The sequence below is a fragment of the Aedes aegypti genome, chromosome 1 (assembly GCF_002204515.2).
Source record: "Aedes aegypti strain LVP_AGWG chromosome 1, AaegL5.0 Primary Assembly, whole genome shotgun sequence".
Lineage (NCBI taxonomy): Eukaryota > Metazoa > Arthropoda > Insecta > Diptera > Culicidae > Aedes > Aedes aegypti.
Genome location: NC_035107.1, coordinates 160310916 through 160599273, shown reverse-complemented (window position 1 = coordinate 160599273; position 288358 = coordinate 160310916). Strand labels below are relative to the sequence as shown.

The 288358-nt window shown below is 37.1% G+C and overlaps 1 protein-coding gene across 1 annotated transcript; it reads left to right on the top strand.

The window, feature by feature from the left end:
* Window positions 1-64026: 64026 nt before the first annotated feature.
* LOC110678898 lies at window positions 64027-280741 on the top strand. The gene is made up of 4 exons (XM_021852499.1): window positions 64027-64655; window positions 248716-249117; window positions 268823-269012; window positions 279798-280741. Exons 1-4 carry the CDS (start codon window positions 64633-64635, stop codon window positions 280194-280196), a joined length of 1014 nt encoding a protein of 337 aa, XP_021708191.1. The 5' UTR covers window positions 64027-64632; the 3' UTR covers window positions 280197-280741.
* The last annotated feature ends 7617 nt before the right edge of the window (window positions 280742-288358 follow it).

Below are 288358 nucleotides of genomic sequence, written 5' to 3'. Positions count from 1 at the left end.
GCTAGAATGTATTTATTTATTTATTATTAGTCCTGTGTAACTAGAGTTACTGTAGAAGTGCTGTAGCTTTATGTGCAGGAGCCACATTGCTTGCTTGCGCACGGGCGCACTGTATACAAATACTGTATACATTTTGACACTTCTTTGATGCCCCTCACTTTTCTTGGGATGTGTCTCAATGCGTCTCATGCGCTCCGTCACATGTGCTGTTTAAAACTCAGCGCAATAATTGAAGTGATGACAAAATGTTTCAACTTGAATAGAAACTGTAACTCTAGGATTGCGAGTCTTCGACCGTATCATGTAAATGTAGACCATCTGGACACCTGCATAATAATGTGTAAATAGTTTTAGAGGCTCTTTGTTACTTAGCGATTGTTTTACAACTTGGATATCGATTGCGAGCTATAGCACCAAGCAGCGCATGAGACGAGTATCCTCGGAAACATAGCACTTAGCGCGCGCTTTCAGAATTTTCGCGAGCCTCCGGCTAGCGCAGCACACTAGGATTCCGATGAGCTGAGAGACTGTACGGTTGGAGACCCGTCAGTGCATTTATGTGCTCCTGAGAAATATGTAACTTATGTTAATTATATGTTTCAACTTGGATCGAAATTGTAAATCTCGGTTTGCGAGTCTTCGACCATATTATGTAGAACATTTAGACACCTGCATATTAAGGTGAAAATTGTGTTTTGCAATTTCTCATCGTAATAGGCTGTTTTCCATCACGCCAATCTGTCATGAAACGGCCTACTTTCCTGCACTGAAGTATGCAGTGCGGGAATAGTCATTACGCAACTGAAACCAGTGCTGTTATGATTCATTCAATTGTTAAATAATGGTGAATGCATTCCGACATAATTTCTGATACCCTCAATTGGTTTTCTGCGAAATTGCAAAAAATGTTGTAAACTACTAGTAATGGCTCTTCGTTATTAAGCAGTTGTTTTACAACTTCTATACCTAGCGCCGAGCAGCACATGAGACAAGTCTCCCGGGTGCACATCACATAGCGTGTGCTTCCATAATTTTTGCGAACTTCCGGCTAGCGCAGCACACTTGGATTCCGATGAGCTGAGACACGGTTTGGCTGGAGACTCACACCTTATTCTGTCTTCGGACAGGATGATGCAGATCGCCCAAGTAACAATTTTAGTTTTATGAATTACTTCCAGGGTGATATACATAAATAAACGCACATAAAACCACGGTCAAGGCACTGTTGCCTTCATCGCATCCCCCAAAACCTCTTGTAGATTAGAACGTGACTAGTTGGCCCACTCTGAAAGAGGCTATGAAGTGTATAGTTATGTCACACGAATAAAGCAAAATAGCATTTATGATAGCTATTTTGAGGGCACCTGTTCTAGATGAATGTCGCATCATCTTGACAATGATTTTATCATAACGTCGATCTTACCGGATTTATTACAACATGAACAAAACAAAATAAGATTAAAAACACATCTGTGATAATTTATTTTGTAGTGCTTTTTATTTGAAGTGATTTATTTGCATATAGTGCTCAAATCTTTAGTGCCGACGCCGAGTGAGATTTATTGTGAAATGTGATGAGAAAGAAGTAAATTTGCTTGTGCTCCCTCAGAAAGTGGCATATTTCTAGTTATTTGGCAATTGCTAAAATTAATCGCCACGTGAAGAATTCAACATTTCTTGGTTTGATTGGGCAATAATTGTGCTTTAAACTATATTCAGTCAGTTGATTCATCACACCATAGCATCTTATAAGCGAATTCATGGAGATAATATGATTTGGAAAAGTGAAATTGTGGCAACCGGAGTGAAATTAATATGGCGGAACCATAATTAATAGATAGTCATCGACAAATGCTGTTTTATCATCATAAATACACAAATAAGGGCACACTGTTATGCTTCAGCATTTGTGGATATAAAATTGCCTTGACAAATGCTGATTGAAGATGATTCAGCTTATTTTCGCTTTTTATGGTAACTAAGCAGCATTCAACAAAAAATGCAATTTGGGTATGTCATTATGGAGAATATTCGTAAAAAACAATGAAATCGAACATTAGTTTGTCTTTTTTCCATCAGGAATACGTGTTTGCAATGCATCGCAATGCATCTGAAAAGCCCAAATACTGATTTCAGAGGTATAAATAAGGTGAGTTATCAAGATCCAAGTGCAAGTCGATCAGTTTAAAAAAAGTTTTTATGACAACAAGGTGTATTATTTCAATCTTTTATCATAGCCGTCATAAATAAGTGTCATTCAGCCACCACTAGCAGTTTAAAAGAGGTATTATATGCTACAATAAAGCTGGTTTTGTAGCCACAAAATTTTAACTTTATAGTTTGTCTTTAAAAAGTTTTGAAAACAACTAAGAGCTGACTTACAAAGTATCATCTTCTAGCAGCGTTATATGTCGCCTCTAGCTATCATAGCATTCACGTAACTGTCATAAAACATTATAAATCCACACGAATGCCAAATTGCTGTGGAATTGTTACTTGGGCGGGATCATCACAGTGATTACGCATGCCGCCTTCGACGATATAGTCCTGTACGCGCTCACCACTCGCATGGTGATGAGCCGGAACGTGCTGTTTAACTTATCCCGATTCCGCTTGGTCTGTAGCGCCGCGCCCCAGGCTGGCGCATCGTATCTTAGTAGCGATGTTGATACGACAGCCAGAAGACGCCTCTTACTGCTTCTAGGACCACCTATGTTGGGCATAAGTCTTGTGAGCGCATTTTTCGCCTTCGCCGCCTTCTCACATACATAATCGACGAGACTGTTGAAGTTCAGCCGATATTCTAGCATTACACCCAGGTGTTTCAACTTTCGCTGTGATGCTATGGCATGCCCCAGCAGTGATCTCACCGTGCATGACTGCTTTGCAGTTGCTAACTAGTAGCACCTTTGTTTGTGATGGGCTATTTTCAGCTTGACTCCATCCATCCAATCTTCGACTAGACCAATTGCCTCCGTTGCCAGCATTTCTACTTCCTCCTGCGTCTCGCCTATTACCATCAGGACGACGTCATCGGCGAAGCCGACAATCTCGACCCCCTTGGGTAGCTCCAGCGATAGGACCCCGTCGTACATCGCATTCCACTGCGTTGGTCCCAGTATGGAACCTTATGGGACTCCAGCCGTTATTCTTAACTTCTTCGGGCCGGCGTCGGGGTCATACCTCAGTACACGGTTTTGGAAGTAGCTCTTCAAAATCTGGCACAAGTAGTCGGGAACCCGCATTCTGTGCAGCGCAGTGGCGATGGTCTCCCAGCTGGCGCTGTTGAACGCGTTCTTCACATCTATCGTGACCACGGCGCAGTAACGATCTCCTCTACGCTTTTGTTTCAATGCTTTCTCGGCCCTCTCGAGCACTGTCCGAATTGCGTCCACCGTCGACCTTCCTTTCCGGAATCCAAACTGCCTTTCTGATAACCCGTTCTCGCTTTCTGTACATTTCATCACCCTGCTGAGGATAACCCGTTCCAAAAGTTTACCGAGTGTATCCAGTAAACATATAGGCCTATATGATCATGGATCCCCGGGCGGTTTTCCTGGCTTCGGCAACAGTACCAGTTTCTGAATATTCCATATTTCTGGAAATTAACCTTCGTCCAGGCATTTCTGCATAACCTTCCTTAATATCTGGATACGCAAGGACCGCTGCTTTGAGTGCCATGTTGGGGCTTCCGTCCGGACCCGGGGTTTTGTTCAGCTTCAGCGCAGCTGCTATAAGCTCCTCGTTGGGGATCTGACGAGCTTCGGCATTTACTACCTCTTCATTGCAATATGGTGTGGCCGGCCACATTGTAGGATCATGCTTTGGGAATAGACCCTCGACGATGACTCTCAGTTTGTCCGCACATGTTTCGGCCGACGTCAACGGGCCCTTCATTTTCGCCATTATTATTCGGTAGGCATCCCCCCAAGGATTAGCATCAGCTGCTCGGCACAGCTCTTTGAAGCAGTTGGACTTGCTCAGCTTAATCTCTCGTTTGAAAGCCGTTCTGGCTTGCTGGAACACAATTCTTCGCTCTTCTCGGACTTCCTCGTGCCTCGCTCTCTGATATCGTCTCCTCGCTTCGTACATCGTGTGGCAGGTACGATTATACTCTATGCCCAGGGAAGTCAAGGAAATTTCCATTACGAAAAGATCCTGGACCGACACCTATCTATTCCTATCTGACATTTCGGCAGGGACACGGAAAACAAACATGTGTTTTGACCTAAACTTAAGCGTTTGGAACTAAAATTGAGACACCAAAGAGCTATATGTCAATGATAATTTATCCTTTTTTAAGGTGAAGATTAATCGAAGACAAACCTCAAATTTCCAAGAGCACAAATCTGGAGAACCAAACATCCGTTAAGGCTTAAAATTTAATTGATTTGTCACTAGCTGGTGGTGACCAATCGATTAAATTTTCAGCTCAATCGGGTGTTCTGTTCTCCAGATTTGTGCTCTTGAAAAATTGAGGTTTGGCTTCGATTTATCTTCACCTTAAGAATAAACTGTTCTTTGAAATTCTTTACAAATGCTCGCTAACTGTAGTTCACTATTGTTTTAAATTTCGGCCAAACAGCATTCGGCCAAATGACGTTCGGTCAAATGACCCGAGAACACAAGACAACGTACAAGCATGCTGCAGTGGCACAGCCGAAAAACATGCCTGATGAAAAGTTTCAATGGCGGAAGCGGGAATGGAACCCACACTTCATGACACGATGCGCTTACTGCCAGACGACATTAACCGCACGGTCACGCAGCCCACAAAATGCATTTGATAGGCGAGAATCAACTGACATTTATTCATATTTAACTTAGCTTAGCTCAGACTGACTACTACAGTTTACGGAAATTGTCATTTCTTGGAAGATTTTCAACGAATCTTTCGTCGGGTGGCATTCAATTTTTAACTGGATGGGCTGTGTAGGGAACAGTTAAACTCAGAGCTAACAGAAACACAACTTTTTTCTTGCAATTTCTTATATCAGTAAATTTGATTGCATAAGATAACATCCATGTGATGCGAATTGCTTATAATTGATTTTCTATCACATGTTTTTTTTATTTATCTGTCACTATCCAACTGATTTGAATCATAGAAACTTTGTAGCAAGATTGCCCAATTATATGTGTTACTCATGATACATTTATGAATGAGAAAAAGTGCTTTACTTTCAAGTACTCTCTCCTATTATAAGAGCAACAATGCCCGGTATGTTAAATATGCTGATTTTTTCTCTAGACAAGTGTTTCTCAAACGATTGTTGGCGACTCATTCATCACTTTTAACCTACTTGGCCACACTCTTGTTTCCTAATTAAATATACATGAAGTAAAACTCTAATATTCATGAGAATTCGCCTTAAATTCGTTTTCCTAAAATTAGACAATTAACATTTATTTACCAAGAATACAAATATAGTTTTATTAGATCTTTGTTTGTTTTTCAAAGAATTTGATTTGTTATCTCCTACTTGAAAGGTACTGTTAGATATATTTTCGCAATATCGAACCCTGCACGACGTGCGACTTCTTCACATCTGTAGGAGGATTTCTGTGAAATTGCGAACCTCTTTTGCAAGTTGATTGGAATCTACGTACACAGGTGCTTCAATTAGTCAGGTACAGCCAATTGTTGGTTTGACTGGCTGCTGGCGCTAAGATTTTATTGCAATTTGAATCAGCGCGTTTTGTTATTTAGATTTGGTTGCCGGACCACTTACTCGCTCTTCCAATATGACGATATATGGCTCTAGCGTTATTACCCCGGGAACCTAGTTTACTACGAAGAATAGTCCATTTTCCATTTATGGATTCGGTTCCTTTTGAAAATAAAAAAAATGCGCAAACCAGCAATGATGAATCACATCGAAATCAACTGCAAATTGAAGTACAGACAATTATTCAGATTTTCTACCGGAGAGAGTAAAATTTTATTTGTAAATAAAGTCAATAAATTAAGTCAGCAAATATGCTTTCACTGGCCACGTGAAATGAAAAGTTTATGGGAAACGAAAGAGATAACGCATGCTGTGCTGTTGTGATTGTGGATGCTCAAGCTTGGGACTGCTATCCGGTTGTCGTTGGTGAGCTGATCTACTGTAAATATGACTGGACACGATCGATCGACAATGATAGCGACGGTGCGTTTGATAAACATGATCAGATAGGAAACGTAAAGGTGTATCATCGCGATGAGCGTATCACGGGAGCATTCCTTAATCATCCGGTGTGTATAAGCCGCTGAGATATCATAAATTTCGTCGAACATTTTCTATTTATTAACCCGACAGTAAAACAATCTATCAATTTGTCTTTGCCGGATAATAGAGAAAAAACAAAATGATTCGAGCCACCATCTGTGTATATACATAATAAGGAAAAAGCAGGGGAAAGAAAGTCCGATTGACTGATCATAAATATCAATTTCTCAATGGCAGCAGTTCTTCTATATCCGACTGATTTCTGATGAATTTGATCAATGGAGGCAGATAATCACTATTTATAATTTCATGTTGTTTTGGCTCCGACTTGATTGCAATAGATAATATATCTCGCCAAATGAATTTTCCATGTGTAAAACAAATTATGTTCATATCTATCATTCATGGGGTATCTTTTAGGAGGCAATGTGGCGTAGTTGGCTACACGTTCGCTTCCCGACCAGACGGAAGAAACAAGATTATAACAGAATGTGTTCCCCTGATATGATTTTTTTATATCACCAGCTGTTATAAAACATGTAGAGTAAAGTGGGGCAAAAGTTCGAGTGGGGTAAGAGTTTCTTTTTGAGATTTTTAGCTCGATTCAAAACAAATCTTATAAATGTCATTGTGGTTCAAATGCTATTCAAGTAAGAGACTTTTACTCCAAATATCATAAAAATCGATTGAGATTTGGAAAAGTTATGGCTATTTGTTGTTTTTCGACGTGAATATTGTAATTTTTGGTCAAACTTTTGTTGCATGGAACCAATTGAAGATAAAATCTTTTTCAATATTTTATGTAAGAGCGTTTCTAGGCCTATCATAAGGTTGTTTTGACGTGTATTAGATTTTGCATAAATGCTTGAAAACAATTTTTGGCCCATAGTGGGGCAAAAGTTCGAATCAGCGGGGCAAAAGTTCGACCCATGTATAAAATCACGGAAAAATTTTCAAATTGGCTAAAATCCACATATTATCTTTAAATTTAGTTAAATTTGACTGATCGTGTGAAAACTGTCACCAAAATTTTACATTTCCACTTAGTTTTGCGAAAAACTGCTATTTTTGAGTATATTACAATTAACTCGGTTTTGAGCAATTTTTTGATGAAAATTTAGTGTGTATTTTTCGGCAAACTTAAGTTTACGGCTGGTGTAAAGTATGCCTGTCATAAAAGGATCGATGTTTAGTGTTTTAGCCAGCGAACTTTTGCCCCACACTAGATTCAAACTCTTGCCCCACCGGTGTGTGTGTGTGTGTGTGTGTGATACAATCCACCTCCCACTGGCCGGCAGTGCTTTTATGGAAGAAAATTGTATGCATGTATTTACCCTTCGATATCTTTATATCTGCAGACAATTTTAGCCCAGGAGATGAAAGGTGATAGCTCTACTGAAATTCCAACGACCCATTTCAAGAATGGCAGTAAATACACACACATTCTGAGGTCATTTTCATTTACAGTAAGCCCCGCATAAAAACATCCAGATATCAAATGGATATATGCAATGTTTTTACACTTCCCGAATCGAAAATTATATTTTCGACCCAGGCACGTATTTAAACTCTTGCCCCACCGGTGGGGCAAAAGTTCGAATAAGACAATAAATTTTGAAACTGTTATAACTAAAAATGGGTAAATATTTGGACACAAGTTTGTTCAGCAAAATTATAGCAAAATATGTTAAAGGTTCACTATATGGTATTTGTTTTGTTTTAAGTGCTATTGTTTTCCTGGAAACTTGGATTATACCACTAAGGTCGAACTTTTTCTCCACCTTACTCTACCGTTAGTAGTTAAAACAACAAAAATTCTAACAAAATTTGCACCAAATTAAACTTAAATATAACAAACACTGTTACAATTATATCAAAATTATTACAGACTGTGTTGCAAGAATGTTACAAAATAACAAAATTATTGCAAAACTATGTTTCTGTTTATGACATCGGATGTTATTTGCAACAAACTTATAAATGCGATGTCAAAAATATAACAAATGTTGTTATAAATGTGTTACTAAAAATATAAAAAGCTGAGTACAAAGCCATCTTGATAGCAAAATTTTATCAACTTCTGTTATTTGTAACTGCTGCTGATAGGAATGTGTTATAATCTTGTTATGTGGTTCTGGTCGGATTCATAAGCGGATGGTCATGGGTTTGATTCCCAGCCCCCTCATCAAAAAATTTCGTCAGTCCGCTCAAGAACAACACGAGCCCATCCGCCCAACACCACGGCCGTCTGAAAGCGGACTGACATCTTGACCCTCCTCTGAGCAAACGCTCAACTGTACCCGGATTAACACGGCAATCGACATAAAACGGCTATGAACAAATGGACCTCTCTAGGCCTATTCACATGACGTCTCAAATCAGCTGATCGGGAAGCACTTTGACAGTTCTTCTATGTTAGCACCGGTCCTCCATGCAAAGACGGATCTGTCACATGAAAAGGCCTCTTGGACTGAGAAAAGCATCCCTGCGTGCTCTCCGATCTACCTGCGAAAAGTAGAGAGCGCAAAGAGACAACGTAGCATCAGATCCAAAAATAGATTGAGTAATAGAATAGTTTTAATTTAGGCGTTGTGCTCTAGTACAACAGTCGAATTGATCCTCGCTAGTGATGCCCAATGGCGAAATGAGCTACAAATTAGAATATAAGTAAATAGAAAATAAGAAAAAATAAAGCAAAATATAAAAAAAAAATCATTCATGGGGTGAAACATATGACCGCAGTGTAGATATTCAACGTCACAATATGTTCTTATCCAATAAAAAAATCCAATTATTGAATATTGAGACTTTTAAAGAATTCGGAATTTGGCATGCCAGATGATTATTTCAATAAAATCTCACTTCTTCCAAATCAGGCTCCCAGGCATTTTCGAAAACGTTCTCTTGATTGAGAATATTTTTGAAGTTCTGAGTAACTTGATTTTCAATTGGATTGTGCGCGCTTTCAAACTGCATAGCAAGTTTTTGAGCTTTGTCGCAATTAGTTAATAATAATTTGTTTTCCTTTTTCAATGTCGGTATTGGCTACTGAGTTTTTTTTTTTCAAATTTTCAGATAATTTCCAAAAAGGCTTAGAGCCAGGTCCAATTGAGAAATTTTATTTTCAAAATTTTTGTTTCTTAATTGTGCAATACGTTTTTTGATTTCTTTTTGAAGATCTTGCCATATAATTTTCATAGCAGGATCGCGAGTGCGTTGAAATTGCCTTCTCCTCACGTTTTAAAGGCGGATCAAGAATTTAAGATCGGAATTGCAATGCTCCTGGCTTCAACAATGGAATTTGTTAAAGTTTCATAAGCATTGTCAATATCAAGTTTTGTTTGTAAAGAAATGTTAACATCAAGATTAGAGTCAATATTTGTTTCATATATATTCCAGTCGGTTAAAAAATAATTGAAAGTGGAGCTGATAGGATTGAGAATCGCTTCATGGGATATTTGAAATGTAACAGGGACATGATCAGAATCAAAATCAGCATGAGTAATCAGTTGTCTACAAAGATGACTAGAGTCGGTTAAGACAAAATCAATCGTAGATGGATTTCTTGAAGAGGAAAAACATGTAGAACTATCAGAGTATTGAATTAAGAAATATCCTGAAGAGCACTCATCAAATAAAATTCTGTCGTTGGAATTACTTTGAGAATTATTCCACGACCGATGTTTGGCATTAAAGTCACCAATGACAAAAAATTTTGACTTATTGCGAGTCAATTTGCTATCCAGAGCATTGGAAAGGCAAATGGGCAGCTATGAAAGTATATTTACCAAGCTGTATTTCAACAGAAACACTTAAAGTTTCAAAAACTTTAGTTTCAAATGACGAAAACAGTTGATGTTTTATACGCCTTTGAAAGATGATTGCAACTCCCCCACATGCCCCATCAAGTCGATCATTACGATAAACAAAAAAGTTGGGATCTCTTTTGAGTTTGGATCCAGGTTTCAAATACGTTTCAGTAATAACTATATGCACGTTATTTGCTGTAAGAAAATTAAACAGCTGGTCCTCGTTACCATTCAGAGAACGAGCATTCAAATTTAAAATATTTAAATTATTATTTGGATCCATTAGAAAAACGTAATCCAATAACAATTTGATTAGTAAATTTTACACCTACTTGGACTGCTTCAGTCATAGTATCATAGTCATAGTCAGAACATTGTATCAATCATTAGCCAATTAGCAGCCTAATCAAGCGATCGTTAACTGAAAAATGAGCATTGTTCGATACCCCAGACAAATTCTGGAAACGACCGATTATCGTAACGGATATTATCTTTCATCTGCCTGGCACGAACCTCGACGACTCTCCTTCGTGAAGGGCAGGCCCAAAAATTTGACTTATGATTGCCCCCGCAATTCGAGCATGTAAACTTGGTGGTATCTTCCTTCACTGGACAGACGTCCTTAGCGTAAGAAGAACCTCCGCAAATCATGCATTTAGCATCCATGTGGTAATTTTTTGTACCATGACCCCACTTTTGGCACCGACGGCACTGATTGGGGTTCTGGCAATTTCCTCCAGGTTTCTGAAAATGTTCCCATGTCACAAGGACATCGAACATAAGTTTAGCTTTTTCTAAAGCTTTAATATTATTTAGTTCTTTTTTGTTAAAGTAAACAAAATAATATTCTTGAGAAAGCCTTTCCGAACAATGCCAGATAAGGTTCTCTTTTTCATAATGATTACTTGGACTGGGGAAAATCCAAGTAAATCATTTATTCCATTTTTGATCCCATAGGTGACTTACCCAACTAACACAGCTAGCTGTATAAAAGTTTAAAATTCACGATTCATACATCTTCGGTTGTATTTTTCTAGCATTATTGGCTCAATAACATACACTTGTACAGCTGAAAAAGCGCAAAAAATGGCGGCTTATATAACATCTTATAGATGTCTCGCAATGAATTTAAAGATGTAGTGAATGTGTTCATAAGTAGATTTATAGACGTATTTTAAACATCATAGAAGTAACGTTTGCATTTACAACCCAGGTAGTTATAATTGGGTGTTTTATCCACAATTACTTCTTACAAAAGACATGCATATAACAATCACTTACATATGTTGAAATCAAGCTACATGCTAGTGATATAACTTGGTAAAAACATTTATATTACAGCAATATGCAAAAGTTGAAATCAGGCTATTTGCAAGTTATCGAACTTTCAGAAAACATTTGTATTACAAACTACTCATGGGTATATCCAGCTGCATGTGAAGTATATTTAATAAAAAACAATTAAAAGAAAAAATATCTTCGAAATATATATGGCTTCTACAACCCGAAAAAAATCCAAATGATGAAATCAATGATCGTCAATTATAAGTCAAATAATAAAAATCAGTTGGATTTGTTTTTATATTCAACAATGAGAGTCATGTTTTCAATGCGATTCAAGATACATGGCGCAATTTTTCATTTCACTCTCCAATAATTCGTGCGCCATCAATGTAATTGGAAAATGAAATACGAAATCATTTAAATTGCAGTTTTCTTGAAACATTTGTTTTGATAGACAGAACAAACCAATATGGCACAGAGCTTACTGTGCCGTCGAAAAATATTTAGACAGTTTATATTTCCAACACATAAATCCAAAGTGATGTGGATACTGATTAAATTTATGATAATAAATTAAAATTCTACTGGTCGCATTGATTTCACCTAATACTTTTTTCAATTTGGAAATGTCCATGTTTAAATCAACTAACCATTCATATCTTCGATCTCAAAGTTTAGGGTATTGCTTTCTTGCTTTCGCAGATTCATATTTATGATCGGTACTTTAAAATGCATTCTTTCTTTCTTCTGCATGCAAATCCTGCTATGATGAGGAAATGTGTTATTATTACGTTTAATTTATGTTTTGACGACAGCCTAATAACATGTTTGCAAATATACTTACAATTTACTTCGGTAATACATTATAATAGCATATTTACAACATACTCTCAAATGAGTTATTATTGTGTATTTCCATAGTCATTATAACACTAAAATAACTTAATTATAGCTTCTTTTCTAGAAAATCAAAATCAATCAAAACGTCAAAATATTGTTTGTTTGTAAACATTCCGGTGATAATGAAGAACTTTATCATCGCGGTTGTTAATAATTTATTGATTGAACTTAAAATAAGAGCTTGAAGCTTATAATAAGAGCTTCTAACATATAATAAGAGCTCAAATCACAAATCACAAATCGGATCCGAAAACATTGTATACACCGAAATTTTCGCGGCATTCAGAAAAAAGGCGTTGAATTAAGTTTAACGGGAGTGTGACGCACCGCTGCAAAGGAAATAGGACGTCTTGATACGGCAACAGAACGAAGTTATATAAGTTCTATTGCGGAACTCGAACGAAACAGCCTGAAGTAACGTCAAAAGCAACACGCCTATTGATTGAATTCCGAGGCCTCTGAAGGCTGGTCGTTGAGCAACAGCCACCAATGCAATGTAGAACTCCATTAGAGTGTCCATCCCGGGACATCCCGGGATAAAAAATCCCGGGATTTGACGAATTTCGGGATTTCCCGTTTCCCGGGATTTTATTTCTGACATCCCGGGAATCCCGGGATTCCCGAAATGTATGTAGAGTTTGATAAAAAACACTAAAATTCAATGAAAAACAATGACATTTTCCTCACTATCAACCTTATTTGATAAAGTAGAAAAGCATAATGAAAAAGAGAATAAACGAGTAATTATTTTCATGAGAAGATCAATTTACCAAGTAAGAAATACATTTTTATTTGTCTAGTTTCAAAGACTTAATGCTTTGCTTTTTAACATTAGCCGTTTATTAAGCCTATGCTAAGATATCAAATTGATATCAAATTTGATAATACACCTAAACTTCTTCAAATCGTATCTGTAAAAAGTAGGCTTTGAGAAAATTGACTGAGAAATTTCAGGAGATTGGAACATGTTTTGATCTCGATGAAACTTGCATAATTTGATTTTCACTCCGTTACCTTTCCAAGAAAAATATCAAGATGATCCATTTTTGTGCTACACGATGCGAAAACTGCAGTGAGACTAAAAGTAATCATTCATTATGAGACAATTCGACTTGGTGTTTTTTCCTAATGTTACTGAACAAAAAGTGATTTCTCGTTAGTGCAGCTGAAAGATCATTAAAAAATATAATGAAAACTTATATTAACTCAATTTTGAACAAAATACAGATGGGACTGACTTGCGATTCACGGCAGTAAACTTCAGTCAATAATTTTCAGTAATTAATTTTTAGCATGATCTACAATACCTCCAATGATCTTTAATCGTTTCTTTTGTTCTAAAGTTTTTATGACTTTGCAAATTGCTTTAAAATTATGACTTAATGTTTCATCATTCTTTCATTCATAAGTGTTATAGAGAATTTGAAAAAAACCCATAGCAAATCTGTAATTAATCAAGCTAAGTTTTGATTTTTGTTAGGTTACTTCATCAGAATAAGAAAGTCTTATCTGAAATGTGATTTGCAATAATTAACATATTATTTTGAAAAGTTACATTATCTGTTTATTCCATTTAAAAATATGTATTGTTAAATTTGAACTTAACTAAATGCTAGTTCTATTGAAATTTTGATAAATCCCGGGATCCCGGGATTTCCCGGGACAAGCGTAGATTTTTGTCCCGAATCCCGGGAAGAGCAAAATGGTCGGGAAATGGACACTCTAAACTCCATATAGTTTTCAGCTCCCGCAGAACATACCGATGAAACACCAGCAGACTTGAGAATGCTTTAAAATGGAGCACAATCTTTGCTATTGTGTGACAGAACTTCACAATTATGGAAGTAAACACTGGTCAATAGGAGCGGTTAGAAATTGTTTGAGTTGACGTTGACATTTGTGTGAAACCCATTTTAAAATACATTTTGGAGCTTGCTTTTGATCAATTAAGTCCTTTTGAAGTTATTTAGATGTACATGGAGCTTTAATATTACCAAGACAATTCGTCACTCTTCTAATAAATGTTTGGGCAAATTATGTTTTCTGTAAACTGTTCAATAGCTTTAATATTACTCAAGTAGTTATAAATTCCACCAATAAAGTTGTTATATAACATAATTTTCTATCTGCTTTTAGAAAGATGTTTTCGGTGTTACTTGGGATGTTTTCGGTGTTACTTGGGTATAGTCACATGAGAGACCTTTCAAGACGACTTTGAACAAACGTTCAGTTTTGTAGTCATAAGTAAAAAATGTGTGCTTCTTCTCTTCAAGATGTTTGAGAAGAAGTTCGCGATCTTTAAGAGTTTCCGGCAAAACGCGACAGTCTCCTTTCTTTGCGATTTGGAAGGAAACCTTGATTCCCTTAATGGAGTTCAAGATCTCCTGCCTAAATCCCCCAAATTTGGAATAACTGATCACGATATGCGGCACTCTTTGCTTCCTCACTTGAATCAAAGAGCCTGGGCTAGAGGCTGCTTCGATTTGGTGTTCGGACAATTTGTCTAGAGCATCGAACTGATTGCTCATTCCGATACAATTATCAACATTATTCATTTCACCCTTGGAAGAAAGTTCGCAGAACGGGTCTAACGAAAAATCGATGGCACGGGACCAAACAATGATCGTAAAGGGATCAATAGTAGAAAAAAATAGTATTGAAAAGTACTGTTTTAGTAGCACTGAAAAGTACCGTTTTTAATTTTAGCACTGAAAAGCACTGTTTTTGTAGCACTGAAAAATACTGTTTTATTGCTTTAGGTAGTTTTTAAGAAGACTTTCAAGATCAGAGAGAATTCGTGTACGCACAGCACGAAGGTACGATGCGCACTGTTTAGATTTTAATGATTTACATCTACTCTTTACTCATCTCACTTATATGATCCATATCGAAACGCAGAGTTCAGCAGAAATAATTATCGAACCTTTTTCTAGAAGTATTTAACATGATTTAACATTGAATGAATATCACGATATCGTTGAAGTCGATTTTTTGGATTTATGACCTTTGGGGGAATCCCTGTGAACCTTGTTCGATCAGTGACAATCGAGTTCCAAAATTAGCTCTTTCAAACATGCGCCAGCAAATAACCGATGTTTATTCATTGCTTTGAGAAATCCGGCTCACAGATTGATTAGTGTATTCTCAAGACAAAGCTCTCTCTTTGCAAACGCTTGTTGCATATATTTAATAACATATTTCTACCAACTTGAATAGATGTTTATTGTCTGATCAAGGGATAAATTGCAGAAAGTGACATGTTTTCTCCACCAAACCCAGTATTTCGCACATTTATTAAAACAATATAAGCCAGCAAGTGCCAAATTCGTATTCATCAGTGCGCGCATGGCTTTAAAATGCTAATTTTGTACTCGAATTCATAACGATGTAACTGCAACCGTAGTGTGCGATTGGATGCACTTTCGGTGCACCTTGGCGCAATCGTTTGTAGCGTACAAATGTGCATTTACTTTTCGAGGAATCTGTGCTGCACTTGTGCGTGGATTCATATGCTATGCATTCATATTAACGTTTTCTGCTGTAAATGGTTTCTCCGTTTTGCTGTGAAAAGATCAAAAAATCTACGATAGATTACTCTGATAGAAAAGTATAAAGCACATGAAAGCATAGTTGAGGTAATTATTGGCGTGCAACAATTATAACAGTGTCATTTCATGTCTAATGTTCTGTTCCTTAGCGATACGTTCCCATTGGATATCTTATTCTACCTTTTCAACTTATGTTGAGATGTTACATAGTTTGAACTGAAACATCTTTTATCTAAGGTCTGTGACGAACTAAGTATGGAACATTTCATGATTTGTATCTATTTAAAATGAGTTGTAGGGAATTTTGTTTTTAGACGTGAAATTGTAATTTTCAATCAAACTGACGGGGTTGGTAGTCTAATGGCTACTGCTTCTACTTCATAAGCAGAAGGTCATGGGTTCAATCCCAGACCCGTCCCTTTCCTCGTAGTTTGTAGTTGTATCTTTCACTTGCTTCTATATATCACTCTTAATATATCACAGTTGATGTATCTATCACAGTTCATAGCATTTGTTAGAACCCGAGACGTACAGAAATAAACCGTTTCCCTACGCTTCCATTCGTTCTTCATTATAGCATGCCTTCCTTTACGCCTGATACATAGGCAGTCTGCTAACCAAACCAGCAAGCCTATCTGCCATAAAAATTACCCCACCCTTTCACCCTTCCCGCATGAACTGGCGTTGACGCAGTGTATATACGGTCAACCGTGGGAGCCAGTTGAATGCATCATCAATTCCTTCCCCTTCCCCTCATTGATCTGCATTCTGACGTGGCAGGCACCATTGTTGCCTAAAAATAGAAGATCACCAGCACTTATACACTGAGGGTGCCTGTTAATCTCAAGCAGTCATCTGGTTGGTTCCTTGTGTAAGTGCAGCTGATCTGGCGATACTGGAGTAGTAACCACGGGCGGCCAATCAAGCTCAAGCTCAAGTGAAATTGTAATTTTCTATCAAGTTTTCATTGCATGGAACAAAAAAATCTATTTCATTTTGTTTTGTACGAGCCTTTCTAGGCCTATTATAAGGGGGGGGAGTATAAGTTTTTGCGTAACTGCTAGGTGACCATTTCTGGCCCATAGTGAGGCAAAAGGATTGTACCCCGTTTGGCATAAAGTCGTTTGGCATAAGGTCGTTTGGCATAAAGCCGTTTGGCATAAAGTCATTTGGCATAATGGTCGTTTGGCATAATGGCCGTTTGGCATAATGGTCATTTGGCATAATGGCCGTTTGGCATAAATATTGACTTAGAATGAATATCGGAATTTTTGAAGCTTTTAGCGAGGTAGGTTCTCAATAAGCGTGGTGTTTGTTCAAAGATTTTACAAGCTACGGGTCTGGTGGTAGATCTTTTCGGAATAATAATTTTCTCTATATCCCAGAACATATAGTATCTTTGAGCTTGTTGCGATATACATATTTGAAAATTGTGAACAACAGAACAATTGGCAAAGAAAGTTCGTTGTTCTTAATAAAGGGAACGCTCATAGAATATTTCGCTGCAGATCAAGCTCTGTACAAGTTTGGACGTAACACTTGATGAAAATAACTTGATTAAAGAAGGAAAAACTTATTTGCAAAATAGCTCTAATCCAAAGATCTTTTATTGCAGCATAATATAAAAAGCCTATATACGAGAGCAGATAATTTTTCATTTAAAATGGTTAATGCCTTTACGCAAAAAAATCTTCCCACAACGTAACAAAAATGAACAACACATTTTTAAAAGAAATTATTTGTGGCAACATTTTTGGACGATTCAACATAAATTTTAATTTTAGCAGTGTATGTCAAAAACGCCGTCTATTATCGAAAGAGGGGAAAATTTGTTATTGAAATATTTTTTTTTCGGAATATCTCGATAGAAGATCATGTGTTTGCAAAAAAAAAACAAACAATGTGTTGAATACTGGCACGTTTTAAAGTAATTATCATTCTAACTTGCAAGGATTAATAAAACAGCTAAATATAAAAAGGTTAACATTTAGTTTTACTAAATAATAAAATTTAGAACAGTATAAATATAAAGAAAAGGGGACGGACCTGGTGTAGTGGTTAGAACACACGCCTCTCACGCCGAGGACCTGGGATCGAATCCCATCCCCGAGATAGTCACTAAAAATTTCAGTGACGACTTCCTTCGGAAGGGAAGTAAAGCCGTTGGTCCCGAGATGAACTAGCCCCGGGCTAAAAATCTCGTTAATAAAGATAGAAAAAAAATATAAAGAACAGCCTATTTTTAAAAGAAGGCAAAATTGATGATAGAACCAATAGAAGATTGGACGCCAAACATTATTGCGGCATAATAAAACGAAAAGACATCAAAAATTGCATTCAGAATCATCGAATTGAGTGTGCTATTTTAATATATCTTCGAACTGTTCAGTGGAATACCTATAAGTAAATGAAAAACCGAATTTGGCACTATACCATTTAATTCCACTAGAGTTTGTATCCGACAGATACGCGTCGAAATACGCGTATCAGTCAAAGATTACAAACTCTAGAGGAATTAAATGGTATAGTACTAAATTCGGTTTTCCATTTACTGATTGTGCTACTTTTCCCCGAATGTTGATTCTCCGAATGTTGGTTCCCTTAATGCCAGAACGATAAGCAATCAACAGAAGGATGTATTCTGTTCTTCTCTGCTATACACATAATGGCAAAAATACTAAGGACGGTAAAACTCGAAAGAACCGCCAATTAAGGACATATAGGAAGGAATCCCTGTCATGGCAGTGAAAATGGCTTCCTCTCATATACAAACACATTTCTGGAAGTCCACATTATTTCTCAAAATATTTCACTTACCTACACTAAGTTCACTCTCAAATTGCTAACGGGACATCAGAACACTATTACCTTACGATTTCCGTAGTTTTAACACTAGTAGCTGGTGGAAATTTCATGAACCGTGCTAATTTTCAACACGGACGTTTAACTTTGCCACAATTGTTTACACTTATCCGCCTGCGAATGGAGAACACTTTTCGCCGTATTTTTCCACTTTCGCTAAACGTAGAACCTCCAACACAGTTTACTTTCACTACTTGTTAATTAAAGAACAATTACTGGTTGATTTCTGATGAAAACAACTTAAGATTTCACCAAACCGTGCTTAAAACAATCACTTGATCACAGCATTTCGTTTTTTTTTATTTTTCTAATTTTACGCCGGCTGCTCGCTGCAGGGCTGTCAGATACATTGATGGTTGCGTACGACATCAAGCAATCTTATTTAGTCGAAGGGGAAAAGATTCAAATTGAAATAGCGATTGCTGGCAACAACGTCTTATCAATTATAATTTCACAATTACCAACAAATAGGAGAATATTTTTTGTGTACCACTACTTTTATACAGTTGTTAGTGGATTCAAAGGAGTTTCACCTTAAATAAAGAAGGGTGCATATTAGATGGCCAGTTCGTTCGCCACCCTGAAATGTATAAAGCTACGACAGTTATGAGAGCCAAAAACTTTTCGGGGAAGTGGGCTCATCGGGGAAACAGGATATTCAGGGAACTGGAATTCGGGGAGCTGGCTTTCAGGCAAACGACATTCGGGGAAAAGTAGCACAGTAATTGATTTCTCTTTTCGCCAATAACTTGAGCAGATCAATGTTATCGATTGCCGCTTTTTTGTCAGATGAAAACAAAAAAATATCTAAAATATATAGCTGCAAAGAACAGCCTATGTATAAAATAAAATGAATTTCGCTGCGCATCAAGCACTGTCCCAGTTTGGACGTAACACTTGATGACAATTACTTGATTAAAGAAGAGAAAACTAATTTGCAAAATATTAAAATCTCCAATCCAAAATAACATAGCATGTTTGAAAAAAGGGTAAGTTTGTGCTAAAAATGTCAAAATCTTCAGTGCAAAAAAATATTCGAATAGCGAAACTCAAAAGAAGAGTTAATATTTTAAAGAAGGGTAATTTCCGGATAAATTATATAATATTATGCAAGAACATATGATTGTTGAATAAAGTGCCATTTTGTATCAATTGACTCCAAAACCAGCCAAAAATCAGAAAGATTCAATAAAAACGCAAAAACGAATATGATCCTAAGAAAATCTTGGTTTCAGACTAATTATCCCTTTCGGGACGGACCATATTTGAGTGATTATTTCAAAATTTACCTTATAAACTCATCATCTCGTAGAACAAAACTTTCTTTATTTTGGCTATTCTATCAATCTATGAACTTTTTAGGGTCAAATTCAGACCAGCACAATTGTGCTGGTCCGTCCCCAAGGCGGTCGATGTTCAAAAAAAAAATTTTTTTTTTTGATTTTTTTTAAATTGTTCTAGTCACACCTTTTTAAAAAAATTTGGACCCGTATTTTTTTATTTCGTCATTAGGGTGCTCTTTCGTGAAATAGGGTGACCCAAAATTCAAAAATAATTTTGTTTATTTTTATGTACAATAAAATAAAAAAAATACTTTTATTACATATAATAAATACACACTTAGTTTTTATTTCGTTGTTTGGTAGGCATTCTTACCGAAAACGCTCTGTAAATGAAAAACGAAATCAAATTTCGGTATCGATAACGAGCTTTACCTAAAAAACTTGAAAAAATAGGAAAATCATAAACATATTTATCTTTTTTTACCGAAATCGTCATTACATCTACCGAAAAACTGTAAATCGTTCAGATTTACTGTAGACTGTAAACTTTTACCGTACTTCAGTACAAGCGCAACAATGGTTTACCAAACAAATGTAATTTGTTCCAAACACCAAACATGCCGCCATATTTGTTTCAAAGTTCAAAACGACGCGTTTTGATTGTGTCCAATGATTTTTAAATGATGTGTTCGAGATCATTTCTTAAAATCTAAGTAAGATGAACAAGACGAGCGTTTGGTTCTTATACCTAAGTATGATAAGAATATTTTCTTGCAAATTTAATTACAGAGCTGTATTTTATGCTGGAATTTGCTATTTCGTTGTGGAATTCGGAAACATGAAGTCAATCCTGCTCTACGAAGTTTTATTGTACTTGTGAACTTCAGAATAAAGAATAATGTATTAAATGTCTATTATTGTATACATGAAGTGAAGACGAATATGAATACCCAAAATAAATTAATTTGTTTCATTTATCATCAATATGAATTTTCTTTTTGATGTTTTCTGTTTTATTCATCTGGAACGAAATACTGACTACCTGCTGATATTAACATTACGTTCGGTTATAAATTTTACAATTTGCTCGGTAATCGTTAACGAACAGTTTGTAATATTTTGACAGCTGTGTTTTGATTTAAATTACTGATCGTTCGTTTAATCGTTTAAATTACTGATACTTTACCGAAAGCTCAGCGGTTTATAATTCGGTAAAAAATTACCGGAGTCGGTGATATTTTCTAAGTGTGTACATATGATTTTTTTTATAAAAAGATCAAAAACAATGTACGAGATATAAAAATATATATTCTCTCTAAGATTCAAAGCTTTAGGTGACGATGACGTTTATCGCTATAATTCAAGAACGAGTCTACGTCATAGAAATATAGGTAAACATACATGTGTGAAAACTAATTTTCTCAACCAAACCATCTTAGTTTTGCTATGTTTGTTTATATCCTCAAAAATTATATAAGATTTTTTTTTCAAAAATAATTTATGGAATAAAAATCAAAATTGAAAACAATAATTAACCTTTGAATTGTTTAGTGAAAAACTTATAAATAAATGAAAACCGAATTTAGTACTGTACCATTTAGTTCCACTAGAGTTTGTATCTTTTGACGCGCAATTTGACCTCCACTATAAGGCCGTTATCAGAGTCATGTACTAGACTCGAAAAGTAAGTTTATTTTTTTAGAGACCCTTGGACAGACCCGACAGCTTGGACGTTGATTACCAGGAATGATGCATTTTTAAGTGCAAATAATTACCATCAAATTTCTTCTTCTTCTTTCTGACGTTACAGAAGCCTGCTTCTCAACTTCTTATGAGCACTTCCAAAGTTATTAACTAACAGCTCTCTTTATCAATCGACCAATTTTGCATGTGTATATCGTGTGACAGGTACGATCATACTCTACGCTCAGGGAAGTCGAGAAAATTTCCTTTACGAAAAGATCCTCGACCGGCTGGACTCTAACCTACGACCCTCAGCATGGTCTTGCTGAGTTTACTGTTATGGCTATCTTGCCCCCTATATCAAATTTACTTTATTTTATTTTTTACATCGAGTATTTTTCTTAAAATTGAATTTACGTCATTATAATATTAGTTTTATGTACTTGAAAGAACTAAGATGGATAGCTAACATATAACAGAGAATTCAAAAACCCTTCTAAATACGCATTGTCAAAATCAGGTCATTAACCAAATTACAAGAAACAATCAAATTTTTTTTTTTTTTTTGAATATATTTAATTATTTGGAAATTATCATATTGGAAAATAAAGGAACTGACAATGCTTCTAAAAAAACAATCCATTAGACAGCTGCGATCAGCAGGCTTTCTGGTTTGCCATGAGTTTTTAAAGTTTCGCAATCGGTGTGACCGTTAGATTACAAGGGAAAATGTAAACCTCTGAGGGACGATTCAAATATGACGTCTATTGTTTTTCGGGATTTCTAGAACCCCTTTCCCCATCTGTCACGCTTTTTCCAATACCTATCACATTTTCATTGACTTCCCTTCTAAATGATGAACGTAATTTTTTAATGACCCCTGACCATACTCGTAAGTTTTGTTTTCCCTTTTGTATCGTTGCATACGCACTTTTAGCTGTCAACCCTACCATGGAAAGTTTCCTGGAAAGCATTATGTACGATTAAGACATCACACGAATCAACGGACTAGCATGCAACGCCAAATGGCGTAATACGTTCCTGATAAAAAAAAACGAGCTGAAACAGGAATTGAGCCCACACTTCTTTGATCGATGCAGCTAGTTACTTTGCAACACTATACGCATGGCAATGAAGTCCAGATATAAATTTTTAATATATCAGTCTCAAAACTCAAGATGTGGACAATATATTTTTTTAAATAAAAGAAACGAAACGTTTTTTTATATGAGCGGATAATCTAAACTCCAGAACTAACTCCATACATTGCTTAATAGTTTAACTTTAAACTTTTGCAGTACTATGAAATACTATAGTACTGCAAAAGTTTAAAGTTTCCCATTTTAAAGCGCATTTCGTAGATCAACATAATAAACAACATTTTTGCAAGTAATACCAGCATGGGCTGCTTACATCGATATCACGCAATTTAAAAGACTGTGCAGTTCAGAAGCAAATAGTAAGCTCCAGTTGTCCAACTTCATAAATAATATAGCAGATATTGAACCAACATGCATTGTAGAACACCAAAATGAATTATCGATTCAACATGGTATTGACAGATTATCAAAGCAAGGGGACATTCATATATTACGTCCATTGTTTTTAAGTCTATCTAAATCCTTCCTATGCTCACTGTCACGCTTTTTCCCAAGCCCCTAGTTCATGCACTGTCACACTTTCATACACCCCCACTCCCCTAAATGATTGGCGTAATTTTTGAACGTTCCCCAAAAATTTAACTGCCTCTTAAACTTTGCTATAGGTGATTTAAGACAATACATGTGGTTCCCAATCTATTCCAAATATGGACTTATAAAAAAAGGTTTTAAACCAGAGTTTTGTTTTTCTGTTACATAGTTTTTGTACGGTACATATTTTTTATGATTTGTATGTAATCACTCGTTCATGTTCCAATACAATATTATGCACTATTGTGGACATTTGAACCAGATTCAACCACTTAGCTTGATAAAAATACTGAAAATGATAATTGATAGTCCACAACGAACATCGACCGGGTAAGTGCCGGCACCAGCACAATTGTGCTGGTCCCACTTTGTCCCTCCAGAAATTTTTGCTATTTCAATCAATTCTCATTTGGTCTTCACCATTTCAAAGAATGACTCTTTCACTCTCGATTCGTATTCGTGCATACCTAGAAAAAACGAATAGTTGAAAAGTTGCGACAGATAAAACTTTTTCAATTCTTACGGTGTTTGTTTACATTTTGTTTACCCTGAGCTGGTGTTTTCTAAACACGATGTAAACAAAAGTATTTGCGCTTAATTACAAGTATCAATGATAATTCAATAATCTAAAGCAAAAAAGTTTGGTAAAACTATGATTTATTGGCTTAAAGAATCATTCAATGTCATGGGTGCTGAACAGCACAATTGTGCTGGTTCGTCCCGAAAGGGTTATGCCAAACGACTATTATGCCAAACGACCATTATGCCAAACGACCATTATGCCTAACGACTTTATGCCAAATGACCATTATGCCAAACGACTTTATGCCAAACGGCTTTATGCCAAACGACTTTATGCCAAATGACCTACCACCAGGCAAAAGTTCGAATCAGCGGGGCAACTTAATGTTGGTTCACGGGGTGGTATTTATTCCATTTCAATTGACTGTTTAACGATAAACTTGCGACGATCGACGCCCCACCATATTTCATATAACGGAGGTTATTAGAACTAACTTGGAGGTGATGATTTGGAGGTTATTTAGCAATTTGGAGGTTAAAATCACCTCCAAACACTAGCGATTTTGCGGTGGGATGTTGACGTTTGATCACGAATAGGGTAACGACTGTTTATTTCGTTCATAACCACTAACAGTTGGCGCCAGCGGCAAAAAGTACAGGCAACAACCTTTCGAACATTCAGTTTCTTTCACTGGCCGTCGAGCGACGACACTGTTGTTTGTATTCCTCCCACTGATCGCGCTACGCTGGATTCTCAAATTTCTCAAGCTTTCAACACAAGCGCATGGAAGAATGGTAGTCGGAGAACTGTCAAAACGTATGGAAAATAATGAAAAACGTAAATTACTTGCAATTTGGAAACTGGATCAAAAAAGTAGTGATTAGAAGTCAAGTGTAAAGTGAATACATAACTTTTTGTGTTTAGTTCATCTTCCGTAGAGCTTTCTTTGCTTCAGGATTTCGTTTTTACTACCACTGAAAAAGAGCCATCTATTGCCTTTTCAGTTTTGAATATCGCCCTATTGTTATAGTTTTTGCTGGAAATATTGATTATTCCACTAAGGTCGAACTTTTGCCCCACCGTATATCTGATAGCAATGTTTGCGCAGAATGATATATCTTTGAAATATGGATATATTTTTGAAAAAGTAGAAATGTTTGAAAACCCATGAAGAAATGACGTTTTGCCTTGATTCTGAACTTAATTAAAATTAATTTAAATACGAAACATATATTTGAATTACGCAACACTCGTTTTTGAATAGCGATTTGGTTGAAATGTTTGGCTGAAATATGTCATCAAATTATCAGGAAATGGCAGTTAATTGCATTTCAATTCAAACATCTCTCATTCTATTTCAAACCTCGAGAGAAGTGATGATTCTCCACTTTGAGGTCAGTTGAACTAGCTCAAATGAATATATTTGCGAAATTATTCATTTGAATACCTACGATTTATTAGTGCTGTTCGGAATTTGAATCAAAGTGTACGGAATATGAGACAGAATGAACACAGTGTTCGGCATTTTGAATAAAAATGGTGTTCCATACTTTTACATAAAAACAATACTAAACAAGTTTGAATAAACATTTTTATCTGCACACCCAACAGCTAACAGTCAGACAATGCGAAGGAATTGAAAATTGCACAGATATACATCTGATTTATGCCTATCAGATGCATTTGAAGTCACTGTTGGCCTTAAGTGTTCGGAATATGAGTCACAACGGTATAAGCAATATTTGAAAGTTATGCATCAAAATAAATGCAGGCACACTACAAGTTTGGTCTATCTCCTCCCTTTCCCAAATGCCGGACTGTTTGATTTATGATATCTCTGTATTTTTTTGGTAAAAGTGTCTCAGAACACGTTTATTTTAATGCATTTTGTCGATCATGGTATCAAACATGCAAGAAAAATAAGAAGAATGAACTTTCAGATCAATAACATAACGAAAAAAGAGTTATTTTTCATCATATATTTTTTGTATTGACATCTTGCAGACTCAGACGAACTCAAATTGCAATGTTGCAAATGCCTCGAAATGGCCATCAAATACTATTCATGGAGTAAAACATTCTATGATGTAGAAGTTAAGAGAATTCTAGACATTTCTAGGTTGTGTCTGGAATTAGAGTCCACCTTCTGAGATTAGTCAATTTGGCACCTAAATGATGCATCATCAAAATGCAAATATAATATATACTATAAATGGATAACAAGATCGCATGGAACCAATAACTTTGGAATTATGAATACATCGGCTTAGGTGTCTCACACTGAGGGAACTTCCCCCTACCAAACGTTATGTCATTATAGTTAATGAACCATTAAAAAAATCGCTTATATTTAAAACTTTTAAATTTTTTGAATCAAATTGTCATCAAAACAGACAAAAAACAAACAACAAAGCAAGCTCGCTCACAACCGTTTGTCCCAAATTTTGCGGATAGGGAAAAAATCAAAAGCAAAATTGTCATGACAATCACAGAGCGCATCATAGTTGCGACCTTTCCAACTCGCAATTAATCAGTTATTTTAAACATAAAACCAAATTTGTTTTATGAATTCTGTTCAATAGTGTGTCGATGTCTACCAACACGAAGAAAGTTCTTAAAAACTACAATGCGAAGCTCAGAAAATTGCTGCGCACGTGGTGATCGATCATTGTCATATTTTGTTCAAGTGGTGATAAACTGATGTTGCGGAATAAAATTGTTGCAACAAGAATAGGAGATCACAATGTCTTTGTTGCTGCGTGTTGGGTGACAATTGATTCACTGTTTTAAAACTTGTTTATCAAAACATTTCAACTCATGTAAGTAAACGAAGTATTGTGTTGTACGGATACTTTAGGAATATATGCCTTAGAATATAGCTTTTATATATAACACAATCAATTAATTGTTGATCTCAGTAGACGTAGTATTACAATGATTGTTACCGATGTGGGCTCCATCGAATATAGGACCTAGAGTATCTACAAGCATAAGCAACAGGATATTGATGGTTTACTCCATATAACTATAAGGAGTGTTTTATTGATTTGTATTGATGTTCTTGATCCTCCAAGGACTTCATGGGATAAAAGTTTCAAGATCTACATGTATAGTTTCTTATCTTTTTATCCATTTTATCGGATTATTGTTACAAATTGTATAAATGTTAGAAAATATCAAAAACACCATGAAATACAAGATTTAGGATCTACATAAATAACGACAGTAGAGAAAGTGACTACGCTAACACGGCGGATGAAGGAAACCACCCAAGCGACCAAAAGTTCGGATTTTACTTAAACAGTGAACTCAAGTTGATTTTGAGTTCCAACTAAACTTTATAGCTGAATAAAAGAACATAACAGATGCTAACAGAATCAGTGCGCATCGTACCTTCGTGCTGTGCGTACACGAATTCTCTCTGCTCTTGGAAGTTTTCTTAAAAACTACCTAAAGCAATAAAACAGTACTTTTTAGTGCTACAAAAACAGTACTTTTCAGTGCTAAAATTAAAAACGGTACTTTTCAGTGCTACTAAAACAGTACTTTTCAGTACTATTTTTTCTACTATTGATCCCTTTACGATCCTTGTTTGGACCCGTGCCTTCGATTTTTCGTTGGACCCGTTGGCGAAAGCTAGCGGTGGTAATCCTTCTTGGACACCGTCTTGGGAAAAAACGTCTTTCTCGTTTATTAATTAAACATGGTATCAACAACTAACAAAAGGAAGGGTGAATCTCTGAATTCACAACTTCCTTCCAAAAAAGTGGGTTTTAAAACTGTCACTACACGTGGCAAGAATGGAAGAAAGGACGTTTCCCCGGAATGCGAACTTTCTTCCAAGGGTGAAATGAATAATTGTATCGAAATGAGCAATCAGTTCGATGCTCTAGACAAATTTTCCGAACACCAAATCGAAGCAGCCTCTAGCCCAGGCTCTTTGATTCAAGTGAGGAAGCAAAGAGTGCCGCCTATCGTGGTCAGTTGTTCCGAATTTGGGGGATTTAGGCAGGAGATCTTGAACTCCATTAGGGGAATCAAGGTTTCCTTCCAAATCGCAAAGAAAGGAGACTGTCGCGTTTTGCCGGAAACTCTTAAAGATCGTGAGCTTCTTCTCAAACATCTTGAAGAGAAGAAGCACAAATTTTTTACTTATGATGACAAAACTGAACGTTTGTTCAAAGTTGTCTTGAAAGGTCTCTCAAGTGACTATAAATCACCTGAAGAGATCAAAAATGGAATAAATGATTTACTTGGATTTTCCCCAGTCCAAGTAATCGTTATGAAAAAGAGAACCCAATCTGGCATTGTTCGGAAAGGGCTTTCTCAAGAATTTTATTTAGTTCACTTTAACAAAAAAGAACTAAATAATATTAAAGCTTTAGAAAAAGCAAAACTTTTGTTTGATGTCCGTGTGACATGGGAACATTTCCAGAAACCTGGAGGAAATTACCAGAACCCAACTCAGTGCCGTTGGTGCCAAAAGTGGGGTCATGGTACAAAAAATTGTCGCATGGATGCTAAATGCATGATTTGCGGAGGTTCTTCTCACGCCAAAGACGTCTGTCCAGTGAAGGAAGATACCACCAAATTCATATGTTGTAATTGCGGGGCTAACCATAAGTCCAATTTTTGGAATTGTCCTTCACGCAAAAAGGTCATTGAGGCTCGTGCCAGGCAGATGAAAGATAATATCCGTTACGATAACGGTCGTTTCCGGAATTTGCCTGGTAGAGTATCGAACAATGCTCATTTTTCAGTCAACGATCGCTTGATCATGAATCATACCCATCAGGAAGATCATAATCATGCTCATTCACAAACTAATTTTAATCCGTCGGGTAGCCGTTCGAATCTTTCTATTTCGAATGTATCTACCCACGGTAAATCCTTTGCCGATATCGTAGCAGGAAATTCGAACTCCTCCCCTGTTCGATCCATGGGTACCCATTCTACTTGTTTCAAATCAAATGGAAAAAACCCTACCGCCACAGGTAACTCCGCTTCTTCGTCTACCGGAAATTCCAATGGGAAATCACATGACATGTCTGCCTCTGATTTTAATTTTCTAACTGAACAATTGAATCTAATGATTGATGCAATGTTCAAAGCCACCACTATGACTGAAGCAGTCCAAGTAGGTGTAAAATTTACAAATCAAATTGTTATTGGATTACGTTTTTCTAATGGATCCAAATAATAATTTAAATATTTTAAATTGGAATGCTCGTTCTCTGAATGGTAAAGAGGACGAGCTGTTTAATTTTCTTACGGTTAATAACGTGCATATAGCAGTTATTAACGAAACGTATTTAAAACCTGGATCTAAACTCAAAAGAGATCCTAACTTTTTTGTTTATCGTAATGATCGACTTGATGGGGCATGTGGGGGAGTTGCAATCATCATTCATAGGCGTATAAAACATCAACTGTTTTCATTATTTGAAACTAAAATTTTTGAAACTTTGGGTGTTTCTGTTGAAACACAGTTTGGTAAATATACTTTCATAGCTGCCTATTTGCCTTTTCAATGTTCTGGGCAGCAAGTTAATTTGCTCAAAACTGACTTGCGTAAATTGACTCGCAATAAGTCAAAATTTTTTGTCATTGGTGACTTTAATGCCAAACATCGGTCATGGAATAATTCTCAAAGTAATTCCAACGGCAGAATTTTATTTGATGAGTGCTCTTCAGGATATTTCTCAATTCAATACCCTGATAGCCCCACATGTTTTTCCTCTTCTAGAAATCCATCTACGATTGATTTGGTCTTAACCGACTCTAGTCATCTTTGTAGCCAAATGATTACTCATGCTGATTTTGATTCTGATCATGTCCCTGTTACATTTCAAATATCCCAAGAAGCGATTCTCAATCCTATCAGCTCCACTTTCAATTATTTACGAGCCGACTGGAATATATATAAAACGTATGTTGACTCCAATCTTGATGTTAACATTACTTTAGAAACTAAACTTGATATTGACAATGCTCTTGAAACTTTAACAAATTCCATTGTTGAAGCCCGGAGCATTGCAATTCCAAAGTGTGAAGTAAAATTTGAATCCGTGATTATAGACGATGATCTTAAACTCTTGATCCGTCTTAAAAACGTGAGGAGAAGGCAATTTCAACGCACTCGTGATCCTGTTATGAAAATTATATGGCAGGATTTGCAGAAAGAAATCAAGAAACGTTTTGCTCAATTAAGAAACAAAAATTTTGAAAATAAAATTTCTCAATTGGACCCTGGCTCTAAGCCCTTTTGGAAATTATCGAAAATCTTGAAAAAACCTCAGAAGCCAATACCGGCATTGAAAGAGGGAAACAAATTATTACTAACTAATTGCGAAAAAGCTCAAAAACTTGCTATGCAGTTTGAAAGTGCGCACAATTTTAATTTAGGACTTACTAGTCCAATTGAAAATGAAGTTACTCAGGAGTTCGAAAATATTCTCAATCAAGAGAACGTTTTCGAAAATGCCTGGGAGACTGATTTGGAAGAAGTGAGAACTATTATTAAAAAATTCAAAAACATGAAAGCTCCTGGCGATGATGGAATTTTCTACATCCTCATCAAGAAACTTCCAGAAAGTAGCTTATCATTTTTAGTTGATATATTTAACAAATGTTTTCAATTAGCATATTTTCCTGACAAATGGAAAAATGCTAAGGTTGTTCCAATTTTAAAACCAGACAAAAATCCTGCAGAAGCTTCTAGCTATCGTCCAATCAGTTTGCTTTCCTCCATCAGTAAACTTTTTGAAAAGGTTATTTTGAACAGAATGATGGCCCACATCAACGAAAATTCAATTTTTGCCAATGAACAGTTCGGATTCCGCCATGGACATTCGACCACTCATCAACTTTTACGTGTAACAAATTTGATCCGTTCCAACAAATCTGAAGGCTATTCTACTGGTCTTGCTCTTCTAGACATAGAAAAAGCATTCGACAGTGTTTGGCATGAAGGTTTGATTGTAAAATTAAAAAACTTTAATTTTCCAACATACATTGTTAGAATAATTCAAAGTTATCTGTCAAATCGTACACTTCAGGTTAATTATCAGAACTCCAAATCTGAAAGACTTCCTGTAAGAGCTGGTGTTCCTCAAGGCAGCATTTTGGGACCAATATTATACAATATTTTCACATCTGACTTACCTGAGCTACCTCAGGGATGTCAAAAATCTTTGTTTGCGGATGACACAGGCCTCTCCGCCAAAGGACGAAGCCTGCGTGTTATCTGTAGTCGATTGCAAAAAAGTTTGGATATTTTTTCTTCATACTTGCAAAAATGGAAGATTTCTCCTAATGCTTCCAAAACTCAACTAATAATATTCCCACATAAACCAAAAGCTCTTTATTTGAAACCTTCAAGTAGACATGTTGTCACGATGAGAGGGGTTCCAATAAATTGGTAAGATGAAGTTAAATATCTAGGGCTCATGCTAGATAAGAATTTAACTTTCAAAAATCACATTGAGGGCATTCAAGCCAAATGTAATAAATATCAAAAATGTCTCTATCCCCTTATTAATAGAAAATCAAAACTTTGTCTTAAGAACAAGCTGTTGATATTCAAACAAATTTTCAGGCCAGCCATGTTGTATGCTGTACCAATATGGACTAGCTGTTGTAATACCAGGAAGAAAGCTCTGCAGAGAATTCAAAATAAAATTTTGAAAATGATTCTGAGGCTTCCTCCCTGGTATAGTACTAATGAGTTACATAGAATATCCAATGTTGAAACATTGGAACAAATGTCAAGTACAATCATTAATAATTTCAGGCAAAAATCGTTACAATCTTCTATTGCCACGATTAATGCGTTATATGTTTAGGTTAAGTTAGGTTAAGTATATTAAAAACTTTTTTTTTTCTCTTATAAGCAGGTGAAATCAACTCACCTGTAAAAAAAACTGAACTGCTACGGCAAATGAAATGTAATATGTTGTTAACAAAATGTTATTTAAATCTTAAATTTGTTTTACCAAATTAGGATGATAGTGTTATCAAATAACACAGAACACCTAGATATAAGAAATGAATGTAATGTTTGGAATGATACTAATAAAGAAATTAAAAAAAAAAAAAAAAAAAAAAAAAAAAAGATGCTAACAGAATTTGATTCTCGAAAAAGTAACTTATGCACTGTTAATAAGAAAGTTCAGAACAAGTTCGAGTCAAACTTTTTCCCTACTTTATGTGAACTGAAGTTTGGTTAATTACTTAAAAAGTGGACTGCTTAAGCCAAAACATGCCCTTTTATCTGATCTTTTGGTTGCTTGGGCAACCTGTTTCCACCTTGAGGGAAGTTAAGGATGCCATCAATCAGTTCAAACATAACATAACATAAGGCAGCTGTAAGGATGGTTTTGGAGCTAAACTCATCAAAATGGGCCCGGAGAGGTTGGCCGCCTGTCTGCACCGGATGATTGTTAGAATCTGGGGAACGGAACAGCTGCCGGAGGAGTGGAAGCAAGGGTTTAACCATCTATAAGAAGGGCAACAAACTGGAATGTGAAAACTATCGTCTCGTGCAATCACTATCCTGAATGCCACCTACAAAGTGCTATCCCAGATTAAGTTTCGTTGTCTATCACCAATAGTAAATAAGTTTGTGGGAAGTTATCAAGCTGCTTTCATCAACGGCCGCTCGACGACGGACCAAATCTTCACTGTACGACAAATCCGTCAGAAATGCCTTGAATATCAAGTCCCAACGCATCACCTGTTTAGATTTTAAAGCGGCTAATGAAAGCTAATGAAAAGTTTTTTTGAAAGGTCTTTCAAGTGACTATAAGTCACCTGAAGAGATCAAAAATGGAATAAATGATTTACTTGGATTTTCCCCAGTCCAAGTAATCATTATGAAAAAGAGAACCCAATCTGGCATTGTTCGGAAAGGGCTTTCTCAAGAATATTATTTAGTTCACTTTAACAAAAAAGAACTAAATAATATTAAAGCTTTAGAAAAAGCTAAACTTATGTTCGATGTCCGTGTGACGTGGGAACATTTCCAGAAACCTGGAGGAAATTACCAGAACCCCACTCAGTGCCGTCGGTGCCAAAAGTGGGGTCATGGTACAAAAAATTGTCGCATGGATGCTAAATGCATGATTTGCGAAGGTTCTTCTTTTCCTGTGAAAGAAGACACCAGAAAGTTTGAATGCGCCAATTGCAAGGGCCCTCATAAAGCTAACTTTTGGGAATGCCCTTCACGCAAAAGAGTCGTTGAGGCTCGTGCCAGGCAGATGAAGGATGATATCCGTTACGATAACGGTCGTTTCCGGAATTTGCCTGGTAGAGTATCGAACAATGCTCATTTTTCAGTTAACGACAAATGGAAAAATGCTAAGGTTGTTCCAATTTTAAAACCAGACAAAAATCCTGCAGAAGCTTCTAGCTATCGTCCAATCAGTTTGCTTTCCTCCATCAGTAAACTTTTTGAAAAGGTTATTTTGAACAGAATGATGGCCCACATCAACGAAAATTCAATTTTTGCCAATGAACAGTTCGGATTCCGCCATGGACATTCGACCACTCATCAACTTTTACGTGTAACAAATTTGATCCGTTCCAACAAATCTGAAGGCTATTCTACTGGTCTTGCTCTTCTAGACATAGAAAAAGCATTCGACAGTGTTTGGCATGAAGGTTTGATTGTAAAATTAAAAAACTTTAATTTTCCAACATACATTGTTAGAATAATTCAAAGTTATCTGTCAAATCGTACACTTCAGGTTAATTATCAGAACTCCAAATCTGAAAGACTTCCTGTAAGAGCTGGTGTTCCTCAAGGCAGCATTTTGGGACCAATATTATACAATATTTTCACATCTGACTTACCTGAGCTACCTCAGGGATGTCAAAAATCTTTGTTTGCGGATGACACAGGCCTCTCCGCCAAAGGACGAAGCCTGCGTGTTATCTGTAGTCGATTGCAAAAAAGTTTGGATATTTTTTCTTCATACTTGCAAAAATGGAAGATTTCTCCTAATGCTTCCAAAACTCAACTAATAATATTCCCACATAAACCAAAAGCTCTTTATTTGAAACCTTCAAGTAGACATGTTGTCACGATGAGAGGGGTTCCAATAAATTGGTCAGATGAAGTTAAATATCTAGGGCTCATGCTAGATAAGAATTTAACTTTCAAAAATCACATTGAGGGCATTCAAGCCAAATGTAATAAATATCAAAAATGTCTCTATCCCCTTATTAATAGAAAATCAAAACTTTGTCTTAAGAACAAGCTGTTGATATTCAAACAAATTTTCAGGCCAGCCATGTTGTATGCTGTACCAATATGGACTAGCTGTTGTAATACCAGGAAGAAAGCTCTGCAGAGAATTCAAAATAAAATTTTGAAAATGATTCTGAGGCTTCCTCCCTGGTATAGTACTAATGAGTTACATAGAATATCCAATGTTGAAACATTGGAACAAATGTCAAGTACAATCATTAATAATTTCAGGCAAAAATCGTTACAATCTTCTATTGCCACGATTAATGCGTTATATGTTTAGGTTAACTTAGGTTAAGTATATTAAAAACTTTTTTTTTTCTCTTATAAGCAGGTGAAATCAACTCACCTGTAAAAAAAACTGAACTGCTACGGCAAATGAAATGTAATATGTTGTTAACAAAATGTTATTTAAATCTTAAATTTGTTTTACCAAATTAGGATGATAGTGTTATCAAATAACACAGAACACCTAGATATAAGAAATGAATGTAATGTTTGGAATGATACTAATAAAGAAATTAAAAAAAAAAAAAAAAAAAAAAAAAAAAAAAGATGCTAACAGAATTTGATTCTCGAAAAAGTAACTTATGCACTGTTAATAAGAAAGTTCAGAACAAGTTCGAGTCAAACTTTTTCCCTACTTTATGTGAACTGAAGTTTGGTTAATTACTTAAAAAGTGGACTGCTTAAGCCAAAACATGCCCTTTTATCTGATCTTTTGGTTGCTTGGGCAACCTGTTTCCACCTTGAGGGAAGTTAAGGATGCCATCAATCAGTTCAAACATAACATAACATAAGGCAGCTGTAAGGATGGTTTTGGAGCTAAACTCATCAAAATGGGCCCGGAGAGGTTGGCCGCCTGTCTGCACCGGATGATTGTTAGAATCTGGGGAACGGAACAGCTGCCGGAGGAGTGGAAGCAAGGGTTTAACCATCTATAAGAAGGGCAACAAACTGGAATGTGAAAACTATCGTCTCGTGCAATCACTATCCTGAATGCCACCTACAAAGTGCTATCCCAGATTAAGTTTCGTTGTCTATCACCAATAGTAAATAAGTTTGTGGGAAGTTATCAAGCTGCTTTCATCAACGGCCGCTCGACGACGGACCAAATCTTCACTGTACGACAAATCCGTCAGAAATGCCTTGAATATCAAGTCCCAACGCATCACCTGTTTAGATTTTAAAGCGGCTAATGAAAGCTAATGAAAAGTTTTTTTGAAAGGTCTTTCAAGTGACTATAAGTCACCTGAAGAGATCAAAAATGGAATAAATGATTTACTTGGATTTTCCCCAGTCCAAGTAATCATTATGAAAAAGAGAACCCAATCTGGCATTGTTCGGAAAGGGCTTTCTCAAGAATATTATTTAGTTCACTTTAACAAAAAAGAACTAAATAATATTAAAGCTTTAGAAAAAGCTAAACTTATGTTCGATGTCCGTGTGACGTGGGAACATTTCCAGAAACCTGGAGGAAATTACCAGAACCCCACTCAGTGCCGTCGGTGCCAAAAGTGGGGTCATGGTACAAAAAATTGTCGCATGGATGCTAAATGCATGATTTGCGAAGGTTCTTCTTTTCCTGTGAAAGAAGACACCAGAAAGTTTGAATGCGCCAATTGCAAGGGCCCTCATAAAGCTAACTTTTGGGAATGCCCTTCACGCAAAAGAGTCGTTGAGGCTCGTGCCAGGCAGATGAAGGATGATATCCGTTACGATAACGGTCGTTTCCGGAATTTGCCTGGTAGAGTATCGAACAATGCTCATTTTTCAGTTAACGATCGCTTGATTAGGAATCATACCCACCAGGAAGATCATAATCATGCTCATTCACCAACAAATTTTAATCCGTCGGGTAGCCGTTCGAATCTTTCAATTTCGAATGTATCTACCCACGGAAAATCCTTTGCTGATATCGTAGCAGGTAATTTGAACTCCTCCCCTGTTCGTACTATGAGTACCCATTCTACTTGTTTCAAATCAAATGGAAAAAACCCTACCGCCACAGGTAATTCCTACTCCGCTTCTTCGTCTACCGAAAATTCCAATGGGAAATCATCAGATGTACCCACTTCACTTACTTTTCTAACTGAACAATTGAATCTAATGATTGATGCAATGGTCAAAGCCACCACTATGACTGAAGCAGTCCAAGTAGGTGTAAAATTTACAAATCAAATTGTTATTGGATTACGTTTTTTTAATGGATCCAAATAATAATTTAAATATTTTAAATTGGAATGCTCGTTCTCTGAATGGTAAAGAGGACGAGCTGTTTAATTTTCTTACAGCTAATAACGTGCATATAGCAGTTATTACCGAAACTTATTTAAAACCTGGATCCAAACTTAAAAAAGATCCTAACTTTTTTGTTTATCGTAATGGGGCATGTGGGGGAGTTGCAATCATCATTCATAGGCGTATAAAACATCAACTGTTTTCGTCATTTGAAACTAAAGTTTTTGAAACTTTAGGTGTTTCTGTTGAAACACACACAGAAAAAAATATTTAATTTTCAATGTGATGTAAACTGAAGTCTACTGTAATAATAAATTAAATCCATGTGTTGTTACAGCATCATGTAAACTTAAATGAATAAACATTCAATTATCAACTAGAAATGGTTGATTATTACATGATCGAGTAAATTTAAAGTGAATTCGATTGAAAACTAATGGATTGGTCGTTGAAATTTAGGTTTATTTTGATGCTCCAAATATGTGCATGAAAATAAACTTAAATTTACAACATTTTTTTAGCTGTGCAGCTTGGTAAATATACTTTCATAGCTGCCTATTTGCCTTTTCAATGCTCTGGGCAGCAAGTTAATTTGCTCCAAACTGACTTGCGAAAATTGACTCGCAATAAGTCAAATTTTTTTGTTATTGGTGACTTTAATGCCAAACATCGGTCATGGAATAATTCTCAAAGTAATTCCAACGGCAGAATTTTATTTTATTTTTTTTTATGGGGGGGTCCGTAGCCTTGAGGTTACGCTTTCGCTTCATAAGCGGAAGGTCATGGATTCAATTCCCAGCCCCTCCAAAAAATAACCCGTCCAGCCACCAGAAGACGCCGCACGGAGGAACGTGCTTAGGAGGGGAGCACATCCATCCTCCGTCAGTTTCAGATGGTGACTGAGACAAACTGACCCACTTCGCAGGCAGCTAGCCTCAAACGACTGGAACACGGCAAAACGAACCACAGCGAGAGCAATGGACTATGGCTTATGGAAATCGATTGGACCAACAGCAGAGCACTCTCCTACCTGCTCGGTGTGAGAGCAAAAGAGCAGAAGAGAGTGAAAGCAGATGTAAATATAGATTAGTTAAAATAGAACTGTATCGGTAAGGAAGATACAGATAAACTGATTCCGGCACAGTAGTGGCCACGAGCACGGAGTGCCTTAAAAAAAAAAAGGGTAGACGCGTCACGCGAAGCGACGCGAAAATCCTTTTTTTTCTCAAAAAAAAAAAAGAATTTTATTTGATGAGTGCTTTTTAGGATATTTCTCAATTCAATACCCTGATAGCCCTACATGTTTTTCCTCTTCTAGAAATCCATCTACGATTGACTTGGTCTTAATCGACTCTAGTCATCTTTGTAGCCAATTAGTTACTCATGCTGATTTTGATTCTGATCATGTGCCTGTTACATTTCAAATATCCCATGAAGCGATTCTCAATCCTATCAGCTCCACTTTTAATTATTTACGAGCCGACTGGAATACATATGAAACGTATGTTGACTCTAATCTTGATGTTAACATTACTTTAGAAACTAAATTGATATTGACAATGCTCTTGAAACTTTAACAAATTCCATTGTTGAAGCCAGAAGCATTGCAATTCCAAAATGTGAAGTAAAATTTGAATCCGTGATTATAGACGATGATCTTAAACTCTTGATCCGTCTTAAAAACGTGAGGAGAAGGCAATTTCAACGCACTCGTGATCCTGCTATGAAAATTATATGGCAGGATTTGCAGAAAGAAATCAAGAAACGTTTTGCAGATTTAAGAAACAAAAATTTTGAAAATAAAATTTCTCAATTGGACCCTGGCTCTAAGCCCTTTTGGAAATTATCTAAAATCTTGAAAAAACCTCAGAAGCCAATACCGGCATTGAAAGAGGAAAACAAATTATTACTAACTAATTGCGAAAAAGCTAAAAAATTTGCTATGCAGTTTGAAAGTGCGCACAATTTTAATTTAGGACTTACTAGTCCAATTGAAAATCAAGTTACTCAGGACTTCGAAAATATTCTCAATCAAGAGAACGTTTTCGAAAATGCCTGGGAGAGTGATCTGGAAGAAGTGAGAACTATTATTAAAAAATTCAAAAATATGAAAGCTCCTGGCGATGATGGAATTTTCTACATCCTCATCAAGAAACTTCCAGAAAGTAGCTTATCATTTTTAGTTGATATATTCAACAAATGTTTTCAATTAGCATATTTTCCTGACTAATGGAAAAATGCTAAGGTTGTCCCAATTTTAAAACCAGACAAAAATCCAGCAGAAGCTTCTAGCTATCGTCCAATCAGTTTGCTTTCCTCCATCAGTAATTTTTTTGAAAAGGTTATTTTGAACAGAATGATGGCCCACATCAACGAAAATTCAATTTTTGCCAATGAACAGTTCGGATTCCGCCATGGACATTCGACCACTCATCAACTCTTACGTGTAACAAATTTGATCCGTTCCAACAAATCTGAAGGCTATTCTACTGGTCTTGCTCTTCTAGACATAGAAAAAGCATTCGACAGTGTTTGGCATGAAGATTTGATCGTAAAATTGAAAAACTTTAATTTTCCAACATACATTGTTAGAATAATTCAAAGTTATCTGTCAAATCGTACACTTCAGGTTAATTATCAGAACTCTCGATCTGAAAGACTTCCTGTAAGAGCTGGTGTTCCCCAAGGCAGCATTTTGGGACCAATATTATACAATATTTTCACATCTGACTTACCTGAGTTACCTCAGGGATGTCAAAAATCTTTGTTTGCGGATGACACAGGCCTCTCCGCCAAAGGACGAAGCCTGCGTGTCATCTGTAGTCGATTGCAAAAAAGTTTGGATATTTTTTCTTCATACTTGCAAAAATGGAAGATTTCTCCTAATGCTTCCAAAACTCAACTAATAATATTCCCACATAAACCAAAAGCTCTTTATTTGAAACCTTCAAGTAGACATGTTGTCACGATGAGAGGGGTTCCAATAAATTGGTCAGATGAAGTTAAGTATCTAGGGCTCATGCTAGATAAGAATTTAACTTTCAAAAATCACATTGAGGGCATTCAAGCCAAATGTAATAAATATCAAAAATGTCTCTATCCCCTTATTAATAGAAAACCAAAACTTTGTCTTAAGAACAAGCTTTTGATATTCAAACTAATTTTCAGGCCAGCCATGTTGTATGCTGTACCAATATGGACTAGCTGTTGTAATACCAGGAAGAAAGCTCTGCAGAGAATCCAAAATAAAATTTTGAAAATGATTCTGAGGCTTCCTCCCTGGTATAGTACCAATGAGTTACATAGTATATCCAATGTTGAAACATTGGAACAAATGTCAAATAAAATAATTAATAATTTCAGGCAAAAATCGTTACAATCTTCTATTGCCACGATTAATGCGTTATATGTTTAGGTTAAGTTAGGTTAAGTATATTCAAAGCGTTTTTTTTTTCTCTTATAAACAGGTGAAATCAACTTACCTGTAAAAAAATCTGAGCTGCTACGGCAAATGAAATGTAATATGTTGTTAGCAAAATGTTAATAAAATCTTAGATTTGTTTTACCAAATTAGGATGATAGTGTTGTCTAATAACACAGAACACCTAGATATAAGAAATAATGAATGTAATGTTTGGAATGATACTAATAAAGAAATTTAAAAAAAAAGCTAGTATCTACGAGCCTTGTATCCAGAAGGTGGCAAAAGCTGGAAGGGTGCGTTGGGCTGAACATGTTGCAAGACTACCGGACAACAATCCTGCAAAAATGGTGTTTGCGTTGAATCCAGTTAGTACAAGAAGCCGTGGGGTATAGCGAGCGAGGTGGCTTGATTAGGTGCAACAAGATTTGGAGAACATGGGCCAAAATAGAAGTTGCAGGGACACATCCATGGAATTAGTAAATTGGCGTAACATCGTTAACGAGGTTTCATCAAACTAATTGATGTAACATCAAGTTAATAAAATAGTAAAGTTTATGCAATCGAATTCTATGAAATAATATTTAACATTTCGTAAAATATATTTGAACATCAAAATTTGACAATAACACCACACTGGGACGAAATTGATCATCATATAACAAAGCGGGCTTTAAATTGAAAATTTTCCTCATTTATCAAATTTGGGTTTCCGGAATCTAAAAGAGATGTCAAAACTATTATTAAAAATCTTCAATAATAATTTTGAATATAATTTTCTTAAACCGTGAAAATCATCTTACCGTTAATATCATTATTTTAATGCAAAATATAACTAAGTAAATCTGTATAATACACCTAAATGTAGGCAATTGCCCTTGAAATAAACACGTTATTCGAGAATAAACGGTTTTATTTGCATACAATTATGCGTGGTGTAAGATTTCTTAAATGAGTTCAGCTGTTCACATTTCATAAAATTAGTTTTAATACCAAAAATTCAAAATTACACATTGGGGTGAAATTAATCACCATATAGTACAGCATATTTTAAAATGTAAAATTTCACTATCTACTAAATTTGGGTCTTCTGAATCTGAAAATGATATCAAAATACTTACAACTCGTGTATATCAACATTTTCTTGCAAAATTAAACTTTGTATTTTCTTTGAAATAAGCAAAAAACTAATGCTGTACGATTTCAAAAATGAGTTCTGTAGTTCACACTCAAGCTTACTCAACATTTTTAACACTCAACATTTGCATGCAGGCTTAGCACCAGTACATTGTTTAGTACCGACATTTACAACAGTAATACTAACACCTTTAAAAACTGTCAATATTTCTATTCAAAACTGATCTTTATAAAAATGAAATAGTTTAAAATCATTATTAGACATCTATAAACAAGAAAACATGGAATGTTTGTGAAGCCAACGAAGTATTAAGCATCCTTGAAAAGAAATGCTATTGGGTACCGACTTGATCAAATTCACCCCAGTGATAAATTTGCCCCCGGATTACGGTACTGACATTTCCAACAGTATTGGTTACACCTTCGAAAACTGTGAATATTTTTATGGGGTCATGCACAAATTACGTCACGCTCCGAGGGGTTGGGAGGGAGTCAAGTCATGCGTGACAAGCCTTACAAAAATTTCGGTGAACTCATACAAAAAAACGTGGGGAGGGGGGATGGGGGTGAAATTTAGCGTGACATAATTTGTGTACCATCCCTTTGCAAAACTGGCATTAATTAAAATAAAAAAGTTGAACATCATCATTTGACATATAAACCAGAAAATATCAGTAATTTCAACAAAACATTAAGGCGAAGTAGGCCGTCATTGAAATTTGTACGCGTCGTTGATGATTATTGCTAAATAATGTCACCATTTCGAATTATTGAAAAACAGTTGATGTTGCATTGACGCATCTGAAAAAGTGTCAGCATACTTTCTGCATGTCAGTGCATATAGTGATACTTTTCCGGATCGATATGAACTATGAGGGCTGAGTTTTATTACTTTGAAATTGCGAGCTGCAACGCCAACATGACTGTCAAGTGAATGATGGGCTACTTAGCCTTAAGCATCCTTGGAGAGGAATGCTAGTTGCTACCGACCTGATTAAATTTACCACAGTGAAATGAATTTCCGGAAATAAAATGAATTTACGCAAAAAAGACTTCGTAAAACGAGTTTGTAGAGTACTGCGATGCACTGCTGGGCTTTCAGTTCAAAAACGGGTCCGCTTTTACCTAAAATTTGACGAGTCGAATTTCGGTTTCTAATGGTTATGTGTTGCTTCCTGAAGTTTGTATAGATTTGATTAAGTAAATTTCTATTTCTTTTTATTTTGAAAGCCTTAAGGTGTTATGATCTTATCGAATAAATACAATAACTAATATAATTGAGTGGAAACACAAATTTTATATAAGGTACCGTAAAACGGGGTAACTTTGATAGTTTTTTTCGAAGAAAACTTGAATATTTATGCATGCTGTTTCAAAGATTAATAATTTATATTTTTAAAACAAGTACTGGCATCCTAACTATCGATTACAGTTGAAAGATTGCCAAAAGGTTCATTCTGAATGGATATATAATTTTGAATATAATCGAAAGTCGGTTTTCTGCTTTGGGGTAACTTTGATAATGGAGTACAAATCGAACAAAATTGAATGAATTATGGAACATTTATAGGGCATTGCATACCTTTAGGCGTTTAACGCTATATGGAAATTTCTGACTTAGATTACAAAAATGGTCCCAGTTTATACAAATTGTAGTCACTAAGAGATTTGAGACCGAATTTATGTTCCACTATAACTAGGCTGTCAAGGATAAGTGACGAACTTATCAAGGCTTTATCAAATAGTGATCGGAGAACTGATTGTTTGTGAGCGTTTCAGAAATGCTAAAATCTTACAAATATTTTATATTTGCATATAAATCCTCAAATGTGCTTGATTCCAACAAAATAGCTTTGACATGAAGTGTCATACTAATAGTCTTTACTTTTGCATTAGTTTTGCTTAACTGATTAACAGAAACTTTGTTATTTCGTTTAGTATGTTCTGGGTCTCGCATTATCAAAGTTACCCGCATTATCAAAGTTACCCCGTTTTACGGTACCGCGGGGCAAGTGAGAATCCGGGGTAAGTGGGGCGTTTCGTCAGAGCTCAACTAGGAAAAGTTTTCCATGGGGGTATTCTTCTAGAAAGTTGAAGATACAATTACAAGGAATGTATTTAGTACTAAACATATTGTTATTTTTATTACCATGTGGTTCATGTAACAGTTGTCAGTTCAGCGCCATTTTGAACTTGAATGACAAATTGTGACACGTTTCACGTCTTGCATTGACTCGCAAAAAATAAATGTGTTTTAAATCGAATTTCCATCAGTATTTTAGTATTATTACAAGCTGCTAACGATAAACCAGTATTTTGTTTTTATTTCATATGAAATATTCGATGGTCTATCTTACCCCAAAATATATTTGTACCTGGGGTAAGTGGGACCTATCAAAACAAAAACCAGAATCAAAACTTTTCGTACACGTTTCATACATTTTGCTAGAGTGTAGCACTAAAACATTCAAACAAATGATTTTTATCAAAAAAGATCAACCTCAAATTACGTAATTGCATAAAAGGGAGAAGAAAAGTGTTATTATTCTTTATTTTTTAATTAATGTTTTATTTTTGAAATAAGACTTCAAAACTGAACAAACACACAGCTGAAATTTGAAATGCATCTTGAGAACGATTACTTTTCTATGTTATTTGAACTTTATTTGTTATTTCTACCAAATTAAGTAGTGATGGAAAACAATTCCATCCCATTAGGTGCTTTTCTGCCATGCATATAAATAATAACAAAACATATTTATAATTTCGTCAATTATTGATTGTTTATGTGCTACATTTTAATTAACAACTTATAAATGATATATTTTGAGCATGATTAATTCCTCTTTACGCTTTTATTGAGGAATTTTCAGTTAATATTAAATGTGAGGTGACATACTATTAAAGAAAGGGTTTCTTCCTAAAACGTAATGTATTTTATGGTTGATCCCTTATGTACATCAAATATGTACTCAAAATTAAAAATCTATGACTTATCAATCCTATTATTGTAATGGTTGACTTACTGATGTTGATTGACGCATGGAACTGGATGTGTCCCACTTGCCCCGCTTAGCGAGGTAACTGCGTCCATTGGCTCATTCTAAAACATTCTTCCAAGGTTTTCACAATTTCAAAATTATTCGATTAGTTTCATGCACATACCAGCAAAAATGTTGCCAAAACGTGATTGTGTTGTTGGATTTGAAAAATATTGACATTTGAAAATTTTACTGAAAAATTTGTTTGAACTATCGTTTTTTTCGTTCCCACTTGCCCCGCGGTACCTTACCTTTCGCGTACACTGCACAAATATTTGCAAAAACACATCCGTACTTTGGATCCCACTCTCTCAACGTGTTTTGTCAAGCATGCTAAACAATGTCACAGTTTTCCTACCGTCATCACAAATCTGCGATTGCTGATTTTCTCAATTCATTCATAATTGGCGAATGTGTTTAAAACTAGGCAGGATTTGATCTGCAGCAACACGACACTTCCAAATCTCTCTAGCCTCGGGCTGAGTTCATTTCTGTTTTCTCCCACAGAGTTCACATTGTTAGGAATCAGCAACATCAGCAGCAATGCCTCGAATCTTCGCGCCAGGTTTAGGTCGTGGGTTGGTATAAGCCGATGATGAGAAAACTTCTCGAGTAAAAGAGCGCTGCATAAAGTAGGTGTTTCGCGGGCGCTTGAATTGGCTTCCTACGGTGATCTTTCGAGGGAGGAAGCGACGCATTCCATGTGAAAGTAACACATGTCTAACATGACTGTCATTGATGTTTTGATCAAACCCTCAAAATTTTTATTTTAGCAATTTTTTTGACAAAAGTATTATTTTATTATTAAGGTTTTTATTGCCTGGAAATTTCATTTTATTTTTCTGAAACTTTTTTATAGATATATTATTGTAATGACATCACTTAGATCGGGTTTGCTTTAAAGTTATGTTTCAATCATATTTTCTTAAAAACAACTACACCCAAAAGTTGAAACCGTCATTATAGGCGTTTTCTGCGTCTATTGGTGGCGGAAAAGTGTTCTTCTGAGCGACATGACGTTTTTGAGCGTCTATTGATAGGCAGATAATCCGGTCATTGAGTCGAGCAGTTTTTACGGTACAAATGGGGAAGTACAACTTCATATGCTTTTTGCACCACGCATACCAACAAGCGGGTTTAGTGCTGTGGTATAGTATTTGGTTCTCACGCTCATGACCATGGATCGATCCTGGTTGATGTCGCATGTATATTTTTTTTCATGTGCGTGCATCACCAACACATGTATTAAAAAATAAAACTTCCACACATGCCTCTTTTAAGTGCATGTATTGGAAGTATGGAAATACGCAAAAAACCGAGAGGGTGCAACCAAATTCGAACCATAATCATCGGATTGACTAGCACACTATGTATCTACTGCTCCAAACTTACTCTTGAAATGTAGTGTAACCAAAGTCGATGTGGTTTTACGTTTCATATGCATGATTGCTCATGCTGTTGATAAACATGTGAACATGTGTTATCCCCAGCAAAATAAAGATATACAGTCAAGTCTCCTTTAAAGCGTTGATCATCGTATGTTGAACAAGTTTAATGTATATTCATAATAATTTATCACCTACCAGAGTAGCCACATTCTCTATTGTAGAACTTACTTAAGGACTGTTCATTTTATAAAGTGGACACCTTGTGCATGCTATATCTTTATAATATATCAATAGAATCGTAATCGATTTTCTGTATACAGTATCGTTAGACTATTATATTATTGCACGATGGTGTTATAACAAAAAAGCCATCAAAATAATTATAATTCACACGAATAAGGAACAATGTTTAGAATGGTCAAAGATTGGTAGGTCTGGAGCCAAGTATAATAGTTGAGTATACCAAAACACAATTCATTCATAAAAATTCGGATTTTTGGTATGTGAAAAATATTGTTTAAGTTTGAAGAACATCTTTTCTAGGAAGTTTTTGTCGAAACTTCTTTGTACTTCTTTGTAAGATCTTATATTTCCATAAAAGAGGAAAATAATAGTATTACGATGCACAGAAAACCGATTATGATTTCATTGATAAACTAGCTAACCCAGCGTGGCTAGTCACGTTCAATAAGAATTTTCAAGCAAAAACCTCTTTCAAAGATTAATAATGTTTATGTTCAATTGCAAAATGATAACATGGACAGAGAAATTTCTCTGTTGATTAATATGCCATTGGTGTATGAATAATAAGCTGAGACACGCATGATATTTATGAACGCAAAATCGCCCAAATTTATGCTCTAACCATACTCCATTGTTATAGTGCCGTTATTCTGATCTGAAATAATTACAGCCTTAAATGCTGTTGTGAAATATTTCAAAAGTTCCAGAAGCTTCTATAAATTAGAGAGAAGAATCTGACTGAAAATTCTAGAATATTCTATTGAATCCCGATTAACCAGTGCTACAATTTCTGTATAGATCTTTGTGCTGCGATGGCGATCGTCAACGATATACAACGAATCGAATTGTAATTAGGGGACTATCGACTAATGAATATATCGAGTCATCGAACAGGAATGCTTTGGAAAGCTCTTTTAGGGGACCATTATAGTTACCATAAAAAATATTTTTATTTTGCCTTCATAAGTCGATATCGAACCATGGAACATCGACTCAAGAAGGTTGTGTAAATAAAAAAAAACTAGAATATTCGGCCCACAATCATGTTTATCTTTCCTTTGCAAATATCTTATTTGTTTTTGAACCTTATATTGAAATGACGAAACCTGTAATGAATCACATTTTCAACTTGCATCGGAATTTAAGTGCGGTCGAACAGCATAAAGTTGGTTTGTTTACATTTTGATTACCGTCCAAGTTCATAAAACCGGAAAACTACAATGATAAAAAGATCGTGACTTTTATACGAATTAGGAAGGACAAAGCTCCGGAAAACTCTAGAACACCCTGTGCAATAGCTGTTATAGTGCTCCACAATTTGCAATAGGGTCCTAAAATGGTTAATTAAATCTTGTTTTCATTTAATAACACGAAAGATCATATTACTGCAACTACTTTAGCAATTTTTCTCGCTCAAATAACGGATATATCATATTTAAATTTTAATTTCAAAATTGGATCCATAAATGAACCTTGAAACTTGAGATCATGTTTGACGTTCGCTTAGTCGACAAAAATATCACAGGGGTTTTAGTTTTAACACTGGGGTTGTTGCTATCTGACATTTCGGAAGGGACACGGAAAACAAAATACACCCGAAATTTGAGTTCAAATCAAGGAGTGTGACAAAATCTATAAAAATATAAAAAAATGTTTTTTGTACTTAAACAAATGAAAAACATTAAAATATTGAGTAAACATGTGTTTTTGGCCTGAACGTAAGCATTTGGCACTAAAATTGGGACAGGGCTTTAGGACCCTATTGTAATGTTGTTACATTCAAATGGACTTTTGCAGTGCTCTTAATTTGACTGTTGTTGTGCTCTTAAATTGCTGTTGTATGCTGCTCAATGAAACCTTTCAAAGCGTTACTGACAGACAGAAAACTCTGGGATTTCATATACATGATAAAAAAGATATAGCATAAACAAGGTGTCCTCTTTATAAAATGAATAGTCTTTAAAACATGAAAACTCTGTGGAATCTTTTGCTGGTGCTATTCAAAGAAAACAAGATCACGGTTCTACTTTCACATTGATAAAAAATATCGATCCAATGCTGATGAATGATACCCAGAATGAGCCGATTATAAGAAACCGTGCCCCATATATGGGATTAAATTTTAACCATGGTTTTAGTATAAAAGTAAAAGAGTTTTCTATAGAGGAATCGATCATTTTGACTCAAGAACAACTTCTGCAAATTGGCTATTAGTTTTTGCAAGCAATTTATTTTAAGAATTATGGCACCGATATGTTGATTTTAGAACAGAACGTTCAGTGGGGAGATTGTAGTAAACCGTTTGGAGAAGTCAAGAGAATATATATACTGTTTTTTTTTATCATGAAAAATATGAAAACAAAATTTCATAACATAATTTCATATAACGCAATAATCTTTTTTTTATCATTTTTAATTTTGACTGTCTATGAATTGTAATAAGAATTAGTTGTTCAGGACAAAATTTCAGAGACATTTTCGATAAGAAAGTTTTTCTAAGAACAACTTATGCTGTCCATAAAGGCCCATATTGAAAAAATTAGGCACTGAGAAAATAGCGCTCAAACTTTGAAGTTTTTCTTTCATACAAATGTTTATAATTTTCTATTAGAGGCCGTCCATAAATAACGTAGCATTTTTCACTGATTTTTTACACCCCCCTTCCCTCTCGTACCGTTTCGTCACAAATGCTGATACTTCCCCTTGGAAAATACGTAGCATATCAAGCACCCCCCCCCCCTTCTTCTTCTTCTTCTTGGCATTGACGTCCTCACTGGGACAGAGCCTGCTTCTCAGCTTAGTGTTCTTATGAGCACTTCCACAGTTATTAACTGAGAGCTTTCTATGCCAAAGTTGCCATTTTCGCATTCGTATATCGTGCGACAGGTACGATGATACTCTATGCCCAGGGAAGTCGAGAAAATTTCCTTTATGAAAAGATCTTGGACCGACCGGGAATCGAACCCAGACACCTTCAGCATGGCTTTGCTTTGTAGCCGCGGACTCTAACCACTCGGCTAAGGAAGGCCCCCCCTTTGCATTTTTATTAATTTTCCTCAGTGATTGGGTTGAAACAAAAAATTAGAATTCAGAAGTTCAATACAAAATTCGATATTAATTACTGACTAAAATGTAAGGATAATCTAATCTAACAATGTGATATACAGTAGCGCTCGAAAGTAATTTGGAAAACAGTTTCAAATAAACACAGTTCCTGTTACATAATTTTGGTATCTAGTTTCATATAGGCTAAATTGTATTACTTTTGCTGTTGTCACCAAGCCAAACAAGTTTACTATAGAAAATGTGAAAAAAAAAATGATTGGATTGATGAAGCTCGTTATTGTTGAGTAAGGGTACAATATATTTTTAGTTTATTTTTAGTTAGAACAAAAATTTCGTTATTAAAGGATTGTTTTTTTTTTAATTATTCTTTGTTAGGAAATAGATTTCAATGAAAATGAACAATACAATATATTAATTCGAAATGAATTATTATCCAAATTCAAATCCATTTGGCAATCAGTGGCCAGATATAGAAAAGATTACACTTGATATATTTGGAATGTTTAGAAAATTTTAGCGATTATTATACAAATTATTTATCTCTATTAATATTTCAGCTGAACTTCATTATCTTTCTTCATAATAAAATAAATCTACACAACCTATAATGAAACAGTTAAATAATAAAAAAATATTAAATTACCAAGTTATCAATAAAATTGAATGATAGGGCAATTTCGATATCACTCGAATCTGTTGTCCTCATTAATATTCAGGCTATTCCATCAAGAGCATTGATACATCAAAACAAATCGATGAGTTGATTGAGTGAGATCTCCTGCAACATTGAATGCATAATACACGGTATAAATATCTTGTTTCATGTAATATTTGCCGAAAAGAGTATAATTTATTGTCCTGAAAACGGCTGACTTTATGACTTGTTAACAAATGAGAAAACAATGTACTCCAAGTAGTTAAAGCATTGATTTTTAATTTATTTATTAAACTTTGATTTTGTTTATTTATAAATTTATCAATTAAGACACGAATATAATATAATATTTACATAACCATTTAAAGGTTTGAAAAATCTGTTTGATTGCATTTATCAAGAAAATCTAAAATTTCTCAGATTTCTTTTCAATCTTGATGAATGTTTTGAAGCTGAATCATCATTTTATAAACCAAGTTTATAAGTCAAACAAAACAGAGGACAGAGCCTGCATCTCAGTGTTCTTATGAGCACTTCCACAGTTATTAACTGAAAGCTTACTGTGCCAATGACCATTTTTGCTTGCGTATATCGTGTGGCAGGAACGAAGATACTCTATGCTCTGGGAAGTCGAGAAAATTTCCAACCCGAAAAGATCCTCGACCGGTGGGATTCGAACCCACGACCCTCAGCTTGATCATGCTGAATAGCTCCGCGTTTACCACTACGGCTCTATGGGCCCCGTAAAGATCCCCCTCCCCCCCTAAATAGCTACGTCATTTATGGATGACCCCTCACATTTCTTCCTGACATATTTAACACAACCGCATAGCTTACTAATTTTGCTTCTAATGATCAGCAAAAAATAATAAACTTGAACACAATTCACGTTTGCAGCTGAAATTTAAATTAAAAGTTCATATGGAGACTGGTATGCCTTTATTTTTCAATATGGGACTGCACCAACTTCATATTTTCCAATACATTTTCAAACAATGTGTGTTTATTTTTATATGCATAATAAAATGCAGATTAAAATAAGTTTTATTGCACTCATTCGATAACTGTCAAGCAATGATACATAGTTTTGACATCATGAATGCTCTAAAGCATGACTTTAAATCGACAATATGTTGAGCATTATTATTATAAGTAAATTTTCTGGGATGTAGAAAAAATATTGTTCGGAAAAGATCTTCACGAGTTTTATATAGTTATGCGGCTTGGCAAACCTCTGAACGAACACCAACACCAAAAAATCCACTTAAGGGTTGAAGAAATCATTTCGTGACGCGTTCACCATTATTTTGCGATAATGTTGTGCACATAAGTTTTTTGAGAATTATTATTTATGTATATCAATTCCAAAAATATGGAAAATCTGGCTTTGGTGTAAAATGTTGAGTGCGATAATTAAACCTTATTGTAATTTCTGTAAATTCCAGTTAGGTACTATTGCATCTTCTTTACAAAAAAAAAATAACGGTAAATGTAAATGACTGCTAATAAAAGCGGTTTTAAATTTAAAAAAAAAAGTTTGAAATTCCAATCCCCATATCTTTCTTAGGGGTCGTCCATAAACCACGTAAACATTTTTCCTGACTTTTCAGTCACCTCCTCCCCCCTCGTGCTTTTGTGTGGTTTTGACGAATAACCCCCCGCTCGCCCAATGATCATGTGTTTCATTTGTTCATGAATGAAACAGAAATTTGAAAAATGAGAGAAGAGATATTTATGAATTGGTTTGCTATTATTAAGCGAAATGTGAGATTATAGTGTGACAAACTTCTGCAAAAATCCCTAACAAAATTAGCTCAAAAAAGATTTGTTTCTACTGCAGTGTTCCTTATTATTGTTTGAGGAATTAGTTTTCACTTAGAGATAATTTTGTATTAACATTACAGTACTAACATGTGGGGAACATTTTTTTTTTTCAAATTTTGTCATAGTAATTTCCATAGAAATCTTAATCGTCTTCTAATCGTTGTTGGTAAAGAAGATATGAAATATTGAATTTTAAAACTTTTTTTTTAATTTGAACCATCCGACTGCTAATGAAACCTTTCAGGTTTAGTTGATGGTGGAATTTTCTTTGAAACACAAATGGGTGGACCGTGGTCTTTGGCTAGATACCCCCTCCCCGCTAAATGATAACATAGTTTATCAACGGCCTCTATTTTGATAAGTAATTGTTAAAAGAATTACGGTAATCCAGTTTGCTGTATGCACACTTAGATGTTTGATTACAATATTACATCGTCAAATGAATCGAATCCCACAAACCCTGGGTCTCCTACTTCGAGGAGTCTCATACCGTCCCCAACCATGCGACTAATAGGAGACCAAAATGTAAATAAATGAAAAGTAAATCAATCAGCAAACGTCAACGATAAAATTCTGCTTATAAAGCGCCCGACTGTTATAGTCAAGTGTGTTTATTTGTTTCTCCCTAATATATTACCCAATCCAACACGCACGGCATGAAATTCTATTTCCACTGCAAATGTATAAGTCATTGCCGATAATAAAGATATACAAACATATAGATTTTGACTCTGGTATAAGTAAGAAATTCCCGCAGCACCGCGTTGGTACTTTAAATATATTTATAGAACATATCATCTCACCCCTTCTCGCACTTGGCTGTCCAACGGGTGTTGTATTTTGCTCCTCTTGCAGGTTGTCCTCCGTGACAAGAATGTTCCATGTTGTGTGATGTAGAGAACTCCACACATGAGAATTTGTGATAGGCGAGTGGTGTGGGTTTATGTTTAAGGATCCGAAGGTTGCGGTTTCGAATCCAGTTACTGTTATAATTTTTTTGTTTTTCATATTTTGGTGTCTAAGGCAAATTTCTTGTGGCGGAGCCTTGGAGCAATCGGGTATATGGGGTAGCTAACAAGGGAAGGTCACGATGTGTTACACGGGGTTTTCAACCGGACTATTTTTGTTGGATTCAACATGTCGAAATATGTGAAACCCCAAAGCCTTTCGGGTGAAGAGCCAGGGAGATGTAGTATGTTGTTAACAAAATGTTAATAAAATCTTAAATTTGTTTTACCAAATTAGGATGATAGTGTTGTCTAACACAGATCACCTAGATATAAGAAATGAATGTAATGTTTGGAATGAAATTAAAAAAAACATGTACATCGTAATGTTCTGAATGGCTTCAACGGATGACGCATGAATTTGGATACTAGGTTCAAATAATGACTTATTCAGTAGGTACAAGAATGTTAACACTTTTGACCGGGTTAAATCCGCTCGATAAAGGCAATAAATACATTACTTAGAAAAGAGATAACTTAACTTTATATAAAATGAGTAGTAGAAAATCGGTAAAATAGAATGGTGTTTGATTTTCGATGATGTTATTACTTTCAATAAAAGTAACATTGTTGCTAAATAAATAACTTTACTCAAGAAAATTGTTTTAAAAAGAACAAAATGTTTATTATTTATGTGTGAATTATTTTGGGTGTAGAAAATGATTTCTTGATGGACTTTGTTCATTGATGTCATTGAAAACATTTAACAAACACACAACTTTGTACTGAAAAATGAATTTTATTCATTACGTTTCAGTATTATCCAAATATTTCGACTCAGAGAGCAGATAGCGACATTTTTTCATAACAAATAATCTACATAAAATTTGCTATAAGGAAGCAATATTTAAATTTATCAGACAAAATTATGCAAAAAATAAATAAAAAATCAGTTATTTTCGGTTTTAAAAGTGGTGCCAAAATATGGAATTATTTTATAGACACCAAACATAGCGTTAATTTATCACGTGACGCTGAAATGGGAGATTTTCGACCACCTTCCTCCTTTATAACGCTTTTGTATGAAAAACTTCAAATTTTGTGGTGGCCGTAACGCTTTTGTCTACTCCCTTTTCCTTCTGGCGTTACGTAATTTGTGGACGGTACCTTACATGATCTAGAACAATGATTGTACTGTATTTGTTTCTTTTATTTCGGGAACTTTTCCACTCATCTGTACGCATCATTGATAAATATGTATGTCAAAAATCGCCCATTTTCCATAAAATAGATGCGTGCAACCTCAAGACATTTTCTGATTGAGTTTTCATGTATGAAACTATTGCTTCTGACGGTTTTATCTATCGTTTGAAGGGAGAGCAAGTTTACTTTTTGACTTTATTTTGGGATGCGATGTACATTAATGCAATAAAACAATGATGACATTTTGAAGGGCAGAACTAAAATCTATACGCAAATAGCGTTGTAATCCCTATTATGGCTTTGAAAAAAACTTAAAAACTTGATGTTCGTAGCCCTAAGAGTCAATTTGGACAAATTGAGATGCAAAATTATGGAAAATAATCGTTCTGATGAGCTTCGATCCCACGACTCTCAGTACGCTAGACAGGGTTCGTTAACCAACTAAGCCACTAAACGGATAAGGATTCTGCAGCGCCGTCGGCTAACCTGAAACCTAAATCCGTCACGGCCCTACGTTTTCATTCTTTATTGAAATCTTTGATTTAGGAACAACAAAACTGTTTGTACTGTACTCCTGTGCATTAAAATAACATGTTTATAATTTTATTGTGAAGTTTAGAATTGACTTTCCAACATAAGCAGACAGATAAAATCTACAGAACAAAATAGCAGAATCCCCATAAAAATACGAAATTTTGTGACAATATAACAATCTAAAAACCTACATTTTAAATTACAAATTATATTATAATCCCATTTAATTTAATTAATTATTCTACAAACTTGACTCCTTTGGATCCAATGATTTAGAAACTAGACATTCGACGATAATTTGTATAATTTTTATTTCTTGTTTAGTTAATTCTTATCGACAAGCAGAATACAGTAGGTTAGTTTAACAATTCCCAAGAGTGCTTTTACCGCCGCAGTTTTCAGTTACACGACTTTGAATGTCGTGAAGAACACCTTTATCGAGAGTTGAATGAGCGATGTGGAGCAAAACCCCAAAACATGTCGAATCATTATTCTGGTTTGCTGTACCAATTCCATTCGGAATGTACAAAATGTAAAGTGAATGATGATAAGCGAAAGCAAAACAATTTGCGAAAAGTTTTGTTGCATGAAAATGAACACGGCGTCGTCGGTGAAGGCAAAACCAACATGAAAAGAACTACAAAACTGGGAAGAGACGCTTTGTAATCCCGCTATGAGCCACAAAGCCAAACGCGCGGCTGAATTCGCTGGATCGGGAGAAAGAGCGCGCCAGGCGTAAATGACTGGCATGGATTGGTGTTGGTTTACCGGTTAATAGTGTATTCCTCCATGCTCTTTGGCATATGTTATGTTTCTTAAATTGCTAATGTAGTGATAATCTTTGTACTTTGTTGCTGTGGAAATGATGAATGGATAGAATTCGCATGCGGAGATTTTTGTTTTGCGATATTGTCGACCCAGTAACAACAGTCACGAACTTGCGGTTCCGTCTAATCTTGTATTCTGCATGATGATATAAATTAAAACATTATTCAGAAAAGTTCCAATTTGCTCAAGTATTGTATGCGACAGAGAAGAATGTGATGTGAAAGATGTTCAATGATTATTATCGGGCTAGATTGATGCTTATAACAAGTGGAAGTGGTATTTTTCTTGGAGATGATGAGGAGTCATGCACAAATTACGTCACGCCCCAAGGGGAGGGGGAAGGGGTCAAGTCAAGCGTGACTAGCCTTACAAAAAAATTGGAAGACTCATACAAAAAACGTGACAAAGGGGGGGGGGGGGGGGGGGGGGGGTAGGTGGTCAAAAAAGTTGAAATTTAGCGTGACATAATTTGTGTACCATCCCTGATAGTCGTGGTCACATTTATTGCCCATGGAATACTTCAATTCGTATATCATTTGTACAGTTTTTTTTTAACATTCTTCAATAAACTTTTGTACTTTCTTTTTTCAAGGTATGTAATACCTACCTAAGGTCATATAGAGATACTATCTTTTGATCCTATGAATTTATAAAACGAAGGCATCCAGTTGATAATTATTATTTTTTCAATTCAAATATGTTTCTTTCGTTAAATAATAGACAAAGTTATGGAACTCAGAGTTATTTTGAAAACCAGTAAAAAAAGAAGATGGTTCATAATCGTGTGCCTTGGCATGAGCTAAACAATATTGTCCATTATGGATTTTGACTAACTAAATTCAACTGGTAAACGGCGGTTCATACTAACAAATACGTCCTTAATACTCTTAAAATTTATAAAGTGCTTTTAAATAAAAAATAGAACACCATTTATCTCGGATATAATTTAAAAATCTATATTGACATGGCTTTTACTGCATTATTGGCATTGTTATACAATGATTGCAAAATTAAATTTGACTCCAATATTACAGAAAACGATCTGAATTGTAGGAGAAGGCAACTACAATCGCACAACAGCATCTGTGAAAAGAAATTCTGAAACGATTTTTTGAGTAGAGAAAAAAAAAAAACCATCCAACATAATATTTCACAATTTAATTCTTGCCTTTAAAGTACCGTAAAACGGGGTAACTTTGATAGTTTTTTCGAAGAAAACTTGAATATTTATGCATGCTGTTTCAAAGAATTATAATTTATATTTTTAAAACAAGTACTGGTATCCTAACTATCGATTGCAGTTGATAGATTGCCAAAATATTTATTCTGAATGGATATATAATTATTCATATAATCGTAAGTCGGTTTTCTGTTTTGGGGTAACTTCGATAGTCGAACAAAATTAAATGAATTACGGAACATTTATAGGGCGTTGCATACCTCTAGGCGTTTAACGCTATACAGAAATTTCTGACTTCGATTACAAAAATGGTCCCAGTTTGTAAAAATGGTATTCGCTAAGAGATTTGAGACCTAATTCATGCTCTACTACAACTAGGCTGTCAAGGATAAGTGACGAACTCATTATGGGTTCATTAAATAGTGATCGTAGAACAGATTGTTTGTAAGCTTTTAAAAAATGCTGAAATCTTATTAATTTTTAATATTTGAATATAAATCCTCAAATGTACTTGATTTCAACGAAAATTGATTTGACGTGAAGTGTCATACTAATACTTTTTATTTTTGCATTCGTTTTACTTAACTGATTAACAGAAACTTTGTTATTTCGTTTAGCATATCGTGGGTCTCGCACTATCAAAGCTACCCGCATTATCAAAGTTTTTTGTGTGTTTTCAACCATCTAATACGCATTTCATCATTTTATTACAACTTCACATGACATTTTTCGTTTCTGTGCGTTTATGCTGGGCAGTTTTACGTTATGGGTACGGACTTGGTATAGTCGTTAGAACACACGCCTTTCAGTGCTTTTCGATGATTACGATGATAAATTCTTGAACGTTAAGTTCCAACACCAAACTGGCAGTACAGCTAAATGCTGAGATTGACGAAAAAACGCGATATACACATGCAAAAATGGTCATTCAGCAAACAAAGCTCTCAGTTAATAACTGTGGAATGGCTCATAGGAACACTAAGCTGAGAACCAGGCTCTGTCCCAGTGAGACGTCACGTCAGAAAGAATGAAAAAAGAAAAACTTGTATAAAAAAGCAAAACAACAGTGTGGCGCTATTTGAAATTTGAGTTCGCGAGAGAATTACGGTTGAGCTAGGCATAATGTCGTTCGACATAATGAACGTTTCGTATCAAGTAAGAAGAACAGGTAGAATGACGGAATATCTTCTTTTAGCTAGAATGGAATTGTATGGCTGTCTAATTTTTCGAAGACCATTGGATTTTTTTTGGTTATGTCTACCGGCTCGGAGTTATTCCGGTGGATCACATTTACCCAAATAAATGATATAATCTTAGGTCTTAGCTGGATTTTCGAAGTGATGAAGATTGAAACACAATTTCTTCATTGTAGAAGGAAAATAAAATTTACCTATCTGGATCCAGTTCAACAGAGATCCCATAGATAACCGAAAAATAGTAACGGCCAAATGGCTAATTTAGTTGTCACATGATATCCATAGTCTAAACCTAACCTTGATATCCAGGTTGTTGGCTTTACCATAACATAGACTGACTGTACCAGTAGCGCAACCAAGATTTGGATCTAGGGGGGGTTTTGTAAACTTACAGGTTAAGTGCTTTGGGAAGATATAACGGAGGTAACAAATTTTGAGCGAAATTATTTAAATATATTTTTGCAATTCCGTTGCAAATCAATCAACTTTTCATTGAGAAGTTGATCAACATAACGGCCTACTTTTCCTACCAAAAGAAACAATGCTGAAAAGTGCTACTTTTCAGCACTCTTTTCGGTGCTGAAAAGTAGCACTTTTCAGTACTTTTTTGGTAGGCGTCAACTGAATAACTCAGTGTCCCAGTTTCTTCATGCCATGCTTCTTCTGCGCGGCGTGTAAGTCGAGACGAGTCGTTCTCACCGCGGGTGACGTGAGGCGACTAATGTTAATCAAATGGAAGCGAGTCGACACCTCACCGACTCGTCTTGCCCTACATGCCGCACAGAATAAGCGCAATTGCATCAGATTCTTGAGTTCTTTCTACGTCTGGCGCGCAGCATCTTGAGGCAGCGTTGCCGGATGAGAGCGAGCTCGATAGGGCCCCTCTTGAGGAATGCTGGAGGACAGTCAAAGCAGCCATTAACAACGCTGCCGAAAGCGTTGTCGGATATGTAGAACGGAGCTCAAGAAACGATTGGTTCGACGAGGAGTGCCAGGAGGTTTTAGAGGAGAAGAATGCAGCGCGGGCTGCAATGTTGCAGCATGGTACGCGGCAAAACGTGGAACGATACAGACAGAAGCGGAAACAGCAAACCCGCCTATTCCGGGACAAAAAGCGCCGCCTGGAAGAGATGGAATGCCAAGAGATGGAGTTGCTGTACCGTTCTCAAGAAACGCGGAAGTTCTATCAGAAGCTCAACACATCCCGCAAAGGCTTCGTGCCGCGAGCTGAGATGTGCCGGGATAAGGATGGGAGCATCTTGACGGACGGACGCGAGGTGATCGAAAGGTGTAAGCAGCACTACGATGAACATCTGAATGGCGCAGAGAACACAGGCACAGAAGGTCAGGACAGCGAAGGCGATGGCTACGTCAGCACAGCGGACAGCGGAGCCGAACTCATCAAGATGGGCCCGGACAGGTTAGCCGCTTGTCTGCATCGGTTGATAGTCAGAATCTGGGAAACGGAACAGCTACCGGAGGAGTGGAAGCAAGGCGTTATATGCCCTATCTACAAAAAGGGCGACAAACTGGAGTGTGAAAATTATCGTGCAATCACCATCCTAAACGCCGCCTATAAAGTGCTATCCCAGATTCTCTTCCGTCGTCTATCACCTATAGCAAACGAGTTCGTGGGAAGTTATCAAGCAGGTTTCATCGACGGCCGCTCGACAACGGACCAGATCTTTTCCGTGCGGCAAATCCTCCAGAAATGCCGTGAGTACCAGGTCCCTACGCACCATTTGTTCATCGATTTCAAGGCGGCATACGATAGTATCGACCGCATAGAGCTATGGAAAATCATGGACGAGAACAGCTTTCCCGGGAAGCTCACAAGATTGATCAGAGCAACGATGGACGGTGTGCAAAACTGCGTGAAGATCTCGGGCGAACACTCCAGTTCGTTCGAGTCTCGGCGGGGACTACGACAGGGCGACGGACTTTCGTGTCTGTTGTTCAATATTGCGCTTGAAGGTGTCATGCGGAGAGCCGGACTTAACAGTCGAGGCACGATTTTCACGAGATCCGGACAATTTGTTTGCTTCGCGGACGACATGGATATTATTGGGAGAAAATTTGAAACGGTGGCAGATTTGTTCACCCGCCTGAAACGCGAAGCAACAAGAGTCGGGCTAATGGTGAATGCGTCGAAAACAAAGTACATGCTGGTTGGCGGAACTGAGCGCGACAGGGCCCGCCTAGGAAGCAGTGTTACGATTGACAGGGATACCTTTGAGGTGGTGGACGAGTTCGTCTACCTCGGATCCTTGTTGACGGCTGACAACAATGTTAGTCGGGAAATACGAAGGTGCATCATCAGCGGAAGTCGTGTCTACTATGGGCTCCAGAAGAAACTGCGGTCAAGAAAGATTCGCCCCCGCACCAAATGCACGATGTTCAAAACGCTCATAAGACCAGTAGTCCTCTATGGGCATGAGGCGTGGACTATGCTCGAGGAGGACTTGCAAGCTCTTGGGGTTTTCGAACGCCGAGTGCTAAGGACGATCTTCGGCGGCGTGCAGGAGAACGGCGTGTGGCGGCGAAGGATGAACCACAAGCTCGCTCAACTCTACGGTGAACCCAGTATCGTGAAGGTAGCTAAAGCTGGAAGGATACGCTGGGCAGGGCATGTTGTAAGAATGCCGGACAACAACCCTGTAAAGATGGTGTTCGCCACGAATCCGGTCGGAACAAGAAGGCGTGGGGCGCAGCGAGCTAGGTGGATTGACCAGGTGCACCAGGACCTGGAGAGCGTGGGTCACAGTCGAGGATGGAGAGAAGCGGCCATGAACCGAGGAAATTGGCGAAATATTGTTGGCGAGGCTTTATCAAGATAATTGATGTAAAGCCAAATAAGTAAGTATCTAAGACTTTTTTTTTGAGAATTCGTATTACAGTATGTGTATTTTCATAATCATGGGGAATTTCATCAGAAGTTATCAGGTACGTTCAGATATTACTTCAGAAATTTCTAAAGGTGTACATTTGGCAATTATTCCCCAAGGAATATTCCTTGAAAATTTCTTTTAGAATTTTGCATAGGATGCCTCAAAATTCTTGGTCAAAAAAAATCTAAAATTCAACCAATAACTTCTCCAGAATGCCTCGAGGAGTTCTAATTGTCTTTCAGGATTCATATAAGCTTTCAACTAGATATTTATCAGAAGATACATTCAGTAATTGCTCCAGAGAATACTTCAAAGATTACTACAGAAATTCTTCTACTAATTGTATGAGGTTTTCTAAAGTAAGTCTTGAAACTTTTTATTTGCAAGAATTTTTCCAGGAATGTCTCCAGGGAAACGCAGGATGTCCTAAATGTTTTGAGAAACATTTAAGAAATATTTGGATTGAATGTTGGAGAATACTTGGATGAAATGCTGAAGGAATTCCTAGAAAAAAAAAAAATAGATTTGTTCTAAGAACCCCTGGATGAGTTCTTGAAAAAATCCACATGGAGAGGCGGAGTAATTTTTGCAGGCTTCCTTAAAAAAACTTTGAGCTATTTTTCCAAAAACTCTGGAATACACCTTTTTGTATTTCTTCGGGAGAAATTCTGGAAGACATTCTACAGCAACAACTGGAGAATTCAGTTGGAGGATTAGTGAAAAAACATCTTGAGGAAATTCAAGGATAGTTTTGAAAAAATAAATCAAAATAATACCTGAGAAAATTACTGGAGGCAGTAGCTTTGGATTTCTCATGGATTTCCTGGAGAAATTCTTCTAATCATGGTTTGACAAATTGCTGGAAGAGTTTGTGGGAAAATTGGCAGAGAAATCCTTACAAGAATTTTAAGAGAGATCCTTAAGGAGACTCTGAAAGTATTTTGTATGAAATCGGATTTTGAATTTTGAGTTTTGGATTTTGGATTTTGGATTTCGGATTTTGGATTTTGGATTTGGATTTGGATTTTGCATTTTGGATTTTGGATTTTGGATTTTGGATTTTGGATTTTGGATTTTGGATTTTGGATTTTGGATTTTGGATTTTGGATTTTGGATTTTGGATTTTGGATTTTGGATTTTGGATTTTGGATTTTGGATTTTGGATTTTGGATTTTGGATTTTGGATTTTGGATTTTGGATTTTGGATTTTGGATTTTGGATTTTGGATTTTGGATTTTGGATTTTGGATTTTGGATTTTGGATTTGGATTTTGGATTTTGGATTTTGGATTTTGGATTTTGGATTTTGGATTTTGGATTTTGGATTTTGGATTTTGGATTTTGGATTTGGATTTTGGATTTTGGATTTGGATTTTGGATTTTGGATTTTGGATTTTGGATTTTGGATTTTGGATTTTGGATTTTGGATTTTGGATTTTGGATTTGGATTTTGGATTTTGGATTTTGGATTTTTGATTCATACTTCTGAAGCTTTTCCTCGGGGAATCTGAGACGAAATTCTTGAAATATAGTCTTCAAAGGTTTTTCTGGAGCCTCTTCATTTTTACATCAGAATTCAATGCAAGAAGAGTAAGGAAAGAAAGAACCTTTAGAGGCCATTTTGGTGAAAAGAGACCTTAGAGTTTTCCAATAAAGTAGAGACTTGCATTAAATTAGAGACCAGAAAATGTCAGTGGGAATTTTATGAAATATTTTCTCAAGAATTAACTAAGAACTACTTCCATAAATTTCTACGGTAATTCTGAATCAGTCAAGAACTTCTTGACACTCTTTACATAGGAATTGTTCTGAAAATTTTCAAGAGGTTCAGCATTGCTTTGATAGATTATGTCAAGAGTTATCTCATGTTCAGAAATCGCTAGCACCACTACTTTCGTGCTTTGTATAACACGATGCGACTAGTCTTAGGTCTATTCATGACCTCTTCTAAAGATTCTTCTTTTATTTTGTTTTTGTTAAATCGTGGGTAGGACAATCCTTTGACTGTCCTACTCAGGTTTGTTTGTGCGTAGTACATGTCCTACCTGTCCTACCCACTTCCCGCGTCCCTGTAACATTCATATGTACATTTTCAAATTTATTTTTGAGAGCTACTAAAATAATACTATTTATCATAAATGGGTAACAAGATCACATAAAACCAATATTTTTTCAATTATGGTTTTACAAATATTTGAAATCAAGTCAAATTCACTGCTTAAGAACATAATAGGTCAAGATTATTATTCTCAATTATTAAAAGGACATTTGGGATGGATAAAATATTTCTAGAATGGTGAACGGCCCTCGAAAATAACGTCCCTAAAAAAATATGTGCTTATTTCAGTACAAAGAAATCGTTTTGAAATCTTTTGATATTCTAATTTGTGAACATATAGACATTCGCCCTGTGCAGAACTGCTTGACTGATTCAGAATTACCGTAGAAATTTATGGAAGTAGTTTTTAGTTAATTCTTGAGAAATTATTTCATAAAATTCCCACTGACATTTTCGGGTCTCTATTTTAATACAAGTCTCTACTTTATTGGTCTCTTTTAACCACAATAGCCTCTAAAGGTTCTTTTTTTCCTTACTCTTCTTGCATTGAATCCTGATGTAAAAATGAAGAGGCCCCAGAGAAACCTTTAAAGACTATATTTCAAGAATTTCGTCTCAGATTCCCCGAGGAAATGCTTCAGAAGTATGAATCCAAAATCCAAAATCCAAAATCCAAAATCCAAACCCAAAATCCAAAATCCAAAATCCAAAATCCAAATCCAAAATCCAAAATCCAAAATCCAAAATCCAAAATCCAAAATCCAAAATCCAAAATCCAAAATCCAAAATCCAAAATCCAAAATCCAAAATCCAAAATCCAAAATCCAAAATCCAAAATCCAAAATCCAAAATCCAAAATCCAAAATCCAAAATCCAAAATCCAAAATCCAAAATCCAAAATCCAAAATCCAAAATCCAAAATCCAAAATCCAAAATCCAAAATCCAAAATCCAAAATCCAAAATCCAAAATCCAAAATCCAAAATCTACGGTATTTCTACGGTAATTCTGAATCAGTCAAGAACTTCTTGACACTCTTTACTTAGTTCTATAGAAATTGTTCTGAAAATTTTCAAGAGGTTCAGCATTGCTTTGATAGATTATGTCAAGAGTTATCTCATGTTCAGAAATCGCTAGCATCACTACTTTCGTGCTTTGTATAACACGATGCGACTAGTCTTAGGTCTACTCATGACCTCTTCCAAAGATTCTTCTTTTTTGTTTTTGTTGAATCGTGGGTAGGACAATCCTTTGACAGTTCTACTCAGGTTTGTTTGTGCGTAGTACATGTCCTACCTGTCCTACCCACTTCCCGCGTCACTGTAACATTCATATGTACATTTTCAAATTTATTTTTGAGAGCTACTAAAATGATACTATTTATCATAAATGGGTAACAAGATCACATAAAACCAATATTTTTTCAATTATGGTTTTACAAATATTTGAAATCAAGTCAAATTCACTGCTTAAGAACATAATAGGTCAAGATTATTATTCTCAATTATTAAAAGGACATTTGGGATGGATAAAATATTTCCAGAGTGGTGAACGGCCCTCGAAAATAACGTCCCTAAAAAAAATATGTGCTTATTTCAGTACAAAGAAATCGTTTTGAAATCTTTTGATATTCTAATTTGTGAACATATAGACATTCGCCCTGTGCATGCCCTGAAATCTCATAATGTAGCCACATTTAGCAAATCCAACTGATTGGATTAGTTAGAACTTTTAATATGTAATTAATTACATGTGTGCTACGACTGCTGGGTGGATTGAGCATGCAACATGTTTCTCTTTCAATAACTCTATGCTCCAAACATCAATCCCCACGCCGCCGACAGCGTCATCATCATCATCATGATTGGATCATCGTGAGCGGACGCAAACCTCGCAAATACCGTATAGTGGGGTAACTTCCAACGACTGCATCCAGAGACATAGATATCTACGGTCGAATACGTTTTCGAGGAAAGCAAATGAAGCAAATACAGTGAGAAGAGATTGACTAAAACTCCAACTCCTTCTCGGTGGTCATTTGTTGGAATGGAGATAGGCATGCTCGGTACCAATATGCCTAGTGAGCGGATTGAATGGTCCACTGGGTTCAGAGTTGGGTTCGTTCTCTCTGGCAGTTAACCAGCCACCGTAGATGTGCACTTCTCGTCTTGTTGGGGCTGTGTTGTTATACTTGGATGTTGTGGTCTGAGGATCAGCTCGTAAATGAAAATTCACTCGGAAGACAAAAAAGCACATCAATGTTCAGTCTTGGCCTGTCCGTCGACCATTTATGACGTGTTTTTTCACTTGATGTGCGCATTTCGCGTTTCCACTGCTTTTTAGAGCCGGCATTTTTCCGACCATACCATTCTGCATACAACAAGAAGTGTGTGAAGTCTCGACTCGAGGATTTCTGTAAGAGATGTTTGTGCGTGCGTACATATGAAGAAAGGTGAAATCCAAGGGTGGACGATAATTGTCTAACCTGTTCTAATCGCGTAGTGAGGCATTTTTGTGGGAAACTATTCAAGTGGATTGATTCTTCCTAATTTTGGGAGTGTTTACCGATTCTACGTTCGCCTGCACTAGAATCAAAAATTGTGACGAAGAATACGAAAGTGTTTATCCCCAATCAGGTGCTCACAGTTTCACATACTGTTCATCGTGCGTAGTTGCATCGGAAACCTGTTCCATTGAAGTTTACCTAACGGATCGGTCATTTTAAAGGATTTGAACAAAATGTTACTGCGAAATGGCATAAGGTAAGTGAACACTGTTTGTTGAAGTCGTTTACCTAGATACTCTTTTTAGCAGCCGATTTGCATCTTCTGACGCATTCCTTTCTGCCATGAAACGATGCAGCATGATAACCAATATCTGCATAATTTATAATCACGTTGTTGTTTGCTAAATGGTATCCAGCAGCAGGCAGAAGAAGGTGATTAGGCGTGTTGCTCGCATCTCTGGCGACGTTGCCTGACGGCTGGTACGCGCCGTTTTTCTCTTGTCGGTACCATACTAAGGGGTCTGTTTAGTGACATGTTGCAACCTATAAAAAATACATACTGTTAGAATACAGGTTCGGCCCAAGGATATTTGCAGATTTTGTACAAATATGTAACTTTACACAATGACTGTTTTTCAATTCAATTTGATCTGTAAGCTTGAACGTGTTCAATAGCTATTAGCAATGATGAATTATTTTTCATATATTCTTAGTTTGATAATCATTTTAGATATATGGCTTATATCTTGTAATTTGTAGATATGAATTTTTAAAACATGTTATTTTGTGTATTCTTAAAGTTATCATTTTTTCATATGACTTCAATTTATTAAAACTTATAAAATTATTCACTAAGAATCTATTACCTTTGGAAAATCTTATCAAGGATATAAAACTATTCAATAGTGGAAAACATTTAATGGTAATACCTTAAAAATACGACCAGCCTCTAGTTCAAGAATCTTTTAGAATAGGCTACACTGCTTTCGAGATTTTTTAATAATCGAAATTATATTTGGTCGATTGTATAATATTTGCCAGAAAACTAACTGTTCCCCAGGATGAAATTTGCAACAAAACTATTCTCCAAAAAGCAGCACGGAATATTTTTTTTTGTTTTCGACAATTGCTTCAATGCTTCAACATTGGATATTCTATGAAATAATTACTATTTTGCTACGGAAGCAGCCTCATTGGGTATTTTGTTTTAGAAGTTCTTTTTTCATTACAACAAAAAGTTTATATTGGTACAGTGTACAACATGGCTGGCCAGAAAGTTTGCGTGAATTGTTCTTAAGACAAAGTTTTGATTTTATGTTAATAAGTGGATACAGACATTTTATATATTTGTTACATATGACTTAAATGCCCTCAATGAAATTTTTGAAAGTTTTATTTTGTAGTATAAGTGCTAGATATCGTCCTGGCGATTCTATGACATTTCCCGGAAAACCATTTCCCGGAATGCCATTTCCCGGAAATCATTTCCCGGAATGACCCGTTTCCTGGAAACCCATTTCCCGGAATGCCAATTCCCGGAATGCATTAAAAATAAACTTTCGCGGAACCCCAATATTCGTAGCGATTAACGAGCACCTGTTCAGCAAGATCCCAGCTAAGCATCGCAGGTTCCAATCCCGCCGGTCTTCTACTTTTGATGGCATAGAGTTTATTTGTCAATTGGCGAAGAATATTCTCAGTTAATAACTTTGGGAGTGCTAATATGAACATAGAGGATTCTATGACATTTCCCGGAAAACCATTTCCCAGAATGCCGTTTCCCGGAAATCATTTCCCGGAATGACCCATTTCCCGGAAACCCATTTCCCGGAAAGTCACTTCCCGGAATGCTTAAAAAACTAACTTTCGCGGATTTTGCTTTTTTTGCGGTTAAAATGTTAGATGCGAATGGTTTCCAAGAGCCCTAATATTCGTGGCGATAAACGCGCAACTGTTCAGCAAGACCACAGCTAAGTGTCGCGGATTCCAATCCCGTCGGTCGAGGATCTTTTTGAGTTCGAAATTTTTTCTACTCTCGAGTTCATAGAGTTTCTTTGGCATTTGGCGAAGAACGTTCTCAGTTAATCACTATGAAAGTGCTAATTTGAACATTTAGCCGAGAAGCAGGCTTTGACCAAGTGGGCACGTCATACCAGAAAAAAAACGGATATGATTCCCACGGTAGACACAACAAGGTAGGCTATTCCCACGTGTAAACAACGATTTTCCATCGTCAAACATGAGGCCTCGAGGATAGTAAAGGAGAGCAGGCCTTGCTTTCTTTTGCACTCATTCGAGTTTGCGATAGGAATGACGTCACTGCCAAATGTCATTTTTCGGAATATAATACCTTGCCTCTTTTTACCTTGATTCCTAAGATAAGACCTGCCAGGGCAAAATTCAAAAATGAAATCAATTGCCTGTCAAAAGATATCACTTCTCATAAGTCGTTTTGGCAAAGGCCTACTTCCACATTGTTTAGTTCAATTGCAACTGGGCACTTTGTTGGTATCCTAGCCGTGTTGCTAGTTGATACACGCTCAAAAAAGCGTTCTGGAAAACGTGAACTGTCAAAAATACACCGTAAACTACCATCATTGGTCACAGATACATGATATAGTTCACGGTGTATTTTTGCTTGTTGACGAGTTCACGTCTGCTGTTCACGGATACGAGAACGGATTTTTTTCTGTGTAGATTAGAGTTTCTATAAACAGTTATGAACTTTTGCATGGAACAATTTCATTTCAAATCTACTTGAATATAATGTTACCTGGTCTAACGAGTCCTTAAAATTATTATATGAATAATGATACTTGACATGCTTCAATTATAAAAATTGTGCTTATTTTCTCAAAAATATATTGCTATTTTTAATCGTAAATCAAATTCCTTAAATAGCTTGCACCATATAGTGCCCTAATTAAATGATACATGCTCAAAGAACCCCAAATTATGAGCCTCGGAATTTAAATTCGTTCATAAGAAAAGAAATTGTTAGCGCTGAATTCTATGTCGTAAAGGTAATCGGGTGGAAAACATCAGAGCAGCCGCAGCTGAGCTGTTACGTCCTATCCTAGGAATGATACCAATTAAAACACTATTACAGCTTAAAATTCATGCTAATGTGTCATTCTAAAGGTGGAAAAAGAGTTGAGGGGAGTGTCACAAGCCTTGCAAAATTGACAAGGGGGTAGTTGGCCAAATATGTCAAAATTTTGCGTGAAATAATTTGTGTATAATCCAATGACTCAACAGAATAACCTAAGTTCGAAAGAAGGGAAAATTTCTAATGTTTCATATTGCAGCCTTTTCGCCGAAAAACTTTCTGTCGGTTTAATTCGGAAGAATGGCAAATGTTCAAAAGAAGGGTGATTCTCTATGAGAATGACTGTAATTATGATTGGAATTCATGTTGATGGATTTGTTCATAACTATTATTATTTGTTCTAATGGCATATCACATTATTATTTGTTCTAATGTCATAACTAGAAAGAACAGCCTATGCATGAAAGAAGGGCAAATATTCTATGAAAATATAGACAGCATGCACAATAATAACTCTATCAGAATTACACGAAAATGAACCGGCCGAAAAGTTCCTCCCAAACACCACATAGATGGTACGGAGGTTTGAAATGTCTTAAGATTATTTGTTTACGTTAGTCTACAGTTGCAAACCTTTCGAAGGAATATGAGATCCAGAAAATTGGTCTACATGAGATATAAATAGACTAAACTTAACTTGCACTCGAATTGTTCGAAAAAAAAACTTACTCGTAAACGTTCTCGTTCTAATAAAAATCTAACCCAACCCTTAACGTCGCTCACTAACGGAAAATATGATGGATAAAATATTTTTTTCCGAGGTTTCACTTGAATATGTCTTATCAATGTGCTACTTAATTAGCCGGGAATACTGCTTTTGAAATCAGAATATCACATATGAGGACAACTGATAATCACATTGCCGGTTGGTAAGTTGTATAATTTTTAAATATTTTATTTCACCATAAGAAAGTGAGGATGCAATTAAGTATGATTTTCCAAACGATACATTAATGAAATATTACCACCAACCATTGGAGCTATGGGTGACTTTGGCCACCTTTTTTGATGCGTCTTTTCATGGCTAGCATGAACGTCAATAAACTAATTTATGACAATTTAGTGTCTATTTACAAAGTCTTTTTAAAACTTTCTACATTGTTTGCAAGATTTTGAAATTACTTTGCTGTAAAAATAAGGGTCCATATTCACCCTTATGGCTAACATTGGGCCCCCAGCCGACGGTACATCATTTGTGTAAACAAATTTTCTTCTTTGATTATTTTAATTACTCATGAATATCTTTCCGGGAAATGTGGTATTCCGGGAATCGATTTTCCGGGAAATGGGTCATTCCGGAAAATGTCTTTCCGGGAAATGGGGTATCCGGGAAATGATTTCCAGTTGAAACGTCATGCCAGAAAGAAATAATAGAAGACGATGATATCAATTGAAACACTATCACAGCATAAAGTTCAAGCTAGTGTTTTATTCCAAAGGTGCGGAAGGAGTTGAAGGAAGCGTCACAAGCCTTATAAAATTGACAAGAAAGGAGTTGGTCGAATATGTAAAAAATGTGCGTGACATAATTTGTGTGTAATCCAGGGTTGCAAAAAGTCATGAAATTCAAGCTACCAAGCAGAGTTAATCGCAGTCAGCGAAGCCAGTGAAACCGAAAGCTTAAGGTGCTGTAGGCAAAATGCCTAGAATGTAGTAAAACACCCGTTGCTAAAGGCAACCCAAAACTTCTGTAGGAAAATGTTCTATTTTCCGGAGCATATTTCCCCCATTTACAGCCTTCGATGACACTAATGATTTAGAAAATTCATGCACCGAAAATAGGTTACTTTATAAGATACACGTTTTAAAACTACTGTAGAAAGAAGTGCCACGTGAGTTTCGCGTCATTCAAGCTTGCTACTATTACCATTCGCAGCCCTGATATAATCCAATTAATCAATAGAATAACCTTAGTTTGAAAGAAGGGAAATTTTCTGATGTTCAATATAAGCAGTCTCCTCGCCAAAAATGTTTCTGTCGGTATAATTCGGAAGAACGGCAAACTTCTAAAAGAAGGGTGATTATTTATGAAAATGCAATAGCTTCAACAGGAATGTATGTTGATGGGTTTATTCATCAGTTTGAACATTATTAATTGTTCAAACAGCAAAACTCGAAAGAACAGCGTATGTATGGAAGAAGGGCAATTATCTAATGAAAATGTAAACAGTGGGACAAAAATAATAATAATAATACCAGAATAACTTGTACCGGGCAAAAATTTTCTCACATGCTGCTCAAAAATGGTGTAGAGGTCTTAAATGTCTTGAGATTATTTAGTCTTGAAGTAAGTCTACAGTTGGAGACCTTTCAAAGGGATGAAAGATCTAGAAAATTGGTCTACATCATAAATAGACTTAACTAAGCTTGGAATCAGATTGTTTGAAAAAAAATCCTAGCTGTTAAAAATTTCGATCCATTATAAAACCTCGAAATATTAAAAAAAAAAACTAAGAATATGTTGGATAAAATCATTAATATATATTTTTTCAAAATATTTAATAATAAAGCTAAAAGCATGTTTTCTGTTGCTAAATTATTAAATTTTTCAATAGTTTTATTCAACATGAAAAACAAGGATGCAATTAAGCATTGGAGCATCAATGAAATGTTACCGCCGTGCGGGGTGACTTTGATCATTCTTTTCGATACATTACGTGGCTGGAATGAAAGTCGAAAAACTAATCTTTGACAATCTAGTGACTATTTATAAAGTATTCTTAGAAATTAGCCCATTCTTTTCGTGGTTCTCATATTACTTTGCTATAAAAAATGGTATAGAACCGGAAATTACTTATTTTATTTACCATTGAGTAGCTTTCCGGGAAACGGGTTATTCCGGGAAATGGGTCGTTCCGGGAAATGTCTTTCCGGGAAATGGGGTATCCGGGAAATGATTTCCGGGAAACGTCTTTCCGGGAAATGGTATAGAACCCGTCCTGGCTGATATTCCGAACACTTGCAGTGATAATAAATCTTCGAGCTGTTTAGTGTAACACCTATAAGTAGGTGAAAACCCGAATTTAATTCTATACCATTTAATTCCACTAGAGTTTGTATCCTTTGACAGATACGCGTAAACTTGCAGTGAATTCAAATGCATCTGATGCATTTGTGGATATTTTTGAAATATCCAATTTATATGCAAAGTTTAACTATGAACCATTGAGTGTGGTGATAAAAATAAATATACTCAATTTTAACGTACAAAAAGTGTGGAGCAACATTTTACTTTAAATGCCGATCACTGTGTTCATTCTGTCTCATATTCCGAACATCTTGATTCAAATTCCGAACAGCACGAAGAAATTGTATTAAAATTTAAAATTTCACAAATAAATTTATCTGAGCTGTTTGAAGCCAACTGTTGCATTATGGAGACCATTACTTGAATTTTGTAGTGATGCTTTGCTATACTCAACGGATATCTAAAATTTTATTGAACCGGTTTCATGTATATTGTAATGTTGTTCTGATAATCGGACTTTTTATTGGACTGACAATAATTTTATCGCTATTGGAAAATATCGGACCAATTTTATCGATAATATTGGTATCTTCACAGTCCTAATTAGCACATTAAAATTGAGTTGCAATTGACTGTAATTTCCTGGCAACTTTCCAGCTCGCCATACAAAATCCGAGTGTTCGGAATATGAGTCTACTTGGAGTTTTTGGCAAAATAGTACTCAACATGATCTGACCAATTTATTGAAACGTCTCTCACGTTAAAAATATGTCTTCTTGAAGGTTTCAAATTAAGCTTTTTTGTATTATGTGGCAATTTTATAAAATTAGTTCTGAAACCATTTCAAGAAATTTTCTAGTTTTGCAAGCATCAAGAAAATATATTTCAGCGTTTTGCAATCTACTACAGATGACACGCAGGACTCCTTCTTTGGTGAAGATATCTGTTTCAATCGCAAACAAAGATTTTTGATATCCCTAAGATAACTCGGATTAGACACCTGCTCTTGCAGGACCTCTATCAGACTTAAAGTTGTGAAATTTCACCTAAAATGAACATTTTGACAAATAGCCTTCAGATTTGTTGATACAAATCAATTTCGTTATATGTACGTGGAAATTGCTGTATGAATACGAACTGTTCATTGACATTTTCGTTTCGTTGATGCAAACCATCATTTCGTTCAAATTAACTTTCTAACAAATTTTACTGATAAAGGAAAGCAAGCTGATCGGACGATACCTCTAGCTATCGGAAGGATTTTTATTTGATATTGGAGTAGGTAGAACCGTAGCTTTTGCATGAAAATACATACAAATTGAAAATATTTGTAAAATATTGTACTTCATCATCACAAAGATGATCCGTATTTTTTCTACCTCTTTTCATTTTTACTGCCAGTATGTCTATTTTTGAGAGTGATCAATTTCTATTCGTTTTACGGAATAACCACCACGGCTGTCATATTAATGATTTGCATTGGTTATCAATCACATGAATCATATCGAAGGCATTCGATATCCAGGTTTTACTGTTATTTGCTGCTGGTTCACGAAGTATTTTGTATTGGATTGATGAATGCTGTCGAATTTTGCTGTTATCACAGAGCATGATTTTTTACACATCTGATATAATATTTTGAAAAGCAATATATTATATTGTTAGGCAACCTAAAATTTTCCGAATTTCGTCTCATTTTTACATTTATTGATCGCTCCAACGCTACGGCCAGCCCTGGAGGGAAATTTACGCTTGTTTCTCTATGCAAGCCTAGCGAAAAAGTCCACCCAGGCTTCCGAAGGCACCTGCTCTTATTGGACGTACTTGGTCTGACCTGTGATCATATACGGATGCTGTACATATACGTGAACCATGAGCCGATAGTTACCGCAGCAAAAATGAAATTCGATTGCATTAAGAATTGATTGGTGGCGAACGTTTTTCCAAGAAAGATTTCTTCTTTCAGGTTCCGTTTGGAAGATTTGCAATGGTCTTCGGACGGAACATTCCGACCAACGTCCCTACATGCACGAAAGGGGCAGTCGGTCAGTTCAGTGCCTTTTATACATATAGTTTTTACTCTTTCTCTGACCATCCATCCGTTTTCGTTCTTATGGGTAAAGTTGTTCAATTCGTATGATTTATTCTTCTCTTTTCAGTGTCTTCTTATCGTTTGAAATTTTTCGCTTTTTTCGATACGTCTGCTGTTTTTCTCGTTTCCCGGAGATCTCGCATCCGTGTTGGGTTCGGCAATTTTATCGATACGCAAAAGTTTCATTTTTTCGACTTTTTGAAATTTTGGATTTGTTGTAATTATACCAATTGAATCGCTTTATCAGGCTTTGAAAGCAGTTTCTGATCATTAAAACTAAAATATTATTCGAACTGTTACGGATTTTTCCTGAGTTTTCAGATAATAGGATGCATGTAGCAATCTATGAAATAAATTTTTCACAAAGCAAAAATTTGGTGTAATTTTGCTTTGTATCTACTCAAAATATTGTTTGAAATGTGTTGTCCAAATATTGTTTGTTACACTTACAACACTTTGTTTGAAATAGTTGTCAAGTTATTTCTGATCAATGAATTTGAGATATTTCAGTTTAGAAATAAAAATACATTGAAGCAGTTTTAACAATTTTTAATGCATGTTGTAAGTATCTTAACTTAATCTTATCTGATCAATGGTAATACGAGTGAAAACTTTCTCAAATATATTTAACGGATTAGATTTGGACCCCTCGGCCACCAAATATCAGTATTATCATGCTACACAGTCGTGCTCGTTATCACAGAGGTAGAACAAGCCCCAACAAGGGAGTGACTATTAGGATGTACCAGAGAAATATCAATGCCCACAAAGTGAAGTGAACCTAGAATAAAAGACATAAGAATGATTGTAAAAGTAAGAGTTTAGACATTTTAATATTGCTGGAAAGTTACTGCAGGCAAGCGGCTACTGAGTGAACTATACTCCTTATGCTGTTGAACACATTTGCTATTATTTCTCCGTGGCAATTTCACGTTTGAAATATTATATAGAATTTATACACACCTTATAATTTACGTTAATTTGAATCATTTAAAGTTTCCATCAAAAAAGGATGAAATAATGTTTCAGAAACTTTAGGACAAATCGCAATTGATATTAAGGGGACAAAATCTGTCATCAATTTGAAAATTTTCAAAAGCAATTTTTTCGTTCAAATTCATGTAAATTTACATGACAATGTGTTCACTGTTCTCCAACCGAAACACAATTAACACATTTTCGTCGAATAAATTTCAGTTTTGAACAGAAAATCTGCTGTTCGATGATGACGATGACGGATCCTTGACGGCAAGGATCCTACTGTTTGAGATTTAAGCTAAGTATGCTGTTCCGCTCAAGGAAAGTAAAATTTTCTGCCCAAGAAATCGTCAAGATATTTCCTACAGTGAGCTCCATTTGAATTGACATTTCTTTTCAACTGCGTACTGCGATCAAAAAGAAATGCTTTTCTTGAGCATTTCTTGCAAGAAATTTCCCACGCATCGAGATAGGCGATTACTTTTCTGTTGAAGTGCATACTTCGCTTTAATGTAAAATCATAGCCTACCGCCGTACGGGGTGACATTAAGCCTAGAGGGGGGACTTTGGCCGCCTCCTTCGATGACTTTTGCATGGCTTTTAGAAATGTCGTTAAACTAATCCTATCTTATGACCATCTATTGACTATTTAGAATGCATTCTTGAAGCTTAACGTTCAACGCTTCGTCATCGTAATCGTCGTCATCATCGAAACTTCAAAAGCAGTTTTTCTGTTCAAAACTAAAAATTGTTCGATGAAAATGTGTTCACTGTGTTTCGGTTGGAGATTAGAATACAGTAAACACATTTTCCTGTATTTTTTTTTGATTTTGAAGGAAAAAACTGCTTTTGAAAATTTTGAAATCAATGACGGATCCTGCCCCCTTAACACATTGTTTTCATTATTCTGACATTAGCTTGCTGTGAAAATATTGGCCACCACGCACGATGGCACTGTTTAAACGTATTAAGAGTTGATAAATCGATAATGGCATATTCTTCAAGTAGATGAAAAAACCGAATTTAGTACTTTACCATTTAATTCCACTAGAGTTTGTATCCTTTGACAGATACGCGTATTTCGACCTCAACTGTAAGGCCGTCTTCAGTGTCGTGTACTAGACTCGACTTGAAGAAAACCATCGTATGCACACATTATATATTAACACTAGGTATACACGCAATTCCCTACCCATTTTTTTTGTAAACTTAAAATTTATGAGCTTTTAGGTACATTCCATCCCTCTTTTGTTGAAACTTTAAATGCTGAAAGGTACATCACGGGAACGATTGGTAGGTACCAAGTTGAATAGCCATGTATTGCCGTTGTCTCTGTTGAGTAGCGTCGTAGGTACTTGTTTGCAAATTTCCAGACTCTCCGCCACATCCAGTTTCCAAGGAGAAGAAACATTTCTCAAAATTTTGATATCGGCCGTCGTAATTGTATGTCCTTCTGAAAAGATATGTTCTGCCACCTTAGATTTAAAATCGTATGTCATCCCCTTGTCTATCGTCTTCTGAGCTTTTCCTATTTCCGCTAAGTGTTCCTTGAATCTAACCTCGAGAGACCGCTTTGTTTGACCAACGTAGACCTTGCTGCAGTGGGAACAGCTGATTTTGTAAACACCAGCCTTGTTTAGTGTGTTTACCGGATCCTTGGTAGAGCCTAACGAAGTCCTAAGTTGGTTGTCTCTGCTAGAAAATACCAAATCGATTCCGAAATTCCTTAGCTTTGGGCGGAGCTGTTTGCTGATGCCTTGCTTCGTTGTCCTGTTTTAATGGCCTTTGCTACGATGTTCCTCGTTGTGTTCTGGTCCTTTATTGGTACGTTGTGGATGATTGCTGTTTCCATGTCTACGATGATTTTCTCCACGTCAGGCTTCGTAGTCACCGCATATCCTAACCCCTTGTTGAGGTGTGTCAATTGTTCTGCTGTGAACAGTTGCGTCGAACGGTTAACTACGAAATCTTCAATGGGTTCTATAATCGGAGCAGGAACGCAGTTGACTTCCGTCGTCTTGGATCGCAGGGAGGCTAGTTTTTTCCGATGTAGCCTGTTCTTCCTGTCGGCTTCGCATTCTTCCGCTCGTTTAACCTTGGTCAGGAATAATGGGAATCCTTCCGGATATTCCTGAGCCAATTTTAAATGCAGAAAATAGCACTTCGTCGTCAGCTTGTCCAGTTTCGCAAAGTGGGATTTAATCGATGCCGTGATGTACTCTTTCTCTGCTGTCCACTTAATATGTTGTGGGATATGGGGGCCCATCGTAATCCTATGGCTAACGGGTGTTAGCTTTTCCTTCAGACACTTCTTCAGAAATGCCACGTCCTTTTGGGTGCTTAATTCGTCCTTTTGGGTGCTTATATTCTTCAAGCCGCAAAAATTTGCAAATAGCCTGAAATCTACATATTGTCTATGGAATTACTGCCGTTATACGCATTATGGTCCCATGTTACTTTTTGTGCATTTTAATGTTTTGCCATCATACAGTTTATCTTTACTTATAGTTTTAGAAATCACTTACAAAACTTTTTTTGGAAGCTCAATGACAAGCAAACCAAGTCGATTTGTCCCATTGTTGAAGTTCACGCATAAATGTCCCGCTACAGTTCACTGCGCAAATCTCGAACAAAATATTCAGTAACTGTTTTTAATTGGCTGTGGTTTTGTAAAATCGTTTTTAACATAATTTTCTTACGTTGGCTACAAGCTTGTGTGGAACACAAGCTCTTCTATGGCTTATGTTCTATGTATTAACGAGAAGCGTTCTTATTAAAATTTGCGTGCTTGACGTCAAATTTGATTTATCCCGGGAGTACTGAGGTAACCCCACTAAATGTACTTTTATCTAGAGTCCATGGCTCCCGGCGAATCAAACTCCATGATTTAGCAAACCAAGTCTAAAGAAGAATAGTTCAAGCGTTTTTGAAAGACTTTACCATATGCTGGGTTGTTCCGAATACCCAGTTCCCTGATGGAAGTCGCCATTATATTGGCGATTCTGAAACCTGGCTTGCGATATATCAATCTTCATGAACTTGCAATTCAAGTCTACAGATGGTTTGAACGTATTTAGACTACTTGATCACATACCGGATACCCAGTTCCACTAAATTGGCGGTTCTGAAACCTAGCTGGTGACGTATCAAACTTCATAAATTCCCAAGTAAAGACTAAAAAACGTTTTTGGATGACTTGATTAATTACCAGGTCGTTTACGCTGTTCTCCAGGGGAAGTGGCCATGGTATTGGCGGTTCTGAGACTATTCTTGCAACATATCAAACTTCATGAATTTGCAAATCAAGTCTAAGGAAGAATAGATCAAGAAATTTTTGATGATCTGGCCAAATATTGGGTTATTCCGGGTAACTGGTTCCCCGGTTCATGTGGCGAATATATTGGCGGATCTAAAACTTAGTTTTCGACTTATCAAACATCATGATTTTGCAAAACAAGTTCGAAGAAAGATGACATAGTTTGTAGATTTCAATCGTGAATTATGAGTTGAATATTTACTCCGCATAACAATCTTGAGATCGCAGATGAGTTTCTGACAAGCCTGCATCAAAGCGCAATGAAAATCATTAAAATTGTAAACACTGTTGTAATAAAATCGAATTTATTTTCTGTTCATTATTTACATAATGTGTTATTCTTAGATTACCTATCAAAATATTCGGAGAAAAATGCTTTCAGTTTGCTTTAGATCGATAAATATGCGTAAATGGTTTTAAAAGTATGGGATTTTTAAATAAAACGACCATAAAAAGTAAAATTTGTACCTAAAAATGCGGTTAAAACTCAAGATTTAGCACTCTTTTATATAAATATAGATTCTTTACCAAACCAATTTTTAACAAGCTTTTTACTGTACTTTTTTGCTGGGCGTAGAAACACCATCTTTCAGCAAATTTTGCCTTAAGGCATAAATCACTAAAGTGACCTAGTCTCAGAGAATGGTGGAATATTATTGATGTTTATAGAATTTGTTTCATGCGAAAAAAAAAGCTTAACTATAACGAACAGTTTTGCTTAGGAGTTTTTGGAAAAACTCGATTTAGTTCTTGAGCCAAAAGCATTTTGTAAGTTTTTATATTTTTATAACATTATAGAATGTTATCAATAAATAAAACGTTGTACTAATATTGTACTTATATCTTTCAATGACACGTTCGAACAAGTAAAACATATGACTTTAAATAATGTCCAGATTTGAAACCACTTGCCTGTAATTCCGGACAGTCTTTGTTCACAACATTAAATGCCTATTTACATCATATTTCAAAGCCACGATGTAATTAAATCCTTGAATAATCATCGCTTTCACTCTAATGTTACAAATACTAATAAAACAATACAGTTCAAGCACACTTTCGCTGATTGAATGATGTGTAATGTTTGTCACAGTTTTGTAAAGTTGAACTGCAAAATCAACATGGTTGCCAAAACGAATGACGGGTTACTTAGCCTTAACAGTATAAGTTATGTGTTAAACCATACATACGACACTTGAATTTAAATTTGCATCCGAAGATGCTGAACCTATAAGAGAATGAGTTATTGATTAGAAAAAAATGTACTGAAACCTAAATTTGCACGTTTGTTTTGGTGAAAATAGATTAGTTGAGTTTTGAAGCATAAATTCAAGTTTTTAGGCATGTGCAGCTATTTAATGTCTGAATATGTGGAGAAATGCTTTTATTTTTTTCAATTCTTGTACGTATTTTCAACTATCTGCTATAGTATATGAATGTTTGACTTTGTTTTTCAACTACCGTAATCCGGGGTATCATTGATCAGCGGGGTAACATTGATCGGAATGACTCATCTTGTAGAAAAAGCGTATCATCATTTATTGACCAAACATTTCCAAATCACGAATGGTGCTTCTCTTTCTTATATTCATAAGCTAATAAGAGTGAAGAATTTTGCGAAAATTGCGTTTACTTTATGCGTAAATTTGTCAACTTTTCGAAACAATAATTTCAATGGTTAAGGATGACAGTACCGAAGATTCATGTCTCACATAAATTCTGCAAACGATATGAGCAAGGAAAATGCGATTCTTACTAAAAATGGCATCGCCGAAAACGATTCCGTTGTCAAAACTTGCATAATTATTCTCAATTAGGAAACATCAACGAATTACTGTTAAGAATGTAGAATTCCCTTAGGAAACTGCCTACCTTTATGTGTATTCCGTGTTTCGAGATGTTTTTAATTTTAAAATAACTAAAAAAATAAACGACTTGTTAGGGCGTTTGGGCTTCATATTCGGCTTCAAAGACCACGATTTAAATAAGTAACGACATTTTCAATATTACCGAACGTTGTTTACATTGGTGATCAATGTTACCCCATATCAACTAAATCAAAAAATCGCTTAAAACATTTTTGAAAACATGCTTAATTCTTTCAAAAATTAAAATACACAGAAAAAAATCCGTTCTCGTATCTGTGAACAGCAGGCGTGAACTCGTCAACAAGCAAAAATACACCGTGAACTAGATCATGTATACGAGAACACTCATGGTAGTTCACGGTATATTTTTGACAGTTCACGTTTTCCAGAACGCTTTTTTGAGTGTGTACAGTATAAAGTTACGAGCTATGGGTGGCAGTACTTGTTTTAAAAATGCAAAATTTTCAACATTTGCATTTTCAAACGAAATTTTCAAGAAAAAAAAAATGATCAGTTTTACCCCGGATTACGGTACTAACAATGTTGGGAAAATGGGTTTTTGCCAGCTCTTTGAAAATCTGGACCAATGTACGCTTGGGGTCATACTACTTACTTATTTGGCTTTACATCAATTATCTTGATAAAGCTTCGCCAACAATATTTCGCCAATTCCCTCGGTTCATGGCCGCTTCTCTCCATCCTCGGCTGTGACCCACGCTCTCCAGGTCCTGGTGCACCTGGTCAATCCACCTAGCTCGCTGCGCCCCACGCCTTCTTGTTCTGACCGGATTCGTGACGAACACCATCTTTACAGGGTTGTTGTCCGGCATTCTTACAACATGCCCTGCCCAGCGTGTCCTTCCAGCTTTAGCTACCTTCACGATACTGGGTTCGCCGTAGAGTTGAGCGAGCTCGTGGTTCATCCTTCGCCGCCACACGCCGTTCTCCTGCACGCCGCCGAAGATCGTCATTAGCACTCGGCGTTCGAAAACCCCAAGAGCTTGCAAGTCCTCCTCGAGCATAGTCCACGCCTCATGCCCATAGAGGACTACCGGTCTTATGAGCGTTTTGTACATCGTGCATTTGGTGCGGGGGCGAATTTTTCTTGACCGCAGTTTCTTCTGGAGCCCATAGTAGGCACGACTTCCGCTGATGATGCGCCTTCGTATTTCCCGACTAACATTGTTGTCAGCGGTCAACAAGGATCCGAGGTAGACGAACTCGTCCACCACCTCGAAGGTATCCCCGTCTATCGTAACACTGCTTCCTAGGCGGGCCCTGTCGCGCTCAGTTCCGCCATCCAGCATGTACTTTGTTTTCGACGCATTCACCATTAGACCGACTCTTGTTGCTTCGCGTTTCAGGCGGGTGAACAAATCTGCCACCGTTTCAAATTTTCTCCCAATAATATCTATGTCGTCCGCGAAGCAAACAAATTGTCCGGATCTTGTGAAAATCGTGCCTCGATTGTTAAGTCCCGCTCTCCGCATGACACCTTCAAGCGCAATATTGAACAACAGGCACGAAAGTCCGTCGCCCTGTCGTAGTCCCCGCCGAGACTCGAACGAACTGGAGTGTTCGCCCGAGATCTCCACGCAGTTTTGCACACCGTCCATCGTTGCTCTGATCAATCTTGTGAGCTTCCCGGGAAAGCTTTTCTCGTCCATGATTTTCCATAGCTCTATGCGGTCGATACTATCGTATGCCGCCTTGAAATCAATGAACAAATGGTGCGTAGGGACCTGGTACTCATGGCATTTCTGGAGGATTTGCCGCACGGAAAAGATCTGGTCCGTTGTCGAGCGGCCTTCGATGAAACCTGCTTGATAACTTCCCACGAACTCGTTTGCTATAGGTGATAGACGACGGAAGAGAATCTGGGATAGCACTTTATAGGCGGCGGTTAGGATGGTGATTGCACGATAATTTTCACACTCCAGTTTGTCGCCCTTTTTGTAGATAGGGCATATAACGCCTTGCTTCCACTCCCTCGGTAGCTGTTCCGTTTCCCAGATTCTGACTATCATCCGATGCAGACAAGCGGCCAACCTGTCCGGGCCCATCTTGATGAGTTCGGCTCCGATACCATCCTTGCCAGCGGCCTTGTTGTTCTTGAGCTGTTGAATGGCATCCTTAACTTCACCCATCGTGGGAGCTGGTTGATTTCCGCTGTCCGCTGTGCTGACGTAGCCATCGCCTTCGCTGTCCTGACCTTCTGTGCCTGTGTTCTCTGCGCCATTCAGGTGTTCATCGTAGTGCTGCTTCCACCTTTCGATCACCTCGCGTCCGTCCGTTAAGATGCTCCCATCCTTATCCCGGCACATCTCAGCTCGCGGCACGAAGCCTTTGCGGGATGTGTTGAGCTTCTGATAGAACTTCCGCGTTTCTTGAAAACGGTACAACAACTCCATCTCTTGACATTCCACCTCTTCCAGGCGGCGCTTTTGTCCCGGAATAGGCGGGTTTGCTGTTTCCGCTTCAGTCTGTATCGTTCCACGTTTTGCCGCGTACCATGCTGCAGCATTGCAGCCCGCGCTGCATTTTTCTCCTCTAAAACCTCCTGGCACTCCTCGTCGAACCAATCGTTTCCTGAGCTCCGTTCCACATATCCGACAACGCTTTCGGCAGCGTCGTTAATGGCTGCTTTGACTGTCCTCCAGCAGTCCTCAAGAGGGGCCCTATCGAGCTCGCCCTCATCCGGCAACGCTGCCTCAAGATGCTGCGCGTACGCATTGGCGACATCCGGTTGTTTCAGCCGCTCGAGATTGTACCGGGGCGGGCGTCGGTACCGTACATCATTGATGACGGATAGTTTTGGGGAAATAGGTGCTACGAATGGCCATATTCTTGGAGGCGGCAAAATCTATCAGTCGTAGGCCGTTTTCGTTCGTCAGCCGGTGGGCGCTGAACTTTCCAATCGTCGGTCTGAACTCCTCCTCCTGGCCAACCTGAGCGTTCAAATCTCCTATGATGATCTTGACGTCGTGGCTTGGGCAGCGGTCGTACTCGCGTTCGAGCTGCGCGTAAAATGCGTCCTTGTCATCATCAGTGCTTCCGGAGTGTGGGCTATGCACGTTGATTATGCTGAAGTTGAAGAATCGGCCTTTGACTCTTAACTTGCACATTCGTTCATTGATCGGCCACCACCCGATCACGCGCCTTTGCATATCACCCATCACTATAAAAGCTGTTCCCAGCTCACGTGTGTTGCCGCAGCTCTGGTAGATGGTATGATTACCTCTAAACGTTCGCACCAATGCTCCTGTCCAGTCCACCTCCTGCAGCGCTACGATGTCGAAACCGCGGGTCTTCAGTACATCGGAGAGTATGCGAGTACTTCCAATGAAGTTGAGAGATTTGCAGTTCCACGTACCGAGTTTCCAATCGCTAGTCCATTTTCGTCGCTGTGGTCTTTGCCGATTGTTCCGGTCCGTATTCTCTCGTTGACGTTCCTGTGCTGATGTGTTTTTACGGTTGGCTTGCAGGGCCTGACACCAACCCCCTAGATTTCCGGAGGACCATTCCCCCTAAATGTTCGGAGGACCATAGTGCACAGTTTAGCTTAGAGTCCTTCTCTGGCACTCGGACGATGATCAGCCGCCCCTGACATGGGGAACAGACGCTGTTGTGACCCGCTCCTAATATGGAGTACAGACGCTCCAGGTTTGCAAAAGCAAACCCCCCTTCCCTGTCCGCATACGACCAAAGTTCCCACCGGGGGTTGGTTACCCGATCTTCCCCAAGGTTACTCGTACCCCGGCCAGTACCACGAGGAGGTAGGGATAGGAGTTGCTGGGCAAGAGGCTAAGGACCGCACAAAGGGGTCTATTTTATTCCTGCAGGTGCGCGAGGTACCAATGGTTCGCCATGCCCAGCCATTTACCGCGCCGCGCTTGGGGTCATATTGACCCCAAATTCAAATCGCTGTAACTTCGCAAAATACAAATGAGTTTTCATTTTTTCTATAGTTTTGAAAAGCGATTTTAAATTAGTTTTACTTAAAAAAAATATAATAAAATTCAAAAGGGTGCTGGTTTATCGCGGTGAGGGATCATTGTAAAAAAAGGTCCAAAAACAGCGAATATCTGATACTCAGAAGGAGCTCTATATAAAATTATACTTCTTTCGGTGAAGATTACCATCAGCGAGAGGACCAACATAGTACACAAGGATTATATCAATGATCAATATACTGAGTATTTGAAAGAATGATTACTTTATCAAAGTTGCTAATTGAATCAAGGACTATAAGATGCATGTCTGCTTAACTCAAAAACGGCCACTAGGAGGCGCTGGTGAGCATCAAATATTTCTAAATTATATCTCGCATAATTTGTGATCTCGCCCTAAAAGCCATTGGTAATCGAGTGTGTAGCTTGTTGTTACCGAACAAACGACCGGATTTACACGTTATTCAACAATGCTACGATGACGAGAAGATACTCCTTTAGTGGTGATAGTTTTCATCCTGGTCCATTCATATGCTTAGAAACAGAGTGCTTTGTGAAGCCCAAGCAGGACAGTTCGGTTTTGCGTCGTCCGATTGATTTAGCTGACGGATTCGCGCGTTTTCGTTGCCGGAGAATTTTTTCCCCCTGTTTTGGAGCGTCTTGCTGGGTAGTGCTTCGAGAAGCCCAAGCAGGACAGTTCGGTTTTGCGTCGTCCGATTGATTTAGCTGACGGATTCGCGCGTTTTCGTTGCCGGAGAATTTTTTCCCCCTGTTTTGGAGCGTCTTGCTGGGTAGTGCTTCGAGAAGCCCAAGCAGGACAGTTCGGTTTTGCGTCGTCCGATTGATTTAGCTGACGGATTCGCGCGTTTTCGTTGCCGGAGAATTTTTTTTTCCCCCTGTTTTGGAGCGTCTTGCTGGGTAGTGCTTTGTGAAGCCCAAGCAGGACAGTTCGGTTTTGCGTCGTCCGATTGATTTAGCTGACGGATTCGCGCGTTTTCGTTGCCGGAGAATTTTTTCCCCCTGTTTTGGAGCGTCTTGCTGGGTAGTGCTTCGAGAAGCCCAAGCAGGACAGTTCGGTTTTGCGTCGTCCGATTGATTTAGCTGACGGATTCGCGCGTTTTCGTTGCCGGAGAATTTTTTCCCCCTGTTTTGGAGCGTCTTGCTGGGTAGTGCTTCGAGAAGCCCAAGCAGGACAGTTCGGTTTTGCGTCGTCCGATTGATTTAGCTGACGGATTCGCGCGTTTTCGTTGCCGGAGAATTTTTTTCCCCCTGTTTTGGAGCGTCTTGCTGGGTAGTGCTTTGTGAAGCCCAAGCAGGACAGTTCGGTTTTGCGTCGTCCGATTGATTTAGCTGACGGATTCGCGCGTTTTCGTTGCCGGAGAATTTTTTCCCCCTGTTTTGGAGCGTCTTGCTGGGTAGTGCTTCGAGAAGCCCAAGCAGGACAGTTCGGTTTTGCGTCGTCCGATTGATTTAGCTGACGGATTCGCGCGTTTTCGTTGCCGGAGAATTTTTTCCCCCTGTTTTGGAGCGTCTTGCTGGGTAGTGCTTCGAGAAGCCCAAGCAGGACAGTTCGGTTTTGCGTCGTCCGATTGATTTAGCTGACGGATTCGCGCGTTTTCGTTGGCGGAGAATTTTTTTCCCCCTGTTTTGGAGCGTCTTGCTGGGTAGTGCTTTGTGAAGCCCAAGCAGGACAGTTCGGTTTTGCGTCGTCCGATTGATTTAGCTGACGGATTCGCGCGTTTTCGTTGCCGGAGAATTTTTTTCCCCCTGTTTTGGAGCGTCTTGCTGGGTAGTGCTTTGTGAAGCCCAAGCAGGACAGTTCGGTTTTGCGTCGTCCGATTGATTTAGCTGACGGATTCGCGCGTTTTCGTTGCCGGAGAATTTTTTTCCCCCTGTTTTGGAGCGTCTTGCTGGGTAGTGCTTTGTGAAGCCCAAGCAGGACAGTTCGGTTTTGCGTCGTCCGATTGATTTAGCTGACGGATTCGCGCGTTTTCGTTGCCGGAGAATTTTTTCCCCCTGTTTTGGAGCGTCTTGCTGGGTAGTGCTTCGAGAAGCCCAAGCAGGACGGTTCGGTTTTGCGTCGTCCGATAGAGTTTGTTGACGGTTTCGCGCGTGTTTTCGTCGCCGGAGATTTTTTTTTTTTTTTTTTTCCCTTTGTTTTGGAGCGTCTTGCTGGGTACGTATTTGGGAAGGCCCAAGCAAGACGGTTTATTTTCGGGACGCCAAGAAGTTTTGCTGTCAGTGTCAGTTTTGTGTTCAGTCGAGAATGGATGGCCAACTGGTGAGTTCGTTTCATGCTTATGATAACACATATTTTCTTGAAAGCGTAACTTTTATGTAATATTAAAACAAACTTTGTATGGTTTGTCACTATAGGTGTCGGCATTATGCTTTTTTCTTATACAATTTGAATATACATATATTTTTCTCTTTTTGACATTATTAAAAATTATCCTTTGAATTGTTCGACATTGTGAATGTTGACGTATTTTCTAAAACTTCTACCATATCGAGACAAAATGCACAGTAATACTCATATGTAATTTTCAAACAAACTATGTATGGTTCGTCACTACAAGTGTCGGCATTATTCCTGTTTCATATAAGTTAAAATATATACATGTAATTTTCAGTTTTCGTCATTAATAAAAACGTCTTTTGAATTGTTCGACATTATAGATGTTGACGTAATTTTTCCAAAAACTTCTCGAGACAAAAATACAAAACTAGCTTTAAATACAAGTCGTATATTTCCCCCTTGTCCATGGATCGCATCACCGACCAGAGGTGACTCCCAGATCTTTTCCTTCCTCACTAATAAACACCCTTCCCGTGGTGATTGTGGAGATGCAGAGGTATTCTCGGTCTCTAGAAGCAACAATCATTACACCCTAACATTCCTTCCCCATCCCAACTGACTGTAAGGACTTGGCCGGCGCCGTTATTGATCAATAATATTAGATCTGCTAAAATTGCACTTCGAGAGTAAGCGGAAACTCCCATCCCTTATTCATTTGGATCGTAGTGCAATTCTTACCAGTTCCGATCAATCACGGAGTAGCAACCATTGACATGTGCAGTCAGTTTATGCTGTGCTATGCTATGCTATGCAAAACACCCCTTTCTTTTTACCTTTATTTTTGTAATAAAAAAAACTTTGAATGGTTGGACACTACAAGTGTAGACTTCCGAAAGGTTCACTTTATTCAACAAACTTTGGATGGTTCGTCACTGTAAGTGTCGGCATAAGAATAGGAGTGTTAGGAATGTTTCATTTAGGTATTTGTTCAACAAACTTTGAATGGTTCGTCACCCCAAGTGTCGGCATAATCATGTTTATATCTCACAAATAATTATTTATCATGGTCTAATTGCTTATCAAAGTGAATCCTGTGACCCAACGATCCTCCCCATTAACAAACATCCCTCCCAGTAACCTTTGTGGAGATGCAGAGGCAAACACGGTCTCCAAATAGCAAAGGTTACACACTAACATTCCTTCCCTCAATCCCACCTGACTGCAAGGACGTGGCCGGCGCCGTTATTGACCCTGTATAAATAGAGGCACTGAATTATGCACACTGAAGAAGATTATGGCCAATCCCAGTCAAACTTCTAGTTGATTCTTTGTGCATTTTCACTGACTTCGGTCAATCACGGAATAGCAACCATTGATATGTGTAGTCAGTCTAAGCTAAGCTAAGCTAAGCTAAGCTGGTCCATTCATATGCTTAGAAACAAGGAGCTGCACACTCGGTTACCAATGGCTTTTAGGGCGAGATCACAGGTTATGCGAGATATATTTCAAGTTTGAGTTATGTCTTTGTGTATTTGGCAATGTGATTCATTTGTTCGACGGCAGATTAGTAAAGAATAGTGTCACTAGTTGGCATTTATGAGCATCAAATATTTAAAACCCATATGCCTTAAGATTCTGAACTCAATCTTGAAGATTGGTGCTTTTGGAAGAGTTGTACTTTCGTTAGCCATAATCGAATTCAACCAAGTATAAATTCGGTTTCTCCATAATCTGGCATATGGTGCCCAGCGGTAAACGCGCAGCTATTCAGCAAGACCAAGCTGAGGGTCGTGGGTTCGAATCCCACTGGTCGAGGATCTTTTCGGGTTGGAAATTTTCTCGACTTCCCAGGGCATAGAGTATCTTCTGCCACGCGATATACGCATGCAAAAATGGTCATTGGCATAGTAAGCTCTCAGTTAATAACTGTGGAAGTGCCCATAAGAACACTGAGATGCAGTGCCCATAAGAAGCTGAGATGCAGGCTCTGTCCCAGTGGGGACGTAATGCCAGAAAAAAGAAGATGGTGAAGCAAACGAATACCAAAGGTTTCTAAAACCGGAAAAACAAAATTCAATGGTTCCCCACTGAGAGGCAATGGGCATTTCTGTCAACTATACCTACAGCTAAGTTATCAGCATTTCGATACACAAGGTTTTGAAATATTCAGCTCACTAGTTCCACTCACTTGCCAAAACTTGAACTAATCAGACATGTACCGCAAGGGCTACCTATCAAACAACTTTCTCGAAAATACTGATTTGCATAGACAGATATAAAAGTTTTTAATTTTCAATTGCTCACTAGCATCACTATTTTGTTAGGTTCAGGACTATGTGACAGAATAGCGTAATAACAAATAGTTCTGAGCCTTACAGACAATTTTGCTGGAAACATTGACTCAATAGCTCTTTTGCATCGTGAGATATGAGTTGAAAATATTTGATGCTCACTAGCACCTCCTAGCGATAGAATGTTTACAAATTAGACATGCAGTATATAGCCGTTGATCTAACGTACAACTTACCGAAGACACCAGTCTTCCATCAAAACTACATTAGCCAATACTTAAATTTTAAATTTAATTAGCGCCTCCTAGTCATAAAATTCCGAACTAACCAAGTATGCAGCGCATAGTCCTAAACCCAACGAACAACTTTGCCGAAACGCCGACTTTTTTGCTGTTCTACATCGTGAGACATATGAGTTTAAAATATGTGTAGCTCATTAGCGCCCCCTAGTAGTAGAACGTTGAACTAAGCAAACATGTAGTGTATGGCTTGTAGAATAATTAGAAACTTTGCCAAAGACATAAATATTTCAAATCATCAGAATTTAGAACCATCCTAAGATATAGTTACAGAACGTCATAGTCGCTTAGCGGAATCAGAAAACCATGTTTTTTTTTAGCTAGCGCCACCATGCGGTAAAATTCCCAACTAACCAATGTGTAATATAGCAGCCCCTTATCTGTTGCAAATCTTCACCGAAGAGCGTATAATTCTTAGTAGAACTCCTTCTGAAATTTAAACGATTAAAGTTTCAAAAGTTCACTGATTTTACATCTTTTTTTCACAATTACCCCTCTCCGCGATGAGCCAACCACCTTTTGAATTTTCTTAAATTTTTAAGTAAAACGCAATTAAATGCAGAAAAATTGAAAATCCGTTCAAATTTGGCGAATTTATCGCGATTTGAATTTGGGCTAAATATGAGCCCAATACACAGACAACGTCACTTTATTTCGCACAGACAGAAGGTTAAGAACATTTTTCATAAATTAATCTGGCGGAACCTCTAAAAATTTCATATGTTCTGCAAAATACTATAAATAAGCGTATCTTTCTACTTTATTCTACTGTTGAACATGATGGCTCTTCGATTTTTTTTTTCTGAGACGCCCTATTGAATATAACAAGCAAATCAAGTAAAGAAGCAAACAATGTCTATGCAAGTAAACAACGAACGTTACTTTGATTTTCGTGTCTTCGATTGATTGCTATTTTTTCGATCCATGAAACATTTGATTGCTAATCCATTAGTGTTTCCGTTAATATCACTCCTCTCACCAGTCGGGGCACCCTGAACTAGAACGGGTCATTTCAATGGAATTGTGTTGTGCCGCAACGAGAGGAAATATTCCCATCGCTCAAAACTTCAACTAGGAAGTTCGCTGAAAGAGAGGCAAAAAAATACACACAACCCCGCTAAGATAAATCTTGGCTATCCCAGGTCAGGGGAAGGGCTAGAGCAATTATTTCCGTTGCGGATATTTGTAAGAACCCCACCACTTTCATTAAAAAGCCAGGTCATTGTTCTCCGAAAAAGAAATGCTTTAAAATTATGTACACGGCGATCAAATGCAATTTGGAAAGCTTTTTGATGGACGCTCCTACGCTTTTTAAAAGGTTCTCTATATAGTTCATCATACTAAATTGGAACTTCCACGATTATTTGCGAGATTGTGAGGTACGATCGGTCTAACCTGGCCAAAAGCAAACAATTTGCTGGAAAGCAGAAGTGATAGAGTATTTTATAGCTATAAAAAGGAACGTGATTGACTCCCGTTTTCGCTAATGCTGAGTGAATGCAAAAGGAAACCATTTAAGCGGTATTTCCCTGTTTTTCAACAACCACACACACTGATCATTGAATGTAGGATAGTCTGGTGCAACCGGTCGCACGTCATCTCCAGAGGTACATTCCCGACATTCCGCTTGTGGTGACGTGCTGGGTAAGGAAAAGCAGACCATCATGCAGAGGCCACAGATGTACAGATTCGTTGCATTATATCGCAACACACTCCGTGGGACGATGACTCGTTGAAGATGAATCACTTGTCTTCTGAAGAGGTGCTCGGTGTTTGTGAAATTGTTCATTCACCTCGCCTACCATCCGAGCCAGATACTCTTTGGTACCGCCCAAAAGATCATCACTTCTCGCATACTTCAAAGATCGACAATGCCCAGTGATCGCCATTACTATAGCTCCATGTGGCCGGGGTTCGACCAGATGATTCCAACTGTGATAAAAATTTAACTACAATGGATGATCGCGTTATGTCCAAAAATTCAAGCCCAGCGATAGATAAACTGACGTTTTTTAAATCACTGAGAGCATTCCACATCACACTGATTAATTGTTTTTGCCACACCCTAAACTTCAAACGGAAATCTGATTTAATCTTATTTCAACTCGTATTTTTTTTTCTTTTTTTGCCTTTCGTCCCTACAGAGACAGAGTCTGCTTCACAGCTTAGTGTTCTGTAAGTACCTTCTTCAGTTCTCAACTGAAAGATTAATTTGTCATTACGACCATTTTTACATACAACGCCTTGTGAAGTCAAGAAAATATTCGTCCGATATTTTTTTCGGAAATTTTGAAACAGAAGCTTGCGAATAGTGGGAGCAAATTCACCTTGCGAAGCCGCAAGTAATATATTGTGAGGATCAAGATCATAATTGAATTTTTTGTCAATTTACCTATATTTATGACTCAGATAGTTTATCTTACCCAATGAATTCATTAATAGTAAAAACACGGCGGATAATGCAACATCGAAAATCATACAATCCACTTCGAATTTTTATACAGACCGGAATACAAACTCCAGTAGAATTGATTGGTATTGTACCGTAATCCGGGGGCTTGTTTCTATGTTTTCCAGCTTATAGATGTCTAATGATGATTTTGAATTATTTCATTTTTATAAGTGTTTGAGGGTCAGTTTTGCATAGAAATATTCACAATTTTTTAACGTGTGAGCAATACATGTGCACGGTGTACTAAATTAAGAAGGTGATATATTCCGAAAACTGACAGCTACTTGACGACGTCATTCCTATCCACCTCGAACAAATTTTCAAAAAAATTGATCTAGTGATCCGGATGGTATATGGTACGATAGGAGTGACGTCACATGTTTACATCCAAACTTGATGTTTATATCAGTAAAGAGCCTGCCTTGTTAATTTTTTATGCCGTGTACATGTGGAAATGTCGGTGCTAAACAATCCACTGGTGCTATGCCTACTTGTCAACTTTGATTGTTTTAAGGTGAAGATGAATCGAAGCCAAAGCTCAAATTTTCAAGAGCACAAATCTGGAGAACCGAACACCCGTTTGAGCTGAAAACTTAATCGATTGGTCACCACCAGCGAGTGACCAATCGATTAAGTTTTCAGCTTAAACGGAGGTTTGGTTCTCCAGATCCGTGCTCTTGAAAATTTGAAGTATGGCTTCAATTCATTTTCACCTTAAATTAATGAACTACTGAACTTATTTTTGATATCATACAGCATAGTAAGTATAGTTTTTTGCTCATAAAACCGTTTATTATCAAATAATGTGCATATTTCAAAGAAAATTGCCTACATTTAGGCGTATTAGGCAGAATTTCAAAGTTTAATTTTGGCAATAAAATGATAAAATACTTGAGTTGTAAGAATTTTGACATCATTTTCAGATTCTGGAGACCCAAATTTAGTAGATAGGGAAATTTTTATGCTTAAACCTGCTTTTTCATATATGGTGATCAATTTCGCCCCAGCGTGTAATTTAAACTATTTGATTTTAAAATTTGTTTTATAATATGTTCAATATTATTTAATGAAAAGTCGATTACATAAACTGATAAAGATCATTGGAGTACTGATTTTGCCGAAATTCATTGACAATATTTGAATTCCGAAGGACAACGCAACAAAAAGTTGTTAAATAGTGATCAATTGGCCCCTGGATTACGGTACTAAATTCGTTTTTTTTTCATTTACTTATAGGTATTCCACTAAACAACTCGAAGATTTACTATCATTTGCTTATTTGTTAATTGTTGGCTTTAATGATTAAGAATAAAATTATTAATTTCTCGACTTGATTTTGCAACAATTATTCTGGTAAAAGATCGTAAAGGATGTTACATCAATTTACTCGATCCATGGCTGTGTCTTTCCAACTTTGAATTGGACTCACGTTTCCCGGGGTTGATTTCCGGCAGTTTAGCAACATGCCATGTCCAGCACCATTCCGGTATTGGCCACCTCGTCATAAAGTCTGGAGAGCTCGTGATTTATTCTCCACTGCCATACACCGTTCCCCTGCACACCGTCAAAGTTAGTCCTAAGCACCCGTCATTCGAGCACGCCAAATGCTTGCAGGTCCTCTTCCAGCATGATCCATTAAGGTGGTTCAAAAATCGTGTTTGCTCCATACCGTTCATTCGATCCTAGATCAAATTCAAATCGCCATGCTTCATTGGCGTTTTGTACATGGTACATTTGGTTGTGCTACTTTTCCCCGAATGTCGTTTTCCCGAACGCCAGTTCCCCGAATGCCAGTTCCCCGAATATCCCGTTTCCCCGAATAGCCCACTTTCCCGAAAAGTTTTTGGCACTCATATTTGTCATAACTTTTTACATTTCAGGGGGGTTAACGTACTAGTAATCTGATATGCACCCTTCTTTATTTGATTGGCGGTTCTTACGAGTTTTATCGTCCTCAGCAGTTTTGGCACCATGTGTATAGTCGAGAATTACGGTTCATTCGGAGAAACGGTTGATTCGGGGAAATGGCATTCGGGGAACCGGGTCATTCGGGGAACTGGCGTTCGGGGGAAACCGACATTCGGGGAAAAGTAGCACAATCGGTACATTTGATCGATTCGGGGTTTCATATGAAGCCCATAGTAGGTACGACTTACACTGATGATGCGTCTCCGTATATCATGATTAATGTTGCTTTAAGCCGAATCCGAGGTAGACGAACTCATCAACCACATCGAACGTATCTGCTTCGATCGCAACACTATTCCTTAGGCGAGCTCCGGGTCTAGCTATAGAGTATAATGCACACAGCTTGGGTGAGCTCTAATTTTACTTTTGTCGTCCCACTCTTCTTGGTGGGTTTACCTATCTACCGTCAACATCCATATCATCCGCGAAGCAAACAAATTGGCTAGATTTTATGAACATCGTACCTCGGTTGTTGTTAACTCGGTTCTTCGCATAACACATTAACATCATAACATACAAACTGTAGTGAGATCTAGAATAAAATCATATTTTCAGAAGACAGTGTAGCGTCACTAGCTTCGTAGGATGTCGCTACATAATTTCTATTGATGTTTTCACTTAAACTCGACACGATAATCCACCCTTTCCCGAAATAGTCTTGATCACTCGTTGACGTAACCAGCGGTTTCTTACATTCTCGACGATCACGAGCATAAGATCCCTTAACCGGATTGGCATTCGATCTCAGAATATATGCCACCATCCAACGGTACAAAAAGTATAATGTGAGAGTATGCTTGATTAGCTGTTCCTCAACATTGTTCCTGCATCTGTCGGTAACTTCTATGGTTCTCGCACTCTGCTTGAGTATAAAAGCAGAAAGTGTTTTGGGGACAATGATGAGGAAGCACGTTAGCATTTTATATGATTTTTGTCAATATTATCTTGTAGATAACTTCCATGAACGTCTGACTGAATTTCTTACAGTGCTAGAACTCCCGAATTAGTGGTTTCTGGTACTTTGTTATACTTTTCGGCACGCAGTTTGAAAAATAAGAAGTGATAAAATGTCATTGAAGAAGGAAGCATTTTGCACATAATTGAGCTTTGTAAAAAAGTTAATAAAATTAGTTGGTAGTGAATATAAAGGCGTTTTTAGTTACAGAGTGCTTCGTTGAAACCCAAGCAGCAAGCTCGTTTTTTCGCGTAGTAGTCGTTTTTTTCGATTCAGTTTGCACGTGTTCTGCTGGGCAGTGCTTCGTTGAAGTCATAGCAGTAGAAACCCAATAGCTTTCCTTCCACCTGATATTTATCATTATACAGCCATTCCATGAAAAACCGATCTAGTGGGTCTCCGAATTCCGTGAAAATTTGCTATTTTGTTCCTTATCCGAAATAAGGATACACGTGTTTTTGGATTTTTTGATTAGGGTGACCATTTCCGAAATAGGTGACCAGAAAAATCGCGATTTTGCAAAAATTTTTATTTTTAAAAAATATATAACTTTTGACCCGTTAGACCGATTTTCAATCTTTTTGGACGAAATGAAAGCTTAAGATTTAGACGTTTTAGGAAAAATGTAAAATTTTACAAAAAATGTTTTTTTTACATGAAAAACAATCAATAATTTCCATTTTTTCGTGTTTTGAAGGCCTCGGGACCAAAGGGGCTATTGCTGTTCTCATTTTTTCTTGAAAGTTCAGTTAATTTTACGTTTCCTGTCAAATTTTCAGCGATGTATGTTTTTTTGTTTTTGAGATATATTTTTTTGAAAATAAAAAATCAGTCATTTTTCATCGCCGCACAATGCAGGTCTCAGCGCATTAGATTTTTTATTATTAAAAAAATCATAACTTTTGAACAGCTCAACCGATTACCAATATTTTTTATGAAATGAAAGCTTAAGATTTCAACTTTTCAGACAAAATCGAAAAACCCGAAAACAAAAATTTTTACATGAAAATATATTAAAAATTCTAGTTTTTTCAGAAAAATTCATATATTTTCATGTAAAAAAATATATTTTTTCAAAGTTTTATATTTATTTCTGAAAATTTGAAATCTTAAGCTTTCATTTCATAAAAAAAGATTGGAAATCGGTTGAGCTGTTCAAAAGTTATGATTTTAAAAAAAAATAGAAAATCTAATGCGCTGAGACCTACAGTGTGTGTCGATGAAAAATGACTGATTTTTTATTTTCAAAAAAATATATCTAAAAAACTAAAAACCATACATCGCTGAAAATTTGACAGGAAACGTAAAATTAACTGAACTTTCAAGAAATAATAAGAACAGCAATAGCCCCTTTGGTCCCGAGGCCTTCAAAACACGAAAAAACGGAAATTATTGATTTTTTTTTCATGTAAAAAAACATTTTTTGTAGAATTTTACATCTTTCCTGAAACGCGTAAATCTTTAGCTTTCATTTCGTCCAAAAAGATTGAAAATCGGTCGAACGGTTCAAAAGTTATAATATAAAAAAAAATAAAAATTTTGAAAAATCGCTATTTTTCTGGTCACCCTATTTCGAAAATGGTCACCCTAATCAAAAAATCCAAAAACACGTGTATTCTTATTTCGGATAAGGAACAAAATAGCAAATTTTAACGGAATTCGGTGACCCACTAGATCGGTTTTTCATGGAATGGCTGTATAAATAATAACTTTGATTTGAGAATGTTTTGAATTGAGGTTGCATGAATCGCATAGCTTACCAAGGTGAATCCTGGTCTACTGACAAAACTCCTTCCTATGACAACCATGGAGATGCAGAGGTGATCTCGGTATCTATAACAATGGATGTCACACTACTATTCCTTCCTTCCCCGATGACCGTAAGGACGTGGCCGGCGCCGTTATTAACAGTTATGCTTGGAGTTCTCGAAATTGTACATTGGTATGCTACTCCCAAGCTACATCAGTTTGTTCCCTGTACAATTTTGATTATTGCGGTCAATCACGGAGTAGCAATTACGAATTGTACGGTCATCAATGCGTATGCTTGTGCCTACAGCTTTTTTCGAAATAGTGAAAATATGAATACATTCGCGATCATTTGTTCCCAAACTTCCAAAATTGAGTAGATGCACATCTCTCTATTTTGAATTACATCTTTGAGGAAAAGCAAACATCTCTGTTGAAAAAAGAAAGTGAAGGAAATCCTTTACTCCAAATTTAGAATTATTTTTCTCCGTGTAATGAACATTTAGGAACAGTTGCATATTTATTCATGACCATATAGGGTAAACAGGTATAATACGCCCCCCCTAAGGAAAAACTGCTCTATCGCAGTGTCAAATGCATTACTTCTATAGTTTTTGGTGTCAAAGTGTTATTCACTTAGTTGGTCATGCTCTGCATGCAACTTTCTCTTGCCAGGTAGCTTCTAAAAAGAGCACAAGACGTTTTCTGTAAACGGTCCAAATCTTGACGTTTCAAAACAAACCGGGCAATATGCCCCTACCGTAGAAAAAGTTTTGCAGCGTTGTAGAAATGTTTCCAAGGATAATTCTACCACCTGCTAAGCTTAAAAGGGTCCATTAGCAGTCGTCTTCCGGTAAAAGTTGTTGTAATAAGTACAATATTGAAGGATGGGCTTCATTCACAACGAGGCTTGCCTATCGGACCCAAAATTATACGCCAAAAAGCTGATTTTCGATATTTTTGGTATTTCTATTGATTGTCCATACTTTCCTAAGATCTTACATGCGCAACATCATTTTTTCGCGGATATTTAAGATATGTAATCATATTTACGTGTGAAAGAAGCCTCAATCCCTTGAAAATGAAGTGGGGCGTATTACCTGGTTGGGGCGCATTATACCAATTTACCCTAGATATTTACGACATGAACTTCATGATGTGCATCAGATCCTACATTAGTTTCAAACAGTAGCGTAGCAATGTGCGGTCCGCACCGGGCCCCGAGCTCCTAGGGGCCCCAAAATCGCAGTGCGGATTTCTCATAGTACGGATTCGACATATGTAGCTTGTAGGAAACTGACAATTTGTAAGATCCATAAAAGAAAATGAGCATGGCAATTATAAGTTTTGAAGGAGACTTGGATCAGAGATGTTCAAGGGCCTCTTGATGATGCCTTATTTTGAATACTTTTCGATTAGGCTTAGAGTGAATCGATGGGCCCAGCGGGATCTTGGCATAGGGCTCTACATTTTAGGGGCCTTATTTGTTTTGCAAGTTATTTTCCTCATTGTTTGATCGTTTGCACAAATAGTAGGCTTTGACTGCGGAACACGTTTTTGTCTAAAGCTTCAAAATACCACTATTTATTCAATTAACGATTGCTGAATCCATTGCCGTTTTCAAAAATATCATAGCACGTCTAGCTTTTAAGATATTGACTGTTGAAAATGCAAAATTTTACTATATCAGCCAACTTGCATGCAAGTTTGCCAGCTTGCATGGAAATTTATTTGCTTAATTTTCCGCAGATTTCAAACTTCATGTGTGGAACAATACTTATCAACAATGTTCATAATATTTTCGATGGTAGAAAGTTTTTTTTGTGATTCAGAAAAGTATTGTATTTTGCCATATAAGTAAACAGAAGAATTTTGTGTGGATACTGCAAGCATGTTGAAAAAATCTATTTAATCTAGGGTAGATGTATTAGTCTTCGACATGCTTTAGTTTCGCCCCCTTATAACAAATTTAAACTTTTTTGTATGAGGGGGCGAAGCTTAGTACAAATTTCTTGGCGGGCGAATACTAGATTTTTACCCTAAATGTTTTCGTGCAATTTCAACTGTATTTTATCTAAATTGAAAGTTTAAGTTCTATTCTTCATGCTTGGTGGATCAAATCACAAAAAAGTTTGATAAATCATGTTTTAAATCTCATGTGAACATCAATGAAACCAGTGTTTTATACAACTTTGGTGTCCTGTAGCTAAAAATTGTGATGTGCTGGAATATTTCTGTGAACGGCATCAGATTTACTGCCGTTATACGCATAATTGTCCCATGTTACTTTTCGTCGTTTTTGAGTTTTTGTAGCCAAATAGTCCATTTTAACCCATATTATTAGAAAAACAATCTAAAAAAATATACTTTGTTCGAAGACTTTATGAAAAGCATACCAAGTCAATTTGTTCCACTGTTGAATTTCTACGCATAACTGTCTCGCTACTGAATTTCTATGCATATCTGTCACACTATGTACTTATCTGCACCAATTTCAAATGAAGTGCTAAATTTATAAGTTTTATTAGGCTATGTAAAATTGTTTTCATATCATCTATTTACTTTGGCTTTACATCCCATGTAGAACATTACCTGTTTTACACTATACAGAGAATATGCCTACTGATTGAGATAGGCAAAATTTAACATAAATTCAAACGCTCATAACTTTTTTTTTTTTAATAATGAACTTAGATGTATTTGAAAGCACTCGACGGAAAATTTGATACAGTTTTAGTAGCTTACTTGGCCATGCATATTGGCCTCCAAGGCAATTTAGATGATCCGGGTTTTCCGAGTTCATGCATATATCACATTTTTTCTGTCACTTGTATTTTTGTGCGGTGTGAAGTATTGATATTTTGATGTTGCCGATACTTCTAGAAACTAGAACCAATTGGAATTATCCGGAATTATATTCAACGGTAATCATAGTTCAAGAAGATGCTTTTAGGAGAACTATTAGATGCACTTAATTCTATAGTAGGTTCGAGGTGCGCTGGCGTAAATGGCCAATATTTAAAAATCCAAAACCATGTCAATATGGGTATCAAACTTCAAGATTTTTTAATTTGATGCTTGCGGAAGAATTTTATTTTATAACTTTTAAGAACAAGTTGCCTTCAAACGCGCGGTGAAAGCAGCTTAGGATATCGTTACTACTGCGGCCGCTGATAATTTTCAGACTCCTGTGAATGTAACTCGGAGAGTGAGGGGATACCGCACCACCAATGGCACACTAAAACCAGCTCATGCACTGTAAGTGGTGTACAGAATGTACAGACATTACCCATGACCTCAGACCCTTTTCTCATAAGTGAATGTGGCACCACTCAAACGTAAAACCAGTGAATTCACACGGTCCATATTCGCACTTTTTTTTCTTTTCACATACGACTTTTCTCACAATTTTGCATTCAAACGCTTTGCTAATAACAATCATATACATACCCTCATACGGCTCCACTTTGCTAAATGCCACATGAGCCTTCGTACGGATCCTCAACATAGGCTTTACAACTCAGATCTTCCACTTTCGGTATAAAATTCACGTCAAAGCTACTATCGAGAGCAGTGTGCTAGGTCAAAATCAGTCTGCTACAGTTAGTGGGACTCTTATGCGTAGAAATTCCCCCAAATCTCAGTATTTCTAGGCATAACCGTCCCACTTTTAATTTCATAACAAAATTCATATTTGTTCGCTAAAACCAACTCGTGACTCTAAAAAACACCCTTTTCCTCATGTTGCTGTGAAGAAATTTTTCAAATTTATCTTAACCTCTATCAATACAGAGCATGAATGTGCCAAAATCTTCAATCGCGTTTTTCTCGGCTTCATATTTTGGAACATGCGGCAATTATGCGTGTAACGGCAGTTTAGCGTCCCAAAGTCTACTAGAGACACATAATTTGATCTTTGAGACACACAAAAATGTCATTTTTGTTACGCTGTGTATTCATTCCATCTTCGTGCTTTAAGGTTTTCTTAAGGACCGTTGTTCCATGGGGTTGGTTTTACTTTGAAAACGTTAATACCCTGATAAAAATATTTATTTTTTCTCCCATCAATTTTTTTGAATTTTGAGGAACGTAGTGGCATGAAGGAAACATAATTGTATCATCCTTATATCAAAAGCAATCCTTTAGAGTTAACTACAGTCATCTGTCCCTTACTCGATATTGAAGGGACCATCGAGTTAGGGAGGTATCGAGTTACAGAATACAAAAGCAGTGCAACTGCGTTCCAAGGGACCATCGAGTTAGCCATGAAAACCAACTTTTACTGTGGTTCTCTAACTCGATATCGAGTTACGGAATATCGAGTAAGGGAGAGTTAACTGTATATGTGTTTTCAGCGATTCTGTTTAAAAGTATACCAATGATTTGTTGTAAATTGTTTTAGGGATTATTTTGTAATTCCATGACAAGTTTCACTGAACAATCCCCAATGACTTTTCCATGAAATTTGTTGTTAATCCAAATTCTCTCAGGTAATATTTTTTAAATCATCCTAAAATACCTGCCAAAAATCAACCAAATTTATTCTCGGAGACTTTAAATAACTCATCAGAATATTTCTTCAAAAATTTCTGCTCGCAATTTATATGAAATTATGCCATGGATTTTACCAACATTTTTTTATTAAACGTATCCAAGCTTCCGTTGCACAAAAAAGAAAAAAAAACGAGAGAATAACAAATTTGTTTAGGAGTTTTGGCAGAAATTCGACTTGGGTTTCTTAAGAATCAAGATTAACAGCAAATCCAGGAGATTTTTTCTAGCGCTTTCCTATAGAAACTGTACAGAATATGCTAAACTAGCCACCAGATTTTTTTCTAATAATTTCTGAAAGAATTTCTTGTGGAGTAAGGGAGAGTTGACTCATTTTAGTAGTAATATTCTATCTGGCATTCCTATTTAGATGTCAATTCAAGATTTTTAAAGAAATTTCCACAGAGATTCCGATATTTTATTATCCGATTTGTTCAAGTATGCTACAAAAATTCCTTCAGGAATCATTCTAGAAGTTTATCAAAGTTTTATCTAAGAATTCCACAAAAGAGACCTCTGAGCATTTTCCCTTGAAAACCACTTCAGGGATTTCTTGGCGTACCCTTGGCCAAGAAATCCCGAGGATTTCACAAGTATTCTTTTGCCAATAACTCCAAAGATTCTTCTTCGAATTATTTGACTTATTTCAAACATAATTCCTTTAAACAATTGTTTAAGCTGAAAACTTGATCGTTTGTGGTGACCAATCGATCAAATTTTTAGCAATCATGGCTATCTGGTACTTCAGATTTGTGCTCTTGAAGATTTTAAGTTTAGCTTTGATGCATCTTCCCCTTAAGCAGAAAATACAGACACTTCTGAAGCAATTGCTTCAGATATACTTTTTCTGTGAGTTCGGTAATAAAAGGCATATTTTGCAAACCTCTATTTGAGGGGCCCACAAATTTACCTTTGCACCGGGCCCCCGAAATTCTAGCTTCGTCACTGGTTTTAAATCGCCTACGATCTACAGGTAAAAACAAATGTGAATTTAAAAAACACATACACACAATTGACTGCCTTAAATCCAGTAGATTGTAAAGAGAATGGTTTGGATAACTTGGTTCTAGAATACCTAATTGATACATCAAAGGACGTTTAAAACTTGCTTATGCGGTAAACTATAAGCCTTATGGGACCTTCCTTAGCCGAGTGGTTAGAGTCTGCGGCTACAAAGCAAAGTCATGCTGAAGGTGTCTGGGTTCGAATCCCGGTCGGTCCAGGATCTTTTCGTATCGACAATTCGAGTGGCAATTAGAAGTTCGGCAGTCAAAACTTCGGCGAAGTTCGGTGTCGGCATTTTAATTTAGTTCTTCGCCGACGCATAAGGATTGCCTTTGTCTGCTTAGCACTTCATTAGAATGCCGAAGCCGAACTTCGGCAAACTTTTGTTGGTGATATTTCATTTCTCTTATGAACTTTGGTCTAAAGTTAATCTGAATGCACAATAATGAAAATTTCCTTGACTTCCCTGGGCATAGAGTATCATCGTACTTGCCACACGATATACGAATGCAAAATGAATACTTTGGCAAAGAAAGCCCTCAGTTAATAACTGTGGAAGTGCTTATAAGAACACTAAGCTGAGAATCAGGCTCTGTCCCAGTGAGGACGTTAATGCCAAGAAGAAGTATAAAAGAAGAAAATTCCCCGCTTTGGGAACATTTAATTTGACTTAAACTTAAAAATGTTATAGAGGTCTTTCAATAACTGAAAGGCAACAAAATAATTCAAAATATCCTGATGCATGTAAACAGATCATAATGCATAGATTACATCTCTTTTCCGTGAGGAAATTTATATGATTTCAACTCTACCTGATGATATTATTACTGAAGCGTAGAGTGTCCATCCCGGGACATCCCGGGATAAAAAATCCCGGGATTTGACGAATTTCGGGATTTCCCGTTTCCCGGGATTTTATTTCTGACATCCCGGGAATCCCGGGATTCCCGAAATGTATGTAGAGTTTGATAAAAACACTAAAATTCAATGAAAAACAATGACATTTTTCCTCACTATCAACCTTATTTGATAAAGTAGAAAAGCATAATGAAAAAGAGAATAAACGAGTAATTATTTTCATGAGAAGATCAATTTACCAAGTAAGAAATACATTTTTATTTGTCTAGTTTCAAAGACTTAATGCTTTGCTTTTTAACATTAGCCGTTTATTAAGCCTATGCTAAGATATCAAATTTGATAATACACCTAAACTTCTTCAAATCGTATCTGTAAAAAGTAGGCTTTGAGAAAATTGACTGAGAAATTTCAGGAGATTGGAACATGTTTTGATCTCGATGAAACTTGCATAATTTGATTTTCACTCCGTTACCTTTCCAAGAAAAATATCAAGATGATCCATTTTTGTGCTACACGATGCGAAAACTGCAGTGAGACTAAAAGTAATCATTCATTATGAGACAATTCGACTTGGTGTTTTTTCCTAATTTTACTGAACAAAAAGTGATTTCTCGTTAGTGCAGCTGAAAGATCATTAAAAAATATAATGAAAACTTATATTAACTCAATTTTGAACAAAATACAGATGGGACTGACTTGCGATTCACGGCAGTAAACTTCAGTCAATAATTTTCAGTAATTAATTTTTAGCATGATCTACAATACCTCCAATGATCTTTAATCGTTTCTTTTGTTCTAAAGTTTTTATGACTTTGCAAATTGCTTTAAAATTATGACTTTATGTTTCATCATTCTTTCATTCATAAGTGTTATAGAGAATTTGAAAAAAACCCATAGCAAATCTGTAATTAATCAAGCTAAGTTTTGATTTTTGTTAGGTTACTTCATCAGAATAAGAAAGTCTTATCTGAAATGTGATTTGCAATAATTAACATATTATTTTGAAAAGTTACATTATCTGTTTATTCCATTTAAAAATATGTATTGTTAAATTTGAACTTAACTAAATGCTAGTTCTATTGAAAATTTGATAAATCCCGGGATCCCGGGATTTCCCGGGACAATCGTAGATTTTTGTCCCGAATCCCGGGAAGAGCAAAATGGTCGGGAAATGGACACTCTACTGAAGCGCCGACTTCTAAGAGTCTTCTGAGCGAATTGTGGCCTAATTTAACGCCGGTGGTTTTTTGAGAGAAAAGGCAGGAATTTGCATCATCGTTTTTCGTACGAAAGTGCTCCGGTATGAGAAAACTTGACTGACTGAAAATCCCATGATAAGACGAATCCTCATCATCACGCAAGTGCTCAGTCACGCATGTATTGCTACATAGTTCTTAAGCTAGTTGAAAATGTTCCGAAGAGCTGATCCCAAAAATTAACTATTAACTCGAGACTGGTCGCACCATATCAAGAGTTCACGTTATATACAGCACGATTATGGTGTTGCTGACGGTGGCGGAAGGCACATCCTCTCTTGAATTAACGTCGGTTTTCAACCTAGTTTGGATCAAACACAAATTTTACCGCAAGAAAAGTAAATAGTGCTTTTGTAGCGGTACTGCTTTTGCTTAACTTAGAATAGAACGGAAGCATACCTTGAAAATCTCGTACACATGCAATTATCTCTTTTCCGATCAGTTTCAGTAGACGTATCATCAACATTCTATCCGATATGATTCGAGAGGGGTACGAACCAATTGGCAAAAACGAAGCACACGTGATAACCCAGCCTTCAATTAACAGAGAAGCGAAAATTTTCTTTCATGTTCAATTGTCATTCATACATGTATTGCTTTAATTGTGGAGTTTTTTTTGTTGTTGATTTTCTTCAAAGCTAACCGTGAACCGTGGATTACGTCAATACGTGACTACGCATTGGAAACGAATGTCATATCTCTCTGTTGCGGTAGTGATGAATTGTAATTGGTTGCCATAAATTATTTGGTCAATACTCTCTACATTTATTTGTTAGGTCATGTGAGTTAACTTTGGCTGCGGAAATAAATTCAATATTTGGGTTTCTGTTTTCGTTATCTCTTAAAACTTATCTACCTTGAGTTTTTTTTGTATTACATCATTGGATGAAAGCACAAACTTAGTATATTAACGGATAGTGGATGTTATGGCTGTCACTATTGTATTTGTATTGTATTGAGACATTCCCAAGTAACCATAGTCACTAATAATAAGCCCAAAATCAGTATCCTAGTTGCATACAGGCATTATAATAGCACTACAAATGCTGACACGTCTAATAACAGCACTTCCACCACTTGAAAATCCTATTTCTGCATCATTAATGCTTCTGCATACAGGCATTAAATATGCACTATATTGGCTCTTCATTCGCCTATAGGGCATGTTTTAATACTTTCCAGTATTTTGAAAGATATACCGCGTGCTTAGTGTTTGCTTGTAGTGGTAAGAGGAAGCAACACATAAATCTTCCCACTACCATAATCGCAGATTTTATGACGAGGATAAGTGATGGTTTAAATTAGTCTCTTTTCTCGACAACAATATTCATCTCTTGTGGCCGAGGGAGCAAAGTAGCAGGACTTCTTTTTAAAAAAATGGATCTCTATGATACGCCAAGTTTTGGTGTGATGGTAGCTTTTAGACAGGTAGAAGATTTTTTATATGATATCATCAATTAAAATTTTATTAGAACGCTGCCTTGGCGTGCCTCAATAACCTTTGGGAGGCTTAATAATTTCAATTACTTTATTAGCAGCTTTCAACCCAGTTAAAGCGCAACCAAAAGATTATGCTCGATGCAGGTAACTAACAATAAAAATGGCGTCCCCAGCCCGTCATGATGATTATGTATACAGTAAACTTTATATTGTGTAACAAAACCAGCCAGTTCTCGCGTTGAAAGATTCTTTTTCTCACTTCCACAATACAAACGTACCGAATAATAATTAGTTCCGTTTAGCTAGAGGTTTACCGGCAAACGAGATGGAATCGAGATTCGCCGCGCGAGATTGCACCGTTGTTGTTCAGAGTTTTATTTTATGATGAGAATAGAACGGTCATTCATAATGGGCAAAGGTCGTTCGCCGACTGGCGACTCCTACGCACATGCACCGTATCTACACGTTTGTTAACAACACCCACAAGACAGTTGTCGTCAGTTAGTAACCAGACAAAACAATCAAATGAAAAGCATCACCATTAAAAAGGGAATTTACGGTGCTTATTCGGTGGATGGATGGTGGTAATTCTTCCAGCCTGCAAGAATGCAATAAAAAAGAGTCAAATGGCAATGATAAGTGCTGTGGTAGACGTCAAATAATGACACGATCATGTTTCATCGTAAGTTCAAGTACAAGTTATCTCCAGTGGGGCAAGATCTCAGTTTTGGACACTACATTTCAACTGGAACCGAGCCTTATTTTGAAATAAAAAAAAGTTAAAATAACATTTGAACTCTACAAGAGATTTGTAAGAGCTATCTCAATCTCTGCACAGTAGAGGTCCAGAATGCTGATTCACAAAGAAAGATATATTTAAAGCTTCAAAATGAAACATTAGACAAAAGCTGGTCGTATTAGTTTGGAGCTTGATTTAGTGTGAAAAAGTTGGGCAGTTCCATGATTCATTTTAACGTAGGGAACTTGATCTTTGTAATAAGAAGCATTTCAATACGATGCATATTTTGGTCATATATGAACATAGTAGCTTTTAAAAACAGTCCTGCCGTTTGCTATGATTGAGATTGTATTCCAATTATGCGTTATGTAATTTTATTTCAAGTTTAGGTGTTACAATATTTATGAGAGTTTAAACAAAAAGAGTGGAAATGACAAAAAACTACTTTTGAGAGAAATGGGTTTAAAGTTTTTCTGTAGCTCTTCTCTCTATACAAATCTTATATCATATCCAAAAGCAAGCTACTGTATGTATTTTTTATGTATTTTTTTCCTGTGGGAGTGGAAAAATTACCCCTAAATATACCGTTAGAATGTTTAAAAGCAATACAGTTTTTCTTTCTTTGTGACTCGAGTAGACGTAAGTAACAAAATAATGTCAAAACAAGGACATTTTTTCTTAAACTGCCAATGTATAAGCTTTTTCTTTTCGATTCCTCATAACTAATTGCGCTATAATTTTGTTCTCAATTGAAACAAATATAAAACCGCCATTGGTATTCTTCTTCTTCGTGGCATTAACGTCCCCACTGGGACAGTGCCGCACAGTGGGACGAAACTGAAAATTGACGGTCAAAACCTCTTAGAGGTGTTTTAGCCCATAGGTGTCTTCGGGACATTGTTTTGAATTAGCATCCCGAGTAATGATAAAAAATAATTTTTAAATTAGACTAAATAAGGCACCCGAGCAAAAATATTTTTTTGAAAAAAAATTTTTTGGGCAATCATTATATCAGCAAAGTTTTAATTCTTTTTATTTTCCACAGCTTTGCTGAACATACTTGATATTTTTGACTTCGTTTTCACGGTTAAATTGTAAATTTAACCAATTTTACCATAAATATCAGTTTTTTGACCATTTATATGCTTAATGTGCAATTTACGAACATGAAATGTTCTACAAAATAGTATATATTTTAAAAATACACACATTTGCCGAATATACCAAAGCTGTGAAATCATCACATCCAAAGGTATAATGAAATTATTTTAATATTTTTATAATTTTCGACCATTTTTCTAAGCAAGTTTCTCCTGAATCGGCACTTTTCGGCAGTCATATTTAGTATACTTTGATGCCTTATTATATCAGTTAAAGCCCCATGGCAACAGAATGATCGGGTCTCACAGGGCTTATTGATTTCAACCATTTTTTGACGAGCTTGGAATTTTGATCTTGAATAGTTTTTTGACCTTTTGTATACTCACAGTGCAATACTCTGTATTAGTTATATCATAAAATAACATATTAGAAAACATCTTTACAACACTGAAATTGCTAAATTTTAGCATCAAATCGTAGTTGTCGACGATAATTTGGCTTCGGTCACAATGCGTGAAAAATTTAATAACAAATAATAATATGGCCGGTGTTTAAACAGACTGAACCAAGTGTTTTTTTCTAATGATTTTAGGAAAACGCCAGGCATTCAAAATATCAAAACATTTACATTATTTGTTGTGATGATGGAACTTATCTTTTTGATGATACGTCTGTATCAAAATACCATCAGAAAAATAAAAAATCGTGTTACCAACATATCTTTATGACACCAGTGGTCCAGTCTGTCTAAACACCGATCATATGTATTTTATGATAAAAAGCAAAAAATTTTGAGAGCAAAACATAATTTCGCCTGTTAAACACAATTCCTCTTATTTTTCAACCATTACCATTTTCAACCATTTCGTTGTGCCGGCCGAAGTAAACTTGTGTCCGAAATTGCTGATACATGAGAAACCTAGTAAATTCTCAAAAATAGTATTTATTTTAATAAAACATTGTTTTTTGATAGCTTGTCAGCTTATATAGATGTCTTCGACATAGTTGTTAAGATTTGTGATATAAGAAATCCCAAGTTTATTGATTGCACTATGAGCGTACAAAAGGGCAAAAACTATCTGATGTCAATATAAAATTCCATGCTTCTCAAAAATGGTTGAAATCAATAAGCCCTGTGAGACCCGATCATTCTGTTGCCATGGGGCTTTAACTGATATAATAAGGCATCAAAGTATACTAAATATGGCTGCCGAAAAGTGCCGATTCAGAAGAAACTTGCTTAGAAAAATGGTCGAAAATTATAAAAATTTTAACATAATTTCATTATATCTTGGAATGTGAAGATTTTACAGCTTTGGTATATTCAGCAAATTTGTGTATTTTTGTAATATATAAAATGTTGTAGAACATGTCATGTTCGTAAATTGCACATTGAGCATAGAAATGGTCAAAAAACTGATATTTATGGTAAAATAGGTTAAATTTAAAAATTTAACCGTGAAAACGAAGCCAAAAATATCAAGTATGTTCAGCAAAGCTGTTGAAAATAAAAAGAACTAAAACTTTGCTGAAGTAATGACCGCCCAAAAATTTTTTTTTCAAAAAAATATATTTGCTCGGGTGCCTTATTTAGTCTGATATAAATATTATTTTTTATTATTACTCGGGATGCTAATTCAAAACAATGTCCCCAAGACACCTATGGGCTAAAACGCCTCTAAGAGGTTTTGACCGTCAATTTTCAGTTTCGTCCCACTGTGTGCCGGCTACTCAGCGTAGTGTTCTAAGTGCACTTCCACAGTTATTAACTGAGAGCATTCTTTGCCAAAGTTGCCATTTTTGCATTCGTATATCGTGTGACAGGTACGATGATACTCTATGCCCAGGGAAGTCAAGGAAATTTCCATTACGAAAAGATCTTGGACCGACCGGGAATCTAACCCAGACACCTTCAGCATGGCTTTGCTTTGTAGCCGTGGACGCTAACCACTCGGCTAAGGAAAGCCCCCATTGGCCATTGGTATTATAACTGATTATGTTCCAATTGAGGAGGTTAGAAGCAAAGAGGTGTAAGTGACTAAAACCTATTTTAGAGGAAAACGAGTTTGAAGTTTTTCAGCAATTTTTCAGTCCATACAAATTGTATGGGAGCCAGATAATGAGCCAATCTTCTAGAAATTGTGATATATTTCCTATTGGAAGGATAAATCATCTAAAAATACTGTTAGAATGTTTGAAAACAGTAGAATTTTTCAGTATATATAGCTCAAAATTGACGATAATGTCACTTACGCCCTTTTGCATTTGGAACCATCAGTTAAACATTCTTCTGTGCGCGATGATAGTCATCATAAAAGTTTATTTCCTTTGTAATTATGAATGTTATATCAACAAGCTTTGTTCAACAGATTTTCTTTGCTTAAAATAAATTATTAGTTTGACCAGTACAACGTAGTAGGGTAAATGCTGACAATAAAGGATAAAGAGGTTATTTTTACTCGATTTGAAAAATTGACCGGAATCAACTAACTAAAATAATATTTTATACTATGTACATCTTCATAATAGTGCACGCTGACATAAAATTAACAACTACAAAGAAAACAAACTTCTATGCCCTCTATCAACGCGCGCAGGTTAACTTGTTACTAGTGGCTTTTCGTACTCACGAAGCATGCACTAGAGCTGTGGGCTCGATTTGCGCACGGGGGTCATCTACACCTGATACCTTTAAGGACTTCGGGGGACCACTTAGCGTCCACGTAGGGACTTACCTTTTACCTGATTTTTTTTTCTTACCAGAACGAGCACTTTACAATGACGAACTTATAACATTTCGCATTTTCGAAAAATAAGGGATCTAGCCTACTCCGCCTCGATGGAGGTCGGCCAAGTGTCAGGGTCGGTTCAGCAATTCCGGTTGGAGCACCCTCCGGTTCACAGGCGCCTCGACGACTTATTACCGATAGTACGTTACTATCGTTCTACTCGGTCTAGTCCCCGGCGGAGGATCTAGCCTACTCCGATCGCGCCCGATGGTCTCCTCTCATCAACAGACTGACTTATCGAGTGCCGAGGTTAGTCCGTCAATTCCGGTGGGATCTTGGCTTCCAGTTCATCCGCGCCCCGACGTCCTGACATCAAGCGCTGCTCTCTGCGTCTCGTTTCGCTGCTCTTCTCGCCAGTTGCGCTGTAAGCCAGACATTATTTGCACCACCATGTTGGTCATCATATTCCAAAGATCGGGATCTCTTATCATTCCGTGGACCACACCTTCTACGCTGAAGTACTCACCAAAAGCAGTCGCCACTGTGTTTCGTCCTTTGTTGAACCTCGGGCAGTCGAAGACAACATGTTCTGGCGTTTCTTCAATCTCCATACACTCAGGACAGAATGGTGAAGACGCATGGCCGAATCGATGCAGATACTGCTTGAAGCAGCCGTGACCTGACAAGAACTGTGTCAGGTGAAAGTTCTCTTCTCCGTTTTCCCTGTTCACCCAGGCCGATAGATTCGGGATGAGCCTGTGGGTTCACCTGCCTTTCTTGGAGGCATCCCATTCTTGCTGCCATTTAGCCAGCGAACGAATTCTTGCCAACTTCCTCGCCTGCCTAGTTACTCTTTGCTGGTAGCAGTCGATGTCTTCGATCCCAGCGATTACGCATGCCGCCTCCGACGATATAGTCCTGTACGCGCTCACCACTCGCATGGTGATGAGTCGGAACGTGCTGTTTAACTTATCCCGATTCCGCTTGGTCTGTAGCCCCACGCCCCAGGGTGGCGCACCGTATCTTAGTAGCGATATTGATACGGCAGCCACAAGACGCCTCTTACTGCTTCTAGGACCACCTATGTTGGGCATAAGTCTTGTGAGCGCATTGTTCGCCTTCGCCGCCTTCACATGCATAATCGACGTGACTGTTAAAGTTCAGCCGATCGTCTAGCATTACGCCCAGGTGTTTCAACTTTCGCTGTGATGCTATGGCATGCCCCCCAACAGTGATCTCACCATGCATGACTGCTTTGCAGTTGCTAACTAGTAGCACCTCTGTTTTGTGGTGGGCTATCTTCAGCTTGACTCCCTCCATCCAATCTTCGACTAGACCAATTGCCTCCGTTGCCAGCATTTCTATTTCCTCCTGCGTCTCGCCTAATACCGTTAGGACGACGTCATCGGCGAAGCCGACAATCTCGACTCCCTTGGGTAGCTCCAGCGTCGTACATCGCATTCCACAGCGTTGGTCTCTGTATGGAACTCCAGCCGTTATTCTTAACTCCTCCGGGCCGGCGTCGGTTTCATATCTCAGTACACGGTTTTGGAAGTAGCTCTTCAAAATCTGGCACAAGTAGTCGGGAACCCGCATTCTGTGCAGCGCAGTGGCAATGGCCTCCCAGCTGGCGCTGTTGAACGCGTTCTTCACATCTATCGTGACCACGGCGCAGTAACGATCTCCTCTACGCTTTTGTTTTAATGCTTTCTCGGCCCTCTCGAGCACTGTTCGAATTGCGTCCATCGTCGACTTTCCTTTCCGGAATTCAAGCTGCCTTTCTGATAGCCCGTTCTCGCTCTCTGTGCATTTCATCACCCTGCTGAGGATAATCCGTTCCAAGAGTTTACCGAGTGTATCCAGTAAACATATAGGCCTATATGATCCTAGATCCCCGGGCGGCTTTCCTGGCTTCGGCAACAGTACCAGTTTCTGCATTTTCCATATTTCTGGAAAATGACATTCGTCCAGGCATTTCTGCATAACCTTCCTTACCATATTTGGATACGTAAGGACCGCTGCTTTGAGTGCCACGTTGGGGATTCCGTCCGGACCCGGGGCTTAGTTCAGCGCTTTCACAGCTATAAGCTCCTCGTTGGAGATCTGGCGATCTTCGGCATTTCCTACCTACTCATTACCGTATGGTGTGGCCGGCCACATTGTAGGATTATGCTTTGGGAATAGACCCTCGACGATGACTCTCAGTTTGTCCGCACATGTTTCGGTCGGCGTCGACGAGCCCTTTATATGTATCATTACTCGTGTATGACTTTATCCTAAACTAATAAAATTCGGGGTTATAAAATTTGGTTTAATAGAATTCAGGTTTATGAAGTTTTAAGGAAGAGTAGAGCCGTGAGCACAAAATATATGTTTAAACTTTTCAGGATTTTATCTATCCTTTATCTGTCGCGTTATCTGTCCATAAATATCAAACCTGAAGTATTTTTGAATAAACAACGGTTTGATTCTGGCGTTGCGACTCAACTGAGACAGAACCTGCTTCTCAGAATCAGACATCATGTATACGCGCTTCATATCTAGAGCTTTTGATCAGCTTGCCATGAGCCAACAAAAATTATCACACGCTTGAGCACGTGCTATGATGGTGTGGAACATTTTTTTTAGATCTCATGTAGGGTAGATGTACCAATAGTGGAGGTACTAAGCACGATTGAACTTCATTTAAACGCCCAAATTCAAGATGCGCAATTAATGTACAAGTTTATGTTGTAACGTGAAGTAACGACCATTGACTTAATGAGAAAAATTATTTGATCGCAGTAATCCACGGCATGCCAGTGAAAAATAATACCTCCACTATTGGTACACTGTTCTTTTAGTTGCGGTATATTTTTAATTTGTGTTCCTATGCCATCGCCAGAATTTTCGAATTTTAGCTAGAATGATCATTTTAAAACAGACAAAAATCTCTGTGTAGTTTTTTGTCTTCGCCATCGCTAGAATCTTCCTAATTTTAATTTGAAATCTGTGCCCTTTGAAGAAATCTTTAGATCGCAGCAATCAAAATAGGAACCAAATCATTCCTAGCATTTTTTAGATCAGTACTGACGTTCTGATGAAATTGCGGTAAAATTTTGAGGCTCCCTATGAGTTTTCGTAACAAGATATTGAATTCCTGAAATTCTAAATATTTCTGTTATTCCGGTAGGGTTCTTGGTAGTATCATTGAAATTTCAGTTCTCTCAATAGTGGTGGATTTGGGGAAGGATTTTTTAGTACTTTGGTAGGAATCTCCGTGAAAAATTCTGGTGAGTCTAGTAAAATTTATAAATTATCGTTTTTTTTTCAATCTTGTATTTCCCGTTTCCCGATTATTCCGGAGACATTCATTGGTTTCTTGATATAACATTAATAAACAGTACTGGTCACAATAAAGTACGCATTGGCTGTTTCTCATACAAATTTGTCAAACCTGGATTTCGGCTTCAAGAGCACCGATTGACCAGCAATTTTCACAGAGACTCTGAAATACCATGCGTTTTAATCAGCAGTGTATTTAAAATATTTCAACTAAGGGAACACTTACCCTAACTGCCTTTTTACGCCTACTTGTCCCATGTTCTATGTAAAGCTTATGGACCGCGGGACAAATATGCGTAAAATGGCAGAGTAGCAATGTAAGCTCAAACAATCACATCTGCACTGACTCATACGCTATTTTATGAGAAAATTTCAATTTGATAATGCATTTGAGACTAGCAGGCGAAAGTATCAGAAGCAAAGAAAAAGGATTAAATCATGAGTTAAACTGCCCGCAGGCAGTTTGAAAGGACTGAATATGGTATGAATAAAAACCGCTTAACTTTACTGCATGTAGCATCTACTCAAAAATAAAACCCACAGAGTTTACTACACTTTTGGTCAGCTGTCAGCTAATGCTACACACACAAAAAAAATCAGGTAAAATTCAGCGGAAATCATGCACTTAAAGGGAATGACTTGTCGCATATTTATCGGAATACTTGTTACAAATTATGACAAATTATATTACCATCATGTACATTTCCGCTATTAATTGCGTAATCGAGTAAGGAATCTAACCGACCTATCAATTTGCAAAAAATAATAAAGTTATAAGATTTGCAGAGTATTTTTTCGATAAATCTGGCCTTCTATTTATGTGCATGATTTTATGATCATTTTAAAACATACAAAAATCTCTGTGTAGTTTTTTTGTCCTCGCCATCGCCAGAATTTTCGAATTTTAGCTTGAATGATCATTTTAAAACAGAAAAAAATCTCTGTGTAGTTTTTTGTCTTCGCCATCGCTAGAATGTTCCTAATTTAAGCTTGAAATCTGTGTCCTTTGAAGAAATATTTAGATCGCAGCAATCAAAATAGGAACCAAATCATTCCTAGCATTTTTAAGATCAGTACTGACGTTCTGGTGAAGTTGCGGTCGAATTTTGAGGCTCCTTATCAGTTTTCGTAACAAGATATTGAATTCCTGAAATTCTAAATATTTCTGTTATTCCGGTAGGGTTCTTGGTAGTATCATTGAAATTTCTAGAAAAATCAGTTCTCTCAATAGTGGTGGATTTGGGGAAGGATTTTTTAGAACTTTGATAGGAATCTCCGTGAAAAATTCTGGTGTCTAGTAAAATTTCCAAAATCCGTAAATTATAGTTTTTTTCAATCTTGTATTTCCCGTTTCCCGATTATTCCGGAGACTTACCCAAACTTTTTTCACACACTATCACGTCGCATCCAATGTCGAGTGCAACTGTGAGAAACTTACGTCAATCCGTTCAATCAAACCATTTCGTGACGTACAAACACCATTCTATTTTTATTTATATAGAAGATAGATTAATAGCTGAATTATCTTGGCGAGTTCGCCATTCATTGGTTTTGTTGATATAACATTAATACACAGTACTGGACACAATAAAGTACGCATTGACTGTTTCTCATACAAACCTGGATTTCGGCTTCAAGAGCACCGATTGAACAGCAATTTTTACAGATACCATGCGTTTTAATCAGCAGTGAATTCAAAATGGTTATATCCTGTTAGGCCGAATCCAGTAAGGCCGAATATCGTTAGGCCGAAGATCATTAGGCCGAATGCCGTTAGGCCGAAAGGGTCGTTAGGCCGAAAATGGCCGATAGTTCTTATGAATCTAGAAGCCCACAATAACTGCTGCGAAATACAACTAGAAAGAACAGCCTTCGATTAAAAGAAGGAAAAAAACACTGATGAATGTGTTAGCCATTTGAAATAGTAGTAAATGATTAAATGTTATTTCGGCCTAACGTCCTTTTCGGCCTAACGACCCTTTCGGCCTAATGGCATTCGGCCTAATGGCCTTCGGCCTAACGACATTCGGGCTAACGAAATTTGGCCTAACGACCTGCACCTATCCAACATATTTCAGACACAGAAATGTGAGTTGCTGCGAACGAGTGGTTACGAAAAATAGCATGTCTCCCCCTAAGGGGCTGGACAGCTTTGCTAAGAGTAACACTTTGAACAAAGAGCAAGCTTGAGTTACTCGCATTTTGCTCAGAACTACTCACGATTACTTGGATCTGAAGTTCTAACGATATCTAGTTTGCACATTACGTAGACAGTTTGGCGTATTTTCAGCTAGATAATTCGAACAAATTTTGTGTTTCAATACAACAAAAGTGAATGAAGTTCGGCGATGTTCCAATTCTGAGTGTCTCAGTGGAAAAGTCTTTTAATTATAATTTATAAAGCCAATATTGCAAATTACAATAGCATCTGTAGTGCTGAAATTTGCCGCTGCCAACATGAGTACCGTTTTGTAGTGATATGCAGTCAATCCCGAGGAAAGGACAATTTCAATAAATATCATAAGTGTTAGAAAAATCTTTTATTTGTTGAGATAATAAAACAATGTATCATTAACAATGTTTAAAACTCTTATCCATTTATTTCATAATCTCTGGGAAATATTGTGATATTCTGAAAGACACCCATCTGCTTTCAATCTGGGGGATGCGAACTGGAAGGAAGCTCTTCCCTCAATGCCTTTTTGCCTGTTGGAAGGAGCAAACTTGATAACCCATTTGCAACATTTTGGAAACGAATTTATACATGTTTCTCTCCCATTATTCCAGCCTTGCAGATTAATATCAAAAGAACCCATCACACTTGTATCTGCTATCTGTAGACAAGCAACTCGGAACCTAAATATTTCAAGGATAAGTACAGTACCGTTTTGATTCATATTACGGACACTTAAGGCCTCGATGAAGTGCATATAAAATAAATCATTTTGTATGATTGCTCTGCGTCATCGAGCCTTGAAAACCCTTAGCTTTCGAATGGTGGGTGAAGATTTTGATTCCGCAACATGAATAATTTTAAATAAATGAAAATGTGTGGACTTGCCATGATTCTTATTCCGGACGCTTCCTTACTTTTGCCTTGATTTCCGGACACTTTGATTCCAATTCCGGACAGCTCATGAAAATCATAAATAGAGAAGTCAAATGATCGATTGAAATTGCCAAACCACTAAACAGGGTATAAGGCAGTTGGGCATAGTACATTTTCATGGATATTTATAAAAAATGCTTATTAAAACAAGCTTCGAAAATGCGTACTTTTGAACGGCAAAAAATGAAACATTTCGTGTGAAATGTTTCCCATACAAAGAAGAGTGTCCGGAATTAAAAGCTGTCCGTAATATGAATCAAAACGGTATAACAAAATATTCCACGCTTTTATGACCAACCATTCGTATGTGAATCAAGAAGAAAAATGGCTTAGAAAACGCACGTTATTGGCAGAATCGGTTTTCACACAATAACAAGTTGTTACACGGGTTGCTATGCCCACATGAAATCGAGCAACAAGAGTTACTCAGAGTTGCTCTGAAATTCACTCGAGAGGTTGCTCAAAAGCAAAAGCTGTCCCGCCCCCAGTACCGGACAGCACCCAATACCGGACAAAGTCGAAACATTGAGAAATCATGGTCCAATCAAAATGGTTTATTAGTAGAAAAGAAAGCTATTATGGAGACTAATGTTTTCGTAGAATAACACATCTTTGAAATATGCATACCTTTTTAAAAAAGTAGAAAAGTTTGAAAACCCTAAAAAAATTAACGTGTCGCCTTAATTTTGAGCTTATTTTGTAATTTTTTTGAATATTGAAAATACTTTGAATCACGCAAGCATGATCGAACATAATCCTAATTTGATAGTATGAATGTATTTTGTACCATAATTGAACAAAATATGAACAAATTACAATTTTGGTTAAGCACCTCCTGTCCTCCAGTTTCGGACAGCTTGATTTGTTATATGATATATTTGTAATCATTGCACCAGTGTCTCAAAATACATTCATTTTTCATGGATTCCGTCGATCATGGTATCAAACATGCAATAAAATTAAGAAGAATGAACATTCAGAACAACATCGTAAGATGTGTTATTTTACATCATATATAAAAGAGGACATCTTGCAAACTAAGAAAAACTCAAATTGTTCTAGTAAATGTTGCAAATACATTGAATTGGTAATTATACATTATTCCTATAGTAAGCACATCCAATGATGTTCAAATTTACACAATTCGAGGCATTTCCAGATCGTGTCCAGTATTGGGTGCCACCTTTCAAGATCGATCAATTTGGTACTAAAATACATCATCAAAATGCAATGTCAAAATTTATATTTTATTTTTAAATTCATTTTTCTACACCATAAAAATGATAATAGTTACCATGAATGGGTAACACGAGCACTTAAAACCAATATTTTTCAAATTATGAATTTGGTGACTTATGTGTCCGGTACTGGGGGATATCCCCCTATATTTCAATTTGGACATATTTCAAAAACAATCTATTTTACTTATTTTTCACTTTATTTAAATCAAATTGAAAAATTATGCAAAATCGTATTGCTTTAAACATTCCTATTTAAAAATATATTTATTATATTTCAAATTTTATCTTATTTGTCAAAATTTTTATTTTGCGATAACTTAGAGGGATTGTACACAAATTATGTCACATTTTTTTGTATGAGTACTCCGAAAATTGTGTACACGGCAAGGCGGATCTACTCAAATCTGAGTTGTTTCAACGCAAAACCGAAGTTGAGCCCAATAACCCAAAATTGGATAAATTTCCAAGGCCTCCATTAGGTACTTTGCCTTTAAAGCCATAAGAAAAATTTACTTAAATTTGGTTTGATTCAACGCAAAAATAAGTTCATTCAACCCAAGCTTGAGAATAATAGATTTTACCCAAATTTGGCTTATTGGGCCTAACTACCCTCATTGAGTAGGTGCAGCTCTCTCTGTTTTTGACAACATTGGTGGGGAAGAGAGAGAATACCGAGAGATTTTGGGTTGAGTGAATAATCGATATATTTAATATTGGGTAAAGTCAACTAAAAAATTAGGTAAACTGATTTTTCCGTGAAAGGCTTGTCACACTTGGCTTGACCCCCTCCCCCTTGGAGCGTGACATTATTTGTGCATGGACGCAAATGTTTGCTTATGAAAAGTTGTACCCAGCAGAGAAAAATTCATGTTATTTCCAAGCTACGATAAAAAATTGAAGTCAATAGGAGCACTAGAAGTCTAGATCCAAGCTTCCCTACTGGACCATATTGTGTGGAGAAACGGCCAATGCGTACTTTATTCTGTCCAGATAGTATTATTTTAACTCTTATTTCAAACAAATAAATAACACATTTTGAAATTAAAACAATTAATTTTAACAGTTAAGATTATTCATTACATATTAGTTTTGATTTTATGCATGGAGTACTTTAATTTGATATTCAGCAGATTTTTCACTAGTCTCGCTGATTATGCTTTCTTGGGCAGTGTGGTTGGCTTTTATAACCGGAAACATTATCGAGAGGATAATTCGCTTTAAATTCCTTACGCATAACCGAGCACACATTGATATTGCTGTGAATGAAATAGCATAGTGAGGGTCGCATTTCAACACGCAGCCTTCGTGTCCAAGTCGGATGAGGAACCGAATATGCACGCAAATAATGACAGGTTAATTGAGAAGGCAGTTCAACGGATTTAAATACAGACGCCTCCGAATGCCGATCAAACAGAAAGGTGTGGTAATACAGTTTAAATACCATTTAATTTTCGGTATAATGTGTTTGTAATTTTGGTAATTCATCGTTTCGGAAATCATATAATTCGTTGCCGCAAAGCTGATATTTATATTTTGGTTGCAATTAAACATATTATCGCTACTATGCTTAGCAATTAAGCCATGCTTGACTTGACCGATGCGTATTTGAATTAGTGAGAATTTAATGTTTATACCTTAGTTACGTATTCATATAAATATGGCTTTTCACATGATCAATGACAGGAAATGTGTATGTTCACACTACATAGTTTTTAATTAGGTAAGTTCATGTCTATTGGCCTTCCTCAGCCTAGTGGTAAAGTCCGCGGTTACCAAGCAAAGCCATGCAAAAGTTGTCTGGATGTAATGGGAATTTTCCCCTGGGCATAAAGTATCACGTACCTGATATACGACGTAATGCCAAGAATAATGCACTACAGTGCCCTTTCGACATTGGCAACATGACAAAATATTTCATGTTGCCTAAATCAAACCGAGCCAAAACCGAACAGTTGATTTTAATAAAACTTTTATCGCCGAAATAATAAGCACAAATTGAATTTACCTATTTTGAACATGGTTAGCCTCAAAACTCCCACAGAAACATTTAGATACACAGGGTTGGTGACTAACCCATGATTCCTTTTTTTGTACATGCATTCAATGCTGTCAAAATTGAACGGTTTTGTTGCCAAAATCGAACCGTGCCAAAAACGAACCCTGCCAAAATCGAACGGGCACTGTATACAGAAGTAATTCCTATATTTTTCATACTACATATTCACTATAGCCCAAATAACCGAAGAAGTAAATGCGAAAAACGGAAAATTTAATTGACCATTTCAAGGAAATTCCCAGGATCATGGTAAATTTTCAAAACTCATTTTCATGAGGCGAATTGGAAGCATTTTTTCTAAGAATGACTAAATCCTCTCTTCTTTATCTTTATAGTCATTTCTCTATCTTTATAGTTCTTTCTCTACTATGCTATTGTATTACTATTTGCTTTTTTTCCAGAAATGATTATATTGGTATCATCTTGGCGAATAGACACTTAATCAATGGGTTAAACAAGATTGTAGCAAAATTATATCAAGATTTGTAACAAATAACAATAACAAATAACAACTTTGTTTCGTTTTTGTTAGAAGCACTTTGAGTAGATGGAAAAAATTATAACATAATTAACACAAAATCAGTTATAATAACAAAGGCTGTTTCAATTTTGTTTCAATTCAAAACTTAAATAACACAATGCGTTATGGAAAATTGGCAGAAATTGCTTATAACAGATTTTGTTACAATTCAGTTATTATAAATAACAAAATAAGTTATATTTTTGTTTGATTCGAAACATAATAAGTTTTGTTTAAATTATAACATATTTTGTTTCAATTTTGTTAAGCGTGGAGGAAATTGTGTTATATTTCATATACAAACCAGTCAGTATTTTGTTACAAAAACGCGCTAACTCAGTAACCAAACCCTACAACAACTTTGTTGTAATCCACTGGTCGGGCATGTCAAATACTTATTCACTTTAAATGGTTGAACTTCATTAAGTCTTACTGTAACAAATGAAGATTTTTATTACATTATTGAATTCATTAAAAAGATTCTTTAGCTTGTCTTGCACATAATGTTTCAAAGTCAAGTATACAATTGATAAGATAAGCATATTTTTCATTATCATTTGGTTACGACTTATATGCCGGCTTGTTGTTCCAAACTACAAAGCTATTGCCAAGTGCCGAATTTCCATAAACTCATCATAGCTGGTTAGTGGTCAACGTACTCATCTTCCTCTTCAACGACCAGCCGATGTCATCCGTTGCTGTGCTCACGAACCGGTTCAAGCCTAGTTTTAAAAACAGTTATACGCAAGGTGTAGTGAGAGATGATTACATGCCACACGCCTTGGTAAAGCCATACCCATCTGCCTAGATAATGCCTACACATGGATAAAATAAAAATGAATAACTTTTATGCCAAGAGCACTGCCAAGTGCACTCTAGCCGAAGGCGATGATGCGATGTCGAAATTGACTCATCTGCCCGATTGGGTCTCATATCATCCTCAACGGTTCAAAGATGCTCACCAGTAGCAGTAGCAAAAAAAACATAAAATAGAAAGTCAATCTATCAGAAGCAATCCACACCCCAGCCGTGTGAGATCAAGTCGGCAACAGGCCAAACCCATATGCCATCACATAGCTGACCGTCGATATAATAACCTTGCAATATTTTCGTCAGTCGGAAATGCTTTCAGTGCTCGTTATTAAAATAATTTCCATGAGATTTCTCGACGACCAGTCATCGGTCACGGGACAACAAGTGAGAGAGAACTTGCATTCCTTGTGTATCCTGGTTTGAATGGGTTTTACTAGTGCATTTTTGCATGGCATAACTGAATGGACAAAAAAATAAAAAAAAATAATGAAAATAAAAGAGTATATGACACAATGGCTCTTGGAACAGAACTTGAAAAACATGTTAATTAATCTTTTGAATAGATAGTTATCTAATCTTTTGAATAGATAGATATTAATAGATAAATAGATAGATATTAACAACGTAAAAAAGTTAATTTATATGTCCTTTTAACGTTTGTAAGAATCATAAGTTGAGTCTCCTATCTCGAGTCGCGTCGTGTGATTGAGATATTAACAACTCCAATAAATTAAATGCTTCAAATTTAGCTGTAGGGAGATCACCCAGTAGCGGACTCCTCAGCTTTTAAATTCAAAACTCTGGTATTGCATTTTTAATTTGTATTTTAGAGCTAAAAATAAGCGAGAAATAAGCTGAATTTGGAGCCTCCTGACACCGCCCATACAACCCCATTGAAAAATAACGAGCAAACATCTATGGTACCCACTGGGAAGTGGTTCCCACTGACAGCTCAATGTGTGTAAACAAATAACCGTTTGAGGAATAACAATCGATGATGGCGAAATCATTTTCTCCGAAAAAGATATTTTCCCGCATAAAAACACTTACATATTCGAACAAATAAACGGCTGCAAACTATTAGATTGTAGTACAGCAAGTCAATTTGAGTAGATGAGATTAGCTAGAGACATATTTTAGTATTGGAGGAAAAATTCCCTAATATGATTAGGCCAATGTACGTTGTTGCTCTTGAGTTTGATGCTGACCACGAAAACATGGCTGCCTAGCATCGGGTTGTGAATTTGCCTAATTAACTAAAAGACTGCAACATTGAAAATTTGCAGTAGCAAAACCGGAGATAATGCGAGACCCACAACATACTAAACGAAATAACAAAGTTTATGTTAATCAGTTAAGCAAAACGAAAGCAATAGTAAAGACTATTAGTATGACACTTCACGTCGAAGCTATTTTCGTTGGAATCAAGTACATTTAAGGATTTATATGCAAATATAAAAAAATATAAGATTTTAGCATTTTTGAAACGTTTACAAACAATCAGTTCTACGATCTCTATTTCATGAAGTCGTAATGAGTTCGTCACTTATCCTTAACAGCGTAGTTGTAGCAGAACATGGATTTGGTCTCAAATCTCTTAGCGAAAACCATTTTTACAAACTGAGACCATTTTTGTAATCGAAGTCAGAAATTTCCATACAGCATTAAATGCCTAGAGGTATGCAACGCCATATAAATGTTGCTTTTTTTTACCAATCATTTATTTATAAGGCACATACGGTTTCGAAAACCTTTACGGAGCCGTTTATCATGTAAAATAACACATGAGAGTTGTTCTACAAACTATCTTACTATAAACTATCTATCGCCCTTGCGAGAACTTTTCCTCGGGGGAGCGCGGTCGACAGATCCCGAAGACGCAAATTGGGCCCTACGCTGGCTTGCCACTAGCTTCTGCTTCTGCTCTTCCATTACAGCGTTGAAATTGTTTACTAGTTGTGTGTCATTCGGAATTCCATATGTTCGATGGATGTAGTCATCATCGATCTCCGGTTTCTGTTTTCCTGCTTGCTGTTTCTTCTCTGCTTGTGCCTCAACGAGTTCCGAATGTTCTTCAAGAATTTCTTCCTCCATCACTTCTACGATTTCGTCTTCCGTGGCAACCGGTTCTTCTATCAAAGTGGCAGTTTCTTCTGCTCTGGTACCTGCAGCGTACGTATTGGACTTACTACCATTTTTCCTTGTTGGACAACAGATCCTCCGATGTCCTCTGGACTGGCATAGGAAACACTTATCCTTAAGTCCGTCATAGAAAACTTTTGCCTTCCGATTCTTAACATTAATCGATGACGGGATTTCCTTCTCTACGTCTATGTATACACCCCGCACACCATTGTATACATGATCCAAGCCTAGATTTCCAGGAAACTTTTCTTTAACGATCCGATCTATTTTTCCGTACTGCTCGAACGATGATGATAAGTCGTCGTCGGAGATCTCCGGCGGGAGATCAAATACACGGACGTATTCGATACTGCGACCTGCAATCACCATGCAAACTTCCATTGATTTTCCGGATGCATATTGAAATTTTTGCGGTTCCGATTTTTTCCGTAATGTTTCTAACATTGCCGACTCAGTCTTGTATTTGATACAGATACTTCGATTTTCCGTTAATTTGTAAACAGATTCCACAACCAACACATCAGAGTGTAGCTGCTTTACAAAATCGGCAATCTCGATCCACGACGGCCGGGGGGCGTCAATCGAGAAACGAAACTCGACCGTATTAACAAACATCTCGCACATGCTGAGCGGTTTTGCTTTTTATTCGCACAGCAAAATGTAAAACGCGTGCAGGAGGAGAACAAATAACTTCGCAAACTATGGTACCGAAAACACTGATCCGGTCGAAAATCAAAATCCAGCAAAGCTGATCTGCAATCGCGTGCGTCGTATACGACAGACAGCAAGCAACTGATATAAATGTTGCTTAATGCATTCAATTTTGTTCGATTTATACTCCACTATCAAAGTTACCTTAAAACTGAAAACCGACTTTCGATTACTTGAAAAATGATATATCCATTCAGAATAATTTTTTTGGCCATCTATCGACTGCAATCGATAGTTAGGATACAGCACTTGTTAAGAAAAATTTAAATTTTAATTCTTTGAAAAAGCATGCATTAATATTCAAGTTTTCTTCGAAAAAACTATCAAAGTTACCCCGTTTCACGGTATAACAAATGTAGAAAGTCGGCGTTAAGTGCCATCCTATGTTTTTGTTCTCATGTTTGGATGAGCAACTGCGACTATCATTTTGATCAATTGTGGCATTTCCCGTAGTTTTTTCAACGTTCTTGGTGAGAAGTTGAGTTCGAATCCCACCGGTCGAGAATCTTTTCGTGAAGGAAATTTTCTCAACTTCTCAGGGCTTAAAGTATCTTCGTACCTGTCACACGATATACACATCCAAAAATGGCCAATTGGCAAAGAAAGCTTTCAGTTGAAAACTGTGGAAGTGTTCATAAGAACACTAAGCTGAGAAGCAAGCTATGTCGCAGTTGGGACGTAACGCCAACAAGTAGAATTGTTGTTTTTGAATGATTTGTGTAGGCCCATAAAAAGGGAGTCCCTGAAATGTGGGGCTAGGGCCTCCTAAAATATGTGGAGGGGCGGAGGCCATAGCCCAACGAGAATACATACTGAGTTGTGGAAGAAGGAGCAATGGCTAACTATGTCACTAATTTACACGGCTTCTTCAGTGTTGCCACATTTTTTCCGACTCTCATCTGTGTTTTCGGCTGAAAAAATCTTTTTTAATTTTAAGTCAACCTTGAAAAATCTTGGTAAACATCTGTGTCGCAATAAAATCCAAAATCTTATTTTGTAAAAAAAAAGACAATTTACACCGTCTTCAGCCATAGGCTGCACAGACTGAACATAACTAACATTAGACAACGGACACACGGAACGACCAGTGGACCAGTGAAGAATTTTTCGTTTGACGAAAAGTTTTCTCCGACTGGGGCGGGAATCGAACCCACACTCCGTAGCACATTACGCCTAAACGACTGACGCCGCTAACCGCACGGCTATGAAGCCTATTGTGTTTTTTTTTAGTTAAAAAGAATATTTGCGAACGTTTTATGGGTGTTCTTGGAATGTTAACAATTTGTATTATGAACTTATTTTACTAAAAGTAAGGTATATACGCATAATGGGTTACATGCATGACCTGATTCCCTACTCGCCACATAGTAACGCACATGCGCTAGTGTCAATGCACGAAAAATCTAAGCATCTAACGAATTATTTCTCAGAAATGGGAACTATTTTCGAAAAAAATATTTGGTACCGGTTGTGCGTAACGATGATGGCTATTACGCCCACCATTTTTTTTTATTTCAGCTTCCACTCACACGAAATTTGAAGTTAGATGCCTTTCCCCATACAAAATAAAATAAGAAAACTCCTGCTGATCAACTGTGGACAAGAGCAAAGCAGGTTTCTAAAAATTCAAAAGTTTTTGAGAAAAACTAAACAGAATAATAGCATTTCTCGAGGGGATGGACCTGGTGTAGTGGTTAGAACACACGCCTCTCACGCCGAGGACCTGGGATCGAATCCCATCCCCGAGATAGTCACTAAAAATTTCAGTGACGACTTCCTTCGGAAGGGAAGTAAAGCCGTTGGTCCCGAGATGAACTAGCCAAGGGCTAAAAATCTCGTTAATAAAGATAGAAAAAATAAATATCATTTCTGTGTTATATCTTCCCAAACCGTGTCATAAACTCGTGAAAGATCCTAAAATCTAAAAAATCTTTTTTATCTAAAAAATCTGTGATCTGTGATCACAGATATCTGTAAGCAAAAACAGGAAAAAATCTGTGTAATTACAGATAAATCTGTGTATGTGGCATCACTGGGCTTCTTATGGGAGCTCGCTTGCTTGTAGTAGTGAAACATTTTGTACCGTACACGGATGTCACGCACACTAAATGTCTTCTTTCTCAACTTGGTATATATTTTCATTGGCCATGCCCTCCGGCTTGCTCTAGCGAAGGCGCGCTCCTTATCAAACATAATCGATTTGATTTCTGAGGAACCAAATCGTTGCTGATATTTGACCATGTAGCGAAACTAAGAATTATAGGTTCCCAAACTTCTCAATTCCACGACCCACCTTGACGTAAAGCGTGTTCCTTGAGACACACCTGGGGAAAATCTTGAATGAATTAGTTTCGTGTTGAAATTTTCTAGCTAGGTTATATCCTACCATTAGTTATATCATTGAAATGGATTCCCATGATAAAGAATTGAACATATGTACGTTAAAAATACAAGAATTTTTAATGTTTTCAGCGTTTTTAGTACATAGCATGAGCATGAGCATGATTGACCGCCTACAGTTGCTACTTCGTTATTGCAAGAACAGGTGTACTTACACAGGGAACCAATAGATGATACTTAGGACTAGTAGCATCTTCAATGCATAAGTACTGGTGCTCTCAATATTATAGCAAACAATAACGGCGCCGGCTGCGTCCGAATGCAGGTCAATTTGAAGATGAGAGGGATGTCAACATGTTACTTGCTTTACGGAAACCGAGGAGTCCTCTGCACTTCCACAAGAAAACACTGGGAGTTTGGATATGGGAAATGGTTCGTTTTGGTAAACGATAAACTGCCCATAACTGCATATTTGTAACATTCGACAAAAGTAGGCATTGAGTAAATGGAATGCAAAGTTTGCATTTCATGGCAGTATGGGAGGAAACTAAATTTTCTAAAAATTACCAATAACTCGAAAGTGTTTATTTGAGGCTGATATTTTGTACAACTCATATCGCATACTAGGTGAGTTGTCAGAAAATAATTCTGATATAAATTTCATTGCTATTACATCACGAGGCTCATTTATAATCTCAATGTGACTATTATGCGGTTATAATTACCAATGTGACAAAACAACTTGGTATTTTTTTCGAATTTTCTAGAACAATCTCACAGATTTCAGTAAGTTGATCGAAAGTATTTATCATTTGATGACTCTCCCCGGTATTAACTCCAATTTGTTAAAAATGTCGAATGTGACTGTTTTGCAGTTATGGGCAGTAAAGATATAATTTGAAATTAATGCGTGAGCATATACACAGATAACCGATACCGATAGTGCAGTTACTACGCGAACCGGACCCAATCCTGATTTTGTTGCTCGCTCCATAGGACCATGAACCGGACACAACAAATCCGTATTCCGTCGCTCGCCCACAAAGTAGCGAGCAACAAATTCAACGGACCAAACACTACTCTTCCCTGAAGAACAGACAATGTTCGTAAGGAGGAAAATTTCAAGAAGTTTTTCAACATTTTAGTACATAGCGCATACATAGCCCAGAAAGATTATCTTCACATTTACCTTTAGATTAGCCGTTTTAGGATAGATAAATAAATGAGCTCTAGAGAAAAAGGAACATTACAATTTTTTGACTAAAAATTACCCAACCTCAATAGTATGAATCTCTATAAAAATGTCGGTAATTGTCTTAGTTTCTTGGAGTAGATTTTGGAGTTGTTTCTAAGAGAATTTCAAAAGCTTTAACTGGAAAAATTTCTGGAAAAAAAAACGTTTTGGACGCATTTTATTAATTTCAGACCAATGGAAAAGTCTCTGATGGGATTCATGGAATGTTTTTTTTCAGAGTCCTATATAAATTACCAGAAGAAAAGTTTAAACTAAAATCTCAGCCAAGCTCAAGGTAACGCTACAAAAAAGTAAGAACCAGTCTCTATGGTTTTTTCATTAGTCATCACTCTTCAGCAATATTACACTACAATTAGATGAGCTAAAAAATAGTAAATAAATTTATTTATTTATTTATTGTCGTCAATCATGTTTGTAGACCGTTACAGAGAGTTTCTTATGCGCATAATAGATCTCCAAAAATCTACTGAACTTCAGATTTTCTTTTGGGAGAAATTCAGTTAAAAATCTCCATATCAACGAAATTCAGCAAAACTATTATGTTTAGGGATATGTACGGGGAGATCCCCCAGTACCGGACAGCACCCAATACCTGACACCGTCAATAAATTGAGAAAACACGATCCAATCAAGATAGTGTATTATAAGAAAAGTAAGCTATCATAGAGAGTAATGGTTGCGTAGAATATAGAGATGGACAAAACGACTCATTTCAGTGAACGGACTCGATCCGAATCACTCATTTTAGTGAACCGGATCTTTTGAACGGTTCAGTGGCTCAGCGGCTCGCAAAAGAAGAGCGAACGGAAAAAAGCGATTCTCTCCCTATTGCGCGACATGCATCGTTCCTTTCATATCTTTTTTTTGCCTTTCTGATTGTGTGGCCGATGTTGACTGTTCGTTAGCTCCGATGTTACCCGTTGATTCTCATCATCCCCCGCTCAAAATCTCTTTACCTGCGTGTTTGGTACGCGACGAAAGGATTGCCCAACCTCAAGAAAACCGACCATTGAATTTCCGTCAAATCGACTTTGACGCTCTTCTGGACTACTTGCTAATCATAGACTGGAACGAAATATTTCTTAGCAATGACATTGATCAAGTGGCCGAAAATTTTTGCTCCATTTTGAACAATTGGCTTGCTTTGAATGTCCCACGAATACGACCGTCAGTTTCGCCTGCCTGGAGTACGCCTCGCTTGCGGGAACTAAAACGCGCGCGTAATGCTTGCCAACGTAAACTACGTCGTCAACGCACGCCAAGCAATAAACGAAAATTTCAACGAGCCAGCAATGCATACCGTTTTAAAAATGCCTCTCTTTACAAGTTGTACATATTGCGTGTACAAAGAGATTTGAGAAGGAATCCTCGTGGTTTTTGGCGCTTCGTCAACTCCAAACGAAAAAGTTCTGCAATTCCAACGAACGTGTTTTTGAACGAGCAATGTGCTAGGACTGCCGTAGAATCAAGCCAATTATTCGCCAGGCACTTTGAAGCTATATTTGCTGCAAACACCGCATCAATGCAGGAAGTAGCTGACGCAACTCGAGATGTCCCTGCAGATGTTGTTGACCTTAGTGCATTTACCATAAATCCCGATATGGTCTTATTGGCCGCGAAAAAGCTAAAACGGTCGTATGTTCCTGGTCCTGATGGATTACCGGCAATTATTATTTGTCGTTGTATTTCTGCATTGGTACAACCATTGTGCGATATCTTCAATCAGTCACTCCAGCAAGCAAAATTCCCACGCATCTGGAAACAATCGTTCATAACACCCGTTTTCAAACGCGGTGATTGCCATGATGTTTCAAACTATCGGGGTATTACAAGCCTGTCAGCTGTTTCGAAACTGTTCGAAATAATAATGTGTGGAATTATCTTCGAAACAACAAAATGCTACATCTCCGTTGAGCAACACGGATTCATGCCTAGCCGATCGGTTACTACGAACTTGTTGACTTTTACGTCAAAATGCATGAAGAGCATGGAAGAAAAGGCACAAATTGACGTAATTTATACCGACTTAAAAGCTGCGTTCGACAAGATTGACCACCGAATACTTTTGCACAAACTGTCCCGCCTCGGAGTATCCACGCATTTGGTTTCTTGGATCGATGGATGTGTATCATTACCCTTTTCGAACAAGTCTGGTGTCCCACAAGGAAGCAACCTTGGACCGTTGCTATTTATTATTTTCTTCAACGATGCTGCCTTGGTTCTCGGTGAAGGATTTAAGCTGATTTATGCCGATGATCTTAAACTGTACATTGTAGTACGGACTGAAAATGATTGTATGCGTCTTCAGAACTCGTTAACACTGTTTGCCGATTGGTGCCGCAGAAACAAGCTAATTATTAGCGTGGAGAAATGTCAGGTGATCACTTTTCACCGCAAGATGCATCCAATTGTTTTTCACTATGAAATTGATGGGATCATTCTCAACAGAGTTGATCATGTAACTGACTTAGGGGTTCAGCTTGATGAGAAAATGTCGTTTGAGCTGCATCGTTCTGCAATCATCTCAAAAGCAACGCGTCAGCTGGGCTTTATTTCCAAGGTTGCCAAGGATTTTTCAGACCCGCACTGCTGGAAATCATTGTATTGTTCCCTGGTACGCCCTATCTTGGAAAACGCATCCGTCGTTTGGCATCCGCACCAACTCACGTGGAGTCTAAGAATTGAACGGATTCAAAAGAGGTTCATTCGTTTGGCACTAAGAAACTTGCCATGGAGGGACCCCGACAACCTGCCACCGTATCCGGATAGATGCCGACTCCTGGGACTAGAAACATTGGATCGACGAAGAAAGGTACAGCAATCGTTGCTTATAGCGAAGTTGCTAAATGGCAAAGTCGATGCTCCAGAACTGCTTAGTTTGCTAGAATTTCGTGTTCCTAACCGAGTTCTCCGGAGTACAACACGGAGTAACACTGCTCCAATCAAGTTTTCATCGCACCGTATTTGGATACAACGAACCCATCTCAGCGTGCATCCGAGCATTCTCAGCTGTCGAAGAGTTTTTCGAGTTCGATGAACCGACGAGGCATTTTGCTAATAGAATACGATCTGTAGTTCAGTAATCTGTGTTAAGTGTATGTTATGTTCAAGTTTTTATTCATTAAGACTAATATGTCAGATGGATTATTTTAAATACAAATACAAATACAAATACAAATATCTTTCTCTCTCTCATTCTTCGTACATTCTTACCCAGAAACTCACGATACACTTGGCCGATTTCCCCTACCCAAATCAAGCCTATCTTACATACTCCTGTGTGAAAGGGGGCGGAGCAAATTTGTATGTCTATGCTGAGAGCGCCGAGAGCACGGTGCAGCATGTGTGACGTGGCGCGCAAAGCAAGGCACGTGTCAAGTACCGAGAAACGAACGAAGAAGAATATGGGAAACAATCGGTTCGTCCTTTTCCGGGTCACTTTTTGTCTGACCCATGCTGATCAAATGAATCGACTCTCGCCAAAAAAGAGCCACGGATCACTAGCTCTTTTGTATTATCCGGATCTTTTGAACGGCTCCGATTCTTTTTGCCCATCTCTAGTAGAATAACACATCCTTGAAATAAGCACACTTGTTTTTTTTTAAGTAGAGATGTTTGAAAAACGATGAAAAATTGACGTATCCTTTTAAATTTGAACTTATTTGGTAATGATTTTGAATATGGGAAAATAGTTTGGATCTCGCAAGCATGATGGAAATCTATCATAATTTGAAAGTAAGAATGTAATTTGTTTCACATTTGAACGAAATATGGTCAAACTACAATTTTGGTCCAGCACCACCTGTCCACCAGTTTCGGACACTCGTTTTGTTACATGATATCTTCGTAATTATTGCACCAGTGGGTCCAAATTCATTCATTTTCCATGGATTTTATCGATTATGGTATCAAAGATGCAATAAAAATACAAATAATGAAAATGTAGAACAACACATAAAACGTGTTATTTTTCATCATAAATGGAAGAGGTTTTCTTATAGACGACTTTCAGATTAAGTAAAACTCAAATTGCTCTTGTGAATGCTGCAAATGCATTGAATTGGCAATAAAATACTGTTCCCAGAGTTAAAATATTCAATTTTGTACAAATTTACAGAATTCGTGGTATTTCCAGATCGTGCCCGGTATTAGGTACCATGTTTTCAGATTGGCCAATTTGGTACTAATTTCAAAATGCAATGTTAAAATTCATACTATTATTTACAAATTTATTTTTTGTACGCTACAAAAATGATAATATTTTCCATAAATGGACACCAAGACCGCATAAAAATCAATACTTTTTGAATTTCAAATTTAGCGGTACAGGCTATAGTGGTTCCCTATTTGGCCAAATGTGTTTGAGTAGCTAGTGATTTCAATGTAGAAACCAATTTTTTTGACAAATTATATGACAATCATCATTCAAATGTTTTAGCTTTTGATTTTGTTGTCAAAGTTCGAGAATTCATTGAAAACGAAGGCAAATTCGTGCAATATAATTTTTTTTCGCTACTTTTTTGGTGTTGTTGTCAAAGATTGAGAATTAATTAAAAACGAAGGAAAACTCACGCAATATTAGATTTTTTTCGCGATCTTCCAGAGTTCGACTCACGACCCCCTGGGGGCCCCGATCCGTTGTTTGGGAAACTATGCTCTGTTTCGCTTTTAGGTTAGTTCTCGAAAACTACAAGAAAAGACCTTTGTACTAGCAGCAACACCGAATCAAGCTAGAAAATTGGTAATCAGCCTCCACGCAAGTCCTTGAACCTGGAATTACCAGTATTAAACAAGGTTGGTTTGGTACTCATGATTGTTATCCTGGCTTCAAGTATAGTCTAGCGACTGGCAAACCCAAGTCTTTACCCAATTGGTAGGGTCAAATAGTTCCAGAGACTAGTGCCAGTAACAAGAATTTTGTACCGTGAATACTTGAAGAAATATACAAGAATTTTGTACCACGAATGCTTGAACAGTAGAATAATAAGTCAATATCTCTATGAACAAATTGATATAATGTTTCATGTTGCATACAAGTATGTGGATATTATAATTATAAATATAGGGAAAGTGTACCGGTCATGACTATAGTGGTTTCCTATTTGGCCATATGTGAATTCTCGAAAACTTTCACGTTTTGAATACTTCTGAATGTTTAAACATCAAGAAATATTTGATAATAATTTCGTAAACACACAAAATGATTTAAAACTCGAAAACAATCAAATTATCACGTATGGTGAAATAGGGAACCATTATGTCCATCACTGGTACCTACACCTATCTTAAGTAATGTTATCAAAAACCGTTTGATAACATGTTTTGATATAACTTTCTCAGCTTGATGTGCGATTAATGTCGTCAGGCAGGTAAGCGAATCGTGTCCTGGGGTGTGGGTTTGATTCCCGCTGCAGTCATTGAAACTTTTCGTCAGGAATGTTTCTCGGCTGTACCGTTGGAGTATGCTTATACGTTGTCTAGTGTTAAGTTACAATTTGTGCTGCTAAATGGCGGAAGACGGTGTCTTTTTGTTCAACTTGATATTATAATATGAAGTTGCAATCAAATCCAATTTTGCCTTTTTTAGTGTTCCTGCAATATGAAAAAGAACAAATACATTACTTATAATATCAGATTATCTTAACATTTTGATGATTCTCATATAACCGTTTGATCTAAATTTCTAATGTTATTATTAGAAAATCATTCAAAACATTATCAAATCAAGTTATCAAATCAAGTACAGTCGACTCTCCACATCTCGATGTTCTACATCTCGATATCTCTCCCTATGTCGATGATTGCTTCGGTACCTTCATTCTGCATACGATTTCTCCCTCCATATCTTGATATCCTCCTTATCTCGATATCTCCATATCTCGATGCGTTCCTGTTGATTTTTTGTTCTCAATTTTCTCTCTATATGTCGATATGAACATTATCAAAGATTACTAGACCAGTAGGTGAATTCCGGCGCACATTTTCCTCGAAGAGAAGAAATTTTCTTCCATAATCCACCAGCAAGAAAATTTTCTTTTCTTCGAAGAAAATACGCGCCGCAATTCGCCTACAGATTTAAGCGAATCAGAACAATTTGGAAACTCGATATAAAGTTTGTTTGTTTATCATTTTCCTAGCAATGGAGTGATTTTCAATCTAGTGTTCATTAAATTAATGTTCTTTGTACCGATCTCGCCCTATCTCGATGGTCCCTTCCTTCGATATCGAGATATGGAGAGCCGACTGTAGCTGTACGATCATTATTTTTCATTAAGAACTTATTGCTTATCATTGATATATTTCTTAATTGATATATGACGACTATTTGCTACTTTAAATCTATATATTATCCAAATAGCTCAAAGAAAATAGCAGAGCAACAAAGGTTGATGTTATCATACAGTAATTATTCCTTACAACTCTTTTCGATGGACCAATTAGATAGGGGAAGGGGTGGTAAAATGAACACCTTAAGGAAATCATCTTGTTTCTGATAGAAAAACGTGGAATTTGTGTAGTTCTATCCCACAACATCAAAAACAGGGATATTATATTATCTATAGCAGCGACACTAATTCAGACTAAAATAGCTGAATTTTCACATATATTTGTCGCTTTCAAAAAACGATATAAATGTTCATTTTACCTGCACTATGTGGGTAAAATGAACAGCTGTTGGTGGTAAAATGAACATCATGCAAAAAACGTGAGCAAAACAAATATTTCTACCGTATTGCCTTACCGAAAATATATCGTTTAATGATTGTAACCCATTCAAAAATAATTCTGAAGGTATCAGATTTGACATCGTATCATAACGATATTCACCTCACTGAAAAACCTTAAGTCTTCCGAGCTAAAAGTTACGTCAGTTCTAATTTTCAAACGTGGTTTATTAAAATCTTAGTTTTTGTTGATATTTTCACTTCAGTTGACCTACGTATCAACTCGAACACTCTAATTTATGCTAAAGATTGTCCGTGCGTGATAAAAATTCATCAGAATTTGTTTTTTCTCGATAAAAGGTAAGGTTTTCATTTTACCACCACTTCCCTTACTGGTGTGCTATTGTCCAGTTTCTGTCTCAGCACAAAAAAAGAAATATAATTTGTCGCGTTTACTTTCGCGAGGTCAACTAAACTCACGAAGGCAGTTGAATCGATAGAATAAAAGTCAAGATCAAACCATAGGGTGAGAATTCGTTTTGTCTCAAGCTTACTAAACCCTAGGAAATTATTAATGGGTTTTAAAAAGCATCTTTTATTCATTTCCTTATGTTTACTCTCACTGTCCGCGAATGGGTATGATAAAATTCCCACATTTGTATTGGAGCACAATGAGCATGAAATATGTAGTGCTTTCGTGCACCCAACTGGCATTCGGTTGGTGACGGTAGCGGTGAACTTTCACATCAAATTAAGCGAAATATTTCGAACCGTCCGTGCCATCGCAAATTATGCGATTTCCCGCTCGAATGTTCAAGGCCTTGATTGTTACCGCGTGCTGCTGCGTAATGTTGCCCATGAGTGACGATCTTGGTGCACGACCGTATAAAAGTTATGTCGACTGTTTTTGGAATGGTTATCGCCAATGTTGCAGATTCCAATCTCCGCTGTTGAGAAGTTTGCGTCGTTTATCGCATTTAATTACAAAAAGCTAGTGCAGGGTGAAAAACCATATCAGGCGATGGCAGGACGTAAGCTAGTTAAGTGCTCTTTATTTCCGCACAGCACGTGGGAAAGTTAATAAATAATTCGAGTGGAATTTTTCAACCAGTGCCAATTACTTCATCGACAATTATTGCTTTCATTGTTTTGGAAATTAAACGGATTGGAAGCTCATTCAATGGTATTCTAGCTGTAATTGAATTGCATGGATGTACGCTTATGGTATGGGAAAGGTTTGAGGGAAATTGTTGTTTAATTACATTGACGACATTCGATTTCTCATACAGTGAAATACTTCTTATTAAATATTGAAATAATAATAGACATGTAAACTATTCACTCACAAAACACATGTATGCTTTCACATTATGTTTAATTTATAAAATTGGGGATAATTCCTTGAGTTACAATACCCGCTTAATACGTTTTCGTGTATACAACATTCCAGTTTAAAAAATGTTTTTTTAAAACAAACTTCATCGAACATATCGACTGCTCATGTTCGCAAAGTCGACGTAAGTGCCAATATGACCAACATATATTTCGTTGCGTTTCAACTAGTGTATTATTAGGTACAGAATGTAGTACCTAATAATACACTAGTTGAACATGAGAACAATACTTATTTGTTCTAAAATAATTGAATTATTGACAAGAGCATAAATAATAACCTTTTTGAATATACGTACGGTTTGTCTAGTGTTTGTTCGGAAAGTTTAGCGTATAAACTTGCTTTCCAATTCATCCATATGATCGTTCATTAAGCATCCTGATTGGTCGCATAAAGTGAAGAGCTTTTCTGTATTCATTCCACTGTATTCTGTATACGCTCAGCTAGTTTTTTTGGGCATTTTGTCATCGTAGTAGGCTGTTTTTTATCACGCAAATCTGTAATGAAACGGCCTATTTTACTATACTGAATTATGAAATTTTTATAAAAGTCAAATCAGTTACATAATAATGATTATTTTGCAACGCTTTTCCATTACGCAACTGTTTTGCATTGGGTAATAGATCAAAACAGGGGCCTTCTTTAGCTGAGTGGTTAGTGTCCGCGGCTACAAAGCAAAGCCATGCTGAAGATGTCTGGGTTCGATTCCCGGTCGGTCCAGGAACTTTTCGTAATGGAAATTTCCTTGATTTCCCTGGGCATAGAGTATCATCGTACCTGCCACACGATATACGAATGCGAAAATGGTAACCTTGGCAAAGAAAGCTCTCAGTTAATAACTGTGGAAGTGCTCATAAGAACACTAAGCTGAGAAGCAGGCTCTGTCCCAGTGCGGACGTTAATGCCAAGAAGAAGAAAAATAGAGCAAAATACAACAATTTTCAATAATTGTGAAATAATATTGAATGCATCCTGTTTTTATTTCTGATTTCCTCAAGTAGGTTTCTACGATATTGCAAAAATGTTGTACGCACCACGTTGCAGAACTTGATCTTTACAGCACTCGTCGTAATAATCTTACTCGGCATTGTACGACTGTACGACTTGTGCTGTAAAAATCATGATTCTTCAACTTGTTGCTTAAACTAATATTTCGTTAAATCGATACCTTTTGCTTACTTACAATACTGGTTATTTCTACAATGGTCTTCCATTCAGAATCCAGCACCCCCTTTCCCTCAAAGCCAAATCTGGCTTTGTGAGTATATGAAATTGAAAATGCAGGATAAGTTCCAGCTGGAAATTTGAGCCATGATGAAGAAGAACATATAACAAATAACAATGAAGAAACCTATGGCATCACTACAATACTAACTATAAATCACATGGATTCTTCCTTGGAATTCAATACTTCCGATCCCCTGAAAAATGCCACATATTCTAATAGGAGTTTTGTTTTCTTTCTATTTTCAGGTATTCCAATGTTCCCAACTGAACCAATTAATGAAATGAAAGTTAAACAGGAGAAAGTGCCACCATGTTAGATACTAAGTCGTCACTGTCAGGCTTTCGTTTCCAATACGATAGGTAATTTGCTACCGGCCAAATTACTGCGATGTGATAATATATAGTAAAACCGCATATCACGCTGCGAATCATATTGTTCAGCGTGCGGATGAAACGCGAAAGCTAGTGTTAATTTAGAACACTTAGGTATGGAGGTGCTAGAGGGACTTGTTGCATTCATTTTCTGCTTTCGATTTCATTCCAGTGATGATTTTGCATTTTCCATCCACAGTCTGAACCTCAATTGTGAGTCTTTTCAAGTCAGTGATTTCTTGTTTGCACATTACGTACATTATCATTATCATCATATTAGCAGATGATGCCCTTGCTGGTAAGCTAACCCGAGCTGAGTATGTACATAAATCGATAACATATTTTGTTAGTTGATTGAGTGTGAATTAGTGAACGAAACTTGTCAAAAAAGTTTCCATGTATACATCCAGTCATAAATTAGGGATTTTTTTATTTGAATGAACAATCTTTAGTGAAAGGTAAGAACATTCAAACCTATAAAAATAATATGTACGTTTTCAATATGAAACTTTCAGTGCAATCGAGTCACAAAAACAATGAAACAAAGAAATAATTCATCAATGTGCTATCAAAATTTTCTCAGGTGCTGTACTTGAACTCATTGCGATTTTGAATACTACTCGGGTTATGGCCAAGGGTGATTTCCAATAATAAGATTTGCGTGCGCAACATCTACATCATAAACATTGCTGGCTGGCCCGGTGCCATATTGTATATCAGACGAGTGCCCTTGATTGCTCGGAACGGGTAGCAACTAGCATAATTACACATGATTGGTCTTATTTGGGCTGTACATTTCCAGAAAGCTTGTGTGAGATTTATCTTTTAGAAAACATTGTGTGCTTTGTGAAGCTCTAGTTAAAATTTTGGCCATGATGAGAAAACACTGAGAAATTCCACTCATTTAAGTGGAAACAGTTTTAATTCTCAGCAAATTCCATGAGTAATTCCATGAGTAATTCCATGAGTAATTTAGTAACTCTCCAACCAATATTCTATCTTTTTAAATCTGTAAGCTGTATCAGCATAAAAAAAAATATTTAAAAAAATGGACAAATTGTTGAGAACAATAATTTAATTTTAGGGGATACGTATAAGGATTGATTAGATATGATTTTGCTGTATGTTGATAAGTGTGAAAGTACTCATAGAAAATCAAACTAAGATGCAGTTTTTTGCTTCATATGGGACGTAAGACCAGTAAGAAGAAGAATATAACAGAGTAGATGCAGTTTGTACGCCACATCGTTTTAATGAATACATGCTCGACACGTACCGAAACCCGAGTAACATTGGTCAGTTTTTTTTAGATAGGTAGTTATCCAAAATTTAATTAAAGAATGCAAATATTGCAAGTTTTATATTTTTGAAACATGTTCTGGCATTCATCACTTTTCACCATATACTGTATTTTGTGCCTTGAAAGTTTTAATATGGGATCTGAAATGTGAACAATGAACGGTAATATAGAAAATGTCGTTACTTACTAGAATCATGACCCCTAAAGCCGCTTAATTCTCACAAGTCATTTATCTTTTGAGTTAAAAAATTTTAATTTTATTCAAAACTAGTGGTCCCGGCAAACTTCGTCTTGCCATCAAGTAGGCTGTTGAAAAATTGCATAGTCTCCCATACTAAATTACAGATTAGTTTTCACTCGTTTTCCAACTATTCCGGAGATTTTTACAAACTTTCTCTTTACAGGAACACGTCGGAATGCTAGATGAATACAACAATGAAAGAATTATGCAAATCCGTTGACCCGTTCGAGTGCCATTTCGTGACATACAAACACCATTCTAAAAAAGGGACCGCGGGGCAAGTGGGACATTAAAAACGATAGTTCAAACAGATTGTCCAATATAATTTGAAAATGTCAATATTTTGCAAATCCAACAACACGGTCACATTTTGGCAACATATTTGCTGGTGTGTGTATGAATTTGTTCGAATAATTTCGAAATTGACGGATTTCACGCCAACTCGACAAAGGGATTGGCAGCACCGCTTCAGAATTCAATGAAACTTTCTGGGTGTGACTATGTGCAACTAAGATACTTTACATACTTTGTTTTTTCAAAATCGATCTAGACTAACATTTGGAAAGGGTCAAAGTCGGAAAGGGTTAAAGTCGTTTTAAAAAAACGGCCATCAAAACGGATTTTGATCATCCTTAAGCAAAAAGTTTGGTAATTAAATTTTCTAAAAGTCGTCCATACATTGCAAATTGGGCATATTTTAGAGAAAAAAGTTTTTCTAACATCGATTTTTTTAAGCACCAATATTTGTTTTTTACTTTTTTTATAGACCCGTATAACTCGAAAACGGTAAGACTTACAAAAAAGTGTTGTATGGGGGACTTTCGTGAAAGTTTGAGACGTTTTAGAGAAAAATATTGAAAAAATAAAAACACATTTTCTACACTGAAAAAAAAAATTATTAAAAACTTTAAAGTCGATTTAAAAAAACGGCCATTTCAGATTTTGATCATCCTTAAGCAAAAAGTTTGGTAATTAAATTTACTAAAAGTCGTCCATACATTGCAAATTGGGCATATTTTAGGGAAAAAAGTTTTTCTAACATCGAATTTTTTAAGTCCCAAAGTTTTTTTTTACTTTTTTTATAAACCAGTATAACTCGAAAACGGTAAGACCTTAAAAAAATCTGTTGTATGGGGGACTGTCGTGAAATTTCCTGAAGTTTTAGAAAAAAATATTGAAAAAATAAAAACACATTTTCTACACTGAAAAAAAAAATGATTCAATATTATATTTTTCTCTAAAACGTCAGGAAATTTCACGATAGTCCCCCATACAACACTTTTTTGTAGGTCTTACCGTTTTCGAGCTATACGGATCTATAAAAAAAGTAAAAAAAAAAAACTTTGGGACTTAAAAAATTCGATGTTAGAAAAACTTTTTTCTCTGAAATATGCCCAATTTGCAATGTATGGACGACTTTTAGTATTAATTACCAAACTTTTTGCTTAAGGATGATCAAAATCTGAAATGGCCGTTTTTTTAAATCGACATTAAAGTTTTTAATATTTTTTTTTTTCAGTGTAGAAAATGTGTTTTTATTTTTTCAATATTTTTCTCTAAAACGTCTCAAACTTTCACGAAAGTCCCCCATACAACACTTTTTTGTAAGTCTTACCGTTTTCGAGTTATACGGGTCTATAAAAAAAGTAAAAAACAAATATTGGTGCTTAAAAAAATCGATGTTAGAAAAACTTTTTTCTCTAAAATATGCCCAATTTGCAATGTATGGACGACTTTTAGAAAATTTAATTACCAAACTTTTTGCTTAAGGATGATCAAAATCTGAAGTGGCCGTTTTTTTAAAACGACTTTAAAGTTTTGAATATTTTTCAGTGTAGAAAATGTGTTTTTATTTTTTCAATATTTTTCTCTAAAACTTCAGGAAATTTCAAGACAGTCCCCCATACAACACTTTTTTGTAGGTCTTACCGTTTTCGAGTTATACGGGTTTATAAAAAAAAAGTAAAATAACTTTGACCCTTTCCAAATGTTAGTCTAGATCGATTTTGAAAAAAACAAAATATGCAAAGTATCTTAGTTTTACATACTTTTGACATCCAGAAAGTTTTATTGAATTCTGAAGGGGTGCTGCCAATCGCGTGTCGAGTTGGCGTGAAATCCGTCAATTGTGAAAACCTTAGAAAAAATATGGACAATGAGCCATTAGACGCAGTTACCTCGCTGAACGGGGCAAGTGGGACACATCCAGTTTCATGCGTCAAACCACATCAGTAAGTCAACCATTGCAATAATAGGATTGATAAATCATAGATTTTCAATTTTGAGTATATATTTGATGTACATAAGGGATCAACCATAAAATACGTAACGTTTTAGGAAGAAAACGTAAATGTAAGGTTATGTATGACTTAATATGACATCGCATTCAATTTTAACTGAAAATTTGTGAAAAATATCAAATAAAGTTCAATAAAATTGGTATGGTGATCTTTCTTATGATGTGTTTTAAATTTTGTCTCTGTCTTCGTTCAATTCTAAATTCATATTTCAAAAATAAAAATAGAAAAAATATTTAGAAAAATTAGTAATTTTTTCTCTCTATTCAACAATTATGTAATATAAGATTAATTGTTTTTTTTAGTAAAAATCATTCGTTTGAATGTTTTAGTGCTACTCTCTAGGAAAATGTTTGAAACGTGTAGGAAAAGTTTTGATTCTGGTGCTTGTTTCGATAGATCCCACTTACTCCGGGTATAAAGATATTTTGAAGTAAGTTAGACTATAGAAATATTCATATGAAATGAAAACAAAATACCTGTTTTTCATAAGCAGCTTGTAACAATACTTGAAGGTGTAGCTTATCAATGGTAATTCGATTTATAGCACAATTATTTTTTGCGAGTCAATTCAGAACGTGAAACGTGTCACAATTTTTCATGCAAGTTGAAAATGGTGCTGAGGTAACAACTATTACATGAAGCACATGGTATTAAAAATAAAAATAATTTTTGTACTAAATACTTTCCTTATCATAGTATCTTCAACTTTCTAGAAGAATACCCCCTTGAAAAACTTTTCCTAAACGAGCTATGACGGAATGTCCCACTTACCCCGGGTTCTCACTTGCCCCGGGGTACCTTATGCAGATTAAAAACACATTGATCAATGGCATACGCTTAAAGGTTGGCAATTTCCCAAACAAAAATTACATTATTCATAATTATTCGTAAATTTAGATAAATCGAAAATACATATGGGAATTTTGACAAAGGAATCATTTTTAACGATGCCATTTTTAAGAAAAACCGCATTGTCCTTGTTTTTGTCGGTTGCAGAACCCATGTGATACATGAATCTTTGGTAGTGTCATCCATAACCAAGAAAATCATTCCTTCGAAATTTTGAAAAATTTACGCATGGACCATGTTTGGTTTACAAAAACCTTAATTTTAATTTGCTCATCAATATAAGAAACAGAAGCATAAAACATATTCCATCGATATACGTTGATTTGAGCTGTTTACTAGGACGAGCTTTCCGATCAATGTTACCCCATTTTACGGTACGTTCAAAATCATGTCAAAGCAGATGTTCATGCATTCTTTAATTTACTTAGTTAACATCTTAACAGATAACACTGAATCAACAATTTCACGCCACAATACTCGGTTCCTGGCTGCATCTCTCCATCCTCAGTTCTGCCCCACGCTCGCCAAATCGATATGCACTTGATCCGCCCACCTGATCGCTGCATTTCACGCCTTCTTGTACCAACCGTATCCGACGCGAACACCATCTTTGCAGGGTTTCTGTCCGGCATTCTTGCAACATGCCCTGCTCATCATATCCTTCTAGCATTGGCCACCTTCGCCCAAGCTCGTGGTTCATCCTTCGCCGACACACCCTGTTTTACTGCATACCGTCAAAGATCGTCCTAGGCACCCGACGATCGAAGACTCCAAGTGCTTGCAGGTTCTTCTCGAGTATGCCACGTTTCATGCCCGTAGAGGACTACTGGCCTTTTGCGCGTTTTGTGCATGATACATTTGGTGCGGCGAACTCGTCGACCACCTCGAACGTATCCCCGTCTATCGTAACACTGCTACCTATGCGAGACCTGTCGCGCTCGGCCCCACCAACTAGCATGTACTTTGTCTTTGTTACATTCACCACCAGTTCAACACCAAAGTCTGTATGTCTTAAATCTGATAAGTTCCCCAATTTTATGTTTCGGGAAGCTGTTCTACTCCCAAAGTTATCATGAATATCAAACTAAATTATTACGAAAACTATCCACCAACAGAAATACACTGTTCTAGCGCAATATTGAACAACAGGCACGAAAGTTCGTCCCCTTATCGTAGTCCTCGGCGGTATCCAAACGAACTGAAATGTTTGCCTGAAACCTTCACACAATTTTGCACACCTTCCATCGTCGCTCTTATCAGTCTCGCGAGCTTCCCGGGAAAGCTGTTCTCGTCCATGATTTTCCATAGCTCTACGCGGTCAATACTTTCGTAGGCCGCCTTGAAATCGATGAAAGATGATGCGTTGTGACCAGGAATTCACGAAATTTGAGAGGATTTACCGTACAGTAAAGATCTTGTCCGTTGTCGATGGGCCGTCAAAGAAGTCGGATTGATATCTCCCCACGAACTCGTTTACTACAGGTAATAGACGACGGCAGATGATCTGGGATAATACTTTGTATGCCGCATTTAGAATGGTGATCGCTTGAAAGTTCCCACAATCTAACTTGTCGCCTTTCTTTTAGATGTGGCATATTACCCTTCCACTCCTCCGAAAGTTGTTTTGTTTCCCAGATCGTACCTATCCGCCGGTGCAGACGAATGGCCAACCTCTCCGGGCCCATCTTAATGTGGTCAGCTCCGATACCATCCTTACCAGCAGCTTTATTGTTTTAGAGCTGGTGGATGGCATCCTTAACCTCCCTCAAAGTGGGGGCTGGTTGGTTTCCATCGCCTGCAGTACTGACGAAGGCATTTCCTCCGTTTTGCCGTTCTCCATTGCCAGTGCTCTCAGCGCCATTCAGCTGTTCGTCGAAGTGCTGCTTCCACCTTTTGATCACCTTACGCTCGTCTGTCAAAATGCTCACATCCTTATGCCTGCACATCTCGGCTCGTGACACGAAGTCGTTGCGGGATGCGTTGAGCTTCTGATAGAACTTACCCCAAGCAGCACAGTTTGTTTCAACTCAAGAATAAAATAATCTCTTGAAACTAATCCAAGTTGTCAATAGTTGAAAATATGACTTTCAATTGCACTGAACAGCAACGCAAAAAGCGCAAGAGGTGGAGTCTGTTTGCAACATATTTAAGTTATATCGAAATTGCTTATTTGTGGCAAAAATACTTGAGAGAAAAAAATGAAAACAAAAATATGAACGAGAACCAAACTTCCGACCTCAAGATCACCAAACTTCTTCTCTACTCGCTACTCCACCAGCTCTTGGAACAATTGCTTCGCCAATGCACTATAAAAGCGACCACATGGCCCATTAATCAAAGCTTGTTGCTTTTAACTTTACTGCACCCTTCGGAATACAAGTTCATTACTGTCGAAATTAGACCACGCCTGAAATAATCTAAACTCTTTGCAAAAACTTCTGCGCAACATATGAGAAACACCATTCAAACAAACAAACTGTTGCTAGACCATGTTTTCGTTGTTAGATGATACGTAAGGTGCAACTCAACCATATTGCAACTCGATTCAAACAAACAAACTTCTAGCTGTCATACACGTAGTTTAGTGCAACTTGGTCGCAACTGGGATGAATCTTCTTGAGTTGTGGGTATGGAAACGAAAATTGAATGCAAGTTGCGGATGCTTTAAATGAAAGTAATTTGAAACATAACATTAAAACGGGCATTTTGGGAGAAGTTTCAAGAGTTTGTTTGAAAAGTTGCTGGAAACATCTTGACAAACTTGACTTCATTGCTATTTGCAAAGGACATTTGCAGCAAATCTTGTCGTTTCAAAAATGTTGAACGTCAAACAAGAAGTGAAATGCATATTCATTGGAACGGAAATGAAACTTTATGAGCCTTGATATTGATATGCAACCGAACTAGAACCATGTAAGTTACAGATGCTTTTATTGATACGCGATTGAAACCATTTTTGAAAAGCATCTCTTTGGAAGATGTTTCGTGTGCTACTTGGGACGTGTTTCTTGAGATCGGAGAGGATGATACATCCAAGAAATTGTCGTTTTCTTCATACTGTCTCTTTTCGACGTTTTGTCCTTTCGAAATTTTTTTCATTAGACGTTTTGGAATTCGAAGTTTTGTCACCCATCCATTTATTATTCGTGTAAAATATATTTATGTTGGTGGCACCTATGTTTTTCATAACAGCCTTCAATAGTCGAACGATTTACAGAAAGCCAGGTTGAGTGACAAAACATCGAAATATAAAATGTCGAAGTCCAAAATGTCGATTGCCAAAATGTTGAAGTGACAAAATTTCGTAGGGACAAAACGTCGAAAGAGAGATTTCAATGGGCACCAAAAATTTCCTGGAAGAATAATTCTCTTCCGAAAGAATAAATAATTAGACGTTTTGGCATTCGACATTTTGTCTTTCGACATTTTGTCCCTAAACAAGGAAGTCGATGTGAGCGCCAATATGATCAAAATGCCTTTTTTCCATTTCTATGCATTATTTACCTATTAATACACTTATTGGACATGCCAACGGCACTTATTTGATTGATGTGACACATACACCAACTTATCTGAATAAAAATACGTTTTTTCTGGTGTTTGTTTGGATATTTATCGTGTAAACCAGGTTGCTATGACAGTGATCAGGTGTTTATGTCAATTCATCCATATTACCGTTCCTCAAACACACTGATTCTTCGGATAAAATGTTGTATGCGTTTCTAGCTGATATTTGCATGACACAAAACAAATTCAAAAGTTATCTTTTGTATTCCATTTTTTTTTTGCAAATTCACAGATTATTTGATTGAATATGTTAACAGATGCAAGAATGCAGCCGGGAACACAAAAACGCATTTCCCCCATGCGGTTATTTAAATATTACTTATAAGTTATTGAACAAAAACTGTCTAAAAACATGGTTTTCTTATGAAAGAATCAAATTTCTTACATAATTCATTTTTTTGCGGTAACTTTTAGTTTTTCTATCAAACTTGAACTAAAAAGCTATCTTGTTATAACTAAGAGTTGACTTAAAATTATGATTATTTTTCGTTGGGGAGAAAAACTATTAGAAGATCACTTCGAATATTCATTGAATATAATTGATGCTACGAACAATAGGATAAAGTAAAATTTTGAACTTGCTTCCAAAAAGTGATTTTTAAAACTGTCGCTTAACATTCAAATGGAAATGTGGTACACATTTAATTGAGATAAGCAATCAGTTCGATACCTTAGATATTTTTTTTTTCGGAGCTGCATATCGTAGAAACCTCTAGTTCAAGCTCTTAAATTCCAGTTAGGTAGAAAATAGTGCCGCTAATAGTGGTTAGTATTTCCGAATTTGGTAACCTTAGGCAGGGGATCTTGAACTTTATTAGAAGATTCAAGCACACTAATCGTATTCACTTACGTTATAGACGCCCGAGATATTAAAACGACTTAAGAGATGTAAGTCTACGTTACAAACGACGTAATTTTCCATCATATTGGGTATAATATTGTGTAGATCACAAAGCTTTTCAATAAGATTGGAAGTAATTTTACAAGAATGACGTATTTTTAAATTCCAAAACTATAAAATTTACGTAATTTGTCTTTCACATCGAGACATGAAATTTACGTTATGTGTAATATTAGTTTTTTCGTAGTGTGAAGTTTCCATTCAAACACAAATAAAACTTCCGGTGCTTCGGAAACCATTAGAGATCGTGATTTAATTCTCAAACATCATGTATGTTCAGTCTGGATGCATTTTTATATGAAAATTTAAAATTATTTGTGTGGTTCAAAAGAAATATCAAACTCCCCCGTATCAATATAATCTCACGTAATTAATGGACGACCCTACAATGATATTTAAACATTGGTATTCGGAATAAACATTCATATCCGTCTTCTATCACAAGATATCGAACCGTACCATGTTGGGAGTTTTAACACATTAATTAATATGTAATCCAGCGGAATGAAATGCAAAACATTCCTTACAGCAAAACTGAAAAGGGGAGGGGTTACAATGAAAAATTTCAGATTAATCACAACAAATTGGCATAAAATTATCATAAATAATATCACCGTGAGCAATCGGCACATGTGAAAGTCGTCTGTTCAGATCGAGAAAGATTTCAATTGCCGGACGACGAGCTGGCGACGCAATCTTCCTCCTCATGCATATTTAGCGGCGATGTTCCTTCCCATTTGATTCTCGTTTCCAGAAACGATTTTCTTCTTGAGGTAGTCGCCTTGTCTTGGGGGCAGCGTTTAAAGTAGAATTAATATGAATTTATGAGAACGTTCTTCTCCGCACACTCTGGTTTTGTTTGCCATTCATCTATATGTCGTAATTAAGGCAGCAGTGCGCTCTCAGAATGATGCTGCGCAAGACGTAGGGGTACCTGGCGTAATATAAATTGTCGGGAAAAAAATGCAGCTTGTATTTTTTCCTGGATGAACAACAAACTGTTGAGTGAAAAATACCACGCAGATTGATAAAACATTGTAAATCGTTTACATCTTGAGAATTTTACATATTTAGAATTTCTTAGCAGGGAAATAGAAAAAAAAAATAATCGAAAAGCATGGTTCTGATGTAGCTTTTCCTATCATTGCCGTTTTGCAAGTGCTATATTGAAATCTCTTATAAGTTTTAAACGTTGAACATCTGTTTTAAGATTGGATTAACTGTCGGTTAGATGATTTGGCGATACACCAAGATGATTACTTTTTGACAAACAACTTTTCTGTTAACACGTACTCCAAAGTTTAGCCATTTGGAGTCTTTGTCAAATAAGTTGTGCAAAATTGTATAATCTTGTTAGGGACAATGATTTGAAATCCATGTTTTTTATTAATAAAATTTAAATGATAAAATGAATCTTGCCTCATTGTTGTAAAACACTTTGTCCTTCTGTTTAGGTGCGTCTAGCCTCAATGTTGTGATACGTCTGGTCCCAAAACGGAGTGCATTCTACCCCATATAAAGAATTATTTACGCAGAATTAGTGTTTGAAAAAACAAGTTTGGACATAAATCAACTAGATTCACGTATTGAAACCCTTCATTTATTTATGTTGTTTGGTCTTCACTTCAGCACATCTTTCTTAACTGGTGCATTTTACCCCTGGTCCCCCTACCTACCCACTTGTATGCCAGAAGAAGGTGATGAACCGGGAAGCGAGTAAGTCATAAAGCTGACGGCTAAAGGCGAAAATCTCGTGCACAGTTTTCTTTCGCATTCTATACCTACTGGCACACGAAGTGCTGTCAAAGAAGACAGTCCGGTTAGTTGAAATCAAAGATTTATTATTCTTCGGTCTCAATTGCAGTGATAATACGAGACCGTTTAATTTAATGGTGTGATTCGGTCCTTCACTGGACAAGCATATAAATATTGTTGATAGATGGCATATTATGTAAAGCTCAATCTATATGGTAATCTGTTGACCGCTATGAGAAAAGTTCTTAACACTTCAGTAATGGGTCGTAGAAAATAGATATTGAAAGACGTATTGAAGTTTGCTTGGTGGAAGATTTGCAGTTTTTATCATTGATTTAAGAAATACCGACCTTGAGTTTGAGCTGAAAATATCGGGGAAAAGGGAACACTGGCATGATCAACAATCCAAGAACATCCGATAGCAAAAGTGTTCCCCAGGTTTGGAGCTTGTTTAGATGGGTTTTATCGTACACTGTTATTGCTCCTATGTAATCAGAACTGCAGCAGTAAACGATAAACAGACTGTATAGACAGCATGAGCATAAGCATGAGCATAGATGACCGTAAAATTCGTAGTTGCTACTCTGTGAATGGGCTTGGGATTAACTTACCATTCTTCAATGTGCACAAATCGAGAGCTCAAATTTTAAAAGTCCATAACGGCTCCTTGCGGTCATCGGGAAAGGGAACGAATGTTAGTTCGATAACCGTTACTAGAGACCGAGATTACCTCTGCATCTCCACAGTTGTCATGGAAAAGAATTTGGGTTAGTGGGATAAGGTAAAGATCTGGGAGTCACCAGTGGTTGGTGATGCGATCCATGATATAATCACGCCTAATCGGATTCACGATATAATTCGGTAATCGCGTTATACGCTGAACAAGTGTTCATCACTCGCCCACGCAAGAGCAAGTGACGCGATCAATAGATCAAACACTACTTTCGATGCGCGTTTAAAAAAAGATGTTTGGACAATGACCCATCCTCCTCCTCCCATAAAGGATTACATGGTTCATAGACGACCCCATATTTTTCCAAACCATGGGCTTAATAGCTTTAAAAATACCCTACCGAAGTGAATCTAGAGAACCAATCCGTCTACCATCTATTCTATTCTAAGTTAGTTTTGCCTGAAACAGTTGTTGAAACAGTTAAATGGCCTGAGTCCCTAGATTGGAATAATACGATAGTGATTGTTTTATCGATCCTGTCCCTCAGTTCGTCAAATGGCTCTAAACAAGGTAAAAACGTCAGTGGCAATGTCCTCAAGGAACTCTTAAATATCAAGCTGTAAGCAATCAGGTATTCTTACAGCTTGATCAGCGACTTCTTCAATGATGGGGACTCTTTTGGTTGTTATCGGCATGCTGAACTCGTAGTGATTGGTGGCGATTATATAACATATAACGTAGACAACTGAAGTAGATCCTAGCTTTAATAAGGCAACGCATACGCTGTTCAGCGGGCTATGTGGAAGTATGAAATTGAACGAATCTCATTATCAAAACAATTCCACATAGACCACACACAGAGAAGCACAGATCGCATTGTTAATAATCGGTACTGATTCTAAGAAGTTCTAAGAAGTTGGAAAACATAAAAATGAACAAGACTCTTTCACGATACGCATGAAATCGTATTTTTACGATGATTCGATGGATGGTGAATAAATGTGTGTCCTCAGATCACATTGAGTATGCGGCCATAAGCAAAGGTGGCCGAACAATTCACACCTAAATTCAATGAAAGAGACTTGATATTAGATTACCATTATCAATGTACTCAAATTCAATGTGCACAGAATTCAAAAGTCAATAACGCCACCAGCCACAGTCATAGGGGAACGAAGAATCTTCGCCATCTCCACAGTGTCCATGGAAGGGATATTGAGGTAGCGATTAGTGCATGCCAAATTAATCAAACTAAATGTTGTTGCTTTGAAAACGGTAGCGGTCAATGACAATTCAACATGTTCAGGATCGCGATGCAACGCTGCATAGATTAAGGAATCTTCCCGGATGTATGGAAGCGACAGAAATTGATGCTACTACCAAAAGCGGGTAAACCACTAAGTGACCCGTTGGCGTAAAAACCTATCTGTCTACTAGATGCGACGTGCATACGAAAGGTGCGGACGGCCTATACTACAACCAATTTGGATTCAGGAAAGGTAAATCGACTTTAGGACATTTCGTCGAATGACATTTGGTCGAATGACGTTTGGTCGAATGACATTCGGTCGAAAATACATTCAATCGAAAGGACATTTGGTCGAATGGACATTTGGTCGAATGGACATTTGGTCGAATGGACATTTGGTCGAATTGCTTTGGAACATTTATTTTGATCGAATGACGTTTTGTTGAACCGAAAATTGGTTGAAAGCTTATTTTCAAATGTTTTATTGAAAGATCGTTTGATAAAATTTGATTATTGTTTTCTAAGTTTTGCGAAGTTGGTAGCATAACGTATTCCTTTGAATAATCTGTTCAACAACTGTTATTGAATAAAAAATAAATCCAATATTTCGACCAGAGAAATTCGCAACGCATGTGAAGAGACGCCGTTTAGAGGTTGGCAGCTGAGATAATTCCACTAAAGGTAGATGATCTCATTGGCTAATATCAAATGTGCCAGATTGGTATAAAATAATGCATGGGTTAGTGAACTCCCTCCTGGCGCAGCTTCCGTCAGGACATGGTTACTATAGGCAGTACATGCAAAGGTTCGGACACTCAAAATGTACCAACCAAGAGTGGGCTGCAGAGGATTAGCTCTGCTGAGGCTTGTCCCCTGTAACATAGTTTAAGTCGGCTAGGAGAAGCAGTTTTTCTTGGCTACTTTCTGTTCAGGGGAGAAAAGGGTCTAAAGCCAAGGGTAATGTCTGTATACCACTTACAGAGCATGGGCTGGTTATAGTGGGTCGTCGGTAATGCGACATCCGCACATTCCCTAGTTACCTTCTCAGGGGTTTTGCAGATTTCCCCCTTGTAAAAAAAACAAGTCACATTAATGATAACCAGTCGTGATCCAGAACTGATACCTAGTACTTAAAAATGTGGTGGAATACAAAAATAAAGAAACACCATATCGCGACAAACCTGTTTATATTCAGCCTTGAAATGCACCAGAGATAAATGATGAACGGTATGCAAGTTTCACATTTTCTAAATTATTTCAAATGAATAAATACAGATGACGAAATGGCATGAAAAACATCATGGGAAATTAAAATTCATTCGAATAAGCTAGTGTGATTTTGATGATAAAACGCAAAAAAGGCACCACCCGGTGGATTGATCAGCGAACGTCTGGAATTCTCATGGAGACCCAATGATTTTATTTTCCATGTCTCGCCACGATAGTGCTGGCAAAGAAGGATCGTCAAGCACTTCATTCTCTGCATTTCATCCAGAATCGGAATGAAAGAATGCACGATGAAGATAGAATAGCGCAGGTCGATAATAAAGTTAATCATTAAATTACGCAAATAAATAACTGTACATCGCACCGGACGCCAATCTGCAGAATGGCGGCCACAATAATGTGTACTAATTGATTAAAATGATTAATCAACACGGTAAGCTTCAGCCACCATGCATGAAGATATGTTGAGTAGCTCAACGAAAGGGACGCACAATATATGCGAAGCATTTAAACTAGGAATGAATGGAATCCATATGGTGTGCATTAAAAGAAATTATATCCCATTCATAATTACGATCTGCTTTGGATGCTACAGGTAATTTATGGTCGACCGTTCATTAGGCGCAGAGTTTTATTGCAACCATTTATAATGTTTACTTTCCACCAGATATTGCGTCACAGAATGAACGATAATTTTATGTTTCACCCCATATGACAATGTAAGAGGACGAAAGTGGGAATAGTTAGTTGCCATTCAAAAGAGCGGAAATTTAATGCAATATTGACCTAACTAGGTTTTGACGCATGGCTTGAGCTAACGGTGACGTCGTTTGCATAAATTTCGCCGGTGATTGAGTAATTTGAGAAGCCTCGCTGAATAACTGTTAGATTCATAGGGCTGCATTTCTTTATAAGATAATGGAAATGGATCGGTTTTCTCTTACCGACATGTGCATTTTTTGGGGCCAATGGGTAAAATGGAGAGGCGGTCTCTGGTTGCATTATATTGCAGTGACGCATGAAATTTCTATCAATTAATAGGCACGTTTCTTTGATTATTATTTCTAGACTGGCTGTGATCCAAATATTTGTAAATTCAGAAAGTAAATTGAAAAATAAACTCACACAATGTCTTGTGACAAGAATTGTAGTTTATTTAAATCGTAAAACTTTATAACTTAAATCATCAAGCATTATAATAATCTATTTTTGCAAATGCGCGATTAGGTAACCACAATCATCAATAAATTTTTGAAGATAGTGATATCGAAGTTGAAATATTCTGTATTTTTTTAACTGACTCAACTTAGATTGCTGAATGTTACCTAGCTCATGAACACACCCTTGCAAAAATGTAATTAATTATAGTCGCTTTCGTAGTTTTTCAATCAATAAAACTTATTAAAATGACTGATTGTATTAACAGCAGCGAAGTTGAAAATATAGGGATAAAAATCGACTAAAATATCTCATTAACTTCAATCGAATCCATTTGAAGTGGAGTCCAGACTTCCACATCAAACTGGTTGCAAGCCGAATACGGTGGAATATTTTAACTTTTAAGGCGAACTAGTAAAATTATGGTAAGTGTTATAGGTACATTGTAAAATTATTGGTAAAATTTAAAATTGACTCGCGTAACTTTTCAAATGGACTTATCTGACATTGAGAGGTTCTCTTAGTATATTTTCTCTTTTCTCTAACCTCTTCTGTTTCGTTTTTGTATGAAACGTTAGCCAAGGGCTTTGTCTTCCGATTTATAGTGAAAAACTTTCCAAACGCTCTGGTATTGCTTTTTGGGAATGTAAAGAGAGCGAAAGCGGAAAGAATTTCTCAATGCTACACAGGTCCTTCTAAAAAGTTACGCGAGAAATAGGTTATTATGAGAGTTGAAAATGCTACTCGACTTTGTGACCTTATTTTAACGATTTGAATTGTTCAATAATTATTATTCGTATCAAGTAAAACATATCTTATTCACTTATTCAGTTTCTTTAAAAATGAAAACGATTAAAGTTTCTGCAAATTCTAGTAATAAAATGTTGTATTTTTAAACATTTCATGCATATATGAGTTTATTGACTTGAAACAGGTATATCCCAGTTTGAAAAAAGGGTTTCAAGTCAATCATAGCTTGGATGATATAAATGGAAAATGTACGATACAAACTTAGCATTAGAGTTTTTAGAGTTACACCGTTTACTTCCCAAAACGAAAAAAAAATGGACAACCAGCTAAACTCCCACCATGCAAGGTATCGCGAATTGCACAAGCATAGTGGCGTAGAGGAAGAAAGCAAAACGGAGTTAAATTAAAAACAAACATGCATACATGAATGACGATAAAAAAACGTGTGCGAAGCAAATTTAGGACAAAGGTCGAAACATCTACGTTCGCTATTATTCATTTCGCGTTCTATCATCATTCGCCCATTTTCTTTCTGTCTATCTTTGAGTTCCACCGACGAGTGGTTTTATGTAGTAGAAAATAAGTTACTCCCAATGTAGAGGAGGATGGCGCACGGCTTCAGAATGATCCATCATTAATTAATAAATTTGTGGAGGAACGCTTTGAGGAGATTTTTAAAGCTTTTCCGAATAAAAAAATTGATTGATTTATGAAGGAACTTCTGGTGAAATCGCTGCAGTAAATTATAGTGTGATTTTTTTTAAGCAATCCCTTATGCCTTAAAAGCAAAAATATCTTGTAAGAAAATTTCGAAGGAATTTATAGGGAAATAGGCGCTTAAGTAACAATTTCAATGTTTCCTGAACTTAGATGTTATTTTTTGAGGTTTTCTTAGAGGAGCATTCGATTATAATAAATTCCATAACAATTTGAATAGAGCTAAATAGTCTTTTCAGTGAAAAACATTAAAAAAAACGGTCTGATGCTTGTTATTGGAGTGCAATCTGTTTGTGGGATTGCCATGTAGAAAAAAGGACGTTACCAAATTATTAGTTTATCAAAACAAGAACTGAACTACATAAAAAACTTTTTATAAGCATCGATCCAAAAATTTCTTCCATTTATTTTTTACATTCATTTCTTATACCTAGATGTTCTGTGTTAAGCGAAGTATGCACTTCAACAGAAAAGTAATCGCCTGTCTCGATGCGTGGAGAATTTCTTACAAGATGTGGTCAAGAAAAGCATTTTTCTTTGATCGCAGTAAGCAGTCGAAAAGAAACGTCATTTCAAATCAGTGCGCATCGTACCTTCGTGCTGTGCGTACACGAATTCTCTCTTCTCTTGGAAGTTTTCTTAAAAACTACCTAAAGCAATAAAACAGTACTTTTCAGTGCTACATAAACAGTACTTTTCAGTGCTAATATTAAAAACGGTACTTTTCAGTGCCACTAAAAAAGTACTTTTCAGTACTACTTTTTCTACTATTGATCCCTTTACGATCCTTGTTTGGACCCGTGCCTTCGATTTTTCGTTGGACCCAGCGGTGGTAATCCTTCTTGGACACCGTCTTGGGAAAAAACCTCTCGAAGGTCACGTCTTTCTCGTTTATTAACTAAACATGGTATCAACAACTAACAAAAGGAAGGGTGAATCTCTGAATTCACTACTTCCTTCCAAAAAAGTGGGTTTTAAAACTGTCACTACACGTGGCAAGAATGGAAGAAAGGACGCTTCCCTGGAATGCGAAGTTTCTTCCAAGGGTGAAATGAACAATTGTATCGAAATGAGCAATCAGTTCGATGCTCTAGACAAATTTTCCGAACACCAAATCGAAGCAGCCTCTAGCCCAGGCTCTTTGATTCAAGTGAGGAAGCAAAGAGTGCCGCCTATCGTGGTCAGTTGTTCCGAATTTGGGGGATTTAGGCAGGAGATCTTGAACTCCATTAGGGGAATCAAGGTTTCCTTCCAAATCGCAAAGAAAGGAGACTGTCGCGTTTTGCCGGAAACTCTTAAAGATCGTGAACTTCTTCTCAGACATCTTGAAGAGAAGAAGCACAAATTTTTTACTTATGACGACAAAACTGAACGTTTGTTCAAAGTTGTCTTGAAAGGTCTCTCAAATGACTATAAGTCACCTGAAGATATCAAAAATGGAATAAATGATTCACTTGGATTTTCCCCAGTTCAAGTAATCATTATGAAAAAGAGAACCCAATCTGGCATTGTTCGGAAAGGGCTTTCTCAAGAATATTATTTAGTTCACTTTAACAAAAAAGAACTAAATAATATTAAAGCTTTAGAAAAAGCAAAACTTATGTTCGATGTCCGTGTGACATGGGAACATTTCCAGAAACCTGGAGGAAATTACCAGAACCCCACTCAGTGCCGTCGGTGCCAAAAGTGGGGTCATGGTACAAAAAATTGTCGCATGGATGCTAAATGCATGATTTGCGGAGGTTCTTCTCACGCTAAGGACGTCTGTCCTGTGAAAGAAGATACCAGAAAGTTTGAATGCGCCAATTGCAAGGGCCCTCATAAAGCTAACTTTTGGGAATGCCCTTCACGCAAAAGAGTCATTGAGGCTCGTGCCAGGCAGATGAAGGATAATATCCGTTACGATAACGGTCGTTTCCGGAATTTGCCTGGTAGAGTATCGAACAATGCTCATTTTTCAGTTAACGATCACTTGATTAGGAATCATACCCACCAGGAAGATCATAATCATGCTCATTCACAAACAAATTTTAATCCGTCGGGTAGCCGTTCGAATCCTTCAATTTCGAATGTATCTACCAACGAAAAATCCTTTGCTGATATCGTAGCAGGTAATTTGAACTCCTCCTCTGTTCGTACTATGAGTACCCATTCTACTTGTTTCAAATCAAATGGAAAAAACCCTACCGCCACAGGTAATTCCTAATCCGCTTGTTCGTCTACCGAAAATTCCAATGGGAAATCATCAGATGTACCCACTTCAAGTGATATGTCTGCCTCTGATTTTAATTTTCTAACTGAACAATTGAATCTAATGATTGATGCAATGTTCAAAGCCACCACTATGACTTAAGCAGTCCAAGTAGGTGTAAAATTTACGAATCAAATTGTTATTGGATTACGTTTTTCTAATGGATCCAAATAATAATTTAAATATTTTAAATTGGAATGCTCGTTCTCTGAATGGTAAAGAGGACGAGCTGTTTAATTTTCTTACAGCTAATGACGTGCATATAGCAGTTATTACCGAAACTTATTTAAAACCTGGATCCAAACTAAAACAAGATCCTAACTTTTTTGTTTATCGTAATGATCGACTTGATGGGGCATGTGGGGGAGTTGCAATCATCATTCATAGGCGTATAAAACATCAACTGTTTTCGTCATTTGAAACTAAAGTTTTTGAAACTTTAGGTGTTTTTGTTGAAACACAGCTTGGTAAATATACTTTCATAGCTGCCTATTTGCCTTTTCAGTGCTCTGGGCAGCAAGTTAATTTGCTCCAAACTGACTTGCGAAAATTGACTCGCAATAAGTCAAGATTTTTTGTCATTGGTGACTTTAATGCCAAACATCGGTCATGGAATAATTCTCAAAGTAATTCCAACGGCAGAATTTTATTTGATTAGTGCTCTTCAGGATATTTCTCAATTCAATACCCTGATAGCCCTACATGTTTTTCCTCTTCTAGAAATCCATCTACGATTGATTTGGTCTTAACCGACTCTAGTCATCTTTGTAGCCAATTAGTTACTCATGCAGATTTTGATTCTGATCATGTGCCTGTTACATTTAAAATATCCCATGAAGCGATTCTCAATCCTTTCAGCTCCACTTTTAATTATTTACGAGCCGACTGGAATACATATGAAACGTATGTTGACTCTAATCTTGATGTTAACATTACTTTAGAAACTAAATTGATATTGACAATGCTCTTGAAACTTTAACAAATTCCATTGTTGAAGCCAGAAGCATTGCAATTCCAAAATGTGAAGTAAAATTTGAATCCGTGATTATAGACGATGATCTTAAACTCTTGATCCGTCTTAAAAACGTGAGGAGAAGGCAATTTCAACGCACTCGTGATCCTGCTATGAAAATTATATGGCAGGATTTGAAGAAAGTAATCAAGAAACGTTTTGCAGATTAAAGAAACAAAAGTTTTGAAAATAAAATTTCTCAATTGGACCCTGGCTCTAAGCCCTTTTGGAAATTATCTAAAATTTTGAAAAAACCTCGGAAGCCAATACCGGCATTGAAAGAGGAAAACAAATTATTACTAACTAATTGCGAAAAAGCTCAAAAACTTGCTATACAGTTTGAAAGTGCGCACAATTAATTAATTTAGGACTTACTAGTCCAATTGAAAATCAAGTTACTCAGGACTTCGAAAATATTCTCAATCAAGAGAACGTTTTCGAAAATGCCTGGGAGACTGATTTGGAAGATGTGAGAACTATTATTAAAAAAATTCAAAAATATGAAAGCTCCTGGCGATGATGGAATTTTCTACATCCTCATCAAGAAACTTCCAGAAAGTAGCTTATCATTTTTAGTTGATATATTCAACAAATGTTTTCAATTAGCATATTTTCCCGACAAATGGAAAAATGTTAAGGTTATTCCAATTTTAAAACCAGACAAAAATCCTGCAGAAGCTTCTAGCTATCGTCCAATCAGTTTGCTTTCCTCCATCAGTAAACTTTTTGAAAAGGTTATATTGAACAGAATGATGGCCCACATCAACGAAAATTTAATTTTTGCCAATGAACAGTTCGGATTCCGCCATGGACATTCGACCACTCATCAACTCTTACGTGTAACAAATTTGATCCGTTCCAACAAATCTGAAGGCTATTCTACTGGTCTTGCTCTTCTAGACATAGAAAAAGCATTCGACAGTGTTTGGCATGAAGGTTTGATCGTAAAATTGAAAAACTTTAATTTTCCAACATACATTGTTAGAATAATTCAAAGTTATCTGTCAAATCGTACACTTCAGGTTAATTATCAGAACTCCAGATCTGAAAGACTTCCTGTAAGAGCTGGTGTTCCTCAAGGCAGCATTTTGGGACCAATATTATACAATATTTTCACATCTGACTTACCTGAGTTACCTCAGGGATGTCAAAAATCCTTGTTTGCGGATGACACAGGCCTCTCCGCCAAAGGACGAAGCCTGCGTGTCATCTGTAGTCGATTGCAAAAAAGTTTGGATATTTTTTCTTCATACTTGCAAAAATAGAAGATTTCTCCTAATGCTTCCAAAACTCAACTAATAATATTCCCACATAAACCAAAAGCTCTTTATTTGAAACCTTCAAGTAGACATGTTGTCACGCTGAGAGGTGTTCCAATAAATTGGTCAGATGAAGTTAAGTATCTAGGGCTCATGCTAGATAAGAATTTAACTTTAAAAAATCACATTGAGGGCATTCAAGCCAAATCTAACAAATATGTAAAATGGTTCTATCCACTTATTAATAGAAAATCAAAACTTTGTCTTAAGAACAAGCTTTTGATATTCAAACAAATTTTCAGGCCAGCCATGTTGTATGCTGTACCAATATGGACTAGCTGTTGTAATACCAGGAAAAAAGCTCTGCAGAGACACCAAAATACAATTTTGAAAATGATTCTGAGGCTTCCTCCCTGGTATAGTACCAATGAGTTACATAGAATATCCAATGTTGAAACATTGGAACAAATGTCAAATAAAATAATCAATAATTTCAGGCAAAAATCGTTGCAATCTTCTATTGCCACGATTAATGCGTTAGATGTTTAGGTTAAGTATATTGAAAACGTTTTTTTTTCTCTTGTAAGCAGGTGAAATCAACTCACCTGTAAAAAATCTGAACTGCTACGGCAAATGAAATGTAATATGTGGTTAACAAAATGTTAATAAAATCTTAGATTTGTTTTACCAAATTAGGATGATAGTGTTGTCTAATAACACAGAATACCTAGATATAAGAAATAATGAATGTAATGTTTAGAATGATACTAATAAAGAAATAAAAAAAAACAATGAAAAAAAAATAAAAAAAAACCTCATTTCAAATGGAGCTCACTGTAGAAAATTTCTTGAACATTTCTTCCTCAGAAATTTTTACTTTTCTTGAGCGGAACAGCATACTTAGCTTTAGAAAACACTAACATCATTATTTGCTGAAACTAAATTAAGATTTTGTTAACAATATCTTCTTCTTGGTATTACGTCCTCGCTGGGACAGAGCCTGCTTCTCAGCTTAGTGTTATTATGAGCATTTCCACAGTTATTTACTGAAAACTTTCATTGTCAAATTTTCCATTTTCGCATTCGTATATCGTGTGGCAGATACGATGATATTTTATGCCCAGGGAAGTCAAGAAAATTTTCATTACGAAAAGATCCTGGACCGACCGGGAATCGAACCTAGACACCTTCAGCACTCTAACTACTCGGCTAAGGAAGGCCCTTAATATATTACATTTCATTTGCCGGAGCAGTTCAGAATTTTCACAGATGAGTTGATTTCACCTGTTTATATATAAAAAAAAAAATATTTTTTCTCCTCAAGACCCCAAATGTGCCTAGAAATAATTTCTGGCTACGCCACTGCACAGTGGGACGGATTGAGGTTTTAGGAGGAAAGATGGAACTCACGCCTTCAATTGTGATTTTACGTTAAAATAATGTTCCGCAAAGTTGTTTCTAATAAAAAATCAATTTTTTTGGTCGGAGCGAAAATTAGGGTGGCCCTATGTTAAAAAAGATAACCATTAAAACTTTTTTAATTTACGGAATATGGATATAGTTTGTTCTACAAAGTTGAAGATCGAAAAATTTCAAGCTGATTTGATGAAAAAAGTTTTTTCCTTGCTCAAAAATTGACCGTTTTAGAGCATTTTTCGCTATTGATGTAGGGTGGCCCATCAAAAATTGTTTTTTTTTTTTATTATTTCAAGTTTCTTAGTAAAATTGTCTTCCCATTACTTTCAAGACTAATTGAATCGCAAACATAAAAGATATAGCTAATGGAAACAAATAGATACAAGAGTCTTTTCGTAATGAAAATTTAATTCACTTCCTTGGACATAAAGTATTATCAATACTAATAAATACGATATACGAATGCAAAATGAAAAATATGGCAAAAAAAGCTCTCAGTTAATAACTGTGGAAGTGCTCCTAACAACAATAACCTGAGAAGTATGATCTGTTCCAGGAGGGACGCGATGCAAAACAAAAAAAAAAATATTGATACAATTTTTTTTTTTTAATGAAAAGTTAAAGACTTTTTGATAACCAAAAAAACACATGTTTATATGTTTGTATAGTTGGGAAAACAAAATTAATTGTGTTGACATGACGATAGTGTTTGTCAGATTAAAAATGTGAATAATTGTATTATACTTCGGCGGATCTGTTTGCTAATGATATGACTGGTTCATATATTAATAACCGTTACTAACAGATTTTTGAAGGAACTCCCAAATTTACTATAATGTTCAATTTTCAGGCATGGCTATCTCTAAACTATAGCCTCAATTAATCAAAACATCTGAACATGATCAAATAATGCATATAGTTATTCTTCTTAATCTAGCCTTGAAAGTCAGCGTCATAATCAGAAATCGTACTCTTGGAATATACCGTTCCAGATACGATAGATCTCCTACGGTGGACAAATTACTAGTAATTGAGCATTCGTTACTTCCAATCAGAATGTTTCCCAAAGAGCCCGGCAAATCCCAGAACAGAAGTATTCGGAAGTTTGGGATGAGCCATGCCAGTAAATTCAACCGTGAGGTAAATTTAGAAGATATTTTCAAAAAACTTTTCTCCTTATTTATATTGCTGAGCTCCTTTGACTCTTTTCGGAAGTACGTATATAAGAATATGAAATAGGTTAGTTTTTTATTCCGATTCAAAGCCGAAAGATAATAATTGTCATGCAAAAACAAATCTTTTTTTGCCCCAACTACATTTACATGTAAAAAAACGTTTGTTTTCCATGAAAAATGTTTATAACTATTCACCGACAAAATTGTATAGGCCTTAAAATATGCGTCTCAATCGTCTAAAGATGAAGGAATGACAACTTTGATGAGATATCTAAAAATAAAAAATAAATATAACACAAAAACCTATTTTTGAAGGGCCACCCTACATCAATAGCGAAAAAATGCTCTAAAACGGTCAATTTTTGAGCTAGGAAAAAACTTTTTTCATCAAATCAGCTTAAAATTCTCCGATCTTCAACTTTGTAGAACAAGCTATGTCAATATTCAATAAAATAAAAAAGTTTTAATGGTTATCTTTTTTTACATAGGGCCACCCTAATTTTCGTTCCGACCAAAAAAATTGTTTTTATATTAGAAAACACTTTGTAGAACATCATTTTTACGTAAAATCGCAATTGAAGGCGTGAGTTCCATCTTTCCTCCTAAAACCCCTATCCGTCCCACTGTGCACTGCACCATATAAATAAAACAACGAAAAAAGATGATAGTTAAGTTCTTTTATCGCAAATTTTCTGTGTTCTCTTAGTGATTCGATTATCCGGAGGATTCGATTATCCAGAGTGAAAAAAAAATCTGTACTCCGGGTAATCGAGTCCTACCTGTAATTTTATTTAGCATGAGCCCTAGATACTTAACATCATCTGTCCAACTAGTTGGAGTTGTCTACTTGAAGGCTACAAATAAAAAGCGTTACTTTACTAAACGAATAATAATTTAATTTTATAAACCTTCAATTTGTCTCCATCAGAAGTGAATGAAAACTCAATGGAACCCACTTTCCCCTATTCCATATCTACTGCGGGGCCAAGAGTCGCCGCCGCAAAACAAATGTTGCCGCAAGCGGAAAGAACATGCATGCAATAATAAAAGTAGAAGAATTTACATCGGCGCAACCACACACAGTAGGGGTATTAAATGATGCTACTACAGATTCGCTTGGTCTGAAGACTACATGTACACAGGTGGTAGCAGGAGAAGAGAAGCTGATTAATCAATGCTCCAACTGGCATGGGAAAGACGCCAGTTGGCGATCGATTATTTATTCGTTTCGTACTTGCGTGTTGCTGAAAGTAAGACCACAGAAGAAATTTAGATTCAATGTAAGCCGACTGGCGATAGATGAAGCGGACCGCAAGATTTCTGATAGATTGAAAGTGTAATTAAAAAGGTGTAAATCCAGAATCTTTTCCTAGCAATCTAGAAACACAAACACTTTGAGGGACTAAACGTTATACTCCAATGATCTGCTGGAGGCGATTCAGATAATGGTGTTTTATCGGTCATTAAAAAAGAATTAAGACTAAGACTTGATTACGACTTAATTGTCGTTTTTCGCAGTAGTAGGGTAGGTGTATTAGTTTTGACCAGCCCATTTTTTTTTTAATAGTATTTGTCATTTAAACTAAAATATTTATTATTTTTATTCCTCATCGATTTATCATATTCATTTTTAATAATGGTGACAGAAGAGGGTTATACTTGGCTAAATAAGGTTCAACGAGTAATTCTGGCTTAAACCAGGCACCATCGGCACAAATCTTTAGAATTTCAGTTTATCGAAGCTTATCTGTAGAATATGCTAGAGCTAGAGGGTAATGGTTTTGGTTAACCCAAATCGGTGGACCCCTGGTACGCTTGGTAGCTGAACAGTTAAAATAGCTTCTTAAAATGGCGGTTATATTATGAAGTTTCAAGAGTTGTGACTTATGCATTTTTTTTTTGCGTGTTGGATGTGTATTTGAGTGATAATCAATTATTTCAAGCAAATTTTCTAGATCTTTTCTAGATCCACCAAATACACCCGTAATATAGACAATTCTACATACCTCGATATTAAAGGGAATATCGAATTAGAGGGCTTTAGGATAGTTCGTCGAATGACATTTGGTCGAATGACGTTTGGTCGAATGACATTTGGTCGAATGGATTTAGAACATTTATTTTGGTCGAATGATGTTGTTGAATGGAAATTAAAAAAAAAATGGGAAATTTTATGTAGTCTTATTTTAAAAATTTCATAGACCTTTTAACTTGTAATTTGAAGTTATGCCAAAATCTAGGATTTCAATGATTATTCAAATAAACTTTTTAGTAGTTTTTTTTGTACATTGACAGAAATACTTACCTCTAGTTATTTTATTATTCTTTTGAAATATCAGCATTCTTTGAAAAACTGCTCGACAAGTTATTTTATAACTCAACGATGTGATCGTAATGTTTTTTTATTTATTATCCTTTTAAATAATACATCGTTATTCGTAATGAAGATCAGCTCATCTGATGGAAGCATTTGGAGAGAGTACTCGGAATCTTTCTTTGAGTTCCGGGTCTTGCAGCTCACGGAAAAATTTACTTTAAGGAAAACCTTTATAGCGAAGAGAAACGTTAGGTGTCGGTAATTCTACTTATGGTCAATTGGTTTATCGTGGCTTCTAGTTCAATAACATAACTCAAGCATATAGATGGCTCTGCTGACAGTGTTGATGACCTCTGGTGAATAACAGAGTTTGCAGTAGAAGCTTTGGATTATTATCGGGTAAGGGAAGACGAGTTGACTGAGGTGACAAAAGTTGACTTGTTTCCATCTAAGATCAGCTTATCGCAGAACATGCTTGAACTAAAAAGCTGCATGAAACGTCGAAATCGTAAGAGATTGATCAATATGTTGGAAGAGCGTGCATCGAATTGAATTTCAAAATTTTACTAATCGCAGTAAATCGTGAGTAAATGGCTTATACTTTTTCAATTATTCAATCACTCTTGTATTAACAACAAAATGCTAATCTCGACGGTAGTCAGACTAAACGTAAAACATTGCTTCCATACTATTTAGATTCGAGCCCTTTCCACGAAATGTCGGTTCGACCAAATATCATATGCTTTCTGTTGCAACTAAACCTTTTCGACCAAATGCCCGTTCGAACAAATGTACTTTCGACCAAACGTCATTCGACTAAACGTCATTCGACCAAATGTCATAGATTCGAATTAGAGATGTATCGAGTTGTAGAACATAGAACCAGTGCAAATGCGAGCCAAGGGACCATCGAGGTAGCCATGAAAACCAACTTCTCAAACTCGATATCGAGATACCGAATATCGAGTAAGGGAGAGTTTACTGTAATATCCAATTCTTCACCCCTCTGGCGATGACCTCAAAATTCAGAACGAGCGGTGCACTTATGGTGAAAAACGTTTTTGTTTTCTGGGAAAATCAAAAATATTTTCATTTGTTTTTTCAACTTCAAATCAAAGTCACATACTTCCGCTATACAATGAGATAAAATTTCGTATGGATTGAGGAAAATATGTTCAATAAAGTTGACCAAAACGACTTTCCTAACAAATAGGGTGATTGTACCCAGTGCTGTAAACATTCGACGCTTTGCGCGACATTCGTTTCGTTGTCATGGTCAGCAGTCACAGCACGAGCGTTAGAATGAACGTCGACAAACCCAAAAAAGTGTCAATTGAATGTCGTCAGGCATAATGACATTTTCATAAGTCATAAGATTTACATAGAATTCAGACATCGGATCATAAACAACATGAATAGTTTGATCTGGTCTGTTATGTTGAATGTGACACACATACAGTGAAAGCAGAACAGAAACAAACAAAACCGTAACGTTTCCTAGCTTTCGATAGCTTTCGTGGTCAGTGGCATTCAATTGACATTTTTCTTTTCGACATTCGTTTGATCGCTCGTGTTGTGAATGTTTAGTTTTGAATATCAGCGAAAACGTGTCGACTACCATGATTGCTTACAACACTGGTTGTACCTTTGAAACACAGTGTTCTATGGTCGAACTAATTACTTTTTACGACCGTTTTGCTGTAAACCGTAGCAACATATTTTAACTTTTGAAGTTCAGAAGCTAATTATCTAAGTATACCATTGATGTTCAGCTTGATTACGTTCAAAAAATTGTAGAAGTAATTAGTCTCGTTGGAAATTTAAGCTTCTTTGCATTCATAGTAACGCTACAGTACCTATAGTAGCACTGCAAAGAGTAACCATTTTTTTTTATAAATATATAAAACTATATTAAGTGCGCATGTACGATTTCTCTATACAGATTTGATGGTTTTGATTTATTCTTCATTGGAAAAATATAAAAGCTCTATGAGAAAATTATTTCGATTTAAGATGCGCCTGCAGCGTTAAGCTAGCGCTACTTTATTAACAGAAATTAGAAATATCGCTAATATTAGCACATGTATTCCTAGATTGGCTCAAGTTAAATGAAATAGAACAGTATCATTTTCCGTACTTTCATATTTCTCCTTCAAATCCAAAGTAGGAAGCTTTCGTATGACGTAAAAAGAATAACACTGACTTTATTGTTCGATTATATTCAAATATGTGTTCGTAGCTGATCGGTTATTGGTATACCTACCCTATTAGCGACATAAAAGTGGAATTCTTGAAATATGTGCCGATGGTGGCCTAGTTTCAATGAGAATTCCTTCAATGGTACTGAACTTTAAAGAAAAGTGTTTGCCTTTAACACACAAGAAGAAAACGTTACAGGTATCGAGTGTCAGTGAGCAAAACTTAAAGCCAGGGGTCATGTAATTGGGTCCTAAAATTTTTAATGAAATCTTGTTTTTATTTAATAACACGAAAGAGCATGTTACTGTAACTACTTTAGCAATTTTTCCCGCTCAAATAATGGCTATATCATGTTTAAACTTTAATTTAAAAATTTGGTCCATTAATGAACCTTGACACTTTTGATCATGTTTGACGTTCGCTTAGTCGACAAAAACACCACAGGGGTTTTAGTTCCACCACTGGGGTTGTTCCTATCTGACATTTCGTAAGGAACACGGAAAACAAAATACACCCAATATTTGAGTTTAAGCGAAAGGATGTGACAAAATCTAAAAATATGTTTTTTAAGCTTAAACCAACGGAAAACATTAGAAAATTGAGTAAATATGTGTTTTTGGCCTTAACTTAAGCGTTTGGCACTAAAATTGGGACAGGGCTTTAGGACCCTATTACTCTAGTTCAACTATTATGCATTACCCAGAAACAGCAAACAGAAATAATTTGGTACATTAAGCAGCATTTCATAGGCAACTCCGGCAACTTCATTGCCATAGTCAGTGTACGTATAATTAACCAGTCAAGTAGTTCTCCAGCCGGCGAGTATCATTTGTGAGATAAAAAAAAAGCGTATCAACTATTCCACCGTGAATTGAGTTCGCAAGCAAACGAATCACTCGAGAAGAGCCCGTTAAGAGTGCCATGCGTTGAATAGATTATGGTGTTAATTGCGTTGTAATTGAAACATCAAAGAAGGGTACAACGTGGTTCACGATTGGCCAGTATCACTTTTCTCCTGCATCTTAAAGTGGATCCATTTGGGAGTTATAATCGTGGAGCAGTCAATCTTAGCCGTGAATCAGGGGCGCAACTGTTATAATGGGCCATAGCTTTAAAAGGCCATGGTAGCGGAAGATGCACGACCGGCTTTATTATTTCCTTCGTCTGTTTCGTGGGGATGCAGCATCAGCGTATAATTTATAAAAATCGCGTGAAATCGTGATCTCGTTGATACCTTTTCGAAACGGTGCGGACCCTGTTGATGCACCGAAACTGAATCGATCGATGATCTGTTTTCTATTTCCGTTCCTTGTGTGGTGCTTCAAGGGATCGTCTGTCTCTCTAGTATCGACGCTGTTGATTCGATGGGAAAATGAAATTCGCGCCAAATTAGGAAGGAAAAATGTCGTAATTTAACATGGAAAGTTGTCTTCACTCCGTGTGTGAGCTCAGACCTTGAAATAGTCGAACGGGGTCTATGAATTATCGACCAGCTTAAGGCCCCGCTGCACAGTGATTCCATTTTTCTACGAAACGGCCTTAAATCATTTTACACATTCTTGAAAAGATTTAAGGTGAAGATGCATCGAAGCTAAATCTCGAATTTTCAAGAGCACAAATCTAGAGAACCAGACAGCCATTTGTCCTGAAATTTTTACCCCCTGGTCACTGGCTGGTGGTGATCAATCGATCAAATTTTCAGCGTTAACGGTTGTCAGGTTGTCTAGATTTGTGCTCTTGAAAATTCAAGGTTTGGCTTCGATGCACCTTCAACTTAAATAAACTAAATGCACCGGTGTTTGTATGTCACAAAATGGCTGGGTTTTCAAAAAATGTCATAGCACGTCCGGTTTTGAGATATGTGTTAAAAATGTATCATTTATCGATTAACACCAACTTGCATCCAAGTTTAACAGTTTGTAAGCAGATGTACGTGTTTAATTTGCTACATGCATCACTTTTAAAGTCCTAAAGAATAATTTATTAAAGAATTACAAGAAAAATTATGTTCCCACATTCTTGCGACCATAATTGATCCATGAAAAGGTAAAAGAGAGAAAAACAACACAACTTATGTTTCGATTTTTGGCCTAAGGATGGTACCACTGTGCGCTGCCGCACACTGGGGCAGAATCGAAAAAACGCGGAAACAACCTGTAATTCTTCGGAATGAAGAGATAGACGTTTGGTGTCTTGAGCGAAAATGGTCCTTTCAATGAGACCGATGTTTTGAGTTAAAGTCATATATTTTTGTATTATTCGCATAAATGGCTTATATACCATTTCGGTCAAATGGCATTTTAGGTGTATGGTTTCTTCGACAAAGTTGTTCATTGTTTTATGCTGAAAATTATTGCTGAAGACGTCAAATTTCCAAGGCCTACTATTTTTAAAATATAGACCATTTTTGAAAAAAGGTGCTAAAAACCGTAATATTTGAGTTTTGCTTGTAGTTTTTCACATAAAATGCCATATATCGCCTATGACTATGACATTTATTGGCATAAAGCAGGTCTGGTACAAATTTGATGGTAAAAATAAAATTTTGTTTGCTTTTTTTAAGAATATTTCTAAAAAAACAAAGATATTGCAAATAGGCCATTCTTGCGATCGGGCAATTTCGGGCAGGTGTTTTCGTCGCCATCCACTTACGAAAGGTCAGAGCATTATTGTCTATTATTTTCTAGGATATGATATTCGATCAAGGGGCCCAGATAGCCGTAGCGGTAAACGCGCAGCTATTCAGCATGACCATGCTGAGGGTCGTGGGTTCGAATCCCGCTGGTCGAGGATCTTTTCGTAAAGGAAATTTTCTCGATTCCCAGGGCATAGAGTGTCTTCGTACCTGCCACACGATATACACATGCAAAAATGGTCAATCGGCAAAGAAAGCTCTCAGTTAATAACTGTGGAAGTGCTCATAAGAACACTAATCTGAGAAGCAGGCTTTGTCCCAGTTGGAACGTAACGCCAGAAAGAAGAAGAAGAAGATGATATTCGATATATTTTTTCTAAGCGATCTGGAAGTAGTTTCAAAATTACTATAGCAATGGAGCAATGAAAAACAATGAAAACAAAAGTTCATAATAATAATTAACCTCTTTGCGGTTTACTGGTGGTTAAATTTACTTAAATATTTGTTATATACATTGATTATGTATTTTCTATTCGCAAAAATGCCCTAAGCGCCAAATTCATTATGTCAAACCATATCGTTCGATTCGATATATAGGTTGCTATATGATTTCTTCTGAAAAGTTGATCGTTATTTTATCCTGAAAATAATTGCTAAAGATGTCAAATTTCTGGAGCCTACTACATGTGACAAAAATTTTTTTTTAAGAAATTTTGTTCATAATATTTATTGTTATATGTTTTGCTCGTTATTTTTCAGTTTTAATTCCATATATCGCCTAGGCCTATGTCATTTCTTGGCATGAAACAGAGCTGTTTGTTTGTTTGATTATTTTACAAAAGTTTCAATAAAAAACAGGGTCATTGTGTATAGACTATTTTTGCAATCAGTCAAGTTCGGTCCGGTGTTTTTATCGCTATCCACTTATGAACGGCCAAGGCTTTAATGTCCATTTTTGCCAAGGGCATAATGTTTAATATATTTTTTCAATGCTATCTGGAAGTTGACTAAGCTATAAACATGCTTGAAGTAGAAGTTTTTCAAATAAAAAAAGCTCCAAATAATGATGAATATTATTGCGGTTAACTATATTATTCCTATGTTGGACAGTTATTCATACCGCGTGCATGAAGTACTCGTAGCATATTGGATTTCAGCCAATAATTCCAAAACGAAAACTTATCGCAATGCACAGATGCATTCACTCTAATCAAAGACGAAAAAAGACGATCATTTCGCTTGCATTTGCCTAAAATTTGATGGCAGGTTAGGTAATATACAAACATATAAAATACTGAGAGTGTAACAAACAAACGACTGCAAGTGTAACACAAGTTTGCCAAACTTCGGTACTGAGCGTAGTACGGAGAAACCGACTATAGTACTCAAAACAATTTCATCAGTTTTTCAAAAATAGTAGGCTTTGGAAACTTAACATCTTTAGCAATTAATGTCAGCATAAAATAATGATCAAATTTGCCGAAGAAATCATTCTACATACCTAAATTGTCATTCGACCGAAATGGTTTGATATAATGAGTCTGGCGCTTAGGTCATTTTTGCGAATAGAGCAATAAATAAAGGCAATGTATATAACATATATTTGAGTAAATGTAGCTACCAGTGAACCGCAAGAATGTTAATTATTATTTTGAACTTTTGTTTTCATTGGAAAACTGCTTCATTGTGATGTAGAATAATTTTTAACCTTTTTATAAGCTTAGCATACTTCCAGATCGCATAGAAAAAATATATTAAATATCATATCCTAGAAATTAATAGACAATAATGCTCTGACCTTTCGTAAGTGGATGGCGATGAAAACAACTGCCCGAAATTGCCCGATCGCAAGAATGGCCTATATGCAATATCCCTGTTTTTTGGAAATATTCTTTAAAAAATCAAACAAATTTTTATTTTTAACATCCAATTTTTACCAGACCTGCTTTATGCCAATAAATGACATAGTCATAGGCGATATATGGCATTTTAGTTGAAAAAATACTTGCAAAACTCAAATATTACGGTTTTGAGCACCATTTTCTCGAAAATTGTCTATATTTTAAAAATAGTAGGCCTTGGAAATTTGACGTCTTCAGCAATAATTTTCAGCATAAAACAATGAACAACGTTGCCGAAGAAACCATACACCTAAAATGCCATTTGGCCGAAATGGCATATGAGCCATTTATGCGAATAATACAAACATATATGATTTTATCTCAAAAAATCGGTCTCATTGAAAGGACCATTTTCGCTGAAGACAGAAAACGTCTATCTCTTCATTCCGAAAAATTACAGGTTCTTTCCGCGTTTTTTCGGTTCTGCCCCATTGTGTGCCGCAAGAGACATTAGATTCCACGGAATTACAGTTGTCGGTTGTTGGTAGTCTCATTCTTCAATGAATTGGCCACGGCATTAAGGTAGCTCGAGCATGGTACCGCGCACTGGAACAAGTTTTCCCCTTGGAGCATACCGCGATTTGTGAATCAAGCCGGAATGACATAGTCAGTGGGATACGGATCTGTGCGAATTTTGAGCACAACACATTGTGCAAGTATCTACACGAGGAGCTACTGGGTGCCGAGAGAAAGCCTCCTGGATACAAATAACGAAACAGAATAACCACGTACAGATAGCTACCTTGTGCGAGCGAGTATTAACGATTACATTGAAACTGACTATCGTTGGCAGTTCTTTGTACCGGCGAGGTACTATATCATTTTATTTTGTTCGATGAAACCGAACATCTGTTGCTTTATATGAACGATCCGGTGCTTTGTTTAAGATGGGATGGAACATGATCAGTATCTCTGAGTAGTTTTCATTTATTTATTTATCTATTTGAGGTACAGAATTTACCAAAAACTGTATCTTAGAATATAAGGATAAAAATAAACAATTTATACACAGTAATATATTTTTTCAAAATGTTTGATTACATTTGGTGTCATATCCAAATGATGCTTGGTTATCCATTGAATTCAAGGTTGAGTCAAATTGCATTTATTAATTAAAATCGTACTCATACGTACCTACGTGCTACCTTCCATCGCTTAACAACGCGTTGTGAAGGTAGATTTCGGTAGAGCAAAGTTTTAGCAATAGGAAATTTGTTCGACAATACCAACAGTTTTTCTTATAAATAGGTTAATTAAGTTTTAATATTTCAATTGCCATTGCAGCTCAGAATCTCTACATTTGAGTTGATTCTACTTACAACATAAATTATAGGCTGCGTTGAGAATAGTTCTCATATTCTACCTTGTTACACTGCTTGTGTTGTCGCACCTCCGGTAGTGGTTCGTAGATTGGTCCGGTAGTTTTGCAGCGTATCGTTTCAGATTTAGGCATCTGGGGTACTAGGTTCACCGTAGAGTTGGGTGGTTCATCGTGGTTCATCTTCATCGCCACACGCCGTTTCCCTGCATGCCGCTGAAGCTGTCCAAAAAATGAGACAAAATCAACAGATACCGAGCCATAACATAGAATATCGTTCCACCATGCGGACACCAAATGAATATTCTAACCAAACCGCGGCATGCTAGAAGATCAACGCGCTCAGGAAATTCACGTCGATTTTTGTTGCCATCCAATGTTCAAATACTATTAAGCTTTCTGCAGTTGCCAAAACCTTAAGAAACTACTTTGGTAGTCTAGTTAGCTTCAATGAATACGTTCCAGCTTTCTTGCGGAATAATTGCCGCCCATCCAATGGCTTTGCCTTCGTCATAGCTAAAAGTGTCAAACATGAAAGTCATCCGGTCCTAAGAAGCCTTGATCAGGGTTGGGAAATTCACTCTACAGTGTCAAGCAAAGCAAATCACAGTCAGCGGAGCCAGTGAAATTCACGCCCATCGCTAGGCAAAAAGCTTTGATCATTACAAAACAACCGTTTTTATTTATTTACAACATCTTCGACATTATGCCGCACAGACTGAACTTAGGTTTACTTAATTCTATTCTTAAACACCAGTTTACTAATATTAAAATCAAAAACATCACAAACATCATCAAATAATCTACAACATGAATCGAGTTGATTATTATACCCATAGAGCGAGCGATGGGAAGGTATCCAGAGTAATTGTCGATTCCGGAGCTGACGAGCTGGCGCGTGAAACTGCACATTTGCCAGCAGACTGCTGCAATCAATGTTGCCGGTGATAACGTCGAAGACAAATAATCTCTGCAGCAGAGTTCGACGGTTAGCCAAAGACTGCACACCTATCAGCGCCCAGCGATGCTAATATGGAGGCAGGTGAGCAGGATCATTCCATGGCAGACCTCGAAGAGCGTACCTTATGAAACGCTTTTGGACTCTTTCGATACTTTCAACATGAACAGCATGATACGGAGCCCAAATCTGCACTCCGTATTCAAGCACACTGCGAACTAAGGCGCAATAAAGGTACTTCACGGTGCTCCTGACCGTTATTATCAGAAAAAAATCTCCATCAAATCTGTGCTCACCAGTCGTTTTCTATGGCTAAGCTGCATGTCTGGGCAAAATTTCAAAAAAAAAATCGTATGGCCCGTTTTGAAGTTACGCCCTTTTTATTGCATAAGTCCGCAAATTCAAAGGAAATCTGAGATATTTCAACGGATTATTATTGGCCGTGATTGTCAAAAAAACATCAAAATTTGGTTTAAAGTAGGTGTTTTTAGTTATTCGTAACCTCTGGGCGATGTTTTGAATAAGACGATCGTCGAAATTTTGAGTTACGCCCTTTTTGAAGTGTAACTATTAAAATCACCTATTTCAATTAAATTAATTAGGCATTCTAATACCAGTAAGCATGTTCAAATGTTTCTAATAACTCATTGCGCTCACATGCCGTCAAAATCCAGTCTTTTCGATCTTACAAACACGTAAGATTCCTGGATGAATATAATAGTGAAAGAATTGTATAAATCAATCAATACATTCTCAAGCCAACTCGAGAAGATTAAGCATCAATACTTGAAATACGTTTAAGAAAAGTAAGAAATATTCGGAATTGTTTGGATACACTGATTTTAAAATCATAACACTTGCAGAGCTTAATTTCACATGTCTTCCATAAAAATCAATACTCAAATCAAACCTCTCTTAAAAATATTCCACCCAATAATCCCGAGTTTGATTCCCCGAATGTCATTAACCCGAGAGTCATCTCCATAAACGCACCATTATGCTAAATGCTATTGTCCCGAATTTAATTTAACTTGAATGATATTGCCCCGTTATAATGAAATTCGAAGTAAAGTCATTTTAGGAACTGGAACTCGAGGTTATGGTCTTCAGGTTTATGATATTCGGGGTAACGGAATTCAGAGGGGCATAATTTAAAGAAGACTTAACCTCCAGTTTTTGTTACCGGTAATTGTTCTGTGGCCGTGTTGATTACCTGCTAATCTATCTACCATAACAGAGTTTGCATCCTACACAAATTGATGATTTATCTGCAAACTTCATTTTTTTTTCTATAACAAACCATGCCTGTGAAGTAAAGACTCTCCCGCTGCTATAATTAGTGGAGACATACTAAAATAAATCATACTTTGTTAAACAAACCTTTTTAAGCTCTGTTAGTACCACGATTTTAAATTCCTTTATATTTACATAAATTCCAATAACGGATATTGTATACTTTGCATTATTTTTTTTTCCATGTTGTATCGTTGCCTTCTACATCGTTAATTTTATTTTATTCCATACCCTGCTACTCATTACCGAAAACTCAAATCCGAAAGTATTCTTTGACGTCAACTTGCGTTCCGGTATACAACATGAATTGCATTTTGAGTAATCTGAATCGTGAGTTCATTGCTTCGCCAAACTATCCAGAATATCGTTTAATAAAAAAAATATTTGGTTACATGATAAAATTGGCTTCGTAATGCCTTATATCGCTTGAACCCATGAAAAATCTGCCAATTGTGAAAGACTTTGACGCTCATGTAAGTGCAATATGTAATTGAAAGCATTTGAACATGCTTATCGGTATTTAAATGCATAATTAATCTAATTGAAAATGGTGATTTCAATGGTTGTGCTACTTTTCCCCGAATGTCGGTTCCCCGAATGTCGTTTCCCTGAACGCCAGTTCCCCGAATGCCAGTTCCCCGAATATCCCGTTTCCCCGAATAGCCCACTTCCCCGAAAAGTTTTTGGCACTCATATTTGTCATAACTTTATACATTTCAGGAGGGTGAATGTACTGCTCATCTAATATGCACCCTTCTTTATTTGATTGGCAGTTCTTACGAGTTTTACCGTCCTCGGCATTTTTGGCAACATATTTTTAGTTGAGAATGATTAAATGCCTCCTTCTTTTGATTGCTTATCGTTCTTCCTAATTCACCATCCTGCCACTGAAAACTATTATAGCACCTATTTGAACTGATACACTTTTCGGGGAAACGGGTCATTCGGGGAAATGACATTCGGGGAAACGGGTCATTCGGGGAACTGGCATTCGGGGAACCGACATTCGGGGAAACGACATTCGGGGAAAAGTAGCACAATCGATTTCAATAGTTACACTTCAAAAAGGGCGTAACTCAAAACTTCGACGATTTTCTCATTCAAAATTCCGCCCAGAGGTTACAAATATATAAAAACACCTACTTTGAACCAAATTGAGATGGTTTATTTCGTCTGATAATCAAGGCCAATAATAATCCCAGCCCAGACATGCAGCTTAGCTATAGAAAACGACTGGTGAGCACAGATTTGATGGAGATTTTTTTCTGATAATAATGGTCAGGGGAGCACCGTGACTTAAGTGCATAAGCATCGTCGAAAAGCTGTGTATTACGGCGAAGAAAACCAAGCATTGCATTGGCTTCGGCTGTCATCGTGGTGATATGTTCATGGAATCGGAGTTTGGAATCAAGGATCACACCAAGATCCTTGATGGACGATACTCTTTCCAGCGATGAGCTATTCAAAGAGTAGTCAAAAACTGTGGTGGACTGACGACGGCTGAATGATATGACTTTGCATTTGTTAGCATTCATCTGCATAGCGTTAAGATCACACCAATTGGAAACTCTATCGACATCAGCTTGTAGCGCGCAACAGTCCAGCAATGTTTTGATCGTACGAAATAGCTTCAAATCATCTGCATACAGTAATTTGCCACAGTCCAGCTGATCACACAAATCGTTTATGAAGAGCACGAAAATAAGTGGACCTAGATGACTTCCTTGTGGAACTCCGGAGGATATACCAAATATATCAGATCTCGCGCCTTGTACTTTCACAAAAGCTTTACGGGAGGATAAATAAGATTTCAGCCACTGGATGGTCCAACAAGGCAGTACAAGGCGGTTCAGTTTTGCGATGGCTAAATTGTGAGGTACTTTGGCGAAAGCTTTGGAGAAATCCACATATATGGCATCAACATGGCTACGTTTCTCGAGTTTGTCAAACACAGCATGAGTGAACGTCATCAGATTCGACGTCGTTGATCGCTTTTTGACGAATCCGTGCTAAGACTCAGATATAGCGGGCTGCACAACTGGATACAAAGCATCGTGTAGCAAACCTTCACCAAGCAGCAGAGAATAGATATTGGTCGGTAGTTTTCCACGTCATATACACTCCCCGATTTATGTATAGGAGTGATAGACGCGAGCTTCCACGCTTCGGAGAAGACTCCCTCAATCAACGAACGGTTGAAAATCGATCGCCGCAAGCGATTGAGCGCATTGTTTGATGAAGCTTGGCGGAATAAGGTCGGGTCCGGGACCTTTAGAAGCATCTACTTTGCTGATTGCTGCACGAATACTATCGCCGTCAAACGTGACTCGATGGAGCTGTATGTTGTACGATGGAAGGCTGTTTACGTAGTCCTGAGATATTGGAGGTGGATTTTCAACATATACTGAACGAAAGAACTCTGCAAAGAGATTTGCGTTTTCTTCGGGTGAGCCGGCACTACGCGTGCGATAAGAAACGTCGGCAGGGATTGTGGCTGAACTTTTTCGCTTATTTAAGTACGTCCAAAAGGATGATGGATCTTGCTTAAAATTCGATTGGAGGCTGTTGACATATTCCCGGAAACGATTATGTTGTAGGCGCAAATAATCATCCTCCGCTGTCTTAAGATTACTGATCGCTGTGGGATTTCTGTTACGATAGAATCTTTTTCTGGCTTTTCGTAAACGGTTGCGGAAGTTACGAAGCTGCGGTGTCCACCAAGGTTGCCTGAACGATTTCGTAGACCGCTTAGCTTTGACGGGAACAGTTTCGCTGATGATTCGGTTAATAACGTGGTAGAAAGTAGCCACTGAGTTATCAACAGAGTCTTGGTCAAGAAGCTGATTCCAATCCTGAGAAGCTATCAAGTTGTTAATAGCATGGTAGTCACAACGGGAGAAGTCATAGTCAGCACTAAGCTCAGGAGATGATTGCAGTCTTGCGTGACGAGAACGGGCGTCCAACGATAAAATGATTGGCTTATGATGAGCGTCAATTTTAAGAAGCGATGATGGTGACTCGAAGAGATCAATTATGCATGAATCACTTACGAAAACCAAGTCAAGTAACCTATCGTTCACGTTCAGTACGTCATTGATTTGATACAAACCAGCCGACAACATAGGTTCAACTAAGGCAATCTCCTGTTCGGTTGATACGTTGGTTGGTAAAAACCCTGAAAGATCCTCATCAAAACGCCAGGTCAAATTAGGTAGATTGTAATCACCAAGGCATAAAATAATATCGTGGGCGTTGACTTTCTTCAGTATTTGATCAACAGATTCGACGTGTTTTGTGTAAATATCAGGATGACTGTTCGGTCGAATATAAACGCAACAAATATACACGGAAAGATGTGGTAAAACAATCTGCACGATAGTTTGTTCCAAATCGACAGGAGATGTCAGATTAGCGGATTTGCAATTCAGCTCAGATTTCACTGCAATTAGAACTCCGCCACCTCTTCGAAGATTGCTGGTGGAAGAATTACGATCACATCTACCGTGATGAATCAAAATCCGGACGGTACCAATATCCGGACACTCCAATAACATCCACTAATTTCCATGTAAATTTGATTAAAAATGTGCTTTTAATTATTTACATCTGACTTGTGTAACATTGCTTGACACTTTACTATGATTTTTCATCTAGTAATCATTGGAAGAAAATTGAAAATAATAAAAACATAATTGTGACCCCAGTTTGACAACGTATTTTCATGGTGCAGTTTTTGTGGTTTTAGCTCGCCAGCAAAAAAAGAGAAACTTTGTGTGAACGAAAATTAATTGAAAAGTGAATTGTTTGTGGATTTGTGGTAACAAAAGAGTGTACAAACTAGTAAATGAACAATTCCAACATGTCGAAGCTGCAGAAAGTAGTCTATAAGGATGTTTTTCGAACGAAAAATGAGTGTTCGGGTCAGTGAACCATGATTTTAAATCCGGACGCTACGCATTCGAGTTATATTTTGCGTGAGTAAATAACTATTCGAGAAGAAAAATGCGAATTTAACCTAAAGGAAAGCTAGGAAAAGCGTATGTTTAAATGAAAATTTGATAATTGCGGAAAAAATGCTTCAATGACAATTATTATTGCAGATCATCTGATGCTAACTACAGTCAAAGAGAGTAAGTAACCGAAATATTAAATTTTCTCACAGCTAATTTTTGAGAGCATTTATATGTGTTTCCATGTGATAAGTTTAATTAAATGTAGTCTAATGACCTCATTTGAATACATTTATTGGAAATTTATTTGAATTTAGCTAGCTAGAGTATGAGTGTCCGGAATTTGATTCAGAAGTGTCCGGCTTTTCGATTCATATGTCCGGATTTAAAAACAAGACTTGTGTAGCAAATATCATCATTTTAGTATTTAATTAATTTAGTATTTAATTTGGTTGGTAAATGGCTGGGCATGGCGTACCATTGGTACCTCGCGTACCTGAAGGAATAAAATAGACCCCTCTGTGCGGTCCTTAGCCTCTTGCCCAGCAACTCCTATCCCTACCTCCTCGCGGTACTGGCCGGGGTACGAGTAACCTTAGGGAAGATCGGGTAACCAACCCCCGGTGGGAACTTTGGTCGTATGCTGACAGGGAAGGGGGGGTTTGCTTCTGCAAACCTTGAGCGTCTGTACTCCATGTTAGGAGCGGCTCACAACAGCGTCTGTTCCCCATGTCAGGGGCGGCTGATCATCGTCCGAGTGCCAGAGAAGGACTCTAAGCTAAACTGCGCACTATGGCCCTCCGAACATTTAGGGGGAATGGTCCTCCGGAAATCTAGGGGGTTGGTGTCAGGCCCTGCAAGCCAGCCGTAAAAACACATCAGCACAGGAACGTCAACGAGAGAATACGGACCGGAACAATCGGCAAAGACCACAGCGACGGAAATGGACTAGCGATTGGAAACTCGGTACGTGGAACTGCAAATCTCTCAACTTCATCGGAAGCACACGCATACTCTCCGATGTACTGAAGATCCGCGGTTTCGACATCGTAGCGCTGCAGGAGGTGTGCTGGACAGGTTCGATGGTGCGAACGTTTAGAGGTAATCATACCATCTACCAGAGCTGCGGCAACACACGTGAGCTGGGAACAGCTTTTATAGTGATGGGTGATATGCAGAGGCGCGTGATCGGGTGGTGGCCGATCAACGAAAGAATGTGCAAGTTGAGGCTCAAAGGCCGGTTCTTCAACTTCAGCATCATAAACGTGCATAGCCCTCACTCCGGAAGCACTGATGATGACAAGGACGCATTTTACGCGCAGCTCGAACGCGAGTACGACCGCTGCCCAAGCCACGACGTCAAGATCATCATAGGTGATTTGAACGCTCAGGTTGGCCAGGAGGAGGAGTTCAGACCGACGATTGGAAGGTTCAGCGCCCACCGGCTGACGAACGAGAACGGCCTACGACTGATAGATTTTGCCGCCTCCAAGAACATGGCCATTCGCAGCACCTACTTCCAGCACAGCCTCCCGTATCGATACACCTGGAGATCACCACTGCAGACGGAATCACAAATCGACCACGTTTTGATCGATGGACGGCACTTCTCCGATATTACCGACGTCAGAACCTATCGTGGCGCTAACATCGACTCTGATCACTATCTAGTGATGGTGAAACTGCGCCAAAAACTATCCGTCATCAACAATGTACGGTATCGACGCCCGCCTCGGTATAACCTAGCGCGACTGGCCCAACCGAACGTCGCTGCCGCATACGCGCAGCATCTCGAGGTAGCGTTGCCGGAAGAGGGCGAGCTTGACGAAGCCCCTCTTGAGGACTGCTGGAGCAACATAAAAGCAGCCATCAACAACGCAGCCGAGAGCATCGTCGGGTACGTGGAAAGGAGGACATGTAACGATTGGTTCGACGAAGAGTGCAGGCAGGTTTTGGAGGAGAAGGATGCAGCGCGGGCTGCAATGCTGCAGCAAGGAACGCGACAAAACGTGGAGCGATATAAAAGAAAACGGAAGCAGCAAACCCGCCTATTCCGGGACAAAAAGCGCCGCCTGGAAGAAGCGGAATGTGAAGAAATGGAACAGCTGCATCGTTCTCAAGAAACGCGAAAGTTCTACGAGAAGCTCAACGCATCCCGAAAAGGCTTCGTGCCGCGAGCCGAAATGTGTAGGGATAAGGACGGAAGCATCTTGACGGACGAACGTGAGGTGATTGAAAGGTGGAAGCAGCACTACGATGAACACCTGAATGGCACGGAGAACACAGGCGACGAGGGTCACGACAGCGGAGGAAGTGACTATGTCAGCACGGCGGATGAAGGAAACCAACCTGCCCCCTCATTGAGGGAAGTTAAGGATGCCATCAGCCAGCTCAAGAATAATAAGGCCGCTGGTAAAGATGGTATTGGAGCTGAACTCATCAAAATGGGCCCGGAGAGGTTGGCCGCCTGTCTGCACCGGCTGATTGTCAGAATCTGGGAAACCGAACAGCTGCCGGAGGAGTGGAAGCAAGGGGTCATATGCCCCATCTACAAGAAGGGCGACAAACTGGAATGTGAAAACTATCGTGCGATCACTATCCTGAATGCCGCCTACAAAGTGCTATCCCAGATTATCTTCCGTCGTCTATCACCAATAACAAATGAGTTTGTGGGAAGTTATCAAGCTGGTTTCATCAACGGCCGCTCGACAACGGACCAAATCTTCACTGTACGGCAAATCCTCCAGAAATGCCGTGAATACCAAGTCCCAACGCATCACTTGTTCATCGATTTCAAAGCGGCTTATGATAGCATCGACCGCGAAGAGCTATGGAAAATCATGGACGAGTACAGCTTTCCCGGGAAGCTCACAAGACTAATAAGAGCAACGATGGACGGTGTGCAGAATAGCGTGAAGATTTCGGGCGAACATTCCAGTTCGTTCGAATCCCGCCGGGGACTTCGACAGGGTGATGGCCTTTCGTGCCTGCTGTTCAACATCGCGCTAGAAGGTGTCATGCGGAGAGCCGGTTTCAATAACCGAGGTACGATTTTCACAAGATCCAGCCAATTTGTTTGCTTCGCGGATGATATGGATGTTGTCGGCAGAACATTTGGAACGGTGACAGACCTCTACACCCGCCTGAAACGTGAAGCAACAAAAGTCGGCCTGGTGGTGAATGCGTCAAAAACAAAGTACATGCTGATAGGCGGAACCGAGCGCGACAGAGCCCGCCTGGGAAGCAGTGTTACGATAGACGGGGATACTTTTGAGGTGGTTGATGAGTTCGTCTACCTCGGATCCTTGTTAACGGCTGATAACAACGTTAGTCGTGAAATACGGAGACGCATCATCAGTGGAAGTCGCGCCTACTATGGGCTCCAGAAGAAGCTGCGGTCGAGAAAGATTCAACCCCGCACCAAATGTACGATGTACAAAACGCTTATAAGACCGGTGGTCCTCTATGGACATGAAGCATGGACCATGCTGGAAGAGGACCTGCACGCACTTGAAGTGTTCGAACGAAGGGTGCTTAGGACGATCTTTGGCGGAGTGCAGGAGAACGGTGTGTGGCGGCGGAGAATGAACCACGAGCTCGCTAGGCTCTACGGCGAACCAAGTATCCAGAAGGTTGCGAAAGCCGGAAGGGTGCGCTGGGCAGGGCATGTTGCAAGACTACCGGACAACAATCCTGCAAAGATGGTGTTCGCGTCGAATCCGGTTGGCACAAGAAGGCGAGGAGCACAGCGAGCGAGGTGGCTTGATCAGGTGCAACAAGATCTGGAGAACGTGGGCCAAAATCGAGGTTGGAGAGACACAGCCTTGGACCGAGTAAATTGGCGTAACATCGTTAACGAGGTTTTATCAAATTAATTGATGTAATACCAACTAAATAAATAATAATAGTATTTAATTCTTTATTTAAACAACAACACTTGTCATCATCATGAAGAATAATGTCCAAACAATATGCGACATGGTGGTACATTCATAAAATCAAACAAAAGTGGATTGAAATCGGTATCAGATCATTTGTCACTGCTTAAGCGTCCGGGTATTGATTCATCACGGTATAGATTACGTAGTTGCAAGTTAGTACACTGGAAGCAATTTCGGAGTGGAGGCAGGTTTCAGTTACCACCACTATGTCGAAGTCGCAAGTAAGCAGAGAGAGAAGCAAGTTGTTTGTTTTTGTTCTCAACCCACGGAAGTTGCTAAGGGCAACCCAAAATTACTGTAGAAAAATGTTCTATTTCCCGCTGCATTTCCCGCATTTAAAGCCTTCAATGACACTAACGATTAAGAAAATTCATGCACCCAACATAGGCTACTTGATGAGATTCACGTTTTTGAACTACTGTACTGGGAAGGGTCACGTGAATTTCTCGAAATTCAAGCCTACTACTATTACCATTCCAAGGACTGGCCTTGATTGTCCCCTATCTACAACTTAAGGAGCATTCCAATGCAGTCACAAAACTTGATAAGACCATCGGTGGTTTTTCATGGTCATGAGATCTGGACCATGTTGGAGGAAGACATGCGAGCACTTGAAATATTCGAACGACGAATATTTTGAAACTTATTTGGCAGAGTGCAGAAGAACAGTGTGTAACGGCGAGAAATGAATCACGAGTCCACTCAACTCTACGGCAAACCCAGTATCCCAAAAGGATCCGGAGGGCAAGGCATGTTGTAAGACAATCGAATACCACTCCTGTGAAAATAGTGTTTGCTTTAAATACAGTCGGAACTGAAAGATGTGGGGTGCAGCGAGCTAGGAGGATTGACCAGATTCAGTAGGACCTGGAGCGCGTGTTGCCAATGATGAAGATAGGTGGTCACAAACTGAGTGAATTGGAGAATTTGTGGGTTTTGTGGTCGTGCGGTTAGTGTCGGCAGACAATTAAGCGCATCGAGTCTTGGAGTATGGCTTCGACTCCCGTTTCAGCCTTTCGTGAGGAATGTTTGTAGTGCTTAGTTGTAGGCTGTGAAACTAAATAGTTTAAATCAACGTTTTTGATTTTTTTTTTTTATTTAAATTCTACCGAATTTAAATGATCATATGCGACTGCAGGTTTAGAAATCATGATTGCTTAATTTTTTTTTAAATCATTCAGGAAACGTCAGTATCGTCGGCTGCAATTTACAGTCACCCCACAGTTATGGATCAACTAAGGGTCATTTTTCAGAATAAAATACGATTAAAAAACATGGTGAAGCTGTACAGAACAAAATTACCTTCCTGGCACTGCGGAATATAGTTGTTTTTGAAAATACACCTCAAAATACCCGGTTATTTACGAAAAAGTGTCGATTTCGATAGAAATTGCAAACGATGTCCACCCCACAGATGTGGATCAGTGGGAGAGGAGGATCCGTATTATGGATCAAATTGACTCATATTATGGATCAAAACACTATAACTGCAATTTATCTGCGAGATAAATGAATGGTGTGCTAGTGAAAGCATACGTTTTGGCGTTTGTTTCGGAATCGTCTTATCTTTGATTCATAACTGTGGTATGGGTTTCAATGCCCCACAGTTATGAATCAACGCATCTGGGAATACGCTGACATTTTATTTCCTAAGGACGGAAAGAATATGAAAAAGCATATTACAATTGATTGTGATGCTGTACAGATTTATGGTGCACGTAGGTAAAATGTGTTCTGCGTAATTGCAACTCTATTTGATGAGATATTCCCGTTTTAATCCTAATCTGATCCATATCTGTGTGCTATCCATAACTGTGGGGTGACTGTACAGCTCGAATGTTTTCATATCTGACAAATTGTTTAATTTACAATCATTGTTCACATAAACAACTATTAAGCTTTCAAAATGCACACAGCCTAAAAAAATGTTGTAAATTTAAGTTTATTTTCATGCACATATTTGGAGCATCAACATAAACCTAAATTTCAACGACCAATCCATTATTTTTCAATCGAATTCACTTTAAATTTACACGATCATGTAATATTCAAGTATTTTTAGTGGAAAATTGAATGTATATTAATTTAAGTTTATATGGTGCTGTAACAACACATGAATTTGATTTATTTTTACAGTGATCTACTATCAAATTTAAATATTGTTTTCTGTGCATGGCCTTTTTTGTTCCGGTTTTTTATAAGATTTTCACAAGCTTAACGACAAAAATTTTTGTGTTTTGCAATCCTCAAAATGATGACCTATTTTAATATTTTATACTACCGATTGTGGAAACAACAACCTTCAACCAAACTGTATATCAATAAATAATTAAATTAAATCCAATTGTTCAACAGGAATAATGTTATTTTCATTTCATTTATTTTCAGGTAAATACGATTCAATATGGCTAGCATCCAACGTACAACATTGCGGTAATTAGTAGTGTGCTATCAATAATTTTCTCGTCTCGTCAAATTTATTTCTATGGCGGATATACTCTAGGAACTTCTCTTCTTGTACGCAGAAGCATTGCTCCGAAGAAGAAAGGAAAAAAAAAGATTTGAATACCCAATACCTAGAAGTCTATTTGAAATGATACATGCCAATTTAATAATATCTAATTGGGAGTAATGGACTGAGTAGCTTAAGGTTTGATTGATCAGATCAGCGATTAGAAACGGTAGTGAATTTGCACGTGTGATCTGTTCATGCGGCTAGTAGTGTGGACCAATATTTATATACACTCCCTGTTCTAATATTTTACTTGTGAAACTCTAGCAAATTTCTATAATTTTTAATGTTTTTCTGCAATTATGAGTAGAAAATTTTCATTTGTTTTTTCAAAATATATAACAAACTCAGTATTGTTGCTATGAACTGCAATAGTGTGATCAGTAGAGTGATGCAAATTCTGAAATTTTTGCTCCCCTATGCTTAAACGATTTTAATTATGGTAAATAGCCTCCTCCCAAAGTTTGAAGTGATTTGGAAAAAAATGACTGTGCACACGCCATTTGAAGTTTATATGGAGATTACTATGGAAAACGCCAATCTTTTGTGTTCAGCCCTCTATCTCTTCATCATAAAATTTTATAGAAAAGTGAACAAATTCTTCTAATATGAAATCCTCCCAGCTACAACTTTGCCGAAGACCACTTTTTGATTGGACGTCAGGATAAATTGTTATTCATCATAATAAAGTTGGTTTGCATGTAGCATGCTTCACCAACTGTTCGGCAGGCAACAGTGGTGCTCCTGGCGGGAAGAATAGATCAAAGTAATCCAGGCTACTATGTTCTACAGCAAAAAAGCAGTGTTGCTCTGAAAGTAATTGAATGATCATCTCAGCATGATATAGACATTGTTATCAAAAATAACAAATTATCCTTACGTCCCATCGAAATGTGGTCTTCGGCAAAGTTGTAGCTAGGAAGTTTTCACATGAGATGAGTGTGTTCACTTTTCCATATATTATTATGACGAGCAGTTAGAGGACTGAACACAAAAGGTTTGCCTTTTCCATAGTAATTTCCATATAAACTTCAAATAGCGTGTGCATAACCAAATTTCTTCCGAATCACTTCAAATTTCGGGAGGATCATTTTCATCATAATTGACATCGGTTAAGCATAGGGGAGCAAAAAATTTAAAATTTGCATCAGTCTAGTGATCAGTGTATATATTTTTGTGGTCAGATAACCTTTTCGTCTATATATAGTAAGTAGATATGCCATTGTTCAAAGCAGCAACCAAGGCTACAACGAAGACCTTCGCGTATTGAAAACACCGAAAAGTGATCTACCCTAATTGGCATGATGCGTGCTCGACTTCCATCATCACTGATTGCTCACCCACTAAAGCTGCTTACCTAACAGTACTTGACTCCACATAAACAACGGCCGCAGAGACCGCACAGTCTCGTACAAAGTTGTTTGGTTTCGAGTTAAGATTTTTCTCCCTTACTGTTGTTGGCATTTGTATGCGCGCACGATGGGCATTTGGTACGTGCGCTGCTTTTTTATGAGCGGTAGAGTGCACATATAGCGTCATACTTGAACTTGATCCATTTGCGCTCATCATTCACAATACACCGTTTGTTTATTGGGATGATATCTACACGCCAACATTTACCTTCAAGATGCATGAATATTGTGCAATACTTATTGATCGATCGTCAGCATTCAACAGACTTTTTTATGATTTTATTTGTATAATTTTGTTTTAAAAAATAACTTCATATTTAATTTTAATATCTGTTTTCTATAATATGATATATTTTAAAATCTTGAGGCGAAGTAGGCCGTCATTTAAATTTGTACGCGTTATTGATGATTGTTGCTATTTCATCTCATGGTTTCGAAATAATGAAGATCAGTTGAGTTTGGGCTGATATCGCTGAAATAGTAGTTTGCGGAACAAGTTGCAGAATTATGATTTTAACAGAGTCGTAAATTTATCCTACCAGGCTTGCCGAGTTGGATAATGACGACGAGTGCTGTAAAAATGGAATTCTGCAACGAGTTATGCATGACATTTTTTTCTGCAATTTGGTGGAAGACACCTTGACGGTATCAGAAACCATATTGGGATGCATTCATCATTATTAAGCAATTTCTGGAAATAGTTTGGCAATGATTCATTACGCAACTTTAAACAGTTGCGTAATGAAAAAGCGTTGCATAATATTGATTGCGCAACTGTTTTCAGTAGCGTAATGATTATTAGTGCACTGCATAAATCTTTTCAGGAAAGTAGGCCGAATCTCCGAATGACGTTTCCTTATACGTCTGTACTGCAAATAGGGTCCGTGCAGTGGCGCAACCACCCCTCTTGGGGGTCAAAACCCCTCCCAGAGCAGAAAAATTTATATGACTTATCATAAATGTTTTCGAAATTCAACACTGTAATCTATAAGTACCGTAGCAGTAGGTTGTATTACCAGTTGTAGTCATTTAAATTGTGCCTTTCTTGTTAATATGACCTCAAAAATTGTCGTGTAAATGTAAATTTCTTACTTTTATTGATAAATATACTACTGGCTTTATGTTCGCCAAATTACATGTAGGTATATTGGTACATTTTTAACAGCTGATTGATGTATTATCCAAAGCTTCTACAGTCTTTTAGTTAGCTCAGCATTAAGCCGAATTTTACCACTTTCAGGGCACGTAAATTCTCGGAGAAACAATTCTCTAGTTTTCAATGATTACGAATAAAACCCTAGGAAAGCTCAAGAGGGATGGCAGTTCCGTTCCTAACATGAAAAATTACAAATATTCGACTAAGGACTGTAATATGTTCTGATAATTCAAGGATTCGCGGTACAAAGTCCTTGTTACTGGCAACAGTTTCTAAAAATTAATCTATTTTACCTAGCAGATGGTTAAAGACTCGGAGTTGGTCAGTCCCGAGACTACACTTGAAGCCAGGAAACAATCATGAGTATTAACTCAACAAGGACTGTAAGTACTGGTAATTCAAGGACTCACGTGAATTCTGATTACTAAACAAATTTTCTAGCTTGATTCGGTTTTGCTGCTAGGATAAAGCCCCTTTTTTCTAGTATTTTTAGTAGGACTAAACTAAAAGCGAAACAAGGATGTGACTAGAGTTCCGTTGCATGGTCAAATATCAGTAGTACCGATTTGGTTCCTCAGAAATTTAATCGATTATGTTTGCTAAGGGGTGCGCCTTCGCTGAGATGTAAATTTCTATGAAGGGTGTAAATAGCGGGACCTTTTCATCATAGTCGATTTCTATCAATATCTGAGGAATCAAAACAAAAACTGTACAGAAATCGATGCTTTATTACCTATCAATGGAAATGGAGTAATGCGACATGCACTATACACTAAGGATACGGGTAATGCCACAATAGATCTAAATACTGGTCGCAGTGGCGCATCCGAACAGAGAAAATAAAAAAAGGACTGTTTATTTTATGAAGTGGACACTTTGTTTATGCTATATCTTTTTTTATTTATTAATAAAATCGTATTCGGTTTTATGTGCATCATTCAACTATTATTCTACAATGCTATGAAAGTATATGATCTTGGAAAATGCTTTTAATTGAAGAGCTTAATAGATTTTCCAAAAACTCCTAAGAAAAGCTGATCGTCAAAGTTTAACAATATTTTTCGCATAACAAATATTCTCATATTTCTTAACAAATCGTATGTCTGTATCCTTTACTATTCTACTAAAGGTATAGCTTCAAAAAATCAATTATATTCCACCATTCTCTGAAATTAGGCAACTTCAGTGATTTATCCATTTATGGCCAAATTTGCTGATACACCATCCTTTCACTCCCAGCAAATGAGAAAAGTAAATAGCGTGTTCAAAACTGGGTAAGATTACTAACAAAACTATATTTGTATAAACGAGAGCTAAATCGTGAGTCTAAACCACAGTCTTAAGTATAAATTTTACTCTTTCTGGTCGTTTTACTAAAAAGTCTCATACTTTCAAAATCTTGTACGCATATTTATTGATCTACAACAAATTGTAAACGTTTTTCTTGGAATGTTTCAATTGGTTATCTCAGAATAGCATATTATGAAAATAATATACGGAAAATAATATCGATTTTATTACAGCAGTGTTGCCAATTTCGATGATTGTCAATGTACTTTGAAAAGTCTTCTAAAAATAAAGCAATCGTTTTTCAATTGTGCTTTAAATGTGACGTGGGGACTAATAAGTAACCCTATGAAGGCGTAAATTGTTTTTCATATTAATACTATATTAGTACTTCCATCAGGACGTACTTTAAACAAAAAAGAAAATCTACTCAAATCAGTTCACTTAAAATTTAAAATATTTTCCTCTAAAAATAACGGGGAAAAATGATATTATTATATCTGTAAAATTGATGCTCTAAAAATAACTTGATTTCTTACATCAGGCTTCTGATTGATGATTCTTTTCGAATAACAAGCCTTTTTTGAAAATAAAAAATATATATTGTCGAATTTTCTAGCCAATTTCAAACAATGATTGATTTTGATAACCTCCAAAAATCGACCGTTCTGAACGTTGTTCCATATTGGTTTTAAATTTAATTATTTTGGAGAATTTTTTATTATTACAACATTATACAATACTAGTCGAACGATGTACAGAAAACCGATTGAAATTTCGTTGATAAATTAAATAGATACAGCATGCACAAGGTGTCCACTTTATAAAATGAACAGTCCTTATAAGCTGGGAATGTTTCAAAATCTACAATGCCGATTTCTTTTCGACCAACTGCTTTTGATAATCGCAACGTTTCCTACTGCAACTTAATGCGCTGATAAATCGTTCTCATCGTTTAAAACTTGAAAAAAATATTTAAGGACAAAAAAGGCTATCACGCAATTATGCACCAAATATAATTATTAGTAAAGAAAATGACGAACTTTTTATTTCATGAAGGATGATTTGAATCGTTATCACAAAATTTCCTATTTTCCATTTATTCATTGCTTTTTGAAAAGAAAAGTAAAATCTATTCTTATTTTTGATCCATTCATCACAGGCGTATTTCGGAAAATTTTGGAAAATTTCAAACAAACCCCCTTCAACTAGTGGTGAAAGTTTTCATAAAAAGGTATACCTGAAGTGAACGAGAGAAGGTGAAGTTTGCAGATGTTGTTTCACGCTCTTTGAATGATACTCTAGAAATATATTTAGATTTTTTCACTTTCAACGTAGTTTTCCTCCCAAAACCCCCCCTAGAGCTAAATCCTCGTTGCGCTACTGGGTCCGTGTATCATTACTAGACAGTCCTCTATAGTCACACTAGTGGCTTGTACAGCCGTTTGCTATAAATCGTTTTAATATATTTTTTAATTATGATGGTCAGTTGCTATTTACCTAAGTACCATTGATTAACAGCTCGATTTTGTTCGAAATAAATGATTTCGCTTAAAATTTAAGCTCTCTTGCAACTGTAGTAGGAAAATTGACAACTTTTTTACATCAATCTGAAGCTTTTGATTCATTATTTGAAAGAAAATTATAATAGTTTAGTAAAAATACGATTTTGATTTGTGTTTTGCCTACGCTGTGAAGCTAGTGCTACTATAGGAACAGATATTAGAAATAGTGCTACTATAGTCACATGTGCGGTTATTGGTACACCGACCCAAGGTTTTCCTTGAAAATTCGGTTCTCATAGTTTTCCTATCATTCACTATCCTCAGCTATCAGAATTCAATATTCACCTTTAGGTTGCAAATGTCTTGACGTACACAGTTCGAACGAAACGTGTAAATTTCTGAGACATATAATGCACATAATTGGAGCGTGGTATATAATGGATATTTACATGACATGTCATGTAAACTTCAATTATATGGGGGGTGACCCATTTCGCATAAAGACGTTTCGCATAAGGACATTTCGCATACGGACGTTTGGCATAATGGACGTTTCGCATAAAGCAGTTTGATACAAGAACAGGTAGCATTTTAAAGAAGGCATATAAATCTCATTATGCCAAATGTCCATTATGCCAAACGTCCGTATGCGAAACGTCCTTATGCGAAACGTCTTTATGCGAAATGGCCCACCCCCATTATATGTCATGTAATCCAGCAGGATTCTGTGTGATTACATGACATATAACACAAATTTACATGATTCCAGACTTAAATTTTACATGACGTCATGTTTACATCGCATAAATGAAGTTTACATGACGTGTAATCTTCATTATTTTTAACTGTGTATAGTACAATTACCGGATTGGTTATACATTATTTCTTATGAGAAATTTACTTGACTTCCTGAGAATATTGTACCACTACACTGCTTATGTTCACATAGCCAACGTAAGCGCCAATCTAATCAAAATGTACCCTATTCATTGTTATGCAATGTTTACCCAATAATAGTTTTGCACATGAAGTACAAAATATAATGTTGTAATTATTTTTTTTGCAATTTCTCATCGTAATAGTCTGTTTTTCATCAGGCCCATCTGTCATGAAACGGCCTACTTCCCTGCACTGAAGTATGCAGTGCGGGAATAGTCATTATGCAACTAAAACCAGTGCTGTAATGATTCATTACGCAACGCTTCCTCATTACGCAACTGTTTTGAGTTACTTAATAAATCATTACACAACAACTTTTCAGAAATTGTAAAATAATGGTGAATGCATTCCTATATAATTTCTGATACCCTCAAGTGGTCTTCTAAGAAATTGCCAAAAATGTTGTACGTAACTCGGTGCAGAACTCGATTTTTACAGCAATCGTCGTAATTATCCTTACGAATTTACGACTCGTGCTGTAAAAATCATCATTCTGCAACTTGTTCCGTAAACTACTATTTCATTCAAATAAAAAATACAGTTAACATTCCGTATCTCGATATCGAGTTAGAGAACCATAGTATAAGTTGGTTTTCATGGCTAACTCGATAGTCTCTTGGGACGCAGTTGCACTGCTTATGTGTTCTGTAACTCGATACCTCCCTAACTCGATGGTCCCTTCAATATCGAGTAAGGGAGAGTGGTTGGTTGTTTTGGGGATAACTTTAACCATAGTTGATTTAACATTGTTGTCAACAACTATGTTGTTAATTGAATTCACAAAAGCAAACGTCAAAAATAAACTCTACCAGTTTACTCAATACATTGTTATTGAGCCATTTTACGAAGCAGGTCGAATGACAGGAGACCTGGGACTTTTCAATTACTGATCACAAAAATGCCCTTTTATGTGAAATATAGGTTAAAAAGAGGTAGCTGATACATTAACTAGGTGTAATGTTGCAGTAACGAATATTTTTGGTTTATTATCACAAGCAAAATAAATGTAAATTAAAAATCGTGTTAATAGTAATCGGTAGACTAGCTTTTCCGATAAATGGGTTACATTCCTTCAAGATCACACACTAATGAACCTGAAATAATTAATAAAAAGCCTTTCTTCGGGGAAAGTATGCTGGAAAATTCTCAAAACTGACCAGATATTGTGTTTGCTTTGGTAATTCTCTCAGATGTTTTGTTATAAACACGTTGAAACAGTGCCAAGTTCGGGAATTGACTATAGAAGCTTCCGACTTAAATACCAAGATACAAAATATGATTTAGGTTTTGTGTGATGCGTTACGTCTACGTTAGGTTTGGGATAGCTTATTTGGCAGCATTCGTTTAATACTTAACACTAAAATTGAATATTTTTAACCCCTTATCCTTCCAACGTAACGATTTGTGTATGAAAATCTTCGTAACGCTTGAGTGTACCGCCTCCCTCGTCGAGCGTTACGTAAATTTTGGACGACGCCTCTAATCATTTCGCTTTTGCTATGCTCTCGTTTATTTCATTAGTCATCTGGTCAATCCAACTAATGTGGAATACTTTTAACTTCATCGGTAGGCTGACATACTGAATTTTTATGTCTCTAATCTCATTTCATTCATCGTGTACCGGTTTCGGAATTTCAAGCTGGATCTATTCATTTTCTACGTATACCCACAATAATTATTATCCACAGGTGCTTTGTTCAACTTCTAAGATGACATTAAATATGAAGCCGTTCAGCATACACGGGAATTTCTTCAAAGTTGGTGGCTCATTGTGATACGGATTTGGGGAAATGCCGCGTCAATGCATTTTATGTTCGGTCTAGAGTCTACCATAACATTAATTCTTTTCACTGCGGTGCGCGAATAGAGGAACCGTTGGTCTGCCAACTTGTGAGAGCATGTCTTTTGGTACCGCATTTTTTATGGCCCATTGATTTCCACGCAGTGTCTCGTGGCGTCCATCACCGACAGTTGGCAAAACAAAATAGTATTCCATACGTGTAGTTACATGTGTTTTGACCCTTTTTATTTGAGTTATAACCAAATTGGTTGAGTTTCTTAAAACAGGCAGTATGAAACGTCACATTTTAAACAATGGCAAATGATCAAACTCTGATGTAAATAAGCTTTCAATAAATGAAACAGCGTAACAAAAATGACAATGACGGCGTAACAAAAATGAACAATGACGATCAAATTATGTATCTAGAAGATTTGTGGTTGCTGAATCTGATGTCGTTTTCAGATATGTTCCAACACGTTACAATTTGTCACACTGGCTTCATTGATGTTTACGTGAAATTTAAAGTATGATATATCAAACTTTTTATTTGTAATTTAATCAATCAAGAAATAAAAATAGGACTTCAACTTTCATTTTAGGTATAATTTGGTTTAAATTGCACGATTGAATTTAGATTGAATCGATTTTTTTCAACTTGCTTGTAGTCTCCATACAAAAATCTTCGTTTTTCTTATATGGAAAAATACAATACTTTTCTAGACCATCAACAAATAACTTTTGAGCATCAAAATTGTTATGAACTTTGTTGATAAGTATTGCCCATTTCTTTCGCCACTGGACTATCGCTTAAGTTTTTAAAAGTGCGGAAACGCTAATAAAAGTGCGCAATTTCGTCAAATCGAGTCTTTAGCGGTCTTATTCATCGCAATCCAAAGAATAAATGCTCTGAAGACACCAACATGATGCGACGCAATCCCGCACTTTTATTCGGATTTTCGCACATATAAAACCACACTTCGCTGTCCAGTAGTGAAGGAAATACACAATATTGTTAGACACATGAAGTTTTGAGTTTTGTGGCAAATTTAGCAAATAAATTTCCATACATGCTTGCAAACTTGTATGCAAGCCGGCTGAAAAAAATGCGGTGGGTAATGTCTATTACATTACCGCGGGGTTGACGTAGGACTAATATGGACACAACTTCGATCAATTCTGAGTCAAACTCTTACAACAGTGCGGTAGCTTTTTGCAGGTGATAGGATGTTTGATGATAGATGATAGGTGCTGTGATTGTGAGTATTCAATTACGTTATGGTTTTAAGGGTTGGTTAGGAAGCTTTTTCAAAGTTTCGGATTTCTTAACTCTTTTTGGACTCATTTTGGTGGTCCTGAAAAGGATCGTTTGTCGTTCTGTGGTTCCGAGAACTAGTGTTTGTGGTTACAGGAATGATCCAGTGATGTGCCAGATGATTGCGTTTGTTTGCTTGGTCGTCGCTTCCTTGAGTTGTTTGGTTGGGTGATCGTTTTCAGTTCTGGCTCCAGCTGTAGTTCGCCAAACTCCTCCAGTGGATTAGATGTTTGATAGCTCGGGTGCTTCGATCGTGAGAATCGAAAATTTAAATGAAATGAACAGAATCAGCCGAAAGTAGTATGTTTTACACAATTTGAATAGCAGACGATGTTCCTCCCATTCGTATTTTTCGCCTTCTTCTGATTGACCAATCTGGGACATAAGGTATTTGAAGTAGATGTCTTGGTTAGGGATTTACATATCTTTGAAAATTCATGGACGCGTTCGGATGGACAATAAAACATTATTTTAATAGTTTACAATAAATGAAAAAACACGAATGTTTGCCTTCGAGCAAATTTTAAATATTTCTGATCAATGTGCGTAAAAGTTATGGAAATCGGAATTCGAAACCCAATACAAGCCTTAATATGAATGCTCTGCTTTATATAATATGACATTTGCAATGGATTTCTTTATTGAAACTAACATGTAGAAAAAATTCAGATCAAAAGATGCTAATAACAACTGGTCAAGAAACAGTTTAGTGAACAGTATTTAAAATTGGTTGCAATTTGAATACATTTCCAAATTTCGTAACTCGAGAATTTAGGAAGTGTTCCCCCGTTATATGATAACTTAACGATGCTGTTGGAAATACCATACAATGCTGAGTACTATGATATTATTACGGTCCGCCTTCGCTACAACGGCGTCCACGAGTAAATTCTCAAATTTCATGAGATTAGTTTAGCCCACAATTATGTGAATCAAATCAAGTTTTGTAAAATACCGCTAGATTTAAATCATAATAGATGAATCAGGAAATATTATTCAATTTACCCTTTGGCCCTGAAAAGGGCCGATTGAGCTTGTATGCTGTCACAGATGAACAGCACTACGGGATGTTATCAGTTGATTGCCATGGTTAAACAGGGAAACCCCAACGAATGTGTATATGTGAATAAGTTCTCTGTTTATACGACAAACCAGCTGAATATTTCATGGGTGCACAACAGCAACAGCGTAGTGGATCACAGGGATTTAGTTGAAATCTGGAAACGTAGCTCAATCTTGAAATCTTGAGCAATTTCAACAACCAGACGCTCGATAAGCAGCTCCTCGGATGAGTCATTCAGGGGGCTTTGAAATTGGTGCCTAGCGGGCTGCACTACCGATGCTGAGTTTAATCTGGAAGCGCGAGTTGGTCAACCTAGAAATCTTAAGCGATTTCACAAACCAGATGCTGGATTGGCAGCTTGAAGATTTACAGCTCAGCAGGTTACTTCTCGCTGAGCAAGTTCGGAGGTGCTCTTACCAGCTCGAAAGCGGAAATGGAATGAAACTGAATCTGACGAAGGAAGCATGTTTTATAATCTTAGAATAGCAGATGATGTGCCGTCCTATCGTATTCGGACCTGTTCAGGATGGTTCTGTAGTAGTATCTATATATATAGATATATAGTATACGAAGGTTACTTTATAGTAAGAAAGAAGATCCAGCAGCTGTGCTTAAAACTTTGCTGCACCCAAAGCCAGGAAAACCATGGCCTCGTTTAGGCCCATTTGTCTGTGGGATACACTTAGAAAACTCATGGAAAGCATGAATCTTAACAGGATGATGAAGCGTAATGAGAGTGACCGTATATTGTTCAACAAGCTTTCGAAGCAGCGTTGTGTCGCGATCGGCGTATGCTAGGTATTCCGCCGGGAATTGGTCGCCAAGGTATCTGGTAAGCGAAAGTCATCTGCCACCCGTAACCGCAGGACCAACCTCGGATCTTGTCTCAAGATCGAGATAACAGTCGGGGTAGGCTACCCGAGCAGAAGAAAATAACTAGTGAATACTAAATTGAAGTATTCCATACCAGATAATTTCCAATACTTAAGACCTAAATGAGGTATGAATTAGCCCTGCATAAGAGGTAAAATACCTCAAATAATATCTCAAGCATATTCTACGAACACCAAACTGATAACTAGATCAGGTATTGTAATACCTCAATAATAATTGATGGATTTTCATATAAAAATGAAATTTTTCAATTGTAGTTCAATACCTCCAGCAGACCTTAATAGCTGTTTAATACCTCAATGAAGTATTTTTAATTGTTTTAAAATTTTTTTTCAATACCATTATAATTCCAAATTGAGGTATTGACAACTGAAAAATACCTAATTTTGGTATGATACCAAAAAATGGTATGCATAAGTTATTGGCGAGTTATTTGTTCCTCCTCGGGTAACTCCATCAGGGGACTAGTTGAGTAGATCGCGAAAAAGCACCGACAAATGGTCGTCGGGTCGCCTGTGACCCGGATGTCCCCCTCCACAAAAATTGCAAGATCAACCTAGCTATTGTAAGGTAATAGGTAAAAGTGAGCCCGGACTTTCCTGGTCTCATCCCAGGAGCATATATTCGTGTGTTGTGTATATATTGTGGCAGGCAAGATGATATTTCACTTACATCTTCGAGAAGCGATGAAATTTGCAGTCAAAAAAAAAAAACTTCGACATAAGGCAATCAAATCCACTAGAGCAGCTAGTTCAGCCACAACCTGTGCACACCTATGCAACCAGTTTGTTGCGTATCGTCATCCAATCTCACCACTTCTTGAGCGGGAGCTGATACAATAGAGGAATTCCCCTATAGAAAGCATCTTATTCATCGAGGTGTCTTTAGGTAGCCAAAACTCTCCGTCATTCGCTTTTACCCGAAGTAGTGTCGAGCCAAACTTATTCGTCGTTGGCGTGGCGGAAATTGCTTGGACGGATATATTTAAATACAGACAGTTGTTGATTTATTTGGTGAAGCCCGAATTTCGATTTCTATGTGTAGCGCCCGGTGCATTTGAGATGGGAAGTGACCGACAGACCGGATTCCGACAACCAAAGCGAAAATAAATCTTTCTCATAGCAACAAATTTAATTGATGATCTCAAGACGCGGCTGGGTGCCTCCGGGATCAGTCTCGGTAATTGTAGGTTCCAGAAATTTGCGGGCTGCGTTTATGTCTACATATCATCGGTAAATTATTTGTTTTGGGAATCTGTTAATAGTAGTGTTGCTGGTTTGTTATTCATTCATCCCGCTTGGACCTTGTTCCTTTATATGGTGAAGTGAAATTACTGCTTGAGACCGTCCTGGATTAGATATGAACTATTGATCGTCATAATTTGGAGTGATGGACAGAGATTAACACGATGCGAATTTATTTGGATTAGACCAAGATGAAAGAATTGCTTTCAACTTTTCATCCTGAATTCAATGCCCCCATATTGATGGTACTATTCACTTGATGTTAAAATTTCTCTAAACATCGTATCCTGATTAGCAATTAAATCAGGATGGAGGTATTAGACGGACAAATAGTTTGGCTATGGACCATAAGGTTATTTTCTATTCAAATAATCTTGTTTGAAAAGTATTCTGATCCAGTAAGGATGTAATGCTAGTATATTTGTTATTAACATGAAAGCATAATGAGTGTTAAATCATTAGATCAATATTGCATAATACAAACCGAATAGGTTGTGATGTTTGCCTGATGAGAAAGCATGGTCTGTATCTCACATTTTGTTCCACTTGCTTACTCTTGAATTAATCAGATCACCTATTTGTTATTTATCCTCCTTCCGGCGGTACGTCAATGAAATCGCGTGTGCTTTTCGGACCACTGGCTTTTAGATCTTCACGATATCTGTAACCAATCCATCAATGAAACCTCTCGGCAATGCAAGAAAAAAACTCCGCATTCATGATAGTGGCAGGCGCAACAAATTGATTAATTAATAGCGAAACATGCCTAGCTTTTTTCACCTCAGCTATTCCCTGCTAATCATTTTGCACATTGGCGTACTCAACAATGTGTATATCACCCTCAATTAGAGATTGTGTTGAGGAATACATTATGTTCCGATGTAAGACAAGGTCCGGTGGATCCCACGTTTTGTTCGTGATTCATCCGAAAAGGTCATTCGACGATGTTTTATGTCGTGACTAACGATATACGGAACTTCCCTCGGAGACCGATAGCTGCTTCCGAGAAACGGTATTCCTCGAGGATATAAGCAATTTATTAGACAGAAGATGCTGAAGCTAAGTTAAGATTTGTGAAACGTAAAGTTGTTAACGAAAATGGTTTAGATCCTTGTTAGGTCAGCAGCATCTTCAATGCTAATAGAAATATTATGTGTACAGGGTACAGACTTTAGAGACATGCTTATATGTAACCAAGCTGAACCAATTAAGGTTTCCTACATGGTTTAATATCTTGACCTGTTATGTTCTAAAGCAGTGAGTTTGACACATTTATGATTTCAATTTTTTGTAAAACCAAACAAATATCCACCAAGCTCACTGAATTTGAACCGCATATAGGGTGACCATTTCCTGAAGATTCAAAATCAGGACATTTTGCTATTTCCACAACTTACCTGTGCAAGTTCTATTTCAGCTCAAATACCGAAAATAACTCATATTCCAAACAGGATTTTCAAAGATTTGTTTTAAATTTTGCTGTTAAGGACTTGTAATATAAGATCACGAGTATGTATGGCGGGTATGAGTGTAAAGCAAACAAATTCTTAATTATAACTAGGTAGTCACTTTTCCGAAAACACTGGGGTGTTTCAATTACGCAAATTAAAACATAGAAGTCGTCAAAAACTCTTTAGTACTTTATCAACGATTTTTCCGGGAATCTGACAAAAATTTTCTCTAGTTTGTTATTTGAAGTCTGCCGAAAACCACAATAGGCATCATTTTTGCGAGAATATGATTCCCCCAACATTTTTTTTTAGGAATCTGCCTAGGGTCTCAGAATATTCATTTAGATATCTCACGAAATCCTGCAAAAATTTCGCTAGCAATTTACGGATGATTGTCCGATCAAGATCTTGCTAGGTAATAACTGAGAACACAGTCAAACACAGTCAAGTATATTTAATAGAATCTAATAAAAAAGTATCAGAAATCAGCCTTAAATCTTTTCTGAGGATTATACGACATTATGCAAGGAAATACGGATAGTTACCCTCGAATCATGGTTTTACAGAATGTCTGCTAAAAGTATTTTTAAGAATTTCATAAACAAGCTTCCGTTAAGTTTCCATAAAGATCTCGTAAGAGTTTGCTAAGGATTTCGTGAGAAATTCAGCCCTACAAAAAATTCAATCAGTTTTTGGGAGAAATCCGTCAAAGATTTTCCTTGGAAACAAACTTTTTTTTCTTCACGATTCTGAGAAACATTTGTTAACTCTTGGTTAGGTATGACGTGGAGCACGAGATGTTAGATGGAGGGATTTCCTCTTTACGATGCATCAAAATATTGCACAAAGATAAGAAACATTGTTATAATCCCTTGATTGCTACCACCTGTGCTGAAACTAATAATCAGAGTATCTGAGATCTCCTTCATTCTGATAGCAATGAAATGTACCTGAAAAATAAATGTAAAAATACATCACAGTTTATTTAGTACGAGACCAAATGATTCTATTAGCAGTATTAGAATCGTCATACTTCCACTGAATTTGAAGGTGTTGTGATACAAAATGAAACGCATCCCAAACTCTCTATGCAACTGAAGTCGATATCTAAACCACAAAACTAAACATGAACTTTAAGATACATACCATTTGAACCTTCTTGATGTGTTTTGGTGTGAGGACAGTTTAACAAATTAAAAATTATCTATAGCATAACATGGTGTTCACCATACAGGGAAAAGCAGGACAAAACTTAAAATACGAAAAATAAATCAGGACGCTTGAAAAGAATTTCAAAATCAGGACTTGTCCTGCGGATGGTAACCCTAACCGCATATTTCCCTATTTCTTATCTATCTTGAAGTCAATACCCAGGGAAATCACCTCATAATAAGGATGAGAACAATAAGAGAAGAATAACAAGTGACCTCCAAGAATAACGTAGGGGAACTGGGTGTAAAATGCGCCGTTAGGGTAAAACGCGCCACCCTTGTTTTGAACGAACGACGTGCTTTGGGACGTTGTTTTTCACCCGAGATAATGAAAAATGTATTGAAATGCTTCTCTATATATATTTTTAAGTGTTTTCCTGGCAAAAATCGTAAAAAACTCGAAAAAACGGTTTCGCTGTTTTTGTTGTAATTTTCTGTTTTTTTTCTAGGCCATTTTTCAAACCGATAAATAACAAAACTGTTGAAACTATCACCGAGAATTGACTTGTGCACTCCCATAGTTCGTATTCCATGTGAAAAAAGTGTTGAATTTATCATTAAAAAGCATATTGAAGGATTTAAACTTTAATCAACTCGTGGGGCAAAACGGCCACTCCTATTTCATAACACCAAAACAGCCGTTTGAATTCAAATTCCAGCAAACGTAATGCCAAGCTGTAGTTACGTGCCAATTTGAACCTTTCAAATGCAAATTTTTCGAATCAGCATGTATACTATAAGGGGTCATTCAAAAATGACGTCCAGCGTTTGGGGGAGGGGGGGGGTCTACGAAAGTGTGACAGTGCGTGTATAAGGTATTGGAAAAAGCGTGACAGAGGGGGGGAGGGGGGTTCTAGAAATCCCGAAAAACGATGGACGTCATATTTGAATCGTCCCTAATCGAACAATAACATCTGATCAAACGCCCTTATGTATGCAACGTATTGGCAAGCATGATTGCGCATGCGTGCGCGCGAACGACTAACTCCGAGATCAGGTGGCGCGTTTTACCCCGCAAAAAATAAAAATGCAGATAAGCAAGCATTTTATAAAAATTGATTTATTAACTCCAGAAAAAATAAAATGGATGGCTGTTTCTACTATTTGATAGAAAACATGTTTGTCTATGAGATTATGAATAAAAAAAGGCTTATAATGTTCTTCATAGCTAAAAACGCTTCTTTCCTTAGAGGGCGCGTTTTACCCCCAGTTACCCTACCCAAAATATGTACTTATCTCAGTACGATGCAATCATTTTATAATAATGGAATATTCTTTTTTGTGAACATATAGATGCTTTATTAAAGGTATATGGCTCATAAAAATGCGAAAATTGTTTGAACATGAATAAAGTAACATAGAATACACAAGCGTTACTTTCATTGTTTTCGTGAGTGAGTGTATATTTTGGTTATTGTAGTATTGTTCGTTTTGTTGAGGAATAGATTGTCGTGCAAATTTTCAACGTAGGGAAATAAATACTCAAATGTCAGTTTATATGGCAGTTTAGCAGCTTGTATGCAATACACAATCCAACAGTATATGTTACATGTGCGTTACGTGTTCGTTTTGTTAGCTACGACGCCATCCAATATATGGCAAACATGGTGGGAGAATATTTTGGTGGGACAAAATTTTTTAGGTGTGAGTCTATTGGAGGGCAAAATCCCCAATATATTATGACATAATTTCCCTAAATAGGATAATTTTTGTCATATTTTTCCAGGCTCATATTTTCGGTAGCATTTGCGAATTATGATTTGAACATGCCTTTTTTGTTGTAGTTTAATCAAAAAAATGAATACAGAGATCGTTATGAGGAAGCAAAGTGTTCCTTTGCTCAGAGACAACTTAGATCATTACCAGCTCATTGGTTTTTAGCGAAACAGAGCCGCTAACTTCTATGAATGTTCAACAACGGTTTTGCAGAATGAGCTGTTTATTCTAAAATATGTTTAAGTCTCCAGCGCTCCAATTGTAAATCCATTGTATCATTTGACATGAGCAAATAACCAAGATAAGGCTTTTGAAGAGTCTCCCATCATCGTTGACGTTTTGAAACCCTTCATCACAAAGATATGGAACTCAATGATTGCGTGATAAAATTTGAAGGTATGCTTCCAGGAGTAAGGAAAAAAGAACTGATAAAATTATGTCCACAGCGAAAAACAAAGTCCAAACAAAATTAACAATACAAATAAAGAAAAAAAAATGTTTCATGTTTACTTTCCATATAAAAACTAAAACAAAACGTGATATGGAGATTTTCGCATTTTTCATGGGAATTGAGAGAAAAAATTTTTCCTGTAGAGTGATTCCAAGCAACAGCACCAAAATTTGGTAAATTTTTTAATTCATTTTTTTCTATTGAGCTGAAACTTTGCACAGTTTTCCAGTTCCATCTAAATCGTCATTTTCCGATATCAAATCTTCAAGTTGAGTCACGACTAACTTTTCAAAAGGGTGTATGTGAAAATGGTTCGAAAATATTCAAAAAGCTGCACAGCAAAAACGGTTCGTTCGATTGTTAGACAACTAAAGAAACAAAGTTAGACAACTAAATAAAGATTCCAAAAAAAAATACACACAGTAAAAAAAATTTTTTTTGCATTAAAAAACATAATTTTTGACACAAAAACTCAAATATCTCAAAACCCTATCGGAATACCAACGTAATTTTTTGAGGGAAAACGGTCCATTATATTAGCTATCTACCATAAAAATTTGGTGATGGTAAACCAATAAACAAAAAAGTTATGACATTTCAAACATGTCACAATTTTCACATTTAGTAGAAAAAAAATTTTTTTTTTCGGTGTAAATTATTACGGGAACCGCAGTTTGTTGCTGATTTTATTGTTAAGGGCCTTGCGTGAATTAAACAAGTCGTTTTCATGTATTCATTAGTATTATGTATATTATATGTATAAATATTATGTATATGTATAAATATTATAAGTATATGTATATATGTATAAATTAAAATGAATTAACAGATTACACGAAAATAAATTTTTTTTACCAGGATATTTTTTTTAGAGTATGATCGATGAGTTTCTAAATGTTATATATAAACTTTAAAAGTTTTGGATTTGGGTATGCGTTATGAGATCATGAAAACATTTTATTAATACTTATTTATTTATTTATTGTTATTCAATTTTTTTAAAATATCGAACACTTTTGCATCATTATCAGTACAGTTCGAGTATAGTTTTGCTTTAATTTTATTTTCTGACAATGGAATGAAACAGTGAAATTTTTGGGTTCCTTGGATCGTTTTCGCGTTATTATATTGCTCGCTGAGCTCTGATGCCGTTAATTCGTACTCTTCAGTAGTAGTAAAACAAAATGATAATTTTGTTAAATCTTCTTCTTTTCTGCGATTCGCCCAATCAAATAGTTCTTTTGCAGTTTTAATTGGATGCTCACGTTCTTTGGCTAAACTTGCTCTTGTGGCCATGCGCTTTATGGTTCCTCCAATAGCATCACAAGGACCTTTGCCATGTGACGTAGCAAAGAAATGCCATTCTGCATCAATTCCGTACTTTGATTTAAATTGACATAGGCTCGAAAAATTCTTACGGTTTTTGTACTGCGATGCTGCTCCATCAGACATGAAATATATCTAGCTGGTTTCTTTATCCTTATCAACGCGTAAAAAGTTAATCATTTTGGCAATGAACAAATTTACAGATACTGAGTCGTGTCTTAAATCTTCGGAAATTACAATAAAACTAAAATGTTCAATTTGCGTACTTCCATTGAAATAAATAACGAATGGATGAATTGTAGCTTGTTGTACGTTCCAGTGATGGGACTGCACTTCATCTTGCAATACAAAGCTATAGTTTTCAGAAAAATCACAAATGACTAAAAATTCACCATCTTGTAATGTATTTTTCGTATTTTTTAAAAAGCGGGATTGCTCTGTTTTAATAAAGTCGTGAGGAATTAAACTTTCTAATTTCAAGCAAAAAAATGACACAAACTCATCTACAGGTTTTACAATAGTTTCTAGGTCACACCTATCCGTGGTCACCCATTGCTCAAATGATAACTGATCAATATAATTTTCTTCAAACTCAGCGAATGAAGTATTTTCCAATGATGAAGAATCTGGACAATCCGAACAAGATCGTAGATAGCAATTTGATGTTGTATTTTCACACAAAAGACTACCAGTTAACATTTTAATATCCTTTGATAAATTGATTCTTTTCAAACTATGTAAGTTTAGGTTAATATTTTCGTGTGTTGTGCACACACAAACATTATGTGTTCCTGAATTGGATAGAAGCTTGCATTGCCTTGGACGAAGGCTTGCAAATGAGGAAAAACCTACCTTAATATTTTCGTTAATTTCCTTGAAGCGTGTATACGCTTCTTTCAAAGTAGTCATCATTAATCGTTTTTGGATTGCTTGACGCTTTCCATCTTTTTTTACAGATACATAATCTTTTTGGCCAGGCATAGCTCTACTTACTTCATCGTCTTCAAAATATTGAATTATTTTTTCTTTTGTCTCATCTGTTAATGAAGTACTCGACCTAGCATTTTTGGTTGCAAGACAGTTATTTTTGAATTGTTTTGCCTCTTTTGCTGTATTTCTATTGGTTTTGAACTCATCAATGGCGTCTTGAATAGACCACGAGCTTGGCAGCATCGACAAAATCAATAATTTTTCTTTCCTTGTCGTGGCTAGATTCGAGAACCTTTCCTTCATATTCATAATTACCTCATCGTAGTCTGTATTTTCCACATCCTCAGGTCCTAATTTGAAGAGGTTTCTTCGTACAGCTTCGTTGATTTCACGGTATTTTTTCTCGGGATAATTGACGTAACCCATCTTCGTCCATTTAATCGGAGTCACTTTTATTCCAGCTATCCCTTCGTTGAAGCGTTCGATGTTGACCTTCTGGATGCACTCATCTTCTGATTGATTTGTTGAAACAGATGTCGCTGATGGTACCGTGGCAAGACTATCTGCACTTGGTACTTCTGGTAACTCCTCAGTTGTTGTCGGTGCATCTAGTAATTCCTCAGTTGTTGTTGTTTTCGAACTTCCTGCAACCTGATCCACCGATGATGTACAGATTGCCCGTTTGTCAACGTTTAAACGGCAGGACGTACAAATGCGTAAATTTGTATTCAATGTAGACATTGGAGCATAACCAGCCGCTTTCAGTTTATCTATGGTGCTTTCGGTGAGATTTCGTAGCTCTTTCGAACACTTTTTTTCTGCAAACGGCCTGCAACAGTTGAGAAAGCGACTACTCATGTTGCTCGTTAGATTTTAATAAACAAAATCACTTTTAAGTTTTTACTAGTTTGGTGTCGTTTGCTTGACTGAAGAAAAATTTTACAATTAAATCTTTTATAACCATAGTGGTAGTATATTTTTAGCTTTTTCGTGAGTATGTTCATGGTATGTACCTATCATGTTTTTGATGTTGTTGAAGTTACTCGCTTTCTCCCAAATATGATTAACAAAGTCTATTCTCTACCAAGGCGGGTCTATACCCAGGTGTAATCAGATTTTAACGTTGTGGAGAAAACCAGCGCCGAGAAAACCGACCTGCTTTACGTATACTAGATCACCTGGGTATAGACCCACCTTGTTCTCAACGAGGTAAACTTTTTGCAGGTGAACTAGTCGTATACCTGTATAGAAAACTTTTTTTGTAGCTTTTGTCTTCAATATTAGATTTCTTATAGGTTTCTTTTATCAAAAGGTTACAACACTATTGAGAGAATTTTTCTTCAGTTACGTACAATAAAAAATATGACACTATCAAGACTTTAGATCACAACACTGGATCGCGTCTAACTTTCTAATAGATGCTATAATAGTTATGAATAATTAAATAAAATATCATGAAAACAACTTGTTAACCTCATGTGGTACCCTTAACAAAAAATTCAGCAACAAACTTCGGTTCTAAAAAAAATTAACAATGAAAAAAACAAAAATTTCACTAAGTGTCAAATTTGTGAAATATTTGAAATGTCATAACTTTTTTTGTTTATTGGTTTACCATCACCAAATTTTTATGGTAGATAGCTAATATAATGGACCGTTTTCCCTCAAAAAATTACGTTGGTATTCCGATAGGGTTTTGAGATATTTGAGTTTTTGTGACAAAAATGATGTTTTTTAATGCAAAAAAATTTTTTTTTTACTGTGTGTATTTTTTTTGGAATCTTTATTTAGTTGTCTAACTTTGTTTCTTTAGTTATCTAACAATCGAACGAACCGTTTTTGCTGTGCAGCTTTTTGAATATTTTTAAACCATTTTCACATACACCCTTTTGAAAAGTTAGTCGTGACTCAACTTGAAGATTTGATATAGGAAAATGACGATTTAGATGGAACTGAAAAACTGTGCAAAGTTTCAGATATTTTTGAAATGGTCGATCAGAATCGACTTGCATGCCTCCGTGGAATCCCTCTGTATTTTTGTTTGGGCATACCTATTCTACATGAGTAAATGAAGATCAATTCATCATTTCCAAGTAGACGAATATTTCACAATACTGAACCCAAGAAGAATGTTATATTTTGAAAAACCCCGTGAATCGTCAAGATCATCGTTTTGATAACTAAGTTAAAACAACAGGTTTTCTAGTTCATCGAAAAACTTCCTGGAATCGATCCCTTCAAGTTACTGATGAGATAAGCAATCTTTTGATGGTTTCTAATGTGGCACACACCTCAAACCATTCATTTACTTAAAGAGGACATGGTATGAATAAGTACAGATTGAGACCGCTGAAGGAGTCATTCGTCGGCGAATACCAAGCTGGTTTTCGTGAGGACCGATCAACGACGGATCAAATGTTTACTTTGCGACAAATGCTTGATATGTTCCGGGAATACAACTTTCAGACTCACCATCTGTTCATTGATTTCAAGGCTACGTACGATTCAGTAAAGAGAAATGAGTTATGGCAGATAATGGTAGAACATGGTTTTCCGGCGATACTGATTAGACTGATTCGTGCAACGTTGGATGGATCGAAATCAAGTGTGCGGGTTGCGGATGAGACTTCAACCTCCTTCGTAACCTTAGATGGATTGAAGCAAAAAGATGCGCTTACGAACCTTTTGTTCAACATTGCTCTGGATGGAGCTATTAGGAGAGCGGGCGTCCAAAGAAGCGGTACCATCGTCACTCGGTCGCATATGCTCCTGGGTTTTGCGGACGATATCGATATAATCGGAATTGATCGTCGAGCCGTAGAAGAGGCATTCGTGCTTTTTAAAAGGGAGACAACAAGGATTGGACTTACCGTCAACACCAGCAAATCAAAGTACATGATCGCTGGTAGACAGCGTGGTTCCAATCTTAAGTCCAGCTTAAGTCCCGTAGCCTGCAGACGAAAACAAAATTCGCGCTATATAGGACACTAATCCTTCCGGTTTGCTTTATACGGCCATGAATCCTGGACGTTAAAAGAGGTCGACCGGAAAGCGTTTGGAGTTTTTGAGCTTAAAGTGCTGCGAACAATACTCGGCGGTAAACAAGAAAATGGCATCTGGTGGCGTCGCATGAATCATGAGTTGTACCAAGTATATAAAGAAGTGGATATTATCAAGCTTATAAAACATGGCAGGCCGCGTTGTGCTGGTCACGTGGTACGAATGCCGGAAGAACGACAAGCTAAAATAATATTCAGTACAGAACCCGGACGAGGCCGTCGGATTCGTGGTAGGCCGCGCACACGTTGGCTTTTTGCAGTTGAAGAGGACTTAAGGGCACTTAACGTTCAGGGCGACTGGAAGCGATTGGCTCAGGACCGAGCCCAGTGGAGAAGAGTTATCCATTCGGCGTAGATTCAACGTAGCGGATTGTAGCCCATCAAGCAAAGAATAAGTACCAATGTTCTTGGTCAATGAAATACAGGCCTAAGAATCTACACGCCTAAGTGATTGTATATTGATGCATTTATTAATAGCATAGACTCTTAACTCTTTATATAACTAAACAGAGTATTGCTTTGGTTTATACGGATATTCTTGGTCCTCCAAAGACTCCATCAAATATATGCCTTAGGATCTATAAACATAATTAGTGGTTTATTGATAGCTTACAGACCCTTAGCCATTTACATAGGTAAAAGGAATATCATTTTGATTCGTAACGATGCTATTGAACTTACAAAGCCCACAAAGAGTCCATGGAGGACTTGAGATCTACATACATGCAATCTATTGATTTATTGTTTATTTGATTGTTTATTTAGTTGATTGTAAATTTATTGATCGTTTTGAATTGTGGTACATAGATAATTTGACAATTGTTGAACGACTAAAAAGCTCGCTTGTTGTCGAGCACGCTATAAGAAATGCGTGGGCTGTTGAACAATAGGTGATATTTTTAGCCGCTCAATAATAACACAGCGCAACAAAAATAACATCTTTGCGTGTCTCAAGGATCAAATTATGTGTCTCTAGTAGATTTGGGGTTGCTGAATCTGATGCCGTTCTCAGAAATTTCCCAGCACGTCACAATTTTTAGCTACAGGTCGCCAAAGTTGTATAAAACATTGATTTTATCGATGTTTACCTAAAATTTAAAGTATATTTTATCAAACTTACTTGTCATCTTATCCATCTAGCATACAAAAGAGGACTTAAACTTTCATTTTAGATGTATTTTGATTGAAAATGCACGATTAAATTTAGATTAAACCGATTTTTTCAATATACTTGTAGTCTCCATACTAAATTCTTCGTTTCTCTTATATGGCAAAATACAATACTTTTCTAAACCATCAAAAAATAACTTTTTCGGTTCAAAAGTATTACAAACTTTGATGATAAGTATTGTTCTACACATAAAGTTTGAATTCTGTGGCAAATTAAGTAAATAAATTGCCTTACAAGCTGGAAAACTTGCATGCAAGTTGGCTGAAATAGTCAATTTTCGCATTTTCAACAACCAATATCTCAAAAACTAGACGTGCTATGATATTTCTGTAAACGGCAATGGATTCAGCAACCCTTTATTAAGTAAACAGAGGTATTTTGATGCTGGAGACAAAAACGTGTTCCGCAGTGTAAGCGAACTACCTTACTTACCTTACCAGTCAGGCTAAGGCCTGGGTGGCCTCTTCCATCTACACTCCACCGTAGATTGTCCGCAGCACCTTCCGTTCGAAAACACCAAGGGTGCGTTGTTCTTCTGCACGTAGGGTCCATGCTTCGTGCCCATAGAGGAGTACCGGTCTAATCGGCGTCTTGCTTGATACTTTATTCGAACGAAGAGTTCAGCGGAGTCCAAAGTAGGCACGATTTCCAGCAACGATGCGTCCCTGGATTTCTTTGTCGGTGGTCAACAGTGAGCCCAAGTACACGAATTCTTCGACCACCTCGATTTCATCATCGCCAATATGAACTCAAAGTGGGGGCGTGCCGTGTTTTCTCTTGAGCCCCTCGCTATGATGGCTCTACCTCATTTGGCATAATAGCCATTTGGCATAACGGCCATTTGGCATAATTGAACGAAATATTATTTTTCTCTCACATTTCAAAACGTTTATTTAGGTACTTGAAATATATGTCTTAGACAAGTAAAGTTTATTGGAAGAAGTGGAAAATATTGACCACGATTTTGTGTTTGAATAAGTAATGTGAAGTACAAGGAAACACATTAAGAAATACTCGTTGTCACAAAGTGTGTATTTGGGGCTGATGACAAAAAACATCAGCAATGTAATGTCACATCTGCGATAGAGCATATCGTGGAGATGGAGATCCAAGCATATGGGATAATTGATTTTAATACAGCATCATTAGAAAGGTCTCAAGTTTGAGTGTGTTGAAACACAAACACCGAACCGAATCGTTGTGTACAATTTGACCAAATTAGGGGCCCAGATAGCCGTAGCGGTAAACGCGCAGCTATTCAGCAAGACCAAGCTGAGGGTCGTGGGTTCGAATCCCACCGGTCGAGGATCTTTTCGGGTTGGAAATTTTCTCGACTTCCCAGGGCATAGAGTATCATCGTACCTGCCACACGATATACGCATGCAAAAATGGTCATTGGCACAGTAAGCTCTCAGTTAATAACTGTGGAAGTGCTCATAAGAACACTAAGCTGAGAAGCAGGCTCTGTCCCAGTGGGGACGTAATGCCAGAAAGAAGAAGAATTTGACCAAATGAAAGAATGGGCTTGACTCCCATAAGCCATGAAATTCCATTTGCGGCTGAGTACTCTCTTGAAATTTTTTGAATTTCACGTATACGTTATATATCTAGAGGAGAAGTTGAAGTGGCAGAACCTGCAAAATAGTGCAGCCAATTGTTCCAATTTTACAGAAATGGTTGGTGCAGAGCAATTAATGTAGATGAGTGAATTTCACCTTCTTCCAAACATGAGCTGTTCTTTTGAGTTTGCATTTTAGCTAATCTTCACTTTTATCCCGTGCTGCTTCAAATTGCTAGAAGCTTTGAAAGCTGGGCAGTTGCATGTTTCTCGGTGTTTTTGGACCTTATTCCGACTTTCTTGTAGCGGTGTCGATGGTGTAGTGGTAAGCGTGATTGCTTCTCACCCCAGTCGGTCGGGTATCAACTCTCGTCGACGCCGTCGGTCGCGTCTTCTTTCGGAAGGGAAGAAAAGTCCTTGGTCCCAACCCATTTGCTGATGTGTTCGATATGTAGGGTCCCAGGTGTGTGTGGCTGTCTCTCTGGGCATCGGAGTTTTAAGGCTTCGATTCCAGACCCAGCCAAAGCAGTCTTATTAAACAAACAACTGGCCCAGAGAAATAAGAAGAAGTGTTTTTTTGCCTAAACTCCATAATTTCAGCTTCTTCTACATTATCCATGCATAAAAGTAGCCGAAAAAAAATATTTTTGTGTGAATTAAGGCCGGTGTCCAACATTCGAAGCGTATGGGCAATTCGAATCAACACAATCTGATGTAATAAACTTCATTCTTGGCGTGCCTATGATTCGTTACGCTGCAAACTAAAAAGAACATTTTATGTTTGAAAGAAGGTATTATTTCTAATAGAGTAATTCGCCAATTGTTGAATGCCTAAAGGCTCGCTAATTGTAGAACACGTCATTAGGAATACATGTACTGTCAAAAATAGGCGAGATTTTCAGCATTCAACGAGATTCAACTGCCCTAATGAATTATTAACCAGTATCAACTGATTTTTGTAGCATTTAAGGCAAAGCCTCTCTCTTGAGATTGTCTTTCTTTAGAACATTGGTAGTTCTTTATATGGTTTCTTCGTCCTCAGAAATAAAAAAAATCAATATTTTTAGAGGCTAAGCTAAATGGTTTCATATAACTGCTTTTTCAACAGCGACAAAATTGTGACATCCAAGCCGCGGTCAAAAACCGGACTACAACATTATCACAAATAAAAGAAGACAGACGTTCAGGAAGAATTATACGACTGATTAAAGCGAGATCACTCTATGGTGGCAAATTTTATACTCCTCATATTACTCCTTCATGAAGCGATACGAATAAGTACTCAAATCTACAATTGTGACTTGTAAGACGCCGGTCGGAACTCGGAAGTGATTCAATTTTATTGTCTAGAGTCGAAGATGACACATTGGACTTATCGTGTCCAAATTTGAGATTTTTTTGGAGGAAATGTATTCTTCAAATTATGCCAAATGGCCGTTATGCCAATTGGCCATTATGACAAATGGCGTTATGCCAAACGGCATTATGCCAAATTGCATTATGCCAAATGGGGTAGAGCCGCTATGATGTACTTTTTCTTCGACACATTGATGTTCAGTCCGATTCGCCCTTAGTCGGATGTACGTACCCGCCATCATCTCAAAGTTCCATGTTACTATATCTATGTCGTCGTCGAAACCAAAAAGCTGGACGGACTTTCTGAAAATCTGCCACTTGTGTTTATCCCCGCTCTTTTTATCACACCCTCTAACACAATGTTGAACAGTAAACATGAAAGGTCCTTGCCAATTTTCGATTGATTCGAAGGAACTTAAGAGTGTCCCTGATACTCGAACTACGCACATTACTCGCTCCATCATCAAGGCGACATCAGTTTGTCCGGGAAACCGTCTTCGTGCATAATCTACCATAGCTGATCTTGATCGATTGTATCATAGGCCGATTTAAAATCGATGAACATATGATGTGTGAGTACTCCGGTAATACTTCCTCCTCCTAAATCTCGGAAATAACCCAGTGTGGCGTTCCTGCCAGTGCATCACCACCGTATTTTAGCACCTCGCTCGGTAGTTGGTCCACCCCAGCGGTTTTGTTGTTTTTCAAACGTCCAATCTCCGTTTGAACTTCTTGGAGATCTGGAGTCTGGAGTCTTTCATCCTCTGCGCGTTCTCCGAAAATTACTTCCGTGTCACCTTTGCCACTGGCCACATCACCATTAAGGTACTCGTCGTAGTGCTGCCGCCATCGTTCGACCGTGAGAAGATTATCGTCACAGTCTCTGCACATGTCGGCTTGTGGCACAAAGCCTTTGCACGAACGAACAGCATCTCGTAGAACTTATGTGTGCCTTAAGCGCGGAACAACTCTTCCATCGCATCGCGATCTCGTTCTTCTTGTTGGCGCTTCTTTCTCTGGAAGATCGAGTTTTGTCTGTACCTTGACTATTTAAATCGTGCATCGTTCGCTCTCTTGCAGTGTTGCAGCATTCTCGCGCATGCTGCATTATTCGCATCCTTCAACTGCTCGCATCCGCCGTCGTACCAGTCGTTTCTCTGATTCGGGGACGCTGAACCTAGTGCTACTGTTGCGGTACTACCTATGGCGGATCGTATGGGCCTCCAGCCATCTTCAAGAGTGGCGTCGCCAAGCTGCTCTTCCGTAGGTAGGGCCACTTCCAACTGTTGCGCATAAACTTGGGCTACTTCTGAGTCCCGTAGCCCCTCGATGTTGAGCCGCGGCGTTCGGATTCGACGCGAATCGGACACCGTCGAAATTTTTGAGCGCATACATATAGCAACTAGGTGATGATCCGAATCTTTATTCGCACTGCGGTATCTTCGCGGGGGATGAAGGTACTTCGGACTACCATACCACGAGAGACTGCAAAGTTGACGCTTCGTTGACCGCTGTTGTTCGATACAACGTGCAGGTTGTTCCGCCTGATCGCCGGTCTGTACATCTCGTGTCGTCCTACCTGTGCGTTTATGTCACCAACTATGATTTTCACGTCACGCTACGAGCATCCGTCATACAGCTGCGGGTAAAACGGCTCCTTCTCGTAGTCGGGTCAACCTTCGTGTAGACAGTGTACGTTGATAATGCTGTAGTTGAAGAAAAAACGGCCTTTAATCCTCATCTTGCACATCCTTGCGTTGATCGGCTGTCACCCAATAAAGCATTGCCTTATCTTTTCAACACTATGAAGGCAGTTCCTAGCTAATTTGTGGTACCACAGCTTTGGTGGAAGGTAGCCGCTCGATGCCTACTTTTCCACACCTTCTGCCCAGTCCAACAAAGTTCGAAGATCTGAAGTTCATGGCAAGTATGACCAATAATAATAAGGAGTGTATCGAAAAGTAGTCGCAAACATTCAAAACGGTATATCCGTATATATAAAAGCATTGTTAAGGACTGTTCATTTTATAAAGTGGACACCTTGTGCAAGCTGTATCTTCTTAATTTATCAATGAAATTTTAATCGGTTTTCTGCACATCATTCGACTAGTATTGTACATTAGACTGGCCCTTAAACAAAAAAGTTGTAAAACTCAACGGGGCACCCCCCAGATATGTGCCTTAGGGTAAGAAAAAAGCTCTCTCAAAATTTCAACTCAATTGGTTGCTCCACCAGCTGGCGCATTGAACCCGAAGTTTGTATGGGATATTCGTTTCAAATATATTGAAAACTGTCCCCATGTCACTGTTTCGTTCCGTATACTAGTTGATCGAATTCAATCGAGCCCAGAATGTCAAATACTCTAGTTGATACCCTAATGAACATTATTGTAGAAGATTGTATCTCAATTGAAGCTCATTTTCATGACCATTTCAGTTGTTGAAAGTTAGGCTTTGGTCAGAACTCACGTACAATCACATTTATGCATGCGTCTTGTGCAGCAGCTCGCCCAGCGTCATAGGTGGCTATGATGCGCCGGATGGCTGCCACCATGCGGTGTTGAAGAAATGCAAAGCAATATTGCTTGTGCTTAATAAATCTGCTTCAGATAGTTAAAACACCAACTTTTTCTATTTTAATCATGATACGACCTTCTACAATATTGTTCGCTAAAGTATAAAGTAGTGTTTTTGACATTCTGGGTTCAATTGAACGTAATCCACAATTTGCCTGAACCAAACAGTAGACGTTGTGCTGTTTCCCATATGTTTGAGCTGCAAAGGCCATATTAACTTCAATTCAAATGCGCCAACTCATGAAACGACCAAATGAGCTGAAATTTTCAGGAAATCTCCCTTTAACCCTAAGGAATAATCGTGGGGGGTGCCCCGTGGAATTATACAACTTTATTTTTCTCCCATACTGAGCTGGGCCAGTCTATTGTACATTGTAATAATAAAAATTCTTCAAAACAATTGAATTTCACACGAATATGGAACAACGATTAGAACGATCGATTTTTGGAGGGTATCAATATTAATAATTGTTCGAAATTGGCTGGAAAATTCGACCATCTATGTTTTTTATTTTCAAAAAAGGCTTGTTCTTCAAAAGCATCATCAATCAGAAGCCTGATGGAAAAAATCAAGTTATTTTTGGAACAACAGTTTTACAGATATAATAAAATCATTTTCCCCTATATTTATTTAGAGAAAACTATTTTAAATTTGAAGGGAACTGATATGAGTAGAATTTTTTGGTTAAAAGTTCGTCCTGACGGAAGTCCTAATATAGTATTAATATGAAAAATAACTTACGCCTTCATAGAGTTCCTTAATTAGTCCCACGTCACATTTAAAGCGCAATAGAAACACAATTGCTTTATTTTTAGAAGATATTTAAAAGAGCATTGGCAATTATCAAAATTGGCAACACTGCTGTAATAAAATCGATTTCATTTTCCACATATTATTTTCATTAAATGTTATTCTGAGATTACCAATTGAAATATTCGGAGAAAACCATTTATAATTTGCTGTAGATCGATAAATATGCGTTAACAATTTTAAAAGTATGACACTTTTTAGTAAAACTACAATAAACAGTAAAATTTATACTTAAGACTATGGTTTAAACGCAGGATTTAGCTCTCGTTTGTACAAATATAGTTTCCTTAGTAAATCAAACTTGTTTTGAACACGCTTTTTACTTGTCTTTTTTGCTGGGAGTGAAAATATGGTGTATCAGCAAATTTGGCCATAATTGGGTAAATCACTAAAGTTACTTCATGTCAGAGAATTGTGGAATATAATTGATTTTTTTTAAAGCTATACCTATAGTAGAATAGTAAAGAATACAAACATACAATTTGTTCATAAAAATCAGGATTTTTGTTTTGCGAAAAATAATGTCAACTTTGACAAACAGCTTTTCTTATGAGTTTTTGGAAAATCAATTTAGCTCTTCAACCAAAAGCATTTTCTAAGATCTTATATTGTCATTACATTGTAGAATAATAGCTGAACGATGCACAGAAAACCGATTTCGATTTTATCAATAAATATAAAAGATATAGTATAAACAAAGTGTCCACTTTATAAAATGAACAGTCCTTAATCTTTTTAAAACAATTTTTCAAGCAAATCTTAATTATGTCATCAATAATTGTAGAATCTTAAAACTATTCAATACTGTGATTTTTAATATAAATATAACATGGTTTTTAAAGCATTAAATACAAAATCTTGCACAAAATGACATTTTTAAGTGTCTTTAGGAAATTCGACCAAGTTTTAAATCAAACAAAATAAGATAAAAAGGTAATTCTTTCTGAAAATATTTTTTCTTCACACACCACGCAAAACAAATAAAAAAAGAATGAGATATTGCTCTATAAATGCTCAATTTTTGGAATAAGGTAGGCTTCAAAAAGTCCATTTTTTGTAATCAATATTTAAAGCTCTGTGAAATTTAGCTGTAATGATATCGAGTACCATTTTTTGCTAACGTTACTTCATAATAGGGTCCTAAAATGTTTAATGAAATCTTGTTTTCATTTCATATGATGATGATCAACGATAAGCTTACCTTTGGTAGCCACGTCGATTATGCCTGCAAGAGAGCCTCCACAGCTATTGTGGCACTGTCTCGGATGATGTCCAATAGCTCTGCGGTGTACGCCAGTAAGCGTAAGCATCTGGCCAGTGTCGCCTCGTCTATACTGAGGTATGGTGGCCCGGCTTGGGGCACGGCTTTAAGTACCGACAGCTACCGTAGCTCTAGCTTGCTTATAGGCAAATATGCCTGAGGGTTGCGAGCGCGTACCGTACCGTGTCACACGATGCACTCTGCATCATCACCGGTATGGTGCCTATTGGTATCCTTATTATGGAAGACATAGAGTGCTTCGAAAAGCGCGGTACAAGAGGCATACGCAGGACTGCCAGACTGGCCTCTATGGTCAAATGGCAGCGTGCATGGGATAGTTCCACCAAGGGAGTGTGGACTCACAGGTTGATTCCGAGGTTAGATATCTGAGTCAAAAGGCGCCATGGGGAACTAACATTCCACCTGACACAGGTCCTTTCGGGCCATGGTTGCTTTAGACAGTATCTACTCCGTTTCGGTCATGCAGGTTCTCCCAAATGTCCAGTTTGTGCAGGTTTAGAGGAAACGGCGGAACACGTTTTGTTCGTGTGCCCGCGTTTCCGCACAATGCGTGACCGCATGTTTGCCACATGCGGTGGGGACACGACTCCGGACAATCTGGTTCAGAGGATGTGTGAAGACGAGCTTGGCTGGAATGCCGTTTCATCGGCTATCACCCACATCGTCTTGAAACTACAAAGGGGGTGGCGAGTGGACTCGAGGAGTGGCTAGTGCAGACGTTAAACAACAGGTGGTCCAAGGGTTCGCAGTCGGCTACGTAGGTCATACCGGTGCCATACGGTCGAAATCGCCCCTCTCCGAAGCAATGTCTTCTTGGTGGTCCTGGAGAGACGAAAGGTTTGGCGGCAATGGGAATGGTTTAGTGGGTTCTGGTGATCTTCTATTTGTAGGCAACAATGTTGATATATCCTTGCATCTACGCCAGTTTATGCGGGAAGGTGTAGGGATGGTAAATTTACGGCAGATAGCAAGTGGTTAGCTATAGCCATTAGACCACCAATTCCGTCATGTCATGACGAGCAAAGAATATTTTAGGACAATCACTTCAATTGTATTTCTAATCTTGAAAATGTTTGCGAGTTCAACACATTAGTTTTGAGATAGTTTCAAATGTTTGCAACTACTTGTTATTATAATTCATATATTAAACATATCTGAACTAAACTACAAAGCATAAGTTGAAAACAGATTATTTCCGCGTAACTCATCATTACGAAACCTTATTTCCAATATGACTGTCTCAACTAAATTTACAAACTTCGTTAAAAAAGTTATGTAAATTGAATTTACGCAAACTTTGTAAACTGAGGTTTAAATGTGACAGATTTTGAAAAATGCTGTCAAATCTCAAACTAAAACATAAACCACACAGAAAGAAAAATCCATGTAAATTTCGGCGTAAAATGATGCACATAAGTGGAATGCCAGATTTGTCGTAAATTTACATTACACATGCTGTAAAATTACATCAACATCGTGTAAATTTCCGCCACTAATCCAACATGGACTCTAACCGATTACGCGACAATTTGCACAAATTTACATGATGTTGATGTAATTTTACACGATGTGTAATTTAAATTTACGACAGATCTATTATTCCCTTTATGTGCATGATTTAACGCTAAAATTTACATGCATTTTTCTTTCTGTGCATGACTAAAAAAATGTGAAATTTTGCCATTGTTTCGGATTCTTCTTCTTCTTTCTGGCGTTACGTCCCAACTGGGAGAAAGCCTGCTTCTCAGCATAGTGTTCTTATGAGCACTTCCACAGTTATTAACTGAGGAACTGTTACCTACTACAATGTTACATTACACTGTTAGATTACACGTCATGTAAACTTCATTTATACGATGTAAACATGAAGTCATGTAAATTTATGTCTCATATAACGCAAAAATGTGTTACATGTCACGTAATCTGACAGGACCCTGCTGGATTACATGTGTAAAGGTGTGTGTTTGTATGGATTGATGTTTTGATCGTTGCCGATTCGTATTAGTTTTTCGTAGTGAAATTACTCACCTTAATTGCTCGAATATCATTCAATCATTCCGCGTATTAATTCGCCGTGTTGGGAACTCAAGATTGACGCGAATAGTGCTGGTTTTGTGGCGTGAATCATTTTTTATTTATTTTTTCGCGACTCGCTGCAGCCGCGACAGCAACAATAATAGTGTTTTGTTTTGATTCTACTCGGTACTGTAAGCCTACCTCGCTCGTCATTTTTCCTGCTCACAACGCCATCTACAATCTGGAATCTGCATTACGTTTCTACGCACGCTTAAGTTCATTTTCACATCGACGTCATCATGGTCTGCCTGCGTTGTAATAAGAAAGTGTCCGAAAAGGAAAGCGTTGTATGTCGAGGCTACTGTGGTGCATCTTTTCATGCGGTTTGCGTTAACGTCGACGAACCATTCCGCAAGCAGTTGATGCAGAACACTAACAACGTGTTTTGGATGTGTGATGGATGTGCGAAACTTTTCTCAAATTCACACTTTCGATGCATGATGAATGGTTTTGAGGAAAAAATATCAGTTATGCCAACTACTATTCAATCTATGCAGGCCGAGATCGAGAAGCTTCACTCTAGTTTGAATGCTTTATCGCTTAAAGTTGATGCAAAGCCTACCACTCCGACACCGTTTTCTACACCAAATCTGTGGTCCAACGTTGTCAACCGTTCTGCTAAATCAGTCAAACGTCGCCGAGTTACCGAAGGAAATCCAATCAACATTGACGATGACTCTACCAAGACCGGAACGAAATCTGTAAACGCAAGCTGTAGTATACGCGTCGTTCAGCGGCCCGATGATGATGTTTTTTGGATTTATCTATCCGCCTTCCATCCGAATACAACGGAAAGCCAGATCTCAACATTTGTTATCGAATGCTTGGAGCTGACACCTGACACAAACCTCAGAGTAGTTAAACCTGTTCCCCGAGGGAAAGACGAAACTACTCTCAATTACGTTTCGTTCAAAATCGGGATTGGTAAACAATTTAAAGACAAGGCGCTCTCCTGTGATTCATGGCCCGAGTATATCCGGTTTCGTCAGTTCGAAGATGGTCGGGCAAAAAACTTACCGAGGGTAGTCAGCTTTCCTACCACGTCGACGATGGAGAATCCGGAGCCAATCAGTATGGACGCATGAAATATGCCGAAGCACCAGGACGCACGCAACAAAGCATGATGGGAGCCTCTTCTGACCCCGTAACAGTCGAGCCTTCATTCAGCGTGGATTCCAACCTTTCTACCGATTCAGTCTCCTGCAACCGTCGTCCTGGTCCTGTTTACGGTGGTTTGGAAGGGGTCTCCCAGCCTGCACTTCCAGGCAAGTATGCGTGTTATACCAGACGTTCTTTCCGTGATGAATTGCCAAATTTCAGCTCTCTATCCGCCGCCGATGTAACATCAATTACTCCTAAATGCAACCCAGTTATGTCTTCGAATGGTCAACAACCGGGCCGCACTGTAGAAAGCCTCATGGAAGCTCCCGGCCCTTCTGACCCAGTCGAGCGTAATGCAGTCACCGTTCTTCATAGCCGTCCCGGTCCTGCGGTCGGTTGTGGTACGGGAGTCTTCCACTCTGCAACCTCAGGCGAGTACTCTTCCATTATTGACAATGCTCCCTCGCCGTCCATCGTTTTAAATTCCAGAACATGTAACGCTCATAAGATGCCGATATCTGCGAATGCTAAGAAGAGTGACGATTTGCTGATTTATTATCAGAACGCTGGCGGAATGAACTGCGACGTAGACAAATACCTCTTAGCGACATCCGACGACTGCTACGATATTATTGTGCTGACTGAGACCTGGCTCGACACACGCACTATTTCAACCCAGGTTTTCACACCGGAATACGAAGTCTTCCGCTGTGACCGCAACGCAAGAAACAGTCGTAAGTCTACCGGGGGTGGCGTCCTGATCGCGGTGAAGAAGAAACTTAAGGCCAATATTATCGAAAAATTATCTTTGGTGTAGCACCGAGCAATTATGGGTGCACGTTCAGTTCTTTGGTCACAGCTTATTTCTGTGCGGTATTTACATTCCACCCGATCGAGCGCGTGATGAGACGCTGAATGAAACTCACCTGCAGTCTGTTATGTCCGTGATCGAAATCGCAAAGCCCATGGATGAAATCGTTGTGCTTGGCGATTTTAACTTACCTGGAATATCTTGGGTATCATCTAGCAATGGGTTCCTTCACCCAGATATGAACCATTCACACGTCCACTCCGCCGCTTCTCGACTTCTCGATGGCTACAGTACAGCAACTCTTCGACAGATCAACCACGTAACCAATGAGAATCTCCGAAGCCTCGATCTTTGCTTCGTCAGTGCTCAAGATGTCGCTCCGCCCATATCCAATGCGCCCTCATCATTGGTAAAGCAAGTCAACCACCATCCTCCTCTGGTTCTCAAGCTGATCGTCCAGCATTATAGCACACGTGAATCAATCGCCCAAGTGACGTATGCATTCTGGAATTCCTCACCGCCGTTGAATGGACAGAAGTTCTCGACACTCGTGACGTGGACAATGCTGCTTCGACTCTTGCTCACATTCTCGGACACGTGATCGAGAGGCATGTTCCCAAAAAAACTCTTGCCAGCAAGGGTTTGCCATGGCAAACCAGGGAGCTTCGCACGATGAAAACTGCTAAGAGAACCGCATTAAGACGCTACACCAAAAACCCTACTCCGCGGATGCGCGAGCAATATGTTAAGTTAAATGCCGCCTATAAGAGAACAAGTCGGCATTGCTTCAATCGTTATCAGCAACAAGTTCAACGAGACCTTACAGCAAAACCGAAATCTTTTTGGAGGTACGTGAATGAGCAGAGAAAAGTGTCTGGTCTGCCTCCAACTTTGTTTTTAAATGGAGATGTCGCTTCAGAGCCTCAAAACGTTTGTCAACTCTTCGCTCAAAAGTTTTCTAGCACCTTTTGTGATGAAGTAATTCCTGAGGTACTCGTTACTCAAGCCACCAGCAACGTTCCGTTGGTCAACGATTCGTGGGCTACCCTCACCGTCGACGATGACATGATTTCCCGAGCCGCCTCTCAATTGAAATCGACGATGAAAGCTGGTCCGGATGGCATTCCTTCTGCTTTCCTGAAGAGGCATATTGATAGTTTGCTCGTTCCTATTCGACAGGTGTTTAATTTATCCCTTATTAGCGAAGTCTTTCCGTCATTATGGAAAAATGCTTCCATGTTTCCCGTGCATAAAAAGGGCGAACGCAAAGACGTCAATAATTATCGAGGGATTTCGTCTTTGTGTGCCATCTCCAAACTGTTCGAGCTCGTGGTAATGGACCCACTGATGACACATTGTAAAAATCACCTAAGCGACGATCAACACGGATTCATCTCGGGTAGATCGACGGCCACCAACCTAATACGCCTAACGTCGCACATTGCTGACAATTTCGCAGAGGGAGCGCAAACGGACGCTATCTATACCGACTTGACAGCCGCTTTCGATAAGATTAACCACGCTATCGCAACGGCTAAATTGGAAAGGTTCGGCATTAGCGGCAACATGCTACGCTGGCTCCATTCGTACCTCATTGGACGTAAACTGACGGTTACCATTGAAGGTTTTCAATCCAATGAATTTCTAGCTACATCGGAATTCCTCAAGGCAGCCACTTGGGACCGTTAATATTTTTGATATATTTCAACGATGTTCACTACACTCTCAAGGGGCCTCGGTTATCCTTCGCAGATGATTTAAAGATCTATCGACGAATTCATTCGGACTACGACGCAATGTGCCTTCAGCAGGATCTTCATGCATTTGCCAGCTGGTGCACCCTGAATCGAATGACCGTTAATCCCGGAAAATGTTCTGTGATTTCTTTTGTCCGTATTCGTAGACCTGTAGTTTTCCGGTACGAACTCTTCAACACTGTGATTCAGCGCGTTGATAGTGTGAAAGATCTTGGAGTGATTCTTGACCCACAACTCACTTTTAAGCATCATGTGGCGTACGTAGTTGCGAAGGCATCGAGGACATTGGGCTTCATATTTCGCGTTGCCAAAGATTTTACTAGCGTATATTGTCTGAAATCGCTGTACTGCTCGCTGGTTCGATCAACACTTGAATACTGCAGTGTAGTTTGGAATCCCTACTACCAGAACGGCTCTGACAGGATTGAATCAATACAGCACCGCTTTATTCGCTTTGCTCTTCGTCAACTTCCATGGCGAGATCCACTTGCCGAGTTACAGAAGTCGGTGCCAACTAATTGATCTTGAGACTCTTCAGCTACGTAGGGATATCGCACGAGCTATGGTTGTAGCAGACACATTGCAGGGGAGAATCAACTGTCCTGTACTTCTGCAGTCACTCGATTTGAATGTCCGCCCAAGAGTATTACGAAACAATACGATGCTTCGACTTCCTTTCCGGAGAACAAACTTTGGACAACAGAGCGCATACATTGGCATCAAACGAGTGTTTAACAGGGTCGCTTCTGTTTTCGACTTTCACCTTTCCCGACAAACGATCCGGAGAAAGTTTAAAACCGTGTTTCTTTCATTTCTTGACGAATAATGTTGTTTTTATGTTGTTGTATTCTCATCGTGATTTTGTTCGTAACTGCTTTATATTTGTTAAACTAGAATAAGATATACATAAGTTATACATCATTGGGACCTGTTTTGTCTGTTGATGTCATCCAATAAATAAATAAATAAACATGAGATATAATTGAAGTTTACATGACATTTAATGTAAATATCCATGATATGCCTCGCTTCAATTACGTGCATTACATATCACAGAAGTTTACACGCTACATTCGAACCGTGTACGCTTAAGAAAGTGCAGTCATAACTTTGTTCACATTTTGTGTGTTGCACTATGTTAGTGACAGTTCTCTGCTACACGTATATAGTATAAAAGTACATACTATTTATATATTTTTTTGTTATTCATTCCAACAATATACTTAACTTTGTGGATGTTAATATTGAATAGATGCTACATGTTGTTAAGTTATTCATACTACCAGATGTCTTCCCAGAAGTTTAAAGAAATTACAGAAATTATTAGATAAAGAAAATACTTTGAGGGGAAAAAAGTATATCCACGTTACAAACAAATTTTTGATATGGGTTTATGAAAACGAAAACAGGTTCTACGTATATTTTTCCTTTAATAATATAACATTTTATCTTAACTTTCAAAGCGGAAGGCCATTGTAAATTTCAAAATGAAATATATAGTTTTATTATTTTGTCCATTTTAGAGGTACTCCGAGATGTCGAGCTCTTTAAATTCAAAATATCAATTTAATACTTTATTGCTTCATAAAATTACTGATAAGTTCAGAAAACAAAAATCAGAACCATCAGTGGACTTGAAGTCATTAATTTATGTGATGAGATTAACCGAAGGGAAAATTTCCAAAGTCAAAAACTTTCCTACAACCACTAAAACAGACGATCTTGCTCTGCGAATGAACAAGACGATGTGCACACACTCGCATTAATGTTACTGGAAAAACATCAATTCATGCTGAAATAAACTTGTTTGCCAGGTACTTTAAATTCTCGGAAAGTCAAGATTGTGTTCCGAAAATTGAAGTGACTGTCCAAACAGATAGAATGGGCTGGCGAAGCAGACTGAATACCGCAAACCACAGCCTTATCTCATGTGAAAGAAACGGTGTAGAAGGCCTCGAATGAAATTGCATGCCACAAATCATTCCGATCAGACTGACATGTGCAGGTTTAGGCACCGTATAGGCATTCTTAAAACAGTTTGAGTTAATCTTTGAACGAGTTTTAGTTTTAAGCGATATTCAATATTAAGTTCGAAGCGATATGCAATTTCTCTGAAAGCCTCTTTAGAAATGAACACATGGATAAAAACATTACGATTATTCAATACGGATTTGAAGATGAACTTTTGCCGCTTCTCATTTGAGCCTTATTATGCAAACCAATGCAACATTTTTTTGGAGCTTAATGCAAAAAAAAGATACGTTCCAATATACCTACTTTTGTTATGTCGTAATAGAAAGAAAAAAACACTGATGAACTATCAGGGCCGCGGCCGGTACGTGACTCTAATCAAACAGTTGTGTAAACTGCGGAAAGCAGCATCCGCAAAAGAAAGCTGTTGCTGTTGAATGCACTTGACTTCGAATTTTCGGCACGGACTGTGCGCTTCACCAAATACGAACTTGCTGATAAACGTCCACCGTATGGGTATGCGATTTATTTTTTCTATGTTGGTACGGAATTTATAATACTGATAATAACGAAATGAAATATGGAAAAGTTATGTGTAGCTCGATACAAAATACGATATAGCACGAAATTTTTTGAAACGAAACGGATTTTTAAATTTATTTCTCAGAATATGATTTCCGTTACTTTTCGTTTCATTTAATTTGCAAGTTTTCTTGGAAATATTGCTGTTTCTTTTTTTCATTGTTCACTGTACGTTCTGTATAAATTACAAAATCTATTCAACGAATCATGTCTGACATCAAACCCACATACCTTCAACTTTTTCGTGCCACTTGGGCTTAAGCGGAAAAACCAGTTCCCAAGTTGAAAATTTAAAATTGTATATGGACAAATCCACTACAAAGTTTCAAGGGCAAAATTCCAGAGAACTGAACGCTTAAAATTTGATTGATTGGTCCTTTGACAATTTATCGATAACATTTTCAGCAAAAAATGTTTGTTCTTATGATGTATGCTTTTGAAATTTTGAGGTGTGGCTCATCTTCGCTATGTTTTCACATTGTAGCTGATAAAACCAAGTTTATAAATATCGGAATACATAATTTCTACATATCTATGAAACAAAGAATTTTGTGGCTGCACTTGCTTCAAGATTGTTAAGTATTGAACTTTTTCATTGCTTTTCTTCTGTTGCCAATTAAAACGCTAGATTTGATTCTAGCCCATATATGTTTTTTTTTTCATTTACGAGACAGTTGATCCATCCAATCCAATGAAATCAATTTATTTGCTCTACTCTCCGGGTAAACAAATTTACGGAACACACAATTCTATAAATTTTCACGAAAAATTTAAAAACATAATGTTTGAACTACAAATGAAAAAAAAAAAGAAGTTCAAGTATACATTTTGTGTGGATTGGCAGAATTCCGTATTGTTTTGTCCGTTTCCAAAAAAATCTACCTTTTTTTAAACTTTACGTAGGGTAAAAGCACCGGTTTTGGCCAGCCTAAGAGAAAATGTCAATACATATTATATGGAAAGCCGTATTTATATTACAAATATGTCAAATGCAAGCTTTCAATCCAAATTAAGTGTGTAAAATATCAAAACTGAGCTAAAACCATCGTTTCTTTTCGAAAATATCGTTGGTCAATATAGGCCACCAGAACCAGTTTCGGCCAGAGATGTAACTGTTAAGTATTCCCGGTTCGGTAAATCCGCAGAAACCCCAACGGATTCTGATTGAACTACCACGAGCAAACTGTTCAGTACTGTAAATGTATGTGACACCAATGTGTATAAAAAGGAAGCCGAAATAAACCAAATAGTCAGTTCTTAACAGAAATCCTAAAAGTTAATTTATTTCTTATAATAAGAAACGTCTAGAGATATTTAATAAAGTTCTTGTTCACAGAACGGAACAGTGGCGACGAGATAAAATTAATTACAACCTTGTGCAGTGTTAGTGATCGGATATATCATAAGTGATCAAGCCACCGGCTGCTTTGTTCTACACTATAGTGCTACAGCGGAACAGAAAACTTTTGTTTCCAGCGCCGGCTGTGATTTGAAAAAGCCAGACCTAGCGTAGGCAATTGAATGCTGAAACGTAGTGGTTCGTAAATTACGGTGCGAATTAACAGAAAACATATTCGAAGCGGTAAGTGAAATTAGTAAATTTACAAGACCGTGTGCGAGGAATACTTAGTGAATCATTAAAACAGTGAGCAGTGAAAGGCGCGCAAAAGCTGATAACTCAATTGCTGTGAGTGGACGAATAAGAGCTCAGTAACCCAGGACGAGATCATTGAGTGGGTATATCCAGAGAAAACCGTAAGTGCATTTTATCTAATTTTTGTCTCTTTCTCGAAGCTCTCTCAGAAAATGTCTGCTATGGGAACGCTGGACCACTATGTGGCAGGTACTCCTTTCACTAATTACGTTGAGAGACTGGAGAGCCTTAGCCGGTTTAACAAATGGGACGAAGAGAATAAGAAATGTATTCTAATTGCTCTGTCTGGTTCGGTTGTATACGATGAATTAAAGTTAATGTTTCCTGGCGTCGAACTTCAAACGTTGAAATACGATGACATGATTAAAAAGTTGAAAGAACGTTTCGATAAAGTCGAACCAGACATGATGCAAAGATATCGATTTTATAATCGATATCAACGCCCTGATGAAACAGCTGAGAGCTACATTCTTGCTGTTAAGTTACAAGCTGAAAATTGTGATTTCAAGCAATTTAAAGAAACCGCAATTCGAGATAGGCTTATTATGGGACTTTTTGACAAAGAATTACAGAAAAAGTTGTTGATGGATGAGGAATTGAGTTTAGCAGCGGTCGAGAAGAAGATTATCAGTAGTGAAGTAGCAGGAAACCAAGCGAATTCTATTTTCGGGCCGGAGAGACGTGAATCATCTGAGATTAGCTCAATTAAGAACCGGTTAGGGAGAAAAGAGTATGATGGAAACCCCAGGGAATACGAGCGAGAACCCAGAGATTATGGGAGGAGATCCAGAGAGTTTTACAGGCAACCTAGAGATCATAGCCGAAGCACTGGTGAGAGAAAACATGTTAGCTTTCGTGAGAGGTCTACTTCAAATAACAGGGACGTGAATCCATATGCAAATGCAGTTTGTAACTACTGTAAAAAGAAGGGCCACTTAAGACGACAATGTTATTCTTATCGTAACAGAAATTCAGTTAGGTTTGTTGGACAAGGTTCAAAAACTGAAACATCATATAGCTTCAAACGCGACAAAGAAAATAGCTCATCTGAAGTTGAATCTGATGGTATGGAATGCATGCTGATAACCGCTGTAAACAAAATTAGTGAGCCCTGCATGGTTGAGGTTGTTGTAGAAGGAAACAAAATGCGTATGGAAATCGATTCGGGAGCGGCAGTATCTGTAATAAGCGATATCGATTACTTGGAGTTCTTTGGGACAGTTCCTATTGACGCCTGTAATAGACAATTAGCTGTTGTAAACGGTGATAGTTTATATATTGTGGGAGAGATCAAAGTTAGGGTTGTCTTGAATGGAAGAAAGAGCTATCAAAAGTTGATCATCTTAGAATGTGAAAAGAATTTTACGCCCCTTGTCGGTCGTACCTGGCTTGATTTCTACTATCCTGAATGGAGATCAGGCTTTATGCAGAAAGCTTCGGTTAACAATTTGGTTCAAAGCAAAGGTACAGATAAAATTGTTGCAAGTTTGAAGCAAAAATATTCAAAAATTTTCAATAAAGATTTTTCAGAACCAATTGAGGGATATGAAGGAGAGTTGCAACTAAAACATGACCAACCGATTTTTAAGAAAGCGTACACTGTGCCCTACAAACTCAAAGACAAGTTGGATCGTCATCTTAATATGCTTGAGCAGCAAAATGTAATAACATCCATTAAGGCCAGCGAATGGGCTTCACCGATTATCGTAGTTGTTAAAAAAGATCAAGACATCCGCATGGTGATTGATTGCAAGGTATCTATTAATCAAGTTATTATACCGAATACTTATCCGTTACCATTAGCTCAGGATATATTTGCTTCTCTGGCTGGATGTACGGTTTTTTGCTGTTTGGATTTGGCGGGGGCTTATACCCAAGTGCAACTCTCTGAGCGTTCTAGAAAATTTATGGTGATAAATACATCCAAGGGTTTGTACACGTATAATCGGCTCCCACAGGGTGCTTCTAGTAGCGCAGCAATATTCCAACAAATTATGGATCAAATTCTGCAGGGTTTGAAAAACATAAGTGTGTATTTAGATGACGTCCTGATTGCAGGGAAAGATTTAGCTGAATGTTTGAAAAATTTGGAATTAGTTTTAGAACGTTTATGTAAAGCTAATGTAAAGGTTAATTTTTCAAAATGTAAATTTTTTGTAAACAAATTACCATATTTAGGTCACGTAGTGACAGACAAAGGGTTAATGCCTTCTCCAGAAAAGTTATCAACAATTGAACAAGCTAAACCTCCTAAAAATGTTAGTGAATTAAGGGCTTATCTTGGCCTGATTAATTATTACCACAGGTTTGTACCGCACCTTTCAACTAAGCTGAGCAGTTTGCATGCTCTGTTGAAAAATGACAAACATTTTGAATGGACTGAAATGTGTGATAATGCGTTCAAAGACAGTAAGATTGCCCTTTTAAAGGCAGATATTTTGGAATATTATGACCCGAACAAACCACTTGTTGTTGTATCGGATGCTAGTTCGTATGGTTTAGGAGGAGTTTTAGCGCATGAAATCAATGGAAAAGAAAAGCCGATATGTTTTACATCGTTCTCTCTAAACTCTGCCCAGAAAAAGTATCCAATACTACACCTTGAAGCTCTGGCGTTAGTTTGCACCATCAAGAAGTTCCATAAATTTCTCTTTGGGCAAAAATTTAACGTTTTCACAGACCACAAGCCATTATTAGGAATTTTCGGCAAGAGCGGAGCTAACTCAGTTTTTGTGACACGACTTCAAAGATACATTATGGAGTTATCGATTTATGATTTTGAGATCGCTTACAGACCTTCATCACTAATGGGAAACGCAGACTTTTGCTCGCGATTCCCTTTGGATCAAATGGTTCCTAAAAGTTTGGACACGGAGCATGTTAAAAGTTTGAACTTTTCACATTCCCTACCAATAGATAACCGAAAGATTGCAGAAGGAACTACAACAGATCCTTATTTAGCAGAAATCCGGCGTTTTGTAAAAGAAGGTTGGCCAATGTCGATAAATGAACGATACAAATCTATGTATTCTTTACGAGCCGATCTAGAAGTCACAGAAAATTGTGTCATGTATCAAGGAAGAGTTATTATTCCTGTGGATTTGAGGCCCAAAATACTAAAAATGCTGCATGCTAACCACATAGGCATAGTTAAGATGAAACAATTGGCCCGAGAGACAGTATTTTGGCCTCGAATTAATATGGATATAGAAGATTTCCTCAATGGTTGTGAAATCTGTATAAAATCATCTCCAGCGCCTTCTAAGCCTACGGAGAATAAATGGATTCCTACGACTAGACCTTTCAGTCGAATTCATGCCGACTTTTTCTATTTTGATAGGAAAATGTTTCTATTAATAGTGGACAGTCACTCTAAATGGGTGGAAGTAGAATTAATGCAAAACGGTACAGATGCAAAACGAGTAATTGACAAATTCATGGCCGTTTTTGCTAGATTTGGGCTTCCTGACGTTGTGGTTACCGATGGTGGCCCCCCATTTAATTCAAAGGAGTTCTTTTCATTTCTTGTGAATCATGGAATAAAACCTTTGAAAAGCCCTCCTTACAACCCAAGTAGCAACGGTCAGGCTGAACGACTTGTTAGGGTTGTGAAGGATGCTTTGAAGAAACATCTTTTAGATCCAGAGTTACGAAGGTTAGACATGGTGAGTCAATTGAATTACTTCCTATTCAACTACAGGAACCAAATCACTACAACGGATGGGTTTATACCTTCCAGCAAAATGTTTAGTTATAAACCCAAAATTTTGATGGATTTGCTTAATCCAAATAGACAATACAAGCAATACTTAGAGAACCCAAAACCAATAGACAATGCCTACATCCCGGCAGAGCAAGACCCAGACCCGTTTAGTAAGCTGGTAGTGGGGGATAAGATATTCTATAAAAATTTTAGGAAAACTGATCCACAGCGTATGATTGAAGCTAAATTCATTAAACAACTTTCCAAAAATATTTTTCAAATATCTCTCCATAGGAACGTTTTATCGGCGCACAGAAATCAACTTAAGTTGCTGAAGTCTACGAGAGGTTCTGCACTGCTAGTCCCGTCAAAACAATCTCGGAAGCGCAGTAGTAGGGAAATGACAGACGAAAATAGTGTTTGTATGGGCTTTGAAGTAGAGCCTAAGGATCAATCATTCAGCATGTTTATGGATAATCTAGAAAGATCAAGCGGAGCAAACAAACCTAAGAGACTGAAGCGCAGTAGAAGTCCAATAATTACAAGAAGTCGCTCGCGAACATGTGAGATGTAGTATAAGTAGATAGAAATACAATAATGAACTATTAGCATTAAGTAGAATTTTGTCAATATGAAATTATGATAAATTGTTTTCCAAAGAGGGAAGGATTGTTAAGTATTCCCGGTTCGGTAAATCCGCAGAAACCCCAACGGATTCTGATTGAACTACCACGAGCAAACTGTTCAGTACTGTAAATGTATGTGACACCAATGTGTATAAAAAGGAAGCCGAAATAAACCAAATAGTCAGTTCTTAACAGAAATCCTAAAAGTTAATTTATTTCTTATAATAAGAAACGTCTAGAGATATTTAATAAAGTTCTTGTTCACAGAACGGAACAGTAACTTCGGTTCCTAAATTGGCCAATCACATTGATTTTTTATGAGAGTGACCAAATTAGGAGTACCCTGGTCAAATAAGGTGTATGGGAGTTAAAATTATAAGGAAAATTAATTGTTTTTCTTATGTTTTGAATCAATTCGGACGAGTAAATGAATGTAGCTCTATCATGTGGATGTGATCTATTGAACACAAAAGGTTTCATGCTGATTGGCTATGTAAAACGGGGTATAATCCACTGTGGCTACAACTGGCGTATGGCCAAAACCGGTGCTTCTACCCTAACAATATCGGAAAAAAATAAATTTCATTAGATTCCGTGGTATTCCGCGATACTTTACTGAACCAACAGAAATATCGCATACCCTTAGCCCGCCGGATGGTCCAGCACTGCTGCAGGGGAAACCGGCTTCGACAAATATGTTGTGTTGCAGTTTGTTGCGCCGTGACAAATTCGCTAATCGCACAACTTTTTATGTTTTTTCGTTAGCAGCGGGTAGGCTATCGGTTGTGGCTTTTGGCCCTTATTGTAATGCGTTTTCCCGTGCCATGCCTCAGTAGTTGATTGGAGAAAATGTAATTTCTCTCAAACTATAAATCTTGATTTATCTATTATGGTTGTACCTGTGATGAACGCGGATTAATTTTCTAAAATTTTATCGAACTGTATCCAAGCGTGATGTAAGAAGAGCTTCGAATGCTATGAAGGACTGTTAGCGACAAAATTTGGACATAATTATTAAATGTGTAGAAGGGCGGTTCAAGAATAATAATCTCCCATATCTTCCTTACCATCCTTATGATAAAATTAGTAGTCTGTGAAATTTCCAGCTTTTCGGTGATGATTTGAGGACTGTTCATTTTATAAAGTGGACACCTTGTGCATGCTGTATCTTTTTAATTTATCAATGAAATTTCAATCGGTTCTCTGCACATCGTTCGACTAGTATTGTACAATGTTGTGATAATAAAAGTTCTCTAAAATAATTGAATTTCACACGAATATAGAACAACGATTGAAACGGTCGATTTTTGGAGGTTATTGATTGTTAGAAATTGGGTGTAAAATACGACAATTTATATATTTTTTATTTAAAAAAACTTGTTCTTCGAATCAAATCGATTCCCGGGATGTTAGAAATAAAATCCCGGGAAACGGGAAACCCCGAAATTTGCCAAATCCCGGGATGTCCCGGGATGGACACTCTAACGACCACAATATGCACATCACAAAAAAAATATGCACGATTCTTTTTGCACCTCCCCAATAATGGGTAAAAAATTCAGTCGGAGTGTATAAAGATTAGACAATGGTAGATTTCATATATAATATCAAACAAGTGTACATATATGTATATTGAAAAAAAATATATATATATATACTGATAAGCTATAGTCGACTAATAGACTTCTGGTTCCTCTACTTAGTGAGAAAAAGTTTTCATTAACTAAGGGCTTCTTTGCCAAAATTGTGATTCTTTTACTAGAAAGAAAATCCGTATAGAAATTTCCACTCTGTACAGATACTGGTATGTCCAGGATTCGAACCTAGCCAATTTAAACTTTATTTCTTTTAAGTATTTGTAGAAATGGTTGACAGTCTGTGCCTTACAAAAACCCTGATTAACAAAATTAATTGATTTTGTAAGAAAGACACACGAGCAATAACTAGGTGACTAATTTTGAAAAATGTTTGCTTCTTAGTAAATACTTTACAAATTTTGTTTGTGGTGCAAAAACTATCATTCGAACAACTCTTTGCTCATTGTTTTGGGCAACTTTTTTTTCCTTTTGATTAAAACCAATGAATACACTTTGCACAGTTTTCGTCTCTCCCTAACAAGATTCAACGTTCTCTAAATCGAATTTAAATGTCACCAAGTGTCTGTATATGCCATTTTTGTTCTACATAATATTTTCGTTAGCGGCATGATCTTGATTAAATATTACCTACAGCAAAGTATAAGTTAATGGCGCATGGAACAGCCTCATCCATAATTACTATCACCATATAATCCTACCGCGCAATAATTTATTTTCCTTACAAGCTACAACGGGAACCGTTATGTCCAGGGTCTAAAACTACGATGAGCTTAAGTCAGTATGTGGTTTTGCTTAACTGGTCCAAGAATCAGATCGACGACGGTATCAGTAGTCCAATCAACACAAGGTATACGCCCGATTCAAACTGTGTTCGTTGTTCTGGTCGATTCTCTAAGAAGCAGAAACAAATGGCAAGCAGCAATGTTCATAAATCAAAAATCAACGGATATCAGAACAACAAGCTTGAGAGAAAGATTTGCTTGGAAATTATTAAAACCCGCCTTTAGGAAAGTGAGCGTGGTGCTATTTTGATCTTGTTGACCTATTCGTTAATTCCTTATAACTTCAATTGGGTGATATTCCAACACATGCTACACGCAGACCAAACCCTGATTGCAAACATGATAACCATCAATGGAGAGGAGGTTTTCGTGACTTGTGGATTGGTTGTTACACGTTGTCTGATTACTTGATCTTCACTCTATCGTACCTAGTACTTTCAAACGCCAAGTAATGGTATTGATTGGGCGAGCGGTCGATCTGGAATAATTTTATCAGCCAATTGAACTGCGAATATGGATTTGTATGAACAGAGCTGGATTTGAGGGGGTGGGATAGATCAGTTTATAACTGTGGAAGTGCTCATAAGAACACTAAACTGAAAAGCAGGGTCTTTCATTGTGAGAACGTAACGCCACGAAGAAAAGGAAAGATGGAAGAAGAACGAGTAAAATGGGTTGAAGTTGATCACTTTTGAGCGATTTTGTCCTATTATCCCTAGTAGAATGCATGTATTATAATTCAAATGTTTTTAAACCTGTACTGGTTGGGTGTTTATCGAATTCTTCTTCTCCTTGGTATTAACGTCCCCACTGGGACATAGCCGGCTTCTCAGCTTAGTGTTCTTATGAGCACTTCCACAGTTATTAACTGAGAGCTTTCTTTGCCAAAGTTGCCATTTTCGCATTCGTATATCGTGTGGCAGGTACGATGATACTCTATGCCCAGGGAAGTCAAGGAAATTTTCATTAGGAAAAGATCCTGGACCGACCGGGAATTGAACCCAGACACCTTCAGCATGGCTTTGCTTATGAGCACTTCCACAGTTATTAACTGAGAGCTTACTATGCCAATGACCTTTTTTGCATGCGTATATCGTGTGGCAGGTACGAAGATACTCTATGCCCTTGGAAGTCGAGAAAATTTCCAACCCGAAAAGATCCTCGACTGGTGGGATTCGAACCCACGAGCCTCAGCTTAGTCTTGCTGAATAGCTGCGCGTTTACCGTTACGGCTATCTGGGCCCCTGAATTGTGCATGTAAGAGAGTCGAATTGTGCATCTAAGAGAGCCGAAGAAGATGTAGAATTGTAATAGAGAATGTGGGGTCGTGAGGGATTTTGGTTTCAGGTTGGTCGACCGCGCTACAGTATCGTTACTCGTTACACATTACGAACAAAACCTGTAAAAATATAGTGAATCGAATGTAACAAAAGGCCTCCATCATATATGCTAGATATTTATGTGCGATCTCAAAATTACAATTGCTGCTGGTTTGAAAACATAGTTGGAAGGGCCCTGATTGATTGACATACGGTCTGATTTGCTTCAGCTGTCGACTAACGCATGTAATTTTCAAATTTCCATCAATGTCCAAATTGAGTGCTGCTTAATATCCACAAAATTTTGCTGTGTACGTTTATCTTTTAAGTGCTTCTAATTTATTTCATGCTCCCTTGGCTCGATGACAACTCAATGGACCAATGCACGAGTTCACTAATTTGACGGTTGAGCGGTACCGCTCAAACGTCAAATAATGGACTCGTGCATTTGTCCATTGAAAAAAAAGTAAACTGGAAAAACTGTCATTATCTTAAATGTTTTCTATTATTTGTTTAGTTATGCATCCCATAATTCCTAAATTTTACACTGAGCAATAAATTTCTCGTCGAAATCTAAGATTGCTCAGGGGACTGACCTGGTGTACCGGTTATAACTCACGCCTCTCACGCCGAGGATCTGGAATAGAACCCTATCCCCAAGATAGTCACTTATGACGAAACGTTATAGTGACGACTTTCTTCGGAAGGGAAGTAAAGCCGTTTTTCCCGAGATAAACCAGCCCAGGGCTTAAAATCTCGTTAAGGTGATTATAAAACGAAGCCAAACTTTGAATTTTCAAGTGCACAAGACGAGAGAATCTGACAACAGTTCGCGTTGAAAGCCAATCAAATTGCTTGCTTGCTGGTGGTGACCAATGGGATAGATTTTCAACGCGGAGCGCTGTTTGGTTCTCAAGTCTGGTTCTTGAAAATTTGAGGTGTGGCTTCGTTATATAATGCCCTTAAAAAGAAAAGAAAAGATTGCTAAGGATTTTATATGAAAAATTCGGAAGTTTAAAATTTAAAACGCAATTTTCCAAGATTTGCTTAAAACACCTTGAGGAGTTAATTGCGTTCGACTGTGAAATATCTGAAAAAAAAACACGATAGAATCAAAATTCTGGGAATAGAAAAAAAAATAATCCAACAAAACTATTTTTCTAGGTTCCTTAAATGATTTCCTTTAAAAGTGACGACGAAAATTTGGCTTTTCGCATGTTTCAAGTTAATAAACATTTGACCAAAATTTGGTTGAAATATATGATGGTTGATTACACGGGCTGTGCTGTGCTGTGTTAGGTAGGGTAAAATGCTCAAAAAAACGAAACGATTTGTGTCGTTTTATCGTTATAGGATCTACATTTTAATGTCATTCAAAGCATTAAAATGTTTGCTGGCTACCACTATGAAAACATTTTCCAACATTTTGTCCATCACCATGGTTTTAAATTGAGTCAAAAAGATGAATTAAAAATTAGGGTGGGTAATGTCTGTTACATTACCGCGGGGTTGACGTAGGACTATGAACACAACTTTGACCAATTTTGGGTCAGACTCTAACAACAGTGCGGTAGCTTTTTGCAGATGATAGGATGTTTGATGCCGTTCGGAGAAGTGTCCCAGTCATCGATATCCTCATCGCCACCATAAATTTCAATTTGCCGTTTTGTCAATTCTTCTTCTTCCTCTTGGCATAACGTCCTCACTGGGACAGAGCCTGCTTCTCAGCTTAGTGTTCAATGAGCACTTCCACAGTTATTAACTAAGAGATTTCATTGCCTAAGTTGCCATTTTCGCATTCGTACATCGTGTGGCAGGTACGATGAGACATTATGCCCAGGGAAGTCAAGGAAATTCCAATTACGAAAAGATCCTGGACCGACCGGGAATCGAACTCAGACTTTGTAGCCACGGACTCTAACCACTCGGCTAAGGAAAGCCCCCAATTGGCAATTGTCAAATATTCATAACAAATAAGATATTGTATGATGTTACGAAAAGAATTGAGAGATTATAGCAAGTATGTGCTAAATACATTAGGAAATATTACACAAATAACTCTTTAGTAGACATTTGTTGGCCCTGAAGAGGGCCGAGTGAATTGTTGAATTCGAGTAACACGGACACATTTTGGCGCACAAGTTAAAATCCATCTCGCCCAATGAGGTTTACGGTGGCGGCTTCTTCGTGGTCTTGCTCATCGCGGCTTTCTTTGAAACTTGGTGAGTTTTGCTTAGAAACTGCCTTCTTTTTCTCCTCCTCCTTCTCGGATGCCAGATCCATAGTTTCTCGGGATTTCACTTCACTCTTGCAATCTTGCCGACATCGCAGTTGTAGTTTCCGCCGATGTATTTCTCGATCATCTGCAGGGAGGACCCGTTCCGTTCGTTTAGGGCTGTGATGGCGGCCGCAACCATCTCATTCGCCTGTGAACTGCTTCTTCTTCTTCTTGACGGCGGCAGCGGTGATGCTTCGGACTTCGGATGGCATCTTCTTTCGGTCGGTCGACGGTCAGTTTGATTTAAGCGAAGCGAACCAAGAAGGGAAGGGGGTTCCTTCGCTATCGATGTCTGTGCCTTAGAAGCACTCCAGGTCAGAGCAAGCCGATCTGTTGCCTGCTGAGATGCAATCCAAGTGGAGAGAGCACCCCTATTTATAGATTTGCTTGAAATCAACGTTCTCTTTTAAAACAGTTATTAAACTATTTGGACAGGTTTGTGGGATTCAGTAAGTAAACGACATGAACCTTTGATGCCTTGTCTTTCGATTGAGGTGCTAATCAAAGAATTTCGTTAAGCCAGCAAAAAGTTATAAGCGTTAAAAATATTTCATGCCAACGTAACGCTCTTGGTTTAGAAATTCCAATTTTACTCCTGTATAGAGAAGAAAGACGTAGTCCTACGTCAAAATGGACCCAGTTCAAAATGGTCCAAAAGGTAGGGTAGAACGCCATTTAGTCTGGAGAACTGATAGTCAACAACCAAGCTCCTCCATGAGTGTGCTCCGTAGCATGGAAACGATTATTCGTTAAAAAATCTGCGGAAAAGCTTACGACTAACGCAAAAAAGTGAAAAATATTTGAACTTCACTGGGAAAATAACAGAAAATCTATGAGTTTATCTTCAAGGCTTGTAGTGGCAACTCTTAAGTAAACATATATTGACACCTTGGTACAGAAACAGAATACAAATTGAATCCTTATGGAAGTAATTCAATTAGTCGAACCATTCTACCCCAGAATATATGAACACTTTTGCAAAAAGCTTTCAGTAAATAATTGTGGAAGTGTCCATAAAACAATAATCTGAAAAGCACTCTCTGTTCCACGAATCTGTAGTGGATTCACTGGGAAAATACATGAAGCTAGATATTAATAATACCTAGATGATTCCTTTCACGCATTTTTATTAATGTTAATGTCATGACAAATCCGAGGAAAATCTTTGGACGGAACCTCAACAAATTCTTGAAGAAATCACTGAAAGAACCCATTGAGATTTTTCTTTAGAAATTCCTAGTGAAATCTTCGGAGGATTTTGTTCCACATGGTTGTTGGATAATTCCTTACCTGCAGCATTTCATAATGATATTTTTTCAAGGTTTTGGACATATCTCTGCATGATTTTTTAATAATTCCTAGAGATAACTCACGAATAATAACTAGATTGTACATTAAATTAGCCGCTAGAAATCAATTTAATATTTTATTTATTATTCATTTCGTAGAAAAATATTTCGTACATATAATGCTTTTTTCATTCACCATACGAAATATTTGTGCTTGAATTTTGCGATTCAGAAAATGTACAAAATAACGTTTCAGCTTTATCACACTACTCATTTTGAAATAGTTGTAAATTGTTTAGTATCTATTACGAAGCTCATCAAAATTATACGTTGTTTTCTGGAACGGAATGGTATCTTAGGCACATTAAGTAGAAAATCCATAACTCGATCCTTCAATACAAAGATAGGGAGGTATCAAGTTATAGAACACAAAACTAGTACAAATGCAATCCAATAGACCATTGAGGTAGCCATAATAAACGTTTACTGTGGTTTTAAAAAAACGGACACTGTCTTCAGCCATTTAGCTGCACAGACTGTAACTTAACACTAGACAACGGGTAAGCATGCCTGACGAAAAGTTTCACTGGCTGCAGCAGGAATCGAACCTACATTCCATGACATGATGCACTTTACTGCCTGACGACATTAACCGCACGGCCACGAAGCCCACACTTACTTGATATCGAGATAGGAAATATCGAATAAGGGAGAGCTTATTGTATGTCGATCACAATTTTGTCTCAAATTCTGAACATGATTCATATTCCGAACACTCGACTTTTTTAGCGATTGTTCGAAACTGTTCATAGGATAAGTCCTCGTCACTTAAAAGTTGTAAAAATAAAAATTCTTATATTTTGAATCGAATGAGAGAATATGATCCACTTTCGGAATTTGAAACAAAATGGTTTCAATGTTTGATGCTATATAACATTTGTTTGTTTTCACTTGGAGATCTAAATTTCTTACGAAGCTGGTTATATACATGCTTTGGAACTGATTCATTACAGAAACAACACATTATTTTGTAGGTTTAGCGAACGATTTCGTTGTATAAAACAAAATATATTTTCAGTGTAATTCAATGAAGAAATCTCTTGACAAATTCCTGCAGGATTTCCGGAGAAGAATATGGAATCATAGGGGTACGTGTAATTTCTTGAAGAAGTCATAAAATCGCCCAGTCAAATTGTTAAATTGAAGTTTCAAGAAACATTTTAAGAAATTCAAACTATGTCCTTGGAATTTCTGGAAATAATTTAGCTCCAGGCCCCCTCCAGAACCACGCAGACCCCCCCCCCCCCCAGAAATTTTGGATGATAATATATATGAAAATAAAAATAAATATGTAACGTGATTCTATCGTGAAGAATAACCTTTATAATTAAATAATAAATTTGCATTAGTACTTATGTTCTTTTATTTTGTACATCAATAGTGAGAGAACCTCGCTTGTCGTACACAGCATCAGTGTGGCGGTTCAGACTATTAACCATCCTGTTGTCGCTCAATTGGTTACCGATATAACCAGCTTAATGTTATGTGCGATAAGCTCAATTTTCGACATCTCCATTGCAAAAAAATACTGTTATACTAAAATGCGTCAGTATCCTGAAAATTCGTATACATCTCGTATAATGTTCGATAAAATTAATTGAAAAATAATCAAAATTACTACAGAAGCTTCTTAGTCAAAAGATATTTGGGATTTTTGGCGAATTGGTTACAGATCTTTTCAAGGAATTTCAACACAGCTAAGACTGTAAAGAAAAGTCCAACAAAAACAGCCATACTTTTTTATCCAGCACTGAATTTTCTCTTTGATTTCGCGTCATTTTTCAAATTATTTCTCATGAATAAACTTATTGCTTAAACTCTTGACTAAGTTTTTCCAATAAAAAGTTTTATATTCTCAAAAACTTTAGTATAATCAAATTTCTCATGGAATATCGGAAAGTGAATTTATAGCTTTTGCTACAAATCTTTCGGAAATAAGTCAAATAATAATGTGCGATTAGTTCATAAATACTTTCAACGTGAATTCCTCGATTCCTCCTATGTCTACTTTTTATCCACAAATTGATTCCAGAATATGTTCCCGGATATGACTAAAAAAAATTTTGGTCCTTTAAGTTCAAACTTTTCCGTCGCAATTCCTCCAAAAATTAATTGATTTTGTCAATTTTTTCCATATAGTTTCACAAAACCATGTATTAAAAATTATATCGCAAAGTCCTTCAGAAATTTTCAAAATACATCACAAATCGTAACTTGTTTTTTTTCTGTAAATTCTACTTCAAATCCCCGGATTACGAAAAGTATTTTTGGAATGTCTGTTGCCTTCGAATCCTCAGATGAAATTTGTTGGAAAACCCCAGACATACTTTTGCTTCCAAAATTGGCATAGCGGTAAAGGAATCTGTTGACCAACATTTAGCCAAATATCTGGAACCGTTCAAGCTGAACACTTGATCGATTGGTCATTTGTTGGTGGTGAGCAATCGATTAAGTTTTCATCTCAAAGCGTCGACTGGTTCTCTAGATTTCTGCTCTTGAAAACTTGAGCTATGGTTTCGTTTTATCTTCATCTTAAGAAATTCTTTAAGACATTTGTTAAAACTTTTATTTAGAAATAGTTTTGACAATTCTGCTAATCATAAATTTTCTGGAATTGAATTCATGTGCAATTTTAATACGTAATTCCAAGAGAAAAAATTCTGCTAGATTTCAAGGATAATTTTTTAAAAAGATTCTTATGGAGCTTTTTTCAACTCGTTAGAGAGTTTTTATTTATCCTGTATATATCCATTTCTAGAAGGAAGATTAGAAATAATCACTAATCTTTAATTGTTCTGCTATCCATCTGTTGTTTCTACCTGCTTCGAATTATTTTGTCAATCATCTCTTCACATGACGCTTTCTTGAACAACTTCGATTTTTTTTCATACTCTAAAAATCAACATTTTGAAGAATCTAAAGAAAAAAAATCTAAGAATCGTTAAAAATTGCAGAATTTTTATACGTATGGTTACCGATTTCTGAAAGTCCATCAGGGATTCCTCAACAAATTTTCAAAGTACAGTCAACTCTCCCTTACTCGATATTATGTATCTCGATATTCCCCCTAACTCGATGTAATGTGCGGTCCCTTCAATTTAGCATAGTTTGATCCCTCTGTAAGTCGATACCTCTCTATCTCGATGTTCTCTAACTCGATGCGATCTGTTTGAGTTTCCCCTTCCAAATGTAAATAAATGTTTTAAATTTTAATGTTATGTTAATGCTTACAGTTATATTATGGGTTTAAACTTATTTCAGGGTGGTAAAACTTTTAAATTTTTGTTGACTGTTCAAAAGGTGTAAAGTAGTTGAATGTGTCAAAATGCTACCTTTTTTTTTGTAAAATTTACGAAAATTTAAAAATTTAGAAAAATCTGTTTTCTGTATCTCGATACCTCTCTAACTCGATGGTCCCTTCAATATCGAGTAAGGGAGAGATGACTGTGGTACAAAAATTTCCTCCAAGTTTTATTGTGGCGGATACACCCCTGACTACGCCTGTGGAACGCGATCGGTAGAAGTAGAAGTCGAACGACAGAATGTTATCCTGGATAATCATAACATTCAGCCGTTGTAGAACGATGAACTACCAAATGCTTACACAGCAGAAAGTATGTGTCACGCCACTCAGTAGGTAGGCTAGCGTAAGGAAATGATTTTTGAATAAAGCAGATATATACGAACCACCGACTGGACAACATCATTCTATCCAAACTAATCCAGTCAATGCATGGCGATCCTAAGCCAGTATTAAGACCATAAATTAGTGTTTAGCACTAAGTGAAAGTATTCTACACTCAAGTGTAATGAAAAGTTTTGAAAAAAGAAGTGTTTGAGGCCGATATCACCGTAACAGTTGTGTACCAGAATGAACATTACGCGTGACATTAATTGCAAATTAAATCGCATGGGAAAAACTTACTGAAACGATGGGTTGGTTTTCGGCTGACGAAATCGTCGCCCCAACCATCACCGCGTCAGCACCGAATGGTCACCACGTAGCACAAACCATTGCACTTTGCGTAATGGCTGGCGTAGTGGTGGGCTACATATTGGCAAAGAGTATTATCAGGTGCCACCGCCAGCAAACTGAGCGGGTTGCCGAACGTACGGCACGGCTGGCGACGCTCCCAGCTTGATAAGTGAAAACGAGAAACCAACGGAACAAGTGAAACATGAAAAAGACTAGTTTTCTGGTGCTCCGTTAATTTTATTTTTCGTGTCAAATGTCAAAAAACTAAAATTTTAAGAGATTTTTACGATTACGCGGTACACAGTAACTCGTTGCATCGAGAAACAGTAAAGTGCTCGTCAGAGAAAAACAATCGGCTTGATAAACCAATCGAAAAGAAGAAGTTCTCGTTTCGGACTAACCCCGCAAAGAGATGAACAATGGCAGAGAAACGGACGCTGCACGAGGAAACTGATATTGATTAGTTACGAGGAAGTCCAGGCCAAACAGCAAATAGGTGAGGCCGTATTTGGAGTTGCAGCAGCAGCATTGGCGAAAATCGAGCCACAAAGCACCCGGACGGGATGGCGCGAGACGCTGTTGTTTGAATATCGAGAACTCAACCAGACAATGGAAAATTATTAACAACAACAGAGCAGGGGGAGTAACCAAATAAACTGGTAAATTAAAAAAAAAACATATTTACACAAAAACAAAAATTATTTTAGGATAACGAAATCAAAACAACCAAAAACATGAAAAACTAAGGAAAAAGAAGAAGATTAACGATAAACAAAAGAGAGAAAAACAGAAATGTGTGAGTAAACCAAAATTTTTTAAAAAATTGATATCTTTTGAATGGATAGATTTTTTATAATCCAAGATGCAATTTTAAGATTGCATACTAGCTTGAAAAAATGTAATTTCGGACTAGAGAAAAAAAATAGCAAGATTAAAGAATTACTAAAACTCAAAGATAGATTGAGAATCATAGTAAAAGATAAAAAAGTAAGAGTAAATCTATCAAAACAATATAGAGATCTGAGAGTGATCATAAATGATTGTATCAAATTATTAAAAAGTTCAATCAAAAAGGACCTATCCATTCAAAAGATTATTAGTGAAGAATCAGACTCAGAGGAGGACCACTCGGAATCATCAGACGGGGAAGAAACCTTACCCAAGATGGCTCCAAAACTAGATTTGGGCACTGCCCTAAAGCTGGTAGATAAATTCAACGGGGAAGCTGAAAAGCTTTCCAGTTTTTTTTGAAACTCTGGACCTCCTTAAAGATTATAACGATGGAGTTCCAGAAATCGAAATTTTGAAATTTGTAAAAACTCGATTGACTGGTCCCGCGCACGGTGTAATAAACACGGCGGTGACCATGGCCGAAGCCAAAAGGCTTCTAAAAATTAAATTTTCTGTAAAATTTAGTCCGCAGGCCATTGAGTCGGAAATGGCCACGATCAAACAAAACAAGAAAACTTTAACGGACTACGGGAAGGAGATTGGTGAGCTAGCAGCAAAGCTTGCAGCTGCTCACGTCTCCAACGGAACATTCGCAGATGAGGCGGCGGCTGAGGCCATCGTACAACCCATCGCGATCCGAACCTTCATGCAGGGTTTGAAGGACTCTAGGACGCAATTTTTCCTCAAGGCAAGGAATCCAGGCACACTTACCAGAGCGATAAGTGATGCTCTGGAGGTGCACACCAATGAGGAGGAAACGGCTATGTGGATGCATGCCGGCCCCTCAGGGTTTTATAGAGGAAACTATCGGGGAAGAAGTTCTAATTTTCGGACAAGAAGAGGAAGCAGAGTAAGAGGTTTCGGTTATGGCAGAGGCCGAGGTAGAGGCTTCCACCAAAACCAGCAACCTCCCGGAAATAGACAACAACCCAACAATAATAACAACTATCCACAACAAAACCGTGGTAACAACAACAGAGGTAGACACGGACATGCCAATGTAGCTGTCCAAGAACCTCAACAGCGACTAAATCAACAACAGGAAGAAGATGTTGCGAATATTATCGAGCTTTTTCGTGAGTAATGTAGGGAAAAGGCTACCATCGATAACATTCAACATCAACAATGAACAGGTACCATTTATTTTAGACAGTGGAGCAAGTTGTTCTATTATTTCAGCACATCTTGTTCCCCGTGAAACAGCAATTGACAAAAATGACAAAATTTAAATAAGAGGAATAAATGGTTCAACTTTGTCGTCAGGAAGTATTAATATTTGTCTTTGCTATGGACAAACAGTTTTTGGAATCAAGGCTTATGTTGTCAAGGGATTACCCCCTAGCATACCTGCCTTGCTTGGAAAAAATTTCTTGTACAAGTATGAAACAATATTAAACTTCAAGGAACAAACACTAATTGCATACGTAAACAATTGCAAAATTAAAATACCATTCAACACACCAAATATGTCATTTATATGTGTACCCGCTAGAACGGAGATCACAGCATTTGTAGAGGTAAATGTAAACGAACCTCAGGTGTTATTAAGTGAGGAAGTCAAACCATACGTTTTTATAGCTAATTCAATTGTAAAACCTAACAATGGGAAGATCCCAGTAAAAATTTTAAATGTATCAAGAAAAACAGTTCTTTTGCATGAACTGCAACCAAAAATGGAGAAGCTTGATCAATATAATATAATTCAACTTGATGATGTCAAAACTGACTCGAATTGAGCTGAAAAATTGTTAAAGGAATTAAAAATTAATCACTTATCTCGTGAGGAAAAAGCCACGATTCGAAAAATTTGTCTGAAGTACAACGATATATTTTGTCTATCAGACGATAAGCTATCGGTAACCAAAATTTTATCACCATCGATTGCCGTTAAGCAAAATACGCAACCAGTATACACAAAACCATATCGGTTGCCACAATCACAAAAAGAAGAAATTGCCAAACAAATTAAAAATATGACTGACAGTGGTATAATAGAGGAAGCCCGTTCCGAATGGAATAGCCCGGTGCTCCTCGTACCCAAAAAGTCATGCGATGACAAAAAAAATGGAGGATGGTAATTGATTACCGAAAGGTAAACAATTCCCTTCAAGATGATAGGTTTGAATTAGGAAATATCGAAGACATTATAGATTCTCTGGCAGGGGCCAAGTACTTCACGCACTTGGATCTCTCGCAGGGATACTATCAATGTGAGATAGATCCTAAAAGTAGACCTATAACAGCTTTTTCAACAGCCACTGGTCAATTTCAAATGACCAGGCTGCCAATGGGATTAAAAATTAGTCCCTCAACTTTTTCAAGATTAATGACAGTCGCGATGTCGGGACTGAATATGGAAAAATGTTTAGTTTATCTAGACGATATAATAGTTTTTGGCAAGACACTAGAAGAACACAATAAGAACCTTATTGCTATTTTTGAAAGACTTAGGGGAGTTAATCTTAAATTAAATCCCGCTAAGTGCAATTTTTTGCAGCAAGAGTTGCTTTATTTGGGACATTTCATATCGGAAGAAGGAGTTCGACCTGATCCTTCGAAGATAGAAAGTATAAAAAATTGGCCTGTACCTAAAACAGCCGATGAAGTTAAACGTTTTGTTGCTTTCGCCAACTACTATCGAAAGCACATAAAAGATTTTTCAAGGATTTGTATTCCATTGAATCAGTTGACAAGGAAAGGTGTAGTATTTGAATGGATACCAGAATGTCAACAAAGCTTCGAAATATTGAAAACTAATTTTGTTAACCCACCAATTTTGGATTACTCGGATTTTGAAAATTCTTTTAAATTGCAAACTGATGCGTCAGGGTATGCTTTGGGAGCAGTGCTGTCTAACCGAAAAAACGGAAGACCAGTAGCATATGCATCCAGAGCACTGAACAAATCAGAATTAAATTATGGAACTATTGAAAAGGAACTATTGGCTGTAGTTTGGGCGATCAAGCATTTCAGACCATATCTGTATGGAAGAAAGTTTGATTTGGAAACAGACCACAGACCATTAGTCTATTTGTTTTCAATGAAGGAACCTTCTAGTAGGCTAACTAAATTCAGGTTAGCACTGGAAGAGTATGATTTTAGTATAACGTATATTCCAGGAAAGGACAAAGTATTGGCAGACGCCTTATCTAGGATGACAAGCGACAATTTAAAAGAAATAAACAAGAAAGTTGACCAAGATGTTCTAGTGACCACGCGAAGTAAATCAGCAAAAGAGAATTCTGATGGGGATCCAAATAATGAAATGGCTGGCCAGCATTCATTATCAGGATTGTCAATCGAAGTAACCTTTAATGAAAACAAAGTAATACCTGAAGTAAGATTTGATGCTCCAAAACATCAAATTAAAATTAATCCAGCTAAGACTCTAATCCAGCTACGGCGGATAGTAGTAATGCTGAAAGAAATGTGCAAAATAAACAAAATAAACGAGCTCGTAATAAAGAATACTGATCCAGGAAAACAATTTTACAACATGATACATACCAACAACTTAAATAATGGCATGCCACCATTGAGAATAATGGATCAGAAGATAAAGCACATTGAAAGTAAAATGGAGAAAGATCTCATAATAAATGATTTTCATTTACTGCCTACGGCAGGCCATGCAGGTATCGCGAAAACACTAAAGAACATACAAAGGCGATATTTTTGGTCGACTATGAAAAAGGATATTTCCAATTTCATAAAGTCTTGCGAATCTTGCCAGAAAAATAAACACATAAAACCCAAAAATGTACCACAGATCGTAACAACAACGGCAAATAGTGCATTCAGCAAAATCTATTTAGATTTGGTTGGACCACTTGTGCCTAGTTATGAAGGTCATTCATACATACTAACAACACAGTGTGAATTGACAAAATTCATCACTGCGACACCAATATTAAACAAATCAACCAAAATTGTTGCTAAAGCTTTTGTAGAGAATGTTATATTAAATTATGGAGTTCCCGATGAAATTGCTACTGATCGAGGGACAGAATTTATGTCAGAGTTATTTACAAAAATTTGTGAACTTTTAAAAATTTCTAAATTAAATTCAACTGCTTATCACCATCAGTCGATAGGCGCATTGGAAAACTCGCATAAGAGTTTAGGAAATTTTTTGAGAATCTATGCAGCAGGAAATCCTGGAGAATGGTCATCATGGACCAAGTTTTATCAATTTGCGTATAATACCACAACTCATCTGGAGACTGAAAAAACTCCATTTGAGTTAGTGTTTGGAAAACATTGTAAACTGCCATCAAGTTTAAGCGATCCTCCTCCGATTCTGACACCCATTTACAATTTGGACGATTATTCAAAATTACTAAAAATAAAAATTCAAGCAACACAACAAGCAGCACACAAATCATTAACTGAAGCAAAAACAAGAAGAACTCTAAAATTAAATACAAACACAAAAGAATTACACTATGTCACTGGACAGTTATTGTTAATAAAAAATGAAACAGGGAACAAGTTTAGTACAGTATATGAGGGACCGTACCCTGTAGTAGAAGACAGAGGACCGAATGTAGCGATTCGAATAAAAGATAAGGTAGATTTAATTCATAAAAGTAGGACAAAACCTTTTATAACAAATCCATCAATTTTATAACCAATATAATACAGTAAAATATTTTTAGGACGTGTGGCGGATGAGCTCGCTACCACTTACGTTTTTAATAATACCAAACAAATATCATTCCATTTCACATAAATGAGTATCTCGAATGTTAGTTCTGTAGAGTCTTGAGAAGACTGAGCTGGAGATATGAGATATCAAAGGCGATCTACAATGGATCACATTAGTTAAACACATTTACATTTCAAATTATTAGAATTAAAAATAAACATGTATTTCAAACTAAATGTTTTACGTTTCAACCATTATAAACTAAATGTTTTAAATTTTCAACTATAAGATAAAAATTTAAAAATAAATAAATAGGGCGTGTGGCGGATACACCCCTGACTACGCCTGTGGAACGCGATCGGTAGAAGTAGAAGTCGAACGACAGAATGTTATGCTGGATAATCATAACATTCAGCCGTTGTAGAACGATGAACTACCAAATGCTTACACAGCAGAAAGTATGTGTCACGCCACTCAGTAGGTAGGCTAGCGTAAGGAAATGATTTTTGAATAAAGCAGATATATACGAACCACCGACTGGACAACATCATTCTATCCAAACTAATCCAGTCAATGCATTATATTAGGTAAGATTTTACCAATTACGAATTCTACCATAAGACATCTTTGGCAATATACTAACGATAAACTTCTGCAGTTGTAGCACGATAGTTAGTCCCTCCAAAAAGTTTTTTTTTTGGAACTTCTGCAAGTAGGAAGAAATTGATTTTTACATCAATTTGTTCGCCACAGTATCATGAAATAGGTACAAATACTTTCAGTACAAATTTTATCCTTTTTAACGTAAATTGATTTGGATTTAAAAAACGCGGATAAATATAAACAAAAAATAAATCGTAAATCTTATAAAAACCAACTAATCTTTTCAGTGAAGTAAACCGTCAAGAATTTCGCCAAAAGATTCAGAAATTCTACGTTGAATCTTGAATTTTCCGACAATAATTTAGTATATTTTTCAGATTTAATTTAAGCTGAAATTATCAAGCAAAAAATGGCTTTCCAAATCGAATATTGACATCGAGTGATTCGTAGAGTAATTTGTATAGAAATCCTTAAAAAATAGGTATTGCTGGAGTAGTTTTTGAACCTAATATGGGGAGTGGATAGATACCTTGATATTATTTCTGGAAGAATCCCTGATTTAACATTCGGAAAAAAATATGGAGGGATTTGTTAAACCTGAAAGAATACTTGGTGAAATTACTAAAGATATTTTTCGAGAAGTTCGAGAATAAATGCACAATTCTTTAGTAAATGTGTTGAAAAATGTCTTCTAAAAATCGTCAGAAGATTTGCTAAGGCAGTTTAAAGTAACAAAATCTCTAGAAAATACTTGGATGGATCTCTGGTGATTTTTTTGGAGGAATCGTAGGACGACATTCCAGAACAACAAGAATATAATTCTCCGACTTAATCACAATACAAATCACTCGTATTGAATTGTTTAAAAAAATCTTGTAAAATATTAGAAGGTATCCTTAGAGTATCCTGAATAAATCAACCCTGGAAAGTTTTTGCTATGATTTTTTCAAACAATCCTTGAAGAATTTCTAAGAGATTTGTTGAAATTTGTTTAAGGATTATGGAGAAAAATTTTAGGAAGAATCTCAAAGGCAAAGTTGGAAAAACTGTTGGTGAAGAATTCGTGGAAAGAATCCTTGCTTGATGATCTTGAAGACGTTTTAATTATTAGTTTATTATAAATGAGCAGCTAAATGATGTTTTTAACTAATAATTAGAATTTATGTGCAATAAGTACGTAGAGGACCTTCATGGAAAAATTATTCAAATTCTGAATTCTACAAGAGATTCTTTTAAGCAATTAGATACATATGCTTCGAAAATTTTTGTGTTAAGCTCAGAAAGCATAAAGAAACTTCAAGAAAAAAAATCTGTCCAATAATAACTATTAATCCCAGAAACGATTTTCAGTTGGAATCCCAGGAATAACTCAGTGAAAAAGTACGGAAACCATTCATGAAGAAATCTCCGAAATTTATGGAAGAATAACAAAGGGATATTCCTCATGTGTTCTTTGGAAGAATTCCTGATGTTTTTTAATGGACTAGACAAGAAATGAATATTTTCAATAGTGAAAATTGAAATTTACAAGTAACATTGTGCAGCGATATGAGACAAAATCAGTTTGTGGTTTGTGAAAATCGTGATTGTTGTGACCGACATTACTTCTGTAAACCAAGAGTTTGCAAGGTCCCCCCTTTGCAAAGATAACACAGCGTAACAGAAAAGTGTCTTTGGGATCGAATTATGTGTCTCTAGTAGATTTCATTTTCTCGACTTCCCTGGGCATAAAGTATCATCGTACCTGCCACACGATATACGCATGCAAAAAATGGTCATTGGCATAGTAAGCTCTCAGTTAATAACTGTGGAAGTGCTCATAAGAACACTAAGCTGAGAAGCAGGCTCTGTCCCAGTGGGGACGTAACGCCAGAAAGAAGAAGAAGTAGATTTCAGGTGGCTGAATCTAATGCCGTTATCAAAAATATTCCAGAACGTCACATTTTGAGCTACAGCTCGTCAAAGTTGTATATCACAGTAGTTTCATTGATGTTTAAATTATATTTAAAGTATGATTATTCAAACTTTTTAATGATTTTAACAACCAAAAATATAGAATAGGACAACAACTTTCGTTTAAGATATAATTTGATTTAAGTTGCACGATTAAACATAATTTAGATCGACTTTTTTCACAAGCTTGTAGTTTCCATACAAAACTCTTCGTTTCTCTGATATGGAAAAATATATTACATTTCTAAACCATCATAAAATAACTGTTAAAAATCGAACATATTAAGATCTTTGTTGATAAGCATTGTTTAACACATAATGTTGGAATTCTGTAAAATTATAGGCAAATAAATTGCCATACAAGCTGACAAACTTGCATGCAAGTTCACTAAAACCGTCAAATTCTGCATTTTCAACAGCCAATATCCAAAAACTTGACGTGCTATAATATTTTTGAAAACGTCAATGGATTACGCACCCCTTCATTAAGTAAATAGTGGTATTGTGGTTCTTGAGGCAAACTTCCGCAAAGTAATAAATTATGAAATAATATGAATAACCTGGAACTACGGTAACTTTAAAAAGCTGAAAACTAAGCTCTGTTCCAGAGAGGATAAATTATCAAAAAGAAGCACTGCTTGTAAGTCTTTATAGCCAACAATCTGTCTATTCAAGGATAAATTATTGCGCCGAATTAAGCTCGGTAATGTGACCTACCTTCGAATCAGTCATGCTGCATGCCCTGCTGTTTAGGTTAATGGATGTGACGCTATTTTTTTTTTACTTTCTCTTCATTAGGTCGCACGTTCTGTTTAGGCTGAACCATTGCATTGCCGTTAGGAGGGTTGTGTTTCTCATCCAGTAGAAAAGAAAAAAAACACCAGAGCTTACTTTTGATAATGCGAATTGACTTCAAGTATAGGCAATTAAAAGAAATCGTGGTCACCAATGGTAATTGCTCACCCATTTTCATCAATTACTGTTATAATAATTGATAGATTTATCTTATCATGCAACGTAAATTAAAACAAGTGAACCAGAAAAAAATAATTTCAATCCGTCATGCAGTTCGATTTCCCAATTACTAATTAATGTACTTTGGTCTTCTGTCTTTCAGTTTAATTTTACTGCTAATGTGTGTGCTTTCCACGTTACAAGCGGCACCCAACAATCATCGTCACAGTGACAGTAATACTGAGGTGGTGACGATCAAAGAAAACGAGAACGAAACAATCAAAACGGCAAAATCATTAACAGCTGGCAATAGGACCAAGAAATCCAACCTCAAGTCGACACCAATTACCTACATCACCACGCTAGCGGACGTCGCCCATCAGCACCATGCCAAAGCGTCTACGCCGAAGAAATACAGCGGCAAACCGATGGCGAAAGCTCGTGACGACAAAGAACTGCAGCAACACAAGACAGTCAAAGTCAAGCATCATCATTCGGAAAAGTCCAACGGCAAGTCTCTGGAGGTGCCAAAAAAGGAACCTCTGAATAATCCAGCAATGCTCAGGTAAATTGAGGGAGTCGTAAAACTACAAACAGAATAGTAAAACACTGATACTGGTGATAGGAGCCTACGATGAAATTGGGTTGATATCTGGAAATGATCACTTAACCGAACGTGAGGGTGAAGGGTAAATTGCCAATTATTACAACCAGCTCGATTATTGCACACCTCTTTTATAAACAAGATTTTTATCCCTTAGCAAGTTCATCATCGGAACCAATGGTTTTACTTTATTTTCGAATAAAAACTTACAACGGGCGGAGATCATTTGGCATAAAGAAGTTTGTCATAAAGCCATTTGCCATAATATTGATTGCAATAAAAGTAATTTCTCATAAGGTTGTTTGGAATATTGATCGTTAGTTATAGTAGACTTAGCATAAAAGCTTTTTGACATACTAATCATTGGGCATAAAGGTCCTTCATATAACAGTCGTTTGGCATAATGAGCTTAAAACCAAGGATTCCGTAAGGATTCCACTAATGATTTTTGGTATAGTGTTGAACGAATTGATACCATAAATGATTAAGGTACGCCGGGGCAAGTGAGACCCAAAAAAAATATTGGTCAGACAAATTGTCCAATTTAATTCTCTCAATCAAATATTTATCGGCGTATTTGCTGATGTTTGCACGAATAGGTAGTAAAGATTGCAAAATATTTAAAACTTTAGAAGAATGTCTGTTCAATTAGCTATAAGACTCGATTACCTCGCACTGCGGAGTAAGTGGGACACATTCAATTAAATTTGTTAACACTTCAATCGTCGCTCTGTTGTATTTTGTACAACACTACTGAAAAAACCTCGCTTTTCGTTCACAACAGCAGCGCGGTGGCAAACCGCGCGACGACTGGAAGGGTAATCATTCTCTCTGTTTGTATGTTCTGTGATATTTGTCCACCATGTTATACGAGGCATGCTTGGCTGCTCCAATGCGCCCATTTTGGCGCAAAAATCCTCGTTCATCTAATGTCGGGACCAGTTGATACAGTTTGCTCGTTCTTGGAATCGTTTGAAGATTGTCCTTCATTGCAGTCTTCTGGGTAAGCATCGCCATCTCTTCTGGAAAAAAAGTCCATTGCACTTGCCTAAAGATGACTGCCTTGGACGCCTGAAGCTCCTGTTGTTGTTACTCACCAACCATCTTGGATCCGATTTTATCCATGAAAGAGTCGTTGTACTATCAGTCCACAAGAACCGCTTCGAAAAGGAGATGGAATGATTTTCTTCAACGAATTTCAACATTCTCACACCAAGGACACATCCCTGCAGTTCTAGCCTGGGTACCGACATAGGTTTTAATGGCGCCACTTTTGCCTTCGCAGCCGCCAGTGAACAACTTCCATATCCGTCTTGATCTGTCACACAAATGTAAACGACGCAGCAATAGGCAACAGGACTCGCGTCTACAAAGATGTGTAGCTGAGCATTTTCGTAGGTCTGTTGCGTTGCCGATAAACAGTACCATCTTGGTATACCATGATTCGTATGAAGACGTGTTCTATGAACTGGATCATTTGTACCCAGTCTTTCCATCGGTTGAACTGATGGTCTGTAACTTTCTCGTCCCAGTCGATTCCTGTTTTCCACAATTCTTGGATCAGTACCTTTCCATGGATTAAGAAGGTCGCAAGCATCCCTAGGGAGGTCGAAAAGTGTCATTACAGAGCGAAGCACTTGACGTTTCGTGGGACCTGTAGAGGTTTCTATCAGTGCGCAAACCTCTTGACTCATCTGAGTCGCAAACCGTAATTCATCCGTTTTTGTTACCCACAGCAATCCCAGAACTCGTTCAGTATGCTCCTTGTTAATCAGGTTGATATTCTCATCGCCGTTAACAGCTGGCTCATTGAGATACTGTAACACTGCATCGCTGTTGGCATTCCAGTATCGAAGGATGAACCCGCCGTTGCGGTGAACTAGCCGTACATGTTCGGCGATCTGTTTAGCTTCATCCTCATCTTCAAAACTATCCAGATAATCATCGACATAATGGTTGTCGACTATGCGCTGGGCTGCCTGAGGGTACTGATACGAGTGCTCTTGGGCATTTAAGTTCTTAACAAACTGTGCTGATGCCGGAGAGCATGTGGCCCCGAAAGTAGCCACGTCCATAATATATTGCGACGGAGGCTGTTCTGTATCACAGCGAAACAGAAATCTTTGAGAATGTTTGTCTTCTGGTTTAATCAGTATTTGATGAAACATCTCTTGTATATCGGCGCTAACGACCCATCAACATTTGCTGCTGCGTCCCATATGATGCGTACCTTATTCGTTTTATAGGATTTGTTACAGCTCCCAATGGTAGAAACCAGACTCTTCTGGGATCGGCATTAGCAATTTCGTCTTCGGTTGCCACGTGAGCGTACCCTTTGTCAACATACTCCTGCACTTTCTGATGAGTTTTCAGCTTCAGACTCGAGTCTTTCTCCAAACGTTGTTCCAAACACTTCAGCCTACTGACGGCCTGGGATAGCTGTCTGGCAGTTCAAGTAATCTGTCCGCCATAACAGTCCCGTTTCGTACCGTTCGCCAACTCTACGCGTTGTATTCTGCAGAAGTTGTAGAGCACGTTGGTCTTCTGTCGTGAGAATGGGTTTCGAAGATCCAACTTCTTCAACAACAAAAAAGTTTTTCACCGTGTCTCGTTAGGTGTGCATTCACATATATGAAAACTATAGGCTTCCCGATCTCCTTCTCTTTATTGGCCGTAGACACACTACCCGAGCCTTGTCTTTGTACCTATTGGTTCACGCACATCTCCTTCCTTTATTTTCAAAGGCACGGCAAGGTGTAAGTTATCTACTCCGATCAAAATGCCAGGTGTAGCATTTTGATAGCTTCGTAACGGAAGATTTTTCAAATAATCAAAGCGCTTAAAGGTCTTATCATAGTAGAAGCTTTGCTTTGGTAAATTTAACGATTCTACCGTTTGGGTTCCAACCAGTTTGTACTTTTGTTGCTTATCCACACTAGAAATGGAAATCGACACAATCTGGGAGTTTTCTCAGTTCGGCACGTGTTGGCCGTCCAGCGTAGACAGAGCGGTGCGGGGCTCCCAATAACTTCCAACTTGGCCATTAGATCCTGCTCATCCATCGTAACAGATGACCTTTTATCAAATAATGCAAAGGTATTCACTCTTCCGGTATCACCATATAGTGTGACTGGAATTATTCTGAAGAGAATACTTGAAGTCATTCGACGGTGCGTATGATTTTCTGCTAGTTGTGTAGAAATAGCATTCGATGGCCGTTGAACCGAATGCAGGAGCGGATGATGTTTATGTTGGCATCCATCGGTTCCACAGCGTGTATTCATCCGGCACGAGCGTCGATCATACCTGAACAGACAGTTCTGACAGACTCCTAATGAGCGTATTTTTTGCCATCGGTTATCTACGCTAAGCGATTTGAATTCAAGACATTCTCGAATACGATGACTTAATTTGCTGCAGTTGACACATTCGATCTTATCGGTCGGTTTCGAAACTGGTACTTCAAATGTTCCTTCACGGCCCGAAGTGTGTGAATTGAGAAAATGTTTCTGCTTCATCCTCTCTCATTCGTGCTCTTTCCCGATAAACCGCCTTTCCTCCGATTCAAACGAAAGCATTCTTGGAGCGTCCTTGACGACTTGTTGCATGTAATTGCAGAAAGTACGCAAATCCACGTTATTGACACCCAGTGATGGCATTTTCCTCAGTGTGAGGGAGAGCGGTGCGTTTTGTTACACGCACTCTTGATTTCAGAGTGAGAGCACACTCTCAAGTTAATATTCACCACTGCTGATATGGTGAGCGCACTGACTAAGGGAGAAGAGATGATCACTTGTATCACTCAATACTAGCATGCACTAGGGTGTAATTAAAGAGCACCGACGATTCTCTACGGTGAGCGTATTTTGTTCACCACAGTGAGCACCGAGGTGAGCACTGCAGAGCGAGCTCTACCTTTTGCACTGGAGTGTTCACTGATGTGATGGATTTAAAACGTCATTGGAATGATTAGATACCTATTATATTTTTAAATATTGAATGGGTGTTATGATATAGATGCATGTACATGCGTACATTATCTAAAACACCCCCGAAAGTGTTGTACATCGATAGAGTCTCTCTCTTTAGCGATGCAGTATTTAGGGTCCATTCACAAATATCATAATGCTGAAGGGGGTGGGTGGGTGGCCTTAAGATGTTACAGCTCATACAAAATTTAAAACATACTCATACAAAATGCGTTACGAGGGGGTGGGTGGGTGTCAAAATGATCATTTTTGGCGTTATGAAATTTGTGAATAAACCCTTATGGCAGCGCGCGGCACCGGAAGTTTAGATATTTGCGGACACGCAGCCGTCTCCTAAGATATGGAACAATCGAAGTTTTGCTCACTTTTAAGTAAAATCTTTATGGGAGATGTCTTATCATTCACCGCAAGAAATTTGGGAAAAATGCGGATAAGTCAATGTTAATAGCATCGTGTTTTGTTGTTATCCTTCCGGTTGTCGCGCAGTAGGTTGAAGCTCCACCGCGTCTATGCTGTTTAAGCGAGCTTTACCACATGCATTGTACCAGAACCGCGGCCACGTTCGAAACCATGGGTAGGACAAATGTTAGAAAATAATTTGAGCACATGGAGCTAAGATAAAATTTAATCCCATGGAATCCTAGACTGGAAATTGAAAGTTACTTTATTTGAGGGGCGCAAACGCAAAGGGAAGTTAGTGATATTTTGGTCGGATTTTAGGTGAGTTGAGGAAATCTACTATTTCCAAGCGTTCTAACGATATTTTCATGTGATTTTTCCGCTCAACAGAAAAATAATATAATTTAGAAGACAGGGCTAGTGGCAAGTGAGTACATGAAAAAAGACCCTTAAACGGACCAAAACCGAGACTGAAGTGATACCAAATAGGATCCAAGAAAATCAAACGAAACCTAATAGGAGTCAAGAGATAAGAGTTTAATTCTTCTTAGCATCAGAGCAGGCATTTCTCTTAGATCTAAGATTTTTTTGAGAATTCCTTGTGACGATAAGTATTACTGGATGTGTTTTTTTTTACATAATTTTCTCTAAAAATTCATCACAAAATTTATTCAAGTATTCGTGTTAAGTTATTACTCCAGAAATTTTTAAAGGCGTTCTTTAAGTAATTTTTGCCCGAGGAATTTCTCCGATAATTTTCCTAAAGAATTTTGTTTAGGCTTCCAAAAGATTTATACTTGGATTTTCCCAAGGAGGGCCACAGAAATTAAATTTCTCCGAAAATATTTTCAGAAATAATCTGAATTTCTCAAAAAAATCTTTTAAAAAATTTTCAAGAGTGTGTGTTAGTGTAAGTGTCTAGTATTAACTGGTGTGAAAACTTTTATCTTGAAGATTGCATGGGATTTTTTTGAGAAACTTTTTGAAAATGTTTGGAGTAACTGCAGGAGTGATATTTGGGTGAAATGCTCGAAAAGTTCCTAGAAAAAATAGATTTGTTAGAAGAAATCTCAATGAATTGTGGGTTTCCTGGGGGGAAACATAGATGAATTCTTGAAAGAATCCACATGAACAAGCAGAGGATTTCTTGCAGAGTTTCTAGAAAAAGCTAGTTTTTTTTAAACTCTGGAATAAATCTTTGTGCATTTCCTCAGAAGGAATTCTGTAAAAATCTGTAGAGCAAGAACTGGGAGAATTAGTGAAAAAATATCTAGAGGAAAATTAAAGTAATTCCAACTTTTAAACTTTTTAAGTCAATACCAACTTTATCCTTTTTAAACTTTTTAAATCAATTTTAGTAAACAAATTTGACAACAATAAATTAAACTGCTTGCCTTTACAACCCGTGAGGTTGTTCTTATTCGCTCAACTAATTCTTAATAACAAATGGATCAACAGCAAAATTTACGTGAATTTGTGAAGTTTATTTATCTTTGTACGGAAGTAACACGAATAATTACCAAATGGATTTATAAATGATGCCACAAAATATCGATAGGAATTTAATCAAATCATTTCTAGAAATTACCTAATAACTTCTTCCAGTAATTTTCACGGCAATCCTGAATCAGCCAAAAGCTTCTAGAGAGTGGGCTGCGAGAATTTTACTTGAATTGCTCTGAAAATCATCAAGAGATTCAGCAATGCTTTGAAGGATTACATCAAGAGTAATCGAACGTTCAGAAATTGCTAGCACTGTCACACTCGTGATGTGTATAACACGATGCGACTGGTATTAGAACATTCCATTACTACCATGCCCACACAGTTACGGATCACCCACAGTGACGGATCACTTTGGCATTCAACACCGGATAACTCGCTCAAAACATAAACGTTAACGTAAAACATATTTTTCCCATGTTATACTATTTTTCTTCTACCATTTGTAATGTTAAGCACAACATTCAACCGCTAAATAACGGTGTATTTGACAAATATTTAGTTGGTACCACACAGCTTTCATTATATGGTCGTTTTCTGTAAGAAGTGCCGTCAGCATTCATAAGCTTCCACAGGTGGTAAATTCAAATGTTATAGCATAAAACATGCTCGTTCGCTTTGATTTAGTATGAATTCATGTTTGGAAAACATTTTTCTTGATTGTTGATTCTAAATACCGAATATTAGCACTTCTAACTAGTGATCCATAATATGGACCAGGAAATGATTGTTTACCACGGTTATGGATCACTTCCAAAGAATGTAGATTTCTGCCATTCTAAGCATTGGATTCTGCACTTTCGGATAATAGCACTAAGGATAAAACTAATAAAACATCAAGGTTTGTAAATTTCATTTTTTAGCCGACAAAAATGGGTGGGAAACTTGGTGTGGAGCGAAAACAGTTCATGTCTCAGTTACTTCAATGCAATATTACACAAAAAAGGGCATTTTACCCTTGTTTCCATCTCTAACACTGCTATTTTTTGCAGTAATATGTGACACATAGTTAACTTTCGCCAAATTATGCAATACAGATGCATTGAGTTGAAAATCTTTTGATTTTGCGCACTGATCCGTAATATGTCACAATTTGATCCATAATATGAAAATTGATCCGTAATATGGTTTTCAGAAACCAATAGAATTTTTAGTTTTTATGCAATGCTATGTAAATATTACACTCAAAACAGTTTACTAACCAAAGTTACAATTTGAAACAATTCAATTCGTGCTTTTAAATTACAATTTTACGTTTTTCCATGTCGTTTTATTGAATTTTATAGGTTGGACTCCACATTATTTGATCCATAACTGTGGGGTCATGGTATATCCAAAGATTTTCAATAATTTTTCGATTATTCTCTAAGGATTTTCCAGAAACTTCTCAAGAATTACTTCGAGGAATGCTCAAGGTAAGTTGTCACAGAACACATACAGGATTGGCCGTAAATGTTTTTAGGAAACTATTCATTGATTATAAATTCCATAGAGGATTTCTCTATTTATGTTTAACTGGCTAAAAACGTTTCTTGTAGTAATTATTTTAGTTAGTTTCCCAGGGTTTTCACTATAGATATTGTCAATTCTCACGAGAATACAATGAAAAACCATATCGTTTCTTCTATCCTCTAAAAGAATGAATACGACATTGATCGAATTTGTATGTATATTGGACAGATGATGAAGAGTTTAATTTATTTTTCATGCTTTCTGCTGATCTGTTTTTTTTTTTGTTGTTGAATCGTGGGTAGGACAACCCGTTGACTACCCAAGTATTTTTGTACGTAGTACATGTCCTACCTGTCCTACCCGCTTCCCGCGCCACTGCATTGTACAAAATACAACATCGCAACTACTGAAGTGTTACTACTTACAGTAGACGATTTAATGCCCGCCAAATCTTCGGCACATTCCAAGCTATTATAATTATAGTTCCTTGTACGAAAGTTGAGCCAAATAAAAATAACATGAAAAATCAAATCTCGCGTTCAGTATCATAAGGGCGTATATACAGTTTTGGCGGGAAATGAGATTTCGTTATATTTGAATTCTATAGGTCCGAAACTATAACCCTACCAAAAATTATTACTTAAAACATTCTAGAAATATCATATTTTCAAAAAAAAATTTTGACGTAACTACAAAACTGCAATGGGAACAAAGATATGTCAGGCGTAACTTTTCTGGTCATCTTCTGTTGAAGTTGCGCCAACAGTGATACTGTTTCGTGTTTTACAAAATGGCTAACAGAAAATATTTGCTGCACCGTATTATTTCTTCATTTTACACAAGATATGCGAGTGATGTTAAAATAACAGTTTTCAGTAAATTTGTGTTACCATCATTGAACACAGCACAGCAGATTCTCGTACAGGCAATGTTGTAGGAACAGAAAAGGACTACTAGGAACCAGTGTACAATATAATTCGAACAAGTTCTAGTTGAAAATTAACTACCTTTCCCTATATCTTAGCCGTAAGCGATACATGAACACCAAAATGATATTATAGAAAAAAGGGGTGTTCTATTAATTGTAAATTTGTCCAAAGTGTACGTACTAGAGAAGCTGGTTCAATTCCAGTAGGTATGAAATTTTAACAAAACATTATTAGAGACTCTCAGAGTCTGTTTAGTGTTATAAAAATTGTAAATTTATCAAGAACTAATGATTTTGCTTCGTGGCGTAACTTTTGCCAATGCGACACACCGGCGTAACTACAATTTATCTCATTTTCCAGCATATTTTACGTGCACTCCATATGGCACCGGATACTCTAATGTCGTGATAGTATTTGTACAAATTTTCAGTTAAATTCACTTTGAAACAAAAATTACGTCAATTTTTTGTTTGCTCAAAACTTCAATGTCTCGGTTTCTTCGAAACTGCAGTTACGCCCTTATGATACTGAACGCGAGAAATCAATGTTCTAATGTGAAATGTTTATTAGATATCTTTGCAAGTTTCTCGGCATTGTTACCAGAATAATAAATCTGAGATTATTGTTGAGAATTTTTCCGCTGTATTTTAGTATCAATATTACCAATGTTAAAAGGTATGCTCCAATACCAGACAACATAATGAAGCTTCTCGAAGTAAATGTACCAAGATAATATGAACTTGTACCTCTTTGAATGTTTCCAGGAAAAAGAATTTTAAACATTTACAGTTGTGTTCAGAATAATAGTAGTGTTGTAACATTGTTTCCCTATGACTACAAATATTATCAATTTCATGATCACAAAATATTTTTTTTACAGTATTGATTAAGAAGTTAAGCACAGTGAAATAGCTCAAAATACAAGTAGTTTTAACAATAATAATATTTGCAGTATTATGAGTTATTGAATTTTTCTTTACTCATCGTTTAAACAATTTTCACCCTAACTTTACACTTATAAACAAACCAATTTTTATAAAAATGTTGCTGAACAGAAATTTACAAAAAGGAACTATTATTTTGAGTATTTCACCTGGTGCCTAACTTTTTTATCACTACGATGATTTTTTTTTAAATTTTGTGATAATGTAATTGAGAATGTTTGAAGTTTTTCGTCAAAAATTTATACCGATCACTCATAGGAAAACTTGGTTACAACATGCCAAAATAGAGCATTTTGTTTGAAAATTGACTTTCACTACTATAATTCTGAACACAACTTTTAATAATCAAACATAATACCCATGTAATATTCAAACATTTGAACTACGATCATCCTTTGTTATGCTTCTAAGATCAAAAATACGATTAATAAAAGTTCCATGTCAGGACTGCCGAACGTACGGCCCGCGACGTCATTTTGTACGGCCCGTGAAGAGTTTAAAGATTCTTCTCATAGCTGTCCCGTTGTTTGTTCTATTTATTTAATGTTAAAAAACTCTCTGTCTCTGAATGATGAAAATGAGGGGCCCAAACGCAATTGTAAAGGGTGTTAGTGGCATTTTGATCGATTTTGATTTAGGTTACTGTTTTCAAGCTTTTTTGCGGTATTTTAGATGATTTTTCCGTTAAACAGAAAAAACAACATAATTCGTAGATTTGATTTTTGGCTCTCATAAAATTTGTATGGAATGAGAAATTGCTGCAAACACTTAAAACTCGTTTTTCTTAAAAACAAACTTTTATCACTTCCACCCCTTTGCTTATAAATCCCTCAAATGATAGAATTTCAAATTTTGAATTTAATCAATTTGAAGTTCATAATGAGAAACCATACTTTTCAAATAATTTTATGAAGATTGTAAGAACACTCATGTCATGTTTTTTTCTTCGATATTTGATGAGAAAAAGTGATTTTCAGTCAAACTTAACTATCTCGCGTATCCTACAATTCTTACAGAATCCTGGATTATTCCTAAATGTCACTTAGGCTTCTCACATATCTCTCTGCAGAATCATCAAATAATATTGGGTTGAATTGTGACATTTTTATAGTAAGTATCTTATAACATTGCCTTAAATGTTATATTGGAATCATGTCCAAGATTCCAATATAAAAATTTAAGGCAATTTTTTAACGATTCCTGGACGAAATTCTGCAAAGTCTTGAATACAACTGCTTTGTAAAATTTTTATAGAAAATGAGACGGATTCTCACTGGAGGATACTCAAAAACGATTGATCTTATCATTTTTTTCCAACAGAAATTTTATTTTTCTTAATCGTTTAACAAATATGTTGGAAATGCTTTGGTCCGCCGCGAAAAATTATTTCTGAAATCTTGCCCACGGTTCAAACATTATTAGGCAGAACTGCTCTATGTGTACAAAACTGGAGGCCATATTCGTACATTCCAGTTCAGACGAGTTCGTTTGGTGCTTTCTATAATTTCGATAATTTAGATAAAACAAGTAGATATATATTTCCACGCAATGATCATCAGATAGCTAATCACATAGGCTACCACTCTGCCATTTAGTCACTCTTGAATGACACGGAAATAAGCCAACATTGAGCGAAGAAACTCCCCTTTCGGTAAATGCAACGCACCTTGCGTTTGGGAACAAAACAGGTTACACGTTGCAGTTTCCGTACTTCACATTAACGCGAAATATTGTTCGCGCCCAGCAGGGAATTTACATATCACCAAGCATAGAATAGTGCGCTCACCAGCCATGCCATGCACTGCAGTGCCGCACTGGCGTGGATAACACTGGTGAGTTCGCCGGAGTGAGAGATCTAGAGCGCGCGCAAAATTCATTTCACCAGTGTGGTGAGTTTCTGATTTCTCTTTGCTCTCACCACACTCGAACTCGCGCGCTCTTGAATGCGTGGTTCACCACAGTGAGTGTATGTATTTTCTCGTATGTGGAGCGACTGGATGCTCCTCAGTGAGACAGATTCACTTACACGCTAGTGCTACACACTGGTGAAATGCCATCACTGTTGACACCACGTCGGAATCCGGTCCACACCATCTTTTAATCCGACGGCAGCTTGGCTACCAACTCCTGTATAGGCCAGGAGAAGTGGATGAACTTGTCATTCATTTTTCTGTCAAATCTCATACAAAATCTACTTTTTCTTTGACAGAAATTCACTCTAGGTGAACCACTTCCCCTGGCCTATTAGCGTAGGGTTTGCTAGATGACTGAGTTCATTCGCAGCCTCGATGTGATCGCACAACGCTTGTATAGCTGTTCCATATTCAACGAGTCCCTCTAATCAATCGGCCCATGGCGCAGGAATCGATCGCACCTTCTTAAGAAGTGCGTTAATAAGAAGCTCCGGGTGACCGTAGTAGCGCATTTGCAAAGCATCGATGACTTGATGTACGCTTGATGGTATCACTAGGCGGCTCCTTACGCTCTTCAGCGTACTCCCTTTTAAACACCTCTGCAAACGTATTATATTTTCTCCATCGGAATAGCCGCATGCTGCCGTCGTATAATTGTAACTGGAGATAAAAATGAGCCATTCTGCTGGGTTCCTGATGAATACGGGAAGATCTCTGGCCAGCGATTGTCGCGCTGCAAGCTGCTGGGCGGTAGGTCCTAGTTATGGCTCAACATGGGTGACTCTAGGGGGAATGACGGGGTGAAGCTCTTGACGTGTCGAGTGAGATCGGTTCATATTGGGAACACGATCGTACGGATTCGAGTATGTGCCAACTTGCAGAGACTCAAAGTGGGAGGAGGATTTTTGGTATTGTTAGCGGGAGGACTGATATCGAAAAAAACTAGTGCTGTTTTTAATTAGAGTGTAGGAAATGGCCGGACGTTTACCTGTTTGATCCATTTGACGTGGATGGGGAGGACTCCTGTACTTGGACCTGGCTGCATCGTTGGTGGAAGAGTCAACGGTGGAGGCTGCGGTTTTGTCTGCTGGTTGACATGGAAGCCTTTTTCCATACGCCTCATGCTGGTCTCCAGTTGAGCTCGAAGTTCTGCTACGTCTGTGTGAGTCGGCATCCGGTCGGTTGATGTGGCGATGGCCAAAGATGCTGCCGGGACTTGCTTAGTAGCGTCAGGACGCTCCGGGTGAAGCTGTTGGTTACCTAGGTCCGTTGGAGTGGCAGCTTGTTGAGATAAACCTCCAACTGCGCCTTTTTCTTTATCGTCAATGGTGTGATTCACCCAGTCTTTCATCCGTTGCGTATTTGCTTCCTGATCTATGTTACTCGATCGATCCTTCGTCTTTTCTGTCGTTGCCGCTTTATTCAACAGTTCCTGTTGTTGATCCAGAAATTTCATTTGCAATAACAGGTTCGCTCATTTTAACTCGATCTCTTGCTGCTGCTTCAAACGTTCAAGCTCTCGAGTAAGAGATGAACCGGTTTTGATGGAGTGCCCACTTTTTCCAGATATGCTGGGAGCGGCGCGGCATTTAGCACACACCCACACGCGTTCGCTCACTGATGCATCGACGCCGGCACATGAAAAGTGACACCAGGCATCACAGGCGTCACACTGAACGAAGTTGCCGGTTACATCGAGCCTATTGCAGGTTATACAGCTTACTTCATCAACCTGAGGAGGTTGTAGATCCAGCGACTTGGGCATATTCAATTATTTGAAGAATTGTTGCGGTAATAAAAACCCTTGCACTAAGGTTCGACAGCTATATTTGTTCAGCTTCAAAGCTATAAATAATCATAGTTCTAGGGATCATACTGCCTGAATCGCAAGTCAGTCCCATCTGCATTTTCGTCAAAATTGAGTTCAGTTTTCGACATATCTTCTAATGCTTTTTCTGCTGCACTAATGAGTTAATATGATTTGTTCGGAAAATTTAGGGGAAAAAACAGCAAGTCAAATTGTCCCATAATGAAAAGTAACCGCATATCAGTCTCACTACAGATTTCCGCACAGTGTAACACAAAAATGAACCTTGTTTTGATCATCTTTATATTTTTCTCGGAAAAATATCGTAGTGAAAAGCAAATTGTGAAAGTTTCATTAAGATTTGAACATGTTCCAATCCTCCTTTTTACAGTTGGGACTGACTTGCGATTCACAGCAGCATAGCAGTAATAGATTTTACAGGGCAACTTACAATTTAGTGCTTTTAAGTTCAAAATAGGGTTAGGGTATAACAAATTTCCGCATATATCTTTGAACCTATCAATAGGTCATAATAATATGTAATTACTAATGAAGAGATATTCGAATTCAATTGTAATACTTTTGATTAGGTGAAGGTATTAATAAACGAATATTATTGAATAAATTTCCTGCTAACAATAGAGGATCACTTTTATGCAGCTTTCTCGATTACACTTTAATCCCGTTGACGACAAACGCTGATCGGTGACAGCCGAACAATGGATTTGTCTATAACGGGTGTCATTACATCATCCGCTATTGGTCTTCACCCTTTCGGTATTGATCATTGCTGAACAATATATCAAAGTATTTTTGCTGGACACATATTTGATGTAATTAGGATATCAATCATAGCATATGTAATATTTTTAGCAGAAAAGTTTCTTTGGTTTCAATACACAGTGGTTACACTAGCAGATTTACGCGGAAAGATGCATTTTGTAACAGTTTGTACAGAGAACGAAACATTAGACAAAAATTGTTGCCTACAAATTTGATTTTATAAGTTAGGTCCTTAATTTGGTGTTGTTCAAACCACCCTTATGGTCCACGTTTTCGTATAAATTGTCTAACTTTCTTATTAGTAGAAATTATGGTACACCAAAACACTTGCATTTACGGGAATGACTTGAGGACCCATAAATTTAACAAGAAACCTCGTCATCCCGTAGGGCTCAAATAGTAACGTTACAAATGTAAATTTATGTTCAGTGATTTGTCTACTTGTGTAAATTATCTTAATTTATTAATTTTTGTAACATATTCAATGCACTTTTGCAAATTTCGTTGAATACACAGAAAATGCATACTTTTAATACAGTATTTGTAATGTAATCTTACTATTACTGTATGAATACCTTACATTTTCTGTTTAGACAACGATGTTATACAATTTTTATATTAGGTCTCATTTTGGTTTTGGTTTGGTTATACAATTTTTATATTAGGTCTCATTTTGGGTTTATACATGCTTCAGCTAAACTATAAACCATTCAATTTCAAGAAAATTTAGTTCTTAAATAAACGAATTTAAAGCTTTACATAGGGTGGTTGAGTCAGAGATTTACGAACAATTCTATTACTGGAAGACACAACTGCTTAAATAATCTGAAGTTTTCCCTGCTTTCATATTTTGCTGCTCTTTAAAATCATAATGTTATAATTGTTATCGGCATTGTAGCTGTAAATGTTTTCATCAGAAATTTTCCTTATAACTAGCTTTTTAATGAGTATGTGGATTCTATAATGGAGTCCTGAAATGTTCTAAGGCAGACTTGTCTAACTTGTTTGGCTATTGTTCGACAAGTAAGTTGCAAAACTAATCTGTCATAAGCAAATTTTACCTCAGGTCAAAATTTGGTAATTATTTCTGACTGATTCATTCAGAAAAAATCGAATTTATATCAAACTCTTTGTAAGCTTGTTATCAATTGAAAATCAGCCAAAAATGTTGGCTGAGAAGGCGAAAGAAATATTCTCACAACACTAAATGCATACTTTTTCCAGATGTAATTCACTCACGAAAACAAATTGCTCTTTGATTGATCGTCTCAAAAATAACTGACAATTCAGAAGAATGACAACAGTAATCAAATTGTCTGCTTGTATATCTTGCGACTGTTTCATTTTTAAATTTACGAATGCGGGAAATAGTCATATTTGACACCCACCCACCCATGTGGAACGGTTTGTGCATGCGTATTGCAGGTTTTTTTATGATCCGAAATATCTCAAGGACACCCATAAGTTATTTTATGCCGAACGTCCATTATGATCAACGTATTTTATGCCTTACATCTGTTATGCACAATGTCTTTATGCCTATCGTCCATTATGTCTAACATTCTTATGACTTACGTCTTTATGCCCAATGGGGTATACTCGCTTTAGCAAGTCTGACTTATAGAGAAATGATATCAAAATACATATTAAACGTGAGCAGCGTTAAATAATACTCAAAACTTGAGTTTCCTGGTTTTAACTGGTTTACGACACGTTAAACGTGCCGCAATTCTCCATACAAGTTGAAAATGGATTTAAAAACTATAACTGTTGCACAGTTAACATGCTAGTAAAACAATAATATTTTTTGTGCCATTTCTTGGCATTATTATCTCAACTTTCAAGAAGAATACTCTCTTGAAAATTTACCACAAATTTGCTACGTCTGAAGGTACACTTGCCCTTGAGTACCTTATATGTTTTTCCCACAATTCAGTGCCCCTGAATAAACTAATGTGGGTCATGCTCATTTGGCTATGCTGTTTTTTCAATAATAATTGGCATAGCAACATGTCACATTTCAATCACAAATTCAACCTTATTTCTAAGAGTTGTTGTTCTTAAATTCACATTTCCATTTCTACTCTTTGTTTATCTATTTTTTAATATGGGCTACTAACACTGCTTAAAACTTTTGTTCCTTTTAACCTATAGTTATGCAGTATTGATATTCGCGTCAGAAAGCAATGGATTGTGCCTTTCGTTTAGGACCAGCTTGGAGTTCCCGGAATTCACCCAAACTTCCATAGTAGCTTCAGAGGGTCCACTTGAACAAACTTTTCGGGGTGTAACCTCAGATTTTTAAAAGTTGATTTTTCCCATATAAAAGTGGGCCACTTTATTGTAGCTGCATGCATTTGGTAGCTTCGAAGGGAGCAAAGTCATACTTAAGTTTTTTGGGTTAAATCGTGTTATTAGTTTATCACAAGGTATCAAGCATTAACCCGTTAACGCCCAAGGTATCCGACAATTGTGCTTAAGATTGTTATCAATAGTGAGATTACCATAAAATAAACACAGTTTTAGGAAAAAAAATTAAAGTCTACGGTGAGGATTCAAAAAAATCTTAAAAGTGTGTCGCCGATTTCTGATAGCTCCAAAGAATTATTTTGCATTTTATTAAGACAAAATTAATGCTAGTTGATCCTTTAGAAACAATAAGCGTTGTAAAAAATATTTTCGGTTGGAAACGTTCAACTCTTTTACTACCACGTGAGTGAAAACTTACGCTTACAACAAAGGGTCCAGAAAAAGTTAGAAGTCCAACTTTGACAATGCATATCTCCGTCGTTTTTAAAGCGATTTTCAAAATTTTTGCTGCAATGGAATTAGACACTTTTTGAGATCAATTTTCATTTGAAATTTATTTAAGAAGATAGTATACCCAAAGTTTTTTAAACAAAGTTTTCTTCTTAGTGTTATCTGGAACGGATTTGTGGCACAAATTAAGCAATATTTGAGGTGATAAATTATCGTTTCCTTGGTGAAAACAAATTCCGAAACCACAATTCACATGTTTGGGTTGAAAGATAATTTTTTGATTACACTCAAAATTTGTTTTAGTTCTAAAGCCTCGAAAAAATCTGTTTTTGAATCTTTTTACCTGTAAATCAAAATTCGACCCTGTGACATGTAGTTTTTTCTACATGAATTTGATAGTAGAAGACCAGTAAATATTTTTGGGCAGACATAAAAAAATTTGAATACACTTAAAATATCTTTTAATTAAAAAAATAACGAAAAATTTAATTTTTCAACACTGTTTACCTATAAAGCAAAATTCGAAGCAATAACTGATGGATTTCGAGACTTAAACATGACTATTTCTATTGAATACATTTGTGCATAAATGTATTTTTTTGATTACAATCTAAATTGATTTCATTTTTGAAAATTACGAAAATCCCATTTTTCAAACTATTTGCCAATATGTCAAAATTTAATGCGATAACATATTGTTTTGTCGCTATAAATTTGATTATAGAAGTCTTATGAACATGTTTGCCCGAAAATAAAATTTTTGAGGCATTTAAAACTTATTTTACTTCAAAAACTACGAAAAGCCCTTTTAAAACTTTTTGCCTACAAATCAGAAATTAAAAACAATTTACCATGTTCCCCGACAAACAATCTGGAGAATGTTCGAAGCTGTTTTACTTTCTTTTCTTGGCGAATAATGAAATCGTATTTGTATTTTTTTCATAGATTGTGTGTTAGTTTGTAACTGGTGATAAATGTTAAACTAGAATGAGTATAAAGTGATATATAATTGGGATCTGTTTTTCCTTTTGATGTCATCCAATTAAATAAATAAAACAAAGACAACTTCATATCAATCAGCTTAGTTTCTGATTGTAAATAGAAAGTTTTTTTATACTTAGATTTAAATTAATAAAATTATGAAAAAAGCATTGTCTTACTAATAGGGTCCTAAGGCCCTGTCAAAATTATAGTGCCAAACGCTTAAATTTAGGCCAAAAACACATGTTTACTCAATTTTTTAATGTTTTCCGTTTGTTTAAGTCCAAAATAACATTTTTTATGTTTTTCTTAATATTTTGTCACACCCCTTGGCTTAAACTCAAATTTTGGGTGTATTTTGTTTTCCGTGTCCCTTCCGAAATGTCAGATAGGAACAACTCCAGTGATAATACTATAACCCCTGTGGTGTTTTTGTCGACTCATTGTTGGACCCAATTTTTAAATTAAAGTTTAAATATGATATAGTCGTTATTTGAGCGGGAAAAATTTCTAAAGTAGTTAAAGTAACATGCTCTTTCGTGTTATTAAATAAAAACAAGATTTCATTCAACATTTTAGTACTCTATCGTTTTTAAACCAAAATGTAATGCGATGACGCGTCAATTCGTCTTTTTCTGTCTACACATTTTAGGCAAACAAACTTAGGTTGTTTAAAAGCATGTCATTACTTCGAGCCTTGATTTAAGGTAAAAAGAGGTTAAATAGTTGGATATTTATTAGTTTTTCAATTAAAATAAATTTTGAGTGTTATCTAAATTTCAATTCTTGCTCAAACATGATCATGTCTAGTGGCAAATTATTGTCAAAAAAACAAAATTATCATTGCATTGCATTTTGATTTACAGACTAACAGGCTAAAACCTTGAGTTTTTAATAGCTCTTTTGGTTAAAAAATAAGTTTTATCAAGAAGCTTTATTTCTGCACTGACGTGTTGACTAGACTTCTACAATTAATGCATTTTCGAAGAATGTACATGTAATTACTATGAATTTTGATTTACAGGCAAGTATTTTAAAATAAATGATTTTAAGTAGTTTTTAGGTGAAATAAATTTTGAGTGTTTTTCAATATTCATATTTCTGTCAAACATATTTTCTAGAATGAAATTTTTTGTCGAAATAATTAAATGCTATCGATTTAAGTTTGGATTAACTAGCAAACAATTTAAAGCAATGAGGGTTTCTTCTAATTTGAAGATAAAACCAGTTTTGAGTGTAATCTGAAATTTTCATTTTAACCCAAATATGTTAAATTTATATAAGCAAATAAGTACTAAAAACATATGTAATCGCTTTGCATTTACATTGGATTGGGATTGGATGTGCAAATGTAAGGTACATTTGATCATGCTGTGGCACCAACTGGTGAGTGAATTCCGAAATTACTACTGAGTGGAAGATATGAGTTCCATAAAAAAGTGTTCCAAACATAATGTTTGGGAGCTGGTCCTTTTCCTTCCGAAGAGTGGACTGTATTTGGTGGCTACAAGTAGCTCTTCCCTTTGGTGGTTGAGGTGGACGTCCGTAGAAATTATTAGGCACTTCGGTGGGTTTCTCCTTGGGATTCATCCACAAAACTCAACACATCGTTTCACAATAACACAATTTACTTTGGTCCATTACACATTACATCAAACACCTTTATTTAAAACAAACTACAACATTTATTACACTACTCTAAAACATATATTTTGGGTCTGATCGGGTAAAATTGGATTTCGGCTCCGTCTGAGCCTTGGGGCGACGTAATTCACACTGAACTTCGGTAGTTGGGTGCGCGATACGAACCGTTTCGTCATCGGCCTTCCGTTGCCTTTCATTTACCACCAGTGACGATCTATGCTGTATCAAGGGGTTCGTCGATGTGACACGACACTCGAACACATAATATCATTATATTTTGAGTCATTTTCAAGTTATTTGCGCAAATCACTGTCCTCAAAATAGGACGCTGGGCGTTAATGGGTTAAATTTGCTTTGTGTAAAATACCAAACGTTATGTGAAACGGCTCCCATCCGAAATTCTATCACAGATCTGTGTGAAAAATACGATAAAATATTCTACCATACATTCCACAGTACAAATTAAAATGTGTTTTCTCGTCGTAACCAATCTGAACTCACGATGTACAAAATGCCTTTCTCTTTCGCTAAATTTGCAATGTTTTTCTTGTGCCTTTTACAGCAAATTGGGTCTTGGCAAGCTGCACATCTCTTCTAGCCATCACAAGAAGCGATTAGCGGTGGAGTCTCGCCACCATGGCCGACCCGATGACTCACATATGTTCGTGATCAAGCTGCCACCAAATCCGTACTACTACACCAACAATGGACCGGTTCCGGCGCCCAATGCGATCGAGGATGTAGGCAAAAAGGTACGTCAAAAAGTGGTCAACTCTTCCTCTCACCACCCTTCAGTGCTAGCCATAAATGGGAAAAAATCCCATTGATCATGTCGTGTTGCACAGGTTAATCCATCTAAAGCCAATAGGTCTGGCCCAGGCCTGCCCAACTTTTTTGAACCGCGGACCAAACCTCAGAAATAGAATTGTGTGGCGGACCAATTTTTAATGCACTATGAATTCTTACATTGTCTATAAATCAACCAAGTGAAAACAGAGTCCCAAAATTTCAAGAGCACATATCTGAAAAACCAGATCATCGATCATTCTGAAGATTTTATTGATTGTTCATCACCAGAGAGTGACCATTCGATCAAGTTTTTAGCTTAAACTGATATCTGGTTCTCAAGATATATGCTCTTTAAAATTTGTGTGTGGCTCTTTTACCTTAAAAATGATAGAACGGACAACGGCCAGATATGTGACGAGCCTAAAAACTCTTCGGGTGCCACACAAAATGAAGCCGCTGGCCACATGAGACTCGCGGACCATACGTTGGGCAGCCCTGAATCTAGCCATTCTTCGTTTGTGGTCGCAGTATCACACGCTCATTTGCGTCCATTCAGTCATGACGAAGGTCTCCTATTCACCGTCTTTCATACCTTAGGCCATAGAATAGGTAATCACAACAAAAATGGGAATAAAGGAGAAAACCCACAAGCATCGAAACTTAGTGTGAAACTACCCACTCATTTGTCTTATCGTTTATCATGAAAATGGAGCTCACGATTTCCACCTTTGGTGTTTGATATTTCAATCAAAATATTTGGTCGTTATGTTTATGTTGCAATGAAGATGATACATAGGACGGTTCTAATTTATTCGTATGTTGTGAAATGAATGAAATTGCAATTACATGAACATCTTTTGAGATTAAACCACCTACAATTTTACTCCACAAAATCGATTAAAAATAAATTAATTCATTATAATGTGTTGATTCAGTTTTGTTTTTTTTTTTCGAATAAAATTAATGTTTTATACCTACTTGTGCTGTGTGAGACAACACTATCATAGTAATTTTGTGGAAATAAATCAAGCTTTTATTAATGTCCATAACATATTATATTTGGAGTGCAATAATGCGAAGGAGTGTAAGTGATATTTTTGTCGGTTTGAGTTAACTGAGAGTACACTGGAAAATTGCACTGTTCTCAAGCTTTTAAACGGTTTTTTAGGTGTTTTTTCTACCCAACCTAAACAATGACAAAATTCGTAGAAGATAGGATTATTTTATTGGTCTCTATTCAACAAACATGGAATGAAAATTGCTGAAAAACTTCAAACTCGTTTTATTCATAAGCACATGCTTGTAAATTACTCTGTAAAACCATTCTTGTTAATTCTCTGTGTAACTAGGCTGCCCTCGGCACATATGGTTAGAATTCAATTTATGTTCCTAAAATATGTCAAAACAAGAGAAGAAGCATTTTGGTGCTTAAAATCTAGCTGCTTGGCATACTCGTAAACTAGATTATTAAATCAAAGAAATAGACTTAACATAAGAAGTGCAAATAATTTCAAGAACTTCTCCCAGGAACCTTCAGGTTATGAATTTTTCTATCTTTGGGTTGTGTTAAGCATAGGTATATTGTTAAAATCAGGAGTGTCTTCAACCTTCCACTTTGAAACTAGCACGCTTATTAGACATGACTCTTATATAATTTTGACAAGTGCGACCAAAACCTCAAAAATCAAAGTTGTTTGCTCCGAACGGTAATATTTTCCCCAACTTCCTTAACATATTGGTAGATTAAATACAAAGTTTGAAGCAGATTTATTGAATTTGGAATTTTGTGCAACTTTTTAAGTGGATTATGGACATTTGAGATCCACAATTCATCGGCTATTTATGAATTTAAAGAGAGCTCAAACCGCAATGGTATCTTCAGAAAAGTTGTTTGTAGATACATAAAGTACACCCGAGTTGAATATTTTTTTTTTGCAATTTCTCATCGTAATAGGCTGATTTTCATTAGGCCAATCTGTCATGAAACGGCCTACTTTCCTGCACTGAAGTATGCAGCGCCGGAATAGTCATTGCGCAACTGAAACCAGTGCTATAATGATTCATTACGTAACGCTTTCTCATTACGCAACTGTTTTAAGTTACGTAATGAATCATTACAAAACCATTTTTCAGAAATTGTAAAATGATGGTGAATGCATTCCGATATTATTTCTGATACCCTCAAGTGGTCTTCTACGAAATTGCAAAAAATGTTGTATGTAACTTGTTGCAGAACTCGATTTTTACAGCACTCGTCGTAGTTATCCTACTCGACAAGCCTCGTAGGATATATTTACGACTCATGCTGTAAAAATCATCGTTCTGTAACTTGTTCCGTAAACTACTATTTTCAATAAGTAATTCAAAGTACATTAGGCAAAAAAATCTACAAAAACATACTATTTAAAAAAAGTACCCTAGGATTTTAATAGCCCGCGAAAGCTGAAAACAAGAGCTTTCAAGTAAGGTTCAATTTGCGATAGGCCACTTTTGACGCGTTTAAGGGTATACGTAGTGCAATTTTTATTAAATAGTAACAACCCTATGATACGCTAATACGTGCTTTGCAATCATAGTTGCCATGAATGGCGTCCTGAACAGTAACGAATAACTCGCACCTATATATGCATACCATATGTTGGTATTACAGTCAACTGCCCATAACTCGATATTGAAAGGACCATCGAGTTAGGGAGGTATCGAGTTACAGAACATGAAACCAGTCCAAGGAATCATTAAATTAGCAATGAAATCCAACTTTGACTATGGTTCTTTAACTCGATATCGAGATACGGATTATCACGGCGTGTTTGGTAGAACAATATCATCAAAAAAAAAAAAAATAGGTATCGCAAAATCTTTCACCATTCGAAAATATAGGTTTTTAGCTTTCATATGACGTGTTCCCAAAAAACCCACCGAGGGATCCTGAACATTTTTTTTTCTTTTAAAATTTTGTTCCTTCAAGTACATTAATATGATATGGTTTTTTTTTTATATAGGGTAAGTGTACCAGTTATGGACATAGTAGTGGTTCCCTATTTTGCCATACGTGATTACTTTAATGTCTTCAAATTTTGAAAATTTTTGTGTGTTGTAGTAGTTAGAATTAAGATATAACTTGATGTTAAAGCATTCAAAAAGATTTAAAATATCAAAGTTATCAAAATTTCTCATATGGTCAAATAGGGAACCACTATGGCCATAACTGGTACACTTTTCCTATATAGAATTTCCGCACTTCTAGCAAAGCTAGAAACTTTCACTTAACCCGGCTATCTAGGGGGGTCTGTAGCCTTGAGGTTACGCTTTCGCTTCATAAACGGAAGGTCATGGGTTCGATTCCCAGCCCCTCCACAAAAAACCCGTCCAGCCACCAGAAGACGCCTCACGGAGGACCGTGCTTTGGGGAGCACATCCATCCTCCGTCAGTATCAGATGGTGACTGAGACAAACTGACCCTCTTCGCAGGCAGCTAGCCTCACTAACAGCAGAGCTCTCTCCTACCTGCTCGGTGTAAGAGTAAAAGAGTAGGAGAGAGTGAAAGTAAGATGTAAATATAGATAAGTTGAAAATAGATCTGGATCGGTAAAGAAGAAGCTACAGATCAACTGATTCCGGCACAGTAGTGGCCACAAGCACAGAGTGCCTAAAAAAAAAAAAACGGCTATCTGGAGAGCACATGGGGTTTAGGCTCTGTGGTTCTCACTTAACGGTCTATTAATCAACGGTCTACTGCGGATGCACGTCTCGAGTGCGGTATCAGAGAAAAAAGGGGGAAACAACTCTGTACCACGTCACTTTTCTTTAGCTTGGGCTACAAGTCCGATGTCCTCCTGGAACTACCTCATGGTATTACTTCAGGAGGCAGAGGGATTGTTGATGCCTCTACGCCTTTGCGTCACCTCTTGCTCTATTCGATCTGGCTGCAATTTGTCTCTTCAACGTCACTCACATTTTGGGGCCGACCACACGCCTGGGCCATGTGAGAGTTATTCGATGGATGCTGCTGTGTTTTCTTGGTGCGCATGACTACATTTTTCTGCTCGTCATGCTCTACGGGCGGACCGGTTGGATGCCGAGGTCGGTCTTGCGATTCCGGTTGAGGGGTAACTTCCGGTTCGCAAGCGCCCCGACGACCCAAAGCCGGCGGTTCGTCGTGATCGATACTACTCGGCTTAGTTCCCGACGGTGAAGCTAGCCTACCCCGATGGAGAATACCTCGACGGAGGAATATCTCCCGAAACCGGTAACGTTACGCGTTCATATTCCGTTGTTGGCCGGTAGAGTGCGAAGTCGGCCCAGAGATTCCGGTTGGAGGATGGCTTCCGGTTCACTGGCGCTCCGACGACTCAAGCCGATGATATGCTCGCACTATTCAGAATAACCCCCGATCCTGCGATTCCGGTGGAAGGAAACTTCCGGTTCACAGGCGCCCCGACGATCATTTGCCGGTGCTGTTCCGCGATCTACTCAGCTAGTCCCCGACGGTGGACTTAGCCTACTCCGAAGCTGGCCGGGCAGATGTCGAGGTCGGTCCTGCGATTCCGGTTGAGATATATGATATGTAATCATTGTTAAACGCAGTTTTTTTTTGTCTCAAGCTCGATGAGAGTTAGAATTTCAAATGAAAGTTGAGAGTACAAAGTTATATAATATTACATATCGTAATAAACAAAACTATCCTATGTGATCTTGTGGATTTAATGAACTATACTGCCCATAACTGCATATTTGTAACATTCGACAAAAGTAGGCATTGAGTAAATGGGATACCAAGTTTGCATTTTATTGCAGTATGGGAGGGAACTGATATTTCAAAAAATCACTAAGAATTCAAAAGTGCTTATTTGAGGCTGAAATTTTGTACAACTCATATCGCTTATTGGGTGAATAGTCAGAAAAAAATTCTGATAGAAATTTCGTTGCCACTGCATTATGAGGCTCATGTATAATCTCAATGTGACTGTTATGCGGTTACAATTGCCAATGTGACAAAACAACTTGGTGTTTTTTTCGAATTTTCTACAACAATCTCACAGATTTTAGTAAGTGGATCGAAAGTATTTGTCATTTGATGACTCTCCCCGGTATTAACTCGAAAATGTCAAAAATGTCGAATGTGACTGTTATGCAGTTATGGGCAGTATAGGACACTTATTCGTACAGTGGAAGTTTATCGATTCTAGCTATAACTGTTTATGAGTAGAATACATTAACTTCCTTTTTCTTCTGTCTGGAATCACATTTCTATTGGGACAATGTCAGCTTCTCAGCTTATAGTTTTTATGGACACAACCTGAAATAATTGACGTAGGGAAAGTGTACTAGTGCCTCTAGGTGAAATTGAATATTAAAATGACACCAACAGTGGGTGAAACTGAATGTGTGCGTGTGTTGCACCCACTCTCTTTCTCGTCACATTCGCTCTCATAGTTAGATTGGTATCGTGCTAACGGAGTTTGTTTTTTTTCGTTTTCGCACTGATCATCTGTTTTTTTACGGCACTGATAGCTGTACAGGTCGGACTCGATTATCGGGAGACTCAATTATCCAGCGACTCGATTATCCTGGATTCGATTATCCGGAGTATGTTTTTTGATGTTCTTGTTTTTCAGTTTCTATTCATAAATTTGAGATAATTTAGTATTGCAATATACAACATAAATGGTTGAGCAGTTTTGGACGTAGGTAGAAAAAGGGGGGGATTAAAAAAGTTTTGTTTTGTGTATGCTGCTCAATTTTGTTTTCTTCTCAAGGCCCCTAAACATAATTTCTAGCTACGCCACTGCACAACATAAATAAAATAACGAAGATATTGGCCGGAACAAATCTTGAAATCTTCTTTTGTCACTTTCCCTCAAAATGTGTCGGGGGGGCACGGTGTGCTGAAACACACATATTATCGAACTTGCATGAACCTCCGATCTTTTTTCACTAAAAGTTAGCCTTGATATTTAAAAAAAGCTTGCGGAATATTAAAAAATCTTTCATCGGCAAAAAATTGAAAAAAGTCGATTTTTGTATTTTTATCCTTCTTCCATGTATATGAGTTCATAAGATAATATTAGAGTTACACTAATATGATGACTTTGAACGGCTTAATGACCAATTTGACATATCTGTAACACGAATAAATTCTTAGATGTTTCAAATTAAGCATCATTTCCTAAATACAGTCACAAAATATGACCAGCCTATGATGGTATGCCGTATTTTATATAATGGAAATTTCAATATTCACTTCAGAAAGGCTCATACGAATGATTTGTGTTCTTCTTTCTGAATCAAATCAATAATATTTTACGTATGTGGCATAGTTTTCTAATCAGAATAGGAATTCCCAGAAATGGATACACATGGCAGTATAGGCTGTATTCATGTGCTTATACACGTAAAAGTCTTGAAAGAGGGTTCACTATAACATGAAGTTTTGTGCAGTCACTAATCTACTCATATGCAATGCGCACATGATATTTGAGGTCTGAAGTGCCTGATTTTGAATAAAAGGGCTGGATTACTTCGGATCGACATTCTGTCATCACTCCAATTATTTGTCATGAAATGAATAATAAATGTGGCGAAGATGACAAATCGGTCCAACGTAATCCAGCACTTTTATTCACGACTTCGCACTTATGGGCACAATTTGCGAAATAGACACAACAATTTCAATAACCAACATGGACACATAAATTTTAGTATCGTAAAACGAGGTATCTTTGACAATGTGGATAACTTTGATAGTGTAGGATCCGCAGCGTACTAAACAAAATAACAAAAATTATGTTATTCAGTTAAGCAAAACGAATGCGAATGTAAGGAGTATCAGTGTGACACTTCAGGTCGGAGCTGTTTTCGTGCCAATCGCGAGTATTTGAGGCTTTATGTTCGAATATGAGAGAATGATGAGATTTTAGTACTTTCAAAACGCTCACAAACAATCTGTTTTACTATCACTATTTCATGAAATAATAATGAGCTCGGTACGTATGCTTGATGACCTAGCTATAGTAGAACATGAAACGGTATCAAACCTCATAGTGAAAAACAGTTTTACAATTTGGAATCATTTTTGTAATCAAAGGCACAAATTCCCATATAACATTAAAAGCCTACTGGTATGCAACACCTTATGTACTTCACGGGATTCATTCGATTTATACTCATTCATGTTCCAAAAACGATAGATTTATGGTGAATTCAATGTCGAAACATGATTATCGATAGATATCTATTCAGAGATATAATTTTATACCTATTATTATCAACTTATAATGGTGTTTTCCATGTTTGTTTTGACTGAAAACACTTTTAAAGGTATTTTTTGTTCAATAAATTCTGCACTTTAATTGATAAAATCTAATCCAGTTTCTCTATTAACATTTTCCAATCCAATTCAAACTGTAATGATGTCAAACAATAGTTTGTTGTGGATTTTCATGTGCTTATCTACTCATTATCAATGTTACCCCATTACCAAAAACTGACTTTCGATTATCGAACCGTTATGCAACCTTTCATGTGCAATCGATAACTAACAAACCAGCGCTTGTATTACAAAAAAAAAATATTTAGATTTTCTCTCAAAAACTATCAAAGTTACCCCGTTTTATGGTATGTATTTAGTTTTAAGTGTGTGAATGTAACTAAGGATATGTTAATGATGTGAGGTTTTAGCAAACGCACCCAACAAGCGGCTGCAATATTTTAATATAAATCTGCACGACAACTTTACAAATATTATATAATAATGTTACTCATACAAGAAATATAAGACTATCTTAGATTTTTTTTTATTTTCGCATCTTACATTTTCTGTACAAACCCTGTATATGTAACGATATTTTACAATATTGGTATGCGTTCTTGTTTTGGATGTAGACACACCGTATACAGGTTTGCGTAAAATCTTCCTCCATCTTTCAATCAAAACAAATGTGAATAACAAGACAAGCTAGAGTGAACATACCATACAAAATTGAAACAGTACATTGCCCTATATAATTGTATGGCTGTGTATTTTAATACAATTGTCTGTTATCTCAAGGATGCTTCATGTTCAATAACGAACTCCAATGATTTCAATTATTCAGTAGAATAGGAAACATTGATGGAAATTTGGTAAATTGTAGTATGTTTACCTTAATAAATTTATGTAAAAATGCGATGTCGTTAATAAACGGCATACCACCATGGGCTGGTCACATTGTGTGAATGTTGGAAGAAATTATGCTCAATTTGAAACGTCTTGTAATCGATTCGTCTTCAAGGTATATCAAATAAGTCTTTGAGCTATTGCAATGCATCAAAATTAGTGTAACTCTAGTATTCTCCTATGAACTCATATATGGGAGAAGGGTAAAGATACAAAAATCGACTTTTTTCAATCTTTTGCCGATGAAAGATTTTTTAATATTCCACAAGTTTTTTTTGACTATCAAGGCTAACTTTTAGTGAAAAAAGATCGGAGGTTCATGCAAGTTCGATAATATGTGTGTTCCAGCACACCGAGGGGGGGAAGGGGTTGTCAATAAATAATTAAATAGAAATTCAGGTAAATTTATCATTTTTTATTTGTACATGCTGCATGCTGCATAACCATGTTTTTGCAACACATACCCGCATATAAAAAAATGAACTATTATGTCATTGTTTTCTTCATTACATTGATCGTGTAACACATCTTCATAATTTGAATTTTCATAACAACAATATCCAGGTTTTGTTACCCATTATCTTGAGTTTTGGTGAGAGAAAAAACTATATTATAAAAAAACCATAAAATCAACAAGACCAACTTTAAAATTGTGTTTAAACTAGGTAGTTACAATTATAAAAACACTGCGAAAATATTGTACTTAGAAACGCCCGCTTGTGCCATATTCTTGGCAAACCTTAGCGGATGTAAAATAAGGCATCCTGTAAAGCACCTTTGATGGCACATATTCTGCATTCAATTTTTATATTTATGGGGCAATCTCCCCATAAATATAGTTTGATTCTTTAACGAAGAATAGGGTAACGTATATAACTTGGACATGCACAAAATTTGAACAGCCTAGTCGTTCTATGCTCATTTCCAATAAGATGGTGTAGAATATATGTACGGGAAATCATGTATTGCATTATCAATACACTATGCTACTTAATAATGATGCCCATTTTCAAAACAATTACAAATTGGCTTCAAAACTATCAAAATTGTAAATTGTATCAAGAGAACATCTGTGAAACCTACGAATGCAAGAGGACGTGCATTTCAAGAACATACATTAAATGCAATAATAGAGCTCAGAATTGGCATTCATAAAAAGTTTAAAAGTGGCAATATGATAAAATATGTCTAACATATAAGATAAGTTCGTCTAAAATCCTAACATGAGTATATAAGGCATAAATCAGGTGATGTCCAAAATAGATTATGGTTTTAGTTCTGTTGATATAATTTGGCCATCTGATGAAATAGACTGGAATGTCGCATGCATGCATACTTGCAGGCGTTTTCTCGTTAATCCGATGATATTTGCTTGCATTAAATAAAATGATTGATTATCACTAATATACACATCCAATAAGCGAGATAATTGCGTAAGTCGTATGTAAACTCTAAAAGTCGTATGAAACAATCGTCTTTTTAAAAAACCATTGTATGGATATTGAGATAACGCCCCTGTCCAAATTATATTAACATGAGGGTGTCCAAAATGTAAATTTGGTGTCCGAAATGTATAACAGACAGGCCGCCAAAAAACGCTATTTTGGAAGCTAATACTACAGTTTGTAAGCTTTTTTTCCCTAGAAACTCAAAGTACAATGAGACATTGAGCATATAAGTATCATTACGTAATAAAATATTAGTATCTGATGCAGTTAATCGATCGCCATTTCCAGTCATATCCTTAGCCTGTCCAAAATACATAATTTACCCTATGTTTTACCTGTACTCTAATATTTTTATTTGAAGTTCGGGTGAATATGTATAATACGACCCCCCAACCCTTAAGGGAAAACTGCTCTATCACAGTAGAAAATGCATTACTTCTATAGTTTTTGATGTCAAGGTGTTAATTATTTAGGGAGCCGGATCCTACTCTTGGCACTTAAGATTCACTTCGGCAGTGGGGTTTTTGGAAAGCTCTGGGCTCATATGTGACCATAAAATGCGTCGCATTGATGTGCTGCATATTGCAAAGTTTGATCATGCTCTACATGCAACCTCCTCTTGCCAAGTAGCTTCTGAAAAGGGTAGAAGACGTTATTTGTAAACGGTTGTCTTGACTTTTCAAAACAAACCGGACAATATGGCCCTCCTGTAGAAAAAAGTTAACAGCGTTGTAGAAATGTGTCCAATGAAAATTCCACTACTTGCTAAGCTTAAAAGGGTCCATTAGAAGTCGTGTTTCGGTAAAAGTTTTTTGTAATAATTACGATAGTAAATGATGGGCTCCATTTACAACGAGGCTTTCTTATTGGACGCAAAATTGTACACTAAAAAGCTGATTTTCGATATTTTTGGAATTTTTTTTAGTTGTTTATAATTCTCAAAGATCTAATATGCACAACGTCTTTTTTCGCGGATATTTAGGATAATATGTAATCTCATTTACGAGTTGAAGCAACCTGAAACCTTTGTGAATGAAGTGGGGCGTATTGCTCGGGTGAGGCGCATTATCCCGATTCACCCTACTAATAAAATTTAAAATGAATTGAGTCACAAAGTAACGTTTCGCTTTTCTTCTGTATAGGTCCCTGTGGGTTTCAAATCGAATGGAAAGCCCGGTCGAATCTACCATTGGAACATCCCCGTGCTGAAGAAGATCCTCGGCAACAATCATGGACGGAACCCAAATTCACGACACCATGATAACATCGATGAACTTATCGACATTAAAGATATTCCCACGTGGAGCAAGCCATGGGAGAACGAAGCGTTGGACAAATCATTAATCAAGTTCAGCACTGTGGATCATGTTGAGAAACTCCAGAAGAAGAAATCTCCCTCCTACTATGCTCCTATCAAGGCAAAAAAGAGCGCTCAAGGAAAATATTATGCTAGCAATGGCAAACCTCAAAGCTTCTATGTAATCGAAAAAAGCCTCCAGAAGAATCTGAAACCAATTCAACACCACAAACTGATTCCGTAAGAGCAATCGTTTTGATTATGATCTTCTTGCCAGTTTTTCGAGTAAGAGAGGAACGCGTATAGATAGTACATAAGAAAAGTTAAGACCGTGCTTATAGCGGGGAATATGAAATCAACGTACACGTATTGAGCTTTATACAATTTACATGAGAGAGCTTTTCTTTAGTAGGAAAGGGCGTTACGCGGCAGTCTTTGGTTGGTGTCTTTGGAGATTATTCATAGGATCGTTCGTTACGTTATTCGATTTGTATAGAATTGCTGCAGAGATGCCAACCGAAATGGTCATTTTTCGGATCATATATTTATTTTTTTCTCAGTCGAAACTGGGTATTAACGAAGCGAATAAACGCACACATTTTAATATTAATAATGAATATCATTAAGATTATATATAGATAGCTAGGCATAAGGAGTAATCAAAAGCAATTGAAAGACTAAAATTTTACAGTAGTGTATAAGGAACATGTAAATTAAACACAAAATAACAACGGTCCGATAAGACCTTTCCTTGCTTCTACGAAACATTCGTTAAGATTTTGGACTTCCATTTCAATAATGTTTGAATACAATACAAAAATTGTTCCAAATGCAGCATTCCAAAACAGTGATAATTTTGTAAAAATATTTTACTAACAAAACGTTCTGACGCGTTGCATAATAAATTAAATTTTAGATATAATGTGTTTGTTTTATTATAATAGTTTAATTCTGACAACCCTCTTTCCAGAACATTATTTGAGGTAATGTTCGAAAAAGAAAAATATGCCATTCTCTGAGGCAGTTATTCCGAAAGCGTGCGATAACAAGCAAAATGAATGTAGTGGGGCAAAATTTGCGGTAAGATATGAAATAGAAAAAAAGACTCAAAAACCGTTGGATTAGATACTTAGGGGTAGGCTGGGCAAAGTGAGCATTAGGGCTCTTCAAAATTTAAAAATCTTTAAAAATCCCATATCTTTCTTACCATCATAACCATAAAAATAGTGTTCTTTGAAATTTTCAGCTTTCTCGTTGATGATTTGGTGGCCCAAAGACGATGTAGGTTTGTATTGGATTACTATGGAGAAATTTTGTAAAATGTTCCCAACACGCACGTTAGTACTGTAATGTAAATACAAACTTATCATCCCATAATGAAAACTCATTCTTCAATTCTTAATGAAGCATGTTGCTTAAGGAAAAAAATTCCTTTTTGAGCTAATTTTGTTTGGGATTTTCGTAGATGTTTACAGGGCTAAAATCCCATAAGAAGCTAAACAATAGCAAGCAAACTCATGAATAACTCTTCTCCTATTCATCGAATTGAATTGCTCTTTTCAGAAAAAACTTTTTTATTATGGTTTGAAGAATGAGTTTTACTATGGAATGATATATTTGTACTTACATTCCAGTACTAGCGGGTTTGGAACATTTTTCAAAATTTCTCCATAGTAATTTCCATATAAACCTACATCGTCTTTAGGCCACCTTTAAATCATCACCTACAAAGCTGAAAATTTCATAGAAAATTATTTTTATGGTACGGATAGTAAGTAACATATGGGAGATTGAATTTTCAAACTTTTTAAATTTTGAACCGCCCTAGTGAGCATACAAGCATTTGGTCACGAATCGCAATGTTAATGTATTAAGCGTACATTGTGGGCGAAATGAGCAGCCCAGTGGGACATAATGAACGAGCCATGATTTGTAAGGTTAAGATGGTGTTGAATATACAGGGGATAGGCAAAATGATTGAGATAGGCAAAATTTTGCCTAAATTCAAATGCTTATAACTTCTTCAAAAATGGATGAAATTGGATGCGTCTTGAAGCAGTCGACAGCAAATTTTGTCGGCTTGGGTGTGTTTTGAGAATGACAGTCTTGGTAGTGTCATTCTCAAAACACACCCAAGCCGTTCCCATAGGGGACGTTAGCCACAAGGAAGTGACGTTTCAAGTAATACTGTTTCATATGGTATTCCCTCTTCAACATCTAATCCAATTTCTCTCGCCGTTCCCTTACGGTACCTATCCATCTAGTATTCATTGCTTTCTTCTCCATGCTCCCTCTTACTTCGAGCAAAATAGACCGATATGCCGATAAACAAATTCAAAATAAAATTATCACGGTCGATACCTTTGTATGTTATATGGATGTTTATAATTTTCCTAGAGACTAGAACTAATAGGAAGTTGAACGCCATCGGACGCATTAAAATTCGTTAGAAATCTTCCGAAATATGGCCATTTCCGTAAAAATGGTTCCAGAAAACATGGTTAGCCATGGTTGTATTTTCAATCATGTATATCTTATCCGGAATCATATCCCAGTATGCATAAAACTTCAAGATGATTCTTTCCGGAGTATATTCAGAACCATTAGATGCACTGACCACTCTATAGCCGGATCCAGGTATTTTGGATTTTGGATATTGGATTTTGGATTTTGGATTTTGGATTTTGAATTTTGGATTTTGGATTTTGGATTTTGGATTTTGGATTTTGGATTTTAGATTTTGGATTCTGAATTTTGGATTTTGGATTTTGGATTTTGGATTTTGGATTTGGATTTTGGATTTTGGATTTGGATTTTGGATTTTGGATTTTGGATTTTGGATTTTGGATTTTGGATTTTGGATTTTGGATTTTGGATTTTGGATTTTGGATTTGGATTTTGGATTTTGGATTTTGGATTTTGGATTTTGGATTTGGATTTGGATTTTGGATTTTGGATTTTGGATTTGGATTTGGATTTTGGATTTTTGGATTTTGGATTTTGGATTTTGGATTTTGGATTTTGGATTTTGGATTTTGGATTTTGGATTTTGGATTTGGATTTTGGATTTTGGATTTTGGATTTTGGATTTTGGATTTTGGATTTTGGATTTTGGATTTTGGATTTTGGATTTTGGATTTTGGATTTTGGATTTTGGATTTTGGATTTTGGATTTTGGATTTTGGATTTTGGATTTTGGATTTTGGATTTTGGATTTTGGATTTTGGATTTTGGATTTTGGATTTTGGATTTTGGATTTTGGATTTTGGATTTTGGATTTTGGATTTTGGATTTTGGATTTTGGATTTTGGATTTTGGATTTTGGATTTTGGATTTTTGGATTTTGGATTTGGATTTTGGATTTTGGATTTTGGATTTTGGATTTTGGATTTTGGATTTTAACGGCTTAAAACAACTTGAAACAGCCTAAAACGGCTTAAAACGGCTTGAAACAGCTTAAAACAGCTTAAAACAGCTTAAAAAAGCTTAAATCAGCTTAAAACGGCTTGAAACAGCTCAAAACAGCTTGAAACGGCTTAAAACAGCCTAAAACGGCTTAAAACAGCTTAAAACGGCTTAAAACAGCTTAAAACAGCTTAAAGAGGCTTAAAACGGCTAAAAACAGCTTATAACGGCTTAAAACGGCCAAAACGGCTAGTACGACTTAAAACAGCTTATAAAGGCTTAAAACGGCATCTATGGCTTAAAACAGCTTATAACGGCTTAAAACGGCCAAAACGGCTAAAACGACTTAAAACAGCTTATAAAGGCTTAAAACGGCTTAAAACGGCTTAAAACAGCTTGAACAGATTAAAACGGCTTAAAACAGCTTAAAACGGCTTGAAACAGCTTAAAACGGCTTAAAACAACTTAAAACAACTTAAAACAGCTTTAAAACGGCTTTAAGCAGCTTAAAACGGCCTGAAACAACTATAAACAGCTTAAACGGCTAAAACGGCTTGAAACAGCTTATAACGGCTTAAAACAGCTTAAAATGGCCTAAAACAGCTTAAAACGGCCGGCCTAAAAGAACTTAAAACAGAATAAAACGGCTTAAAACAGCTTAAAACGGCTTAAACCAGCTTAAAACGGCTTAAGACGGCTAAAACGACTTAAAACAGCTTATAAAGGCTTGAAACGGCTTAAAACGGCTAAAACGACTTAAAACAGCTTATAAAGGCTTGGGACCACTAAGTTTTAGCACCAAAACTAGGCAGACTCAAACTTCATGATTTTGAATCCCTGTGACTTTTCTAATTCAATTATAGAGTCAACTCGTACGTCTTTTTATAGAAGATTAGCATCAAAAATCGTTCGAGTTGGCGCTTTTATAAGTTTTGAACATAACATAGCTATACGAAACATAGTACTTGAGAACTGCTGGATATAATTTGCAAACAAGTCTGTATGCACTAAAGTTCATCTTTTTTGACTCCTTTTTGGTGTAATCGAAGACTTTTATGATTCACCTGATATTTTTGATAAAGCCTCGTATGATTTCGTTGTTAAGCTAGCGAAATCGTAAAGTTACTGAGTAACATTTTCAAAGCTGATTGAATTTATTTGTTTTATGAATTACTATAGAATTCCGTACAACTCTAATAAAACTATGCTAAAACTGAACATGACAGCACTTATTCAGATCTCTAAGCAAAATGTTAGGATCACACGATCAATCTTCCATAGGTAGATTTGTTATGAATGAAACCTATCGATGTTTGTATGAATTCATTTGCACGTTTTCTACCATCAATTTAACAAGGAAGTGTATATTCGTTAGTATAATTATTAATATTCTTTTCTTTATTTAAGAGATTTTCAGCCCTAGAATGACTGCCAATTTGAGAATATTTGTCAGCAATTCTGATTGTTTTACCATCGCAAACAAAAGCAATGTTCTGTCAATTCTCACAACAAACACATGGACAATAGTGTCAACATTGCACTGCTATTTCAATTGGATTGGAATATTGGATTTATGAAATTCTATATTGCGTCTGTCATTGGCACAAATGTGAACTTGTCAATATTCTAGAATCTATGATATAAGGTCGAAAGGGCAAAAGATCAAAGAGGAATAAAGAGGGGATTAAAGGTCAAAAATCTTCTTTTAAAGATGATATAATTTCCCATAATGCAAATTACTTTCAACCTTTTGCATTTTCGACCATTTGTCTTGTCTTCCTTTTGTCTTTCGACTTATTGTCCTTTCGACCTTTTGTCTTTTGATCGTTTGTTTCTAAACCAAGTCAGGAAGATGTAGGGTAAACAGGTATAATACGCCCCCAGTGGCAAATGCATTACTTTTATAGTTTTTGGTGTCAAAGTGTTATTTACTTAGTTGATCATGCTCTGCATGCAACATTCTCTAGCCAGGTAGCTTCTAACAGAGTACAAGACGTTTTCGGTAAACATTCCAAATCTTGACGTTTCAAAACAAACCGGGCAATATGCCCCTCTCGTAGAAAAAGTTCCGCAGCGTTGTAAAAATGTTTCCAAGGAGAATTCTACCACTTGCAGAGCTTAAAAGGGTCCATTAGCAGTCGTCTTCCGGTAAAAGTTTTTGTAATAAGTACAATATTAAGGGATGCGCTTTATTTACAACGAAGCTTGCCTTTCGGACCCAAAATTTTCCGCCAAAAAGCTGAATTTCGATGATTTTGGTACTTCTATTGGTTGTTCATACTTCTCAAAGATCTTATATGCGCAACATCATTTTTTCGCGGATATATAAGATATGTATTCATTTTTACGTGTTAAAGAAGCCTCAATCCCTTGAAAATGAAGTGGTGCGTATTGCCCGGTAGGGGCGCATCATACCAATTTACCTTATATTGCACTTGAGATACAAACCAAAATTGAAAAGAGGTTGTTTGACATACTTAGTTGTAAGAGTAATGCAAATTTCAACAATTGATGAAAACAAAGGAGAGGCAACTCAAAAATTTAATTTTCGGCTTCGGCCTGTAAATTTTTAGGTCTAGAACTGTTTAGAATATAATCCACAAAATATTGACACTAGATTTTTGCAACATTTTCATCTAAATCCATTTCGACAGTTCACCTCACCAAAATTTATTAATTTACGGTGCATTTAAAATGATATCTATTACAAACAACAAAATAAAAAAAATTGCACTAGACCCCCCGATGGATTATTTTCATTTTAGCAGCAAATGAAAGAGGAAGGTCTTGTCTTTCGTTGGTCCAAATTTGAGACATGCCGATTTTTTTGTTATAAAGTTACATGAAAAAGACACCGTGAACGGCTTAAAACTGCTAAAACGACCTAAAACGGCTTAAAACGACGTAAAACAGCTTAAAACGGCTAAAACGGCTTAAAACATCTTAAAAATGCCTAAAACTGCTTAAAACGGCTTAAAACAGCTAAAAATGCTTAAAACGGCTTTAAACAGCTTAAAGCAACTTAAAACGGCTAAAACGGATTAAAACGGCTAAAACGGTTTGAAAAAGCTTAAAACGGCTTATAATAGCTTAAAACGGCTTATAATAGCTTAAAACGGCTTAAAACAGCTTAAAATGAATTAAAACAGCTTTAAACGGCTTAAAACAGCTTAAAACGGCTTAAAACAGCTTTAAAAAGCTTAAAGCGGCTTAAAACGGCTTAAAACGGCTTAAAACAGCTTAAAACGGCTTAAAACGGCTTAAAACAGCTTAAAACGGCTTAAAACAGCTTAAAACGGCTTAAAACAGCTTGAAACTGCTTAAAACGGCTTAAAACGGCTTAATACAGCTTAAAACGGCTTAAAACAGCTTAAAACGGGTTAAAACAACTTAAAACAGCTTAAAACAGCTGAAAACGGCCTAAAACAACTTAAAACAGCTTAAAACGGCTAAAACGGCTTAAAACAGCTTATAACGGCTTAAAACAGCTTAAAACGGCCTAAAACGGCTCAAATAGTTTAAAACAGCCTCAAACAGCTTAAAACGGCTTAAAACAGCTTAAAACGGCTTAAAACAGCTTAAAACGGCCTAGAACAACTTAAAACAGCTTAAAACAGCTCAAAACAGCTTAAAACGGCTTAAAACAACTTAAAACGGCTTAACACAGCTTAAAACAGCTTAAAACAGCTTAAAACGGTATTGTGGGCTTCGTAGCCGTGCGGTTAGCGGCGTCAGTCGTTTAGGCGTATCGTGCTACGGAATGTGGGTTCGATTCCTGCCCCAGTCGGTGAAAACTTTTCGTCAAACGTGTGTCCGTTGTCTAATGTTAGTTTATGTTCAGTCTGTGCAGCCTATGGCTGAAGACGGTGTAAATTGTGTTTTTTTTTTTAAACGGCTAAAACGGCCTAAAACATATTATAGAGGCTTAAAACGGCATAAACGACTTAAAACAGCTTAAAACAGCTTAAAACAGCTTAAAACGGCTTAAACGGCTTAAAACAGCTTAAAACGGCTTAAAACGGCTTAAAACAGCTTGAAACAGCTTACAACGGCTTAAAACGGCTTAAAACGGCCAAAATGGCTTAAAACGGCCTAAAACAGCTTATAACGGCTTAAAACAGCTTAAAACGGCTTAAAACGGCCTAAAACGGCTTAAGACAACTTAAAACGACCTAAAAGAGCTTTGTTAGGAAAAGTATATAGGATTTATAATTTTACGCGCCACTGTGGCCACATGTAGCTGAGTTACCGAAATGATGTATAATTAATGGATACACGAGAGAAGAATCTCGATCGAGTATCGCGTGGGCTCTCGCAGCATCATTCCGTAGAGAAAAACGAGCTAGAAGTTAGTTATAACTCGACCGTCGAGATAATCGGTTACGATCTTTGGATCATACGTCCGTGTAAAATACAAAATACAGTCCATTAAAATAAACGCTTTTCGATTTAGTAACCGTTGTTGTAAATAACCTTTAGTGGCCGTATCACCAGTAGTCGTCGCGTGTGTTTTCGCTGAAGTACAAACCGGGAGATCCCACATATTTGGTCCTGGTGAACCGGATTTGCCAGCTGTGAAGAAAGTGCTTTCGGTAACAGTGCGCGTCTCTTGGGTTTGATACGGTTATCGACCCGACACGGAGCACAATAGACCAGTGCGGTCTGATTGTTCGCCATTGCTCATATTGCTGATCGCAGCAAAGTGGTTATACGCTGTCTGCGTGGAGATACGCAGGATAAAGTGAAACGATTTCATTGCGGTTGGTGCTGATTGTTGCTGCTGTGCTTGGTGCTTATTGTTGCTGCTGTGCCTGGTGCTGATTGTTGCTGTTGCGGCTGGTGCTGATTGTTGCTGTTGGACGGTGTTTGGATATACGCACGCGTGATCGCAGTGGGGACCCGTGGAGGATCAAGAACGATCTGGTTCGTCTGCTGTGGACATCACCATCGTTGCCCAAACCCAGGACGGCTGGATTCAATAGCAGGAAGTCAGATAAGTAC

What these genes read in the sequence shown, in the direction of transcription:
- LOC110678898 (XM_021852499.1), top strand. Translation starts at nt 64,633, where the DNA reads ATGTTACTGCGAAATGGCATAAG. An exon ending in AATAATCCAGCAATGCTCAG is followed by an intron (nt 249,118 to 268,822) that starts GTAAATTGAGGG and finishes TGCCTTTTACAG; the next exon opens with CAAATTGGGTCTTGGCAAGC. An exon ending in TCGAGGATGTAGGCAAAAAG is followed by an intron (nt 269,013 to 279,797) that starts GTACGTCAAAAA and finishes TCTTCTGTATAG; the next exon opens with GTCCCTGTGGGTTTCAAATC.